General features: G+C 42.7%; 1 protein-coding gene and 1 long non-coding RNA gene across 8 annotated transcripts in view; one reads left to right on the forward strand and one right to left on the reverse strand.

The window, feature by feature from the left end:
* Nucleotides 1-725, reverse strand: part of LOC122684201 — a 19,597-nt gene extending 18,872 nt beyond the window's left edge. The window contains exon 1 of the long non-coding RNA XR_006337951.1: nt 228-725. This is a non-coding gene — a long non-coding RNA (uncharacterized LOC122684201). The remainder of the gene's footprint in view (nt 1-227) is intronic.
* A 24,381-nt stretch (nt 726-25,106) lies between these two features.
* Nucleotides 25,107-167,465, forward strand: QKI (QKI, KH domain containing RNA binding). Of its 7 annotated transcripts, none has more exons than XR_006337952.1 (8): nt 25,109-25,445; nt 65,264-65,406; nt 84,913-85,029; nt 127,909-128,052; nt 152,826-152,913; nt 154,243-154,542; nt 156,510-157,373; nt 161,344-167,465. XR_006337952.1 is itself a non-coding variant. In XM_043888195.1 (8 exons), the coding sequence occupies exons 1-8, from the start codon at nt 25,304-25,306 to the stop codon at nt 161,358-161,360; spliced, it is 1,026 nt and encodes a 341-aa protein (XP_043744130.1). In that variant the 5' UTR covers nt 25,110-25,303; the 3' UTR covers nt 161,361-167,465. The 7 variants fall into 7 exon arrangements, 6 of the variants coding, with proteins under 6 accessions (XP_043744131.1, XP_043744130.1, XP_043744126.1 ...); XM_043888195.1 differs by having other exon boundaries at nt 25,110-25,445; nt 157,299-157,373; XM_043888191.1 differs by having other exon boundaries at nt 25,152-25,445; nt 154,246-154,542; nt 157,299-157,373.
* The last annotated feature ends 120,893 nt before the right edge of the window (nt 167,466-288,358 follow it).

Here is a 288,358-nt window from a genome sequence, read left to right on the forward strand (position 1 = left end):
ACATTTTTCTAATTGAAAAAATTTCAGTCATAGCCCCAAGTAAATCATATGCATGATTTAACAGGAGATGAATAAAACTTTGTGAGGGAAAAAAACAAAGAAACTCTGAAATAGTGCTGTTTCCTAACAAAATACAAACTGCTTTTGATCCTTGGTCCTGTAGTACTTGTGTTAAGACTATAAACTGGAATAGTTTAGGTTATAGGCGCCAGAATAACTTAGTTTACCTTTTATTGCCGAGCACTTTCAACGCAGAGACGCCTTTCAACCTGTTCTGGACTGTGTTCCCCACGTCGGCCACACGTGGGTTTCACCACGAGCTTCCCCCTTAGCCTTGAGTCCTCCTTGCCGGGGAGTGACGCAAGAAGAACAATGACCCCCTTTGCTTCGGTGTGAGCACGTATCGCTCTGACTGCTTCCGAGCCCTCCTCATTTCTGGGGACCCCCCCCTCTTCCTGGGGGAGACTGTTTCTTACTGCAGCCTTCTGCTTCCAGCAGGGACTGGATGACAGAGGATGTGCCCCCACCTGGGGCCCCTCACCCCACCTGAGTCCACGTAGGCTTTCCCTGGGACTTTCCAACTGGTGTCAGGCTGGGGGCGAGGAGGTGGGCAATTTTAGTCAAGTGGTTTTTTTTTTTTTTCTTTCTTTTCTTCTTGTAGCAAAATTATGAGATGTGGGACGCAGGAGTTGCCGGTAGCGGTGTGTACAACCACATGCACGAAGTCTGTCTGAAGAGAGAAAGACAATCTTCAGTGAGAAGAGAGGAGAGGAAGTCTTGTTAGCATTCCGATTTCTGGCTCCAGGGGTCTGTGAGGCTCGGTTGCTTCTTTTCATCTGGGATTTCCCCAATAGCTCAGCAAGTAAAAAAAAAAAAAAAATTCACCTTCAATGCAGGAGACACAGGAGATGCAGGTTCAATCCCTGGGCGCGAAGATCCCCTGGAGGAGGAAATGGCAACCCACTTGCTTATTCTTGCCTAGATAATTACATGGACAGAGGGAGTCTGTGTTATTTGAGAGTGTCAGTAAACTTTTTTTCCCCTTTAAACTATTTCCGGTTGAGTTTATGTTTCTTAAAAAACCAAAGGAGTTGTAACTAATGTATCTGTCTGCAGTGCTACACCACATGCATTTGTTATAATCCACTCTCATATCTGAAGAAATAAGACTCAGTGAAGTTAAATGTTATCCCAAGTCTTACACTGAGGTGTTGGTATAATTATGTCACTCCCCAGTATGTGTTGTTAGGAGCCTATATATGTAATTAATAAAGTTGCACACACACCATCTCCTTTGATTTCTGTAACAAGCCCTTGAAATGGGTTGGACTTGGACAAGCATTAGTGTATTAGTCACTCAGTCATATCCGACTCTTTGCGACCCCCATGAACCGTAGCCCGCCAGGCTCCTCTGTCCATGGGATTTTCCAGGCAAGAATACTGGGGTGGGTAGTCATTCCCTTCTCCAGGGGATCTTCCCGACCCAGGAATTGAACCCGTGTCTCCTGTGGCTCCTGCATTGCAGGTGGATTTTTTACTATCTGAGCCACCAGGGAAGCCCAGCTTACACAAGCCTTGTTAGCCTTAATTTTAGGTGAGAAAACTGAGGTTCAGAGATAACAGGCAATTTCTCTCCTGTTGGACAATCTGCTTTCTGATCTAATATCCAAAGGTCTCTCCAACCACACCTCACTGCACATCTACACATTCATTTCATCGAGACACATATAGACATGCATGCACATCAAGGTTCAAGTCAATCAAAAATGAAAATCAAATTCAGCCAAATAGCTGTTCTTCTAAGGAATACGGTTTAAAATATTTAAAAATATCTTAATATTTTAAAATATTGCTGTTTATAATTATTTGTACCTTTATCTTCTGCCAAAACATTAGTTCAGGAACCATCTAACTTCTGCAGATCTAACTGTGATAAAATATTTTCCATTATCTTGAGACTTGATAGTATATAAATAGCTTCCACTGTGTCTCTTTTGGTTTTGATACCTAATGAAATGTGAAAAAGCAAGATGACACATAAAAGAAAAGCAAAAGATAACTAATTCAGGGATTAACTTTGGAAAAGTTCCAAAATTAGATCATGTAATTAGTTCACAGTTTAGAAGCCTTTGGTGGAATTAGATTTATGCAAACAAATTCAATTCAGATAGTTTAGGAAGACTGAATGATTTTGTAGGTGAATTCTGCTTAAAGTTGAGGATTACATAAGTCTTATTGCTCATTTTCTCTATATATCAACTGGTTTTAACAACCAAGAAAACCCAAGAACAGATATTAAATTATTCACTGGAAAAACTGATGGTGGACATGAAAATGGTAGAAGATAGGCCATAACAAGGCCAGATCACAGCCACTCTTCAAAGACATAAACAATCCTGGAAGGCAAAGGAGCCAAGGGAGGTAGACTCCCAACTTGACTGCTTTGGTTGTCACATCTTTGTGCAGCATCCTATAGGGGTGAAACAAGTAAAAGGCTAGAGGGGATCTCTGGTTTTTAAGTTGTATTTTTTTGTTGTCTCAGGAAATCTAACACACAGAACAGTCAGAGGTGGGATCGCTGTCCTGGTAGGGGTCAGGGAAGGGAACACAGAAGCCCAGGGTGCTGTCAGCCCCCGACTTGACACATGCGATGGGTCTTTCTCACTTGGAGCATTTACTGCTCAGTACGGTGCTAGTAGTAAAGAACTCGCCTGCCAATACAGGTGATGTAAGAGACATGGGTTTGATCCCTGGGTCAGGGAGATCCCCTGGAGGAGGGCATGGCAACCCACTCCAGTATTCTTGCCTGCAGTATCCCATGGACAGAGGGTCCTGGTGGGCTAGGGTCCATAGGGTCACAAAGAGTTAGACATGACTGAAGTGGCTTAGCACACAGCACATAAGCTGCATTTAACCATATGTTCAAATCTGGATTATGGTGATTTGATCATACCTTCAGACATTACTCCACCAAAATTCCTCCTTAGATTACGAACATTCAGATCTAAGATGCAGCAATGTAGACAACTAACCAGTATAAACAAACCACCCAATGGAGTAAGTCAACTCATCAAATGTTAAAAAGAAAATGTTTACTTTTTTTTTTTTTTAACCGAATTGACTGGTTGTCTGCCTATATGACAAAATAAAATGATTATTTCATTGTGCAAATATTTCTTGGACGGTTTCCCCCCTGTTTACGGAACCAGCTATTTTCAGACGAGTTGGTACATGCACACACTGTCAGTGTAGAGGAAGACAGGTCAGGGAAGTTTTGAGTTTGGCATTTAGCCAGGACACTTCGAATTCAGTCTGCATTCAGGCTCAGCTGTGAAGTGTGTGCCTCGGTGTAGGGCAGTAACAGTTTCAGGTTGAGAAAAATATCGTGATATGTAGCAGCTGCCACTCCCAGCGCTTCCATGAAAACAGTGGGCCGGCCTGCCAGTTCACATCATGTGTGAAAAGTATGTGTAAACAGTCTGAGACAGGCTGTGCTTTTAAACTTTGCATGAGTTGGGTGAAGGTTTCGAGGATCATATATTTGAGAAACAAAAACCATAAACCTGGTGAGATGTGAGACTGGATGCGAGACTGTCACTTTTCATATTTCATTCTGAGTTAAGACTTCATAGAGATGTTTTCATTTATTCCTTGCTGTTTTAATAGAGATTCAGATCAGTTCTGGTTTGAGAAAAGATGATGTTCTGCAATGCTTTTCTATTTGCATGAAACTCCGTGGTAATGAAGCTGAACTGGAGAGAAACAGACCTTGGATGAAGGAGGCGGGCTCCAAGGTTTTACAAGGACGAAATGCTAAGAGCCTGTAGTTAGTGTGTTATTTAGTTGTATTTAAAAAAAAAAATTAAAAATTATAAACTGTTTTCCAAACATATATGCATATATATTTGAATTAATTCAAAACTTCAAATTCTGCCTATATTTCTCCACAAATGACCAGTTCTATGACATTTTGTGTGCTTTACTCAGATGCCAGGAAAGGCTTTGTCTCAAGACAATTTGCACACAGGTTTTCCATCCATCCTCAGGCCCGAGCATTTCTGTGACCCTGGAGTAGTTTCTATGAAGTTCCTGGAAGGGATCCTCAATTGATAGACACCAAAGAAGCTACCTAACCAGGTACAAACTATTTTTCTTATCAGATTTTATTGCTGATTTCTTATTCCATAATTAATAAATATTTTCTAATTATCATAGAAAACATAGCTTAGCAAGAATAAAATAATAACAAAATAAAAATTCTTTCTTCTAAATCACTGGTCCCCAACATTTTTGTCATCAGGGACTGGTTTTGTGGAAGACAATTTTTCCACACACTGGGGTAGGAAGGATGGCTTTGAGATGATTCAAGTGCATCACACTTATTATGCATTTTATTTCTTTTATTATTACATCAGCTCCACCTCAGATCATCAGGCATTAGATACCAAAGGTTGGGGACCCCTGTTCTAAATCTTCCACATTAGAAATAATATTGCTGTATCTTCGCTCATGCACAATTATTTATACAAAATAAATTCCCAGAAATTATGGCCCAAAGGCAAACAAAATTCCATATCTCTTGATTATGTATTATTATTATTGAAAGACATAGCAGAAATCTTCTACAATTAATAGTATTATCATTAGCATATGAGAAAGTCTTTTTCCTTGCTTTGTTAACAGTGGCTTATATCATTAACACATATTTTTCAATTTTATGGGCAAAAAGTACTTTTCCTTTTCCTGGACACTCTTACACTTATATGCAGAGTACATCATGAGAAACACTGGGCTGGATGAAGCACAAGCGGGAATCAAGATTGCCAGGAGAAATATCAATAACCTCAGATATGCAGATGACACCACCTTTATGGCAGAAAGTGAAGAAGAACTAAAGAGCTTCTTAATGAAAGTGAAAGAGGAAAGTGAAAAAGCTAGCTTAAAACTCAACATACAGAAAACTAAGATCATGGCATCCGGTCCCATCACTTCATGGCAAATAGATGGGGAAACAGTGGAAACAGTGACAGAGTTCATTTCTTTGGGCTCCAAAATCACTGCAGATGGTGACTGCAGCCATGAAATTCAAAGAAGATTGCTCCTTAGAAGAAAAGCTATGACCAAACTAGACAGCATATTAAAAAGCAAAGACATTATTTTGCCAATAAAGGTCTGTCTCATCAAGGCTATGGTTTTTCCAGTAGTCATGTATGGATGTGAGAGTTGGACTATAAAGAAAGCTGAGCGCAGAAGAATTGATGCTTTTGAACTGTAGTGTTGGAGAAGAATCTGGAGAGTTGCTTGAACTGCAAGGAGATCAATCCAGTCCATCCTAAAGGAGATCAGTCCTGAATATTCATTGGAAGGACTGATGTTGAAGATGAAGCTCCAATACTTTGGCTCCCTGATTTGAAGAACTGACTCACTGGAAAAGACCCAGATGCTGGGAAAGGCTGAGGGCAGGAGGAGAAGGGGACGACAGAGGATGAGATGGTTGGATGGCATCACTGACTCAATGGACATGAGTTTGAGCCAGCTCCGGGAATTGGTGATGGACAGGGAAGCCTGGCGTGCTGCAGTCCATGGGGTCGCAAAGAGTCAGACCCGACTGAGCCATTGAACTGAACTGATAACAGATAGGAATTTTAAGAAATAAAGTAGACTTGTTAGGAGTGTATTTTTAGTCAAGGGAGCTCTGACTTGGAGACCCTGAACAGACTGCAGGCAGACCATGGCCTTCTATGGTGGTTACACAGACGGTCGGCTCTCCCGTTTCTGGTCAAGGTGTGACTTAGATGCTAATCTGAGTCTCGCGCGAGTGATGACTGTGGGCGGCTCATCACACGAGGCCTCCTTGAGGGGTCTCCTCAGAGCCTCCAGCAACTTGAAGGATGTGCGTTAGTGGGTTTGAGCCACATACCACCAAGAGGGGTAATAATTCTGTATCTATTTATGCATAAACTGATGAAATTTTTTGTGTGTGTGCTTAATTTTTTTGATCAAAGCTATACCACAAGCATTTTGAAACATTTCCTGAATATTCACACTGCTTTCCTGAGTTTTATACAAAATGCCCTTCTGAAACACTTTATAAGCAAAGCATTCCCCTCTCCCTCCATGGGCAATTTGAAACACTTTTGTGACCCTTTCACTAAATTTTTCTTTAAAACCTAGATACAATTCCTTTAAACTTAGATGTAGTTAGGTGCCTATGCCTTCAGACAAGAAAAAATGACTATGAAATAATGCTGAGCTGATACAATTCCCTGTCTTTGCACCAGATGAAAGACTATTAACAATTTCTCTGTGAACAGTTTTTGTCTTCGTTTTTAATGAAGAAACTGATTTTAAAGACACCCTGGTTGTAGGCTAAGCTAAGCATATGTAATGCTTAGATTATAACAAGTTATGTAAATAGACCACGGTCAATTATTATTCCGACTTCCAATAACTAAGACTCAAGTAATTAGATTTTTTTGGTATGGGAAATAGGAAACCATGTTCTGCATCTTACCCTAAATGTGAAGTAAACAGATAAACACCCACAATTAACAACTAATTTTCAGTCTGTCATGCCCGTGTGTAGGGGAGTCTCCTCTCTGTGGAAAGGGAAGGTGGAGACTCACACTGGGCTCTCTGCTCCGGCCCCTGGAGCTGCAGCGTGGCTGTGACAGGCCCGAGACGAGATTTCTCAGCCTTCTTTACACCCTCTGAAGATAACTGATGACAGGCAGGTCGGGTATGTCTCACATTCATCAAGAAGTTTCAAAAATAACAAACACAACCTTACTCTTTTTATATATTACGACTTACCAATAAATACCAGGTGAGGGGTAATGTTTTTTACAAAAGAAAAAAAAAGTACACTTTTAAACCGAACACCCAAGGCACAAACATTAAAGATGTTTACAGAGTCACCAGTTGGCTCTAGCAGGGCCTTGACCTTCTGCTCTGGCATCCTGTGTTCACAGGAGGACAGAACAGAAGATGATTAAGGGTTGGAAAGATGACTGTTTCTGGCAGCGTGATATTAAGGCCATTAATACGTCTGCGTTTCAGCTCCAGTGTGCCCATACATTATTCCATCTATTAAAATATCATAAAGATTCCCTATAATTAAAGCTGACTTAGAGTCTAAGCCATAACTAGATATAATTTCATGCAAACACATTTAGGGAGAATTCACTTTAAAGTAGAATTTACCTAGTCTAATGAAAACATTATCTATTGGGCACTGAAAAGAAAAAAAAAAAAGACATTCTATATGGTCAATGCACTATAAACCCTGACAACCTTCTTATGCATTCATACTCAGATCGTCTGTACTGAAGGAATATGTGCAGAGCACTGCCTAAAAGACAATGTTGGTCAGTTCTTTGTTTTCCTATAAAAGATTTATTTCCAATATGGAAACGTTGTCCTTAATTTTCTTCATCAGTGGGGAATAACCGGGCAGCCCGCCCTCGTTTTTCAATCATGTTTTATTTGACATTTGTACCGACTTGACACCACAGTTACATTTGCAACTCCTGAAAGCAAAGATGAAACTTTGTTCCTGCTTTTGTGTTGAGCTGTGCAATCTATTTCTCTCCTGGCAACAGATTTTAAATCTCTCTTCCTCCCCGCCTCTCTTTTCTTCCTTTTCATGGGAACTGTTTGGTGAGCGCCGACAAAGCGCTGTGTGTGTGTGTTTTTTTTTCCCCCTTTGCCTGGTTTCTGCGTCGCTGTGTGCAGGCACGCATTCATTAACGTAATTCCTCAACATCCAACAAGAAAGCATCATAAACCCGGGAGAAAAAAAAGCCTCATAAATATTTAGATGCTCCTTCTACCTTCCAAACGAGAGTGAAAAAGCGTCTTTAGCGAGGAGTGGGTCTGGGTTAATCTGCATGTGAATCAAGAAGAAGGACAAAAGGATGAAAAGGTGATGGAAACTCGAATACAAACCCTCTGGTCTCCAGGGGGTCATTCATCTTGTTGGTGTCGATACCCGGGCGAGGCTCGGCTTTTTCTGCGCATGAGCAAACCGCGCGGTTTCCAAAGACAGCTGGCGCGGGGTGTGTGTGCTTTTGTTCTGTCTTGTAGTTTCCTAAGCCAAGAAATTGCTGGACACTTTATATTTGATTTCTTCATTCTTCTTCATCGCTGCTGTACATAGGAAAGATGCCTCTCTATTTAGTGACGTATGCAAATGTACGAGGCAAGAAGTATGGACAAGATTTTTCTGCGTGGCGAAATATACGTGAAGCTTACCATTGTAACCTTATTTTTTTTAAATGTGTACAGTCCAGTGGCATTGACCACAATCACGGCGTTGTGTAACCGCCACCGCTGTCTATTTCTGGAACTTTTTCATCACCCCAAACAGAAGTTCTGTACACATTGAACAACTCCAGACTCTCCCCTCCCCCAACATGAACAGCATTTTTTTTTTTTTTTCTTAAACTCCGTCCCTAAAGTCCCCATATAGAGGTTGAACTCCTGGCACTCGATTTGGAAGGGACTGGGGTGTGCAAAGCACGGAAAAATGGAAGATAAAGAAGTGACATAAAGCTGGAAAAGTCTTTTCCCTTAAGTGTGATTTCCCTGAGCCAATGAACTCAAAACCTGGGAAGAATATGGGGAAAGAAAAGTTGGATGCCAAATGGCCTGTCTAGTTTTCACCAGAATGAAAGAAAATGATAGCGAAAAGTTAGCAGCTTCTGAAAACGCTCCATTTATTTTTCTAAGAAATTGGTTTAAGTAAAAATTTCAAAATAAAATTCAAAGACAAAACCTTGTACTACCCGATATCAGTTGAGACAAAAAACTGGATTTTATATTTTACAGAATTACTCCACCAAATATTGGGGGGTATACTACACTTGACTGATAACTGAAGTGAAGGCCGGGAAGATAACCAGCTGTAAAAAATTTAATTAATTTATGTTGTTGTTTCCCATTTTGCAAATCTCTGGGGTTGCAAATATGTTTCTTTCAATGAAAAACATATTCAGGTGATATTGGTCAAATTCCATTACAAGGTAACATATTATGCAGGAAATTTGCAATCCCAACCCCCAAATTCACCACTTATTTTAAGAAATTTTTAATATAAGTTCAGTGCAATTTAAAAAATACATCTTGTAATAACCTATAATGGAAAAGAATTGAAAAAGAACACATACACACATATTCTTTCTGTGTGTATATATGTATATATAAACTGAATCACTTTTTTGTACACCTGAAACTAACAGAAAATTGTCAATCAACTAAACTTAATTTTTTAAAAAAAGTGTGGGCAGTCTGATTGAGTTTGTTTTAATGGAATCTTGTTTCTGTAGAACATAGAAGACAGTTCCCGAAGAATGAGTATGATCAGTTGAGACCACATGAAAGTGACTAATATTCTTCTTTCCTTAGTGGAAGTCATGCTTGCTACTGTCACTAATTATTTAAGGAATTTTCATATTTTATATAATGTGAAGATAGGATTACCAAGAGGATTTTCGAGGCCAATGTGGGTGAGGGGGGGGGAGTTGGAGAGAATCTGCAGAGTCAGAGGACCCAGGGAACTAGGGGAAGGGGCAAACTCTGGTAAATTGGGAACTTGCAGTCATTATTATTATTTAATGGCGGGGGGTGGGGGGACGGTTTCTAATTAGCTTAACCAAAAAGGCTCACTGACCAAGGTGACTGGGAAACAGGAGTCAGACAATAACACTGGCGGGAGCGCAGTAAGGAAGGTTCTGCCATATTGGCGCACTCTCCGAGTGGGCATCTTTTTTTGATGAGCTCTTTCCATGTAGCAGTTACCACTGAGGCCACTCCGTCCCTAAAACATCCTCGCCCACAACCACCAAGAGGTCCTGTTTTCCTGACGTTTCGGTGGGCATGGTGGTGATGATTGATTAGCCTGCCTCGGGTCCGGTGCTCCTGTGGGAAGGATGGGGAGTCCTGCGTGCCCTGCTGAGGGTGGTGGAAGTATTAAACCACACCAAAATCACATACATTTCCCACTCTATGAGGGGGTCTTCACGGAAAGGTGGAGAGGGGGAGAGGAAATATGCTGAGTAGACAGCTATCGCTCCAACAGTTCACTACAAAATCGATTCTTCATTGAGCTCAGTATTTGGAGGAGCTGTATTGGAAAGGACGAGCTAGGATGCTAGCCAAATGCATATTAATTTAACTACAATAAAAGTGTCTCCTTTCTAGGTAACGGAATTGTGCAGGTGAAGAGGTCTGTTGAAATGGCCTTTCTCCAGGCAGTGGTTTTGGGACCCACGTCTTCAAGTTTCCATCCACAGGCCCCAGAGGGACAGACGATGGTGGAGTATACCTCTCAGCTCATATTCTAGAGACAATAACTCAGTCACGTGGCCACACATAACTTCAAGAGCGGCGGGAAGTGTAGATGAGCTGTGCGCCCAGGAAGAAGAGGAAATCATTTTGATGATCCGCTACTGATGTCTGCTTCATCAGTCACCACTGTCCTGCACATGGGCTGCAGACCAGAGACACGTGTAGTGGCCTAATCCAGGCAGTTACTTAGTTCTTACTCTGTGCCAGGGGTCATTTCAGGGGCTTTGCATGTATCAACTCACACCATCCCTCTCATTAGCCTGAGATGAAGAAGCAGAGGCACAGGGGAGGTTACCAACTTGCCCAAGTTTGCAAAACAAGAAACTGTTCGAACCAGGATTTGATACAAAACAGGCTAACAACACAGGTGATGTTTGTAAAAGTTGTGCCAGGAAACAGTGGCAGTCATGAGGCTCCAGAAGACTCTATCCTACTGAGTCCACAGGACCGCTGTGGGGGCCTGGATCCCTTCGTTAAATCAGAGCACTTGTTGAACCAGCCAAGTTCACACCAGGGCGGGGTGAACCGTCAAGGACGCCTGCACAGGTCACCTTCCCAAGGGACCACCTTTCCACCAGGATCTGCGCACCCTTCCCCTGTCCTGGGCCTCAGGCTGAGTTAGTCACTCCCTGCTCCACATCCTGAAGGACTTCAATCATAATCCTACCAAAAGCCTATTGCTTTGTAACTGTTTACTCTTCCCTTTTGCCACCATGTAAATTTCTTGAATGCAGAGACAATGACTCACTTTGTCTCAGAGAGGATGCCTCCTATCAAGGAATGAAACAGAGAAAGGTGCCCTAAGAGCAGTAACTGGATGCTGACAATAATTCTAATAGCCAAGGTGTATCGAGAGATTGCTTTCTTCCCAGCATGGCCAAGGGCTCCATTATCGTCTCCCCTTGACACTCTGAAAAGTGAAAGTGAAAGTGAAGTCACTCAATTGTGTGACTCTTTGCGACCCCATGGATTGCAGCCTACCACGTTCCTCAGTCCGTGGGGTTTTCCAGGCAAGAGTACTGGAGTGGGTTGCCATTTCTTTCGCCAGAGGATCGTCCTGACCCAGGGATCGAACCCGGGTCTCCTGCATTGTAAGCAGACGCTTTACTGTCTGGGCCACCAGGGAAGTCCTAACACTCTGAAGGGGGTATTGTCAGGGTCCTTCTTTAGCAGCCGAGGAGACTGAGCATCACTGAGCTCATGGGGTCTGCCCAGCATCACAGTAGAGCTGGAGGTTGTCATCACAGCATCACCCGGCTGGGCCAGCTTAAATTCAGTGATGGAGTCCCACGGCCTGCGCTCTGTCAGGGTCATGGAGCTGCCCCAAAGAAGCAGGGAAGCAAGTGCAAAGTCAGTGAAGAGGGTCCAGCAGGTAGTCTGGGGTGTGGGGGGGCAGTAAGGTTAGATCCCCACGGCCTCCACGGAGAGGGGCTCCGCTAGGGACCCTGGTGGCAGACTGAAAGTCAGAACCTGCAGCTTCAAGTCCAGGAGAGAAGCCTTGGAGGGGAAGGAAGACGGGAGATGGCGTGCCTTTGTCGGGGGGTCAGAGAGTGGGCCTGGACTCCCCAGGCGCTGGGGCAGCACCCCCATAATGAGAAGGTGTCCCGGGGAACGCCCCTCTGGGAGAGATTAATAAGCACGTTCCGGAAGTCTCGGAAATGGTTGACCCAGGTCTTCATTGAAATGTAAATGAGGTCAGGCTCTGAACTGCTGGACTTTCCTGAGAGTCTCTCCCAACCTTGTAATTTCCCCCGTTTGTAATTTTTATGATGACCTTTCTGTAATGAAAACTCCTTCGTGCTTTTCCTAATTGGTGTTTGTTTTGGAGGCCGCGGGCCCGAGGGGAGGTTGAGGGCTGTGTTGTGCTCCATGGGCCTCCGGGAGGACGGCGGGAGCTGGTGGAGGAGCAGGGAGGAGCCGGACAGGAGACGTGAGCAGCCTCGATTCCAGGGGCTGACCCGGAGGAGAAGGGGGACAGATGGGGCTGAGGGGCCAGCTGGGGACGCAGGGGACGAGGGGGGGCTGGTGCTCTTCGGCCACTTCTAGGACTTACCACTCAGACCCAGCACGCGTGTGTATCATGGCGGATTTCACGTCGGTATCAGGCAGGAGCCAGAGCACGCGATTACCTCTTTGTTACAAGTGCAGCTGATGGTAAATTAGGAGGGAAAGACACAAGCTTTGTAAATCTCCTTTGAAAGGATTTGGGGATCAGAGACACGGGACAGCTGAAATCACCTGAGGCGTAGCGTTGCAGAGCAGGGGATACTGTTCTGTTCGCAGAGGCGGGGACAGGCAGGCACTGTTCCATGGGAACTGCCGGGCCTTGGACGCTTCTGGCTGCTATGCAGATGAGGCCCAGGCAAAACCAACGATGAGGTTTAATTAGCATGAAGATCTTCCTTTGGACGCTTAGGAGGGAGAACATATAGTGAATGACAGCATTTTTTTTTAAGTCTTATGAGGTTGATCACCAATTTAATAACTAGATTCCAATAAGAAATGACAGGTCTGAGGACCCTTTTATTTTTATCTTTTCAGAAATGCTTTCTAATATGTTGCTATCGTTGACCAGGACCTTTTCCTCAACAGTGCAGATCTCACCAACAGTTTCAATAACAGCACAGAATCTTAAAGTCCTCTGAGCCACCTCCAACCAACCTGAACTTGAAGGTCTATGGGAAGGCCAGAGCCACTGGGGCACTCTGGGGTTGAGAGACGGATGGGCTGAAGACTGAGCTAGCAGGCAAGGATACTGGTAGTTTTGTGTTTAGAACCTGAAAAATAAAACTGCTGTTCAGCTCATTTCCTGGCAGATTTGCCTTTTGGAAGTGGTTTCCTTGGTTTCTTTTCTTTCTCATGGAAGTGTCCTTTCCTGCCTTTATAGAATGACGTCGTTAATGAATGCAAAGTTGAGACTCCTGAAGACGGTTCAAATGAAGGATCAATGACACGGACAAATCTTCCATTAAGGATCTTTTTTGAAAAGAGCAGTATTTGCTGAAAACCCAGCAGAGTTTTCCATCTAGAAAGTGCAATGATAGACACCGAGAGCAAAGTTATGGGATGTACACATCAGGGTGCTAACATGCATAACTTAAGTCACGAATAGAAGATTCTGTAACATTGTACCAGCAAGTTTCACAATTAAAGTAACGCATGGCACCTCTGAGACCGTGTGGAGAGGCAGGTGGGGTGACAGGAAGTGACCCCCTCTGACCAAGATGACAGAGAAAACAAGAGAAGGTGCAGGCAGAGAGGCAAGATCTTGAACTTGAGGCTGAATGGGGCCGGGGCCACGCCCGAGAGAGGGCCGAGCCCTGAGCCCAGGTCTGTGTCATCTGCAGGAGAGCTCAGTGATGTGGTTGTGATTTTGCCTTGGGAAAGTCTGGCCTAAAAATAGGAGACTTACATTTTTTGCTGTGGTCTATAGCTTGACCCTCCCTTAGTGTGTAATTGTTGTATACTAGTTACAATAAGCCAGTTTTATAAAACTAGATATTCAGAGGAAAATTCTTATCAAGCCCTTATAACGTCAGGGATCCAGTTATAGTTCAGACTGACTCACACCCCCTAGGAATCTATTGATAATAACTCTGGCCCTCCTGGTAATAAGAAAACATGATGATGCAAATGTAAATTGTGTTCAGCATTAGTCTAACCTGAAAACCTCTAAGAGAAAGTGTTGGCTCCACTGGTAAACTTCTTGGAGGCTACACACACACAGCCTGGGGCTGGGTGAAGTGACCAATCCATGGGATTCTCCAGGCAAGAATACTGAAGCGGGTTGCCATGCCCTTCTCCAGGGGATCTTCCAGACCCAGGGATTGATCCCAGGTCTCCTGCATTGCAGGCAGCTTCTTTACCCTCTGAGCCACCAGGGAAGCCCTGCAGATCCCAGAGCAGTGGACATCCTGGTCTCAGAGATCTAGTCTGGCTGATGCTGAGGCTCCTGGAGGTTCACTTGCAAGGTCAAGTTCTCCTCGGGAACCCAGCGCTGCGACGGTCTTCCAGTTGCTTCATGTGTGATCCAACAGACTGACTTGCAGAGGCCACCTGTGAACGTCTGCCTCTTCCCACCCTACTTGGCGATTTTGAGTTCCTCAAAACATGAACTATTTTTTTCCCCCCATGATGTCTGATTTAAATAACGCGGGTGGTATTCATTGCTTTGCTTAGCGATGTCTGCTGGGACCCAAGGAAGCATGGTTTTGCTCTGCGGGTGGGTGGGGCAGGCGCCCCTACTCCTTCGCTCAGCTGTGCCTGCCGGTTCGAGCCGCCCATGCTGGGCACCGGAGAAAGCCCCTGACCTGGCCCCATGCAGCCCAACAGTTGCCCAGACCTCACATTTTAAGCCCTGGGTCGGCCCTCAACTGTCAGTGGAATGGAGGTTGCTGCAGGTACCGTGGGAGCTCCTGCACTTTCCCGCCGGAAGGCAGGATCTTCCCAGGTCCCTCCTCTAACTCCAGCCTGGGGGACCCAGAGACAGGGTGGGAGGGGACAGCGCCTCCTCTCCCCCATCTGCCCCACTGCTGCAGAGCTCTGCCTACACCTGGCAGCCGAAAACCGGGTCTGGGAGAGCATGGAGGCCCCGGGCCAGCTGTGGATCTCCCGGGTTGCAGCTGACAACCCAGCCAGCCGGGGATCAAGGCTCCTTTTCATCAGGTTATTTGTCCTTTTGCTTCCTAGTGTCAGCAGTCCTGGGAACAGGAAATGGTTTTGTGCAATGGGAAGTGACAGGAAACTGATGACTAACTACTTTTGAGCTTTGCAGATACAGTTTCAATGTTCGTAGAGATATTGACACACATTCCAAGACACATGTGCGTGGATAAATAAGAGCTAAATCTAGACCTGACTCTGGTCAGTTTTTAAGGCAATGCTGTTTATTGACAGCTTCCTGTGCTCCTGGGATTCTGCTAGGCCCTTCGTATTCAGTCCTTCACAGGGTTCTGACAACCTCCTCGGGTTCCATGGTCCGCTTTTACAGGGAGAAGAGAGTCAGAGGCAGCTGACACAGTTGCTGGTAAGTGCCAGGACGTCCTCGGCTCCTGGTCTAGACGCCTGTCCTCAGCTGCCTCCTCTAAGGGCTGGCAAACTTCAGGCTGAATGTTCTGGGGCGTGTTGCACTGCATGGGGGTGAAAGAATTCCTCCAAATCATCCGGGAGAAAAGAGTTCCCACGGCTCGGCAGGTCACTCCATGGCTGGGCAAGGTATTATGATGTCATATGTTCACTGTGCAGAAGGACGTACTTCTCAGGCCCCCACTGTCATCATCCCGAGTCTAGTGATGAAAGGCCTCTGTCCCCCCACCAGGCCCCGAGCTCGCAGCCCGGATGGGGAGATGGCCAGCTCCTCCCATCCCGCTTGGTGTCCGCTCTAAAGCTCCAGCCGAGTGGCCAGGCCCGGCTGATTACGTGAAAGCATGTCTTTGTGAAATCAGGACCCGCACAGGCTGAAATGCAGAGACCTGGTCAGCTGCCGGGGGAAGAAGGTCAAGTCCAGCCATCGGTCCCTGGAGGTCAAGGAGCCTGGTGCAGGGAAGGGCCTGGGGCTTCCGCCCACCAGCACCCAGGCGGCTGGAGAGGAGTCTTGTGCCGGGGAGGGGGGTGGTGGATTACTTGCTGGTCTGTTCGCTGATGGGACAGCGTACGAGACCGCCTCTGAACTCCGTGAACGCCAGCCTTTCTTCCCTTTCCCCACTTCACAATTTAACCGTTGCGTGTTCTTGATTCCCTCCTTATATTCTCTCTGCTTTCCTGCTAGCCTTACCTGGATGGGGAGATGACGCCAGCCGCGCCCACTGTGAGCCACCGTTTCGGCAGGGCAGGCAACATCCCATTCTGACTTCATTCCAGACGCACACTATAAATTCAGGGCACTGATTTTAGAACTGCGGGGAACAAAACGTGTTACTCATTTCACTACGCTATGTTTTACTTCCACCTAGAAATGATGCCTACTGCCAATGGATATGGAGAGAATGTCAGTGTAATTAATACCAGTTAATCAAGTTGGTGGCCCTTGAAGATCTATGAAAGGGAACTGAGACACAGTTTTACACGTGGATTTGAATAGAGTATTTAGGAAACAGTAAATGCTGTCATCATCAGCCTGACATGGACAGTTCAGCGAGGGTATGTGAATGGCCCTATAGGACTGGGGAGAAAGCCAGGCAGACGTACTTCTTTGGTGGGCAATATAAAGAGTTCACCATAAAGAGGATGAGTCATCATTTTTCAGCTCTGGAAACCTGTTTCTGAAAGCATTATTGGGTGAAAAATAGAAAATAAGACCTAAGACTTTGGTATTTCATTGTAACCCAGTAAATATGATTTCTAGAAATCTTCTAATTTTGGATATCTGCTCAAAGAACTCATACATATTTTAGACAGAAAAACTATCCATTTTAGGTGCAGTTAGTAGAAACTAGTAAACTCAAGCTTAATGGACATGAAGATGTGAAGCAAACAACCTTCCAACACGTAAATAAGCTGACACAAACAGAGGTGATATTGAAAATGTTTTTAACAACTGGTATGGCGAGTGCACACAGGAGCTGAGAGCCTGCTGGCCAGGTCGGAGCAGGGTGCCAGGTGTCAGGGTCAGGGGATTCTTGGGGGTTCTGGGAGAAGGGCTCGGTCGTGTGGCTAAGAGCTTAGAGCAGTAACTGTGCTCTAAGGGGTGTTGAATATCAGTGTTGCCAATAATTGCTTTTTTTTTAGTGTATTTAAACTTTTTGTGAATAATTGCTTTTAATTTTATATCTAAATAAAGTTAAAGTGCCTCTGATAAAATATCATTGCTATACAAGTCCTTCAATATTAAACCAAGAGGCACCATGGATTCAGGGGGCCATGGATGCTCTGAGCCCCTTGTCACAAGTAGTGTGCTTCTTGCAGACTGAGACCATCTCACACTCTAGGAACCACTGCATCACGTTGCAAAAGCTCTTCCCTCTGTGGCAGACACTGTGGCCCCTCCCTGTACGTCTGTTTCCTTGGTCACCAAGGGCAAGGATTTTTCAGATGCTACTGTTTACTTAGGTAATTATTCTAGGGTGTGAGGAGCTTAAACAGCTGCTTGCCTTCTCTGGAGCTCAAATATTTCTGTGTTTCTTTTTGTTTGTTTGTTTGTTTCATTTATTCAAACAAATAATTATTGAAAGGAGATTACTTGTAAAGCATTTAAAAAGCAGAAAGAGCAACAGGCCTTGAAGTCTACCCTATAGGAATTTTTATATTCTCCTAGTATAAGTTTTCCACTAGGAACCCTAGATGCAACTTTTTAGTGTTCTGCTTTTATTAAGTTGTAATATGATTTTTAAAAAGAAGAAGATTTGGTTTTAACTGTTTGGAAATTATAAAAATAAGGCTTTCAATCAAATGCATTGTATTGTTTAAGGGAAACAAAAATCCATACATATAATTTTTTTATTTCAATGAGGAGTACAAAATTGGACAGCTAAGATTTTAAAATACATTTCTTATTGCTATTGTGAGTCTACCCATCTGTACACAGGGTTATCCTAGGTACAGAAATTAAATTACAACAAAGTACTTGCGGATGTGGATGAAAACGCCTTATACAGAATCACAGGATTTCAGAACTGGGAAAGACATCCAAGATCACTCACTTCAACTCTCAGGGACTGAGCTCCTCCTTCAGTGCCTCAGAGCTTCTTCAGCTACAACTGACAAAGGCTTTTTATACCCAGCCCAGCATCCCTTTCTCTACGTGACACCAGCAGTATTTCAATTAGACGGAAGAGCTTGACGTTTGAAAAGCTTCAGTATCACTATTGCTTAGAATACTGAAAAAAGACAGGCAGAGTTAGAAGATGACAGCATTTTAGCCATGAAAAGACACACTTCTCAGGGCACCCAAATTTAAGTCATAAGAGGGGGCAGCAGGGTGCTGGAGGAAGTCACTCGGGACTTGGAGGGTCTGGTTTGAACATTGTCCCCAGAATTGTCCCCTTGTTGTGTGATGAGTCAGGTCGTTTCGTTAACTCTCTGAGTGGCTGGTTCTTTGCTATGAAGTGGGGGTAAGACTCAGTTCCGAGCTGCTATGGACTCAGCGAGGGAGTAACTGAAGTGCTTGCACTTCCTAGAGACTCAGGAAACATCAACCCTCTGTCTCTCCGGTCCCACTGGGAGCTCAGCTTAGAAAGTACAATACGGAAGAGAGAAACTCTGGAAAAACAGAACATTTAGTCTACCATCAGCTGAATTTCAGTAAAGGAAAATGGCATTTGACTAAACGGCTGGGACTTGAGTAGGCACACTTCCCATGCTCCTAAAATGTTCACTCACATGAGCTATTTAAAACTAATGCATAGATTAGGAATTACACAGTATCCATTCGATATGTCAAAAAAATGTAACCACAGATTCATCCCGAAGGAACCAGATCCTAAACAACAACAAATGAACCCAATCCAGGGAAACACTATGGAAATTGTTCTGCAATCATAAAATCTTGAATGTCGGAAAGGTGATCAAAACAAATGAGTATTTAATTCACTCTCATAGCCCTATAATTAACAGACAATTGTCTTTTAGTTAGTTTCTGTCAAAATATGGAACGAAGATTGAATTTCATGGCACAAGGGCCTGCATCTTGGCTGGGAATGGTTTCACCTCTAAAGTTTCCTTTAGGGTCAAATGAGTAGAAACTTGAACCACTGGCTAACATTTAACCCCAGCAGAGGTTTAAAGTCGGTGTTCGTATTACATCTTTGAGGATCCTGTTAGTGGTTTAAAAGGTGGCACAGTTAACATTAGATGGGAGTAGTGCCTTTTATTTCACAAATGCTATATTTATGCTAAGAGATATAAATATGATTCACTGAAGGAATCCACAGTACCATTTTATTGATTTTTTTTTTTTTTTTGGTATTAAAAACAATTTCCAAGGCTCTTCTCTAGGAACACATTAGCTCCATACTCAAGACCAACCACAGTCGGGCACCTCCTGTTCTTTACGGAAACTCCTACTGTAAAGTCTGTAAGTCTATCCTTTCCCACTTTCAAAGTTTTTTTTCTATGCCCTCCCTCAGTTCTGTTGCTTTTCCCCATGCAAGACAGCAAACTCATCTCCCCAAGCAGACTCACTTTGGTGCTCACTTCCATTTGTGAGGCACTGTGTCTTAAGCATCCGCTCCGTTTTGGCTAACTTTTCATATGTATGTGATATTAGCTCCCAGCTTAGTCTGTAAGCGCCTTAGGGTTAATGACAGGTATTTAGATATAACGGGGACTCAAATATTTGTTGATTAAGATATTCACACTTACAATGTGTCATTTTCAATCTTTTAAACAGCAGCTGATAAACCATCTCACAATTTAAAAGGATACTCAAAAAATCTATTCAGGTGATAAACTTTACAAAGATATTGGGAAAGGTCCATTCCCTTTTTGGACAATCTAAGGATTAAGACTTTAAAAAAAAAGAACATTTAGGACAAAAAGCCGTCAAAGACTGATGCTTAAGTCCAAGAAACATTTTAGTTCCTGTGAGAACTCCATGGTGCTGATGAAAAAAATACAATGACTTTCTATTTTTAAATGTCAAGAATGGCAACAAATAACACTAGTCAAATTTAAAAGATCAGAAAGTGTATTTCCACTCATGGTTAATTACTGATAGATGTGGGAACATTTTTAGTGTCAACATATTGATGACATGGGCCTCCGGGGTAGCTCAAACAGTCAAGAATCTGTGTGGCTTCTCAGGTGGCCCGGTGGTAAAGAACCGGCCTGCCAACGCAGGAGACGCAAGAGACGTGGGTTTGATCCCTGGGTTGGGTAGGTCCCCTTGAGAAGGAAATGGCAACCCACTCCAGTATTCTTGCCTGGAAAATTCCATGGACAGAGGAGCCTGGTGGGCTATGGTCCATGGGGCCACAAAGAGTGGGACATGACTCTGATTGAGTGATAACAATATCAGATGACATAATTTCTCACAGTGAAAAAAAGTTTTATAAGGATCTTCAAATAGGAGCTCACCCATACATATATTGTAACTTTCTGTGTAACATGTGAACATGTTGTATCTTATTATGAATATCAAAAAGATGTTTTTGTAATAATATAAAGTCTTTTCCACGTTAAGTTTTAGCTTTTGAAGCTCCTGCAAGGCAAGCAATGTATCCCAAGAATTTCTGTGTTCCTCACTGTATTTGTCATTTGTTGTGTAATTAATGGTGTAATACATACACATCAAATATGTGCAAGGTAGGCGTTTGAGAGAAAAGGAAGGGCTACTGTGGATGCTGCTGGACAGGCAGGAGGCCTCACCCCGTCTGGACCAGTTCTGTGCTGTGTGGTCCAGCTACTTACTGCTCTAAAGCAGTCTCTATTTGAAATCTGGCTGTTCACACCCACCCCAGATGTTTGCTCTGTGGATTACAAGAAATAATGTAGGTAAGGGTTTTGCATAGTTCCTGGTGTATAACAAGTACTTAATGTTTTTTGGAACATATTTCTAACGTGCCGACATGTACCCTTCAGTCTTGAGGGGCTGGGAGTCCCAAACAGAACAAAGTAAAGTCTTTTCTCTCAAGGAGCTCACAGTGTAGGAGAAGGGGACAAACTTACCCATAGATAAGACACTGTCGTGTATGGATGTGAGAGTTGGACCATAAAGAAGGCTGAGTATGGAAGAATTGATGCATCTGAGCCATGGTGTTGGAGAACTCTTAAGAATCCCTTGGACTGCAAGGAGAGTCAACCAGTTCATCCTAAAGGAAATCAGTCCTGAATATTCATTGGAAGGACTGATGCTGAAGCTCCAGTCTTTGACCACCTGATGGGAAGAGTAAGCTCATTGGAAAAGACCCTGATGCTGGGAAAGATTGAAGGCAAAAAAGAGAAGGGGGCAACAGAGGATGAAATGGTTGAATGGCATCACCGACTCAACAAATGTGAGTTTGCACAAGCTCCAGGAGATGGTGAAGGACAGGGAAGCCGGGTGTGCTGCAGTCCACGGGGTCACAAGGAGTCGGACACGACTGAGAGCCTGAACAACAAAGACAGTGTCAGGTGGAAATAAACCATGAAAAGAATTATAAGAGGGGTGGATGGGTAAGCAGAGAGCAAATAGCAGGTGTGTGTGTCTTAAATAATGCATACACTATTTTACATAGGGTGGCAAGGAAAGCCTTCTCTTGTAAGTCTTGAGAAAAAGTGTGGGGGCTGCTTTGAGATGTGTGGGAAAAACTCAGCAAGGAGAGCAAACACTGAAGCAAAGTCCTGGAGTGGAAGGACTTCGAACCAGGGGATGGGGGCTGGAAGAGCCCAGCACAAGGTCACCAGGGCAGCGGGAGGCCGGAGCACCTGGACCCACAGGCCTCTCTGTAAGATCTTTGGGTTTTTTCCATCTGTGGTGGGGGGATCACTGAAGAACTGTGGGCAGAAAAGTTATTTTCAAATATTTGACAAGGCAGAACAGAGTAGCTATTGTCAAATGGTGTAACCATAAGGGATTTGATACATAGAAAATGAATAGTCTATCACTGTTCTTTAACTCTGATGTGGTTCATCTAGACTGTATGAACCAGTTAGTCATATGAAACTGCAGTTTCTATGGGTCAAAAATGGTGGAACACCATCAAAAGTTCTGACCTTATTGGATAGGGTTAGGAAAGGGGCACAGAACACAGGCTTTAGAATACAGTATAACTGGATTTGAATTCCACACCTAGGACCCATGAGCTATAACCTTGGGTAAGTTATTTAATCTCCTTCTTGGGTTTCCCCTTATGTAAAATGGGGCTATAGCATAACCTAAGTTACAAGGCTGAACTAAAAATTAAATGAGGTATACATTCAGCACAAGGCATAGGAGCTTAATAAAGAAGTGAACAGATTACAGAGACTGAACATTTTACACTAAAGTCAAATGAATAACTTAGTACCAAAACCCTTCACAACTATCATTCTGCCAGCTACTAAGGAAACACACCTTAGTTTTTGAAGAGACAACAGCTTTTGATTAAATGACTATTCCCTGCATTTAGAATATTCATCCTTTAATAGATAATTAGGTGAATATCCTTGGCAACCCACTCCAGTCTTCTTGCCTGAAGAATCCCCATGGACAGATAAGCCTGGCCAGGCTACAGTCCACGGGGTTGCAGAGAGTTGGACACGACTGATGGACTAAGCACAGAGCAGCTCAGGTGAATCTTCTATAGCTCTAACAATGATGGGTGCCGGTGAACTTACAATATTTGTGTTTAATGTTTCCAACCAGTCCATCCTAAAGGAGATCAGTCCTGGGTGTTCATTGGAAGGACTGATGCTGAAGCTGAAACTCCAATACTTTGGTCACCTGATACGAAGAGCTGACTCATTGGAAAAGACCCTGATGCTGGGAAGGATTGAGGGCAGGAGGAAAAGGGGACGACAGAGGATGAGATGGTTGGATGGCATCACCAACTAGAGGGACATGGGACTGGGTGAACTCCAGGAGTTGGTGATGGACAGGGAGGCCTGGCGTGCTGTGGGATCGAAGAGTTGGACACGACTGAGCGACCGAACTGAACTGAATGTTTTCAACTTTGTCTAGCAAAGCAATTCTATGTCCTGTATCCACTTAGCTTGATTTTAAAAGCAAACTCACTTTATGCTTTTTAAATGAATAGGCCAGAAGCTACTTGTCACTCGAGTTTTTGTTTAAAATTCATTTAATAGTTTCAATACAACTCAAAACGTGTTCCTCAGAATCTGAAACAAAACTTTATAAAAGAAACAAAAAACACCCAACAAATCCACTTATTTAGAACTCGGTAGACATGACTTCAGACATTAACTATTTCAGCATATGTCACTCATACAATGGTCGGTTTTTGTATACATTATTTTGTATACATTATCAACTGAACATGTCATAAAGGGCTTGCAATAAAATGCAGATGCAGATTTGGTTGCTGACCACATTCTGCAAACCAAATTTTTTGAACTGCAGTGTGGCTGTTCAGAAAATTCCTTCCCAAATAAAAATGTTTGAAATGCAGTCTAACTGCAGGAAAACCCCCTTGCCCAGTGTATGGTTATTTCTGCATGTGTGCAAATACCAGTGTTGACTTTGCGCTTTTCCAACTTAGGCACCCGCTCCTCGGTCCGCCTCGCCATCGCGGCTGCATGGGATCATTACTGGATACCGAAGCCGTCGCGAAGCGCTGCAGACGGCGCTCCCGATCCGCTCCGAATTCGGTCCCGCCGGTGCACGCGCCTCGCCGCAGCGGCTCTCGGGAGGGCTGGGGGCCACGGAAGCGCGGACCCCCCCACGCCCGGACCCCGCCGTACTGACCCAGCCACGCCGTCGGGCGGGCCAGAGGCGCCCACCGAGGCCGGAGGCAACCGCGAGGAGCCCGGGAGGTCGCCGTGCGCGCCCACCGTGGAACCCGTCCTGGCAGGACAGCCCGGGGGCCGGGAGCGGAGACTACACTACGTCGCCGCCCCCGCGGGCCCGACGGTCCGGCCACCGCGCGGTGGTGGCGATGGTGGAGGGGGAGGTCTCCACACCAGGACCCCCGCCCACCCCGGCACGCGGCCCTCCCCCGCCCCGCCCCACGCAGGCGCGCAGCACGCCCCGCCCCTTCCCCCTAGGCTCGCGGGTCCCCGGCGGGGGCGGGGCGACCCTCGGAAGGGGCGTGGCCGCCGGCCTCGACGCACGCACGCACGCGCTCTCGGGCTTCACGGCTACGTGTCGGGCCACGTGACGCCCACCCCGAAAGTCCCCCCGTGAAGCAACAGGACGTTAAAAAAAAAAAAAAAATTTGTTTTGGGGGGGTGGGGGCGGGGAGGGCGGCTGAGTGGCTTTAAAAAAACCTATAGTAAAGGGGGAAGGGGACGGGGCCGTGAGGCGGCGAGCGCGGCCCTGACACGCCGTAGCCCGTCCCGCTGGAAACCCCTCTCCCCCTAACGCCACAGCCCGATCGCTCCCGCCAAGAAGAGCCGGCCCGGCGGCGCGGCCGGCGCCCCCTCAGCCTCCACAGGCCCCAACCCGAATCACCGCCGCCGTCCTCCCCCGTCTGGCGGCCCCTCCCTCCGCTCTCCGTTCGCCCGAAGCGGCGATCCCCCGGCCCGGCGCCCAGGCCGGGCTGGCTGTGCGCCGCCTCCGTCACGCCGGCCGCCGCCGTTCCCCTCAGGCCGCCTGAGGGAGACGGCGCGGCGGCGGCGGCACCGCCTGGGCCGGGGGCCGCGGGGGGCGGTGGCGGCGGCGGCGGGAGGAGGAGCGCGCCGGCCGGGCCCCGCTAACGGCCGCCCTGCGCGGCCCCGCCCGCCGCCCGCCCCCGGCCCTCCCCGCGCCGCCGCCCCTCCCCCCGCGCCGCCGCCGCCGCCGCCGCCGCCGCTGGCAGCGCCGCCTGAACTGAGGCGAACTCCGCCGCCAAGTGAGTGAGGAGGAGGAGGCGGCGAGGAGGAGGAGGAAGAGGAGGAGCGGAGTCAGAGCGCGGCGGCAGCGGCAGCGGAGAGGCGGCCGCGGCGGGGACCAGCCCAGAGAGACCCCGAGCCCGCGGCAGAGGCGGCGGCGGCGGCCGAGCGGGCGCGACCAGCCGAGCGAGCTAGAGAGCGGGCGAGCGGGCGGGCGAGCGGCGGCCCGGCTCCTCCTCGTCCGGCGCCGAGCGGCCCCGCGCCCGCACTCGGCCCGCGGAGACCCGCCTCCCGCCCGCCGGCCTCGTGAGGGACGCGCCGAGCCGGCGGCCGAGGAGCGGCGGCGGCGGCGGGCCGGGAGCGCGTCGGGCCGCGGGCGGAAAGTGCCTGCGGGGGCGGGGAGAGCGCGGCGAGCGCGCGGTCCGGCCGCCCGGGCGCCCGGCGCGGGAGCGGAGCGGAGCGGGACGCCGAGTCCCGAGCGGCCGGCGGCCGGGGCTCCCCGCCCCTCCCTCCCTCTCCGGCGGCGGCGGCGGCGGCGGCGGCGGCGGGCGGAGTGAGCTGCGGAGCCTGGAATATGGTGGGGGAAATGGAAACGAAGGAGAAGCCGAAGCCCACCCCAGATTACCTGATGCAGCTGATGAACGACAAGAAGCTCATGAGCAGCCTGCCCAACTTCTGCGGGATCTTCAACCACCTCGAGCGGCTGCTGGACGAAGGTGAGTCCTGCCCGGCCCGGCCCATTGCGGCCCGCGCCCGGGCGGCGGCCCCTCTCCCCGGGACCCGACGCCCGCCGGAGTGTGGGGAGGGCGGGAAGGTCGCGCGGCCGCCGGCGGGGGACCGTGCGCCCGGGGTCGGCGAGGCCCGGGCGGGGCGCACGGAGGCGGCGCCGAGGCCGGGGGGCGCGGGACGGGCGGGCCGGGGCTCGGGCGGGACCCGCGGGTGGGACGCTTCCCCCCCCCCCCCCCCCCCACCCCGGGCTCCCTCACCCCGGCCCGGCCTAGCGTCGCTGGCGCCCCGGCGGGTGCGCCTGTGGAGGCTGCGGGGTTGCCGGCTCCCGGCCCGGCCTCGAGCTCCGCGACGGCCCCGAGCTCCGCGGGCCTCCCGGGGAGCAGCCCGGCCTCGCCCGCCTCGCGGGCGCCTGAAGGACACCGGCCTCGGGGCCGTTCCCGGAGGGGCCACCCCCCCACCCCCCAACAGAGGTCCTGGCGGTTCCCCGAGTGGGGCTTGTGCTTTTGTTTTTGGAAGTTTGCGCAGCTTGTAAATACTCGAGGGGACCGAGGAGCGTGGGGCTGGGTGAATTGAAAGGCATCCCAGAGCCGACCGAAAGTACAGCCGCCGTAGCCGAAGGCGAGGACAAAATGACAGCGGAAAGCACTTTTCTGTCCTTTTGTTTGGGGAAGCGAGCCCCGTCGGGGAGTTTTAAGTTCACTTTCGGGGGGGGTGAAGGCGAAATACCGCGAGGACGCGTGCGGGCGGCGTCCGACTTGGAGAGAACTTGGGCGGAGAGCTTTCCCCCAGGGCCGCGGCCGCCTCGGTGTGTAGGACAGGAAGCCGAGGCGCCCGAGAGGGCGAAGACGAAGCGAGCAAAAGTTTGCAGCAGAGCTTCGTCGGCGGAGAGCTGCGAGGAGCGAGGACCGCCGAGGACGTTCTTTCCGGCCGACTCGGAGAGGGCTCGACTGAGGTTCGCCGGCGCGGCCGGGCCGGAGCGTCCCTGTCCGGGGTCGTTTCCGTGGCCGCCAGGGGAAAGGCGACCACTACGAAGGGGGTCATTTTTGAAAATCGAGTAGCGTGGAGTTTCTTCTTTTTTTTCTTGCTTAGAAGCATCTCCGGGAGGACTGTTTGAAGAAAACGGAAAACTGCTGCATAGCGATGAACATTGGATTGTAGATTTTTCGTAAGGATTTTGAGAGATTTTTACAACAGATCTGGGAGAAAGGGATCTGAAGGTTGGGGAGTTGGAATGTCACGCAAGAACAAAAGACCGGAAATATCTGCGTGATAAAAGGAGGTTGAAGAAGCATCCCAGGAGCTTTGGTTACCATGAAAGTCTCAGAAACAACTCGAAAAGTAGAAACTGTTGGATATTACTGCGTACTGTTTTTTTTGTGTGTGTGCTTATATGTTAAACATACAGTAGTAGATAGATTTCATTGAGATGAGCTTTTTTTCCTCCCATAGTTGAAACAGCAAATCAGTTCATATCAAATTGTTCCGGGGAAAACTTGAGCTGTGCCTTTAAGGGGTTCTGCTTTTCCTATTTGTGTTGGCATTTGAAAGATTGTGGAGGCCGAAAACTTTCTGGAATGTCAAAAAAAAAAAAATTGCTGGAACTCTTAAATTGAGTATTTCCAATTGTGGGCGCTAAGGGGCGCCAGTTATATTTTTTTAAGCTTAAGAGATGTTTGGAGCAAAATGTGTAACATTCTCAGTTACCTGACCTATATTAAATTTAGTTGAAACTTAAATCATAGGTCCTTTTGTCATTTTGTGTCCGTATATATATTTGAAGACACTTCGGAACAATTTTATTACATTTCATGTGATTTCATGAATTCCACATGCGCTATGGAAGTAATAACGCTATTTTTTCTTGGCACGTTTTGATGCATTTAAAGTTTTAGTGGTATTCGTAAAAACTTTGAGCTTTTTCTTTAAGCGTAGTTGTATAGAAGAAATCTTTTATAGTCATTAGAATGAAAATAGGCTTTGATTATATTAGGGTTAAAGTTGCGTCTGAATTAAAATGTTGGATTCAGTGAGACAGCATAGGAGTTATAAAAAGTTTGGAAATGTTTTCTCCTCATTTGTACTATTTGAAGTAAATTGAGTTTCTCTGACTAGTTTTGAAAGATTTCTCATTTGTACTGTTATGTTGGCCTGAAATCTCTAAATGGTAATTGCAGTTGGTTCTAACCTTTGGCGTAGTAATTTTTGATCTTCTAAATCTAGAATTCCAATTATGTCCATTATTTCTAACAAAGGTTTGTTTGTTCGTTTCTCTCTTTGGAAATAGTAATCGTTTTGAGTTTTAAATGTTGTAAACCACTGGTTGAGGAGGAAACAGTCTAAGTAATATGTATTTTTTATTTTTATTATGGTGTACTTCATCTCTGTCTCAGTTTCTATTGAGTTTTAGCCTTTTCAACTCCCCAGCATAAAGATTGCTCCTGTATAGTAGCTAGGATGTTTAAAAAGGGACAGCATAATGACTAGGAAGTTTGATTGTTTTTTATCAGACCAGTACAAACAGGGAGGAAAAGGGGTTATTCCTTAGTGTGGAATAAGCTGCTTCCTGTAATTGTTAGCCTTATTATAAACTTAACTTGACTTAAGAAAAATATTGGTTTCTGAAGTTCATCACGTTTTTATCTGTGCTGGGTGATTTGATTCTCAAATTTGGCAAGTTGTCCTTTACTCCTTTGTGGCCTATCATTGTCCAAAACAAATTAATCTACTTGTTTGTGGTTAGGAATTATAATTTCCTTTGTCCATATGCTTGGCTGAAGAATTCTTTTTAAATTCAGTTAAAACTAAATTTTATTTCAGTGATTAGTGAAGATATTGTACTTACTGATAGTAGTTGTATCTTCTGATAATTGTAAGTTTTAAATGAGTAGCAATTTTATTTTGACATATTTTTCAAAAGTAAGCTTTAAAAAAATTTCCTGGTCAGTTTGAGAATATTTATTTGGCCAGTTACACATTGGGGATTTCTGTGTTCTAGATTTCATTTGGTTGATTAAAACTTAAATGCTTTAGAGTAAGCATTTTAATTTTATGCCAGGTTAACCTTTAGATTATATTTTGACTGTGGATTGTGAACAGTCTTTTTTTGTTTACTGTTTTTTTTGTGTGTGGGGGGGGCAGGAGAGGGGATGTCAGATTTTTCTCTGAAGTAACTTTATTTAGCATGGTTGCTTTTTTAGGTTGTTGAATGAATTCTGGGTTGGACCAGTCTCATAAAAGACATACCATCAGTTGATAATTCTGATACTTGGTCTTCCATTGAGATAGAGACGATCACAGATAGGTTTGACTGAGGTTTTAAAGTGTTAAACTGCTCTTCCTTTAAAGAGAAGTTTTCCACTGAACCAGCCTGGAACTATCCATGAGAAAGAATAGGTGTTTTTTTTTTTTGTTTGTTTGTTTTTTTGGGAAACCTTCGTTTGTCTTGAAAATGAAACTTAAGCAGGAACAGTATTTGAATGTAAGTTCTGTTTTAATAAAGTATTGCAGTTTAGAATTGAGACAGCATAAAAATAAAAATAAAATCACTCTGCTTAAAAATCCCAAATAGGGGGAAATGGAAATCTAGAGATATTAAAATTAGATTGAGTGTTCATTTTTAGGCAGATATGAAAATTGTGACTATATGGTATAGTTTTTGAGGAAGACTAGTCTAAATCTTTTTATTGTGAATAACTGAAAAAGTAGTGCATGGCTCAGAAAGAGCAAACATGTTAGAGTCCACGTTAGTGATCTGAAAAATTTGTGTTCACTTTTTCGTTATCTTTTTTTGGGGTTGGGGGTGAGGGAGAGATGTAAATTTTCTTTTTGACCTCAATTTATTTTTTCTCCCTGTTTCCTCTCCCTTGAAAATGAGGGCAAAAAAATAAATTAAAATTTGCTTTGCTAGTTAAACATTTTCCAATATTAAATGTTTGTTTCCATTCATTATGCATTCATTGTTGACTATATCATATTTTAGTTTTCCTACAGTTCATTTTTTTTTTTTTGAGAAATCTTGCTGAGTTTAGAAATTACATGGTTATTTTTTTTGTATTGAGAGGAATTTTGTTATATAAGTTTATATTATAGTTGGTCCCCCCCCACCCCCCGCTGCCACTGCCGAAGAAGCATTGTTGACAATAATCAATATCTGTAACAAACTGAGTTTAAGTTGAAGTAATCTGTTCTTTAGGAGCAAAGGTTGTGTTTTTGTATGCACAAACCTTTGCATTACTAGTAATGAGAAGGTAGCTAGTTTTCATAATCAGTTTTTTCCATTATCCTTTTTTCTCCTCACCCAGAAGGTGTCAGCAGCTATAATAAGGTAATAATGGAAATGATAATTTGTATCATGGGTCATTTATTCAATACTTTGAAGCTTAACTTCTCTGTAGACAAGAGTGTGTATGTAAAATGCTTGTACATACTATGATGCAGGTGACTTCTTTTTCTTAACTTTATCCAGTTTACATGGTTTTGTAGTAAATCTTTACTCTCAAGGCTGTAATGTACTTGAGTTAATAAAATAGGTCTCTGCTAATCACATTTGCCAGTGTGTTTGGTGTGAGCACCTTTTCTTAAATGGCTTTGAGCATATCAAATGAAAACAAGTTCATGCTTCGTACACATCTTATTCCTGTTGTTTTCCCCCTACTAGTCACAATCCTGAAGTTGAAATGCATCCATTTTTCGTAAGAACAAATGGTTTTTGGCTTCCTTCTTAAGGGAAATAAATGCCTGCAACAAAAGACATGAAGTGAACCCTCCTTCCCTTTCCTGAGCATGATTCAGGTGCTCCTTTTTTGAGACCTGTATAAGGTTTTGTTTTGTTTTTTGACTTTTTTTTTTTTTTTTGGTATTAAGAGAATTACATCAGTGTGATTATAAAGGTAACTTTTTATAATCTGACTGGAACCGCATTTTAATTTACTTGGGAATTCAATGCTGTTAATATACTTTGATTTATAATGGTGCAGTTATAAGTAAAACTTGGCCTTATTCTGTTGGAGATGTTGGAAGTGCTATGCTATTGTTAAGTTTTAGTTTTTGATTATTTAAAAGTTGGAGCCCACTGAGCAATTTTCTGTTACTTACATGTCAGCTATTGTGAGATATGTAAGGATGTATTTTAGGGTCAACGGGAAGGGGTCAGTGCATGGGCCCATGTGAAGAAGTCATACTTAAAATTATGTGCTTGCTGATTTTTTATTTGCATGATTGACAGGACTTCGTCATTTTCTCCGACCCCCCCTTTTTTTTTGACATTGACAGTTAAGTGTGAATTCTAAGTGCAAAAATGTATTTTTCTCTTAATGAGAACTTTTAGGAAATGCTTATCACTTTTTTGAATTGGCATGTCAGCACTGGGACTCAAAATAGCTAGGTTGCTTGATGCCCAAGTAAGATTTTTACAGGTTTATTTTCATTTAATAGAAACCAAAAATAGCATTAAACTTTTCATAGTGAGTATGGTTTGTTTTGTTAGTGTGACTCTGTTAACGAAATTTGACTATAAATATAACCCCCCGGCCTGTGTTAGGTACTACTCTCTATATAGTTATCATACTTAACATTGTAATATCATCTCTTTTTTTTGTCTGTCTCTGGTTTGTAATGTTATCTCTCTCTTTTGTCTGTTAGAAATAGTTTCTTGAAAGTGGCCACCTCATAGCCTGCATATGTGCGATCTCAGACATTTGTTGAATTAATAGAATTAATTCAAGAAAAAAATTAAATTCTTTTTTCATTTCTAGTTTCTCTAAAATGTGTTCATTTCTAGTTTCTCTAAAATACGGGATTAAGCAGATGGTTTTGGGTAATTAGGAAAAAAAGGTACACATATTTTTTTAAAAATGGTATTTTTTAGAAATCTTATAATATTTTTTGCAGTACTTGCCCTCAAGGAGCTTAATTTTATTTTACTACCATTGGTATGAATGAGAATTAGGAAGATAAAATTGCTTTATTTAAGCAGTAGTTTCTAGCCAGTCTTATACAAAGTGTATCAGTCCATAGGCAGAAAAGATCTGTCAGTGTTCATCTCAGCTTGTGCAAGTTTTGGAATTTATGGAATTACATAGGTGAACCTTCCCCTAGTCAGTTACCTATAAAGGCAACATTCAGCAGATATGTATGTCTTGTACTCTGTGCAAAGCACAGTGAATATGAAAGATTTCTTCTTCCTAAGCGCTGCTTTGATGTGCTAAGGGTAAATAAGGACTATTTGAATGGTTTTAGTTTAGAGGAAAGCTGAGTGTAAACATATGTGGCTGTTACAGTAATTTAACACAAATAGCAGTTTTTAAGACACAGGTGTTTATTGAAGCTAAGTTGAAAGTGTCATTACTTAGAAGACTGATAAATTGAAAATTTCAGTTAACTGAAATTTAATTCTCTTAAAAGGAGTCTACTTCTCTGCTTTATCCGTAACAGTGTTTAAAGTAAATGTGTCCAGAGTTTAACAAATACATAGCTTGTTGAAGTTAAGTGATTTATCCAAAATTCTTGTAATTAACAAGGTGATGACTGTACTTAATATTCTCAACATTTTCTCAGTTTCCTGAAGCAGAAACTCATTTGAAAACCTAGCAATCCTGTCAAGTCTAATAAAATAAACAGAATTGTGTTTATATTCATACTGTTGTTTCATGTATTGATTCTAACCTACACATTTTATTAAACGAAGTTTTGAGGTTGGTGAAATGATTCAATTTACATTTAGCATTTCTATCACATTACTTGTGTTAAAGCAGAATTTATCAATTTGGATGCTTTTCAGGGAGGTTGAAGTCTCAGAAAAACATGAAAGTACAGTTAAGTCCATGAAGCGGCCCTGTGCTCTGCGGCCGTGGTTCTAAGGAAGGGGTGTATGTGTTTGCATGTGTACAAGCCTGCGTGTGTATAAAGGGAGCCCTGCAGTGGATGTGAGCTGGCCTTGAAATCCTTGCGCATGGGTGCTGCAATGGTGAAGTTCAGAGTAAGGAAGTTTTTCAAAGTAAAAATCTGTCTGGCCTCAGGACTGAAATGATTATATATCAACAGTGGAAAAGGGAGTGGATATTAAATATCTTGCTTTTGACTTTAGTGCAGGACGAGTTGTAAAGATGGGGCATGATCACCTGGTCCTTTGCAGATTCTTGGAGGAAAAATACGTAACATACATGTAATTATTACATTAAAAAGAAAGCGCTGGTAAAAAGCAAACTTTTATGTAATTTTTACTTGAAACTTTTCCATTAACTCAGTGTCATAATATTTTACAAGGTCTGAAAATTCATTTACAAAGAGTATTTGAAGAGACTTATATGTGGAAAAAACTGGGAGAAATGTGAAACATTTCTTCTTAGATGTAGTTGAGTGTAAGGCGTGCTGAAGTGATGCCAGAAGATCATGGAATTTCAGAGCTACCAGGGACTGTGAGTTGGGGGATGAGGTCTTCGTTTCACAGGTGCAGAGACCGAGTTAGGGAGACTTGTGACTGGTGCAGATCACAGCACGGTGGGTGGTCTGCGGGTTGACCACACTACTGCCGACATGGAGCAGAGAAGAACTTCTCCTGTTGCCTCGGATTGTGGACATGACGGGGAAAAAAAACAGAAGAGGGTTTTCCTGATTCTGTGATATGTTGGGCTTCAGCAAAATGCTGGTCATCGTTTCGGAGCCAGAATTCACACACATATATTATTCAATGGTAGATCTTTATGATAATTAAAGGGCTAATAATAAAAAAGTAAACACATTTTTAGAGAATTTCAACTCATTCACTTAAACTGATTAGTAACCGAAGGATAGAGCTTTAGCTCTTAAAATAACATGGTGCAAATAAATCTAGTGAATATTGAGTATTGTTTTTACTCTCTTTATTACTGTAAATTCCTATTTTTGAAAACTACTCAAGAAGAAACTTGTGTCAAAGTTTACTATTGTTGGGCGATTCATATCAGGAATATACAGACTTGTATCAGTTTTAGGTTAGCATAGGGTGGTTACAAGCATAGGTAGGCAACTCTAATGACAGCTAAAAGATGGATGATAGTAAATCCCATGGAAATAGAGCTGCACTAGGTAGCCCCTGCATCCTAGTTCCGAGGCCCACATCTGGAGCTTGCACTGTTTGTTTTGAGTAGGTGCAAAAGAATTGAGTATAAACCACCGTCACTTGCTGTGTTAACAGTAATGTGTCAACTCTAACAGAATTGGTTAGAAGAAATAAAAATTTCAAACCAAGATCATATAAGTTACTCTGAAATTGACTGCCCATAATTCTTCATTAGTGTTGCTGCTGCTGCCACCATTGTTGCAGTGATGTGCCCATTGTTAGAACAGGTATTCAGGTGTTGACTGTGTGTGGGTCTGTGTACACACGTGTGCCAGCATAAACATGAAAATTTGTGTTTCTGTCCATATGCTAATGAGATGTTGCAAAGTAGTAACAGTTCTTTAGCTAATAGACCTGGGACCTGTTCATGACTTTACAGCTAACTGGTTAGTTTGGTGATGTTGGACAAGATCTGTAACCTTTCTGAACCTTAGTTTCTAAATGGAATTACCAGCTACACTGGTAACTTCAAATCAAAATACTCTGAGGATGGAGAATATATGCAGAAGAGTTTCTTAGGCTATAAGGCGGCATCATCTAACCTCCGTCAGCATTTCCAGGTGGTTTTTTCATAGGATGGGCAACCAGATGAATGAGAAAAGAAGACAAAAAGAAGGGTCAATTATCCAACTGAATATCAGCTAGTTTTTGTGTTGAGAATCATTTCTAGCATTCTGGAAGTTCAGAAGTCACTTTATGCTGAAGTGTCTAATAAGGATTTTTTAAGAAGTGGAACTTGATTTGGTATTAATAGGTGAATGGTATTATTAGTTGGTCTTTAATGAGGTGAATGGGAGGGTAAGGGATGTTCAGCAGAAGGGAAAAGTAAGGTAGTATCAAAACAGTAGTGATGGGAGATTGAAGGACTTTCATAAAAGTGTGTTTCGAGGAGGTTAGTTGAGATGACAGATGCATGTAGAGAAGCGGTGAGAAGGAAGAGCCGAGCAGAGCCAGAAAACCAGTTTGCAGCTGTATCGTGATGGGCTCTGAACGCTGGGTCAGTGTTAAGGTTTTACTCAGTCTTGTAAGGAACCATTGATGATGTGGGTTGTATCAGGATGCCATGATGAAATCTCTGAAGATAAACTAGCAAGAGTGTATAGAACAAATAGGTTAAGGAAGTAGACTTTGGAAACTGTGGAGAATTAAGACAGTAGGGAATTTGGAAGGATTCTTATATTGTCTCCAAATATTTAATAAAAAATATTTTTTGATTTTTCTGTGTTTTAGATTTTAACTTTTTAGAGTTTTTTAAAATGGTGTTTTAACTGTAAATAAACATACATGCAAATTATTTTTTTCTTTACCTGTAAGTTACTGTATTCATATTAAAGTATTGAGAACACATGGGGCTCATGTTTTTGCCTCTCAGTACAGTTTTTGGTTACTTAGAATTGAACTTTCATTTCTGTGTGAATTAAAGAGAATTGAAGAAACTCTTGGTTTGGGGAATCTTGGGAATTTTTGACATAGTTTGACTGAAAAATTTTGTTACAGCTGTACTTACCTAATACTGTTAAATATATGTGTTTCATCAAGTACAGTGAATACTTTCTGGGAACTCGACTGTTTATCATCCATTTTACTTTGGGTGTGTGTGTGTGTGTATATATATGTGTTAGTCGCTCACTTGTGTCCAACTCTTTGCCACCCTATAGACTGTAGCCTGCCAGGCTTCTCTGTCTGTGGCATTTCCCAGGCAAGAATGCTGGAGTGGGTTGCCCTTTTCTTCTCTGGGGATGTTCCCAACCCAGGGACTGAACCCCTGCATTGCAGGGCAGATTCTTTATTGTCTGAGCCACCAGGGAAGCCCACACTTTAATTTATTTAAGGTAAATTAGAGATTTTGGCATTCTATCTCTAAATATTTATATATCTCTTTAAAAACTAACAAGTTTTCTACATAGTAAATTCACACTGAACAAAATGGATTAATCCTACAATTCATGTAATAAGCAATCTGTATTCAGATCCCCTTGTGTGCCAAGTTGCTTTGATCCTGTCAGACTCTTTGCAACCCCATGGACTGTGTAGCCTGCCAAACGCCCTGTTCATGGGATCTCCCAGGCAAGAATACTGCAATGGGTTGCCATTTCCTTCTCCAGGGGAACTTCCCAATTCAGGGATCAAACCCCATCTCCTGCCTTGCCTGCGTCTTGGGCACTGCAGGCAGATTATTTACTGCTGAGCCACCAGAGAAGCCCCTCAGATCTCCTTTTATCTCCAGAATATTCTTTATAACTGAACTGGCTTGTGGAAATCAGAATCTGACTCAGAATCACTCAGTGAATCTGATTGTTAGAGCTTCAAACCTTAAATCTAGAACCGTCTCAGTCTTTTTTTTTTATGACACTGATGTAACTTTCTTGTTACTGAGCTTGTTCTTTATGCCTTCCGTATCTGTTACTTTGGAATTCCGATCTGAAGATGGACAGGTCCAAGTATAATACCATGGTGTCCCTTCCCCCGGGAACCCAGCTTTGGTTCTGCCGTCAGGGAGCCTGGAATATGTTCCCAGTGGAAGAGTTAGATAGATTCTTACTGAAGGATTAGTTCTTATTAAGTGTTGGTTGGTTGTCAGAGTAAAGTGTTGGTTTGCTAGCTAGCTCAAGAGATGACTAATGAATTTTTTCTGTGTTTCATGATAATTATTAAGGGCTCAAGAATCTTAATAAACCCACTGTAATTAATATTCTTTTTGATGTTCAAGTTGTCACAGTTTTGGCCTGTGATAATCTTAACTGGCTTTTGTGTCTTTTGAAAATCTTGCTTGCTTTCTGGAACAGTTTGATGCCCCACACTCCCTTGCCCCACAGCTAGAATTAACCCTTTCTGCAAGGTGTTTTTTTTTTTTTTTTTTTTTACTGGAAATGGTATTAGAGATGTGAATTTAGTCTGAGTGTATTGGTTGGTGTCAGGGTGAGGTTACTTCCAAGCCATTGGCCATTTTCTGTGAACAGAGCTCGACAGTTAATGAGTTCATGTTTCTACTTTCAATTTAATTTTAACATTTATTTAATTTTATAATTGTGTCTTTTTCTGCCAACACCAAAATAATGTGGTTTCTGACATTGACAGAATTTCCTATTTACTTTATGCTACAATATAAAAAACATACTTTGAAAATAATATTGCTAATAATTGTACAACTACTGAATATATTTAAACATTTTAAATATATTTTAGACATGTTACAAATTATAGATACAGCCAGTGATCTCTTATTCTTCCATTTGATATAATTTTCTTCTTTCTTTCTTTGGCTTTATTCAATTTGTAGTAAGTATTTTTTTCTACCAAATCTTGTTTTTTAACTTTTGATGTTGTCATTTATTAGCTAAGTTCTTTCACTGTTTTACTGACTGTTTCTGTTAGTTTTTACCCCATGTCCAGCAGAAATTATAGGAGAATATATTTTATAATCAGGGGTTAGTGAGTGTATTTATGTGTGTATTTATGGAGATATGTTCCAGAGAGATAGAGAACTTTAAGATAACCTAAAAGGAAAAAGATTGTGCTGTTCAGGCTACTGCTTTGTATCTTAATCCTAAGGATAGAGAGAGAAGAGAACGTAGCAGGCAAAGTGTTTTAATTTAGTGAACTTTTCTGAATCATGTTGGTAAAAGAATAAGGATAGGTCTAAGCTTTTAAGGTCCTATGAGTTAGAGGAAAAAAAAAATCCCGAGGTAGAAATTAAGTATTAAATTTTATTTTTAAGTAGTTGCAAAATCTCTACTGCAGAGTTTTTGTCCTTAAGAACTTTGGTAGTAAGGAAGTTCTGTTCCAGCAGATGGAGATATTAGTACACAAAAGACAGTGTTTAGTGATTAAAATGTGTTGAGAGATAACTCTCTTGCCAGAATAGGAAATTTTGCTTCCTTAAATTGTAAGAGAAGAGTTGTCGCTGAGAAATGTGACAAATATTAGTTGCTGAATTTAATTTGGGGGTAGTACTTAAATCAGTTGTGATATTTCTTTAAAGGGTTTTTTTAGGAGACCATATGTTACTATGTTGACTATATAAAATATGAATGGTCTAGGATATTGGATTGACTACAGCAATATTCTGAAATATTTTCTGCCTTTACAGTTTCGTTGTCTGAATGGTTTTGGTTTGTTTTGGAAAGGGACTGTGTCAAGTCTGTTTAAACGTATTGTTTGTATATTACCTTTGTAATTCTAAAATCTTTACCAGGCAGTTGATTTCTGTTTATTAATCTAGGTATGAAAAAAAATGTGTGCCGTAGTTTACTATTATATGTTGTATAAAGAGAAAGTTCTTTTGGAGATTGTAGTTTTATTATAGTAATAAAAATTATCAGCAGTAAAAGGTAATTTTGTCTCACTTTATTATCGTTTATAGCATTCCTTATCAGCTTTTTTTTGGTTGGGTGAGTATTATATATTTTGCTTTGAAAATGGCTTGCAATTTTAAGTTCCTTAGAAACTTTTTGATTTGTGGAAGTATGTGTTTTATTATTAGTTACTGCATTTGAATTATATGTTTCTAGTTGTTATACTGAGCTTTTTTTTTTTTTTTAATTGCCAAGTCAGTTGTAAAATACCATTTTTCCTTCCATTACTTGAAGTTGAACTCAGCCATGAGAGAAGGATGGATATGTATTCTTTGTTAATATTTGGAGGACCAGGAAGAAGAGGTCTACTGTGGTGCCTTTGTAGAGTGGATAATGGCTTGCATTTTACTCCCCCGCCACCCCAGACTTTTGCTCTTTTTTTTGTTATTCCTGAAATGTAGAGAATTGAAGATGCAAACTTTTTTTTTTGGCCTTGTGGCATGGCTTGCTGGGTTTTAGTTACCCTACCGGGAATTGAACCTGGCCTCTGGGAATGAGTGCGCTGAGTCCTAACCATTGGACCACTAGCGAATTCCTGAAAATGCAAACCTTAATTCACCTTTACAGTAAGGTGCTCTGTGGTCCCTGAATCCTTGGAAAGATGGTGCTGTGAAGGCAGAGAAGTATCCTAGCATGCTGTCTTTGAGCCTTAATGTGAATTATTATTTTTTGAAATAAATTATGTCATGAGCATTTTCCCCTGCCATTTTATATCATTTAACAATATAGTTTTTATGGTAACAGTTCATCTTATAGAGGTATATTATAATTTATTAACTTCACTATCGTACATATCATTGTGCTTTCAGGAAGCTTGCATGGTGATATATCAGTGGTTTCAGAAGTTTAATACTTAATGTTTAAGAAGCCTTAGGTTACTAAGTGTTGTAACTCTCTTATTTTTGTAAGGTGGTACTTGGAAAGCAGTGTTTTATGCTGCATTCCAGTAGGAAGTGATTGCTATTATGTGACATGCAATTTTTGAGTAATCTCAGTTGCATATTTCACATAGTAGCTTTTAATGACATGTTTATTTGAAGTTTTTATTCTATTTGCAAATATTTGAATGCATACTATGTGTGGCATCTTAGGAAAAATACAACAAAGCTTCAGATTCATTCCATACCTTCAAGTTGTTTGAGTAGTAGGGTAGGTCAGTCAGTTCAGTCGCTCAGTTGTGTCCTACTCTTTGCGACCCCATGGACTGCAGCACGCCAGGCCTCCCTGTCCATCACCAACTCCTGGAGTTTACTCAGACTCACATCCTTTGAGTCGGTGATGCCATCCAACCATCTCATCCTCTGTCGTCCCCTTCTTCTGCCTTCAATCTTTCCCAGCATCAGAGTCTTTTCTAAGGAGTCAGTTGTTCGCATCAAGTTGCCAAAGTATTGGAGTTTCAGCTTCAGCATCAGTCCTTCCAGTGACTATTCAGGACTGATTTCCTTCAGGATTGACTGGTTTGATCTCCTCGCAGTCCAAGGCACTCTCAAAAGTCTTCTCCGACACCACAGCAAAAGCATTAATTCTTTGGCGCTCAGCTTTCTTAATAGTCCCAACTCTCACATCCATACGTGACTACTGGAAAAACCATAGCTTTGACTAGATGGACCTTTGTTGGCAAAGTAATGTCTCTCATTTTTAATATGCTGTCTAGGTTGGTCATAACTGTTCTTCCAAGGAGCAGTCGCCATCTGCAGTGATTTTGGAGCCCCAAAAAATAAAGTCTGCCACTGTTTCCACTGTTTGCCCATCTGTTTACCATGAAGTGATGGGACTGGATGCCATGATCTTAGTTTTCTGAATGTTGAGTTTCAAGCCAGGTTTTTCACTCTCATCTTTCACTTTCATCAAGAGGCTCTTTAGTTCTTCTTCACTTTCTGTCCTAAGGGTGTTGTCATCTGCATATCTGAGTTTACTGATATTTTTCCCAGCAATCTTGATTCTAGCTTGTGCTTCATCCAGTCCGGCAGTTTGCATGATGCACTCTGCATAGAAGTTAAATAAGCAGGGTGACAATATATAGCCTTGAGGTACTCCTTTCCCAATTTGGAACCAGTCTGTTGTTTCATGTCCAGTTATAACTGTTGTTTCTTGACTTGGATACAGATTTCTCAGGAGTCAGGTCAGGTGGTCTGGTATTCCCATCTCTTTAAGAATCTTCCACAGTTTGTTGTGATCCACACAGTCAAAGGCTTTGGCATGGTCAATAAAGCAGAAATAGATGTTTTTCTGGAACTTGGTTGCTTCTTCAATGATCCATCGGATGTTGTCAATTTGATCTCAGGTTCGTCTGCCTTTTCTAAATCCAGCTTGAACATCTGGAAGTTCACAGTTCATGTACTATTGTAGTCTGGCTTGGAGAATTTTGAGCTTCACTTTGCTAGCGTGTGAGATGAGTGCAATTGTGTGGTAGTTTGAACATTCTTTGACATTGCCTTTCTTTTGGATTGGAATGAAAACTGACCTTTTCCAGTCCTGTGGCCACTGCTGAGTTTTCCAAATTTGCTGGCATATTGAGTGCAGCACTTTCACAGCATCATCTTTCAGGATTTGAAATAGCTCAGCTGGAATTCCATCACATCCACTAGCTTTGTTTGCAGTGATGCTTCCTGAGGCCCGCTTGACTTCGCTTTCCAGGATGTCTGGCTCTAGGTGAGTGATCACACTCTTGTCGTTATCTGGGTCATGAAGATTTTTTTTTTGTAGAGTTCTGTGTATTGTTGCCACCTCTTAATATCTCTTGCTTCTGTTAGGTCCATACAATTTCTGTCCTTTAGTGTGCCCATCTTTGCATGAAATGTTCCCTTGGTATTTCTGATTTTCTTGAAGAGATCTCTAGTCTTTCCCATTCTATTGTTTTCCTTTATTTTTTTGCATTGATCACTGAGGAAGGCTTTCTTAATCTCTCCTTGCTATTCTTTGGAACTCTGAATTCAAATAGGTATATTTTTCCTTTTCTCCTTTGCTTTTTGCTTCTCTTCTTTTCATAACTATTTTTTTGTAAGGCCTCCTCAGACAACCATTTTGCCTTTTTGCATTTCTTTTTCTTGGGGATGGTCTTGATCCCTGCCTCCTGTACAATGTCACGAACCTCCGTCCATAGTTCTTCAGGCACTCTATGTCTATCAGATCTAGTCCCTTGAATCTATTTCTCACTTCCACTATGTAATCGTAAGGGATTTGATTTAGGTCATATCTGAATGGTTTAGTGGTTTTCCCTACTTTCTTCAATTTCAGTGTGAATTTGGCAATAAGGAGTTCATGATCTGAGCCACAGTCAGCTCACGGTCTTGTTTTTGCTGACTGTATAGAGCTGCTCCATCTTTGGCTAGAAAGAATACAATCAGTCTGAATTCAGTATTGACCATCTGGTGATGCCCATGTGTAGAAGTCTTCTCTTGTGTGTTCTTCTGTGGTTTTTTGCCACTTCTTTTTTTAATCTGAATACCTGCTTTGGCTTTTTGTTCTGTATCATTTGGATTTACTTACCCCTTTATTACGATGCTTTTTCGTTTCTGTGTGTGTGTGTCTGTTGGTTCTTGTTTTGGGTTTAGCTGCAGCGAGGAGAAGGGCGTCTGGGTTAGTGAATGTGTGCTTCTAGAATGGTGAGTTTCCGCTGTGTAGTAAAGGTGAATTGCTAGCCTCTTTTGGTCTGCCTGTGTGGTACGGGTCTTCCCTTATGTCTGGTTTTCATTGTCTTCTCTGTCTGCTTTGGCTCTAATGGCTTGAGAGATTGCACTCTCATGTTGGAGGGGAGAGATGGAAGATATGCTAATTTAATTGTGGTTTGTAAGAGGCTTTAGGAAAGTATTTTTGAGGTCTGTTTCTGGTAATGCTGGCTTCAGATGGTCTGAGAATAGAAGGGTTCTGTAGTCAAAGAAGTACTACATATTCTTTTGTGAATTCAGTATGTGTTGATACATTATACAGGACTTGCAACCAAGAATTTTCTGAAATTGGGTAAAAGAATGCTTTTTTTTCCTTCTTGGAACAAATGGTCTGAGGATATATTATGGGAATTACTAGAAAGAGGATTATAAAGACCTGTGTATCTGGAGAGAGAAAAATTTATATAATAATTGTTTGGGAATCTTGATTTTGAATGAGAATGCTGGTTCAAGTCAGATCAAAGTACCCTTTGAAAAGACAGTTAAACTTCATTTAGTTTGGGACTATTTCAGATTCCATCTTGAAGCAAGAAAAATGTCCTTTCTGGCTTTATATAACAACTGAGACAGAGGGTTTCAATAGTGAATTTTATTTGAATCAATGTATGTTACTTAAGTAACAATGTAGATTTGCTATTTAAAAAAACTAAAGTCCTGAAAGTAAAAACAGAAAACAACAGAGTAAAACATGTTTTGAAATAGATATGCATATAGAAATATGTTGGTGTACTAATATATGACTGGCTCAAGTGTAAAATTTTTAAATTTGGGAACTACTGAATTTTAAGGTGAAGAAGTGTTACATTTTGAAAAGAAAAATATTTGGATTATTTAATGAATATTGACATGCAGTGATGTAATAGTTTTTTGAGGTCTGTAAATCAGTAACCTGTTGAGTGTTTTCTGGGACTTCAGTTTTAATCTGTGCATATAAGATGGTAGCTCTCTGTTGTTTCAGTAGTTGCTCAGTCTTATAAAATGACTTTTTGATGACATTTATAGTTTGCAGCAGCCTTTCAAAAGGGGGAAATACAAGGGTTGGATTTCACTTTGAAGGCCTGAAGGATTTTTATTAAAGTTTTGTCCTTGTTCAAAGAAAAACAGTATAATTCAGATTTTAAAGCTGAAATGAATATTAGAGATCACAGTTCCATCCTTTCATTGTATAGTATGTAAATGCATTTCATTTACAAAGGATATGAATATATTTGACAGATTAGAAACTCCTGGTTTCAGAAGTGATAGCTCATTTGGCTCTTGTGGCAGAAGTAATCTAAGTTATGTTATGTTATATTACTGGCCAGAAGGTACTTTTGGGCCTGATCCCCTCCTTGGAGAATTATATCAGGATTGATAATTTGCATTAGGTGACTCCCTTCTGATGTGAGTGGTCTTAATTATTTTAAATTTTATTTCATTACTTGAAATATCTGCCTACCGTGTTTTAGCTTTTCCTCTAAAGAGTAAAGCTAAGCATCTCACACACACAGTGATATTGTCATTAAACTGATGTTAAGTCAGAAGGTTCTCCTAGGTTTGTTGTAGTCTCCTTCAGCATTTTCTTGCAGGCTGAATCTAGGTCTAGGAACAGTTCAGTGTGTATTTGCATAAGAACTTTCACTGTCCGTATTTTGTACAGATCTTTTAAAGTCACTTGTTAAAGTTATTCCCACTTGCTGTGTCCCCCGCCTTTCATTATAGATCATGTGTCTTTTGAACAATGTGATAAAGTCCAAGATAGAGATAAGGGAAAGTGAGAAAGTCATGTGGTATGTTCTGAATATTCAGTTCAGATTCTCTGTCATTGCTATACTAATACTTAGGTGCGTTTGCACTGATGTTTTGTACAGGTTGACAGAGGTGTCTATAAGAAACTGTCTTAAGTTAAAGACCTAAAGGGTAAGAGAGTAGAGGGATGGATAAATGGATGAGTTAGAGAATGCTGGTAATGAAGGAAGGTGAAAGTAAGATCTGACTTAGAAAATCCCAGGCTTGTGTTTAGGTTATAGGAAAATGTACAATTTTCCCTTGAGCAATGCAGTTGTGAATTCCACGGGACATTCACGTGGACATTTTTCAACAGTAAATACTACAGTATGGCAAAGTCCATGGGTGATTGAATCCACAGTTGTGGAGAAGCTGGATGCAGAGGGCCAACATAAGTTAATACTGGATTATTCATCTCTCTGTTCAAGGGTCAGTTTTTTTTTATTTTACAGAGTGGTAGGGGGTGTGAGAAGTTAAAATCTTTCATTTTGTACATTGAGTCTCTTTTGATTGTTAACATTATTTGTTGAATAGCAAGTATATATATCCTGACAGTATAAAAGTGAACCAGAACAAATGGTATAAATATGAATCAGAAAAGGTATATACCTTAAATTTTTAAATGTTTCCTAAAAAGAGACATATTTTGTTACGTACGCATACATATATATTTATATAATAACTGAAATGAAAGCTTCATGAAGTAGTAATTTTTATTACCTATGGTATAATGTAGTATTTTTGTGTTCTATTCCATTTAAAAAGTACTGGTTTTGACTAATACTGTAAATTTAGTGGATTGTGATCTGTGTGGTTTTAGGAAAACTTAGGTTGACTCCTGCTATAATTTAGTTTTCAGTATGCTTTAAAAAAAATCTAGTACTTTGCTGGAGATACAAATATGAATAAGGCATAGTCCACTTTTTAAGGAGACATCTAATGGAATGGAGATAAGAAATGAACTGAGAAGTACAGCACAGCGCTTCAGCTGCTGAGGCAAAGGTGTGCACAGGTTAGGGTGGGAAGGGACCACATTTCCTAGCAGGAAAATGAAAATGTTTTCTCCGTTCACATTGTGCATGCGTGTGTGCTAATTCGCTCAGTCCTGTCCAACTCACTGTGACCCCATGGACTATAGCCCACCAGGCTCCTCTGTCCATGGGATTCTCCAGGCAAGAATACTGGAGTGGGTTGCCATGCCCTCCTCCAGGGGATCTTTCTGACCCAGGGATTGAACCGGGTCTCTTACATCTCCTACATTGGCAGATGCAGTTATGTCTCCACCACCGAGCCACCTGGAAAGTCTGATCTGAAAGTATGATCTGATAATTTCTCTTACTACAAGCTTCACTTAATATGAAATTGAGTTCTCTTTTTTCCCTGTAAATTCTAAAATGAATGCTGTCAAATTAACTTGAAAATAAGTGATTTCCGAACTTTTGGTGTACAGGCCAAGTTTGTAAATGCTAATTTTATAGATAATATTTAAAAATTGTTGTCCTAAATATGACATGGTGAGTAATTGTAATGCCATTATTTTGGAAACATTTTTATTTCTTTTTTTCCTTTGAAGTTTATGTTGTGACTTATTAAGAAGGTAAAGTTCGATAGAAGTGTTCTATAAACAGATATATCTTATAATTATCTTTGACCATTGGTTATTTGCCCAGATAGTGAAAGTTAAACTGCAATACAAACCATGAACTTTTAAATGATAGGGTAAAGATGGATATTTAATTATCCAACACTTAAAATACCATTTTGTCTTGTGTATTGGAATTTGAAAATATTCTGTTGTATTGACTTTCGTGGTTAATTGATTTGCAATAACATTGATTGTGAAAGTTAGGAAATTGGTTGCATTTTATCTTAAAAACTGAAGCCAAGGCACTTCTGTAGAATCTCGTCTTTGTGGGTTACACAGCTGTTTCGGGTCCTTCGTGAGTGACAGGCTTCTGCACCAGGTTGAGGGGGCTAGTGTCTACGGGGCTGTGGTGGTTGCCTTAGGATCAATTTGCTGTTAGCAGTGAAAAATGTTTTCCTTACAGTTCTTGTGCAGCAGGCCATGGAATAAAGCACATTTTTATAATAAAGGTGATGAATTTAATCGCAGACTGGCAGCCAAATGGAAATTGCAGACCTTGATACTGGGAGAAAATTGCCTATAAAGCAACTCTTGAGAGAACAGGCTTTAAATTTATCCACCCATTTCGACATTGAGGAGAACATAGGAATCACAGGATATTTTGCTTGGTCTGTTTAGTTCAGATGAATGACACTTGAGTGTTCTGTTTAAGAGTCAGAGATGGTTGGTTTGAAGTTGCTTATGCTTTATACATAAAGCCTTTAACACATTTTTGTATATATATCAGCACATTGGTAAGAAAGTGAAGTTGCTCAGTTGTGTCTGACTCTTTGAGACCCCATGGACTGTAGCCCACCAGTTTTCTGGTCCATGGGATTCGTCCATGGGATTTTCCAGGCGAGAATACTGGAGTGGGTTGCCATTTCTTTCTCCAGGGGATCTTACCAACCCCGGAATCGAACCCAGGTCTTCTGCATTGCAGGCAGATGCTTTACAGTCTGAGCCACCAAGAAAGCCTGCACATTGGTCACCGTAATGAATTGAAATCCACATACCGCACTTACTGTCATATGCCATGTAATTCATATTTCTGCCATTTATATGATGGAGTACAATCTTAAAGGATGAAGAATAATCTGAGTTTATAAGTAACATTGGGCTTCCCTGATGGCTCAGTCAGTAAAGAATTTGCCTGCAATGTGGGAGACCTGGGTTGGGAAGATCCCCTGGAGAAGGGCATAGGAACTCAGTCCAGTATTCTTGCCTGGAGAATCCCCATGGACAGAGGAGCCTGAAGGGCTGCAGTCCAAGGGGTCGCGAAGAGTCGGCCATGACTGAGCAACTAAGCACATAAGTAACATTGAATTGATAGAATGTCTGTCATATAAACTGTCAGTCTTTACTATTTTATATTTAAACAGCTTGTATTATAAAATTTAAGCACAGAATGGTAGAATTTCTGTTATGGGAAATCTGGACTTTGTCATTTTTTAAGTAATTAATGATTGTCATTTCTTAGGAATAGCTTAACCCTTGAGCCAACCTGCAGTATTTAGAGTATTTAACCTTGAACCTAGGCTTTATTGTTGCATGTATTTTGAGGTGTGCCTCCCTCGCATGGTACACATATTTGTTAACAGATATGTGTCCAAATTTAGAGAATTATTTGTACTATTGGAGAGTGAGGGCTGTCGGAGGATGGTAAATGTTTAGAATGTAAAAGGCCACTGGAAAATATAAAAATCTTTCTTAATATACTTACAGTAATCACTGGGTTCCAGAGGGAAATAAGAATTACCTCTGGGAGGTTATCAAATTTTGCTTGGTTAAACAACCCTGTTCTGATAGATTTTGTTTTCTGGATAGTATGGTACATTATATCATAAGAGTATAGCTGTAGTGAGTCTGTGTTCTCTGTGTGTGTGTGTAGCAGAGTTTTATTAAAGTATGCAGAGGGACAGAGAAGCTTCTGACACAGACATCAGAAGGGGGCGGAGAGTGCCCCCTCACGGTAGTCTTTTCAGTGTGTTCTCTTTAGGTATAGGATTACAGAAGTGTTTACTTTTTAAGTAAACACAGAAATTTAATATTTTTTGATAGAGCAAGAATAGAAGGAAGAAAAAAGTCTTAGAAATAATTGTTTTTAGGAAACAGCTTATTAAAGTTGTGCAGATGAGACTGAGGGTAAGAAAGCAAGAAATAGGAGTATTGTTTTTTCGTTTTAAAACAAGTACCAGCAAGTGTATCTTTGCCATTGGACGTAGTTTCATTTAAATTACTTTAGTGGTAGATTGATTGTAATAACATCCATATGAGAAGTAAGCTTCCATGAATGTTGAAGATGGTAGTGTTTAAGTGTTTAACCATCTCTGAAGTTTTGCAAAGTTTAAAATAAATCACCTTCTCTCTTCTCTTATCTGTGGTGTATGCTTGATCTTTTGGTTTATTTGGTGGAAGTAAATTGTGATAGACCCTAAAGATACTATTCTTTGTGCTGTATGTTTGTGAGAGAAGTAGAATTACTTTAACTCTGATCCTCCTGATCCAGTAAATTAGTATATGGAAAACTGTATTTTCAGTTTCAGAAAAAAACTCTAAAGTTTCACGCACTTAACATACAGGATAAAGTTAGAATAAGGTATGTGGACTATATATAACTTGTATACATATATAATATGTATGTTGATATATTTCAAAAGTATTTTTTGTACATAGAATATTTGTATATAGATATAGTGTATGTATATAACATATGTAGCTAATGATATATAAGCACTGTGTATGTATTTGCCCACATGTGTATTTATGTGCGTACACACCTGTATACATACAGTACTTTTTTGAAACTGTACTATTTGTAGTAGGTTGAGTATAATTATTTATAAGCTGATATTGAATTCAGTTTCCATAGACATTGATGGTGGTTTATTTTTTAAAAAGACTTTTGTTTGTTTTACTGCTGTGCTTCCATTCACATATAAATCTATTATTGTGATAAAGGTAGTCACAGTTTAGTTCAAGATTATTTATTACTGTGATAAAGGTAGCCGCGACTTAGTTCAAGATGGTCTATGTCAGAGTCTGAAACACCTGAAGCATCTGAGGTTATGAGTTCCAGATGGATTTCAGAATTATGTGTTTGAAAAATCTTTTCACTGAATTAGCTCAAAATTCAAAAATAAGGGGAGTGTTCACAGTAATTTTGCAATATCAAGATGACAGTGTAAGATGTGATCCTTTTGTGTTGTGTTGTTTGTTTTTGTGTAGATGACTATTTTAAGGTATTAAGTTGTAGTTACATAAAGATATATTACAAGCTAGAATGTCTCAAATTCCTTCCCTCAAATTATTCATTTGATGTTAAAATAATCTTAAAGCTCCTGAGAAGTGGTTAAACCTAAACAAGTCGGATCCTGGAGCAAACACCTTTTTTAAAGAGTGTTTTGAGAGTTGGACTGTGAAGAAAGCTGAGCGTCGAAAAATTGATGCTTTTGAACTATGGTGTTGGAGAAGACTCTTGAGAGTCCCTTGGAACTTTATATCTTTAAACCTTAGCATGGCTACTCTATAATAAATAACTCTAAAATAAACAACCTCTGTATTTGAGAAGTTTTTGAGTTAATGAAGTACCTAGAGTGAGAAAAATGGAACCACTTGCCTGAATAATCATAGATATTACTAAAAATAAGTCAGAAAACTAAGATTTGGGAAAAAATCCTTAAGTGGGATAGTAGAATTTATTTTAAGCTTTTTTCATGTATCAGATCCGTCAACATAATTATGTATCATAATAGTGATATATATCCATGCTTTTTCACTTTTATTCTCCTTTTCTTCACAGTAATTAAGGTGAGAGTTTATGTATCTAGAATCCAGTTTTCCCTTGCTTGGTCTTTTCCCACTTGTTCAGTTGCTCCGTCGTGTCAGACTCTCTGTGACCCCATGAACTGCAGCATGCCAGGCTTCTGTGTCCTCCACTGTCTCCCAGAGTTTGCTCAAGTTTATGTCCATTGAGTTGGTGATGCCATCCAACCAGCTCACCATCTCATCTTCTGTTGCCCTCTTCTCCTTTTGCCTTCAATCTTTCTGACTATAGAACCAAATGAAACCATGAAACTGTGGCTTACTCTCCAAAAAGTGCTTTGTCTGTTGTTCAGGCCCAGGTATTTATATCCCAGGACACTCAGCCGCGTCCGTCAGTCAGTTCTAGCGCTCTGTAATCTGTTTATGTAGAAACCAGTTCTTACTGCTGGATGGCCCGGACCATGTTGCTTACAGTGTGCCTCCAGCATGGTGCCTTTACCATAGAAGGATGAGTCGTAGTCAGTCAGGAATAGGTTCTTCAGCATCTTTCATGTGTCAGATACTCTACAAATACTTACTTAAGTGAAATAATTTTTCCTAATTCAGAAGCTTAGGTCTGGTTGTCTTTATCTTAGATGCCCTTAGAGATGAAAGTCATCATAGGCCATTGAAAGCTTGCACGATTTGTTGGAGGATATGCAGCCAGTCCCTGGCAGAGCTTAAATGAGAATGTCTCCTTTGACTTTCATTTGGATTGTACCATTCTTCCTGTCCTTAGTTATTATTGCATATATATTTTTCTGTGTTTCCCTGCATATGTCTGATTTGTACCCTCTTCACCATCTTTTTTTCTGACCCTTTTCTGTCTGGTTCTTACTGTCTGCCATCACTGCTTTTCCCATTATCTAGACCACTTGTTCTAGTAGCAGCCAAATTTAATTTTGGGACGTGGAGCAATAAGGTATGAGACAGACCTGGGTTTGAATCCTGACTTTAACTTTCAAGTTATGTGATGTTTGGTGAAAGTATTTAATCCTCAAATCCCAGTCTCTGAGCTATGAAGTGGAGATGAGAATAGTGCGTGTGTGTAAGGAAATCCACCTACCCAGACTGGAGTCATAATGTGCTGTCCTAGAGGGCAGATTTTGCAGGGAGATGCATCCTTTAGAAAGGATCTGATCTCATGACTTTCTTCTCGTCCCACCATGAGGGAACTCCATTCCGTCCCCAGTGCCTTCGTGCTGTGGCATTCCAGGCAGCCCTGGAGAAGGTCTGGATCACGGGAAATAAGAGACCGAGTAGCAGTTGGCCAGTTTGTTTACAGAGGAGAGTTCATTTTAAACTCTCTCCTGTAGGGAGGTAATGCTTCTTTGTGAGTTTCTGGTTAGGCTCCCTTTTCCTGGGGGTTTTGTCAGCATGTCTACCTTTGGGAGCCCAGTCTCGAGCAGAATGTGAAGCCAGAGGAAGCAGGAGCTCCCAATCATGTTTAGATTCTTGTGCATTTTGTCTCTCATTTGATCTAGAAGTACAGTAGAGGAATTTAACGTTGGTGTAATAAGCATGTTACTAACAAGTGCTGCTGCTGCTGGTGGAGTCATCGCTCAGTTGTGTCTGACTCTTTGCAATTCCGTTGACTGTGGCCCACCAGGCTTTTTTTTCCTTGGGAGTCTCCAGCAAGAAGGCTGGAGTGGGTAACCATTCCCTTCTCCAGTGAATTCTCCTGATCCAAGGATTGAACCTGCTTCTCCTGCTTGGCAGGCAGATCCTTTCACTGAGCCACCTGGGATGCCCAAGCTAATGCTAGACTCACACATCCAGAATAAAGAGAGCTCATTTGAGGAGGTGAATACGTTCCTGTTACTTTAGAAAGGAGAGGAATAAGTTGTTAGCATATAACCTATTGATGCTTTAGTGAAGTTTCAGGAATGTTTTGTAGCTTTGTATGCCAAGAGCCCTAATGAGGTTTGCTCAGTATCTGTTTTTTCCAAGGATTTAGATGTTGGGAATATAGCAAATGGCAAAAATAAAGCTATCTGCCCTGCCAGGGTTCACATTTCTTTTGCAGGAGACAGGCAGTAGGCAGTATATACTTTCATGGTATATTAGACAGTATGAGTTATAGGGATACATTGAACAGGATAAAGGGAATCAGAGTGTTCTGGGTGGATTGTCAAATTGCAGTTTTAAATAGAGAGATTGGGGTGAGCTTCATTGAGAAATTGACGTTGGAGCAGAGATTTGAAGGAGGTAATGGCGTGAGCTGCAGTGCTGTCTGGGGAGAATGGTGTTCTAAGGGGAGAGAAGAGTCCATGCAGAACCGAGGCCAGAACCAGCATCTCCTTGTGCGGGTGCAGCTGTGGTTGTGAGTGGGAGAGGAGGGCAGAAGGGTTGAGGGGGAGCGGCACAGTGATTGAGATGGGAAATTCCAGCAGGGTTCCTGTAAACCTGCTCTGGCCTAGAAAATCTCTGAGGTCTAATTGTTTATGATAATATTATCTGACTTTTTCACTTGTCCTCCTTGCTTGAGTGTGCATTGGAGTGTTCAGAGGCTGCATGATACTGCAGTAGGATGAATTGAGAAGAAGCTAGGAGAATCCCACTGTCTCCGTTAAGAAAGACATTTAAACCATTTGCAGAAGTATAAAACAGTGCCTCTCCTCACTGTTTTGTTGGAAAATAGAGTATTTTCTATGAAATGTTTTCTGTTAACATGTAATAGAGTTTGCTGTTTTTTAGAGTGAATCAAAAGTAACTTAAACACTTCACTTTTTATTTCTAGTATAGTAGGTATTAATAGATATAAATCTCATGGACATAAGCTCTCTAGGCTACTTGTGGTAATATTTTAAGCATGGGGTCCTGAGACCCAAAATTTTGAGAACAGCTCCACTAGAGAGTTTTGAGCAGAGGAGTGACATATCACTTGGATTATTCTAGGCTAGCTCTGGGAAATAGAGAATAGATTGACAGGAGCAGAGATGGAAGCTGGGAGACCAGTTAGGTTATTTTAGTAGTCAAAGTGGGAAATGCTTGAGGCTGGAACTAGGTGGTGAGAAGTGGGGTTCTGTATATATTTTAAAAGGTGAGCATGTAGTACTTGCTGGTGAATTGGATATGATGTGTGAGCGAATGGACTTGCTGTTTTCTGAGATCAGGAGGAAAACGTCTGAGGGGAGGCAGATAAGGAATCTGCTTTTGAATATGTCAAGGGTACATGTTTAGAAGGTGGTTGGATACAGATGTTTGGAGCTCAAAGAGAGGGTTCGTCTGGAATGTCCTCCACCTCCACTAGGTTTTGTTGGATTATATTGGTAATGTTTTTATAAGATAGCACTTTAGCTTCCATTGCATTTGCATGCTTAGTTGCTTCAGTTGTGTCCAACTCTGCAACCCTATGGACTGTAGCCCACCAAGCTCCTCTGTCCGTGGGATTCTCCAGGAAAGGATACTGGAGTGGGTTGCCATTTCCTCCTCCAGGGGGTCTTCCCAACCCAGGGGTCGAACTCATGTCTCTTTCCTCTTCTGCATTGGCAGGCAGGTTCTTTATTTACCACTAGCGCCACCTGAGAAGCTTCCATTATAATGAGTTAAAGTATGTGATCTCAGAAAGCATGCTGTATTCTGCATTTTAAAAGTTCACATTACAACTGCTTTCCAAGAATATTAAATGATAGTAGAATGTGCACTTTGAGTTAGTAGAAATTTAATACAAAATTATGGCAGTGGCATATCTAGCATTACTTAGATTTTCTGAGTCTATTTCTTTGCAAAGTAAAACAACTTTGGTTTAAATAAAGGGGGTCATATTGTTTACCATATTAATGTTTTTAACACCCAGTATGTTGACATCTGAATATGTTGCTCTTGTTTCTAATTCAGTTTTGATAGCTGATATAAAGGGACCTTTCTGAATATTGTGCATAGTAGATTTTTTATTACGGCTTAAAAAACTCTTGTTAGCTTTTTCATCGTATGAGGCATTTCTCTCGTCTATGGGCTGCTGTAGCACCTGTGAATGTCGTGTGATGTTAATTTGCTTTAGTTTGTGGGAGTAAGGTGATGCACAGGTACATGTAAACATGTTGCATGATTACACATCTGAGGCTTTTCCTACATTGAGCTTAGGTGGCTTTTAGAATACAATTTAAAAAGATAATTAAAAATCTAATTGTTCCCTAGGAAAAGCAATTGATTTCTCCCCCTTACATAACAGACATAATTCCTTCAAAATTTGGGGAGGTTGTATTTGATTTTCACTCTGATTTAACAGATTCCCTTTAAAACCCTCAGAGTTTGAAGAGGCTAAAACACAGAGACAGACACCTCCTCACCTTCTCAAATACAACTGTGGTAGAGCCTGCTTACCCGAGGGTTTGGTGCTTTATAAGAATGCCATTTAAACTGAGTCTTGGTGCCTAGCAGCTTAAGACATTTTGGAATGTGTAATTCTGACAAGAGTAGGATTGTTTGTGCTTCTTAGTTGGTCATTGAATTTATTATTAGTCATTTCTTGTGGTGTATTGATACAGGGGGAGCACAGAATGGGGTTCTCTATGAAGAAACAGGAGGATGCACCCCTAAAAAATTTTAGAGCTGGCAAAAACTATACTTGTGATCTGGTCTAACTTCATTTCACAGAGGAGGAAACTGAGACCCAGAGGTTAAGTTCAAAGCCACACAGCTACAAATTGCAGCAAATCAGAAATAAAATCCAGGTTGTAAAAATTCAAGGTCTGTGTTTTCTCCAACTGCATGTAGTTCTTGGAAAGACTCTCTACAGAAGTGAAATTCGCTCAGTCGTGTTTGCCTCTTTGCTACCCTATGGATTGTAGCCTGCCAGACTCCTCGGTCCATGGGATTCTCCAGGCAAGAATACTGAAGTGGGGTTCCTTTCTCCAGAGGATCTTCCAGATCTCCCGTATTGCGGGCGGATTCTTTACCATCTGAGCTACTGAGGAAGCCCATTTCTATAGAAAGGTCATTGTGTATGGATTGTAGTCTTTTCCCTTGTTCTTAAGGAGCATTTAAAGTACATGTGTTTTTTAAGCAATATCTGATAAAATTAAAGAGATTATTTTAAAATTTTTAGTTATTTTGAATTAAAGATGATATTGAATGGTTTTGAGATCCTCAGTGTTAACTGCCAAACAGATGTTTTCTTTTTTTTTTTTTTTTAAACATTAGAATAAAGTAAGATGCTTGCATGACTTTCATTCTCTCCCACAGCTATCCTCCTCCATTAGAATTGGTAACTTCAAAGGCTGAAGTAAACAGTTTTCTTAGAAAATGAGTTTAGACTGACTTATAGAGAAATGGAAAAAAATAGTGCGGAGGTTAATGTTAACTCATATGACTAGGAAATTAGCATTGATTCGAGATCATTTACTCATTTGTAGATACTTACTCAGATTTCACTAGTGTTTGTACAGGTGTGCTTTTCCTGGTCCAGGATCCAATCAGAAATCCCACATTGCATTTGGTGGTGATGTCTCTCTAGTTTCCTCCATTCTGTGACAGCGTCACATTCTTTCACAATACTTTTCTTGACACTTTGGAAGGCAGCTGAACATTGAAGAACATTCTTCGACTTGTCTGAGTTCAGGCAGTTTGGACAAGAAAACCACAGAAGTGCTTTTGGACCCTTCTAAGCACATCACGCCAGAGCACGTGTCTTTCTCTTGATGTTGACCATCATCTGGTTAAGGTGGTGTCTTGCCAGGCTTCTCCACTGTGCAGTTTCCTTTTTTCCTTTGTAATTAGTACATGTCTTGTGGGAAGATACTCTGAAACTGTGCAGATAGCCTGTTTTTCATACTCTTGTTCACCCATTTTAGCATCCATTGAATAGTTTTTTTGCTTGCAGTAATTATTACTCTGGTGGTTATCTATGATGATTTTTCTTATTCGTCTTTCCTACTATATTTATTATTGAAATTCTACAAGGAAAACTTGTCTTTTCTCCCACTTGTATTATTCAGTTATTTATATCAGTATAAATAGACTATGGGTTATAATCCATTATTATAAGTAAAAGCTTCTTAAAAATATAGTTTTGAAAAGTTAATACATGGAGATGATTGAAAATTCAAAGGCCTGTTAAGAGTATATGGTGAAAAATCTCTTCTCCACTCCTGTATCATGGTTACCCATTTTCATTGCTATGAGTTTATTTTTATTCTTCCAGAAATACTGAAAGGGTTGGGGAAGGAGTTCTTAATAAAAAATTGCTAGATTCTGAAGTACTACTATTTATCTGGATTCTGATGACACCTACCATTTTACCATTACATATTTTGCAAATATTCATGGAGAGATGTGTCTTAACTAGATATCTTAACTTTCGGATTTAAATTTTAATAACAACAGAAATTAATATAAAGACGGGTTTCTCCTGCATATTCTAAAAAATAAATGACCAGAAGGCAACATTTTTATTAAATAATGCTTGATATATAAAAGGTAAAACTCACCAGATTTAAAAGTAACTAACCTCCAAACAAAATTAAATTTAAATAAGGTTCAGTTTTTTTTTCAGTTGATTTTTATTCACTTAAAAAATGCTTTCCTTTTTTTCTTTTTTCCGATAGCCTGTTGCCATTTTTCATTTATGTATCTATTTATTCATTTAGAATTGTCACTTTTCTGGGAAATGAGGCCTAGATTTCATTCATAAAACTGCTTTCTGTTAACATGGAGTGAAAGAGGAGGGCTGGAAAGACTCTTCTGGTAGTTGCTAGTAAACAGTGAACGTATTGGACTATGCTTGTTACAGTATGGCTGTAGCAATAAACCAAAAATTGGTTTGTTCCACCCTCTTATTTTTTATTTCTAATTATTAATACCATCTCTTAAAGTGAGTTTTAAGGGCTTCTTGTTCCAAAAGTCCTTTTTGAAACCCTAAATAAAAGCTGCTTGCACTATCTGTGATCTTGGGCGAATTCTTTAATTTCTGAACATTTTCTTCCTTCCTGCTTTCCATTCCCTCCCCCCTTTTTTTGGAAAATGTGTATTATAGTAAAAACTATCTTAGATTCTGTGAGGATCACATGATAATTTGTGTACCAAATTTTAGCATGGTGAGCTGCTCATATTTTAAAAAATAGGTAAGTCTTTGTGGTTTATTTTTAGACTTGAGAGTCAATAACTTAATTATAATTTTATATGGGAAATCCTGTTCTGCATTTTGATTTAAATTAGTTTCTACCATCCTAATGAAAATAACTATTATTTTCTAAGTGTTACTGTAAGTTGTAAAAAAAAAAAAAAAAATTCATGAAGTAACATGAAAACTAAACTCACCTCCCAGAGACAGTTACTCTTAGTAGTTGTTATATCCTTTTGTTGACTACTGTGTGTCTGTCTGAAAATTCACATACTTCAGTTATGATCATATAATAGACTTTCTTTTCTGTAACCTTTGAAAGAGCCTTTCCAGGGAAATGCAGCCACTGTTAAACACCTTTCATGATACATAACTGCTGCTGAGAACAGTCAAGGAATTAGGACGGGCTGTTTCATATTTTTATGTGAAATTTACCAACAATTTTGAACAGTTGATTTTTGGCAGTTTAAAGGAGGGCTTCTGAATTTCATTTTGTCATTTTTCTTTTTGTACTTACAATTCTGAATTGATTAAAAAGTAAAAAGGGCCCCATCTATAGCATTGGCAGTAACTTTATTCCTGCCCCACCCCCTGCTAGTTTCAATGTAGTTGCCTCAAATTTAAATCAGATTTATTTGGTTGAGTAAGCAAAATATGTTCCATTAAATAGTGTGTATTCTCTAGTAGCCTGCTTTTTAATTCATTTCTTTTCTTTACCTTGTGGATATGGCTTTTTAAAAGTAGAACAGTGAAGTTATATTATTCTGTGGGTTTTGCTGTGCTTAAAATATTTTTAAAACTCCCTGTATTTAGTAAACCCTGAATTAGAGGTTTCTTTTTTTAGAAGACATGTTTGTTGCCCCTACGTGTACAGGGCACATAACAGCCACCTCGTTGTGTGTTGGCAGGTGTCCTTCAGTTATAAGTAGAATTTTAATATTATTGTTATAAGATTTAATAAATTTCGTGTGAATAGAGACTGGTGATTTGTTAATTAAGACCTGAAACAACTAAAATCTTACTTTGCCCTTTGTCTCACTGTACCGGTTTAGTGTCCAGTAAGAGGTGGATGCAGATAGTGAAGAAATCATTGATCCCATTTAAACTTCATTTGGAATGATCAAAGCTGTCATTTTAACTTTGTTTATAAAATTTATACTGTGTACCTCAAAGCGTATATATATTTATAAATAATTGACTCTTACTTTACTGAATAAATTAAGGGAAAATGTTAAATTAAAAAAAGACATTAATGGTCAAATGATACAGTAACCTTTTCATTTCTTTCTGTATTTTAGCTCCAGCTATTATAATTAAGTGTAAAGGTAAAAAAAAAGCAGGTAGATGCCCAAATGAAGTGTATATGTCTATCATATCATTATAGCCAGTTGTTGTTCAGTTGCAGTTGTGTCTACCTCTTTAAGACCCCATGGACTGCAGCACACCAGGCTTCCCTGTCCTTCACCATCTCCTGGAGTTTGCCCAAGTTCATGTCCATTGAGTTGATGATGCCATCCAACCATCTCATCCTCTGTCGTCCCCTTCTTTCTCTCTTTCCCAGCATCAGGGTCTTTTCCAATGAGTGGCCAAAGTATTGGAGCTTCAGCTTCAACATCAGTCCTTCCAGTGAATATTCAGGGTTGGTTTCCTTTAGGATTGACTGGTTTGATCTCCTTGCAGTCCAGGGGACTCTCAAGAGTCTTCTCCAGCACCACAGTTCAAAAGCATCAGTTCTTCAGTGCTCAGCCTTCTTTATGGTCCAGCTCTCACATCCATACATGACTACTGGAAGAGCCATAGCTTTGACTAGACTGACCTTTGTCGGCAAAGTAATGTCTCTGGTTTTTAATACACTGTCTAGGTTTGTCATACCCTTTCTTCCAAGGAGCAAGCATCTTTTAATTTCATGGCTGCAGTTACTGTCTGCAGTGATTTTGGAGCCCAAGAAAATAAAGTCTGTCACTGTTTCCATTGTTTCCCCATCCATATGCCATGAAGTGATGGGACTGGATGCCATGATCTTTGTTTTTTGAATGTTGAGTTTTAAGCCAGCTTTTTAACTCTTCTCTTTTCTCCTTCATCAGGAGATTCTTTAGTTCCTCTTTGCTTTCTGCCATAAGGGTAGTATCATCTGCATATCTGAGGTTATTGATATTTCTCCCAGTTCATAATTCCAGCTTGTGATTCAGTCAACTGAGCATTTCGCATGATGTACTCTGCATATTCCTGAGTGTGCTGGAGAAGATTCTTCGGAGTCCCTTGGACTGTAAGGAGATCCAGCCAGTCCATCCTAAAGGAAATCAGTCCTGTGTGCTCGTTGGAAGGACTGATGTTGAATCTGAAACTCCAATATTTTGGCCACATGACTCATTTGAAAAGACCCTGATGTTGGCCAAGATTGAAGGCAGGAGGAGAAGGGGACGACAGAGGATGAGATGGTTAGATGACATCACCAACTCAATGGAGATGAGTTTGGGTAAACTCCGGGAGTTGGTGATGGACAGGGAGGCCTGGTGTGCTGTGGTTCACGGGGTCGCAAAGAGTTGGACATGACTGAGCAACTGAACTGAACCCTGCATATAAGTTAAATAAACAAGGTGACAATATACAGCCTTGACACACTCCTTTCCCAGTTTTGAACCAGTCTTTTCCATGTTTGGTTCTAACTGTTGCTTCTTGACCTGCATACAGAACTCTCAGGAGGCAGGTCAGGTGGTGTGGTATTCCCGTCTCTTGAAGAATTTCCCACAGTTTCTTGTGATCCACATAGTCAAAGGCTTTGGCAGTGAAGCAGAAGTAGATGTTTTTCTGGAACTCTCTTGGTTTTTTCTGTGATCCAGTGATGTTGACAGTTTGATCTCTGATTCCTCTGCCTTTTCTGATTAAGGCAGAAGTAGATGTTTTTCTGGAACTCTCTTGGTTTTTTCTGTGATCCAGTGATGTTGACAGTTTGATCTCTGATTCCTCTGCCTTTTCTGAATCCGGCTTGTACATCTGGAAGTTTTCACTTATCATACTGTTGAAGCCTGGCTTTGGAGGATTTTGAGCATGACCTTGCTAGCATGTGAAATGAGTGCAATTGTACAGTAGTTTGAACATTCTTTGGTATTACTCTTTGTTATTCAATGAAAATTGATCTTTTCAGTCCTGTGGCCACTGCTGAGTTTTCCAAATTTGCTGGCATGTTGCATGCAGCACTTTCATGGCATCATCTTTTAGGATTTGAAGTCGCTCAGCAGGAATTCCTTAGTCAGTTGGCAATTAGAATTGGCTGACACAACATTAAGGTTAACATGTGGTTTGCATCAGATTGTTTTCAGTGTTTTGAAAAGTCATCCTTAGGAAAAAAAAAATTTACTTCTTTTTGGCTGTGCAGGTAGGTCTTAGTTGTGGCTTGGGGACTTGGCTGCCCCTTGGGATGTGGGATCTGGTTCCCTCACCAGGGATCAAGCTTGCATCCTCTGCATTGTAAGACATATGGTCCCACTGGACCACCAGGGAAGTCCCCCTGAAAAGTTACCTTTTAATCTGTATTGTTATAGATTCTGAAAATAATTTTTTAATCCTTTTCAAAATTTATATCATTAGAATTTGTTTTTCTTTACTACTGAGGTGGTAAATTTTTTATATTACCTAATCTTTGTTTTCTTGGTTTAAGTTTTTTGTTAAAATTCTAAATCAGAAAGTATATATTTTATTTTTTATTCTTTCAATTTTGCAGCAATGAATTTATACACAGCATTTTCTACTGATCTTTGGAAATGACTACTTAATCTTTGGAAATGACTACTTAATTTTGTAATTGAGATTTCTCAATTTTTTCTGTTCTCCGGTATTTTTTTCATATTTTTGATACTTACTCCACAGAGTGATTAGCTGTTAATTTGATAATTCAGATTTCAGAAGAATGTGCCACACTACTATGTATAAAATAGATGACTAATGAGGATCTACCTAACAGCACAGGATCTACCTACTCAGTGCGCTGTGGTCACCTAATGGGGTGGAAATCTTTAAGAAAAGTGGATTTATGTGTATGCTCAAGACTGCCTCCCTGCTGCACAGGGGACACCAGCACCACATTGTAAAGAGGCTAAACTTCAAAAAACCAAAACTGCAGAATCGTAAGGTGGCAGCGGATGGGATGTACGGACAGTAGCTCAGATACAGGAAAAGTGGCGGTCATGGCAAAGCTAAAAGCCAAGTTAGTTAAGGCTTAATGAAACATAAGAATGATTTTAAAACAAAGCTTTTAGTTAAATCCATAGGTGAGTTAGGGGAAAGGGAAATGACTCAAGGCCAATGAGATATTAGTAAGTTGCATAAAACAGAATGGTGTAATAACTGCTTTTCTCTTAGGAGCATAATTCACTGACCGATAATTGAGCTTTAGTTTGGAAAAGGAAAATATCAGGATAATTACAGCAGAGAAATATGAAGAGACCAAGCAGTACAGCCAAAGCAGATTTTTAGGACTGGATAAAAAAATAGTTCTCAAGGTATTGGAATTTGAAAAAAAATGTGATGACTGAGTATCAATTCAAGAAAACATGGAAAATGAGAGGAGCCTGACTGCTAGAAAGGTTAATACTCCCCAAAGCTGAAATTATATTCTCAACTTGTTAGCACAGCCTTTAGATTCCAGAAGTGATTATTTCCTGTTTAGCTCTGGTGGATCCAGAGGAAGATTCCAGTTCTACTGTAGCTTGACATGTCATCAAATAGTTGATAAAGTGTGCCTGAAGATTTAATATCCAGGTTAGAGAAATATGTGTGTTATGAAATTGCAGTTAGTTGGATCCTTGCCTCACAGAATAGTCATCCCTTAAGAATGTCAACTGATAGATTATCATCAGTCTGAAGGTATTAGTCTGGTAGAAAGCAACCATGAAAAAATGTTAATTTGTCTACTGCTGTCTAAGGAAACAGCCGTAGAAGTATGGAATGGTTGAAACTTAGCTTAGACCATGTCAGCAGTGCACTGTGCCCGCCAAAGCAGTTAAGGTGTTCTTGAAGGTGCAAAGGAAGCAGAGTGTTTGGGACTGGAGGCAGGCAGCCTCAGGCTGCATACTCATCGGCGGTCAGGGAAGGATGTGTGTGGTACAGGGTTTTCCATTTTAAAAGAGACAGACAAATGAATTATACCTAAATGAGTAAGAGTGTATGAAACTGTGTCATATAACTGAGAGAAGAGGGCACTTAGATTTCAGAACTTTTTTATGACCTTTGGAGTGTTGAGTGGGGATGAGTGGGAGAAAATTCAGTAAATTTATAACATTTGAGAACTTAATTTAGAGATGTCTAAAACAAGTTTTCTTGATATTAGTGTTATTTTGGAATAATTATAAGTAGTTGGAATTTGTATACTTGGTGAGTAAGCAAATGGTTCTGAACTTTTACTTCTCTAAACCACTGCGGTAGTTTGATGAAGGTAGTGTGGAGATGGGGACATGAAAATCATTATATCTTGTAGTGTTTGATGCAACAAAAGAACGTATAAAGCATACTCATTATGAGGCATTTGTATGTTTCATAAATGAACACCTGTGAGCCCACTGCTTACAAAGGAATTAGAGCGTTACCCGTGCCCATACCTGTGATGAGTTTCTGTAATACTTTGCCTTTGATCATATCAGCTTGATAGGATAGCATTAACAAAAGCTCTGCTTGCTAGCCTTAAAGAATGAAATGCTTTGGAGTCAGCTTTTAAAACCATTGGTATTATGGGGAAAATAATGAGTTTTTGCCTAGTGAGGTTGGAAACCAGTGGATTCAGTTACCATCATTTGATAAGCAACCTTTAATTATATGAAGTACTGGCTACCCACTCGAGTGTTTTGGGGCTTCCCTGACAAACTCTTGGTAAAGAATTCACTTGCAATGCAAGAGACCCCGGTTTGATTCCTGGTTTGGGAAGGTCCCCTGGAGAAGGGATAGGCTACCCACTCCAGTATTCTGGCCTGGAGAATTCCATGGAGTGTATAGTCCATGGGGTCGCAGAGTCAGACACAACTGAGCGACTTTCACTTACACTTTTCACCGGCACAGACAGGTTAAGTAAGAGGCATCTAAAATGACACAGTTATTGTTAGAACTGGCATCAGAACTTGTTCTGACTTGAGTGTCATAAGTAATGTGCCAAGAAGTGCTAATGATTTTCTGGCTCGAAAGGTGCTATTGATAAAGGTGTAGTACTCAGCTGGTTGGACTCCACAGTGAAAATTCTAAATATCTTGTGAACCCAAACTCTCTTAGTCATCTTTTCATTTCCATTAGTGCTGTCTTGTATGTAATTTCTTTTCTATTATTAAGTTGAGTGATGTATTTTAGAGACTGAAATAAACATGGTAGAAATATTTTTTAATTTTAATAAAAATAGAATATATAATTTCATTGTAATTTTGCTTCACATACTCCTGTCATTAGAAAACAAAGTCAGAGCTCCTGTCCTCTTGACTTCTTTCTTGATCCTAATACCCTGTCTGTAGCAGAGTTGATGATGCCTGCTTTTGTGTCTAATCCGTATCTCTTACTTACTGTTGTTCTACCTTAGAGTACCTCTGTGTTTGTATACCTCCCATATTAGACTAAATTTTTTGAGAGCTGGGACCATGACTTGCTTAACTTCAATGCCCTAGAACCTGGCTCTTTCCTCTCTCCATTCACCCATCCATCAATCTGATTTACTGAGTATTAATTGAGGACCCACTGTATTCCCAGCCACTGTTGGAAGAACCAAGAATATAATAGGTAACAAAATTTCATGGAACTTTTAAGTTATTAAATAATCAAAAAAATGTTTCTAGAAATACAGCTTAAATGGTAAATGTATCTTTTCTTTCATTATATCATCTGGTCAGATAGATATAGGTTACTGGGTTTTTTGGTATATTGTTTTTAAATCTAGTCATCTGAATTTTTTTATTTATAATTGATTATTTCGACTTTTCTAAGTTAGATAAATTATTTTACTGAAATCACTTTTGTTTACCTGAAAATCACTTTTTCCTCTTCAGTCAACTGTATTACTGTGTTAATAGATTTAAAAAAATATTGAATTATTCTTGCATTCATGGTGTAAATTCCACCTTGTCTAGTGCATTAGTGGATTATGCCAGTGATGTCTGTGCATTTTGGATATTTGCATCTCCATCTATAAGCAGATTTTGTCTATGGTTTTCCTTTTATGCTATTGTCAGGTTTTTGAGTGTTACTAGCTTCATAATAAGAATTGGGCAGCTTTTGAAGAGGAAGTTTTAATGGAACAAGCTAATGTTGAAAGTGCTTCTACATAGAGACCTGGACTGAAGGATATATGTGCAGTTTTAATTAGATTAAATTTTTCTCATGCCCTCCACTTAATTATGTGCTATAATTACATAATTATGTAAACAACCATTTATATTTAAATTATTGGTCACTAGAAATTTGATTTGGGAATTGCTGTCATATGCAACTTAAGATAAACACTGATTTGATACTGAATATCATTGGGGAAGATTTCATTATGAAAGCAAAAGTATAAAAAAGAACTTAAAGAATCAAGTCTTGCCCTTATAATGTAGCTAAATACAAGGTACCTTCTTTTGATTTTCTTTTACAAAAGTTCACTTGCTATAAGAGATAAACATTTGGTAAACTTTGACAAGCAAATTGTTAAGGGATAAGATTTATTATAAAACGAACATTGCCATCACTGAGGCAGAAAATGTACTGTAGTGCAGAATTTTCACCGGTTGGACTAATATAACTGGGTAAAAACATCTCTGATCATGCCTTTTTACTGCAGTGGATTTTATTTAACTGAAAACAATGTAAATAACTAGTTAAGAAAATTAAAGTCTGCCTTGCTTTTGCTAGTTCCTTAATAACAGTAAATTGAAATTCAATGTTTGGAAGGCATACAAATACAACACGGTGTGGTTGTGGTAAATGTATCTCTCTATCCAGGTGAAGTTGTATTTTTGTATATTTATGTATTCTTTAACCTATTCATCTTATCTAAATTTTCTTATTAATAATTAGTTCTTTTGGAATCTTATTTTTAAGTATCAATACTAATGGACCCAAGCCTCTTCCCAGAGGAGGACATAATCTGTCATTGAGAGTTGGTTAGAGAAACATTCAGCTAAGTTAATAATGACAACTTAGTCGGTAAAGAATCTGCCTGCAGTGCAGGAGACCTGGGTTCAGTCCCTGGGTTGGGACGATCCCCTTGAGAAGGAAATGGCAACCCACTACAGTATCCTTGCCTGGAAAATCTCATGGACAGAGGAGCCTGGTGGGCTGCAGTCCATGGGGTGGCAAAGAGTCGGGCACGACTAAGCAACTAACACTTACTTACTTACTTACTTATTAGTGTATTCTAGTAGGTAGGGGCCTATCCTTTAGCACAATGTAAAAGCTACATAAAGAACTCTTGAAAGAATTGATTTCTTTGTATAGGACTTGATACGTTAAAATAGATTTCTCATTTTTTTTTTAAGAAATCATATTTACACCTGAGAACTGTCATGATAGTTGTTTTAAAAAATCATTGAGTTTAGGTATCTCTGGTTTCTTGTATTTCATTCATTAACTCACTGTAGTTTGATCTCCATACCATCTTTTCCTCACAACTTCTGTATCAACGTTGACTTAGCAGTCAAGTCCAAGGTCCCCTCTTTTTGCCTTTACCTTACCATGTTTTTGTGGTATTTGATACTTTCGATCACCCTGGCCTTGAATCTGTCATTTCTTAGCTTCTTTGATGCCTCTCTTCCGTAGTTCTCCTATCTACCTCCACTACTTCTTGGTTTGGAGCTTCTTTTCCTACTCCTTAAATCTTTCTTTTCCTAGGGTCATTCAGTTCTTTCTTCTCCCAATCCCGCCTTAAGACATCTTTTTTGTTCTGTAGCTTTAACTAGTACGTTTGTGTATCACACTCAGACTTCTGAATCTCTGTATCTAATGAACATCTCTGTTTGGGTATTCCAGAGATACTTAAAACATCTAAGGAAGTGGTCCAGTTTGAATTTCATTCAGCTAGATTAGTTCTGAAGTATAAAGGAGCCTTTGGCATTAGTGTTGTCTGACAGGCATTCTTGGGGAGTTATTTGGCTGAAGCTATCATTTGTTTAGGCATGGAGAAATTAGGTAAAGTAACTGGTTTGTATTATAGTGAATAAGAGCTTGGGCTCTGAAGTTATTCTTAATAAAATATATTATTTGGTGTAAATTTGGTTTCTGGTAGAATTTATTTAAGACTGTAGTTCGGTTATACACAGACTTAATCCAGAAAATGACAGAATAGATCAACAACTCTTGACTTCTTTAAGTTTTAACACTTAATCAATGAAATCCTCCCTTACCCTCTTATTTATTTTTTTCCTGGACTAGTAAGAATATTTTTTTGTCTAACACATTTAAAATTTTTACTTTTAACAGAAATTAGCAGAGTACGGAAAGACATGTACAATGACACATTAAATGGCAGTACAGAGAAAAGGAGTGCAGAGTTGCCTGACGCTGTGGGACCTATTGTTCAGTTACAAGAGAAACTTTATGTGCCTGTAAAAGAATACCCAGATGTAAGTACATTCTGTTTATATTCAATGTTCTGTTTTGCTTTTTTTCCTGCTTCACATTCTTTGGAAAGAGATGTGTCTGGTGGTAAGCATTGGCAGCTGCTTTAAAAAAATTTCACATGAGGGACTAGAAGTGTGAATAATATAAAATTATTTTTTAAAATATATTTTCATTTGGATGTTGCTGTGTCACTTTGGAAATGCACATAGTAAAGACTTAGTTCTTGATTTCAAATTGAGGCAAGAATTATGGAAAGAGCTTTGGCTTGAATGTCAGAAAGCACCAGGTACAGCTGGTGCTTGTCTTTGATTTGACCTCCGAAGAAGCAGCGTCATCCTTTCAGTACGGCGAGGGGCGGCCAGACTGGGATAGCCAGGGTTCCTTGCGGTGCTAAAATTTTTATCATAACCGCTGTTTATAATTATTTTCATCTTAGTTCCTTGCTCAGCTATTCTCTGAGTATCCTGTCCTGGATAGCCTCCTTATACTATACAATTAAATTGTAAAAGGCTCAAAACTCTTTGCCTTTTGTTACACAGCCCTTACGTGATACGGTACTTTCTATCTATGACCTCATCTTAAATGATTTTCCTTCTTCCTCAACACCCGGTAGTCCCACTGGCTGTTATGAATAAGTCTGTTCCCAGCCCAAGTACCTTTATGTTTTCTCTGCATTGATCTTAACCGGCTGGCTGCTTCTTGTCATTAAGATTTTAGCTTAAATATCACTTTAGAGAGGCCTCCTCTGACCATTTAATATAAAAGCAATCTGGTTACTATTATGTCACATATGTCTCTATTTTCCCGCAATAGCACTTACTGTCTAGCTTTTTTAATGTCTCACCGCAGCAGAGTATAAGGCACCTAAGAACCTGGTTCCTGTCATTCACTCGTGTTCCCAGTGCGTGCAGTGTTGGCACGCAGTAGGCACCCAGCAGCTGCTGAGCACACCGAGGCAAGTTGGTGTCCTTCTGCGGAGCTTCGGAGGGCTTTGCTGAAAGGAAGTGCAAGAAGGAGTTGATATTGTGAAGTCAAAAATGTGGTGTGCAGTCTAAGATGCATTGATTACGTGGATACTAGCGTAGTTTGGAGATTGGAAATAAATGTCGAGTTGATAGGGGGAAAATGTTGATATTACATAAGGTGCATTTCTATTAATAATACAGTTTTCTTACAAGTTAATCCATTTACTCTTTTTTTAAAATAAGTATTTTTGTTGCAAATATATAAGCAATTTTGGATGATGTAGGCAAAAGAGAGTTTGTTGGAAGATAATTGGGTGTCACACTAAGGGCTAAAGGACTAGCTGGAGAACAAAGCTGTGTATAAGACAGGAGCCAGGGCAGGTTTGAGAACCTCAGTGGTGGAAGTTCAGACCTTCCCTGTTGAGAGCCTTGGTCTTTTTCTGTTTTTAACTTCCATTTAATAATATTGTGGTAGTTCATACATACACATGTATAAATTCTCTTCAGACTCTGCTTCCATCCCGGCTGCCATGTAACTTTGAGCAGCATTCCATGTGCTACATAATTTGGCATCATGCCTCTCAGATTTTATTTTCAAACTTCATATTCTTAGGAGAGAGAATGTATTTTTGGCCAGTTTGCTATGAGTAAGGCCTGGGATTAACTGACATAACCTAGACCACCCTGGGTATTGGATTATTTTTAGGGATGGTAAATTGTGATTTGGGCAGCTGTCCATCCCAGTTGACGTCTACTACTTTTGTGTTTCATTATCTCTTTAAAAGATAGCGACCTTCTCATCTGCTTGTTTAAAGGATAAAGATCCTGCACTAGTCTTTAATATAGACTATGTAAGAGCGTGAGACTGTGTTAGAGAATATAACCTTAACTTGCCTGATCCCCATTCTTACCAAAAAATGCCATGTAGGGAGTGGTGTTTATATTGCATTACTTAAAAGACACAAGTCCTGTATAACCCTCTAAGTCAGAAGAAATGTGTTTTATGTTGTGGATCCAAAGGGAGGCACCTTTTTACTATATTCCTGTCCTTTTCCACCAGTTGAGATTCATTGTCATGGTCAACTTCAGTTGCTGACAGATGTGTTGGAGTGAAACAATGTCTGGTTCAATGATTCTCAAAATGTGGTCCTGGGGCCATAGTATCCACACCTCCTGGGAACTTGTAAATGTTCAAACCTCAGCCCAGACTAGTCGAATCAGCAACTCGGGGGCCAAAGCTCAGCAGTCTGCCTTCCAAGCCATGTAGACGATCCCCATGCACACCGAGGCTTGGGAAGCACTGCTCTCCTTTGTGTAGGTTGTCATCCTAGGCCAGGCTCACAGGTTGTCACGTAGGGTCCTCTTACCAGGCGTTGTTTCAGGAGGCAGATGGGGGTAGTGAACTCTTGAGGAGCAGGCATCACAGTAGTAGGGACAGACAGGAAACAAGTGGATGTTTTCTTTAGGTCCTGTCCGTGCTGTGGGAAAAAGGAGATGCATAGTGGCTATGTGTTTACAGTCGAGGCATCTCTGTAAGATGAAGGGAGTGCGGAGACATGAGTAGAGCGATGGGGGAGGGCGTTCAGATCGTCTGGGGAAGGACGTTTTAGGCAGAGAGATCAGCAGTTCAGTGAGCGTGCTTGGGAAGTGTGGGGAGATTCGAGGTTAGAAAGTTAGCGGAGTGCCTATCCTGTAGAGGTTTTGGATGCTACTCAATGTGGAATGGAGAGCTGGGGAGTGCTGCGGGCTCAGTGAGGTTCTAATAGCTGATTTCTGCCTTCTGTGTGGAGAAAGGCAATGGGTGATACTGACAGCCGGGAGACCAGCTGCGGGCAGAGGAGGAATTTGACCAAGCAGACTTAAAAATAAATACTCAGATGCTACATAATTGATAACTTAAGAGCCAGTAGGACTTGCTGGCAGATTGGATATGAGGGGTGAGGGAAAACTCAGAGGAATAGCTTGGAGATTTTGATTGGTTGAAGTAACAGTCACCAATTCCTGAGCTGTGAAAGACTGAGGGAAGAGCAGGTCTGGGGTTGGGGCTTCACATTTCTGACTTAGAGCTGAGTTTGAAGTCAGACATCCATATGTAGGCGTGTTAGTGAGGCAGGTGGTGTATGAGTTGTGGGTAATTCCTGGCACCCAAAAACATCTATTTTATCAAAGCTTTTTAAATGAGAAATTCAGTGGTTTATAGGAGAGAAATAGATATAAGCCATTTTGTTCCTTCAGACCAGTTTTTTAATACCTTGATTTTAAATTTCCTTTAAAAGAATTTGGCAGAGTTGGAGTCTGCATGGAGTTTCTCTTTGAGGTTATCAATACATACCAAATGAATAGTAACTATGCTGTAGTCTGTATTAGGAACTGTATCTCATCATTAAATAATAAAATGAAACGAGTGTCAGATTTTGGCAGTATAGAAAATATTTTTATTTCAGAATTACGAATTAGGTATTGGTCACAATGAAACAAGTGTGTGTTTTTCTTATTCCTGTTTTTCTTAATGTATCTTAGAGATCATTATATATGCGTTTCTCTTACCTCCTCCTTTTGTATGAGGAATTGATTTTGTCAGTGAACTCATGCTCTTTGACTCGAAAATGCTTTTATTAAAGCTTCAAAGGGGCAGTGTAGTATCGGGGTCCAAATATATGAACTCAGACTCCTGGCTGGCCCTAATGCTTGTATTGTGACTTTGGGCAAATCCAGTCATTAGTTTTTTCATCTCTGTATAGAGGTAGTCTCTCTCAGGCTTGTGAGGACTTATAAGTGAATTAGTACATGTAAGATGTTTGGAAAACGCCATAATGCTGTGTAGGTGTTGCCAGAATTAAGCTCCAGGAGGGTGGGGATGTTTTCCTTTTTTATAGTCTCACTGCCTGGGACAGTGTCTGGTAAACGGTAGCTGTACAATAAGTATTTGTTGTGTGTATCTGTATGCAAGCTTCAGTCTTTTAAATACTGCTGAACTTTTTTAAGTTGTCTTTTAAGTTTACATATAGCAACTTATTTATAAAAGTGTAAATTTGGAGATATTGTTTTGGTTTTGGCTGTGTATAACTCTGGGACTGATAAGAGAAGGAAGCCTTAGATTCAGTGTTTGAGAAATGAGATTGTGCTGTATTATGTCCACAGTGTTTTTTGAATCAGTGGCTTAATGGTGTGGGAATGAGAAGGTAATATGAATAGCTTGTTGAAATGTATTGAAAATTTTTTACAAATTTAACTATCAGTATTTATACTTATTGATAAAGTGGATTGTATTGCATCTCTGCTAGTATTAAGCACATCCTGGAGGTGGGGATATTAATTCAGTAAAGAAAGCTGCCTGATACAGTTGAGATAATAGTGGGTTTGTGAGTCAGGTTTTGAATCCTGGCTTACTCCTTTAGTGGCTGTATTTGTCAACAGTTGCCACAGCAGTGCTCTATGTAAGCTGTCCTAAAACTCAGTGGCTTAAAACAGTAAGTATTGATTTCTGTGCTCTTTATTTAGTCTATACTGTGTGTGCTGGAGTTCTGAGGATTGAGTTTAGCCAGCTTGGCCTGGGCCAGCTGTGCGTGTTTCAGTTGCCTTTATTTCCTGCTAGGCTCTGCCCAAAGGGGCAGCAGCTGCTTGGGGCAAGCTCTTCTCCCGGTAGGTGACTGGAGTGGCAGAGCCGAGCCAAATTGCTTAAATACATGAAAGACCTCTACACGTTCTCCCTCAGCCAACATTCCCTTAGCTTGATGGTTGTCAGCTGTGGATGGATCTTGCCCTTCGGTGGCGTTTGGCAATTTCTGGAGCTGTTTTTGGTTGTCACAACTTGAAGGGAGTACTAGTGGCATTTAGAGGGTAGGTGCCACGGATGCTCTTAGGCATCCGACAGCGCACAAGACAGCCCCAACAACAAGGAATTCTCCTGCCCCAAATGTCAGCAGTGCTGAGGGTGATGAACTGTTTTATCAAGTCACTCCGTCCACATGAGAAGGGACTGGAACAATAATTGAGACTACCACACTGACTTTGAACTTTAGAATGTTAACTTTAGGATGTTTCCTTGTCTATAAGATCATCGAGTTTCTTTCATAGAATTATTTAGAGTAATGAAGATAACAAATATATGATATTTGATAGTGCACTCAGTATGGTTCTTGTGATCATGAGTAAGGAAAAAATCCCCATCCTTAAAGGAGCCCACAGTGTTGTATGAAAGAGAAAAGCTGTTGCATTAAATCCTTTAAGACTATTTATCATACTTTCATAAAAGGACAAACAGGAGTGAAGATTAAAGTTAAACATAGGCCACATCATAGCGTTGGTTTGGCCAGTTTTTAAGAAAGGACTTGTTTGAGTCCATGGCGATCATATAAACAGTATGTGAATGAAGTTAACTCTGATTGATAAAAGTAAAAGATGTTGTGTTTCAGTGAGTCAGTAATAATTGTGTCATTGAGGTTGCCTGGTCATCGTTTCTGTGTTCTGAGAAAAGGTTTTATAGGGTGTGCCAGAGTGGTAGAGTACGTTCCACACGTTGGCGCGTCTAGCTGTCTGGTGCCTTAGTTAGCCTAGTGTATATGTGAACAGATATATTGCAAAACTGTTTTAGCTTCAGGCGTGTTATGATTAAGTTGTAGTGAGACTTTTCCCAGAAATTTTTTATGAAGATAATTTGACTTTCTGATGTTTTAAAAATGGGTCTTAATTTTGAACAGTTACAGCTTTGAAAGGTTTGTCTTGGATCTAAGCTGTCATGAGGACATATATTGTCAGTGTGTTTACACAGATTGTAAGATGGGTAAATGCCCTTTCAAATATTTTTTCCAGCTTGTAGGACTTCAACATGACAACGCTAGTTAATAATGTGGGTTTATAATGTTTTTCACGGTACTCTCTATGGAAAGTGAAAGTGGCTCAGTCGTGTCCGACTCTTTGCGACCCCATGGACTGTATAGTCCATGGAATTCTCCAGGCCAGAATACTGGAGTGGGTAGCCTTTCCCTTCTCCAGGGGATCTTCCCAACCCAGGGATCAAACCCAGGTCTCCCGCATTGCGGGCAGATTCTTTACCAGCTGAGCCACAAGGGAAGCCCAAGAACACTGGAGTGGGTAGCCTATTCCTTCTCCAGGGGATCTTCCTGACTCAGGAATCGAACCCGGGTCTAGCTCCTAATAATAATCTATGTTAATGGTGGAACATAAGTTTTAAATTTCTTTTCAGTTTATTTCTTCTGGACTTGCAGATAAAATTTGGCTAGTCATAGCTTCTGAGTTGGTATGGAGTTACTGGTCAGATCAGTTTCTTAAGATCTGCAGAATGGCTGCTGAGCTGACTTTTGTTTTGGAGGAATTATGAGAGGGGAGAAGAGATCAATGCAGTTGTTTATCTTTACTTAAGCCTTTGTTCCTTTGACTCTTGTGGCTTTCTTACTGTGTTGAAAGACTCGATATAAGCTACTTTCGTCTTTCGTTGTTCTGAGAAACTAATGGACAGTAAGTAAAAATTTAATGATCGGCCAAGTCTCTCTCTCCAAAACCTAGGTTAAACCTTGATATTTGGCAAGATATGATCTTAATTATAAGTGAAAATAAAAACATCTGCACATCTCTCTTTGGTATTTTATACAGGAACCTCTTAGGGATAGACTGTTGATTTGAAGGTTAGATATATGTTTTTATTGAATAGTGTAAAATGTTTCAGATTACATACTAACCTATTGGAGTTTGTAATTTAGCAGTACAATTTGATAATATAGAGCATGTCTTTAAGTTTTAGGAAGAGAGACTATTATTGTTGACTTAGAGCTTTAAACAGATCAATTCAGTGAAGGTCAGTTTCATAAAACTTGGTTTTCAAGTTTCATTTTTATTTCACTCTGCAAGGGTATTTCAAAGGCCTGCTGTGTACCAGATATTTAATAGGCTCTTTGTGGTCTGAGATATACTAAATTTCTTAGGATGTTAATGGAAATTATTCCAAAAAGGATTTCAAGACAGTCTGAAAACTAGTTTTGTTTGGTTTAAATTTTTTCAAAGTTTAACGATTTTTAAAATAAGCAGTCTTGTCTTAAAATAGGAATGCTTTCTTTTGTGAGCAACATTTTGATATTAAAAAGGACTAGTGTGTAGAAGAACAAGCTAAAAGATGGAGTTTTTAGGGAAGAATAATTACTTGTAAGCAAATGTTTTCCAAACTCAGTTGAGATAGAAAAATTTTGCCTGTGATTTATCTTATTTGAAAAGAGATTGTTAGGATCTACTTGGTTAAAATTACTGTGACAGAGGTCTTAAGGAATTAGATGGTAACCTCATCACAGGCGTTAACCTCCATATCTCACTGAAGTAATCAAAGGAATAGAAAAATTAGAGAGAAACCTGCTCCTCGGGGCTATTGGGTGTTAGATGTTACAGGAAAGGTCAAGGTGCTTATCTCTTTTTGGCCCATTTTGGGAGAACAGTGTCTCCTGGGAGTAAGTGAAACAGTCAGTAACAGAATCTTCTTAATCCTAATCCTGTCCCCTCTAAAGTTGGTAAAAAATGAAATGGGGTGTGGAGTAGTCCACAGTTATATCCTTTGAGCTTGGCCACCCGTTTTTGTGCCTGCTTAACATAGATGATCTAAGTTTATTTTGTGAGTGAATGAACTCATTATTTATACCTTCTTTTGGTTTGAGTTTGAGCAGAAAACTACTGTAGCTTTTGATAGAATTTGTCTTAACTTTTGGGCTTACCAGGTGGCGCTGGTGATAAAGAACCCTCCTGCCAATGGCAGGAGACGTAAGTGATGCAGTTTTACCCTGTGAACATTAAAATAGAACTTTTTAATGATTAGCCATAGAACTAAATTTAATTATTTCTTTGGTTAAGTATGTTATATGTCTCAGTAAACCCATCCCTTTAGAACAAAATAGTTTATAATAAATTAGGAACTTCCTGAAATCTAAGTTTTGCTTATAATGCGTGCGTTGCTCAGTCACTTCACTGGTGTGTCACTCTCTGCGATCCTATGGACCATAGCCTGCAGGCTCCTCAGTCCATGGGATTTTCTAGACAAGAGTACTGGAGTGGGTTGCCCAGGCCTACCTCCGGGGGATCTTCCTGACCCAGGGATGGAACCCCAGGTCTCCTGCATTACAGGCGGATTCTTTACCTCTGAGCCACTGGGGAGGCCCTACCAGGCTGCTCTGTCCATGGGTTTTCCCAGGCAAGAATACTAGAGTGGGTAGCCATTCCCATCTCCAGGGGATCTTCCTGACTCGGGGATTGAACCCTGGTTTGCTGCATTGCAGGCAGAGTCTTTACCGTCTGAGCCACCAGGAAGCTTTCCCTAAGTTCACAAACAGTATCAGTAAGTAGCCTGCCTAGCATGAATTTGGCCATCTCTATGTTTCATATTGGCATGATAATTTCTTCTTCTTTACTTGGTAAGGAATTGATTGCGCTTAAAAAATTTATCACTGTTGAATAGCTTGGAGTTATAGAACAGTGATTGATTACTTTTTTGCCTTTTTATTTGTAAGATTATATAAGAGCAGTACAAATTTGCAGTTTTAAGGACAGATTAAACAAAAGAAAAAAGCAGAATTTGAGAAATGATTAGTAACAGGAAGGCTACAGAGGAGATATGAGTATAAAACTGTAAAATTTTGATATCATTCAGTAGCAAGGGCCTGAAGAATGGCAGTGACAGTTGGAACAAAGACAGGGGGACAGATTAAAATCTTAAGATTTTGTAGTCTGTTACATGTGGAGGATAATATTGTAGAGGAACAAAGAGTAAGAGGTGGTAAATGTACTGTATTAATAGAATTTAATAATTGAAAATCACTTAGAATAATTGAAAATCACTGTGAACTGAGTTTGTTCTTAACAATTTAGGAACATTGAAGCAAGGGTAGCGTAAGTTACCAGTAAGTCAAATGTAACTAAAATTTATGCCCCAGAAGAGCAGGTTTTCTTAAGAGCTGAATTAGTACTTTTGGAGCACTGTATGAGGGTGATATTTATGCACCAAAATTTAAGAAACCAGTTTCAAAGAGCCTTAGGCTGTATTCATAATCAATACATACTCAGGATTACTAAATATTTGATCTCCCAGACTTATCTGCAGGGTCTGAGGTAACACTTGTAAGCTCAGTGTTGACTCAAATAATTGTACTGTTCTCTCCGTGTGTGTCTTTTGTTGAAGTTTATGCATATTTGCCATTGAATTATGTGGATAAAGTGATGATCACGTAGAAGTTTTCATTCATGTGAAAGGTTTGGTTAAGGTACAAAGGATGTGACTGTTGATCCTAGTCAGTAACAGACATGAGAATATTGAAAAGGGGTGGTCATGTGAAAGGAGTATGGTAATGGTATGTTCTGTGATGTATGTGGAAAATAAATTATATTTGGGCTCATTGTGAAAGTAAACTTGAATCTGAAGAGGGTTTTTCTAGACTTTGTGCTAAACATTTTGAGCTACACATGAGCACCTGGTAGAATCAGAGTCTTCAGCAGAGAGGCTTTATGCTATACTGATGAAGAAGTGTCTTGACTCTAGGTGTTCTGGATTGGGACTACTTTTGTAACCTTGAATGTATTAAATGGAGATGATAATGATAACTACCTTCTAGTGTTGTTGTGAGGATTAAGTGACTTAATGCAGGTAAGTCTTCCCTCATAGCTCAGTTGGTAAAGAATTCGCCTGCAATGCAGGAGACCCCGGTTCCATTCCTGGGTTGGGAAGATCCACTGGAGAAGGGATAAGCTACCCACCCCAGTATTCTTGCGCTTCCTTTGTGGCTCAGCTGGTAAAGAATCCGCCTGCAATGCAGGAGAGTTTGAGCCCTGGTTGGCAAGATCCCCAATGGCTACCCACTCCAGTATTCTGGCCTGGAGAATTCCGTGGACTATACAGTCCATGGGTTCGCAAAGAGTTGGACACAACTGAGCCACTTTCACTTTCTTTCACTTTTCAGTGTGGCTAAAGTGCCAAGCATCGACGTTGACTTTTATGGAACACTCATAGTAGAACATACGTCGTAGGTGTACTCAACACCTAAGAAATGTTGAATGACATAGTCCTTGCGCTCATGATGCTTCCATATTGAAGCATCATTAGAGAGAAACCTGCTCCTCAGGGCTGTTGGGTATTAGATGTTACAGGAAAGGTCAAGGTGCTGATCTTTTTTTGGCCCATTTTGGGAGAGCAGTGTCTCCTGGGAGTGAGTGAAACAGTCAGTAACAGAATCTTCTTAATCCTAACCCTCTTCGCTCCAAAGTTGGTGAATGAAAATGGGGTGTGGAGTAGTCCATGGTTATACCACTTGATCCTGGCCACTCATTTTTGTGGGTGGGAAATAACAGTTTTTTCTGTGACATCATTAAATCTCATTTGGATTTTATTCTGAAAACAGGCTTCCGTTTAATAAATTTTTGGAATGTTCCTGTGCTGCCTGTGTTAATCTCTTCTCTGTACTGTATATGTGTGAGGCACTGTGGATTCACACACACACACACACACACACATGCGCGCATGGTGCGACTTTCTAATTTCAAAGAATGCCCTGTAAAGACATGCAGATTATTGCAGATGGTGAGACTGGAGGGCTTTAAGAGGCGGGTCCTCACTTGGGGGAAAACAGCCATCTCTAGGAGTCAACAACCAAGGAAGTCACAGAAGGACCACTTGAGCTTAATACTATGAAATGAGAATTTGACGTGTTTGGTGAGAAAGAAAGTATTACAGGGAACAAAAATTCAAAGTCCCCGCTGTTTTAGAGAACAACATGTTTCTGAACAGAAGGCTAAAAGCAAAGATAAAGGTTTGAAAAGTAGCTAGGGGTCTTTTAAAAGGCCTTGTGTGTTAAGTGTTTGGACCTTACACTTTCAAAGATCCTGTCCTCTATTTGTGTCATCAAACCCTTGTTGGCTTTCATTGCCGTCATATCTTTTATTTTAATTGATTAGATAATTTTTTGTTTTTATAAGTACTTGTTATAGCTTCCTAAAGAATAATCATCATCTTATTAACCTGAGTTTGTTTTGAATGGTTTCCTCCTCTTTGCAAATTATATTCATACTCAAAAGAGAAAGACTTGACATGATTTAGGATATCCAAATTCATATGCTATAATTTTAATATTTTGGTTATTATTGGTTACTTTTCTTCACTTTTACATTTGTTGGTGTAAATGCTTCTTCTTACATGTCCTGTGCCACCAACAGATGTGTATGAAGGCCTAATATACGAATGGTTTGCAGAATGGTTCCTGTAGTAATTATGTACCTTAAGAAGACATATTTGGCTGCTTATCTAGAATTAACTTGAAGATAGAGAAGGGATAAGACATCTGTCTCTCCAAAAGTACATGACATTTTGATATAGTCTTTTTTTTTTTTTTAAACAGAAGACTTCGTTGATTTTTTTTTTTTTCCTGAACTCTTGTATCTCTGGCCATACTGGTTTCAGTTGGGATAGTTCTGACATGAATATTGGTTGGTATTTTCATTTACGTTGGTGAGTAGATGAAAGTGAAAATCATGAGACGTGTGTTGAAACTTTATTGTTCATAAATGTGCAAGCAGTTTGTTTGCTGAGTTGGATAATGACTTCAAATACTGGAAGAAGGCTGTGCTATTCACAGTGGACTTTAGATGCAGCAAACTTTTAAATTTAATCTGCATTGTTAACCTTTTCTCCTTTACTGTCATCAGTCGAGTCAATGAAACTATAAATCAAATCAATGAAACTATAAATCAAATCAAACAAGATATTCTGGTATTTTTAATTAGAAACAGTTGTATTGCTAAGTAGTCACAACTCTTCTCTCATCTTACATATTTGCATAAGATGGGTTACTGGTGTTGACTACATTAGAAGTGGTCCATGTTTATCTGCCGAACAGAAGACTTTATCAAGAAATACACATTTGTGTGTATGTGTTTGATACTTACTATGTTGCTTACATGATATGATGTAAAGTTTATAAATATCTAACTTAAAATTGGAAAAGACCCTGATGCTTGGAAAGATTGAGGGCAGGAGGAGAAGGGGACGACAGAGGATGAGATGGTTGGATGACATCACCACCTCAATGGACATGAGTTTGAGCAAACTCGGGGAGCTGGTGATGGACAGAGAAGCCTGGTCTGCTGCAGTCCTTGGGGTCACAAAGAGTTGGACATGACTAAGCGACTGAACTGAACTTAAGATCACCTTAGCTATACTAGACAAAATATTTAAAAACAGAGCATCAGTTTATTGTGCAAAAAGCAATCCAAAGAAGTGCATCTTCTTTTTAAAATTGTTTTTCCAAAATTTTAAGCAGAAATTAAACATGTCTTAGAAGCGTTTCACTGAAATGAATGCTTTTGGAAATCATTTTTTATTACAATTTGATAGTATGCCACAAAAGATTTTATCTTTGTACATTTCTTAAAAGGTTAGTGGAAAGATTTGTTATAATACTTTGTTTTGTCATTGAGAGAACTAATTTCTATTTAAAATTAAGTCAGCAGCAACAAATAGCATTAGACATGATTGTTGTTAACTTCTTCTTTAGAAATTAACATGCCACTTGAGAGAGATATAATTGGTAAGCCACAGAGAGGTCTGTACTTAAACAGTAGGGTTAATGAATGTCTTTTTTTTTTTTCCCTCTCTTTTCTTCTTTCTTTTGGCCTTTAAATTTTGCAGTTAGCTTAGGCTGTTTGAAATGATTTTCTTTGAATGTGTTGTGACATTGTTTTAATTGAATGAAGCTGCAGAACTAGCATGATAAATCAACACAATGAATTTTAATGCAAGGCAAATAATATTAACTTGGAAATTGGTTGCAGTAGACAAAGCAGCTGCTGTGATTAATTTTTTTCATTCTCTACTTACACCATTTTGAGAAGGATGACCTTGATGGTTTCGATTATATTTGAGTCCCAGTGGTATGCACTTGAACACATTTGAGCTGTTTTTGTGCTGGTTGTGGTGCAGTAGAGTTTGGTTCATTTTTAAGGTTAGGAAAATTTTGTTATGGATTTAATATGTTTGACTGGCTTAAAACATTTTTTATTTAGTGAATAATAATTGGGAGTATTACTTAGCTATGGCAGAAAATCTTTTCTATGTAATGCTGTGGTTTCAGCACAAGAGATTTAATATATGAAAAGAATAGAGTGTGCCAAAGATGTCCTCCTTAGGGTTTGTGTATCAGGAGTGGAGCCGACCACGCTGACAGAGAGTGCAGATTAAAAGTTACATGTTAGTTACTGGACATGCTGAAGTGCCTTCATTCATGCCGCATTTTCCCACACATTCTTTGGCTGTTTCAGATACAAGGTATATTCTCTGTGTGAATTACTTCAGAGAAAGATCTGTATAGAGCACAACTGTAATAGAGAAAAAGCTGGCAAAGGTTACTTATTTTAACAGTCAAGGTACCAAACAGAATAAAGTCATTTTCACAGATTTCTTGAGAGCAAGGAGAATTTCTCCTCTTTCTCCTCCTCCCCTTTCTCCTTAAAAAAAAAAAAAAAAAAAATTCAGGCATCTATTTGACTCTTTGAGTAGCAGACCATGGATACATATTTCATTAAGTTGAATTTGAAAATGAAAGGTTGTTTCCTATTTTACTGAAAAATAGTCAGTGAGGCATAGAATGTGGAAATTCTTGTCTCTGTTCAGGTTGTTTGAGGAGAGAAGAAGGAGTGAAGTTTAGAGAATCTGTGACTCTGTGACTGTATATAAAGATAGGGGTTAGCAAGGCCTGTTGATAGATTTTCTGTGGTCGGTGTCTTTTTCTCTTTCTCAGACCCTCATTCTAATATATTTTTACCCTGTACTGCCTGAAATTAGTCACTTCTAGATCTACTTAGATTTAAAGGCAGCCTTTTTAAAAATTTTGTGGACTTCTCTGTTAGATACTAAGGGTAGTTCAGACCAGCTGAACAGTTTCAGTAAAATAGGACACAGAAGGGGGGAAAAAAAACAAAAAACAGACATCTGCCTGAATGCATCAGAGACCTAGCAAGATTGTGAAGAACTGCTAATTCAGGATTCTTGGAAGGACAGAGAATCAAGCTTGAATGTAAGCCTGGCTTTGTGAAACTCCTTTTCCTCTAGGTGTGTTTCTTGAATCTGGAGAGGACAGCTGAGAGGCTAAGCTTTGGGGGACATAGGTCTCATCTATGTAAGCTCCTTCCCATCTCCAGTCTTTGCTTTGGGTAGGAATCTGATGGGTGTGCATTCTAGAGGTAAGAGTGAACTACTTTCCTAGGCCTTTACAGACTTTGCATGTCAGCATCAAAATTGTGTCAGCCTCAGTAAGCAAAATTGTATTGAGGTGATCTTAGGTTGCTAGTTAACAATAGGTGCCTGGCAGAAGCTGACACATACTCCCTCTGGAGAGAGATAACATTACCTTAGGCCTTATATATTGGAGAGGGCAATGGCACCCCACTCCAGTACTCTTGTCTGGAGAATTCCATGGACAGAGGAGCCTGGTAGGCTACAGTCCATGGGGTCGTGAAGAGTTGGACACGACTGAGCGACTTCACTTTCATGCACTGGAGAAGGAAATGGCAGCCCACTCCAATATTCTTGCCTGGAGAATCCCAGGGATGGGAGCCTGATGGGCTGCCGTCTATGGGGTCACACAGAGTTGGACACGACTGACATGACTTAGCAGCAGCAGCAGCAGGCCTTATATTATTTCAGTAAGCTGTTTAGTAAATACATTGTCTGGCACACACTAGAAAACAAGCAAACACACAAAGAATGAAAGATGATGTTAACAAAAATCTGAAGAAACAAGACAAAAGAAACACATTCATCAAGACTCTAGATAGTAGGATTATTAGACCCAGACTTTATAAAAGTTATGCTTACTGTGTGTATGGAGACAAAAGGCAAGTTGGAGAAATACGGCAGAGTAATGGGAGCTGTGAAAGAAGAGTCAGACTGAGTGTGTTAGGGAAATAGGAAGTATAAAAGAAAAGTCTAACTGAAAAATTCCTTAACTGGGAGTAATAGGTTTAACAGAAGACTCAAAGCTTTTGAAGAGAGAATTAATGAAATTGAAAATTACCTCAGTTGGAAATTCAGTATGAAAATAAGTTTAAACTTAGAATTTAATATCTTAATAAATATCTTTATATCTTAATATATGTAGGCTCAAGGGCAAAAGGTACTACTGGAGAAAAAGAAGACCACTTCACAATGACAGAAGAATATAATTTTGTATATACCAACACAGTTTCTAATTGTGTAAAGCAAATAGAACTGAAAGAAGTAGACAAAAGTTAGTCACAGAAGAGTTCGCCTGCTTTTTTTTCCTAAGATTTTTTTGATATGGACTATTTTTGAAGTCTTTATTGAATTTGTTAACAATATTGCTTCTGCTTTATAGTCTGGCTTTTTGGCCCCAAGGCATGTGGGATCCTAGCTCCCTAGACAGGGAGCAAAATTGCACCCCTTGCATTGGAAGACAAAGTCCCAACCACTGGACTGCCAAGGATGTCTCATGAACACCCATGGAATATTTAGAAAAATTGGCTATGTGCTGTGGTTAAAAGTCTGAACAGAGAGTTGAAAAAGGGGATTACATCCCAGCACATTATGGGTCTAGAACAATCGTGATGCCTAAACCCCGAGAAACATGAAAAAGGAAAATTACAAGCCAGTTCCATTTGTGAATGTAAATTTAAAAAATAAAATTGTCACCAAGAAGTGCTAACAAACTAAACCTAGTGATTTATAATAAAAGATAATGCATCATGATCAAGTTTATTGTAGAACTATAAGGGTGGTTTAACATTTGATAATGAATTATAATCCATTGTGTTACCAGAATAAAGGAGAAATACGATTGTCTTAATAGATGGTGAAAAAGTGTGATACATTTAAACATCCTCTCGTGACTAAAAATAAAAATTCTTAGTGAACTAGGGAATAGAATGGAATTTTCTTCATCTGTTCAAGTGTAGACAGACAACTTCAGACTTCATAGTGAACTACTGAAAACTTCATTTTTGAAATCAGGAACGAGTCAAAGATAATATAGCTTATTTGACTTTGAACTCAAGATGTGCTGGCCAGTGCTGTAAGGATGGCCAGGAAAAGAAATTAAAAATATGATTTGACAGTTACATATTTTTTCTTTTTTCTTATTTGCAAGTGTTATGAATCTTCACCAGAAGAATCCAAAAGAATCTACAGAAAAATTAGAATGAAGAAACAGAGTTGCTGGGTATACTGTATGATATAAAAAGATGAATTATGATTTCACATGTAAAAAAACAAAAATGAAATAAAAATATGATTTACAGTAGCAAAAATGAAGCCCCAAATGTCTTGGAATAAATCTAACAAAAACAAAGGCACACTAAGAAAGCTTTGTATTCCTGAGAGAAATCAAAAACACCTAATCAAATGACAAAATTATGCCACATTCATGATCCTGAATATTGTTATAATATCCCAATGAAAGTTATTGCTAGAATCATTTTAGAAATTGACCACCTATTTCTGAAATCTGTATAGACACACAAAGACTGAGACACCTTTGAAAGAGGAGCAAGGTGAAATAACATGCTATCCTGCGTATTAAGGTTTTGAAAATAAAGTTACATTAAATGATAGTGAGATACTGAGCCAAGTAGATTAATAAGAGAACCCAGAAGTAGACCCATATATAAACATGTATAGATGTTACTTACGACAAGAAATAGCATTGCACTGTAGATCGGGGGAAAGGATAGTCTCTTCAGCAACACGTGGGACAGTTGGGTATCCACGAGAGAAAACAGGAGAAGAGGAGGTGGTTTTTTCATCCGGACATCACTTTCTGGCACACTGTGGACATAAATGAGAAAGTCATGACAGTAAAGCTGCTGAAAGTTAATACAGAAGGAAGGGTGTCTTGATGACCTTGGGATGGAGAAAGACTTCGTTTAAGACAGCTGCATTAAAATTATATGTAATTTAATTCAATTCAGTCTGGTTAAATTAAATCATCTTAAGACACCATTAAAGACCAAAATGGCAAGCCACAGGAAGGGAAAAGGTATTTGCCACACTTGTGACCGCAAAGTGGAAATCAGTAAGAAAGCAAAACAACACAATAGAATAGTCTGAAAACTTCGCATGTGCTTCAAAAAATATACATCTGAATGACCAAAAACATAAGAAGTATTGAAGTGTATCAGAGTGAAATCCTCTCCTCTTTTGGGAAGGTAACTGTGGATGACCGGTTTAGAAAGTAGTTTAGTGCTGTCTACTGAAGGAGTTGTGGGGCGTGTTCCGGGAGATGGTGAAGGACAGGGAAGCCTGGCATGCTGCGGTCCGTGGGGTGGCGGAGTGGGACACGGCTGAGCCACTGAACAGCGGCTCCGTTACCAGCAGTCTTTCCCCTAATGGGACAGTCCTTTGTCCTGCTTCTTTGGTTTGTACACTCTTGCATGCAAGAGGCTTCCTCAAGTTAGCGCATTCCTCAAGTCTTTGGTGAACTTTGTCTATACATACTTAAGTATGAAGCACAGAATTGAATTAGAAGCTCGTATTCTTGAACTGGGCTTGCTCATTGCAGGGTTCAGTAGGAGTTGATCACCTGAAGCGAAGTGTCAGCCTTTGAGAATGGAACCAAATGCTACAGTGTAAGAGTCTTTTCTTCAGGCAGCTTTTCTAGAGATGAAAACTCAAGCCTGATACCTGCAAGTTAGATGCCTGGCTATTGATAGTCTTTGGGCAGGGTTTGTCCTGTGTATATCATTGCCATCCTTCTGGTTTTCTGCAGAACTCAAGGCGGGAGTTCCTGGTCTCTCTGGAGTTCTGTAGGGCAAATTTGCTATTTGATCGTATCCCTTTCCATGGACATTCTGAGCTGACTTGTTGATTGAGGGCCTGAGGCTTCCTGAAGTGAGTTTGTAGTAGACTTCACAGACTGTGACCCACTGTGTGGTGGACTTTGTATTGGACGTTCCGTATCTACTGTGCTGTGCTCACATGCAGTCCTCATGGCAGCAGTTCCAGATAGCGTCGTCTTCATCACGTGACTGAGGCTTGTTTTATACACCTTCCCATTCTTACTGATGACTTACTATTGGAGCTTGAATACCAGTTGGGGTCTGTGTGCTTTCCAAGTATAAACGTGTAATCATTTACATGTGCAGTACTTTAAGTACAGTACAGTACTTCAGTTTATTTAGATTGGAGGTATGGGAGGAGGGCTCTCGACTGGGTGACAGCAAGGGTTTAGTTGGGTGAAGAGGTAGATCAAGTCCTATATGCCAAAAACTAGGCAAGGTAAAGGGTTCTATTTGAATGCAAAGAGATGGTTCAGGCAAGTTTCAGAATTTCGAGTCTTGTATACCTGGGTCTAGGACCTGAGAGTCTTTGCTTGGGGTGGAAGAACTGATATCATAATCCCCTAGGGAAGAAGACTTTCTTCCATCCTCAAACGTGTACACACACATCTTTCATTTGGGAATCGCTTCTGTAAGATGTGGCAGTGCTGGTGAGCAGCTGAGGCAGAGCAAGCAGCCTCTGGAGCACAGAAGACTGAGGAGGGGCCTGACTTCTCAAGCCCTGAGAGCAGTGACCTCTGACACATTAGCGTTATGTGACGATACTCTAACAGTAGGGGTAAAATGCAGGGAACAAGTAGGAAGCATAGGTATCAGTAACGTTTGAATAAATAGATAAAAACCACCCATGGATCTTTGTGGAACTGATGATATAAACATTCTTTTTTTTGTCTTTTATGTAGATGACACATGAATGAGGAAAATGCCTTTCAGTATTCATAGTCAATCTGTTCCTCTCATTGGCCTTTTAAAAAATTAACTTCTATGTATGAATATTAGAAGTTTCTGTGGAGGGATGATAATTATAGTTATTTCTTATTACTGTCCTTTTTGTGACAAGAGTTAAAGTTCTTTGTTAAAGAGGTGGTACAAACTAAAGGTAGAGATGGGAAATAGGAAAATAAGAATGCACATACAAAATTGTGCAAGGATTGTGGGAAAAAAATGTAGACTCTTATGTCTTAAATAGTTAGTATAGTGTGGAATCCAACTTTGGCCATCAGTGTTCTGGCAGCCAGCCCCAAAATACAATGCTCTCTGAACAGTTGCTGAAGTATAGCTTAGATCAATAAGATAGGAATTTCCCCCAGGGATTTCTGTATAAAAGGCAGCCACTATTTAACATAATAAATAGCTCCTGGAACCCTGTCATAGAAGGGATTTGTTGAACTTTCCATGTACACTTGTTTAGAGTGTGCATGTTGATGGGAAGTTAAATACAGCACCTGTTTTAGGTAGGTTCTGCTGTCCCTAACCCATGGCTTGTGTTAATGCACATGGAAATGTCGAGCTAAACCATGAGCTGCTGTCATTACCCCCAGACTGGGCAAGAAACGGATAAGGTTTTATTTCAACCTAATATTTTAAAAAATTTAATTAGAGAAAGTTAAGTATATATTTAATTAATTTATTTATTTATTTTAAGTATGTATTTTAAAATAACTTTAAGTGAATAATGCACGGTGTTTTTTTTCTCCCCCCCCCTTCCCCCACCAGTTTAATTTTGTTGGGAGAATCCTTGGACCTAGAGGACTTACTGCTAAACAGCTTGAAGCAGAAACAGGATGTAAGATCATGGTCCGAGGCAAAGGCTCAATGAGGGATAAGAAGAAGGTAAGTCCTTGAAAATGGGGCCATATAAAGTATAATAATGTACTTATACGTCATAAATGTACTAATACATTTTGAATTTTAATAACAAAATATCTAGATCTTAAAGCACTATATGTTATTTCATGTCAGAAAATTTTTAACTTTTTAAAGGTGGTGTCATGATTTTCTCTTTTTGATTATCATTACTTTTCATTTACCTAGCTAATATCAGTTAATTCATCATATTCACGTTGATTTTTACACTTGAGAAGCTTCCAGTTTGGAAGTTAGAGTATTCAATGTTGTATGTGTTAAAGATGTAACTGAACTTTGAAAAATCTAAAATGTTTCTCTTGATGAGATTTAAATGAGAAGAATCAAATGAATTCCTTTGGATTTATGTCATCTCATCAGGAGAGTGAGTAAACATGGGGGAAGGCTTGTAACTAGCCATATGTGAGTTATCTTTGTTTTTACCAGCATTTCACGTTGAGTTTGTTTTCCAGACATTTTACTTTAAAGTATATTGTTGTTGTTTTCTGCTTCTTTTCCTTTTGCCACTTCTTATTTTTCTAGTTCAGTTGATGAACACCTACTTACCTGCCTTAAATACTGTTTTTTCAGAAGGTTTTATTTGCCTGTTTCCTTTTATCCAGTGATACTATGAGGCAGAATTCTTTGAATTCTATCTGTGTGAAAAATGTTTGACCGATTTTTTAAGAATAACGTAGGTTTTGATTGCCAAAGATTAAATGTATTGTTAGGAAGGGTTTGTTGTGTGTTTGATTTTTAAATACATTGCCTTGAAAGAGACATCAAATGGAGCTGTGGGCAGCTTTGCGGGAGCGTGTTGTGCATTGAATCCCTCTGTGGCGCTTACGGAGTGAAAGCCAGATCTGTAAAGTACTGTGACTTCATTCGGATAGGTTGCTTTTTGAGCTCTCACCTCATTTCATTTAAACTCTCCCATTAGCTGACTGGGTCTAAAGCATTTTTCTCTCCTTACAGATAAATAAGGACCTAGTAGTTAAGCTAAGGGGAGAGGCCCTCAATAATACTAATTATCTGTAAATTTTATTTTAAGCTGTTCTTGTCAGATGAGTATAAAGATATTTTGAGGAAAGCATGTGAGTTCTCCCTGAGCATATTTAGCAGTTGTATTTAAAACAATCGTTTTTGTTAGGATCTTAAAATAATTGAATCACTTTGTGACTCAGCTGAGTGGCAGTCTTGTATTGCCATGCAGATTTGGTTCCCATGTTGGCGCTTATGGTTGCTTTGCATTAAGTACTGCTGATTTAATAGCCTAGGTACAATAAGACAAACTCTCAACAACTGAAGGGCAAATCTTCACCAACAGATGAGCGTATTCATCAGTTAAACAAGTTGTTGCATCAGTTAGCAAAGCATGTTTTGCCCTCTCCTCAGCCTCTACCAGTTCTGTAGTACCAGCCCTCCACTCACACACACACATTGAGAAGTAGAGCTTGGAACCCTGTAATGAGACATCGCGAGTGTTGTTTTCGGTCGGGTTGAACTTGGGGCCTGCCATCATGTTCACATACAGTAGAGTGGTTAAGAGTGTAACCTCTGTAACCGTCTTGCTTTCATTTGAACCTTGCTTCTATCACTTAGCAGCTTTGTGATTTTAGCAAATGACTTCATCTCTTGGTGCCAGTGAAGGGGGAGTAGTGACGTCACTGATGGCTGTGAGGATCACAAGTTGTAGAGCACTTAGCAGAGTGTTTGACACGTAGTAATCAGTTAATGTTAATGATTGCTCTTTAATAAATTTCTTTACACTGTTAGTACATTTTCTGTTTAAACTCTTACATTGTATCGTGCAGGAGTATTACAATTTTTTAAGCTTTGGAAATGACAATACTTTGTTGTTGCTTTGTGACCTTTGAATATCCCGTATTCTCACAGCTTTTTTGTTTTGGTTCCCTGATGGTTGGTGTGTCCATGTTCTGTCTTGTCCACTTTGTTCTTAAGCACAAACAGAAGTGGTTAACACATTATATTTTTTTAATTTGTACTGTTGCCTAATGAAATAAAAAAAACTTTCCAGATTACACATAATGCATGAAAACAAGGATTAAGACACCAACAAAATTTTGACTGCAGATTGCATTTTTAGTTTTATTAAGTGCTATAGATGAATATACTTTGGGAATATCCAGTTAATTTGAATGGCTACCGTATGTTTGATATTATGGTGAAGAATTTTTGTGTAGACTTATAATGCCAAGAGTGTCTTCTGTAATATTAATTTAAATCTATGCATACTAAATTGTCAACCATGTCATTTTGGTTTACTCTGCTCTGCTCATTGAGTTCATAAAAATGTTAATAGAAGTTACGTCAAAATGGAAGGTACTATCACTTGTTCCTTGGCTGTTATTTTGAAAAAGAACATGAAAAATAGATGGAGACCAAAAAATATTGAAGTCAATAATAAGGCTGATTGAAGCATATTCCATGTGTTTAAAGGAAGACTAAACTTTTTCGTGTAGAGATGTCAGTTTATGTAAAAGCTGAGAAAGCTAGAAAATCTTAATTTGTTGACTGTCCATGGTATTAATGATGGAATGCTGTTTGCTGATCTCTCAATAATGGCATGCCATTTCTGTTTTACGGAGTATTTCTTTGCTGTTTGATGAGTACTTGGCATAGAATAGGAACTGGGGGAAAAAAAAATCTGAGAAGGGATGAATGTGTAGGTAGTAAATGAAAGACATAGATGTTCCTCTCTCCTTTACCCTCCCCAAAGTTTTTATGAATAGAGAAAATGATAAATTCTATGTGTTTTCAGTTCTTTGGGAAAGATAGGCAGTACTGTATCATTCTAAGCTGTTGGTTTTAAGCAAGGGAATGAATATGCTACTTTATATTTTTCATTTTCCTGGATTGCTGTTAGTTCAGAATTACATTGTCATTGTATATAAATACCCAGAGGAATGGTACTGGGTAATTGTGGGAGCCTAAGGACAAGAACTTCACTCACACTTCATAACTGACTAGGGAGCTGTGCTTGTCTTTGTACTTCCCACTCCCAGCTGAAAATGTTAGTGCATGAGATGTCTGCTCCTGCCGTGGTTCAGTCGCTCAGTCGTGTCCAACTCTTTGTGACGCCATGGACTGCAGCACACCAGGCTCTTTGTCCTCCACCCTCTCTTGGCGTTTGCTGAGATCCGTGTCCATGGAGTCAGTGATGCCATCCAACCATCTCGTCCTCTGCTGCCGCTTCGTACTGCCCTCAGTCTTTCCCGGCATCAGGGTCTTTTCCAGTGAGTTGACTCTTCCCTATCGGGTGGCCAAAGTATTGGAGCTTCAGCGTTATTCCTTCTAATGAATATTCAGGGTTGGTTTCCTTTAGAATTGACTGGTTTGATCTCCTTGCAGTCCAAGGGACTCTCAAGAGTCTTCTCCACCACCACAGTTCGAAAGCATCAATTCTTTGGTGCTCAGCCTTCTTTATGGCCCACCTGTCACATCCGTACAGCCCTACTGGACACGACCAGGCTATGATCCATGAAAAGGGTGAGCTGTCTACAGTTGAGCAAAGTCGGGTGTTGGGTCTTCTGAGAATGTCCAGTGGGACTCAGCAATTCTGATTAGAGCTCTTTGCTTGAAATGAAGGGATGTGCACTCAGTATCAGATGGCCATTCGAGGGCTGCTAGTAGCAGTGGCCAGATGGTTTTAACCACATTTACGATCTGTTCAGTATCGTATTCAGACTGTGCAAAAATCTCAAAAGATAATTTTTACTCTTCTAACAGGAATGAAGGCTTAAAAGAGGTCAAGTAACTTATCCAGTCCCTTATTTCTAACTATTAACTACACTCAGTATAAACATGTATCTTGCTGGACATTGACATTCAGCTTTATAATTCATTCTCTTCAGAATATGAACTTTGAATTTAAAATTAGAGAAATCTGTTAGAAAGTTTTAATTTAGATTTTAATATATTTCCCAAATCCATTCTGACTGATGTCTTAACTTCTTGAGGAACTACAGTGTTGTATGGACCATGATCTCTGAAGTATTATTAGAGGGACATACTGTCCAATTGCAAACATAGATAGAATTGCATAACTTTTTTATTTGCCACTTTTCATATGCTTACACATTTTTCTCCTATTCTTATACTTCATAGATGTTTTACCTAGTTAATATGTGATGTTTTTAGAAAAGTTTAAAAGTGTATATGATCAGAGAAAAAGTATAGCGAGGCACCTGATCCTGTCGCTTTAGAGACTACTCTTGTTGACAATTGTGATGTGTCTAGGAGATCATTCTTCCTGCATTGGTATATACACTTTCACATGTGTTGTAGAAAGTGAGTCTTACTATTCTTGATGCTTTGTAATTAGCATTTCCTGCAGCTCTGTACTCTGTCCTGTCAGTTTAATTGACAAATAACTGAGCTTTATAATGTCTGAGAGTTTGTGCTGCACGATAAGAAAACTTAAAAGATAGCTTAAGGCAATATTAGCAATATATGCAAAAGTTAATTTGCTTGTATGGGGGAAACTTAGACTTTTATTTTTAATGAAGGATGTTATTGCTTTCTCAACACTTTGAAAATGATCAAATTGATACAGTTTTTTTGGTTTGACATACTAAAGTGGTTGTGATAGCCAGTGACATAACATCAAGCACAAACCTGGTCTAGACAGCCCGCTTTATTAGTCTTGTTGAATGCTAGACTTCTGACAACCTGGAGCGTAAGTGTAGTTTATTAAAACAACAACAACCAGAAAAACGGCTTTGCTCACGGCAGATGCTAAGCACTGTTCATTCATCTCCCAGCATCGCACTGCCTGTCTCCTTTCCCGTGTGCCTGGTTACCCCCGTCCTCCTTGCCCCTCTGTCTGCCGGATGGTCTGGGCCGCAAGTTCTAGACATCATCTCAAGCTGGAGATACTGTATTAGGTGTTTCTAAAATAGAAGGGCTCTTCAGCTCTGTCATATTTGTGTGTTTTTTTTTTTCATCACCGGAACAATTTCTTGTGTTGTTAAAGGTCTGGTCAGTGTTCCTAGTTCCCCTCTTGTCTCATAAATGTGCTTTTAACAGAAGTTTAAATGGTGTCCATGTGAGGGGCTTACACATTGCATTTGATTGATAGATCTGTTAAGCCATTCTCGCCCTGGCCCCCATTTCTCTTTGTAGTTTATTTGTAAAGTGTTTGAGTTGCTTGTACTGAAGAATTCCCGTGGCCTTTGCTGATTGTATTTTCATGGTCATGGCCATGTTTATTAACACTTATCTCTGTCCCCATATTTGGGCAGTTTGGTAGTGAGAAAGGTTTAATAAGGTTTAGTTCTCCTGCCCTCCCTTCCTCATTTCCTTTCTTCCTTTTGAAAGAAAATTTTGTAAGTAAATGTTGTTGTGGTACCGAAAATCTAGTGTTCTTTTTATTTTAGCAATCATTGTTGATTGTTTTTCAGACCTTTTACTTCAGTAGGAACTGCAAAATAGTTATTACCTTGTTTCTTTGCTATTATTAGTTAGATTTAATTTTTATAGGAAAGGCTGGATAAATGCTCAGTTTGTTTTTGTTTTTTGTTTTTCTTTTGACCCAGTCCCTTATTTACTAGGTTTAAAATAGTGAATTGGCTCCTAGGAATCCTCCAGAGGTGTAGAATTAGTTTTTTTGTTTTGTTTTTATTTGAGTATCATTATGAATGCATTTAAACAGTTTTGATGTATTTCAGTTCATTGCACCACGATTTGAAGGCATCATTTCTTCAGCGCTCAACCTTTTTTATTGTCTAGCTCTCATATCCATACATGACGACTGGAAAAACCACAGCTTTGACTATACAGACCTTTTGTAGGCAAAATAATGTTTCTGCTTTTTAACACGCGGTCTAGGTTTGTCATTGCTTTTCTTCCAGGGAGCAAGCATCTTTTAATCTCATGGCTGCAGTCACTGTCCACAGTGATTTTGGAGCCCAGGAAAATAAAGTCTGTCACCGTTTCCATTGTTTCCCCATCTACCTGCCATGAAGTGATGGGACCAGATGCCATAATCTTCATTTTTTGAATGTTGAGTTTTACATTATATTGTTTATATTGTAGTAAACTTGTGGTTGGGCACAAGAAACGAATTATTGTTTTAAATGTTTTCAAGAAGAAAAGTGCTATAATTTTTCTATTAGTTTACACAGCCTTTCTCAGCTAGGGTTCCTCATCTTAGAAGTTCTTCAGTTTCACTAAGAGTGGTTCATAATGAGTACCATTCTAGATAGGAGAGAAGTGAACCATATATGATTTATGCCTTGGGCTAGGCACTGGGTACTTGATTCCCTTGTGGACTCCCTAGTTGAGAAAGACTGTATCCCGTGAGGAATGTTTTTTTTTTTTTTTCTTCTCTATTTTATATTCTTGCCTTACCACCTGCTCTGACCCCTGCCCTTGGTACCTTCAACTCAATGTGTTGAAAGTAGGAATTTTTATGGATTCTCTCTGAAAAATGTTACTTTTATAAACTGCATGCTTAGAAACTTTTCGTGAATCTGATTTGAATAGTGTGTGTGTGCTAAGTCGCTTCAGTCAGGTCTGACTCTTTGTGACCCTGTGGACCATAGCCTGCCTGGCTGCTCTGTCTGAGGGATTCTCCAGGCAAGAACACTGGAGTGGGCTGCCATTCCCTCTTCCAGCTGAATAGTAGTATTTAGCTATAAAAACAGGTCAGTTGATTTAGAGGAGTAATTATGAAAAGTATAGTATTATATATCTATTTGGAAGGAACCTTATTAAAGCTATGAAGTCTAACACTTATTCATATTTAATTCTGTGATATTTTAGTTCCTATAGTACACATGGTTGTCACTCGGTTTTCCCAACCCCCCACCATAGTCAGTACCTTTTCAGGCAGTAAGTAGTTTTGAATGCCTGTGAATTTTGTCTTCAGATCTTTTACCCTGAGAGACTGACATGTTGACGGCAGACTGATGCACAGTGCGGTGTAAACAACAGATGCTAGACGTTGTGCAGTGGGAAACCAAGGGAGTGATGAGTTCTTTCACAGGTTGAGGACTTGAGGGAAAGCTGGGGAAGATTGGACCGGAGTAGGAATTTACAGGGCAGATGAGTGGAATGGTATTCTAGAAGGAAGTAGGATCACCCAGTATGTGTCCTCAGCCAGTGCTTGGCATGTTGCAGTGGAAGTTACAAGGTTTAGCGGGAAAAGTGGTGTTGGAGACAGGCTTGGATCTGAGGATATAGGGCCTTGAATGCTATATTAAAAAGTTTTTCTTTTTCTTTGGAAAGCAGTGTATTGGCACTCATATTTTTAAAGTAAGAAGTTATATGATACATTGTTTTAAAAAGAAAACCTGGCTGTAGAAAGGATGGGTGTAGGGAGAAGAGATCAAAGGCCACAAATAATCAAGTCTTAGACAGCTTGACTTAGAGAGTTCTGTGTGTGTGCGGAAAATCTTTTGAGACTCAGATCCTCTGATCCTAACTCTACTTTGAATACAAAACAAAATAATCTCTTAACCTTAGGACCTTTGACATACTTAATGTCCTGTGTCTCAAAGATGTCCTACGGTAGCTATAAACTAATACCCTAGGAGCTTCAGTCCTCCTCCACTTTTTTTTTTTCTTTTTAATGTCAAGGAACATGGCACTGAATTCAGCCTCAAAAGGGATTGATTGGTTTCTTTTTAAAGAGAAGGGAAAGCCTGCATTTCTGAAAGAATTTAAATCAGTACTTTTCAAATTGTCTGCCACAAAAGACCATTACCACAAAGTTCTAATTCATCATAGACCATTTCTTTTGTAAAATTACTATACAGTGAAATAAACTTATCAGAGAAACAGTTTTTAAAAAGACAATTTTCATCTTGTTTAAAACTTGTATCTCAGCAGAGAAAAGTATCCAGTCAGAATGCTGTGAAAGTTTCTAAACACCCCAGGAACTATAGCACACAAGGCTCCTCTGTCCTTGGGATTTTCCAGGCAAGACTACTGGAGTTGATTGCCATTTCCTTCAGGGGATCTTCCCGACCCAAGGTTCGAACATGAGTCTTCTACATGTGTCTCCTGCATTGCAGGCAGATTCTTTACCACTGAGCCACCAGGGAAGCCCTGATGGGCAGAGGTATCCAATCAGAGTGCCATAGAAGTTTCTAAACACTTAATTCTATGCTGGGAGCTGCGCTTGGAGCAGCAGTGGCTTACACACCGCTTACTGGCTGATGGAGTCAGCGGCCCTTCAGGATGGTGAGGGAGCCCTCGGGTGTGCTCTCCCCCTCTGCTTTTCTTCTTTCTTCTCGTGCCCTCATTTCATCTGTGAGTGGTTTTTGAAACAAATTTCGTTTTGGAATATGAAATTTCACATGGAATTTTTAGTTCTGTTTCTGGTTACATGTTCACTTTGGACTTAAATAACTTGACTTTAAGGTAGTATAAAGCAGTACAATACAAATTAAAGATTTATTTCAGATTGGATAGTATTTCAATACATTTTTATAAAATAGAGTCATTCCTTTGCCTTTATTAATTGCTGAGAAAGATCAGGAAGATTTGAAATAAAAATTCTGCTACTGTTTTTTCAAGTACAGTTTTTTTTTTTTTAATTTGTAAGACTCTTTAAGGGATAAAAAGATGGATACAATGAAAATAAACCTGTTTTCATTACTAAACTAACTTTTTAAGTAACCTGTAAAACTTAAGCTAATTAACTCTGCTATAGATCTAATACCACGATGAGTTAATTGTCCATGTCTAATGAAATGAGACATGAATTTCAGTGAAAGGGAGAGTCTATTTTATCACTGGATGCTGTAAATGAGCCTTTTAAAATTAAGTCTTGATTGCATTGTAGTCAATTTAGTTAAGGAATCTTTTAGTATCTTATAGTACATTGTGTATAAAGAAGTTTTTTTTTCCCTCAGAAAGTTCAGTTCTCTTGTGAACAGAATTAGTAGTGGAATGTTGCTTATGTGTTTTATCATTATGCTACATCAGTTGATTTTCTTTTTCAAAACCCTTTAACAAAGAAATTCAATGGAAAGTTTTTGTCAGTTATATTAGTGACAAATGATTAGACCATTTCATAAGCAGAGTGAGCTATCTTACTCTATCCTACTACTTTTATTTTTCTTCAGTTATGAAAGAAAATAATGTAAAGAAATTATAATGTTGCTCTTTGAATTTTAAAGTGTTTTTCTTTTTAAATCATGTGTAATTGTTAACTTTTTGACTTTTTAAAGACATGTATAGTTGTTAATTCAGAAGTTGTCATAGGACCAGGATGTTATCATAGTCTTTGCATCCAGAAAATGTTAAACTTGTGATTCTTCATTTTCCAAATTATTTATTACTTAGAAAAGAGGAAATAGAAACTACAGCAGGTAGTTAAGACTGCTTTTAAAAGGTGTTAATAAGTTTTTATCTTAAGTTTTTGCTTAATTCAAATACATATAAAGTATTCTAAATATAAATTACTAATCACTTCACATAGGAAATACTAATATTTTTCAGATTCTGATGTGAAGGGAGTTTTGTAACATTTCACCTTTGTAACTAAAAGATTAATTTCTGACTAGTAACCTTATTTTCATTCTTGCATATTTGGCAAGGATATTTAAAAAAAAATGATGTTGTGTCCCTCAGTTCAGTTCAGTTGCTCAGTCGTGTCTGACTCTTTGTGACCCCATGGACTGCAGCATGCCAGACTTCCCTGTCCATCACCAACTCCCAGAGCTTGCTCAGACTCATGTCCATCGAGTCAGTGATGCCATTGTATCCCTAGCACATTATATTAGTTTACCCCATATTGATGATATTAACTTTCATAATTTGGTTAAAGTGGTGTCAATCATTTTTTCATTGTAGAGGTACTCTTCCCCCTTTTAAATGAACTGGTTTTAGGGGAGTACTTTGATACTTTGTGAATATCCTCCTCCCAGGAAAATTTTGCTCGGTGATTTTAGCGTTGGTTAATGTCCTATCCAAATTCCTTATTACTGTAATGTAGTGTTTGCGGAACTGTTATTTTTCAGTCATTCCCTTTACATTTATTAGTTGACATTGAGTTATAAGAAAGATACTGCCTTCCTGTCATTTCTGATAGGTTCAGATCTCTTTCTGTGTGTGCACTCTTCCCCCAGTCCCCCGCGTGGACTTAGATGTCCACTGAATTCCAGACAGCTTACCCAACATGTGAACTTGGTGAGTGGGTGGGGTGGCTGGTGAAAGCAGTGTCGAGCTGGTGGGGGGTTGGTGGTGAGGGTGCAGCTCTCATTGTTTCTGCAAATTTGTTCCTTAATTTTCACACAGCCCTGTGAGGTAGCTGCTGTTGTCCTAGTTGTAAGACCAGGGAGAAAATGGAGGCATGGGGAGGTTCTCTTCACCTGGCTAGTGAGCTGCCGAGTCACAATTTGAACCCAGGCTGTGTGCAGGAGTTTAATCCTTACATTGCTATCTTTTGATCGCCTTATTTCCATTCTTCCTCTCTGTCTCCCTCTGGCAACCAGTGTGGTTTTTAAAAAGTCACCCTGCAGTACGTTTTTATGTGTTCAGTGGGAGTCAGCTCTTCGCTGTGGCTCACGAGGCCCTGCTCGGTCATGAGTCCTGCTGCTTCCAGGCCGCTTTCCTCTTTGCTGCCTCTGTGCCAACTGTGTGGCTCACAGTGAACTGGAACCTTCTTCCAAGAGATGGGAATATCAGACCACCTGACCTACCTCCTGAGAAATCTGTATGCAGGTCAGGAAGCAACAGTTAGAACCAGACATGGAACAAGGACTGGTTCCAAATCGGGAAAGGAGTACCTCAAGGCTGTATATTGTCACCCTGCTTATTTAACTTCTATGCAGAGTGCATCATGTGAAATGCCGGGCTGGATGAAGGACAAGCTGGAATCAAGATTGCTGAAAGAAATATCTCAGATATGCATAATATCTCAGGTATGCAGATGACACCACCCTTATGACAGAAAGCAAAGGGGAACTAAAGAGCCTCTTGATGATAGTGAAAGAGGAGAGTGAAAAAGTTGGCTTAAAAGTCAACATTCAGAAAACGAAGATCATGGCATCCAGTCCCATCACTTCATGGCAGATAGATGGAAAACAATGGAAACAGTCACAGACTTTATTTTCTTGGGCTCCAAAATCATTGCTGATGGTGATTGCAGCCATGAAATTAAAAGACCCTTGCTCCTTGGAAGAAAAGCTGTGACAAACCTAGACAGCATAATAAAAAGCAGGGAGATTACTTTACTGGCACAGGTCCGTCTAATCAGATTTATGGTTTTTCCAGTAGTCATGTATGGATGTGAGAGTTGGATGATAAAGCTGAGTGCCGAAGAATTGATGCTTTTGAACTGTGGTGTCAGAGAAGACTCTTGAGAGTCCCTTGGACTGCAAGGAGATCAAACTAGTCCATCCTAAAGGAGATCAGTCCTGAACATTCATCGGAAGGACTGATGTTGAAGCTGAAGCGCCAATGCTTTGGCCACCTGTTGCAAAGAACTGACTGACTGGAAAAAAACCCTGATGCTGGGAAGGATTGAAGATGGGAGGAGAGGGGGGCGCCAGAGGAGGAGATGGTTGGATGGCACCACTGCCTAATTGTCCTTTTTCCCCTCAAGTAATATGCACAGAGTCTACTAATCTATCAGGGAAGTCACTTTTTCTGTTATTGCTAATATCTTGTATACTTATATATGTATATGTCTTTCTGTCTAGGTACATGCAAGGTTGTAGTACTCCATGTCAGGAAATAAAGTAAAAGTTCTCCTCACCCACTCCCAAGCAATTCAGTGTCCTGTTTCTGTTACCTGATTTACCTTTAGTTACTATAAACTTTTTAATTTGATTATTTAAGTTGTATAGATAATTTGTACAATAAAAATAATTTTACCTGTCAACTTTTAGGATTCCCATTATGTATAGGGCACCTTCTTTTTACTTGTTGATATAAAACAGAGTAAGATTTTTGTGTTAAGGCTGTCTTAAGTATTTGTTCAGGTTTTTCACATATCTTAAAAACTTCAGTAGGTACTCATAGTTGTTGAGAAGCATCTCATGTCACAAGTGTAATGACTTAGGGCTTAAGGTTTTCTTTTATGTATTTTTTATAGCAGGTTATAGTTATCAGCCTGGTGTGCTGCACTCCATGGGGTCACAAAGAGTTGGACACGACTGAGAGACTGAACTGGTTGATAATTATCGGAAGAAAATAATGAACTCACCATGGAAAACAGTACATGAAATTTGTTTAGAGCATTATACATTTGTAGAACTAACTGATGAAAGAATTCTAAATTTTAAAAAAATTGTGATGTATTTGGTATGAGGGCAGAAATCAGTTGGTAGGAAATAAACAGTATCCTAATACAGTGTCTCTGATAGAGGCTTTTTCCACATGGAGTGTTTTCCTGTAGACAAGGTCGAGAGGCACATAAGTACCCTAAAATGATCTTTCGTGTCCTCTGTCACCACCAGTTAGAGGATGCCTTCTGGGAACTTCTGCAGTTGAGTTCAAGGTGCTCGCCATTCCTAACTGCCCTCACTTGCCTCAAGGCTTGTTTAATTAGAACTTGGTTTAAAGTATACCCCAGAGCATATCATCATTTTCCATTAGAGTTTTCCCAGGTTTTGGCTCAGAGGGTAAAGAATCTGCCTGCAATGCAGGAAACTCGGGTTTGATCCCTGGGTCAGAAAGATCCCCTGGAGAAAAAAATGGCAACCCACTCCAGGATTTTTGCCTGGAAAATCCCATGGATGGAGGAGCCTGGTGGGCTACAGTTCATGGGGTCACAAAGACATGAATGAGTGGCTAACACTTTCACTTTCTTTTCTCATTAAACTAGTCTTAGTTTGGAGCTTTCATTATAGCTCATTTGGTAAAGAATCTGCCAGCAATGTGGGAGACCCTGGTTTGATTCCTGGGTTGGGAAGATCCCCTGGAGAAGGGATAGGCTACCCAGTCCAGTATTCTGGCCTGGAGAATTTTAGTCTCTGGATTTCTTTTTAAGTAAGTGCCTAGACATGTGCTCTCCTCAAGAGGGTTAGCCATTGGCCATCTCTGGTTATTAAAATGAAAGCTGAGTGAGAGAGTAGCTGAGCTGCACCGTCACACAGTCACGTTGAAGTGCTCAGTATGGACCTGTGACAGGGGGCTGCCCTTTTGGACAGCACATACAAAACATTCTCACTGTTATAGGAATTCTTTTGGTTAATGCTGCTTTAGGCAGAAATGTGTATAGAAAATACGGAAAAACAAAAAGTTGGGAACAAATTATTCCTGTTTTTAGCTTTGTATTTTGAAATAATATTAAATTTTACAACAAGAATACAAAGATCCCACTCCGTATACTTTTCACCTATTCACCAATTTTTGATGTTTACCAGTTCAGTTCTCTCAGGCCTCGATGTTCATGTACCCCACTTCCCTTCCCTCTTTTTCTCTCTCCCTTCCCCTTTAAGTTGGAGTAATTCTACTTTTCTTTGTTTTTTTCTGACCTGGATTATTTTGGGGAAATAAGTTTTTATTATTAAAAATACTAAAGAGATGATTGTGAATGTTTGGCAAGTTTGTATATTTTTCTCTTGGAAAATAAACCAGATTCTAAGGGTGTTCATTTTGTTTTTCAGGTTTTTCTTTCCATTGCTATTGATATATTGTGTTTAATTAGATTCATTCAGGAGTCACTGATTTCCATGCTTTCTCCCTTTCTGAAAATCTCTTTAAACTCATTATAAGAAGTATTAAAAATAATTCAGAAATGTGCTAATATTTGAGCTCTTAACTTGTATCCATAATCACCTAGATATATGATTTCTTTTGGACCAATGTGCAGTATATCAATCGGTCAGTGAAAAGCAAAACCTAGTCTGGACATACCAATGATGAGTTTTATGGCAATAAAGATAATAAATAGTGTCCCTGACATCACTTTTGAGCAATTCTCCTTAGATTGAATGATTGGATGAAAAAAACATTTAATTAAGCTGTCAAGGAAGACCAGGACCCACTGTGACGAAAGTGCCAGGCTTGATGAAAAGTCAGAGAAGCAGTGATAGTGGTATCAGCATGCTCGAATACGAAGTCTTGTCTCATTGCCATCACCAACAAGGTACATTTAATTTAACCTTAAATGGCAAAGGAATACAACCAAGTCCATTATCTCCTTCATATGATAGTGTTTTGTTTTCAGTTCCATTCTCTGATCTTCTCAAAAAATAAGACCATTCCTAAGTGTTCCACACACATTTATTCACTTTTTTTTTTAAATCTAGAAAGTTATTTCTTCTTCTTTTCAAAATTTGTTAACATTTAATCTGTATTTTTTTATTTTCTACTTTGGGCCACACCCAAAACTGGGTGGGGGAAGGGGTTGTTCCCATGTAACAAAACTAGAGAGGAAGACAGAAAATAAATGGTAAAGAAATGAACAAGCTAATATAGATAGTGATAAGCACCATGAAGAGACTAGCATGAGATGGTGTGATAAGTGTGATCGGTGTGGAATGCTTGTGACTTGAGTGGCCAAGAGAGGGCTGTGTGAAGAGACATGTAACACGTGACGGGAGTGAAATGAGAGCGCGTGTGAAGGCATCAGAGAAGGATACCGGTAGACAGTCTGGGCAGCAGCGAGGTCGGCATGCCGGGGAGGGGGACGTGGGTGGCAGAGCACCTGCCGTGAAGGAGTTGGACTTTATTGCAGGAGCAGAGGGCAGACAGTGGGGGCTTTAGCAGAGCGGCGTGGCCTGGAGCCTTGAGAGTGGGCTTGTAAAGGGATGTATGTAGGGAAGATGGAAAGAGTTGAAGCAGGGAATTGGGAGTGAACTTCTGCAGTTTTCTGTCTGAGTTCCTCAGTGAAGTGTGAGCATAATTAGTGCCCATTAGAAAATGATTGTTCTTACCACAGAATTTTAGTCAGCCAGTTTCTTGAAATTGCTATAGCATAGGAGCATCACATAGAAAATGCAGAAGAAACACTTTAAAAATTTACTTAAATACAAACAACTGTCTTAATTAACTGTCTTAACAAGACTTAAATTTACAAAAATGAGGGAAAAAAGAGAAATCCAACAAGCACTTTATAAGTTAGTTGAATAGGACTTAAGATTAAGAAGCAAAGTTGTTTTAAAAGTAAAATTAATTGCCCAGGTAGAGACAGTAAGTGTAGTCTGCAAGAACGTAAGTGGCTGTTTTACTTTTACCCAGTCATACCCAGCTGTTGATCTATAAGTGTGAATGTTTCCCTTCTCCCTAGTATACATGATTCTGTACCATACTAGCACTTACATATAACTTATAATGTAAACCTATTAAGTGAGATGAAACTGGTTTCTCAATCAAGTGTTTGGAATATTGAGGAGTAATAGGTATCATTTAACAGAAAGTTTCAAATGGTGCATTTAAAACAATTTGTTGACCAGTATTGAATAACCCTCAGCGGACAGGGTGAAGTAGGGTGTTCTTTTGGTCACTTAGCATGCCTTCCCACTCAGCTCATGAACTAGATTGTAGAGAGATTTATTCCTAGGATGTTAATGTTTTTAAAATTAAAAAGAAACTCAAGGCATTTGAGGCAGAGGTTTTTTTAGACAATAGTTGTTTAATGAATTGCTTGTATATACAAGAGAAGAGAATAGGCCTGATTGCTCACAATCTGATGTTTGGAAAAGTATTTTCCTGGATCTTATGTATTTGCATATCTAATTGCTGTGTAATCAAAACTAAGTGAACTGTAGCTACTTGAAACTCTAAAATGAAAGGCAATCATCTGTGTGGAGGGGGTGCTTACATGCAGGCTAGCCTGAATATTAGCATTAAAGGCTTCTTGTGTTTAATTATAGGTGTCTGACTGAGCAGTAAATGTATGCTTGTGTAATAAAGAAGTGAACGTGACCCTGAAACGTCAGCTCTGCTTTTTGGTAACAGAGCCTTGGCTTTGAGAGAACTTAGCACTCTTTGTGTATTTTGGTGATAAGGGATTGTGCCAGAATGGTTGTTAATTACTTGCTTTGTTTGATACAGAAAGTAGTGATTTCACACTTTTCTTCCCACCAGTGACAGCACTCAATTAAAATGGGTATTAAAGCAGCTGTAATGCCCTAGGTTATCTATTGGGAAGACATGAGGTAAAGAAAATTAACTTGACTTTTTCCAGCTGCTTCTTGGCAGCTTTGTTTCTCGTAAATGGAAAATAAATAGAAAAGAAAACTATTTACTCCAGGATGTACCCTATATCCTTTTATAGACTAACATTATTTCTTGCTGCCTCATAAGTGGATTATTAAATTAAGAGGTATATTCTTAATATTCTTAAATGTAATTTGAGGGTAGCCACTGATTATCAGTTAAAGCTCTCTGTATATTTTAACTTGTTTGAACTTCTAAATCTAGCACAAGTTTAAGGCTTTTTTTTTTTTTTTTAAAGTTTCCTTATTGTCACATCAGTAAATTACCTGTTAGTTTGTGTGGCATCAATTGACATTTCTAACTTGGGTCTCTAATCAGTGTAATTTGGATAATGAATGACTACTAAGGATGGCTGTGCGCAGATTACAGGTGAGACATGTAAAGGATGCGCAGCATGTGTACACCCTCCGTACATTGCTTGAGGCTGCTCTGTTCACTCATTTCTTTTAACGTTTTTTGTCTCTTTAGAAAACCACACCCGTATTACAGTGAACGTCCAGTGGGCTGCGGTCTCTGTGCTTGGCCTGATGTCGTGTACTCTCAGCCAATGCGTGCTAGTACAGTGGGCACATGCTTACTTACAGCACACGTTTCTCAGTGAGCATAACACTATAGCAGAGTAGTCTCAGCCAGTTGAATGTTCTACATTATGTGTGGTTTACTCTGCTCTGAAAAGGGACCCCAGATTCTGGCTGACCCCTGAATCACATATGTGCAAAACAGACCTAAAGGATCTCAGCTGAAGATCTGAACTGAGACCAGACTTAGCACCTTAGAAGGTTTGCAGTTATGAATTGTCAGCCACCTTGGCCCCACTGGCTTCCCTGCTGGCTCAGACGGTAAAGTGTCTGCCTGCAATACAGAAGACTTGGGTTTGATCCCTGGGTTGAGAAGATCACCTGGAGAAGGAAATGGCAATCTACTCCAGTACTCTTACCTGGAAAATCCCATGGACGGAGGAGCCTGGTAGGCTGTATTCCGTGGGGTTGCAAAGAATCAGACACGACTGAGCAGCTTCACTTTAGCCTCACTTTTTCACTTTCACTTGGCCCCATTGGTGTTTATGAAACTTTACACATGACAACTGGGGAATTCACACTTTTTTCATGTGCACCTGGATAAAAACATGGTAGGCCATAAGGTGATAAAGATTGTAATTATATAGAGGATGAGCTCTGCCCCAAATGAAATTAACCCCCAAATATTTTTATATTGAACACACGTCTGTATAATCCATTGGTCAAGAGAGATGTCCCAGGAGAAAATAGAAAATATTTTTAACTAAATGATAATGAAAATACAACATAAAATTTAAAGTATGAAGCTGAAGCAGTGTTTACAGGAAATTTATATCTCTAAAAGTTTATATTTTAAAAAATTCAGTTATCTGGTTTTCTGCCTCATTAAAATTTTAAAAATATACCAAACTAAAATTGGTAGGTAGAAAGAAGAAAATAAATTACTGAAATAGAAAACGGACAATAGAAAAAACTTTTTAGAAAAGATTAATAATAAACAGAGCTCTAGCTAGGCTGATCCGAAACAAAAGAGTGAAGACACTAATTACCAGTATCTGTAATAAAATAGGGGGCTTCCCATGTGGCGCTAGTGGTAAAGAACGCATCTGCCAACACAGGAGACCTAACGGATATGGGTTTGATCCCTGGGTCAGAAAGATCCCCTGGAGAAGGGCATGGCAACTCACTCCAGTATTCTTACCTGGAGCATCCCATGGACATAGGAGCGTGGCAGGCTATAGTCAATAGGGTCACAAAGAGTCGGACACAACTGAAGCAGCTTAGCATGCCATGCATGCACATAATAAAATAGGGAACATCACTATAGATCCTACATATATTAAGAGACTTTTAAGGAGCATTATGGGCAACTTTCAGCCATTAAACTTGACAACCTAGATGAAAAGTCTTTGAGAAACATAAATTACCAAGAAGTAACAGAAAATTGAATAGCCCTATACTGATTAAAGAGACTGAATTTATAATTGGAAATATCCCTAAAAGAAAATATAAAGCCTAGGTACTCACACTAAAGGATTTTCATCAAACTTTAAGAAATAGCATGAATCCTGTATGAATTTTTTCATAAAAGATACAAGAATACCTAATTTTAACTTTAATTACCATAAATTGGTAATTACTAGCTTTAGCATGATACCACCACAAAAAGAAAATAAGGATATAGGTTTATAACTTTAACATCTGTGAACTGATCAGTGTCATTCATTGTGTTAATATAGTAAAAAGTTATATGATTATTGCAGTCAGTTCAGTTCAGTCACTCAGTCGTGTCCAACTCTTTGTGACCCCATGAACTGCAGCATGCCAGGCCTCCCTGTCCATCACCATCTGCTAGATTCTACCCAAACCCATGTCCATTGAGTCAGCAATGCCATCCAGCCATCTCATCCTCTGTCGTCCCCGTCTCCTCCTGCCCTCAATCTTTCCCAGCATCAGGGTCTTCTCAAATGAGTCAGCTCTTCACATCAGGTGGCCAAAGTATTGGAGTTTCAGCTTCAACACCAGTCCTTCCGATGAACACCCAGGACTGATCTCCTTTAGGATGGACTGGTTGGATCTCCTTGCAGTCCAAGGGACTCTAAAGAGTCTTCTCCAACACCACAGTTCAAAAGCATCAATTCCTCAGCCCTCCGCTTTCTTCACAGTTCAACTCTCACATCCATACATGACTATTGGAAAAACCATAGCCTTGACTAGATGGACCTTTGTTGGCAAAGTTATGTCTCTGCTTTTTAATATGCTATCTAGGTTGGTCATAACTTTCCTTCCAAGGAGTAAGCGTCTTTTAATTTCATGGCTGCATTGAACAAGATTCAGTATACTTTGATGATAAAACCAACTAGCAAACTAAAAATAGAAGGGAACTTCCTCAATTTGATAAAGACCAAATATGAAAATACTTAGAGAAGCATCATATTTAATATGAAAAAACAATGCATTTCCCCTAAGATTATGAACAAGTCAGAGATGTTTGCTTTCATTACTTCCATTCCAGTTTGTACCAAACAGTAGTCTTAGCAAGTTTAGTAAGTCAAGAAAAAGGAATTAAAAGGCATACAGACTGGAAAGATGTAAAACTTTTTCCAGACTGCCTGATTGCTTATGTAGAAAATTCTAAGTTTTTTAAAGGATGAGCCCAGCAAGATGAGATCTTGATCTTAAATTTGCATATACCAAATAGCATAGCTTGAAAATATATGAAGTAAAAATGACCAGAACTAAAAGAAAAACACAAACCCACATGTAGAATTTTAGCATCACTCTAAATAACTGATGGAATAAGCACGCAAACTCAGGAATATAGAGGATCTGAACAACACAACTAGCAGACTTGACCTAATCAACAACAAATAAAGAACTTTGCACCCAACAATGTCATAATTCATTCTTTTAAAGTACTTGTGGAACATTTTGCCAATAAAGAAAGCCTTAGCAAAGTTTGGAGGTCTGACATTATTCACAGTATGTTTAATCACAATGGAATTGATCTGGAAATCAGCTGGAAATTTAAAACTAAGCGTTGATCATAAATAGTTACATTAGATGTAAGGATTTAAAAATAACAGTGAAATAGATCAACATGAAAGTGAAAGTTGCTCAGTTGTGTCGGGCTGTCTGCCACCGCATGGACTATCCAGTCCATGGAATTCTCCAGGCCAGAGTACTGGAATGGGTAGCCTTTCCCTTCTCCAGGGGATATTCCCAACCCAGCGATCAAACCCAGGTCTCCTGCATTGAAGGTGGATTCTTTACCAGCTGAGCCACCAGGGAGACCCCAGAATACTGGAGTGGGTAGTGTTTCCCTTTTCCAGGGGATCTTCCCAACCCAGGAATCAAACTGGGATCTCCTGCCTTGCAGACGGATTCTTTACCAGCTGAGCTACCAGGGAGTCCCCTTATCAAAGCAAAATTTAATAAACAGAAAACATACTGAATAGAAAACTTTAACTAAAATATGTTTCTTTGAAAATTCATGGAGTGGGTAAACTTGTATAAAACTGATTAAGAAAAAAGAAACAGGACTAAATTTGATGTCATTAATTGCAGCACTATTATTTTCTATATCAGCAAGGGAGAAAGAGCAACTGAAAAAACTGAAAACTTATTGTTCATATAAAGGTTGTTTTGTGTAGACTTAGTTCTGTCTTTTTTACTCTGTTCTGTGGTATATGTTAAAAGGGAAATATAAGTGAACTTATTAAATACATTTTTAAGACCTTCTCCGAGAGTTCTATCTCACTTTTTTACTCAGTCATGCTGTATAATACTCTAGTCCAGGAATGTCGATGATGTAGCATTTTTCAGGAGTGCTTCATTATTCTTCCCTATGGTTTTCCCCAAGCTACTGAGAGTTTTAGTACACATTCTCGTCAAGGAAAGCAAAGTCTGAGATTTTTTTCCTACTTGTAATCTAACAAGTTAACTTGCCAGCATATTTTTGAGGATTCTGGCGGAAGACTCAAGACTCCTGAATCAGAGGCCAGACTTGATTATTCACAGCAAAAGCAGTAGCAGACTATCAGCATATTTGCACTGACTGCCTGAGCCTCTGTTCCCAGCCTGACATCTGTACTCTTAGAGTGCTGCTTTGCTGAAGAGGGGCCAAGGGCCCAGCACTTGTGAACAAGCAGCAGACAGTAGTCTTCTATGCCAGGATTCAAGATGGGGTCCTTGTCCCGCATATTACCTGTGTTACTACAGAAACTGGTCAGTTTGAGGAGACAGATCAGAATTTGCACCCTTGCAGATCCAATGGGAATACGCGGGGATATTCCAGGCTTGTGGGAACCTCTCTCCCCCAAGAGAGGTCAGGCAGGGACAGCTGTGTCCTGCTCCTGACGAGCTTACAGTATTAGTAAGAAAATGCAGGTTTCAAAGATGTTAAAATATTTTTTAAAAAGATTGTTAGAATGAGTGACGTACTATAGATTAATGTTAAGAGTGGAAGTGAGGGTCAAATAAGAAATATTGGAGATATTTTTTAAATCAAGGAAAATTCAGTGAAAAACTTCAGAGTTAAAATTTGAAAACTTCCTAACTGAAATTCTATATTTTATAAACTTTTTTCTGAGACAATTTTAACAGTAAAATCTAATAAATTCTTTTTTCTTATTAGAAAGTAATGAAAGTTTTCTGTGTATGGAACTGAATTGACTGGTGTTAAAGTTGTGAGGCTAGCAAAACTAACCTTTGGTACCTGGGACAGTTCGAAAAGGAAAGTAAAACAAAATGGAGGAGTGCCTTGAGTACCTTTAATTTCTGTCATTTTACTAATTGTGTGTGTTACTGACGGACAGCTGGTAGACTAGTGTAATAGAGTAAGAGCTATTTTAGTATAAAATACTTGTGTGTGTTGTGGAAAGAGGGCTTCCCAGCTGGCACTAGTGGCAAAGGATACGCCTGCCAGTGCAGGGGACATAGCGACTTAGCATTGCTCACTGTGGAAAGGAGGGGCGGGCACAGGGGACAGCCTTGAGAAGTGGGGATACAGCTACTCAGCAGTGATGCTGGGAAAGGTGGGTTTGCCTATGCAGAAAAGAGATTCAGATGAATTAAACACACAAAAATTAGGAGCGACACAGTTAACTATTGGAAGAAACTGTAGGAGAATATATTTGTGACTTCAGAGTAAGAAAGGAATACTGAGAAGAAAACTCCAATAGATGTGAATCTGTTGGGGAAAAAAATCTTGTTATGCCAGAGACACAGTGAACTATTAAAGGACAAGCCACTAAAGTATTTGTATTCAGGCTATATAAAGAATTCATTCAAAAACAAAAATAAGACCACAAATCCAGTAGGTAACTGGGTAAAACGTGTGACATGACAGCTGAGAACAGGAAACTACCAACAGTGAACCCACAGTAAACTGCTTGACTGCAGTAATGCTTAGAGGACTGCATGTTTTAGTGAGAGTGATCTCCATACCATTTGATACCCACTGACTTATCAAAGTTATCAAAATTCCTACATGACTCTCGAGGAGAAGGAGATGGCAGCCCACTTCAGTATTGTCTGAAGAAGCCCATGGACAGAGGAGCCTGACAGGCTACAGTTGGTAGGGTCGCAAGAGCCGGACACGGCTTGGCAGCCACACCAGCACCTCCACCACCTGCCTCTGGAATGTGGAGGAGCAGAGACTGACTCTGTGCGGTGGGCGTGTGCGCTGAGACGGCTGTGCTGGAGAGCAGCCTGCCAGTGTCTGTTCGGCAGTAGGTGTTTATTTTAAGGTCTTGTGTTTGAAATTCTGTTATTTGTCAGTTCCTTAAGAAACTCTGAAAGGAGTACATGTATTCTGGAAGATGGATGTGTGTTTATGCAGCATTGTTTATAATGATAAAAGTACTGGAAAACATTAATGGGGAGATGGAAGTTCTGGTTTCTCTATGTAATAGACTATTATGTGGTCATGAAAAGGATCAAACATGCTTGATTTCACATATACTCAATCTTGAAATTGTGATGTTTAAAAGAGAGCAGGCTTTTTAATCTTTAGGTACTTTTCTGTTCTAGTGTTGAGAAGTATATTGATGTGTTCTTTATGCATTACATAATTTGAAAATGGAGCGGTATCACATGATGATATGATGGCGTTATTCCTTATGTGAGATGGGATTACATGAGATTTTTATGTCTCATTTAACTATTAAGAGACACTCTAACTATTGGATACTTAGTATTTTGAGGAGTGGGGGAGATCGGTACTTAGGTACTGTTTTCTGTTTGAGATACAGAATTAGCCTAGCAATTGATGGTTAATGAGTAACCAAAGTTTTTCTCTTTTCTTTTTAATCTTTCTCAAATCTGTCACCTCATTGCAACCTAATCTTTTCATTTATGTAGGAAATTGTTTTCTGAGACTATCCTCTTAAGATTAAATACCAATAAACTAAATTCATCACATCCCTGGAAGTTAAGGTAAAAATGAGGATAATCTTTCAGTAGGTTATTAACGTTACAGGCTCTTTGTAGAAAGTTAAAAATATGTATGCACCCACACAACACTCATACATTCTACTCTGTCCTGTTGCTTGAAGGTCTTTTGTGGGTGAAGTGGAGGATTTCTAAAATTTCATCTTAAATTGTTAGTTAAGGGGAAGGAGGGGGGCTTGTGGCCCTTTTGATATACTTTAATGCCTTGATGACTTATTTAAGAAGTGTTTTCATTTTCCCTGTCCTAACTCCTTTCCATCATGTTTATTGAGTAAAGATTAATCAGACAGGTTTAGTAAAGATACTGTTTTTTCACACCAAAAATAATTCCCTCTTAGCAGTGTGGGTTTGTTACCAGCACAAAAGTTCATGTACCCATCACAGTGAGGCCAGATGAACCGAAATGTCAGTGCTTGGAGCAGAGAAAGGTTTATTGCAGAGCCAAGCAAGAAGAGTAAGTGGCTTAAAAACCCTGAACTCCCTGATGGTTCTGGAAGAGGTTTTTCTAGACACAGTGTGGGGGTGTGTGACTTTCTTCTGATTGGCTGGTGGTGAGGTGACAAGGTGGCCTTCCAGCTATCTAATGGTCAGCTTAGATTTGCATCCCACACGTGGAGGGGGTGCCTTTGTTCCCAAAGAGAAACTCAGATACTGCTCTGTGTATTGCATCCCTTAAGGAAGAGCCAGGATCCTGCCCCAAGGCTGTACTGCAGTTGTTCCTTGAGTGCTCCCCCTGTAGTTTCTGCATCACCTCCATAGTTTCTGCATCACCTCTGCTCCCTCATTACCAACTCTTTGAACCTGCCCTTTGGAACTCTGGGAAGGCCGAGGTGGCTGAATAAAATAGGTTGCTATATCCTACAAACAAGAAACCTAGGGCCACGAAAAGACTTCTGTGCCTAGGAGTACCTTTTAGAGTCCTGCTAGATTTTAGGTTTGGTCCAAATTCTGGAATAGGCTTTAATATTTTTCGGCTTAAAAATACTCCTTAGACCTATTTTGACTACTTTGAAACACATGTTTACCAGTGGTTAGCTTCTTTACATTCATAGCAAAATCATGGCTTTGGTGGCTTAATGAAAGTGAAAAGTGAAAGTGAAAGTCACTCAGTCGTTTCCGACTCTCTGTGACCGTGGGATCTCTGGGATCGTCCCAACCCAGGGATTGAACCCAGGTCTCCCACACTGCAGGTGGGTTCCTTACCAGCTGAGCCACAAGGGGAGCCTGGTGGCTTAATGGGGCTACTTTAAATTTTATTGTATAGTTTTGTGAAGGTGAAACTTTAATTAAGTATGAGTCAAGGGTTAACCAGAGAAGTGGCAGGACACACACACATACACAGATCGATGATGAGAAGCTGGCGTTTACACCTGAGCAGTCCTCTTCCAGAGTCCGGAGCCCATAGTCAGGAAGGACAGTCTGTAGGGAAGAGAGAGCAGTTGTCGACCCATTTGGTTTTTGGAGCAACTTGAGTTTAGAAAAGGCCTCATCCCCAAAAGTTCCAAGTGAATAACTCAGGCCCACCTAGGATAATCTCTCTTTTGAATAAAGTCCACTGGGTAATGGCTTTAATTACATACACTGGATTCATTGCAGAACAGATTGCTGCTATGTTGGATAGCGGAAACAAGGTGTATATATGCTACCAAATGGCCATTGCTTGCCTTTTGTTCTCTAAGCTCTTGGGAAGGAATGCACTTTATTGCTCACTCTAACTGGAAACACACTAGAACCCAGACAACTAACTGTTCTTAAATAGTAGCTTGCTTTTTTGATTATTGATGTTAAAGATTAGTTTCATGGATGAGCAAGGAATATGAATTTATGTTAGAAGATATGTAGAAGATACACAGCTATTTCTAGGCAGCTAGGATCAGTCAGGAGTCACCTGGTCCATTTTTGCTCTGTATCTAGTTTATACTTTATAATAGATGGGTTTATCTGCCTCTGGTAACTTTTTCTTTTTTTTCCCTCCCTGGCATTGATTTTATATGTTCAGTGTACAAACCCCTTTTAACGCTTAATGTGAAGGAAAGTGGTAATTTAGAAGATTTTTATCTAAGCAAAATTACAGTTTATTAGAATTCAGGTAATCTAGAGAGATGTCCAATTCTTACTTCAAATTGAAAAAGAACTAGAAATTGACTTGGGAATCCCATTTCCAGGAAAACATGTCACATCAACTGAAAATGAATTCATTTATTGATTCCTTTATTCAGCAGACCCAACAGTTGTGTGTGTATGTGTATGTAGTAGACAGCGTGCTAAGTGCTGAAGACACAGTCAGATACAAAGATACAGTGCCGACCCTTCTATAGGCAGGATGGACAGGTACAGGTTTTACTTAGAAGGGGCTCAGAGAACCAAGGTTGGAAAATACTATGTTTTATGTAGAAACAATTTTTTGCTGGTTGGCTTAACTAGAGTAGCTGCAGACCTATAAAGTTTTGAGGTTTCCTGGGTATATTTTTCAAAATGATTGCTAGCTACTTGAATATCTTATTTAGTGGCAGGAAAGGTCTTTATTACTGTTGTTGTTGGCCTTAAAGGATATGAGCAAGGGATATAAATCCAGGTTGTTAACTGTTAACATTGAGGTTAGGTGTGTACACGAGTGTCAGTTGTTCACAGTTCACGAGCGGCTGGCTTTGGGGTTGAGGGTTCCCTTTGTTGTATCATCGCTTCTATTAACCGCAGAAAAGAAAACCAGTCGTTCTTGTAGCATGGAACAGTTAGGAAAAGCACTGGGTTTCTCAGGGAAGGTAAAGGTAAGTCAGTCTATAAGTGCGTTTTTCCCACAGGATGTCGATTCTGTGTTTCGTCAAGACCCAGGGAGGTGAGCCTGGGAAGGCAGCAGCAGTGCTGCTGTCTGCAGCTCTCCCAGGGCGGTAGGTGTTCATAGAATGACTGTGTGCATTTCTTTATTTAGTATTTATTCTCCCTCTCAGCGTGAAAGTAGTTGTTGAAAACTTTCTGTTTACGATGACGTTCTATTGGTTTGTGTTCTGCTCTACAGATAAACAGCTGAACTGAACTCCCGTTGTTGGATAGAATTGGTGTTACTGAACACGGTATTTTCTCTCTCATTTTCCACCAGACTTTTCACTAGCTAAACATCTGAGTATGAAGAATACTGTTAAGATTTGTCAGGCAAGAATCCTAATCCTGAGTAGAAACCTAACCCATAGTAGAAATGAAAGATGAAATACATAGACATGCAGAGTTGCCTTATCAAACCCTGTTGGTAGTAAGTCAGATGAACAGGACGGCGAGAGAGGTTCACCATGAAAGAGCTTTTGACACAGCTTCACACAAATGGGGCCTTGGGCTCTCCTCGTGGCTCAGCTGGGAAAGAATCCGCCTGCAGTGTGGGAGACCTGGGTTCGATCCCTGGGTTGCGAAGATGCCCTGGAGGAGGGATGGCAACCCACTCCAGTATTCCAGCCTGGGAGAATTCCATGGACTGTATAGTCCATGGGGTTGCAGAGTCAGACACAACTGAGCGACTTTCAGTTTTCAGTAAGAAGAGAAAGCATTCATTGATGCTTCCAGTACAGTCTAGTGGACAGAGGACACAAGAGAAAGAGTCAGATTTGCATACAATTTTGGATCTTTTACTTAAATTTGTGACCATTTTCAAAAAGATGTTTTCTCGATTATAATGATGACTACTATTAACATTATTTAAATTGAACTTTGTTCTCAAACTTAGCCACAGTAATTGTTAATTCATAAGCATTGCAGTGATTTCATATGGTTGTTACAAAGTTTGTTCTAGGCCTGGGCAAATGTTTTCCATCACATTCGTATTTCATTTAGAGGGTACATAACATCCATTAATCCATTCCTTAATTAAGAGGAAGTGGAGCCAAGGATATTGTGAAAGAGGGTAGACTTGGGTGTCTTGTCCAAGCACATTTTATTGTGTTTAATTACTGGTGGACAAGTATGTACTCTTCCTTGGTCAGTGAAAATATTTTCCTTGGTCACCAATGAAACATATATATATGTATACATATATGTGTGTGTGTGTATATATATATACACACACACACATATATACACACACATATATACACACACATATACACACATACACATATACACACACATATACACACACATATACACACACACACACACACACACACACACCAGTGGGTGTGTGCGTGCGTCTCAGCTGGAGTGCTGCTCACTCACACACTGTGCGGCTCTCAGGCGTGCAGCGCAATGACTCGGCTGTAACAGGCTCTTTCTCAGACGCTTTTCCGTTATAGCTTTTACTGCAAGATACTGAATGTAGTTCCCTGTGCTACATAGTCAGTCCTTGTTTGTTTTATATATAGTACTTTGTATGTTTTCCTTACCCCCCGTTTTTCTTTGATAACTATAAGTGTGTTTTCTATGTCTGTGAGTCTGCTTTGTTTTGTAAATAAGTTCACTTGTAGCTTTTTTTTTTTTTAATTCCACATATAAGTGATATCATACAGTATTTATATTTCTCTGTCTGACTTGATTTAGTATGGTGATTTCTGGGTCCATCCATGTTGCTGCAGATGGCAATATTTCATTCTTTTCTATGGTTGAGTAATATTTGTGTGTGTGTGTATCCCACATCTTTATCCATTCATCTGTTGATGGGCATTTAGGTTGCTTCTATGTCTTGGGTGTTATAAATAGTGCTGGTATGAACATTGGGGTGCATGTATCTTTTCAAATTAGAGTTTTCATCTTTTCAAGATACAAGCTCATAAGTGGGGTTGCTTGATATATAGTAACTATTTTAGTTTTTTGAGGAACTTCCATATTCTCATGGTGACTGCTCCACTTTACATTCATACCAACACTCTAGGAATCATTCCTTTTCTGCGCATCCTCTCCAGTATTTGTTATTTGTAATCTTTTTGGTGATGGCTGTTTTGACCAGTGTGAGGTGATAGCTCCTTGAAGTTTTGATTTGTGTTTCTCTCATAATTAGTGATGTTGAGCATCTTTTCATGCGCCTGTTGGCCATTTTGATGTCTTTGGAGAAATGTCTATTTAGGGCTCCTGCCCATTTTGTGATTCAGTTGTTTGGTTTGGATTTTTTCTTTTTATATTAAGCTGTATGAGCTGTCTGTCTGTATATTTTGGAAATTAAGCCCTTGTTGGTCACATTATTTTTAAATATTTTCTCCCATTCCTAGGTTGTCTTTCCATTTTGTTTATGGTTTCCTTTGCTTAACAAAAGCTTGTAGGTTTAATTGGGTCCCATTTGTTTATTTTTGCTTTTATTCTGATGGAACATATTTTAAAGCTGTTATTAAGATTTTTGAAGCAAATAGTATCTGATTATACACTTATATAGATGTCAGTTGATAACAGGGAGAGGAATATAAGAATTTCACTTTAGCTCCATATCTCTGAAACTTGAGCATGTTTGAAATGATTTCAAATAAGAAAACTAAACATCTAAAATTTTTATTTTTTTGTTCCACTGAGAGATTATTCCTTGTTTAGGTGATAAAATTGAATTGTCAGGTAATTAGCACAAATTATAATAATAACAATAAAATAGTTGAGTACTGATCATAACACTGGATAATGTGTGAAATATATAAAAAGTGATGATTTGTAGTGCTAAAAAATCTTTGTGTAACAGGCCCAGTTTTACTTGGCAAAAGTTCAAGAGTTTTAAAAAAGTTTTTAGGGAAATTATAAATGTTGGCTGCATAATTGTAATTATTGAAGGAAAGCATTCATGTTATTGTTTTTGTCTAGTAAAATCCCTATTGAATGAAAAAAGAAGTTAAGAGACAGTTTTAAAATGACCCTCTTTTAGCTTGATCAGCACCTTGGGCTTCCCTAGTAGCTCAGATAGTAAAGAGTCTGCCTGCAGTGCGGGAAACCCAGGTTCAATCGCTGGGTTGGGAAGATCCCCTGGAAAAGGAAATGGCTACTCACTGCAGTATTCTTGCCTGGAAGAATCCCAAGGGCAGAGGAACCTGTTGGGCTGCAGCCCGTGGGGTCACGAAAGGGTCAGGCACTACTGAGCCACTGACACTTTCACTTTCACCACCTATTAGATGCAAGTGTTTGAAGTGTTCTCTTGTGTTCATACATATATTCAAACTATTGAAACCTGTTGAGATCAGGCTAACAACATCATTGAAGAATAGTTTTGATGGTTTTAATTAATTAAACATCTTTGACATGTCACAGTCTTACTCTGGGTTGGTTATATTTCAGAAGTACCCACAGAAAGTTAGTTATTCAGTATCTTTAAAAGGAAAATTTTGTTCTGCACTAATGAGCTATATGGCTTTTATGGTTAGGTCTTGTTAATCAGATTATACTAAAGGGTTATAAGAAAGATGCCACTTATATTTTGTTAACCAAATTTTAATAAAGGTTATAAGAAGAGTCTTGAATTTTTATAGGTTTGGAGTGATAGGCAGTATAATGTGGGAGAAACATGAAACCCTGGATTCACCTGGTTCTTTCAGTTAAGTGACTACCCCGAACTTCTCTGGTGACTCAGACAGTAAAGAATCTGCCTGCAATGAGGGAGACCTGGGTTTGATCCCTGGGTTGGGAAGATCCCCTGGAGAAGGGAGCGATTACCCACTCCAGTATCCTGCACTGGAGACCTCCAAGGACAGAGGAGCCTGGCGGATTATAGTCCATGGGATCACAGAGTCAGACAGGACTGAGCAACTTTCACTTTCAATTAAGTGAAGTTAACTTTGCTTTTTAGCCACTGAGAAGTATAGGTGTGTGAAATACGTATTAACACTTTGAAAATACTAGGAAAAGAAAAAAAAGAACTCTGCTCATAATACTTTAGCTATTTGGACAATTCAGTATTGTGTTTTTGATCATCGTCAGACGTTATATCATCCAAATTATTAGCCAAGAAGTGCAGAAGTATGCATTTCACAATAATTATACCTACTGGCTGTGTATTAGAAGTGTTTATAGAGCTTTTTAAAAACGTAGATGTTTCCAGCACATTCCTACAATAATTCCTGAGATGTCTGGTGGGTTCCTGTCTACATTTATTTTAGTTGAAATAAGAAAGATAACCTTAAGATACTTAAATATACCAAATAATGTTAAATTTACAAACATTTTGGATAAACACACAGACTATTAACCATGGGCTAATAGTTAATTAACTATTAACCATTTATTTACTAATTCTGATCTTAATTCCAAAACTTTTCAAGGGTGACGGTAACTGCCCAGAAAAGAATTATGACATTCCAGGTATTTGAGGGTGGGTACCTATATGTTTTTAATCAGGAGGAATTGTTAGTTGATTTCTAATTTATTTTATTACTATTTTTTCTTTCTTTATGTTATTTATTTATTTATTTTTTTACTGTGAGTTTAATTTAGAGTCTTTGTAATTGAGGAACTGGTTCTTTCCTGAAGGTTTATGTTAACATAATATCAGGAAGGAAGTCCTGCCGTGGAGTTAAGGGAAATCCCTGTTATCTGAAAAGCCATCTTTAAGAAGACTTAGGGACGGAATAGGAGTAGTAGGCGTTACACAGCAGAAGTATGAGGTACTGTGAGCTAGTCACTGCTTTCAACATCCTGTCTTTCATTCAGTCCTAGCAACCCTGTAACCTTTATAAATGAGGAAATAAAATTTCATGAGATATTTATCGTATAACCTAGATCAGTCATGCTTCATTCCACTTTTATAGCATAGTGAACTTTGATGTCTGTCACTCAGCTCAGCTGTAAGTAGTTACTCTGTTATTACTTATTTCATGTCTGTCTTCCTTCCTAGCCTCTAAGCTTTTCAAGGGCTAGCAACCTTGTGCACTAGCTAAGTATCTTCTGTTTAGTAGAAAAACTTAATAACTATTTATTGAAAAATCAATGAAGGTATGAATGAGTTAGTCCAGGTTATTATTGAGATAACTGAAATATAGTACTGAAGTAAGGCTTGCATTCGAATTTGTGTTCTCTTCTCACTGTATTATGTACCTTGTTCACTTCTGTGGAGTAGAGAATGTTTTATTCCAGATATTTCTGCAGTGCTGCTTCTTGTTGTTCAGTTGCCGAGTTATGTCCAACTAGTTGGACACAACTCCATGGACTGTAGCCCTGCAGGCTTCTCTCCCCATGTCATTTTCCAGGCAAGAATACTGGAGTGGATTGCCACTTCCTTCTGCAGGGAATCCCGACCCGGGATTGAACCCATGTCTCCTGCATTGGCAGGTAGACGTTTTACCACTGAGCCACCAGGGAAGGCGTCTTCAATGCTTATTACTGTATACAAAACTTTTTGCCAGATATGTTAGGGAAGTGATTTCTAATAGAGATGAACAGTAGTTTAGCATGTCTTGAGTAAAGACAAGACATAATCATTGTAAACAAGCCTAGTATGAATTTAATAATGTACTTTAAATGACTTTGTATTGTGTTTATTATGGTAGCATGCATATATGTTGAGAAACTAGTAGTATGTTTGTATGTGGTACAGCATTTAGTTTATAGAATATATATACATATAAAATAAGACAAATGCAGATAAATAGTTGAGGAGTTGCTCTTCAGCGGCTAAGTCACAACTCTTTGTGACCTCATAGACTATATAGCACGTCAGGCTCCTCTGTCCTCCACTATCGCCTGGAGTTTGCCCAAATTCATGTTGATTGAATATTTGAGAGACCTGATTAAAAATATCATAAAAGAGGTGCAAGTTCATATCTGTGCAGGGGTGTAAGAACAGAAAAATATTAAGCCACTGCTTAAATACCAAACTCAAACTCTTATTTAGGCATTTAAAAATGCACTAGGCAGGAGGAGAAGGGGACGACAGAGGATGAAATGGTTGGATGGCACCACTGACTCAATGGATATGAATTTGAGCAAGCTCTGGAGATGGTGAAGGACAGGGAGGCCTGGCCATGGGGTTGAAAAGAGTTGCACGTGACTTAGCAACTGAAAAATAGCACAGATGCATTGTGGGTAAAGTTTAAAAGAAGACACCTGTCTTGCTCTCTTGAGCCTTATTATTTTATATTAGATGCAAAGGACTATATTGCAGTATTAAGTATTATTATATAAAGTCATAAAATTCTAGGGAAGGAAGCAAAGTGGAGGAGATGAATTCTAATAGAGGGGATAACTTACGAAAATATTACTAAAGAAGTAGTATTTGAACTTATTCTTCAGTCATTTGATTTTTTATAAATTCCTCTTACTGCTATTAGTCTCTTTGTGTAGAGCTGGTGGGCAAATCATGGTATATTCCTCTTCCTGGGAAACTGTGGTCGTCCTCCTTTATATATTGTTTCAAATTCTGAAGCTTACACCCAAGGCAGTTCAGTACTGTGATCAGCTGAGCTCTTCTCCAGTCTGCAACCCCAGAGATTACAGGTGGATCTTTATTAAGTTTCTTTATCCTAAAAACTGTATTTTGAAACAATCTCATGTTTTATTTAATATCTTCAATATATTTTTATTGACGAAATTAATTAAATAAGTTTCTTAAGCTAGTACTCTTTATCCCCAAAGTATTTTTTCAGTTTTTTTTTTTAAATTATAACTTTAGTCATGCTAGTTTATTTGCTATTGCTCAATCATCCCTACTCCATATTTCTAGGTCATTTCCTGTGATTTTCTATTACTCTCTGATTTTGTTATTTTTTCACTTTTTATTTTACTCTTTGATTTTAAATAGCAGCCTGTTCCAACCATGGCAGCGGCACTTAGGAGATGCGACAGCTCTTCTGCTGCGCAAACGTGGCGTGTTTAGAGCTTACTCTGCCTTGAGGGTGAGGAGACCAAGGCTCAGGTATTTTGCCCTGGATTAAGGGTAGTATCCTGAATTCCTAGGAATATCATCAAATGAATATAAAAATCATATTTTAAAATAATATTCTAAACAAATAAGAGGCTTCTTGGTGGCTAGGATGGTAAAGACTCTGCCTGCAGTGCAAGAAACCTGGATTTGATCCCTAGGTTGGAAAGATGCCCTGGAAAAGGGATGGCAACCCACTCCAGTATTCTTACCTTGACAATTCCATGGACAGAGGAACCTGGTGGGCTACACAGTTCATGGGGTTGGAAAGAGTCAGACGTGACTGAGCAACTAATACTATCACTACTAAACAAATAATTGTTTTGTTTTTAATATCTACAGAATTTACTTTCTGAATAACTTCCCCCAGGAAACAGAAGCTTTGTGATGGTGAACCAGGTGTTGCCACTCACTCACTGTGTCCTTAAAGCAATCATACAGCACAGACCTGGTAGTGATGTTTGCTTAGGGCAGCAAGTTAACCTATAGGTAGTTTTATCAAAATGTTCATCTTGTTTCTTGTTACAGTTTTGTGTGAAATAATTTTCATCTTTTTTCATTGTTCTTTAAATATTACAGTTATTAACCTTTCTTGTCTTCTTAATATACTGTTAGCTGTAAAATCTTTAGGGCAGAAGTGTATAATCAGAAGTTTAGCCGAGTGACGTTGAGTAAGTCAGATTTGTGCCCTTTAGTTAATGTTATTTTCAAGTGAGAAACAGGTATTATAATAATATCTACTACCTCTACTAAGGTTTAAAAAGTTTTTTAACTTTATGGATATAAAATGCTAAATACAAAGCACTATCTATGTTATTTTTCTTCATAGTAATATTAGCTATGACTGTATTTTTGTATCATGCTTGCTCTGTGAGCATGGTTTGATATTGAGTGGTTATGTGGCACTTATTATGGTCAGTGCTAAGAGATAGGAGTAGAGTGATTCCAGATTTCTTAGAGCTTTTTAGATAGTAATATACAGAAGACTTGAAAGATTGAAGGCGGAAAGAGAAGGGGACGACAGAGGATGAGGTGGTTGGGTGGAATCACCGACTCAATGGACATAAGTTTGGGTAGACTCCAGGAGTTGGTGATAGACAGGGAGGCCTGGCGTGCTGCAGTTCATGGGGTTGCAGAGAGTCGGACACGACTGAGCGACTGAACTAATAGTAAGACTTGGTGACTGAACTAATAGTAAGACTTCAGTCAAAAGAACAAATGATAGGATGTTTCCTATACTTCCATTCTGTCTGAGAGGACCTGGAAAATTTTTCATTCAGAGGTGATTTCTGAAATTGACTTTTTGCCAATTTTGGAAATAAAATGGGTATGAGTAGAAATGGTAATCTTTAACTTTTAATCTTTCCTTGATTTGCTGTCAATAAGTAAATACTTCACTTTAACACTTTAAAACATCACATTTTAAGACAAATGGTTGTTTTTCTATGCCTTTAATATTCTTTATGTCTGCTGAATGGGGGAAAGAATAAATCCAGTACAAGGTTTCACATATGAATAGTGAAAGGGTTCTGTTAATGCTTTGTGGAAGCACTTCATGCCTCTGTGGACAGTAACTACTTGTATGTGAGTGATAGCAGCAGAAACGTAGCCCAAAGTTTCCAAAAGGATTTCCTGCCAGTTCCTCATACTCTTTTTTTTTTTTTTTTAAAGCATTAGGCAGCCACTGATATTTAAACTTGGGGAAAATGAAATTAAAAATCACCTGGTCATTTTTGTCCTTCTGTAGGAAACTGTTTGTATATGTTTAGTTCAGTCTTTTCAGCCTGACCTATGGCATCATCAAGATCGCATTTAGCTTCCCAAATGGGCATGGATAGTATAAACAGCTCAGCTCTAGTGCAGGTTTACTGATTTTGGTCATGATAAGGACAGACTAGTACTAATTGGCCGTAGTTTGACCATAACTGGTGATACTTAAGTTTGGTCTTGACAGACGGTACTTACAGTTAAATTAGAGGAATTAATATATGAGAACTGAAATGAGGACTTAACCTGATACTTTTTTGAATTTAGCAAGTTGTTTCACTATGCTAAATTTAATAAGCCTCTGTAGAATACCTACTGCCTGTAAAGACATTCCTAGATAACAATTTCAACAAACTGAATAAAAGTATTCTAATCTCTATATATTATTAGAAAATAACTTGCTTTGAGAACATGGTTCCTGTTTGACTCAAGTTTCAGTTAAATATTTTTTGAAGTCAACTTTGTAAGTGGAGTCAGTGAGCAATTATATATAATATACTTAAATGTTCCTCAGTGTTCATTTCTTAAACTGATTTAAGATTGTATGTATAACTGGAGATAGTTATGTGTTAGGCTTTATCACTTGGCTTAAAATGTATTATTCATAAATGTGTTATTGAAACCTTGGTTTGCTTAAATACGTAGCACTTTCCAGAATTCCTTTCTAGGAGATTTTGGGTATGAACTTCCACATTAAGAGCGCAGTAGGGGGAGAAGTCTTGTGCTCATTTGCCTGACTACGAATGTATAATTAAAACAGTCTGTCAGCAGGGGTTGGGGCAATCATTGTGTTCTGATTCTTCATGTTATACAACTACTTTGTTGTTCAAACAGATACTTAAATTAATTTCAGAGGTCAGTGACTCATAGAGGCTTTTTTTGGGGGGAGGGGGTTTGTTTTTAATCAAGAACAAAAGTAGTTTCTCAGGTTTTGAGGAATTTTTTTACTGAATATTTTTATATCACTGTATACAGCAAGTGAAATGGGTGATGTTTTATTGAAAAGTAACGCTTAAAGCTTATTTCATGATGGTGATTTAATCAGCCGTAACTTAGGAATGATGTTGGGTGTATATGTGTGCATTGTATATTAAGACCAAATTTTCATCTTCCCTTATTGAAAACTCTAATGACTGGAAGAATTCTGTGTAAGTGGCCACAGGTTTATCATTTTTGTGTATTTGTGTCATTGAAATTTGGTAGGCATTTTTCTCTTCTAGGAGAAAAGCATATTTGTAGGTGTAAGAAATCTGTTTTACCAGGTATTCTCTGCTAGTTATTGATACTCTGTGTGACTCAATCAGGAATTCATTGATGGAGAAAGAGCTTATGACTTGGAATTAGGGGGAATAAATTTATCAAGTCATCTCTGTTAATCTGTTTCTTTATCTGCATCCAAATTCCCTACCAGCTCTAAAATTCTATGAGAACAAGCTGTGCTTAAAATACATGCCCCCCCCCCCCCCCGATAATATTTAAAGGTAAAATGGTAAGAGTAGAAAAAATTCTTCAGTGTCAAGACTTCATTGTTCTGTGTCTTTCACTAATTTATGACTCTTTCACTAATTTGTGGTGCTATTTTAAGGCAGTTTACTTAGTTTTAGGGCTCTCCTGTAGGTGATATGATGTTCTAGGAAGCATGGCAGGCTCCGAAGCTCTCCCTGTAGAACCTTTCTGTCTGTGGGGCTTGGGTGGGCCTTACAGCCTTAGCCTCCTCCCCGACCTGTGAGGGAGGGAGAGGACTGGGACCGCAGTCTCACGACTGCTGGGCTGACTGAGTGAGGGTACATGTTTGTATTGCTCAGTGTGGTACTTGGCAAGCAGGAGGGTAGGTAGGTATCATCATCATTTTCATTCCTGAATTTCTTTGTCATCACATGAGAGGCTCAGAGCTACTTGAACTGTATTTTTTGATAGTAGACTTGCCAAGAATACAAAGTATTATTGATAAATGTGTCTATCTGCTTCATAGGTGTGAGTGGTATTATAGAATTGTTTTATATGTTACTGAACTTTAATTTACTGTGTAAATTGAGATGCATTTCATTTCCTTGAATGCTGTCTTGTCATTTCAGACTAGCTTAAATTAAAAAACCAAGATCAGTGGTTTGAGCTTTGTTCTTATTTGTACACATTGTAATTGTTTATAAATAACTTGCCTTTGCTGTTATTTTGCTTTATTATATTAAGATATATAAATTTAGTCTTGCAGTTTAAAAAAGACTGACTTTTTTTTTAAACTGCATTCTTCTGATATGTTGTAACAAGGTATTTTGAACTGATAGAATAAAGGAAAAGTGCTGTCTTTTGTGGGATATGAAAATCAGACCTCATGAACATTATCCTAGAAAATCTGAGTGAGTTGACTAGAAGAAAAGTAAGAGAACAAGAATAAAAGCTAGGGGTGTGAGGATTTTCAAATGTAGCTCAGTACTTAAATAGGAGGTCAAATAGAAGCAGGCCCAGAAACAGCCAAATGATCAAGGGACACTGGAGACTTATTTCTATTCATAGAAGCAAAGCACTGTGAGGAAACAATTTGATTTTAGTGATGCTCACCAATAATAAAAGCTCTTTGTTCATTTCAGTAAATGTAATAGCTAAAGACAGTGCACAGGTAACTATCAGTTATAGTACTACACAAGTAGAGTAGTACTATAAAAAATAAACAATAAAAGTAAGTATTAAAGAAAACATTCTGGACATGGGTGATCAATTGCATAAAGTTTGTGGGTATCAGAACCCATATTTGTGAATAGGCCAATTTGTTGACAACCTGGAGAAAATGTAATCAGGAAATGGTGCCTGCAGTTAGTGTGGATTGAAATGCATGGGTGAATACACAGCAGCTCTCTGTCAGGCCCTAAAAAGCTTCTAACTGTGTTTCAGACTTCCCAAAGAACCAGTTAGTTGTTCCTTGTTCTGAAGCATTAAAAGTTCACACTGAACTCAGAAAGGTCATTCAGGATCAGTAATAGCTGAGACGTAACTGTGGACTAGTTCGGAGAAGAGAAAGAGCTGGACATGTTGAGTTGAGTGCTTTACAGACACTGATGTACACTTGTCAGCGGGCAGTTGACTTTGGAGGTCTAGAAGTAAGGAATGTACTGGAGGTATAAACTTGGGAATAGGTGGATACAAAAAATGCCATATTATTGTATACTGTGGAAGATTTGGTGGCAAGTTATATGAAGTTCTTTGGGTGGTATAAAACAGAAATTATAATAATTTGCAATGAGCTATTTTTTCCACATTGGTCTCTCAGCTGTTTTTCCCTGAAATACTATTTAAACTATGACTGTAAAAAGAAATTAATGCTTCAGCCACCGTCCCCACGAGGCGCGCTACCCGGTCCATCTCCATTTGCCATCAGTCCTCTCTGCTTTGTTGCATCCCCCCCCCCCCCCCCGCCCTTCTTTTTGGTTCCAGATTACTAAAGTGAGAGATTTTGGGAGTGAATTCTTAACTGCAGGCACACTAGGGTATAGGAGTAGACACCCTGTAATTTTACTCTCTCTCTGTTTGTCCGTAGTAAAAGAGAACCTTTATGGATATGTTTTATTGACTTGCCAATCCCAGATTGCCTTTCTTATCTGTTTGAGAAACAAAGAATACAGGGAGAAATTATATTTGTATTGAATAAGGACTTGGCTCAAATTCACTGTTGACAGAATTTACTTCACTCTTGCTGAGTTAGAGTGGATTACAATTGTACAAAGGTGGCTTCTGCATAGAATGATCTTAAAGCCTCTTTAAAAATGAGTTTAATACACTCATGGATTAAAAGTATGCAATTCTGTAAAGCCTGGTATAGAAAATACCATCTATGCTTTCTAACAGCCACCACTGTTCACAGTCACTTCCTACTGTTTAAAGAGATTCTTTTGGTATTCATTCTCTATTGCTGCATTTTGTGCTCACCTTACCCCTAGTTGATTTTTGTTTTGTTTTGATCTCACTTTTTCATTGTGATGAGAAGTTTTTGGGCCTTTTACATTTGGAAACTGTTATCAGTTTTGTTTTAAAATATGTATTATGTGGATGATTTTTCTCCCTTCTGCTTCCTTTTTCTTTTTTCATGGTGAGACATCAGCCATTCGTTGTTCTGACCTCTTGTATTAGTTCCCTAATCTTTATGTTATTTTCAGCCATTTTCCACCTCTGTCTTTACTTGGAAAGAAAATTCAATTTTTATCTTCAAGCACCTCTGTCATGTATTTTGTTGTTTGTTTCTACTGTCATATTTAAGTTTCAGGAATTCCTTTTTATGTTTTGAATTCCTTTAATAGCATTTTTTACTTGTTTCCAGGATGCAGTGTCTTTTTTTAACTTTGAGGACTTTTGAGTTTTTCTTCTCCTTGTCCAGTGACTGCTTTCTTCAGGTAGTTTCTGTGGTTGGGTTGGCCATACTTTACAGAGACGTCTTCTGGTCTCTGGCCCCCCAGTGTGCGGGCTGGAGATAGAGTGAGAGCCAAGACTAGGTACCTCAGCCTGCAGTGTTTTGAAGGGTCCTGTCACCTGCCCTTCAAAACCCAGTTCCAGAATATGGAACTCTTTAGGGAAACATTTCTAGCCTGCAGCTAGAAATTAGGAAGTGCTGATTGCCAGCTATTCAAGGAATGGGGATGTGGAGATTGAGCTGTTCCTTGGTGAGAAGTTAGCCAGTTTTCCAGTCTTAGCTCCACCCTTACACCACTCCCCTGCTGCCGATTTCCTGAGCCTTTATGGAGGTTTGAGAGTGTAAGTGGATTTCTCCTTGCCTGGGTCAGCTAAGACCCTGACTACTTAGCCATCTGCTTTCTAGTATAGCTTCCCAATTGTTTCCTTTCCCATTTTCTTCTTTCTTATAAGTTAGTTCGTGCATTTAAAACTCTACAGTGTTTCAGAAGACTTTTAGGAAGGAGTGAAAGTACACAACTACATTAATTTCACGTTTTTTCTCTTAGTGTTTTAGAAACTGTAAGCAAACATTAGGATAAGTATAACTTTCTTTTATTTTTGTAGTTTTAACTGGTGCTTAAATTGTTGAATTTATTAAGAGTATCATTTACCAAGTGTATGGAGAAGGAAATGGCAACCCACTCCAGTACTCTTGCCTGGAAAATCCCATGGACGGAGGAGCCTGGGAGGCTGCAGTCCATGGGATCCCAAAGAGTTGGACACGACTGAGCAACTTCACCAGATTAAAAAAGTACAGAACTCAACTCCTGATATTTCCCCTCAAATACATTTCATCTGGTAGCCTTCTTCCTCTCAGTTAAAAGCAAAGGAAAAAAAAAAAAAGTATCATTTACCAAGTGTAGTTTTCATTCTTAGGCCTTTCTAAAATATTTTGGATTATAAATTTTCCTGAGTTGTCCTTGTATTAGTATCTGTATACATTAATAATATACACATACATATGCTTTTTTAGTGTCTCTGTCTACTACTTATAGCATTATGTCAGTCCTAGGTTTTGATTGATTTTTCTTCTTATATGTTTCCTTTTTCTCTTCCTTTGCCTGTTAATTTCTGATAAGATGCCAGATAGTATGAATTTTAGGGTTTCCCATGTGGCTCATTGGTAAAGAATTTGCCTGCCAATGCAGGAGCCACAGGAGATGCAGTTTCAATCTCTGGGTCAGGAAGATCCCCTGGAGAAGGAAATAGCAATCCACCCAATGTCCTTGCCTGGAGAATCCCACGGACAGAGGAGCCCGGTGGGCTACAGTCGATGAAGTCACAAGAGAATTGGACACAACTAAGTGACTAAGCACACACAGTGTGAATTTTACTTTGTTGGGTGGATATTCTATATTCCTATAAGTTATTCTTGTGCTTTGTTCTGGGACTCAGTAAAATTGGAAACAGTTTGATCCTTTTAGGTCTTGCTTTGAAGATTCACTTAGGCACTCCTGGCATGGTACTGCCCAGGCTGCTGACTGTTCTCCACTCCTGAGGCAAGCCCTCTGTGTACCTGTCCCAGTGTCTTGTGTATCATAAAGTTTTCTACCTTGAATCGTTTGATTGGTTCTTTCTCTGGCCACTGGTATCTCCTCCCAAATGTGCTGAGCAGTGTTCAGTTGAATACTTGTGCAGATCTCCACTCTCGAAGTGAAGTGAAGTGAAAGTCGCTCAGTCATGTCTGACTCTTTGCAACCCCAGGACTTTAGCCTGCCAGGCTCCTCTGTCTGTGGGATTCTCCAGGCCCAGTATACTGGAGTGGGTAGCCATTCCCTTCTTCAGGGCATCTACCCAACCCGAGAATGGAAGCCAGGTCTCCCGCATTGCAGGCCGACCCTTTACCGTCTGTGTCACTAGGGAGACTCTCCACTCACACTGTGCAGGTCTTTTTTCCAGTACTGGGTTAGGTGAGCTCTGGCTGCTGTGCCCTCCCGAGTCTCGAAGGTTAGTCTTCTCCACTCAGAGGGGCGGCCTGGCACCCTTCCCAGGGCTGCAGCCTTGAGCTTCCCAGGCCAGGAAGCCTGGGCGATCGTGGGTCTTCCTGCATTGGCTTCCCATCCTCAGCCTCACTGTTCTCTTCCTCTTTGGTTGTTTTTAGGCATGAGAGTGAATCTTGTTGATGTTATACTTCATCTTGGCCCAAAGCAGACATTCCTTATTTGTATGGATGTGGAGATACTTTTAGGTTCATTAAAACATAAACACACAGAACTTTATCACTTCTATAAAAAGTGATCACTTCTATAAAAACTTCTATAAAAAGTTTTATTTAAGTTTTTATAGAAAAAATTGATCAGATATAAATTTCAGTGAGACAATGTCAGTGTTTCTCAACATAAAAATAAAAATCTGGATTTTAAAATTGCTTGTTGTTGTTACAGTAGAGATATGTCTACATGCTTTATACTTGGCGTACAGATAACCGTGAGGTTCCCAGTTCCTTGACTCATCATCAAAAGGAATGTAGCATGATCTAATATTGATAAAGACAAATATTTTAAGCTCGAAGGTTGCATGGTGTCTGACAGACATCAACTCCTGCTGCTTCCCTTGAAGCTTCAGTGCCTGCTGAGCGTGCTGTGCTGTCTCTGTGTTCACTCCCTGGGGGCACATGGGGGGCCGGCCACAGGCTGCTGTGCCTTGTCTGGTTTCCCAGTTCCCCTCCCAACACTTGGGTGCGTTTTCACACTTAATGATATTTGTAGAAAATACAGAGAAGCGTAAACTTTAAGAACGCGTTTCTATCCGTATCGTCTGAGTTCCATGTGTTTCCTTGCCCTGGCATGGCCTCTGCGAACATGTGAGCTGTGGCAGAAAACTGGGGGGTTTTTTGTTTGTTTGTTTTTAATGCAAGTTTGTTTTTCTTTGATTGGAAGAATTCAGTAAATAGTATTCACAATTCAGTAAACAGAATACCTAAAGATGAAAGTTCAAAACAAAGGTATTGTTCATCGTTTATATGTGGTACCTTGCACTGAACCGTATGCATTTATTTATAGCATTTTGATATTTGTGCTTATGTTGTTTTTAATTATTAAAATTATATTTATGAAATACTTATAAATATATTTGTATATTATCTCCAAAGCTTAAAGCAAGAAGCAATTCTAAAATGATTATATTTTAGGTGAAAGGGAAGTATGGTCAGTCTTTCCTGTAGCTTGACAGTGTTTTCCACCCGGGGATCACTGGGTCATTTGAAGACACCAGGGAAATGAAATGTAGATGTTCTCTGCTAAAACTGGTGTTTATGATGGTATGGTTAGAAAGGGACTGTACAGTTCACCATTGTTAAAGGAAGGTCTCATAGAACTACAGTTAAAATGATTGTTACATTTATTCCTTGTTGTGATTATTTTTATAATGAAATGGTTCCATCATCACTACTTGAAATGCTTAAAACAAATGGCATTTTGTCTACACAATAATATCTATTGGCAAAATGCTTTTCCTATTCTTGAATTTAGCCAATGTTACTAAAAGCAGTTGCAACAAAATGGGAAAACTGCTGAATTTGAGAATGAAAATGTTGATTCAGTTCCTAAATTTGGCAGGTTACTAGCCACATGGCCTTGACAGGTGACTTCTTAAATTTACCTCAGTGACCTTTTATTTACTCATAGCAAAACAATGCAAGCATAACTTAATGATTGCAACAGGTCATTATTATGGATAGGAAGATGTGCTGTCTCTTTGAAAAAAAAAAAAAACCTGTAATAATGTGCTTTGTAAATTTTTTAGGAGGAGCAAAATCGAGGCAAGCCTAATTGGGAGCATCTCAATGAAGATTTACATGTACTGATTACTGTGGAAGATGCTCAAAACAGAGCAGAGATCAAACTGAAGAGAGCCGTTGAGGAAGTGAAGAAGTTACTGGTACCTGCAGTAAGTAACAATTTCCAGATCTGAGGTTTAGGCCCAAGATCTTTTTCGGTTAATTTTTTAATTAGTATAATGTTTTATGTTAGTGAAGAATAGGTTATTATTTGTTGAAGATTTTATTTAAGCACAAAATATTAAGATAATTTGTAAATCGTTTGCTATAGAATAAGAGATAGACAGACACTGCTCCCTTCCTTAAATGGGAAGGTCTGCTCCCGGTTTATCTTTTTGTGAAGGAAATGCGGGGGGAGCAGACCGCGTCAGTGGCCTCGTTTTCAAAAGTGTGGCTGCCTTTGCATCACTGTTACAGGGTGAGAATGTAGGTCCATCATCAAGGAGGGCTGGTGAAAGCTTTGTCTCTCTTTTAGATCAGTTTCTCACTGCAAACAAGTGATGAGTGTACACAAAGTCTGTACGAGTTAATACTTCTGTTGGGTGATCTGTGTTAGTAGGAGTGCATTATTTGTGTTGCCTGTGGATTCCATGGGCTTTCCAGGTGGCATAGTGGTAAAGAACTGACTTATTAATGCAGGAGACACAAGAGACCCAGATTCCATCCCTGGATCAGGTCAGCAAGATCCCTTAGAGTAGGAAATGGCAACCCATTCCAGTGTTCTTGCCTGAAAAATTCCAGTATACCTTGTACCTATATTCCTTGTGACTTGATTCTAATTTTTCTAATTTTGATGATTTGAATGTGTTTCTATCAGTTTACATAACACCACACATAACTTACTGTTCAGAGTTCAAACCTTTTAAATACAAATTGGGGTTTCAGAACAACCTTACAGTAAGTTCCTTCCCACCACCCAATCCACCCCCTACCCCCTTCTCCCAGCAAGCACAGGAACTCAGACAAGCCTTAGCATTTTCTAATTTCACTGCAAAAGTATTGTAATAGGGGTTTTGAGATGATCACACTTCATCTGTAGAGTTGTAGTACTTTACCTGGCAAACTTGTTTACCTTGGATAATACTGTTGTTTTTATTTCAAATGTTTCTTTGATTTCAATAATTATTTTAGTCTCTTTTGTTTCTTCAATCACAAAATAAACCTTGTGTAACTAGAGAAAAGTCATTTCTTTAGTTACATGTAGTGTAACTAGCCTGGCAAGTCTTCGTGTGTTACTATGAAGTATCTACTGAAGATGTTCTTTTTATCATAGGTACAGTTAATTAGTTTCAGTCTCATTTCCATAAATCTGAACTATACCTCCTTTAGATTCTTGAGATCTTCAGTATACTTTTATAAATACAGTGTAGCATTTTGTGGAAATCAAATCATCTTCATTGACAGATAAGGACTATTGAGCAGTGCCCTGATTTTGCTCATCTTTGGGGACTTAGGTCATCCTTGGCAGAAAAGGACTGCTGATGTAAATCTGCCTCCAGTGTATTTCTTGAAGATGTATTCTTGCCAACCCAGTTAAAATAATCTCTCTTTTCACTTTTAGCCTTAACCCACTCAATTCATTCTCAGAAATTAGTAAGAATGATTTTATTTGTTTGAGTAAATTGTATAAAGATAATCAATGACTGGACATATCACTCCTCTGGAAGCAGGGTAACCAGTGAGTTACCTTCTCTGAAACTCCTTGTTGTACACTGAAGAAGTGGCTCTTAATTGTAAACAGAGTATAGGTAGTTGTGAAAGCTTTAAAAGTCAGAGAAGGAAAATGTTTGTGAAATAATTAATTTTAGGGTTTTACTAAGTATATAGGTAGAACATTAAGCAGAGGTTTTATAGGAGGATATAATGATAGCCTTCTTATTTTAAGTACGTCCTGTAAGAAAATTAGTCACTTGAAATTGTTAGGAACTTGTGCTTCTTATTTGTGATTTGTGTTTTTATGTAGCTGCTTAGTTCTAAAAATTAGTTGGGTAAAGAAAAACTATAGTTCTTATGATTCTTACAGAGTTTTACAATGTAGACGATTAATTTTAGCTAAATAGTTAAGATAGGATATTGTTATCATTTTTGTTATTAGGCCATGTTGCAGTGTGCTACTGTATGCTTTATAAATTTTTGTTTCTTTAAGCTTCTGTGATAAAGTTACTAATTTAACCCTTTGATAAAATACTATTTTGTAATTAGACAAATGGTATTTTAATAGATTGATTGCTAATTTTATATATGTAAAACTTAGTCTTTTAGATATGCGTGTTGAACTGGCTTAAACAGTTTAAACTGAGAAAACTCCTCAGATGACATTTTAGTGCTTGTTTTTTTATTCACATAATAATTCTCACACTTTTCCTGTGAGCCTTTCAAAATGAGGCTATTAAATTTCTTGGCTGAACTTACAGTTTTGCCTAGCATTTACCTAATGTGCTTACAAATACACAGTATTTTGGGAAATTATGATCTCTTGTCTTTATATGTTCAAATCACTTTAACGTAGATTTGATCCTTACAGAGAGCTTGTGTATTAAATTAATTTACTCATTTTCTGTCATCAGATGTTTTCATTTCCTTTATTCTCACTGCACTGATACTGTAATGTGCTATAAATTTCCATTTCTCCCATTCAAGTACTAACCAGGCCCAACCCTGCTTAGCCTCTGAGATCAAACAAAATTGGGCGCGTTCAGGGTAGTAAGGCCCTAGGCTAAATTTCCATTTCTTTTTGCCTTTTTTAACAGTATATCTAAACCTACTTTTAATTAAATTTGGTCTTAATATCCTCAAGCATTTATTATGACAGCTGATTAATTATTGTTCAGAGCCTGTCAACCATTTTAAGAACTTTGGCTTTTAAGTCTAGAGTGGGTGGGCTTCCCTGGTGGCTTAAATGGTAAAGAATCTGCCTGCAGTGCTGGAAACCTGGGTTGGGAAGATGCCCTGGAGGAGGGCATGGCAACCCACTCGAGTCTCCTTGGCTGGAGAATCCCATGGACAGAGGAGCCTGGTGGGCTACAGTCCATAGAGTTGCAAAGAGTCAGACACGACTGAGCGTCTAAGCACTAGAATGGGTGAAACCATCGAGTGCTTACAGAGAAGGGAGTGACGTGATCTGATTAATATTCAGAAAGGGTTACTGGTCTGCTCTGTTTAAAACAAAATAAACCACACAAGGTAAAAGAAAGGAAGCTTTCGTAGGAGTTCACAAATTAAGGCCCGTAGGCCAAAACCAGTGTTTGAATAGCACATGAGCTTAGCATGGTTTTTACATGTTTTGATGAACAGCAGGAAAAAATCAGAAGAATAATATTTGAAGAAGAATAATACTTCATGAAATGTGAAAACTATATGAAATTCAAATTGCATTGTCTAACAAGTTTTATTGAAGCACAGCCATGCTTATGCTTCTTCATTTACATATTGTCTGGCTGCATCTGAGCTCCAGTGGTGAGTTGAGTAACTGCCACCGAGACCATATGCCCAGAAAAGCCATTTACTGTCTGGTTTATTACAGAAAAGTTTGCCAATTCGTGGACTCTTGCATTAATTCAGATGAGAGGTGATGATGGGTTGGGTCAGTGTAGCCACAGAAGTGAGTCATGGCCTCATTTCTAAACATATTTTTATAGTGAAACTGGCAGGATTTGCTAATGGATCATCTATGGGAGAAGGCAATGGCACCCCACTCCAGTCCTCTTGCCTGGAAAATCCCATGGACGGAGGAGCCTGGTAGGCTACAGTCCATGGGGTCGCTAAGAGTCAGACACGACTGAGCGACTTCACTTTCACTTTCCACTTTGATGCATTGGAGAAGGAAATGGCAACCCACTCCAGTGTTCTTGCCTGGAGAATCCCAGGGACGGGGGAGCCTGGTGGGCTGCCGTCTGTGGGGTCGCACAGAGTCGGACACGACTGAAGCGACTTAGCAGCAGCAGCAGCATCTATGGGATGTTAGAAACCAAGGTGTCAGGGATGATACCAAGATTTTTAGCCTGAACAACCGGAAGGATATAATTGCTGATACTCTGATGAAGGGTGTGTTAGGAATAAACTTTGAAGAGATTACTTGGAACTCAGTTTTGAATCTGGTAAATTTAAGATGCCAGTAGCTATTCAAGTGTAGCTCTTCTAGTATTCTATTCAGATTAACAAATATTTATTCCAGGTTGACTGTATTTTAGAGCATTAGGGGTATAGAAAGTTACTTGAAGATGTTTAATGTTTAGGACAGTGGCAATTCCCTAACTATATTTCATAAGATACTTTTCATAGGTATTCTGGATAAAAGAAAGCCTTAAATATAAGTATTGTGAATCTCTGGTAGAAACCATTTTCCAGACTTAATTGACCATCAAAATTTTTTTCTGAGAGTATATTTACCATCTAGTGTTATAGAGATATCTGTTCGAGGAATAATATGTAAACTCATGAGTCTGATTTAAATACATAAGAGCAGTCTTGTTAACTCTGAAGCATAGTCATTTTGAAGACATAAAAAAAGGCTCTTCTTCAGGAACTTTTTCTTTTTTTACACAAAAACTCATGAATTTTAAATGTACAGTTTGACCCTTGACAACTGTATATATTTACAACCACTACTACAGTCAAGGTTTCCATTACCCCGAAAAGTTTTCTCTTAGCCTTTTGCCATCAATTCAGATTAACAAATTACCATCACAATCAAGTTAGCTTCCATCATCTCATATACTCATTGTTTTTTTGTGTATGATCCACTCTTAGCAAATTTCAGGTGTTCAGTGTATTAATTAAATGTAACCACTGTCAGTTCAGTTCAGTTCAGTCACTCAGTCGTGTCCGACTGTTTGCGACCCCATGAATCGCAGCACGCCAGACCTCCCTGTCCATCACCAACTCTCGGAGTTTACCCAAACCCGTGTCCATCGAGTTGGTGATGCCATCCAACCATCTCATCCTCTATTGTACCCTTCTCCTCCTGCCCCCAGTCCCTCCCAGCATCAGTGTCTGTTCCCAGTGAGTCAGCCCTTCCTATCAGGTGGCCAAAGTATTGGAGTTTCAGCTTCAGCATCAGTCCTTCCAGTGAACACCCAGGACTGATCTCCTTTAGGATGGACTGGTTAGATCTCCTTGCAGTCCAAGGGACTCTCAGGAGTCTTCTCCAACACCACAGTTCAAAAGCATCAATTCTTTGGTGCTCAGCTTTCTTCACAGTCCAACTCTCACATCCATACATGACCACTAGAAAAACCATAGCCTTGACTAGATGGACCTTTGTTGGCAAAGGTAATGTCTCTGCTTTTTAATATGCTATCTAGGTTGGTCATAACTTTCCTTCCGAGGAGTAAGTGTCTTTTAATTTCATGGCTGCAGTCACCATCTGCAGTGATTTTGGAGCCCAATAAAATAAAGTCTGACACTGTTGTCCACTGTTTCCCCATCTATTTCCCATGAAGTGATGTGCCTTAAATCCCCAGAATTTACTCATCTCATAACTGAGAGTTTGTGCCGTTTGATGGACGTCACCTCTTCCCTAGCCCCTGACAACCACCATTCTACTCTGTGGCTGTATGAATTTGCCTCTTTTAAATCAGTTTGCTTTTTCTAGATTTCCTTTCTTTGTACTTTCATGCAGCTTGGCTTTTTTTGAGTTTCATCCATACTGTTGCATGTATCAGTGGGTTGTTCCTTTTTATTGATAATTAGCATGCCATTGAATACATAAACCACAGGTTATTTCTCCTTTCACTTGTAGTTTTAATTTTTGTTTCTGTGAATACAAATGATATGGAGCATCTTTTAATGTGCTTCTTGATAATTCATATATCTTCTTTAATGAAGTATCTTTAAATCTTTCTATCATTCTTGGCTTTTTTTTTTTTTTAGTGTTAAAGCAATTCTTTGTGTGTTGAAAATGAATCCTTTATTGGACAAATATTCCAATCTGTGACTTGTGTTTTTCTTTTGGTTTTGTGGAAAGGCTTTTCATTACAAATCCCATTTCATTCATATTAATAAGTATTGAACTTAGTTTATTTCCCTGTTCTTGTATTTTTCAAGGAACTTGTCATCTGAGTTGGTAAATTTTTTATCATGAAGTTGGTCATAATACTCTTATCTTTTAAAGGTCTACTCTGTTCATACAGGTTGTGTGAGCTATACATGCACACATGTGCACATGTCAAAACTGCCATTTCAGTGCCTTCAAGGAGAACATGCTAGTATACACACATATTATTACAGTGAATGGAGATCTTTACACACCTTTCAGTAATTCAGGGGAAAAATGGGAAAGAAGACCTGAACATTATCTACCACCTTCATATAAATGGGGCTTCCCTGATAGCTCAGTTGGTAAAGAATCCGCCTGCAGTGCAGGAGACCCCAGTTCGATTCCCGGGTCGGGAAGATCCCCTGAAGAAGGGATAGGCTACCCACTCCAGTATTCTTGGGCTTCCCTTGTGGCTCAGCTGGTAAAGAATTTGCCTGCAATGTGGAAGACCTGGATTCGATCCCTGGGTTGGGAAGATCCCCTGAAGAAGGGAGAGGCTACCCACTCCAGTATTCTGGCCTGGAGAATTCCATGGACTATACAGTCCATGGAGTCACAAAGAGTCTGACATGACTGAGCAACTTTCACTCGCTTCATCTAAATGATATTTATAAAACACATAAACTACCACAGAACACATGTGCTTTTTAAGTGTAAAAGGGATATTCACCGATACAAGATGATGGAATTTTAAAAAATGTTGTCTAACTAATTCAGAGAGAATCAAAATGCTTATATAAAATAAAATAAATAATAAATAATATAAATAAAAAAATAATTATAATAAAGTAATTATATATAAATATATATTATATAAATATATATTTTATATTTATATATAAATATAAAATAATTATAATGATATAATAGCTATATATAATAAATATATATAATATAATAAATAATAATTATTTTATAATAATAAAATTATTATAATAAAATAATATAAATAAATAAGTTAATAAAATAATAAAAAAATGCTTAACAGAAAGCATTTTTTGGAAACAGAATTCAGTTACCAATCAGTCCCAATAAGATAAATTTAAAAGTTCCAAATATTGGGACGCATCAGAAATAACTCATAGGTCAAAGAAGAAATCATGAGAAAAAATAGGAGATACTGTGAAGTGAATGATAATAAAAATACCACATAATATTATATTTGGGATGCAGTTAAAGCATTATTCAGAGAAAATATTTTTAGCATAAATAAAAGGTCTCAAAAAGTATAAAAGAAAGGTCATAAGTCACTAATAGTCCACCTTTAAGAAGCTGTGAAAATCAAGTTGAAAACAAATCAAGTAGAAAGAATATGAAAAAGCAGAGATCAGTGAAACAGAAAAGGAACAAATAGAGAAAATCAAGAAAACCAAAAGCTCACATGTAGCACTAAAAGATGAATAAAACTAAATAAAATTCTAGAGAGGTGATGACTTTGGAGATAGCACAGTCCGTTCTTGGAGTGCAAGTTTTAAACTGAATTGTTAATGAACTGATGGCCCTGAATTTAGTTCGTGACCAAAGGATCAATAATTGAAGTCTGTGGTATCGTTGGCCTCCTTCTCATGTTATTGGGAAAGAAGGATTAAAAGATCCAGCTGTCATGCACTGGCCCCTTGACAGAGCTGTAACGGGAGAGAGCGTCTCATGCATGGAGGGTGTTGCTGCTGCTCGCTGCCTTGCACAGCCGTGTTAATCGGAATGGGAGATCTGTCTCGGGACCCAGAGTCCAGCAATTAGCAGTCTCTTCAGAGTGTCAGAGCAGAGTTACCATTGTCATGGTTTAGCTGCAGGATAAAAGGATTGATTTTGGGTCTTCCTGTCTGCCAAACTAAATGAGTTGCCATGGGAATTTTTAAATGTGAGAGGCGTTTACGTAAAACAATTTGGCGGGTTTGAATAAACTCATAAATTACAGGCTTGAAAGGAACCAGCCCTTGCTTCCTCTTATATAGGCAGGACTGTGTAGAAGGCTGATAGCTTTTTATATTCTTCATGAGAATAAGCTGATCCATGCTGCCATGTGCATGATCCGATTATTAAGGCTTGTATTTTCACTGAATACAGTACAGTAAACAAATTGAAGGAAAGATATTTTGTTCCAGATCTCTGGGGAAAAATGTGATAATTGTAAACAGAAGTTTGTCTTCCTAAGTTAAATATATCTTCAAGTAATGCTATTAAGTGTTTTGTTTTAATAAACATTAATATAAGATTAATTTTTTGCTCTTTACACTTGTCATATTTGTCTCACAAAGATGAAGATTTTAAAGCTTTTCGGAAAACAGATGAGGTACTCATACTCGTAAATAGAATTATTTAGGTTGCATGTAAATAACTTGCAGAGAGAGCTTTGTCTTTCCCTGTCTCTCACAGATCTGGGTTTTAGTGTAATGACTTTTTAGTGAGGAAATGCTGCCTTAAACGCCTCAGGTGATGAATATTACTCTAAGCTTGTATAACCTCATTCATCCTCAAGGTATCAGTAATAGTGATAGTTTTTGCATTTGGTGCTTTATATCTGCTCTCCAGAAGAAACATTCAGTGAAATTTAGGTATTTAAAATGTGAGACTTATTCATAAGCTCTTCTGGGTGGTCAGGGGACGTCTGTTAACATTTTCAAGCCACAAGATGATAGTTTTGTAAGGAAAGGGAAAAATTGGTTGCTGCTAAATAACCTTCATGGCCTGAAATTGTAGATGCAAGTTACACATAATGATTGTTCAATTCAGATGAGAAAGTATAAAATAAATATTTTTAAAGTATAATAAATGAATTTTATAGTTTAACCTTTACTAAAGGTATAAATTGTATTAATATATCAAAGTAGTCATCTGAATCTGACTTTGTGTTTCTGAGATTGTTGTTAAACCTTAATTAAACTAGACCCAATGATAACTAAGACTTCCTGAAAAATCTCATTTAAAGTTCGAATACAAAGACCATCATAGAAGTCCTAGAAATCCTGGAATCAGAGTGCCATGACATGATACAGGCTAAGTGTAAGGTTCTCTGATGGGAGTTGGTGTATACTTCTTGATAAACATGGTGAGAGAAAAGTTCTTTCAGGAATTGAAATGTGCTGATTTTTTTTTTTTTTTTTTTTTTTTTTGCAGAGTGGAACTACTGAGTACATTTTAATAGAATTTTACATCAGTTTCCCTGTATGCCCCACCCACAATGTTAGCTGTGCTGTTTGTTTATTCTGCATTAGACCAGCTACAGGAACATTGTTCCAGCTAGTCTTCACAAATAATTAAAGCGCTGTATCTTTGGATAGATAGCAGTCTATCAGTTCAGTTCCTCAGTTGTGTCCAGCTCTTTACGACCCCATGAACTGCAACATGCCAGGCCTCCCTGTCCATCACCAGCTCGCGGAGCTTGCTCAAACTCATGTCCATTGAGTCCGTGATGCCATCCAACCATCTCATCCTCTGTTGTCCCCTTCTCCTCCTGCCCTCAGTCTTTCCCAGCTTCAGGATATTTTCCAGTGAGTCAGTTCTTCTCATCAGGTGGCCAAAGTATTGGAGTTTGAGCTTTAGCATCAGTCCTTCCAATGAATATTCATGGCTGATTTCCTTTAGGACTGACTGGTTGTATCTCCTTGCAGTCCAAGGGACTCTGAAGAGTCCTTTCCAACACCACAGTTTTAAAAGCATCAGTTCTTCAGCACTCAGCTTTCTTTATAGTCCAACTGTCACATCCATACCTGACTACTGGAGAAACCATAGCTTTGACTAGACAGACCTTTGTTGACAAAGTAATGTCTCTGCTATTTAATATGCTGTCTAGGTTGGTCATAACTTTTCTTCCAAGGAGTAAGCCTCTTTTAATCTCATGGCTGCAGTAACCATCTGCAGTGATTTTGGAGCCCAAAAAAATGAAGTCTGTCATTGTTTTCCACTGTTTCCCCCATCTATTTGCCATGAATGAAGTGATGGGACCAGATGCCATGATCTTAGTTTTCTGCATGTTGGGTTTTAAACCAACTTTTTACTTTCCTCTTTCACTTTCATCAAGAGGCTCTTTAATAGTTCTTTGCTTTCTGCTCTAAGTGTGGTGTTGATCTGCATATCTGAAGTTATTGATATTTCTCCTGGCAATCTTGATTCCAGCTTGTGCTTTATCCAGCTCTCCAGCGTGTCTCATGATGTACTCTGCATATAAGTTAAATAAGCAAGGTGACAATATACAGCCTTGACGTACTCCTTTCCCAATTTGGAACCAATCTGTTGTTCCATATCCAGTTCTAACTGTTGCTTCTTGACATGCATACAGATTTCTCAGGAGGCAGGTCATACAGTCCATACAAACAGATTAAATTAAGAAAGTATGACAAAGTGTAGATTTTAAGACTTCAGTCACTATCATTGAGCTCTCTCTACTCCCCATCCAGCCTTAATGTTGTCTGGCAGTGGGGTCAGGCTCTTTAAACAGAGGGACTTTTCCTCAGACTTGAAGCTTTACTTTTAATGAAGCTTCTAGGTGATGATAATAAAATGTGTCTTATGTACAAGGTCTCATAAATAAACACTGAAGAACCAGCCTCCTTTTTGTTCTTAGAAGGATTTGTTGAGGGATAGCTTTTCTAAGTACAGATTCTGTGGGAGTTGACTGTTTAGATAGCTTGTAACTTTTAAAACAAGGGATTCTAGGCTTAAAGTAATAGGGCAATGTATGTTTACTGTCTAAGAAATATTTTTGCAGTTTATATAGAAAGTCCTTCCATTTTAATCTCTTATTCCATGCATCCCTCAGAATTTGCCTGTTGAATCTCCTATGTAACATTTTACACTTGTTTGAACCCATTTATTTTTAAATATTAATGTTTTTATTCCACAATTAAATATGCCACTCACTGACTGGGATAATGCACTTTAGTTTTTTATCTGTTAAATATCCCTATTAAATGTATGATATTCTACACAGATCTCTAAAACTAATATAAAGTATATTTTATTAAAGAATTTAAATTATTTAATAGAAAAATAGGTGAGTAACGTCTCAGTGTGTCTTCTTTAGTTCAATTATTTTCATACATCCCTTTAATTTGTTTGCATGCCCTTCTGATGGTTGGTAAGTAGCATCATGTTCCTTTTATATAGGTGAAGCATTTATAATCCATTCACTCTGTACTAATGTACACTGAAATTGAATTGGCAAAAATGTTAAGAAAGCCAAGCACCCTGTATTTTATTTACTTGCTCTTATTTTTTTGATCCTTATACTCAATTTTTCTTGACAACATTTCAAATGTTTTAGTGTTACAATATTTGTAAGTAAAATTGAGGTAGCTACCATTGTGAGATTTAAGAAGTATATTGGTGATGCAGATGAGCATTTTAGTATTAAGATTGTTTCAGATAAATTTACTTCGTAGCTCATTTTATGGCTTGAATTGCCTGCTGTATTTTTGGTAACTAAATTTTGAAAATTTAATTTCAAAAGTGATACTTTTTAACAAGATTTCTCCTTTATGGGAATTTCTCTGAAGCCTATATTTATATTGCAGGATTATTTAAGTGGGTGTGTTTTGTTTCTTATTCTCTTAATTTTTAATGCCTTTGTAGAAAAAATCTTTAATATGCATTAAAATCATTTAAGTATATTAAAATCAAATATAAATTGAATTGTTTTCTATAAGTTACACCATTAAACTGACATGGCATCAGTTTTTTTATTAAACATCTTTATCTAATATAGTATCTCCAAGTAAGTTAGCAGATTCGTGAATTCACTTACTTTGTGATACTGTTTTATAAATTCTGTAAGGATGACAGTATGCTCTGTTTAAATAAAATTCCTTGATTATTGAATTTAGCATCCGTGGGATTACAACATACTTGTTATAATTTTTTTATATTAAAAACTCAATGGCTGTCAAAGCAATTCATTTCACAAACTTATGTTGAGAAACTGCTATTTACCAGGCTCAAAACCAGAAAGGTCTAGATTTAGTAATGTACATGAGAATAGGACAGAACTAATTAGTTTCCTGGTTATCTTTTTGATCACTCGATATAGTTGTTTTTAGAAATGTCATGCTCTCACTAAAAGTGAATACTTTCTAGAGTGATCTCTCCAATGTGTTCTTCTTGGGCAGTCTCATCAGCAACCGTGTCTCCGAGGACCACTGTCATGGTGATCATTTTTTATTATGCTTTTGATCTTCAACTCCGGATCACCAGTGTTTTCAGCACCTCCCTGTGGATGACATATAAGCATCTCAAACATAACATGTCCAAACCTAAAATCACATCATTCCCTGTCCTCCTCACACAGTGATTGCTCCATTGTGTTCTCTGTGTGGATGGCATTAGTTGCCTGGAAGTCAGATGTCTTTCAGCTTCACCTCTGTTTACCTCCAGACCGCCTCCTTCCCATCTACTTTATCACCAGCTTCTGTTTTCTGCCTCTTAGTAGCACATGACTCTTATCTTTCCTGCTTTCTCTCCTGGGCTAGATCTCTGGTACTCCCTCAAGTTGCAGCAGAGTTCCCTCTCCCATACTTTTGTGTGACCATGTACACTGGAAAAGCCTGTTTAGGACACTGTTTAGGAAGATGTGTGCATCTTCTGGGATGAAGTGGGGAGTAAATAAATGCAGTTCATCTTCATAGTATTTATCCAAAAGAAATAATCCGCAATCAGGAGAGCAGTTTATAACAGTGTTCCTCATGAAACAGAAGGCTCATGCTGAGCCGCGGGGAACCGTTCAGTGCCGCCTGACACACACATGGCTGGTTTATCCTCTCACCATCTCTCACCTCTATTCTTAGCTCTGCATCCCCACTGGAGTTCTCTCAATTCAGACATCATTATGTGTTGCCTGGGTTAGGAACCTGTAATTGCCTCTTAATCTTTATGCTGTATTTTTCCAAATATTCTCCTTACTGAAGCTAAAGTGATGCTTCTAAAATAGAAACCTAATCATGACTATCCTTAGGTTAAAACACTTGAATGACTTCTAATTATTCCAACGAGTACGTCCAATTGCTTGAGCATGACTTGCAAACTGTTATTACCTTACCAGCTTCATTATTTATTTCATACTCTTGATTCTAAATTTTTGAACATGTTCTTTTTTTCAGAACCAACTTCATTCTTTCTCTTTAACTCTTACTCATCCTTTGAGTCTCAAATTGTGTATTAATACCCCACAGCCTTCCCTCCCCTGTTCATCACCAACCCAGACTTAGTTCAGCACTCTTGCACTGTGTTTCTGGAAAGTCCTTAGTGTCAGTTTGTTTTAATTGCTTAATTTTATGTTTCCGGCTCCTTTCCCGGCTCCTCCAACCCCACCCCCACCACCAGTTTTCTCGAGGGCAAACTATTTGTTAGGTAAAAACTATCCAGGAGATAGTGTTTCAGTAAACATTTATGTAATGAATAAAATTTTATTTTAGAATTTCAAGAACTATAAAAAATTTTGGTGGGATATTTCATAAAAATAGTAGGATATAAAATTGAATAGCAAATATAAAAGGAAAAATTCCATTCATAGTGAAACCTACATAGGGATAATAATGGTGGTGTCCTGTAGTAGTAGATTATGGGTAATTTTAAAGTGATATAGAAGCACCTAGATTTTGTCTGACTCTTTGTGACCCCATGGACTGTAGCCCACTAGGCTCCTCTGTCCATGGAATTCTCCAGTCAGGAATACTGGAGTGGATTCTTGTTCCCTTCTCCAGGGGATCTTCCTGACCCAGGGATCTAACCCAGGTCTGCTGCATTGCTGGCAGATTCTTTACTGCTGAGCCACCAGGGAAACCCAAATTTGAAAAGACAATGCCTGAGTCAACTTGTTCCTAAGTCTCAATCATTTCAGTGTTTTCTGTGTGCAGTTCTTGGGTATATCCTACTAAATAGAGTCATGATCTTGCTTCAGATATTACTGTTTTTGCCTTCCTTGGTGGAATATCATTGGTACTTTCTTCAAAATACATCAGTTCAATGTGTATGGAAAGCAATCTATGAAGCAGATGCCTTTCTTCCCTTTTTGTTTTTTTTTTTGTTTGTTTGTTTTGTTTTTGTGTGCTCCATGTGGCATGCAGGATCTTAGTTCCCACACCAGGAATGGAACCTGTTCCCTCTGCAGTGGAAGCATAGAGTCCTAACCACTGGACTGGGAGGGAAGTTGGTGCCTCCCTTCCTTGACAAACTCATCAGGTGTCATAGGGAATTCCTTGGCAACCTGAGCAGATCTGTTCCCTTCCAGGTGCTCCTGTTGATACTACAGTTCATTCAGTCACTCAGTTGTGTCTGACTCTTTGCAAACCCATGGGCTGCATCACACCAGGTTTCCCTGTCCATCACTAATTCCCCAAGCTTGCTTAAACTCATGTCCATTGAGTCCGTGATGCCATCCAATCATCTCATCTTCTGTCTTCCCCTTCATCTCCTGCCTTCAGTCTTTCCCAGCATCAGGGTCTTTTCCAGTGAGTCAGTTCTTTGCGTCAGGTGGCCAGAGTATCAGAGTTTCAGCTTCAGCATCTGTCCTTCCAGTGAATATTCAAGACTCATTTCCTTTAGGATTGACTGGTTTGATCTCCTTGAAGTCAAAGGGACTCTCAAGAGTCTTCTCCATATGTACAGTTTAAACATTCATCCAGGCCCTTGGGGTTCCCAGGTGCTGCTAGTGGTAGAGAATCTACCTGCCCGTGCAGCAGATACAAGAGGTGCAGGTTCGATCACTGCGGTGGGAAGATTCCCTGGAGTAGGAAATGTTAGCCCACTCCGTATTCTTGTCGGGAAAATTCCAGGGACAGAGGAGCCTGGCAGGCTCCAGTTCCTGGGGTCACAAAGAGTCGGACACAACTGAGCAACTGACAGCATTAGGTCACAGCACACAGCTGTCATCTGTGACTTATAGTAAGATCTGTCTGCTCTTTGAAGAAAATAACTCCTGGGTTCTTATAATGCTTTCCAGCATTTATCATTTTTTTCCACTACTTTTCAGTTTTGTTTCTATTAGTAATTTTATGTTACTAATTTATGGGTTCATTATTGGATACGGTGTGATTCTTACTATCCATAAAACACCTCAGAATAGCAGCCAAATCCAAAATGGAAGAGCCCAAACCCAAAATGACTGTGCATAATCAGCTTGCTTAAGCAGAGTGAATTTATTGTTGTTCAGTCACTAAGTCGTGTCCAACTCTTTGTGACCCCGTGGACCACAGCATGCTAGACTTCCCTGTCCTTCACCATCTCCTAGAGTTTGCTCAACTAGTGTCCATTGTGTCAGTGATGCCATCCAACCATTTCATCCTGTCGCCCTCTTCTTTACCTTCAATCTTTTGCAGCATCAGAGTCTTTTCCAGTGAGTCAGCTCTTGCATCAGGTGGCCACACTGTTGGAGCTTCAGCTTCAGCATCAGTCTTTCCAATGAATATTCAGGGTTCATTTCCTTTAGGGTTGACCGATTTGACCTCGCTGTCCAAGGGACTCTCAAGAGTCTTCTCCAACACTGCAGTTCTTCAGCAGTAGCCCTTATTTATGGTCCAGCTCTGCACATGACAGTGACTATAGCCATGAAATCAAAAGACATTTGCTCCTTCGAAGAAAAGCTATGACAAACCTAGACAGCATATTAAAAAGCAGAGACATTACTTTGCCAACAAAGGTCCATCTAGTCAAAGCTATGGTTTTTCCAGTATGTACGGATGTGAGAGTTGAACCCTTAAGAAAGCTGAGCATGGAAACATTGATGCTTTTGAACTGTGGTGTTGGAGAAGACTCTTGAGAGTTCCTTGGACTGCAAGGTGATCAAACCAGTCCACCCTAAAGGAAATCACTCCTGAATATTTGTTGGAAGGACAGATGCTGAAGCTGAACCTCCACTGATGCGAAGAACCGACTCATTGGAAAAGACCCTGATGCTAGTAAAGATTGAGGGCAGGAGGAGAAGGGGATGACAGAGGATGAGATGGTTGGATGGCATCATTGACTCAATGGACATGAGTTTGAGGAAGCTCCAGGAGTTGGTGATGGACAGGGAAGCCTCATGTGCTGCAGTCCATGGGGTCGCAGAGAGTTGGACACAACTAAACTGAACCATACATGACTACTGGAAAAACCATAGCCTTGATTATATGGAACTTTGTCGTCAAAGTGATGTCTCTGCTTTTTAATATGCAATCTAGGTTTGTCATCGCTTTTCTTCCAAGGAACAAGGAAGGACCTTTTAATTTCATGGCTTCAGTCACTGTTCCCAGAGATTTTGGAGCCCAAGTAAATAAAATCTGTCACAGCTTCCACTTTTTCCCCATCTCTTTGCCCTTAAACGATGGGACCAGATGCCATGATCTTAATTTTATGAGTGTTAAGTTTTAAGCCAGCTTTTTCACTCTCCTGTTTCACCTTCATTAGGAGGCTATTTAGTTCCTCTTCGCTTTCTACCACTAGAATGGTATCAGTTGCATATCTGAAGTGTGGTTGATATCTCCTGGCAATCTTTATTCTAGCTTTTGCTTCATCCAGCCCGGCATTTCACATGATGCAGTCTGCATATAAGTTGAATAAGCAGGGTGACAGTATACAGCCTTGATAAACTCCTTTCTCAGTTTTGAACCAATTTGTTGTTCCATGTCCCATCCTACTGTTACTTTTTTGACCTGCATACAGGTTTCTCAGGAGACAGGTAAGGTGGTCTAGTATTACCATCTCTTTAAGAATTTTCCACAGTTTGTTGTGATCCACACAAAGGCTTTCACGTAATCAGTGAAGCTGAAGTAGATGTTTTTCGAGAATCCCCTTGCTTTTCCCCGATTTGTCTCATGCCTACTTTAAAATGAGGTTTTTAAATTGCTTTATAAGTTTCCACTTAGGAAGTAGAGTATTTGCAAATTACTTCAGAAGTGAAATATTTTTCATTCTAAGAGGAATGTGTTGTTTCCAAGTTTTTATTTATTATTATTTGAATCTTCAGGTGTGACTACAGCCAACCCTGTTTCCTCACTTTCTTTGGATGGCTGAGTGTAAGAAGTATTCCAGTGCTTTATTTACATAGTTCCTATCTTTTGTTTAATTTTGCCCTAAAGTGCAGCCAGTGAAAGAGATAACAGCTGTCTTATATACCTTATGGAGTAATTAAGAGGCTTAAGCAAGATAACAAAGGTTAAATTCTCTATAAACACTTAAAATAGAAAAGGTTACTCAAATTTCAGGGGAAATAAATCTTCAAAAAATGAACCAGTTAACTTAATTATTTTTTCTGACCAAGGAAAACTGTTCAGTGTCTCCATAAGCTGAAACACAATCATAGTGCAAAAGGCGACCTGACCGCCTTCGCTGCCTTTGCGGCTGCCGTGCCTCCGAGAGGTCAGGTGCTGCTGCATGGCATTTGCGGAAGCTCACCTGTCTCTCCTGTCCTTGCTCTGTTTTCCTCTGGCCTTAATTAGGTTCAGAGTTCTAGTCAACTGTGTATGATGAAGGTATACCTTATGAAGCAGCAAAGGAGAAACGTTAAGGTGGGAATCAACCAGAATTAAGGACCTCACCATAATGACTATATCCAAAAATATTTAGTATTTTGAATATAAGGAAAACTGGTAGTGGTGACTTCAGGTTGCTGAAGGACCATGTGGCTTTCTGCATCTGCTCTCATTGAGGTCATTAGACTGTGGTTGATGACTCAGAAATAGGATGAATATCTCCTAGTAAAAAATGGGTTACTTGAAAGAATTCCTGTAGATGATTAAAACTGAGTGGCAGATTTTGTCACTGTACCGTTGTGTGTATTCTGGGCAGCCTGTAGCCACCATCGGATCGTTACGGTGAGTTGTGATCCTTGCCCACACTTGTTCACCTGGTCTCCATTACACGCTCGTGTCAGCCTCTGTCACACTGTAGCGCTTCCTACTTCTTCTGCAAGTAGCGCTTCCTACTTCTTCTCACAGCAAGCAGATTTTCAGACCACCGTTTTCAGGTTCCCGCTCTTTGCCTTCTGCTATAGAATAAGGCTCTCTTTAAGTTCACAGTTTGTAGCCATCTTTTCTTCTACAGCACCAAACATATAGTTTGATAAAGTCCACCTAACATACAGTTAACCTTCGGGTTTTGGGTTTGTTTTTTTTCTTCCTGTAAGGTGTGGCTCTACTGATACTAGTATGTTGCCTGAGTTGTGGATCACAGAAATCTTTCAAAAGGTTGTCATTTATGTTAAGCTTACTATAAAAAGTAATATTTCAAATTATACAGTATTTCATATAGAAAGGAATAAATGCTTTCTAATGAGACATGGCTTTTCTGAAGTTGTCAGGACTTTTAGATGAATCTATAGCTTGTCAAAAAAAAACAACGTATTATCCCAAGACAAAAGTATTTGTTAGTCTTATGTAATAGTTTACGAAGCTTTGTGTATATGTCTTTGTCAGTGAGTGTTTGAGTGCTTTAAGCTTTTCTGATGAAATAAAATACGCCTCATGCTCTCTCAGTGTCTTACTTTGCTTTATCAGTGTTCCCAAGTGGTTGCTGCTAAACCAGGGATTGTGCTTAAATGAGAGAATGTAATAAAGGGGAAATAGAAAAATATATGCTAGGATTTTTCCTCCCTTACTGTGTCTTAACATTTTGACCCACAAATTTTTCACAGGAACAGTCTTTTTTGCCCTTACTTGGACTAAGGGCTTGCTTTGTAAAAGACAATCAGGCTGTACCCAGGTGAACTCTCTTTGATATTGAGTTTCTGTTATGATTTTAGAAATTTCTCTAATGTGCTTCTGTTTGTGAACGTCATTCTTTTGCTGTGTTGGACTGGCTAGCAGAGTGTCTGCATCCTAGCAGGTGCTCAGTTGCCTCTGTTAACTGAACACTGGGAAAAGGAAGGACATGGAATTAGGGAGCCTTAAAATAATCTTTAAGAAATAGTTAGCAGATCATCTGCTTAAATTTTTGATACAAAATAAAGTTGGTGACATAAAAAAGGAAAGGACGCTGATGTGACCATAAGTGTCAGACAGGGTAATTCAGATTCTGTGAAGTAGTGCTGGGGAGCCTCCTCTTCATCTGGAAAACAAACCACACTAGCTTTTTCAACTGAGAGAATAAAGTAATTTGTTAAATGGGTGTTGAAAACTAAAAAAGGAGAAAGGAGATAGAGTGTAATACAGTTTTAGAAGCTCTAGGAATTGACTATTATCCCAGGACTGGGAGATAAGAGAGAATGGTACTGTTATTACCATACTACCATCACAGAACTGGAGAAAGTTCTGTGCAGAGGCAGAATCTCTGACAGAGCGGTGCCCCTTGGCTGGTGCAGGAGCTCAGTAGCTCACAAGAGTGCCTGCCCTGGTTGTGGCTGCGGGCTGGGGCTGCTCAGTGGGGCTGTTCTAGAAGTGCAGGGGAGGGGCCCTGGAGCCTGGGTGGAGCTGCCCCCAGCGAGGTGCGGGCTGAGAACAGCTGGCACGGGAGGGGCGCCCCTTCTGCCCGCAGCCAGCACTTCAGTCTCCCTGTGACGCCCCTCGGGGTGTCTCAGTTGTGAGCATCTAACTTACCAGCTGGCCTGGGAGACACAGGACTGTGTAGAGTCCTAGACCCAGCCTTTGGAAGCATATAGCAGCTCAGCTTGAAATTTAATAGTTCTGTATCATCTTGGAGAAAAATACTCTGAAGATGGAGTGAGAGGTAATTTTTCTACTAGCTCTTTATATGCTAAGTTAAAAAGTAGATCTCAGATTTGTATTCGCCGTCTTCTTGATATCTCCCCTGGGGTGTTTAAGCGTTTCAAGCTTCCTATCTCCAAACAGAACTTTTGATTCCATATCCCTTCGCTTTTAAACCTAAGTGTCATTCTTTAATGTCTCCTTTTCCCTCACCCACTCTCTCCAGTCAGTCATCAAGCCCTGTCGATCTAACTTACTTTTCTGTCAGTGTTGTTACCTCCCCCCACCCCCACCCACCCAGTTCCTCTGTCACCTGGGCTGGGTTAAAGCTGATGGCTGGGTCTCTCTAATCATACTTGAGCCCCAAACAGTCCATTCACAAAATACCAAAGCAAGCCTTTCAAGACAGGCACTGTTATGTCACAGCCCTGAGTAAAGCCCTCTATTTAAATTTAAGTTGGTCAGGTTCTTTGTCAGACTTTTTAGCTGACAGGAGCAGATGCAGGTAATGATTGGTATTAATTCTTCATAACTTTGTCACTCGTTCTCTTTATTACTTGTTCAGTCTTATTCTACAAGTGAATTAAGTTATGTACTTTTTATTTAATGCTTGGAAAACCTACTCATTATTTCAAGTTTATAGAAAAGTAAGAATCAATTTTCTAAAATGTATTGAGAAGATTCATTTTTGTGAGGCATTGCAGGCTAAAAGAAGACTGGCTTATTGGCTGTTCGTTGATTCATAGCTACAAGTCATGAAATTTCCTAAAAAAAAAAAAAAGAAAAAATACAAGAGATACCTTCTTCCTTGTGGCTGTATGTGATTGATCACCCCAAAAGGAGTAGCATGAATTTAGAAGTGTTTGGAAAAGGCTAAACTCTAGAGAGGCCAGTGATCTGCCTGGGCTGTAAGAAGAGGCATACACAGCATGCTTCTAGACCAGGTCTCACCTCACTTAGAGGCAGAAACGCACGGAGTATACTCTCGTAGAGAGTGGGCAGATGATTTCGACCAGTGCGAAACATTTGCACATAGGGCTGCTTTTAGAAGTGACTCAGCGCCTTGAGTGCTAAGCTAGAAAGTTTGGGCTTCTATTACAGGCAGTAGTTCAAATTATTGTGCTAGTTGACATTTTAATTAGTTGGAAATATTCACATATTTGTTTTAGCTCTCTGTTATAATTAATTACATTACATTCATTTTTCTATGTGAATTCTTTGATGAATTCAAAAGATACGTCCACTTGAAGTCACCATAAATTACATTGCAGAAGGTATAATGAGGACTTTGGATCAGGTACTTCGGTTGAAAGCCGGTTTTGCATTGTGACATTTGGTAAGCTACCTAACTTTTCTGAGCTTTGGGGATAATGAAACACCAGTGCCATAGATCTGTTATGAAACATAAATGCTTAGATGATGAGAATTTAATATCTAATTCTAATAAGATAGAACAGTGTATAAATTGTTCTACTTTAAAATGTTACTCTGATCTAATATTAACCATGAACTATTTCTAGCACTTTAACATAGCTGTTATATATAGCTGATAACATAGCTGTATGTTAAGTAATATATACGTAAGTTATATAAATTTGTATAGACCCATAATTTGTCATCCTTAATTGCAGAACCCACAAAGTTCAGAGAGCGTGTTTATAGTCTGTTTTTATCCTACTGAGTTCAAGTAATCTTTATATAATGTTTTCCATGCAAAATACATTTATCCCATGACCCAGCAATTCCACTTCTAGGTAATTATCCAAGAGAATTGAAAACTTTGGTTTACCCAAAAAAGGCCTTGTACAAGAATTTTCATTGCAGCTTTATTCACAGTACCCCAAAACTAGAGCACCCAAGTATCCAGTCATGTCTTGAGACCCAGAGCATCATGTTCTGTGAGTGCAGAGTGTATGGGAGTGCTGAGGATGCAGGAGAGGCTGCTTTCTGGACTGTTCTGCCAGGAGATGTGGGGGGAGCCTGCCCCACGTGAGGCGATGCAGTATGTACCGTAATTTGTCACTTGTGTCAGCGGCCTCCAGCGGCTGTGTCACCGTGGTCCACGTGGCCGACACCACCGGGTGAAGGCGGCGCTGCACTGGTTTTCATTCTCTGCTGATTGTTTTGTTTCCTACACCCTGCAGACGTGCATGCACACACCTGTATGTGCATGCCCTCCACATGCACACATGTGTGCATCTTCCATCATCTTTTCCTTTGTCTTTCTCCCAAGTTTGACATTGCATCACCAGCTAATGAGTATGGTTATATTGTTACCCAAAAGAAACTGTTCAGTGAAAACATGTGTTCAAGCACCTCTTCTTTGTACAGTGCTGTGTATGAGGCATTGTGATTCATCATTTCTTTCATTTCTTTCATCTTTGTTTCTGCTTAATTTTTGGACATTTTCAAATACATACCACTTTTTCACTATGGAAGATGACTGAAGGTATACTTACTATCTTTCTTTCTATTTAAATAAGGTATAGTTTATATACTTCTTTTAGTATTCTTTTCCTGTTGTTCAGTCACTCAGTCATGTCCCACTCTGTGCGACCCCATGGACTGCAGCACACCAGGCCTCCCTGTCCATCACCAACTCCTGGAGCTTGCTCATACTCATGTCCATTGAGTCATGTCCCTCCAACCATCTCGTCCTGTGTCACCCCCTTCTCCTCCTGCCCTCAATCTTTCCCAGCATCAGGGTCTTTTCCAATGAGTTGGCTGTTCGCATCAGGTTCTAAAGTATTGGAACTTCAGCTTCAGCATCACTCCTTCCATTGAATATTCAGGGTTTATTCCGTTTAGAATAGACTGGTTTGGTCTCCTTGATGTCCAGGGGACTCTCAGCAGTCTCCTCCAGCACCACAGTTTGAAAGCATCAGTTCTTTGACACTCACCCTTCTTTATGGTCCAGCTCTCATATCTGTACATGCCTACTGGAAAAATCATAGCTTTGGCTGTATAGACCTTTGTCAGCAAAGTGGTCTCTGCTTTTGAATACACTGTCTAGATTTGTCATAGCTTTTCTTCTAAGGAGCATGTGTCTTTTAATTAGGTTTAAATTGGAAACAAGTTTTAATTTTCAGTATTATTAGCTTTCAGTGGACAAGTTAAAGGAGTTTTATCATAGTATATTTCTAATTCTTCTCTTCCAGTGATAATGCTTACTTATTTTTCTTTGCAAGTAATTGTTGTATCTTTCAAGTGAATCATACTATTACTTTTTTTTTTTTCATCTGTGCACATTCATAGGAATCAGGAATAGTAGTTCCACAGAGTGCAAGTATCTTCTTCACTTTCTGTGACTGCAAGTAGGTTTCTGAAAAGTCAGCAGTGGCACGCTAAGTGTGGTCTTCATGACGTTTTCACTTGTCTTAAGAAACTTTTTTTGTAGTTTGTTAAAAACCCACTTAGCAGTTCTTTTTATTACAAATTATGGTACCCTATTTGCTGTCACAGTGCCAGGGACAGAGTTTTGTATAACAGGAAAGGGCTGAGAAGTTTGTTAACTGCTCCTTTCTTGTCAAGAAGGACCAACGTTACATCAGAAAAACGTATCATTGGGTTTCTTTCCTTTTAAAATGTTAAGTCCTGGCAGTATAATGTGTAAAATATGTGAGCAGCACATAGTTCCATTTCTACCACTTCTTCATGGGTGAACCTCATTTTTCTGTGGCTTAAGTTTATTCTGTAGGATTTAAACATTTGAGATTTCTAAATAAAGATATCTCATAGTGATCATTTAAAAATAACTCCTAGCAAATGACTTGGGGAGATGAGGTGGATAAGGAAGATAGGCAGTGATAAATGAGAACTATTTTGTACTCAGGGAACTTGCTTGTTTCTTGGTAGTTGTGGTATACAACAAACTTTAACACAAAGCAGAAACATATGCTCTAGGGATGACCCTCTGAGAAGGTAGCATTTAGGTTGAAGTCTGCAAGGATAAAGTAGGATTTGGGAAGAGGGATGGGTGGTAACGTGGAGTGCAGAGAAGCATTCAAGATGGAGGCAACAGGAGGAGGCACAGAGATGAATAACAGGAAGTGATGTGGTTTGGTTTATGCCATAAGGTAACAAATAGTAGGAGATTCATTGATTTAACTTGAGAAGATTTTTGGGATCAGACCATAAATAGCTTAAATGTATTATTTTTTTTTTTTTTTAGCTAGTAAGAGACTACAAGGTTCTTAAGACATGAGCCTGTCAAGAAACATTAGAATGGAAGTTGTGATTTGGGCGGTTAACTGGCCATTGTGCATAGATTGATTGGAGAACAGATACTCTTAACACATTATAGTAGTTTTGGTAATAAACCAATAATGCTGAGAGCAAAAGTGATAGCAGTAAGTGAGGAGGGTGGGGCAAGTCCAAGGTCAAGGAAATGGCCTAACAGTGTGATGTCAGAGACATCCCTGGTTTTTGCCTGGTGTATACTTATTAATATTAATATTTTAGTAGTGCTCCTTTTCGCTGTGAAGTTTTTCATGACTTGGACAAGGTATCAGATGATCTTAAAGACTCATTTGCTTTAGAATTGATAGCATTTGCTAATTGAGGGGAGAAAGGGATTTTGGGATAAGAAACCAGAATGTAAACCAGATTTTTAGAAATTCTTATGTTTATGATTTTGTTAAATTTTCCTCTTTTGGAGAATTAAGCAAAATTTCCTGACCTGAATACCACAGTTGAATCTTACATGTTTAAAATATCAGTTTGTTTTCGTTTTTTGTCTTTTAATGAAGACTTAAACGTAGAGACTATACTATATTTAATTTACCTAACATTTTCATTGATTCCATTTAAAAGTAAAGGTTTTTAAGAGATTGTTAATTCATCAGTGTAGCTTACATAAGAAGTGTCCAAATAGAAACATAGCTGGTGGCAGTTGCGAGCGTCTTGTGTGTTAATATCCCATCACTGAATGGGCTTTAGCATGTAGCACCTTTTGTCCCCCCTGGAGAAGGAAATGGCAACCCACTCCAGCTTTCTTGCCTGGAGAATCCCATGGACAGAGGAGCCTGGCGGGCTGCAGTCCTTGGGGTCGCAAAGAGTCAGACACGACTGAGTGACTGAGCGCTTACTCACTCACTGTTTGTTTCCCGGATCTTTGTTTCCTGATTGAAACCAGTGGCTGTAATCACATGATACTTATTTTATGGTTTTTGCATAGATAGGGCTGTAATGGATATGGACTGTTTCAGGCCCTTAGTGCTCTTGTCTTTTCCATGTATAGGCAGAGGGAGAAGACAGTCTGAAGAAGATGCAGCTGATGGAGCTTGCGATTCTCAACGGCACCTACAGAGATGCCAACATTAAATCACGTAAGATCAGAGCTTACAGCTGTCTCAGCTGTTTTGTCCACAAACCCCCTCTCCTTTTGGCAGCACAGTACATGAACAGTTAAAGTGAAGAGTTGAAATAATTGTCCCTTGATATGGGCCTCACTGTTCCATTTCTACTGTTTTCAAGAATGAGGGCACTCCCTTGATTTTATTTTATGCCAGCATGTCTAAGTTTTGAGTTTATAAGCTTTTGTTTTATTCTGTTGATGAAATTTTAGCTTCTGAATTCAAGAGTTTCAAAAAATTTTTTGTTAACTACAGATTTAAGACTTCTGGTTTATTTTGTTATCTTTATGCAAAGAAGTTTTTTCTAAAAACTAAAAGCTAATTTGGAATATACATGAATGCAGTGATTCTTCTGTTGAATTCTGTTCTTTCACCTCGCTTGCACGTTTTTCCTCCGGTATTTTTCCTGTATTGATTTCATACGTGAGTTCACAGAGAGCAGTAGATGGCACTGCTTTTAATGCCGTTTTCCTCTTGATGTGTATTGCGCATGCTTTCATAAACTGTAAGAGGATTGCTTTTTCATATTTAAAATGAAGTAATGTGAAATTTATATTTTGAGACAATCTAAGTTTTATTCATCATTCATATGAACATAATATCATTTAAATTACAGGTATAGAATTTTAAAGACATAGCCAGCTTTCCAAAATATAGGCACCGTAGTGTGTTTAGAGTGGTTACTTTTTGTAAATGGTTGGCTTTAATTTACTCATGAAAATGAGTATATCATTAATAGTCATGTGTTTAGGATTGTGACATTTTTTTGTGTTTTCTATGAAAAAGTTAATCACTACAAATGTAGGAAATTAATAACTTGGTTATTTGGCTAAGTTAATACAATGAAAATTATTCTTTCCTTCATTTGAAACTGAAGCTACTCTTTAGAAATATACTAAAACTGTATTTCTGTGGACTCTAATTACAGAGTATTTTTAACATCTTTTAATGCAAGTGTTTTCTTGTGCTTCTGCATGCACCTTTAGTCTCATGAGATCTTAAAAATATAGACATACCAAATATATGAAGTAAATATAACCTATTTTAATGGTCTCATTCTTTTTTTCCCCCCAGTGGCTTTTTAAATTTTGCACATTTATTCTTAATCACATTGGGAAAGGGGAAGCTGTTTTGCATTTGATTGGTGTGCTTTGGCATTTTTGTGTGATCAGCGCATGTACTAATGATTTCCCTTTTATTTTTCTTCTTTTCTGCTTTTCCCTTTTTCCTCCTCCCCTCTCATTTTCCGTGTTTTACACTGCTGTCTCTGCACTTCCTTCTGAATTTCTTTGCTTACTGTAGCAGCCCTTGCCTTTTCTCTTGCAGCGACAGCCCAGGCTGCTCCAAGGATTATCACTGGGCCCGCGCCCGTGCTCCCACCAGCCGCCCTGCGCACTCCGACGCCGGCTGGCCCTACCATAATGCCTTTGATCAGACAGATACAGACCGCTGTCATGCCAAACGGAACTCCTCACCCTACTGCTGCAATAGTTCCTCCAGGGCCCGAGGCTGGGTTAATCTACACACCCTACGAATACCCCTACACGTTGGCACCAGCTACATCAATCCTTGAGTATCCTATTGAACCTAGTGGTGTATTAGGTAAGTTGTATGGTTAACAGCATTTTTCTTCATCACTTTTGCTACCCCAGACTTTGAAATGATATATCCATTTTAGAGAGGCAAGACAAGCTTCCACTGGAAAGACTGAAAACTAAATTTTATTTCAGCCTCTTATAAGGGTTCCCCCTTTAAATAATTGTACCTGAAATTTATTCAGATGCACTTTGGTGACTGACGGTCACTTTGGTTGGGTAAATTTGCAATGAACATTTTAAACAGAAAATACTTTTCACTTTTGACATCACCGAGGTCATTCTTGAGTGTTAGATCCCACTCATAGGCCTACCCCTTCATCAGCTCCACCAGCCAGTTTTTAGATTGCTTTTGTGTCGGAAATTTATTTGTTGGCTACATTTTCAATTTTTGTGTGAAAGTCTTTTGAGACATTTTAAACCTGATGTGTGTTTTCTGATATTTGTGGTCACTTAAAATATAAAAGGGACCAGATAAATAGTTGCATTCTTCAGGTTTCTTCAATTTTTCTCTTTTGAAGTCCTAGTTAATATTAAAGATAAGAGACGTTCTTAGTTTCAGTAGTACATTATGGAATTGATAAGTAATACCAAGTCTCACTGAATTAGAATCACAATTGAGGCAAAAATTAAGATCATGCTGTAAACTCTCAGTTTTACATAAACAAAAAGTGGTGTGCTTGAAAAAGACATTACTGACGCCTTTTTTTTATAGAGTGGATTGAAATGCCAGTCATGCCTGATATTTCAGCCCATTGACTGCTGGATGAAGGACTAGAGCAGCAGCTGTTCTAACACGACCAGTCAATGTGGACACACTGTTTCCGCGCTGCCCCTTTGTTTTACCAGACAGAATTTGAGTTCTTTTTTCTTGAATTGTACATGACTTTGGTGCTGCGTGCATGCTGTTGACTTTTAGGACTTTGATCTTTTAAAGTTATTTTTTTCCCCAGCATTAATATTGATTTATAAAAATTTGAAAGTTTTTAATGAACCTGGACACTAAGATTGAAACTTGAAAATTCATTGTTCAATTAAAAAAAGCCACAGTGCTCTGTATGTTATCTGTGTGTGTGCATGCACTCAGGTGCATTTTGTTTCATGAGCAAATACATTTTATTGTACATGTTTTCCGTTTATCTCTAAATCATTGTAAAAAGTATTATAGGTCAGAATCATACAATAGAACTGTTTCTGAGAGGCTTGTTTCTGTTGCACATTTCTTGAAGCATTTTTAAAATAACATGTAACCTGTAACCTGTTTACGTTTTCCTTTCTGTTAACGCTCTGTCCTGTGGCCCCACGCCTGCTCCTTTCCCCAGAGCTCCTCTCTGCTGCACGCACAGCGTCTGCGCGAGGAGTCTGACTGGTGCTTCCCGCAGGGCTGGCGCTCTGAGCCACCAGCTGCTGTTCCACACTCTCAATGCAAGATCTCACTGATTTTGCCTCATCGAGTTACACTTATATAAGACTAGTTTTTCCAAAATGAGAAGGGGTGATGGACCAGTTTACTACTTAGAAACACCAAGAGGCACTGCACTTAAATTTCCCATTTTAAAGCAACGTGCTTTTGTTGTGTTGGAAAATTTTTATTTATAATACTTAATTATTAGACTGACAAAATTGAAAGTAAAATACACAGATACCTAATTGACATTCATAAGGTGAATGATAATGAGCACTAAATGTCAAGATTCCATTATCAGTTTTATTTCTCACTTTGCCACCTCAACAGTAAAACATGATATTGACCACTTGGAGAATTGAGAAAATGAATTTCAAGTTGCTGTGTTATAATCAACTTGCACACAGATAACATGCATGCTATATATCAAATCTCACATGAGTATTTTAAAATAAGCAGTGCCCTTCAAAACAGATGCAGACATATGTGTTGGTGGTAGTGAGGAGATTGGTATTAGCCTCAAATCTTCATTGATGACTAATTTTTAATTCCCTTCCTTTTATCTTTAGGTATGGCTTTCCCAACGAAAGGCTAAGAATTCAAGAACGGTCTTAACTGAACCCTCATCAGATCTGAATTTAACAAATGCTTAGTCTCAGCAGCCTCCAGGGGGGTGGGAGGGAAGCTTAGCCTAGCAGTCAGTGACTTACTTGCACTTTTTGCACACTGATAGAAAGTAAAAGTTTGTTATTAATTGGTTTAGTCTGTAACCTTACAAAGTAACGGTGATTTATACAGGAGTGTATAGTAGTATACTGACTGCTAAGTGTACTATACTGTTTGCTTTACTAATCACCTAATTCATTGCAGTTCATACTTATTGACTCGAAGTTTAGAACCACAATCTGTAGGCTTTAAGAATTGCATTTAAACCTTCTTAAGTGATAGACTCTGGAAGTGTGGTCTTAAGGTTAGCAAATAATTGTCAGTATTAAACATGGCATTATTTAAGTAGTCCTGCTGCAAGAAAGGCACTTCAGTGAATATGTGACTAGTAAAGCCTAACTATGTTTGGATCTAATAGAGTTCATGAAATCTGTAACTTGGGATTATAAATGAATGGATAAAATAGGTTAAGGCCAAGATGATTGAAATGAATGCAATATTAATAGATGCATATATACGCAACATATAATGGTTAATTTTAAGACTACTGTGCCTTAACGTGTTTCCTAAAACAAAACTTTTGTAGTAAATGAACATTTGAAATCCATTGTGATAAACCTGCTGTTAATGTTTGTTTTCTTTTCCCTTGTGAATGTTTTCTAACTTTGTCTTGGTAATTGCAATTTAACTAGGTGCGGTGGCTACTAAAGTTCGAAGGCACGATATGCGTGTCCATCCTTACCAAAGGATTGTGACCGCAGACCGAGGTTAGTTTAGTTCTGCAGTTCTTGTTTATGAGAAGTGCGTTGGGTGTTCATAAAGTTTGCAACACCACACCTGATGGAAAAAAATCACTGCTTGCCTGCACATCATTTCTTTTCCTTTTCTAAATTAATTTGTAATAATTGAAAGATTTAAGGGTTGGGTTTTTTGGATGTTTTCTTTTCCTCCCTTCATATTTTAATTTATTAAATTCTATTTTAGTATGTACAATGATTTATTTCTACTAAAATGTAAATTAGTCCATCTGGGGAGCTATTAAATTCTGATGTTGCCTTATTTATCAGGAATAATTTTTGCTAAAATTTACCTTTTAGTTGTTCTGAAATTTTGGGTTGGTTTTGCAAAAAGAACTAAGCAGATGGTGCTTTAATGAGAGAAGTAAAGGAATATATTCCTCCTGTGTCCTTTTGGAGAAAACTGAAGATTTAGTTTCCATTTTCCTTTTTAGTAAGATACTTGAACTCCACTATATACACACAAGGATATACATACATGTCAGGTCCTTAGCTGAAATCAAAAAGGGGCTGTGAAGATGACTTTGATGAAATGTTGGATTTTTTAATGAATGAGAAAATCATTTCCCTTTTATTCTTACATTCTTGTCCCAAAATGGATCCTTTGATTTTTGTCATTTGCTGCTAAAATATATTATGTGAAGGTAAACTGTCTCTTGAAATTTTGTGGTGACGTGAATCCAGCTGTTAGAAAGTCCTTTTTGACTAACCCATGACTGGAAAATAAGTCTTCATTTTTCTCCTTTTCCACATGTATAATTTGTGTCCTATATATGCCCTTGGACCCTTCTATAAAATTATTTATGTTTATTGAGGAGTGACAGTTTTGGTTTATTGACATTGTTTTCTGAGTTTGTCATTACAATGTAGCAATCCAAAACAAGATTTTAAAAAAGGATTTTGGGGGTTTTTTTGGCAAACTTCTATTATGGCACATCTTTACCTACTAATTAATTTGATCAAAGTCTCTAATATTAGTGGTGGAAAGTAATATATTTACACCCCAATCCTACATTTTCTATGAACTTGAGAAAGATCTCATCTGTCAGTTTCACATAGTTATCTTAAATACTGATGGACACAAATGCTGTCCACATCAGAATAAAATACCTTTCCAAAGACATTGATGATATTTATTTAGCATCATACATAGTTAAAGAGTTTGAAGACTTTTAACTAATGCATATATTACTCACAGAGAGTATTGAATAAACAGACCCCCCCCAAGGTCAGTGGTTATCTATGAAGATAATATAAATGTAAGTACATCATGCACCACAAGCAAGTAAATGACCCTTTTTGTATCAGAAAGGCTCCTAGTGAAGGAGGAAATTTAAAAAAAAAAATCTTTTAAGTAACTTTTCAATTTAAGGAAATTGAATACTCCACACAGGATTGGAAGTTTTTACATTGTTAATGTCTGAAACAGTTTTAAAGACTGTTTTAAAGTAGTTTTTCTTCTGTTAACCTTTCCCTGCATGCCCTTTTAAAGAGATTTCTCATTTTATTTTAACACAATTATTGGTCTAGTCAACACTCCAGTGCCTTGAGACAGTTGAAAATATTAGAAAGATTATACTGTATTTGAAATTGACAGCACATTCCATGAGAAGCTCTTTTGTAGTTTTATGTGTTTTCGTTAGTCCTATCACTGTTTTTATTCAAAATGCAATGTCAGCAAACCGAAATGCTCTTTTTTTTCTTTTTTTTAAAATAACAGATACTTGTATACTGCTATTACTATCACTGTATGCACTCATTGGGTCTAAGGGAGAGTCTGAAGTTCTTCACTTAAATTATTTTATGATACTACTGTTTTCTCTATTTTTGAGGTTTTTTTTAATGATTATTTTTTAATCTTTTGAAGGGAAGATTATAAGTATTCATTTATGCAAGGAAACTCAGCCCTTAGACATATAACCATGTAATTCTATATGAGCATTTAGAGTACTGCATGGTTGACAACCATCTGGTTCTTTACTAAAAATAACCCCCCCGTTCACATATTTCAAAACTGAATATGAAGCCTATAAAAGACCAACTGACTTTTTAGTTGTAAAGAACCGTAAGTGATTTTGCACGGTTGACACACCTGTGTGTACTGTAGCAGGCCAGGACTCGGCAGAGGACATATTTCTAGGTTTACTGGTATATATAGAAACAGTAGTTTGCTTGATTATATATTCCACACTCAAAAAGGCGTAATCAGAATTTTTCTAAATAATGATTTTACAAAAACCATCATTTACATAATTTGTATAAAAAGCTTAATACAATTTTAATCAAAATTTTAAGTAATTTCAAAAATGCTTTAAGATTCTATATTTCTGGAGTACCTATGAGGTGGTATGACTACATTATGTGAAATATTTATTTTCTTCTTTAACTTTGGAGTAGCAGTTTTTATTTTAATTAAATAAAATTCCAATTTTTTTTAACAAATTCAGGGAAGATTTGGTCACATTGAAGATACAGTATTTTTGTAGTATTTATAAGCTGTCCTATGTGATAGACTTTTAGAAAGCATTTTTTTTTTTATATGAAGGTAAACCAGTCCATTATATAGATCATTTAAACTCTGTGAACATTACACCTACTGGGTTTTGATTTATCAAGTGGCACAGAATCTGCCTTTGCACTGAATATCTTTTCATTGACATCTCCTCTGCCTTAGTCACAGTGGCAACAGTACAGAAAATTCTCTCAAACCTCAGAATATAGTAGAAATAATTAAAGCTGTTGAATGAGTCTTAAAAATCATACTACTGTTAAGTGGACCAAGTTTGGTGAAGCAGAATGTGACAGAGGCTGATTAAGGAAGGAGCAACTCAAGGACACTGGGAACGATAACTTTTCCACTTGAGAACTACTTTATGTTTTACTGTAATTTTTTTTTTTTAATTTTTTTGTTCTGTTTGTTATTTTGCAAAAGAAAATAGTATTTACAGGTGGCTTCTTTTAAAATATAAAATATAAAGCAGGAATGTATATGAAATGTCAGATTTTATTGTATTTGCAGAGTATTAGCTTTGAAATTGAATAAAGAAAGCTGTTTGTAGTTTTAAAATGCCTTATTGGTATCAATTAGAAATTTCTTCTATTTTTTGATGTACTTAGAGCTTTTTGAGTATAGAATTTTAAATGGCAGGATTTTACAGTGTTTACATGCAAGTGCATTTTATAAGTGTTCTATATGTGTAAAATAGTATTTCCAACTGGAAAGTGTTGGCCTGCGCGGAAGGCCTGGCCCTTTTCTGGTTCCCATGATGTTGCCCACACTGCTAGACTACAGTTTAGTGTTGCTTTGTATCATGAGGCCAAGAAATTCCATGTTGTTTGTAAATAGAATAATTGAAAAAGCAATAAACATTTATTGAACAAAAGAAACTTTGTTTGGCCCAGAGTTTATGTTGAACCAGATTATTCATAGAAATTTAAATTTCTTTAGATTCATTTCTGTTAATCATTGATTATTAATAATCACATCCATCATTAATAGTTGCTTTAATGCTTGCATCTGAGAGAATACTAATGCTTAATAGCAGTCAGACACTGGTAGCTGCACTGACTGTGAGAATTCTGTACACCGAGCCTATTCATTGATGTTGTTTTCCAGTCTCCTTCATTGACTGCTACTAACTATTAGTTGTTAGTTGTATTTTATTTCTATTTTTCCTGTTAACAGTTTTTTGTTTTTTGTTTTTTTTGTGGGAGTGGGCTCTCCTTCATTTGTTCAAATCATGATATGGAATTGTCATGATTTTTATTGTATTCTGTAGATGGTGTTAATCAGTTTGTCAGAATTAAACATGCTTTTTTTTTTTATTAGTTGTGATTAGTTTTTCATGTTGTCATTAAGCCGTCACTAGCTGAAACTAATCTCTTCTCTATCTTTTCTTTTCTTTTTTTTTTTTTTTGTTTTTTGTTTCTAACCACCCAGCCGCCACCGGCAACTAACCTATGACCTTCTGACCTCTGAACTCTTCACCCAATGATGACCTGACCATGCCTGCCTGCTGATCAGTTAACTGGTAATCGCCTTTGCTTGCCTGTCGTCAGTGCAGCGAGCTGAGGCACTTGTCCGTTCGTCTTACCATCTAACCAAACAAAAGACAAAGAAATCGTTGTCCTCCAACTCAGCTTTCGTTTGTTTTGTTTTGTTATTTCTTTTTCTGTTTGGGTGAAAGTGGTTCTAGACCCTGCACTGAAGTGTGTAAAGCAATAAGGCCCAATCCATCCCCCAGCACTGACCACCTTTCAGTGTCCGCCCTAAGCGAACGGTGAGAAGGCCTCACTGCAGAAGGGCCAGCGACAGAGGCAGTTACTGTGAGAGACTTCTAGGAACCTCTCTGCGTAGCGAGTCAGAGCTCTGAATGTACTGTGCTGATGCATCATGCATGAACCTTTGGTCAGGGGTGTCATTGGTGAAGCGATTTCAAAAAGTATTCAAAATTTGACCTGCTCTTTAGTCACTACAGTGCCCTCAAAGGGCAGAAGTCGCAGCCTTTTTTATATTGCCTGCCAAAATTTGAAGTATTAGAAGTGTGCCATGAGAGAAAAACTTAACAAGGAATTTTGGAAAGTAATGCAAAGAACAAAACTGCAACACTATTTTTTAAAAGATAAATATCTGAGTTAAAATTACTGAACCTTTATTTTACACCTCCTTTAAAAAATATATGAGAACAAGGTACATGCATTATGTGTCACATTACTGGGCAAACTGTTCAAATATTTTTTTTAAACCTCCCTGTATAGAAAAAAATCATTAAGGATGTAAAAGCCATGCTTGCCTATTTGCTGTATACATGTAATGAAATTGTAGATAAAGTGTAGTGCATTGAAACAAATGAACAAAAAAAGTAGATACTTTTACTATACAAGGGTGCTGGTGCAGAAAAAATATATATATTTTTGGAAATGTAGCATTTTATACTTTCAAGTGTTATAAAAAAAAGAAAAAGAACAAAGAAACCCTTTATTTCATTAAATGATTTTTTCTGGTGGTTGTCAAGAAACAAAAGACCAAAAGAGCCTTTTTGTCTTTCTTTTTTATTTTTTAAGTATTGGAATAAGTCTAAAGAAAAGAAAGTGCCTTATTTTCCTTCATGGTCATTTAGTCAAGTGTCTTGTAAGATCAGCTCCTCCCTCAGAATACAAGTCAATGCCTGTCACTCAGTCGCCCAGTATGTGAAAGAAGATGTGAGGGGAGACACGTGAGTTGATGGTTTGAATTAAATGATTTTTGCCACATTACCTTGATATCAATTTGCCAAATCTGATACTGTGAAAAAATTTGATAACTTTTCTAATTCCTAACAAGTAAGTTTGAAAACATCCTCTTAAAATCACAATTGAGTGCTTTTGGTAATTGGTATACGTAATGTTAGCCCAAAGGGTTCTGAAATAAACATTACGTGTGATTAGAACACCATTTCATAGACAAAATTAGAACTCTTATTTGGTGGGCGTGTTGTTGGATTTTTTTCTTATTAATCGGTGGTAATAGTATAAACAGCAGTCTTTTTCACAAGAGTGAATCTTTGTGATTTTCATTCTGGATAACAGTGTTTGTAAATGACCCAAATTTAAATCAGACTCATTTCTACAGAACCAGATCACTTGTGTAGTCCATCTCTGCTGGTTTTAGTGGCCTAAGCCGCGAACACACACACGAACACACACACACACACACACACACATGAACACACACACACACACACACACACATGAACACACACACACACACACACACACACACATGAACACACACACACACACACGAACACACACACACACACACAGACACACACACACACACACACACACACACACACACACACACACCACGCCCCCAGCCCCCACTTAACTTTAAAGGGATGAGAGAAACTAGCATCATTGTGCATAGACTACTCAACTACATGTGAGCATGAACGTGCAGTGTCTCCGGACGTTCAGTCCGCTCTGCAGCTGCAGCGACCTGTGCACAAAGCTCTGCAGCAGAACTCGAGCTTGCAGGTCTCACTGACCTGTGAGCCAGCACTGAATGCCCAGTACCAGATGTGGCAAATGGCGAGTGGCTGTAGGTCCCCAGGTCATCAACTCCTGCCCTCTGCACACCGTCACGGCTTCACAGTCAAAGGTCAGCAGTAAGCTCAGTAAGCACCTTCGTGGTGACCTCCGTCATCTTGTCCCCTTGGAAACCGTTTTTAGTTATTCACTATGCAACAGACATTAGTTGTTTGTGCTCAGCTAGCTTTGGTGAGCGTGACACTGCGTGTCTCTCTGTCACACGCAGAGCTGTTTTGCTTGATTTACTGTATGTGCTGTGCCGTTTTGATTTTTATTTTGTTTGGTTGGTTGAATAAATTTGCGACACTCAAACACTTGAGGTGATAGTTTAAAAACGATACCAGTATTTGATCCAGTTTCATCTCAACTGTGTTATACCTGGACATTTTAGATGTTTATCAAAGGTCTTTTATGGGGAAGAAAGTAAATGTATGAAATAAATGCGTGACATTGATGAGTAATGTTGGCTCTGAACAAACGTTTGAAAACTTAGTTGATAAAATTTTGGATCAACTGAAAAAAAGCATGACTTTTGAAATCTCTGAATGCCTTGGTTCTCAGTATTATCATTCTTTATTGAATTTCTTTCTTATTAAAATATGTAGTTTTTAAGACTTTTTTTCTGACAGTATTATGTAATTTTTTAGCGCGGGTAGATGGGAGTGTCGCTTGTATGTTACCGTACGGCTGACATGTATTTTTGTCTATTCTTTATTATCTCAGTAGTTTCATGCTATGTATGTACCATAACCAACCTATTGCCTATGAGAAACATGTAAGATAATGTATTTACAGCCATTGTTACAAGTTTATAATGTATTTTTCTATCTTGTTTTATATGTATGTTATATAACATTCAAAAAGAATTTTTTTCTTGATTGAGAAAAGGATACAAAATGCAGAATCCACAATTTTGATAACTGAAAATTGCCAATTGTTTTCCAGTACTTTATTACATTGGGTGTCTTGTCTTTCTTGGGCTTTTAGTTAGCTAATGAATGAATACATTAGACACTTTTGGGTTTTAGTTGGGATTTTACATAGCTTGCATTTTAATTCTTTGGTTCTTTGCTGTTTCTATTAACCCATAGCATTATTTTAATAAATGTTATAATATCAACCTACTAACTCTGGACTATGTCTGTTTATTAACCTTTACATGTTTAATTAAAATAAACAAATAAAGACAAAAGAATGTAAAGTCTTGAATTACTGGACTAACCCTGAAGAAAGTGACCACAGATAACATAGCGTGACTTGTTTTTATGTTGTCTGTCAGCTGACAGTTCCACGCACTACTGTTAAAATGGCTTTGGTTATTCTGGCCTTTTACCTTGGGGGGTAGGTGCCAGTAGAGACGGGAACAAAGTAGTGTTGGTTTGAAGCGTTCTAGTCTTGCCACCTGCCTTTCAACTTCTGCATTACTAATTCCACACTTTCTTATTTTTCCTTCTCCAAAATAATCACTGTCTGCTCACAGCATAAAGAGTAAAGAGATTTATCGTAATGATATACCCAAGAAACCAGTTTGATTCTTTGTTGAACCATTTTTTAAATTTCTATAAGTAGATAATCTAATGGTCACATTATAAAGCAAAGCATCTGATGACGTTTTACCTTTCTTCGCATTGGTGTTTTAATTGGACATTTTTCCAGTGTAAAGTTATGAACTGTTTTGGCTAGCTGCTCCTGTTACGGAAAGCCAAAGGTAGAGTGGCTCCGTGTCTCAGGCCAGCCCAGCGTCGGCCGTTGATGACGACCACGGACGCAGGTCCCTCAGCACGAGGTCAGGCGGCATCGCTGAGCTTGCTCCCTCACCCTCTTCCACAGTACAGTCAGAGTGCATCGATGCAAGAAGTCAGGGGGAGGGACCGTGCATTCGGAAAGGAATACATGTATCATTGTTTGCATGGGAGTTAATTTAAGGAGATTTATTAACTTGCCTTCCTGCTTTTCTTAGCTGTGGCCTAGGTAAACTGACTGCTACTTACCGATTCTTTTAACTCTTGAGGTGCATTTATGTTTCACAGATGGTGGTATTTCCTTTTCTGTGAAATGGTCCTCCAGGATGATGAAAGTTCTCAGGACGAATTTTTGCATTTGCAAATAATGCCTTATTTTTGTAAATTGCTTTTTATTTATTTTAAAGTTCTAAAATTTGGGGCTGAAGTGAGTCACACGTTACAGAAGACATAAACACACCAATATGGTATTAACCAGACTGTCAAAACGCAGTCCCATAGTGTGTATACATACATGGGGTACATAGAGGAGCGAGGGCGTCAGGTTTAATCATAACTGAGGTGGTTCTCTCCATCAAACAAATACACTGCTTCTCTGATGGGATGGGGGTAATCTATTATTGTTAGGTAGACAGCTTTAATATGCTACTATCCATAAAATTTCACATTGCCATACAGTTAATATATGTTATTTTGTAAAAATTTGAAGATAACTTTCAAGCTGCTAGTATACAAGTCATCATGGTACCATGTCACTGAAGTTGATTAAGAATTTCTATGTATTTTATTCTACATTTTCTGAAGCCTGTGAATGCAGTCTCATCTCATTGTCAGTTAAGAGAACTTTTATGTATAATTACGTTGTATTGCCACCTTTTATGTTGGAAAAGTCCCGTTTTAAAAGGCAAAAATGACAAAACCCATTTTTATACAGGATACAATAGTATTAAATTTGAAATCACCAAATTGTTAGAATGATAAAAGGCCAGGGTCAGTTTATTGTTCTATATTACTAGTATTTGACAAAGCAATTGGAAGTTAAGCTTTCAGTCGAGAAGTTGGTAAAGTTATATACTTGCAGTCAAGCATTTTCCTCTGGGAAAATAGAGCATGAAAGTCGATACTCACCAACACACTAGTGCAGTCTGTGCGGGAGAGCCCACCTCGGGGGCGGTCAGAGCGCCCTGTCCATAAAGCCAAGATGTGCGAATGTTCACACGAGATAGGAGGTGGTTAAGGTTTCTCAATAAATACTGAATAAATACGAAGGGCTGTAAGTTTTTTAAGTACACCAAAAGCAGATGGTAGGTGTAATTTAAATTACATTGAATTGGTCATTACCAAATCAAGACTCTTCTTTACCAGCTACCTTTTATAAATGACAGTCTATAAAGTTTCTCCAGTTTGAGGGGGAGGGGTTTGTGTGTTTGAAATAAGATGTCTGTCATGTCTTGGTAACAATTAGCAATTGTAGGGTTACCAGCAAGTGATTTTTAGTAGAATGAAATGTATTGCTAGATTATAATCCATTATTTAATAGCAAAAGTTATCCAGAGAACTTTTTATAGACTCATAAACTTTCTAAGTAAACGTAATTTTTAAACATCCTCAAAAGTTTCTTACTATTTAAAATGGAAAAATAATTCATCTTATAGATAATTTTACTTTTAGAGAGATTCATATGGTACACGCATGTAATTTTATCTGTGGTTTCTTTTAACATATTACCTAAGCTGAAATGCCTTTGCTATGAAGACACATAACAAAATTATATACCTTCCTGGTACTCAATGCTGAATCAAACTGGTTCCCCTGAGTGTAGTGCTCTCCTTTCTGTGTTTCTGCTGCACTAATTGCAGGGGGTTGGGAGAGAAGGAGAAGAATTAATTCATAGGAGAAGTGGTCGGTAGGTGCAGCAAATAGCACAACCTGGACTTCTCACTGCTTACAATTTTGCTGTCCCTTCATGGCAAAAGACACCGCATTGCAGATAAAGCACAGCTCCCAGAAAAAAAAAAAATATATATATATATATATATTATATCTTTTTGAAAATGCTATTATTGAGAAATTTTGATTACCAAATACATCATTTATGGCTTATATTGTAGTGGTGTGTATGAAACAGTTAGAACTCGTGGAAATTGTCTATACAGAGAGAAGTTGAAATAGGCCTTTCCAAATCGTATGTGAATGGAGAACCACATATGACTGTACATGACGTGCAATAAACCAACTGGAAAAAGTGCATGTGCTTCATCCTCTCAAGCCCACTGCAGCTGAGACGCTGCTCATGCCGCTCCCCAGACCCCACAGATGTGTAAATATGCTCATGTCCCATGCCCCTTCCTAAACCGCACACGTGTATAAATATGCTCATGCCCCTTCCCAGAACCCACACGTGTGTAAATATGAAAATGAAGAGTGCACATTACAGTTTCAGCTTCTATTGGTGCCTTTACCCCTCTTGAGAAGAAAATAGAAGAATCTGACATTCTGGAGCTCCAATTCACTTACCTAGAAGCCGATCATAACATTACCCCTGATGTCAGTGATTAGAAAAGGAAGTCACTGAGCTGATTTAGCTACAGTGTTGCTCAGTTCCGTGTGCATCCAAAATGCTTGTTTCCAACTAAGAAATGCAGGTACAGTTGCACGCAGTTTTGCTTTTGTTCTGGTGGCCTGTGGGATCTTATTTCCCCGACTGGGGGTGGGACCCTCTGCCCCTGCACTGGACGTGCGGAAGCTTAGCCACTAGAATGCCCAGGGAAGTCCTCATATATCGTTTTTAGAGGTACGAAGGAAGGCGTGCTGACCAAATTTGATCCTGTGGGCCATTTGTCAAGGATTAATGTTGTCAACTTCTTGAGCAAGGAAGAACTGGTTAAAAAGGAATAAAAAGTCAGTGATCTGAAACCTTTTCTCAGAGATCTTACCTTGACATCTAAGTTTTAGGACTCCCTGCACCGTAAATTTCCCAGTCCTCAGTTATTCATGACTGTATTGACCAGGTTTCTTTTCCCCCTTTCTGATGACTCACTAGGACCTCTGTCTCTGGCAGGGTTCCCTTCACACGCTTCTGAGAGCAGCTGTCAGAGGTAGGACCCGAGCCAGGGTCCACGCCAGCTGCCCACAGGTGGCGTTTGGCCTGGCCGACGCAGAGTTGCCGTTGCTTTAGTTACCTGCCAGCTTCAGAGCCTGGATAGACGTTTTTTAAACCCTCTTCATAAAGTCGTCAGCCCTTCAGAGACCAGATTACCTAGAAAACGGGCCTGCGTGTGCCTCAGATAGCCGTCAGGTGAAACCCAAGCGTCCACTACCCCTTTTGAATCCCCGCTGGTTAGTCACGCCGCCGCCTCCGTACGGCCCGGGGTATGTGTGTATATAAGGGTCACGCCTGGGCTGTGGGCGGCCACACTGTCTTGGTTGAGTCTTCTCACCTCCCTGGTGCCTGTAGACACTGGTGCTTCCCTTCAGATTCAGAGTGGTAATTCCAACTCTACACACACCAAACTAGCTTCGCAAAGGGTGTGATTTAAAACATGTTTTCAAGTCTTCCTCCTAAAAGATCAGATGAATATGCTTTCTATTTAAAGATGGCTTTCGTAATTCATCTATTTCTTAATATTTAGGGAGCAATTCCTGTCGCGTGAAGGGACGGGATGAATTAGGATTCATCCAGATGTCACTTTTTAAAAATATAATTATCTGCTACCTCTTTGTAGGCGCTCCTTTTGGTCTTGTTAGAAAGCAGTTAAGCTAATGGAACATTTAAAAAATACACCACACCTAAAAGAAAATATTAGTGTTAGTAAGCTCATGTTTTTCCGGAAAAAGTACATTAAAATCAGAGTCTGCAGTTACATACTGTTTTGTGAGGTAGGGAGAGAGTCGAGCCCACGACACAGGGGCCTGTTTTTATCTTCTCTGCAGCAATTCCAGCTCGGGGGAGCGTCTCAGAGTGAGGACGCACAGTTTTAACTCCTGTGGCTCTGATTTCTTCATGTATGCCCTGGCTACCTAGCTGAATACCAAGGAAAACTAGGGGGAAGAGATTACAAGTAAAATGTTAGAAGAAAATACTCGCAAATTAATCCAGAAGTATTTTCTGACAGAACTATTCGAGTTGATACTAAAAATTCCATAATCGTTTAACTTCAAATGTCTATCAAGGTTAGGGGAGGAATAAAGTGCCTTTGCCTGTACTCAAAACCTGAATTTTAAAAACCTCTTGTCACAGTGTTCTAAGTGATTTATCCTAAAAATTAAAACAGATTTATCAGGGCAGGTGAGAAGCTGCCTTGAACACTTTTCAAGTAAATTACATAAATGATGCTTCTGCCCAGTGACTTTTCACTTAGGTGAAAGGACATTGGAAAAACTGTTCAAAAGTTAAACTTACTCTAAATTTCTCGATGGTGAGAAAATGGAAAACTTGATATTAGTGGGTGGAGCGCTGTACATGAGAAAACACCAGTGCTATGAATTCTGAGATGCTAAGGTCTAAACTGGTATGCCAGGGAAGAAAACTGCATCAACAAGTCAAACGCCCCACCCTAAGCTCTACTATTTTTTAAGCACCAGTTTGTGGGGCTATTAGCAGGAACATCGGTTTTTAAGTCAGAGGGAAAAAAATAAGGAACTGGGAACATATGATATCACATCTGAAAGTAGTCTGTCATCCCTCAGTGTTGGTTTCAAAATGAATTAAATCTCTCATAGCTCTTGGAGCTTATGAAAGCAACCTGATATAGCGAGACACAGAAGAAAAAAAAAATGCCGTTTAAGTTGTACTTCTGTGTCTTCCAGAGAACATTGCATTTTCATTGAATTCTCCATGAGTCTGTGTGACAAAGATTCTGTCCTGTGCAAAGGGAAGACCACTGATGTGAACTGTCAGTTACCTGTACTAATAAACACCAAGAAAGCCTTGTAAATACCTTGACTCCTTCGGAGGTGTTAACCCAAATTCTTCTAAATTGCTTGTTATCCTCTTCTGCTGAAGATTCTCCACCTCCACCATGCTAGAGGATTTATAGCAAAGAAAAGCTGTTGAATCGAAGTATAGATTGTATCTGAACTAAAACTAATGAGAAGTCATTGGCGGGAAGTGCAGCTTGTTTTAATTACTGAAATACACGTGTAATATTTTTATCTACAGAACTCCACATCTGAGAAAACATGCAGCAAGCTGTGGCTGGAGAGAATGTCCCTAAGGGAAATGTGGGGAAACTCATTCTTTTCCTTACCGCCGTCTCCCCTAAATTCAAAGAGAGGTGCTCCTTTCTTCAAGACCCCGTTGGACAGAGCTGGTGGAAAAACAGAAAAGGAAAACGTAAATTTAATCTAAATAATCCAGACTTGAAAAATGGAGCTGGTTACCACACCAACTCCCGTTTCTTAAGTGTTTCTGTTTTATCTGCGATCCCACTAGACCCAAAGGTGATGATGAGACAAGGCAGGCTGTGAGGTCTGTCTCCTCGCAGGTTCCTAGCCAAGGATTTGGGTAAGAAGGTCGAAATGAGCCACCTCTAGGAGGATCCTCTCCTGGGGGCAAGAGATGCCTCGGGTTTGGGTGCCCAGGAGGCTCTCTGCCCACTCCTTTTCAGTCTTGAGTTACCACCTGTCCTCCCTATGAATGTTTCTGAAGAGTAGGAACTCTCTGTAGAACTACTGTAATGAAATTAAAATTCAGAAATAGCGGAGAGAGAAGTTGTCGGGCTATATGTTAGAAAGGGATTGTTGCAGTACCAAGTTGTATGCCAGTGGCTTTAACTATTGGCTAAAAGACACTGGGAAGTGTCCCAGCAGGAATCGTGTCTGTCTGGCTCCCTGTGTTACTCATATTGATGAATCATCACACCACAGTCAACTTCTGAGCCCTTAACTGGATCGGACACATGGTGTTTATCAGATTCAACAATCAATCAGCACATGATTCAATAAACTCAGGAACATGCAATGAACAAAATAACCATTTCTCTGTATATCAGAATGCGTTAAAACCAAAGAGCTATGCATCAAACATGTGTTGCCCACAATATGGTAAAGCCATGTAATAAGATAGAGTAATGGTTTAAAATCAAACACATTTCAACTGTTGATGTCCTTTCAAAAATGCTACCTTGGTGACCAGTTTGGGGGATTTTGCTCTCATTAATCTTGTTACTCGTAAGCCTCAAGGATGTGGTCTGGGTAGACAGCAAAGATAGGAAATTTCAATGGAAGACATCAGTTTGTTGCACAGGTAATTTTTAGCCTCTTTCTGCAATAAAATTTATCAAATTTTTCTACCATGCATTAGTTATGCTCTTCAAACAAAGCAGCTCTAAGAAATTGTTAACAAATTTGTGAAGCCGTAAATTAAAAACCATGGGGACAAGTGCGTATTGTGTATGTTGTACATTTAATTTTGTTGGTCAGGGCAGTATAAGCTTGCTCTCCACAAGTGCACTATAGAACTTAGCCAAAAGCATCCAACTATCTAAAAACTTGGTGTACTGCAAAGCAGATTCAAAACATATAACCTGCTCCTTGGGAGTGTGTGTACTTTGTCAAAAGAAGTTTTAAAATCATATGTCCATTATCCAAATAAAGATTTCAATTCTGCATGTACATTATAATATACCAAGTTATTTTAGAATGTGTGTGTTTTCAGAGATACTTAGCTTTATTGAGGCTGCTTCATCAGTTATTTTTTCATGGTTTCTTCCATCACAGAAAATGTCACAAATAAATAGACATCATTTTATCTTCTCAATTTAATGCCCTGGTGATTCTGGAAAAATATTTTTCTTTGTCTTATTTTGTTTTCAGTAGACTTTACTTTTTAAAGCAGTTTTAGGTTCACAGCAAAATTGAGCAGATGGTACAGAGGTTTCCCATACATTCCCCTGCCCGTCTCATGAACAGCCTCCCCCGTTATCAACATCTTGCACCAGAGGGGGCGTTTGTTAAAACTGGTGAACTTGCAATGACATGTCATGATCACCCAAGTCCATGGATGATGCTGCAGTTTACTCGACGCTGTACTTTCAATGAGTTTGGACAAATGTATACATCATTAAGGTATCATAGGGCTTCCCAGGTGGCTCAGTGGTAAAGAATGCGCCTGCCAATGGAGGAGACTCGGGTTCAATCCCTGGGTCAGGAAGATCCCCTGGAGAAGGAAATGGCAAGCTGCTCCAGTATTCTTGCCTGGAGAAGCCCATGGACAGGGGAGCCTGGAAGACTAAAGTCCATGGGGTCACAAAGGGTCGCACACGACTCAGCAACTAAACAACAGAGTGTTTTCGCTGCCTTAGTAAGACTTCTGTGCTCCATCTACTCATCTCTGCTCTGACCACTGATTTTTTTACTGTCTCCACAGTTTTGCCTTTTCCAGAATGCCTTGTAGTTGGAATCATACAGTACGTAGCCTTGTCAGACTGGCTGCTTTCACTTAGCGATGTGCATTTAGTCCCTCCATGTCTTCATGAGTTGATGGCTCATTTCTTTTTAGTGCCAAATAGCATTCCACTGTTTGAATGGGCCATAGTTTATACATTAGGTTACTGAAGGACATGTTGGTTACTTCCATGTTTTGGCAGTTATGATACTGCTATCAATACGCGTGTGCAGGTTTTTGTGTGGCCCCCGGTTCTTTTCGGTAAATACCAAGGCGCACCATTACTGGGTGATATGGTAAGAGGATGTTGAGTTTTGTAATAAATCTCCAAACTGTCTTCCAAAGTAGCTGTATCCTTTTGCATTCAGAATTTGACTGGAGGTTGCTGATTAAGGAGGTTAATATACAGATACATGAAAGTGAAAGTTGCTCAGTCGTATTCGACTCTTTGCGACTACATGGACTATACAGTCCATGGACTTCTCCAGGCCAGAATACTGAAGTGGGTAGCCTTTCCCTTCTCCAGGGGATCTTCCCAACCCAGGAATCGAACCAGGGTCTCCTGCATAGCAGGTAGATTCTTTACCAACTGAACAATCAGGGAAGAAGCTCATATAGATAGATGTAGATATGTAGGAATTTTGAGACTGAAAACTGGTCAGTTACTTTGTTTCAAAAGACAAGTCCAATTTGGAATCCATGCAGATTTATTAAAATCACAAATCTAAGTGAAAGAAGAGCTCCAAAACTCCTAAGCCATTTTATTCACTCAAAAAGTACTTATAAGCTGTAACGACCGTGCTGAATACTCTGCCTATCCTCCTTGAGACAAGAAGACACAGCCCTTGCTTTAAAGAAGCCCACAGCCCAGGACTGCGGAAGACAAAATCACATAATATAAGAATAGTGTGTTAATTATCCAGCCTACAGATCCACAGGCATTCCAAGCCCTAGTTCTATGCAGAACATCTAGTGAAGATATGAGTCTTTCTCGTGAAGAGGGAAGCAAAGCAAACGTTTATGGTTAAAGATGGTTGGATTTTAGTAGCAAGTCTTGCTTCCTGGTGTAGCCAGATCTGAAGTAACCTCATTTCCTCAAAGCCCATCTTATTGAATTATTATTCAATAAAAAACATCTTCAAAAGCCACTTCATTTTGGCTGTTCAGCCTTCTGGGAAATAAGCTATTTGTTGTCCTTCTCTGGCTCCTTGTTGGGAAAGGCGTTTCTTAGACCCAGGCCCCCAGCAGCTCATGCCCTAACCCTGGGAACAGGGGTCTCCTCTGGATCCAAAGGCAAGCCCTCGGGGGATGTAGCCCCAGCCCAGTTAGGATGCTTACGGCCCTGTACTCCTAACTCCATCACCAAGCGCAGAAATCCCTCCTGTTCCCATGGGATATGTGAACAACAACATCACCATTAAACAGCTCTCCTCGAATCCCGAGGGTCCTTGTCTAAGAAGAGGCATTTTGTGTAACCATGGCAGCCTGGCTTTTAATCTCAAGACAATCTATGGACTTTTAGAATAAGAGTCTTTTTTTTTTAAGATCTTTTTTTTTTTTTTAAGTCCTTTTGCTGGATCTGTTTTATGAGAGCAGCCTCAGATAGGAGTGGAAATACACCTAGAGTGATCTTGAAGATAGAAGTGCCGCGTAGGGTATATCGTCAGTTTCATATCTCCTTGTGTTTAACTGTGATCGGAACCTAAGTGCTTAATAGATATTTGCAGAGCATAAATTCCGCCATATGCCCTGTTTCCAAAGCTGACGCCTAGAGAACTGTCAGTTCAAAGGTAAGCTGAGGCCTTGAAACTGGCGTGGGAGCCAGTGGACTGGCTGGTAGACCCCCTGTGATGGCCCTGAGCCAGGGCATGGAGGCGGGCCATCGCTGGGCGCTAAAGTAAGCTGGGCCCACCCGTGGATGGTGGTACCAATGGGCCAGGACCATCCTGCCCCATCTCCTCCATCTGCAGCACTTCAACGGCCTCCCCACTCACGTTCTGGTCTTCAGGGCAGTCCTTGCTCAGCGTTTTAAGCAAACACTTAAGTCACAAACGGGATCCAGAGAGCAGTTTATTGAAGTCTCCCTATGGGGACTTCCCTGGTGGCTCAGACGGTAAAGCGTCTGCCTACAATGTGGAAGACCTGGTTCAATCCCTGAGTTGGGAAGATCCTCTGGAGAGGGGAAAGGAAACCCACTCCAGTACTTTTGCCTGGAAAATCCCATGGACGGAGGAGCCTGGTAGGCTACAGTCCATGGGGTCACAAAGAGTTGGACACAACTGAGCAACTAAACTTTCTAAACTTTAACTCAGAAATGGCCTGCTGCTAAGTCACTTCAGTCGTGTCCGACTCTGTGTGATCCCGTAGACCTCAGCCCACCAGGCTCCCCCGTCCCTGGGATTCTCCAGGCAAGAACACTGGAGTGGGTTGCCATTTCCTTCTCCAATGCATGAAAGTGCAAAGTGAAAGTGAAGTCGCTCAGTCGTGTCCGACTCTTGGACTGCGTGGACTGCAGCCCACCAGGCTCCTCTGTCCATGGGATTTTCCAGGCAAGAGTACTAGAGTGGGGTGCCATTGCCTTCTCTGCAGAAGCGGCCTAGCATCCTTTTATAAGCATCATACATAAAAGGAATTAGAGAAAAACAATGGACCAAAGCCCCTCAGAAGCAAAAGCCACTTTGTGATCATGCAGACTCACACCCTACTGCTTACAGATGAGGAAACACACCCAGAGAAAGACCCAGAAATGATATTCCTAAACTCATGCACTTAAGTGACGGAACTGGGAATGGAACTTTCGGTTGGTTTGAACCTCCGCGGTATTCCAAAAAGAAGTGGCCCCTTTCAGAGCTAGAACATCCAAATCTAAAGGCATAGTTTTCTCACGGGGCTTTGCAGAATAGGAACACCTATACTGTGAGTGAGCCCCCAGCTTCAATCTTTTCACCGTTTTCGGTGGCATTTGCTGAAAACCAAACTGAGAACCTAGAGGCACATTTTCCTTGCGTGCGTCTGATGGAATTCCACCGCGACAGGCAGCCCCCAGCACCGTCCCAGGGCTGAGGGGGGGAGGGGAAGGAGGTACCTATATGGACGACTCTGGGCACCAGCTCTCCTGGGTCCCCGACGTGCTTGGCAGGTGAGGGGCTTGAAGTGGTGTCCGGACGAGCAGTCCTGAAGCTCGGAACCCCCAGCCCCTCGGGTCTGGAGTCCTGAGCTGGCCTCTTGCCCGTCATCCCCACCTCCAGCTTATCCCAGAATCCACCCAGCCGCACACGTGTGCACGTGCTAAGTGGCTTCAGTTGTGTCTGACTGTGTTCGGCCCTCCGTACGGTAGGACCCTTTCTGCCAAGCGTCCACACCTGATGAAACCCCCTCCGTCCTCCCTGGCCTGTTTGAGACACCGCACCCTGCTTCCTCTGTGGAGAGGAGGGAGGAGGAGAAAGCGATGTGTCCAGAGGCCTGGCTTTTCCCTGGAGGTCAGGTTCGTTCCCCAGAACGGGGCTTCCCACAGTTTTTCCAGTTAGGTCGTGTTTAGAAAGTCATGGAATAGGTGACTGGAGCGACGGATGAAGCTGCTAACCGCCTGAACCAGACCCTGGTTCCGGAGTTCCCAGATGAGTGGACGGTATCTTGGAGGCATTTCGAATCCTACTTTGCTGCAGAGCAGAAAGTGACCCAGCAGAGGAAAAGACCTGTTCCCCAATAAAAAACAATTAAAAATAAAATAAAATCCACTGCCTTTATGCCAGGGTATGGGACAGGCTGAGCAGCTTTCACTTTGGGGGAGGTCGCAGCATGATGGCAAATGTGACTGCCCACTCGAATGAATGAGCTTCAGGGTGACAAAATGTAACAACTGGGAAATGAGGGCTGTCAGCTCACCTATTGTCTTCCACACAGCCGTGTCACCTTGCACTATTTGAAATTTACCTTGAGTTTCTATTACCAAATATCATTATAATCGGTGCATTTTTCCTACCAAAAACATAAGTAAGGTATTATGTATAAGACACGAGTTTTGGTCTTCCTGGATTCTTTTCCTCCATCACTGGTCTCCTATTTCTGAGCCAGAGCAGAACATTTTACCAAGCTTTAACCTCTGGGAAATTATTTTGCACCACTGTCCATGTTGATGAAAAAGCTATAGAGGGCTAGAGACTTAGAACATTCTGAGTGGGATAAAAACTAGCTTTATCCTCACCTTGACCGGCAGCAATCATGTTCACATTATCAGGAACTTGGAGTTCTCTTTGGATCTGCTAATGGTTTTAGCCTCAGCTGCTTTGAATCTTTTGAACAGATGTGAATCACTAATGGAAGATTTCCACTTGGTTTCAGTGATTCTGAAATCAAGTTGTTTTTTTTCTTTCCCCTCTTTTTCCTCCCCCAGAGTAACCTGAGTCAGATTTACCATTTAATTTTGTGGGATTCCCGTTTCCTTGAAGTGAGCACAATTTGATTTGTTTCCCACAGAATTTAGTTCCCTGTGGATCTTGTGAGCCTACAGCATGGCCAGCAGGGTGGTTCTTAACTATAGAAAATGTTCTGTAGACGCTGGCGCTTTCCTTCTCAAGGAGCTGTTCACGTTAATGTCTTCTCAGAAAGCTGTCAGCTGGTGGGGCGTGTGTATTTGCAAAGTTCTTAACACCTGACGTGGGCTTCTCCAAACTGTGGAGCTCACCACTGAAATATCTACTATTAGAACACTACACCACATCTAGATTGAACCCTAGTCTACAAACTCTTAGATGTTTCTGGAGGCTCAGGGTAAAGAATCTGCCTGCCCTGCAGGAGACACAGGAGACCTGGGTTTGATCCCTGGGCCGGGAAGACCCCTGTAGGAGGAAATGGTAACCCACTCCTGTATTCTCGCCTGGAGAATCCCATGGACAGAGGAGCCTGGTGGGCTACAGTCCATGGGGTTGCAAGGAGTTGGACACATCTGAGCATTCACGCACCTATAAACTCTTGCTTATTTAACCTAAAAATCATTTATAGCAGCAGTCCCCAATCTTTTTGGAACCAGGGGCCAGTTTTGTGGAAGATACTTTTTCCACAGACCAGGTTTGAGGGAGGTAGAGATGGTTTTGTGATGTTTCCAACATATTACATTTATTTGCACTTCATTTCTATTATTATTACATTAGCTCCACCTCAGATCATCAGGCATTAGATCCCAGAGGTTGGGAACCCCTGATTTATAGCCATAATTACTAGTGAGTACAAAGGCCTCATCTTCTATCATAAAACCTAAAAAAAAAAAAAATTACCTACTGCTAATATTTGAAACGATACACCGAAAACTAAAAACTCTCACCCAAACACATGTCGCGACTTAGCAGCAGCAGCAAACACATGTCAGACAATTGTTGCCTTAAAATGTGAGTGCTTGGGCTTCTAAAGGGAGTTAGAACTAAAGGGAGTTAGTTCTGCGGTTGTTTTCACAACAGAAATCAATTGGTCTTGACTTACTTTCATTGATAAATCCTTGGAAAGCATAGACTTGGATCAGGACTCTGGGAGAAGGGGAATAACCCAGTGTTAACCACTTTTCAGCCATCGTGGGGAGCACAGCATGGACTGAGGGGCTCCAGTCCGCACGGGGCGCCCAGTGAGGGGGTGAGATGAGCCGAGAGGACGCTGAGGGCGGCTGGCCACACTCAGGACACCTGGGGACCGCAGCTAGGATTTTGGAGGAAGGCTCCTTCTTAGGCATTCCTTTGGGAGGCGTGTGACGTAACTTGCAAACCTCTTTCTCCACATGATGCTTGATTTCTCCTTGGGACAGAGGGGAAGAAACACACCCGAGTCTGTCGTTTCTGATCCCCATGTTTCTTCACCTGGGGTCTGTCCTACAGGGGGTGTTTGTTGTTGTTCAGTTGCTAAGTAGTGTCTGACTCTTTGTGACCCCATGGACGGTAGCCCACCGGTCTCCTCTGTCCATGGGATTTCCCAGGCAAGGATACTGGGGTGGGTTGCCATTTCCTCCTCCAGGGGATCTTCCTGACTCAGGGGTTGAACCTGAGTCTCCTGCATTGCAGGCGGATTCTTTACCTCTGTGACTGGGGAAGTCCCCCCTCTTTCCCCCCCTGGCCAGGGTGTGCTTTTGAGCCATTTTATTTTCTCAAATATTAGCAGTAATGTGATCTTCCCCATCCCTCTGTCAAGGCATGAGGCCCTTGTTGCCCTTGTCATGATCGCTGTAAAGGGGATTTTAGGTGAAGAGGGTCTGAGTGTGTTCAGACCTGCCCCTGGGGGCTGGGGACAGACCTGGGGAAACCCTGCCTTGCTGACCTGCAGGGTCACCCGAGCGTCCTCCCCAATTTGTACAGACTCAGAGTCACGCCCAAGAGTGATGTGAAGCACAGCCCAGGTGGAGAAAGAAGGAAGGTTTTCTGTGGCCGAAGAGTAGCCCATTCTAGCATCCCATAGAACAGGGTTGAGCTCTTACTTTTTATTTTTTTTTTATTTTATTTATTTATTTTTTTTTTTTGAGCTCTTACTTTTTAAAAAGATGATTTCATTTCTTTTCTTTCTTTTTTTTTTTTTTTTTGAGGTGGAACGTACTTGTCAGCCACTCAGAATCTCCAGTCAGAATCTGAAGCCTGTAAGGTTTTATATAAATATCTTTCTGAAAGCAGTTCCATTCATTGGCATGACATGGGTCATCTGGGTTTGTGGTAACTTCCCACATCTGGTGATTTGGGACAGGTTACTGAAACCTCGCATCTCAGATTTCTTATCTATAAAATGGAAGCGTGATGCCCATCTCCCGGGGCCCTGCAGAGGATTCAATGAGCGAATGAATTGAAGCTTCTGAGCACGTGGCCTGGGGCTGCTATATTTTCAGCAAGTACATGTCATTTTTGTTCTGTGTGTTTCCTAGCGCCATGTTGCAGACATGTATTTAAGCTATTTGGAGTCACTGGAAGGGGCATTTCCTACCACGTGAAAGTCTGGGAAGTTGGGCACCCAGGCCCTCTGGGAGTGCTGGGCACCATGTTTTCGCACATATTCTACATGATTTCAAATAACTGTCACCGTTTATAACCAAACCTGGGGGTTCCACATAGAATCCAGTTAAAGTCCTTCCACAACTGTAATAGTTTAATAGGGAGCTCAGCTTGGTGCCCTGTGATGACCCAGAGCGGTGGGGTGAGGGCATGGGAGAGAGGGGGTATATGTAAATATATAGCTAATCTATGTTGTTCTACAGTGGAAACACACACAACATTTTAAAGCAAGTATACTCCAACTAAAATATAAAATAAAAATAAAGACATGCTATACTTTGAAAAAAAAACAAAAAAAGGCCATTAGACCAAGGTGGTTCTAATAGCTTGGCCGCCTACATAAGCAAACCCAAAGCCCATAATGCCTCGAAGTTAAGGAACTAAAACCCAAGGCCTGCCAATTGCACGCCACCAGCAAGGCTTTCCCAAATAAGGTGGCTTCTTAAATGGTCACCAGATAATTTCCTTGCCTTCAAGTCTCCTTGTAGAGGTCTTGGCCCCACCTCCCGTCAATGGAACACTGCTATCCACTTCTAATCTGTGTTGCTTGACTCAAATCAACTTCTGCTCAAGTAAACTTTCAACATTTAAAAAATGATAAAAGCGGGGAAAAAAATGATAAAAGTGAATAAAATTCAACTCACACAAAAATGAACTACTAAAGTAAAAACCTCTACATGCATAGAAAGATACGGTAAGAAAAAAAAAAGAAAACAAAAGCTTCTCAGTGATAAAAGTGAATAAAATTCAACTCACACAAAAATGAACTACTAAAGTAAAAACCTCTACATGCATAGAAAGATACAGTAAGAAAAAAAAAAGAAAACAAAAGCTTCTCAGCAGAAGGAAAAAATTAACAACAAAAGCAAAGAACCCACAAAGCGGAGGATAATTAACACTGTCTTTCAAAACAGATTTTGAGAGAAAGACATCCCCGTAAAGCAACTGCAGCTCTGAAAGAACATCACAGATCACAATTGTTTAAAAATTCAGAGACAGATGGGACTCAGGGGAAATTTTGGAAAAAAATGCCAAATCATTTCATATTGCAAGGGACACAAGGGAGAATGAATATCATGGAAATAAAAATAAGAAAAAGGAAGAAAGTTGATGAACTAGAAAAAAAAAAAATCGACTAAACACAAGCAAAAGTTGTTACCGAACCAGGTTCCTTTGCCGGGAGAACAAGCCAAATGCCGACAGGCCGGCAGAGAAGGGACTTTCTCATGAGGCCGCCAGGCCTCTCCTTAGAGGCGAGCACGAATCTCAGATCCACCTCCTAGAGGCAGCAGCTCGGGCTATCGGTCAGAGACAGCTGAGTGGGAAGCATGGCAAACGGGGACTGGGAACCAAAGAAAGGTGAGGTGATTGTTCTATGCCGGTTCAACCCAGCTGCAGCGGTCTTCAGGGGACTCACGTGTTAGTATTTTCTGAGGGTGGTGTTTTTGACCCCCTGACGTCAGAAGGTCCCTGAGCGGACACACACGGGCCCAGTTACAGGCGTGGTCGTCCCAACCATTCTGAACAGACAACGTCAGTTCAGAGCTGGACAAAGCTGATTTCAAGTTTCTGAAACACAACCCTGGTGAATATCTTACTGTTTAGGCTACTAGATGCTTGGAGGACTCGCAAGTGTTTTATATCAAAAATTGAAGCCACATTGAGCGTGAGACAGGTTACAGGTCTGATGGATCTGACGATTACCCTCAGTTTCAAAGAGACACAGTATTTGTATAATTGATATGCACAGGGTATAAAGCAATAAAATAGGAAAGATATTCTTAAACTATCATTCAAGAAAACTCCTCTGGTTTTTTTAACGGTGTGAAGTGCCCCTAGTATTTATATGGGCGAGATCTATACCTGAGAATAGCAAGAGAAAGGAGATAGGGAGGCAGGACACGAGCTACCTTCTAGAAGGTTTAGGAGTCAGGGTATTCAGACCTGTCTTAGAGCTGCTTGGAACAGACGCATGTGTCAGTGGACGGGACAGCAGGCCCTGAAACATGAATAAACTTTCAATTATATGAGAAATGAATACATGACAATGTGGTGTTTCAATTCAGTGGGCAAAGAATGGATTACTTAACACACATTGTTCGGGCATAGACACCCACCAATTTGTAAGAAAATAAAAGTCTATGAGACTCTTATCTTGTCATTCAGTCACCAAGTCATGTCTGACTCTTCCCAACCCCATGGACTACAGCACGCCAGGCCACCCTGTCCCTCACCATCTCCTAGAGTTTGCCCAAGTTCATGTCCATCGAGTCGGTGATGCCATCCAACCATCTCATCCTCTGTCACTCTCTTCTCCTCCTGCCCTCAATCTTTCCCAGCATCAGGGTCTTGCCCAGTGAGTAGGCTCATCACAGCAGGTGGCCACAGAATTGGAACTTTAGCTTCAGCACCAGTTCTTTCAGTGAATATTCAGCATTGATTTCCTGTAGGTTTCAAGAAACTAAGATCATGGCATCTGGTCCCATCACTTCATGGCAAATGAATGGGGAAACAATGGAAACAGTGACAGACTTTAATATTTTGGGCTCCAAAATCACTACAGATGGTGACTACAGCCATTCAATTAAAAGATGCTTACTCCTTGGAAGAAAAGCTATGACCAACCTAGACAGCATATTAAAAGGCAGAGACATTACTTTGCTGACAAATGTTGGTCTAGTCAAAGCTATGGTTCTTCCAGTGATCATGTATGGATGTGAGAGTTGGACTATAAAGAAAGCTGAGTGCAGGAGACTTGATGCTTTTGAACTGTGGTGTTGGAGAAGACTCTTGAGAGTCCCTTGGACTTCAAGGAGAGCCAACCAATCCATCCTAAAAGAGATCAGTCCTGAATGTTCATCGGAAGGACTGATGCTGAAGCTGAAACTCCAATACTCTGACCACCTGATTCGAAGAACTGACTCATTTGAAAAGACCCTGATGCTGGGAAAGAGTGAAGGCAGGAGGAGAAAGGACGACGGAGGATGAGATGGTTGGATGGCATCACCGACTCATGGACATGAGTTTGAGTAAACTTTGGGAGTTGGTGATGGACAGGGAGGCCTGGAGCGCTGCAGTCCATGGGGTCGCAACGAGTCGGACAGGACTGAACTGAACTGTATAGTCCATGGGGTCACAGAGAGTTGGACACGACTGACCGACTCTCACTTGCTTTCCTCCCCTCTGCAGCACCCGGAAGGCAGACCGCATGCCTGCCCAGCCAGCAGCTCCAGGGAAAGGACTGTGTCCTGACTTTCCCCGCGGGTGCAGGTGGCCCGCGTGTCCTGGCTCACGGCTGGCCCCTCCATCCACAAGTCATTAGCACAGCTTTCACCTTCCTCCTGGACAACTCCTTTCTTAGTTGCATTTCTCCCTGACTCTGACCCTCTCACCCCTCTCTTATAAAGACCCTAAGATTACACTAGGCCCACTTGGCTAACCCACGAGCATCTCCCCATCCATCCCAAAGCCCTTCATTAATTACATCTGTAAAGTCCCTCTTATCATGGCAGGTAAAATATTCGTGAGTTTCAGGGGGTAATGTTATTAACATCTTTGGCGCGGGGGTGGGGTGGGGGGAATATTATTCTGTCACCAAGGAGGGGAAAAGAGAGAAAGGAAAGGAAAAACAAAAAAAAGAAAAGCCCAAGCACTGGTATATTGTGCAAAATTATGTTTTTTGTTTAGCATTAACAAGCAACTTTTATTTTTTTAAAATATTTAAAAATAATTTTTATTAGCATACACTTGATTTAACAAGAAAGCTTTAAAGAGAAAACAATGTTTGAAATAAAATCTTGGAGGAAGACGCAGAGAGTGAGGAGGCAGAGAGGAGGAGTAGGACGTGGAGACAGCAGTTTTTGAGGCGCAGTTTAAGCTGGCGTGTCCATTCGTGCCTCCAGGCAGGCAGAGGTATCTCATAAGAAATCATTTCAGAATTTGATTTTACTTCCCTTGTCGGCACCAGAAAAGCGAGTGAGGGCGTGAATGGAGGTTTTCATTTATAAAATGTCCCCAAGGTGCTACCTTTTAAGGACAGAAACCTGTTACTCTCTCTTCATTATAGAATCACAATCCCTTTTTCTTTTTCTCTTGGACTGGTGTTCACTGGACTGTCCATCCATCTGAGAGCTGAGCCGGGCTTCCTACAGTGCTTGTCTGTTGGTAGGTGCTGGGGAGATCCTTGGGAAAGCCAGCTAACTGTTAAAGACGGTATTGAGAAAAAAAAAAAGCACCTAAAGTAAAATTGTGAGAGAGAGCATCATTTGGAGAGAAATGAGCTGAAATTAGATATGATACCTATTTTTATCCTCTTGAAATTCAAACTTTTTGGAACCAAGAGTGAGGGTTACGATGTGAGCTTGCTTTCTTTCGTTTCTAAGGAGTTTTAGGAATAACCATGTCCTTTTCTTCCTTATCTTGCTCTCACACTGAGGACTGGATGTATCCTCATGGAGGTCACCAGGGAGCGGACAGCAGCGCGTGGGCATCCCAGAGCAGGAGGGGCGGGGCCCGGGCAGTGCCCGGGGAGTGGGCACAGCGAGGGGCGTGCGGGGAGTCAGACGCGGACCAAACGTCAACACAGCTCCAGTCCGCGGTGCCCGAGAGGCCCAGACCCCAGCCCGACACGCAGAGCCTCCGAGAGCAAGTTAGCAACGCGACTCAGAACCTGCCTCTCCTTCTCAGCCAGGCCCGCTCCGCCTGCCTGCCTGTGGTCCGTCCCGAGGACCACGTGGGTTTGCAGGTGAAGCCAGGCTGGGGCTGGCAGGGCCGTCTCTGTGATGATTGGCTTCTTCCACTGCGCTTGCAGCCCTCACTCTGCAGAAAGGAAAGAGACAGATGAATCCAACACGGACACAGTCCCCGACGTTGGCGACTACTGACCACGGGCCTTTAAAACCGTGGCCACAGTTTACTGTGATCCACACAGTCAAAGGCTTTGGCATAGTCAATAAAGCAGAAGTAGGTGTTTTTCTGGAACTCTCTTGCTTTTTTATGGGCTTCCTAGAAACTGATTTTACCTCAGTAAATTTCATCTCTATGAAATATACATGCAATATGCAAACTTGAAGTCAGAGGCAATAAGCAAAATAAATTCTTTGCTTCTGTTATAAGCAAAGACCCTTGGACAACAAGGAGATCAAACCAGTCAAACCTAAGGGAAATCAACTCTGAAGACTTATTGGAAGGACTGATGCTGAAGCTGAAGCTTCAATTGTTTGTCCATCTGATACAAAGAGCCAACTTACTGGAAAAGACCCTCATGCTGGGAAAAATTGAGGGCAGGAGGAGAAGGGGATGACAGAGGATGAGGGTTGGATGGCATCACTAATTCAATGGACATGAACTTGGACACACTCCAGGAGATGGCTGCAAAGAATTGGACATGACTTAATGACTGAACAACAGCTACAATATAAGTAGAAACAACAAGAAACTGTTTATAAAGGTGCAGACCAGCTGCACGCTCTCCGGGCGACTGTTGAAAGTGCAGAGCGGTCCCAGGAAGGCTGAGTTCCACGTGGGGTCCCAGGCGCATCCTCTCTAGTCATTGACCCTGAAATTCAGCGCCAGGCTGGCTGCTCCAGCAGGACAAAGGGGTCAGCGTCCCACAGGAGCTGGGGAACATTCCATGACACAGCCCCAACACAAGCCCCCCCAGGACACACTGCCCAGACTGGGCTAGCCCACCAGGCTTCCCCCAGCCCTCGGGGCACTGCGCTGGGCCTCCAGCTATGCCTGCAGATGTCCTGGGCCTGAGAGAGAAAGGGAGGGAGGGAGATGGGGGGGCAGGGACGGGGACCCTCCTTCTCCTCCCTCTGCCTGCATCTCAGGGGCACACCGGTGATGGTGAGAGGGAGGGGTCACGCTGGGGGCCAGGCTCCTGTCCACCCAGTTCTAGCGCTGGTTGCCGTCAAGGGCAGCCCTGCCCGGAGGGAGGACCAGCTACACCCCGGAAGAGGAGCAGAGACCCTCGCAGAATCACGGTTCAGACAGAGGTGACCAGGGTTCCACTGTTGTGTTGGTGTGAAAACAGGCCTGGGGAAATCGGCATTGTCTCTGGGTGTTGAACACAGGCACCGTGGCCCCGGGCGTCACCGTCTCCCCGGGGCAGGGAGCCTCCGGCCTCAGAAGCTTGCAGCTTCCCGTGGCCTTTACTCTAGAGCCAAAGGGCCAGGAGGAAATGAATGCTTAGCTGAGAACAAACGAGTCTGGAAGTTAGGACCGAGGAACTTCCCATTTTTCTTTGATTAAACGGGCCTTTAAAAATATAAGTATAGCCCACACACAATATGGATGATTAAAAGATCTCCCAAAGGTCTTATCTAATGTCAATATCAAGTGGGAAATACAGAAATCTCCCTCCCGCCTCCTGTTAACTAAATTACGGAAGCCTTTATATGAGCCAAGCAATAAAACAGGGAAAGGAGATGGAATCGGAGACAAACCTATAAAAATGATTAAGCTTGTTAAAATGAGAGCCATTAACGGAATCCATGGAGCTAGCTCCAAGTGCAAATTGACAGCGCTGCTTTCAGATTCCCATATTTGCTAGAATGATAATCCCACTATTGATTGCGTTTAATTATTAAAATCTTCTCCGCAAATGAAATGCAAACTAGTTTTCTGGATGGCAGACTGTTATTAACTTATGCAGCTAAATAATCTTAGTGACTATCATGCATGAAGACGGAAAAATTAGTTGGCTTTTGTAAGAAAACAACACAAATGAGACAAAAATGACAAAAAGGTGATTCAAATCAAAATGTTAAAATAGAAGATGCAGTTTCAAAGGGATGCTATCCTATGACTGACGCTTCAAAGTGGAAAGTTCAACAAAGTCTGGGCGTGTAGACAAAGGCATGTGAGAGGCAGTCGGATGGGCGTGGCCATGGGCAGTTTTGAGCCAGGCTGGATCGCTGCCTTGCCTTTCCACAGCATTTCCCCGCCTCAGCGGCTGCCTGCCTCCTCTGCTAAAGTCTGTTCATAGGAACGATCCAAAGATATATGGTGAAGATAAGCCTCAAGACAATGGAAACAGTGACAGACTTTATTTTCTTGGGCTCCAAAATCACTGCGGATGGTGACTGCAGCCATGAAATTAAAAGACGCTTGCTCCTTGGAAGAAAAGCTATGACCAACCTAGACAGCATATTAAAGAGCAGAGACATTACTTTGCCAACAAAGGTCCGTCTAGTCAAAGCTATGGTTCTTCTAGTAGTCATATATGGATGTGAGAGTTGGACTATAAAGAAAGTTGAGCGCCGAAGAATTGATGCTTTTGAAGTGTGGTGTTGGAGAAGACTCTTGAGAGTCCCCTGGACTGCAAGGAGATCCAACCAGTCCATCCTAAAGGAGATCAGTCCTGGGTGTTCATTGGTAGGACTGATGCTGAAAGTGAAGCTCCAATACTTTAGATCCTGATGTGAAGAGCCAACTCATTGGGAAAGACCCTGATGCTGGGAAAGATTGAAGGCAGGAGGATAAGGGGATGACAGAGGATGAGACGGTTGAATGGCATCACTGACTCAATGGACATGAGTTTGAGCATGTTCTGAGAGATGGTGAAGGACAGGGAAACCTGGTGTGCTGCAGTCCATGGGGTCGCAAAGAGTCAGATACAACTGAGTGACTCAACAACAACAACAAATGCTCAAAATGTGTCCTCTCTTGGGGAATTTGCATCTTAATGAAAAACTCAACTTTACTCCCAAGTGGCTCAATCATAAAGGACCTACCTGATGAGGCAGGGGAGGAGGTTTCCATCCCTGGGTTGGGAAGGTCCCCTGGAGGAGGAAATGGTAACCCGCTCCGGTATTCTTGCCTGGGAAATCCCATGGACAGAAGAGCCTTGTGGGCTACAGTCCATGAGGCCTCAAAGAGTCAGACACGACTCAGCAACTAAACAATAACAGCAAACTTCACTCCACAGCAGTGGATGCTACAGGAAGAGGATTTTAGGAGCCAGAAAACTAAGACGTTAGCAGAGTGGATAAAGGGTTTGAGAGGGGGGGACCAGGAAGAGCCTTGACCGGTATGAACAATCCAGGACCCCTGGTTCCCTGAAGACCATCCCAGCATCCACTGCCTTCCCTGGACTGGGGAAGGGAAAAGAGAAGGAGAGAGGGAGATTAATTTTTACTTGAACAACATGTTCATCTACTGGTTCAACTCACACACGAAATATTGTGCCTGCACTGATGTTAATAAGTGTAAATTAATAGTAAAGTTGTTATGACATAAACAAATAGGAGGGCAGAGACCTGGATTTAAAGCAAACAAACAAACAAAACCCTGAGGTTTTATTATTCTGTGATATACCAAAGAAAATGCATTTTTAAAGCGTATCAGGATATATTTCGGTCTAGAACAGCCACAGAATGACCAGACAGGCCCCTAGAACTTTTCATTTATGTTTTTAAATATTGACAGAAATCCTTATAAATCATTTCCTTCAAAACAATGTCTTAGTGATTCCCGCAGGACCCACTCGTCGCTGCAACCTTAGGGTAAGATGCCAGTTTCTCAGGGTTTTACTCAATTAACTTCATAAGCTTTCATTTGGCTTCACAGCGGCAGACTTAATGAAATGGGAGCTTGTGCCCAGATAGCAATTGGCTGCTTCCTGCCCAGACACTGTGGTTTCGCATCAGCCCTTCACTTTGCTAACACGAAATTCCCATTAATGTGATTGCTTTAAGTAATGCTGCAGGGAGCCTGGAGCCTGGGGTGCCCCCATCCCCCACCCCCAGCTCACCACGTCCTTGCAGGGCTAAGTAGACTGCTGGCCAGTGGATGGTGAAAAGAGCGACAGACAGTTGTCTTGGAACAAAGCTGTCAGTGTGGTTAGCGCGGGGCTCTGCTCACCCTCCACAAAGCATGTCGAAGCTCCCTGCCCCCTGGATGTTAGCAGATCTGCAGTAGGTCACACCTGTCTGCCCACTTCCCCAGCTCTCAGCTCCCGATTTGGAAAATAAAGTCTGTATTCACCTCTATACAATGCAACCTGCTGATACATGGCCCTCACGTCAGGTGGGGCCAGCCTGCAGCTGTGGTCTTCCCAGCAGCTGGGATTATAAGACGTGGGATGTGTGGGATAATAAGACGCCCACTGTGAGGAGTGATGTCCTTTCGGGTAATTCAGGAGGCACCTGAAGAAGAGTCCCGTCTCTCACCTGTACGCGTCTTCTCACACCTGTGCTGACCAGTGCACGTCTCTACAGGTGGGAGGACTCAGATGGTGAACCAGCCGTGAACGGAGATGCCCGGAGCCTGGCGGCTCACCTGTGCTTCCCAGACGGGAGCACCCCGGGACACGGCCGAGCAAGGCCCCTGCTCTTAATGGTGCTGCTGCTGACGCCCTGTGGGAAGAGACCTGGGGAGCGAGCAAGTCAGGAATAAGATAGAGGGGAGCGCCCTGATGCCTCGCTGGGGAAGGTGGGGCTCAAGTCAAAGGCTGCCTTAGACACAGGAAGGAGGGCACGGGAGCTCTGAGGCTGAACGGGGAGGAGGGAGCCCTGGGAGAAGGTTCTGGTCAAGGCCTTGGTGGAAGGCCTAGGGGGGAGGGGGTGTGGCCCTGCAGAGGCACAGGGGAAGCCAAGGAGTGTAGAGCCCGCTGATGGAGAGGGAAGCGGATCCAGGTGGGCCCAGGGGAGGGTCCATACGGGTCACAGCAAAAGCCTGCCCTTGCCCTTACTCTTGTTACTCCAAGTGTTATAAGAAACCACCGAAGAGTTAACAGAAACCTAACAGAAGCAGAAGATATTAAGAAGAGGTGGCAAGAATACACAGAAGAACTGTACAAAAAGATCATCATGACCCAGATAATCATGATGGTGTGATCACTCACCTAGAGCCAGACATCCCAGAATGGGAAGTCAAGTGGGCCTTAGGAAGCATCACTATGAACAAAGCTAATGGAGGTGATGGAATTCCAGTTGAGATATTTCAAATCCTGAAAGACAATGCTGTGAAAGTGCTGCACTCAATATGCCAGCAAATTTGGAAAACTCAGCAGTGGCCAGAGGACTGGAAAAGGTCAGTTTTCATTCCAATCCCAAAGAAAGGCAATGCCCAAGAATGCACAAACTACTGCACGATTGCACTCATCTCACACCCTAGTAAAGTAATGCTCAAAATTACTCCCTAGGGGGAGGCAGCCAGGCAGGACCGTGGCCTCTCTCACTGCATCTCATGCACCACGATATGCAAATCTTTAGTAATCAGGATGTCACGCATGAATGAAAACACAGAAACGAGTGTCTCTGAGAACCTGGCTTCAGCGTCCTGACGCCGCGGCTTGCTGTCGGCTCTGCGCGGCACTGGGGAACCTCGGGGCTCACTCGGGGGAGCCTGTGTCCGTGGGCTTCGTGAGGTGCCTGCCTACAGGGGCTCATCTGCTTGGGGAGGGGGTCATGAGGGCCCCAGCGGCCTTTCCAGGGCAGCTGGGCTGGAGGTGATGGACGGGCAGAGGAGGGGTCACTCCTACAAAAATAAAATTAAAAAGAGAACAGCGCGGAAGCTGTTATTCCTCACTTTATAGACACACAGTGGGGGTGGGGGGGTTGCAGACTCATTTTTGTGGACTGTGACCCCCGCCTGGGGACCCGGGGAGGGCATCACCTGCAGCATCAGGCTCCCTTCCAGGATGAAGACTTCAGTGAATTTCTGTCCAATGTCTTCTGCCTTGGGGAAGGGTGTGTGGGGCGGGGGGAGAGAACCAGAGTGTCACACACGTAGCCAAGCGAGGTGACAGCAAGCTGTTCTTTTCGTCTTGGTTGGGAAACCGTGACTGAGCCGGAACGAGACTAGTGTCCACTCTGGAGCTGGCAGATGAATCCACGTCACGCTTTCCAGCGGCCGAGCTGCCTAGCCTCTGCGTCCGTCAGCGGTTCACCTCCGGGGCCAGGGCCCCGCGCTTCCCTAGAAGGGTCGTGAGAATGAGTAGGATGAAAACATACGCTCTAAGATGGAGTCACAAAAGCGCCACCAACGCTCAAGACAGATGAAAAAGTTCCTCCCTGTCCCCATAAACGGGGGCTCCCCACGGCTCAGGCACCATCCCTGGGGTCACACGAGTGGGACACAGCTGAAGCGACTATGCCTCCGCAGCAGAGCATGAGAAAGATGTGCAACACGTGGGATGTCCATTGGAAGGACGGCCACAAGGAACGAGCCGGGCATGTCCCTCTGGGGGCGGATGCTGGTGTGAGTTTTCCAGGAAGGACAACAAAATCACAGATCTCAGCTCTGTTCATTTAAACGCTCCTTGAAGCCAGTCTCCCACCAGGTTGGATTTATTTCCCGGGGTTTCTGTGACAAATCACCAAGCACGGTGGCTTAGAAAGCAGAAATTTATCCTCTCGTAGTTCTGGAGGCTGAAAGTCTGAAATTGAGATGCAAGCAGGGCACACTCCCTCCAAAGTCTAGAAGCAGATCATCTCTGCCTCTTCTAGCTTCCAGTGACTCCACGTGTTCCTCAGCTGGCAGCCACCTCACTCGAACCTCTGTCTCCATCATCATTGGCTTTAGGCCCCACCTAAAATCAGTCCTGAATATTCACTGGAAGGACTGATGCTGAAGCTGAAGCTCCAATAATTTGGCCGCCTGATGCGAAGAACTGCCTCATTGGAAAAGACCCTGATGCTGGGAAAGATTGAAGGCAAGAGGAGAAGGGGACGACAGAGGATGAGATGGTTGGATGGCATCACTGACTAAATGGACATGAGTTTGAGGAAGCTCCGGGAGTTGGTGATGGACGGGGAGGCCTGGCGTGCTGTAGTCCATGGGGTCGCAAAGAGTCGGACACGACTGAGCGATGGAACAGAACTGAGGTCCCATCTGGACAATCCAGGATCTGCTCATCTTCTACAGCCTTTTTGAGATGTGATGGACACATGACCTTGGGACATAGAGCAGTGTGTCGATAGCACACGCTCATGTATTTAAAAACGGCCACCATGGAGTAGCTAATACTGCCATCTTGTTGTGTATTCTACTGTTTCTCTTTCTGTGGTGAGAATATTTAAGATCTGCTCTCTTAGAAACTTCCAAGTATTTAATACTACTGTCTTAAATTGTTGTATTGTGTGGTATTAGGATATTGGATTGTTAATGATAACCACCATGCTGTAGGTTAGATCCCCAGAACTTATTCATGTTTTTGCTGAAAGTTTGTTCTCTTTGACCAACATCTCCTCTTTGCCTCCACCCCTCGGCCCTTGGTATCCACCACTCCATTCTCTGATTCGATGATTTCAGGATTTTTAGATTCCCCATCTAAGTGATATACACTATTTGTCCTTCTCTGTCTGACTTACTTCACGGCCTAATGCCCTCAAAGCCCATCCATGTTACCAAAAATGGTAGAATTTTGTCCTTTCTCATGACTGAATGATGTCTCACTATTGCATGTATATCTCTCACATCTCCATCTATTCATCTGTTAAGAGACATGTAGGTTATTTCCATATCTTGGCTATTGTGAATAATATTACGGTGAACATGAGGGTACAGATATCTCAAGGAGATCCTGTTTTCATTTCCTTCAGCTTATGTGCCCAGAAGCAGCATTGCTGAATCCCACAGTTCCAATTTTAGTTTTCTGAGAAAATTCCAGACTGTTTTCCAACGAGGCTGGGCCAATTTACATGTCCACTGATAGTGCAGAAGCACTCACTTTTCTCCATATCCTGGCCAACACTTGTTATTGTTTGTCTTTTGGATGATAGCCCTTGTAATAGGTGTGAGGTGATACCTCCCTATGGTTTTGATCTGCATTTTCCTAACAACTGGTGATGTTGAGTACCTTTTCACGTACCTGTTGGCCATCAGTATGTCTTCTTTGGGAAAATGTCTGTTCAGTTTCTCTGCCCATTTTTAATTGGATTTATTATTATTATTACTATTGAGTTGTGTAGGATAATCTCAAGAACTTTAACTTAATTACATCTGCAAAAATCTTTTTTCCAAATAAAATGACACTTAAACGTTCTGGGGGTTCGAAAACAGACATATCTTTTGGAGAACCACCCTCCAACCTCCTGTACAGGTATAACGGAATGGTATTTATTTCAGAATGGATATTTTAGGCTGCAAGTAACAGAAATCACAGCTCAAAACTAGCTTAGACAACAAGGAAGCTCATGAGCTCAATAATTGGAGATACAGAGAACCCAGGTATGGTATAAGTCAGTGGAGAAGACTTCTCAGAGCCACCCTAAACCCAGAGAGACCCCAGTCCCCACACCCTTCCTCCTGGTGTCTGGTTGAGGTCTTCCGGTCCGAAGGGGTGGCGCCTAGGATGAGCGGTCATTCCTTCTGGGGCCCCAGCCTGCACCCGTGACGCAGACAAATCATGGTCTATGTCAGTTCACGTGACCACACCCTGAACCCAAACCCTAAAAGGAGCTAAAAATGGAAAAAAAGAAATCCAACACAAATAATTTCATTTAACTCCTTTCCAGCCAATGCTGAGATTTTTCTCTTTAAAACCATAGATGTTTTGGTAGGAAATAATTCCCAGCTTTAGTATCCAATAGCCAGAACCTGTGTATCCTAATTACGGTAAAACTGAAATCGATGAAGAGCAGTCTCCTTCAGCAAATTTGCTCACTACTCGCTGTGAACCGAGTGGAAATACATCAAATCAGCCTACATTCAGCAACCTCATCAACCTCGAGTGAGATTTCTGCAGCACGAAAACGACTATTAAGAAAGTTAAAACTATGCAATGACCAATTTGATTTATTTCCCCTTAAACTGATTGATTTTTTTAATGGAACTACAAGACAGAGAGAGTTTGATGGTATAGGTTATTGTTCAAGGAATGTTCTCTGCCAGCCTCTTTCTGCTGCAGGAGAGAATTCTGACCATTTAGCTGACCTCAGCCCTGAAACCTTTCCTCTTGACATTAGTGGATACGATGCAACCAGTCTTACCCCCACTGGTTTGCCTGCCTTGTGTTGAGCTGATCCTCCAGGAGCATGCGCTTCCACTGTCTGGCCCAGCCCCGCCCCCGTGCAGACCTGAGCATGAATGTGAAAGTCAATCAGTCGTGTCTGACTGTGACCCCGTGGACTATACACTCCATGGAATTCCCTAGGCCAGAATACTGGAGTGGGTGGTTTCCCTCCTCCAGGGGATCTTCCCAACCTGGGGATCAAACCCAGGTCTCCTGCATTGCAGGCAGGTTCTTTACTAACTGAGCTAGCAGGGAGGCATGATAGAGCATGAAATAAATGTGAAATAAACATGAGCCCCGGAAACAGTGGTGTCCAGGGAGCCTTCTCACAGGTCTGTATGATAGCTGCAACTGATGAAGAAATTCTTATCTGTGCCTCTTCTGCAAAATCAGAAAAGTCGCCCCAGGTAAAAGAACATCTCTGCTCGCCAGGTGAGCCATATAGAAAATCTGGACTCAGACACATGGGAAATTTCAGAGTTATTTCCCCTCAAAGAAAACGAGAGGTTGTCATCTGTCTGAAGACCAGATTCAGAGTCAGGAGAAACAAAAACCCTTTGTGAACACCCAGTGAAAGTGAAAAGTGAAATTGTTAGTCATCCAGTTGTGTCTGACTCTTTGGGACTGTAGCCCACCAGGCTCCTCTGTCCATGGGATTCTCCAGGCAAGAACACTGGAGTGGGTTGCTCTGCCTTCCTCCAGGGGGTCCTCCCGACCCAGGGATGGAAGCTGGGTCTCCTGCACTGCAGGGGCTTCTTCAGCGCTGAGCCACCAGGAAGCCCTTCTCATAGTCTGCCTTTCTCTAACCAACCCTGTGGAATTTTGAGGTTTTGCTTGCCAAATTGCTTCAGTCGTATTCAACTCTTTGTGACCCCATGGACTGCAGCACGCCAGGCTCCTCTGTCCATGGGATTTCCCAAGGCAAGAATACTTGAGTGGGTTGCCATTTCCTCCTCCAGGGGATCTTCTTGACCCAGGGATCAAACCCACCTCTCTTATGTCTCCTGCATTTGTAGGTGGGTTCTTTTCCACTAGCGCCACCTGGGAAGCCCCTTTGAGGCTTCTTTTAGGCACATGCTCTAAAACTGGTTGGGATGAGGGTTTTGGTGGCATCTCTGGCAACTCATTCATAAGAAGAAGGTATGAGCTGGTCCAAAAGGAAAAAAAAAAAATCTACAAAATCTATGGCATTATTATTCAGAGGAGATTTTTTCTGGTAGAGTTATGTCTACATTTTTTCGATAAATTAATTTTACAGACTTTTAAGGGGTAGCTTTGAGATGAATGGATATATTACTTGAATTTAAATTCAGCCCATTAAGTCATCAATTATGTTGTTGTTGCAACATCATGTCTTTAATGTTAATGACACACACAAATAAAAAAGAAACGACACAAGAAAGCTATTTGCTTTACTGTTTTGGGTGAGCTGAGCCAAATGCTTAATAAGATTTACCCTTTGCAGTCAGAGCCGGGGCTGCCAGAAAGGAGAACACACATAAGAGACAAACTGTCCTAACAGGAGTCATTTCACAGAGTGACAGACGAAGACGCAGCCGTGGCCCCCAAGTCCGGAAGGGCACAGCCTCCTTGGCTCTATCCTCCACTCTGCTCTTCTTCCAGTTCCTGATCTATGAATCCGTCCTTCTGGTTCCTATTCTTACTCCTTTGCTCCTAACTTTATTTTCTTGCTTCCTTCTTCAAATACAACCCAATTCCACTGAGTTTGTTTGCTCTAATTCCCCCAAAACTTGAAACCTGGCTTTCTCTGATCACAACTCCATATTTCCTTTCTCAGATAATCCTAGCTCTTTATTGCGATCTTTAACTCAAACTGTGGTGTGCTAACAGGGGAAACAGTGTCAGACTTTATTTTCTTGGGCTCCAAAACCACTGCATATGGTGAGTGCAGCCGTGAAATTCAAAGACGCTTGCTCCTTGGAAGAAAAGCTATGACCAACCTAGACAGTGCATTAGAAAGCAGAGACATTACTTTGCCAACAAAGGTCCATCTACAAGGCTATGGTTTTTCCAGTAGTCATGTATGGATGTGAGAGTTGGATCATAAAGAAAGCTGAGTGCCGAAGACTCGATGCTTTTCAACTGTGCTGTTGGAGAAGACTCTTGAGAGTCCCTTGGACTGCAAGGAGATCCAACCAGTCAATCCTCAAGGAAATCAGTCCTGAATATTCATCGGAAGGACTGATGCTGAAGCTGAAACTCCAATACTTTGGCCCCCTGGTGCAAAGAACTGACTCATTTGAAAAGACCTGATGCTGGGAAAGATTGAAGACAGGAGGAGAAGGGGACAACCGAGGGTGAGATGGTTGGATAGCATCACTGACTCAATGGACATAAGTTTGAGTAAACTCGGGGAGCTGATGATGGACAGGGAGGCCTGGCATGCTGCAGTCCATGGGGTCACAAAGAGTCAGGCACGACTGAACTGAACTGAACTGATGGAGTGCTTTTGTGCAAATTAGAAGAAAGGTATCCTCCTTTGGAGAGGCACTTTGGAAAATGGTTCTCTTCTGCTTGGCCACAGACCACAGGCTCAGTACGTCACCAAGATGCCAGCATGGATTTCCACCCCACACCACCCTCTGGGTGAACTTCTGTGCGGTGTGGAAGGGGCACAGTCATGTGGGTACCCAGTGCTGGCCGCCTCACTGCCCCCCTGCTCAGCCACCCAGGTTGTGCTGGTCCTCACTAGTCTGTCTACCCCCAGACCCCATGGTAAATCTCCCAGATAAGCCCTCCGTGCTGTCTCTGATTCCTCTTCCTCCTGGTCCTTTCCTGGACCACACCCAGAGAAGGTATGTTTGATATGCCACTGGGTCCTCGGACTGGCATATGGAACTGATAGGATGGTGCTACCATTCACAGGAGTCCTTGGCCGAGAGCTTGGAACGTGTGGAACTGATGAATGCACTGTTTCCTTTCAATCCGTCCGTTAATCAGTCTCATATCACTTTCTATCTGCTGCTGCGTTTTACAGAGGAAGTTGTTCATTTCGGACGACTGACGTCAACTCAGATTCATGCAATAGAACTCGGTGCTGCCGGGAACTACTTCTGGCCATCTTGAACGGCTTCTTCCCACAGGTCCCACAGAAGGTGCTACAAAACCACCACCCTTCTCAAAGTCCCACTTGAGTGTCCATTTTGGGGACACAATGTCTTACCTTCCACCTTACTAAATCACCTTAGGAAAACTCGTGGCTGTCTGAGCTTTCCCAGCTTCTGTATCCTCTACTTTCTTTCTGTCTTCCCTCAAACTCACCTCGTCCTTCACACCTCAGTGAAAGAGGTGTCTTTTCTTCTCTCCCAGGCTCCACTCTGACCATTAATCAAAGTGCTGGCCATCTCGTCTGCAAATTCACTTGGCCAACTTGTCCTTTGCCACGTCCTATAGCTATAATCTCTCTTGCTTGCTCTTTGCTTCATTTTCCTGGAACTGACACCCCAATTCTAACCCTTACCACCTCTTACCTGGGGTTATTTCATCAACTTCACAACAGTGTCCCTTGTCTAGACGCCACATTTCAACCTTTACACAGGCTGCTAGACTAGTCCTTCAAAACTTTAGTGTCTGGTTGTAGCACTTCCCCTCCACATAAAGCCATCAGAGGTCTATTGGTAGTCCACACAGAATCAAATCCAAACCCCTTAGCCTGGTCTTCAAGGGTCCACATACTCTGGGTTCAATGGAAAACAATTTCTATAATTCAGGCTACTCATTTTTACTACAGTAAATGGAAATATTTTCTTTTCTGTAATCATCAATGGTTTGAGTCTCTGGATTTACGCATGTGCATGTGTTATATTAAATGGTTTTCAAATTCATTGCCAGCTTTCTACAGACTGTTTTGTCAACAATTTAAAAAAATATAAGTGCTAAATATATAATAATTTTACTTCTAAGAAGTTATTCTAAGGAAATAATTGTGGACGAGTATAAGATTTAGGTTACACTTTAAATTTAAGTGTATCTCTTTTTACACTGTAACCTTGTTCTTAACATTGTTAACAATTCTTAAATTTATTCTTAGTATGTGTGTGTATTACAGAATAAGAATAATATTATAACTAAAAAAAGATAGAGACAGCAATTCAGGATGACTTTCAGATGTTTTTGACCTTAGGATATACCCCATTAAAGATATAATCAAAATGTTGTATTTTAAGGTTATTACAGTAATTCTTCTGTGTGGATAAGATACCATTTTTTATATTCTTCTGGTTTATTTTCAGTGTTTTGAGAGCTATTTTTATTTCTAAGTAACTTTGCTTTTTAAAAATTGTAAAACATTATGTTGACTTAAAAGCCAAAACCATTGGATCAGGTGTGTTCAGTAAGATCTACCTTCTCACCTGGGCCCCTCTCTGCCTTTTTAGTTACACGAAGCAGCATCCTAGTGATGCCATTCTGCAGCGTGGTCTTTTTCACTTAAATGTTTGTCCTACGTGAGGATCACCTCATAACCACAAAGAGAGAGTCCCTATTCCTTCCACAGCTACAGAGATTTCTGTTGCCTTCAAGTTTCATCAGTTTTGTTCCCTATTGACGGACCTTTATGCTGTTAGCCGTCTATTACGAATAAGGTAATAGCCACATGAATATGTCATTTTGAGTTTTTGCCAGTGTATCTTTGGTACAGGCACCTACATATGGAATTAATGGCTCAAAAGGATGATGCATATGTAATTTCGTCAACTCCTGCCAACTCTCTCTCTACCGGGACTGGATTATATTCGTTCCCACAGCAACGTATAAGAGTGCCCCTGTGTGTGGTCAAACTTCTGAATTTTTGCTAATTTAACTGATGAAAAACGGCATCTCAGTGTAGTTTTAGTGAGCAATTCTCTTACTGTGGGCAAGGTTGAGCATCTTTTCCTAAATGCATGATTTGTGTTTCTTGCCAACGAACTGACTTTTCATGTCGCTTGCCATTTTTCTATTAGGGCACACTGTTATTTTTTTAGATGACTATAAATTCTTGCTTATTTAATTAACTTCTATTTATTTGGCTGAATTCGGGTCTTAGCTGCAATGCATGGGGTTGCACGTGGGGTCTTTGTTGGGTCACGTGGGGGCTTTTGTTATAGCACACAGGTTCCGGAGCTGTGGCACATGGCCTCAGTTGCTCTATGGCTCATGGGATCTTATTTCCCCAAGATCAAACCCACATCCCTTCATTGCAAAGCAGATTCCTCACCCCTGGACCACCAGGGAAGTCTCCACACTGTTATTATTAAGGATGAAAGCTGTTTCCATGCCCTTTTATCCTTTCAACATCTTTGACTGTGAGGAATGGCAGAATTGGAGGTTAGCATAGCCATTAAAGGGGCTTCCCTGGTGGCTCAGTGGTAAAGAATCTGCCTGCAATGCAGGAGCCTCAGGAGATGTGGGTTTGATCCCTGGGTCAGGAAGATCCTCTGGGGGAGGGCATGGCAACCCACTCCAGTATTCTTGCCTGGAGAATCCCAAGGATGGAGGAGCCTGGTGGGCTACAGTCCACAGGGTCATAAAGAGTCGGACACGTCTGAGCAACTTGGCACCAATGCACGCATAGCCTTCAAAACAGAATCATCATCTTTACATAGTTATCATTTTTCTTTTAAAAAATTCCACCATGCTAGGAGTCCACAACTGTCAATTAGACCTACTGACTAGTATTTCATGGTGTCAATGCCCACCCCACACCCCCAGCCAAAGACCATCAGGGACACACACCTGTGCTTGAACAAGTTGGGCTGATGACTTGCTGTCCTGAGGGCAATGTCCATCACTGAGGGGGTTGCAGTAAGATGGTGTTAAAGAGCACGTAATGGGTTTGGGCTTTAGTTGGGTGATTTGGAGGAGGAGTTAAGCTTTGCTCTGGCTTGGACACAGTCAGGAAGTGATGGTAACTCTACGACTGGGTCTTGAAATAAATTTATCTAGAGGGAAGACTAGGTCAAGGCCGGGCTATCTCTGGTAAAGAACAGTCATTCATTCAGCCAGCATGGGGGTGTCTGGGATTGTGTGGCCTGGACGCTGTGCATGCTTTGTCTCTGTTTATGCGTGACTACTAGTGGTCTTACTCCTCTCTTCGTCCATCATGGTCACAAAGTAGCCTTGTCTGATGTGACATTTTGTGAGGTGGTCTGTGTTCACTGGGGGAATGCCGAAGGCTGCCAGGCCGGCTTGCAGCAGCACTGGCATCCAGATAAGAGAGCCAGGCCAGGCCCTGGACACCTGGGCTGTTCTGTGTCCTGCTGGGCACCAGAGCAGAGCCTCAGGCCCTGAGGTGGCAGGTGACCTACCTCGTGATGGTCAGTGATGGAAATTCTGAGGAGTTGCGAGTACTTGTGTTTAGGTGTTTATTTTACATGGCATTGTGTAATACCTTGTCACATAGGTCTGTGATTCTGCTCTATCTGAGAAAGGGCCAGGGTCCAGAACTATGATCTTCTTTCTGGCTTAGCCTCTCAATGTCCAGAAGGTCTTGTTAAAAATGATGTAGCCTCAGGTAGGCGAAAAGACCTTGATGCTGGGAAAGATTGAAGGCAAAAGGAGGAGGGGGCGACAGAGGATGAGATGGTTGGATAGCATTGCTGACTCTACGGACATAAATTTGAGCAAACTCGGGGAGTCAGTGGAGGACAGGGAAGCCCGGCGTGCTGCCGTCCTTGGGGTCACAAAGTCAGACATGACTTAGCGGCTGAACAACAGAAGCAAGAGTGTAGGGGGTCTGGCTCTGAGAGGAGGAATTCTGACTCAGGGAAGAAGGAAAAGGCGGATGAATCGGGGAGGGTGAGCAGCCCAGGGATGGGGTGATCAGCTCCAGGACTGGCAACTGGAAAGGCTCAGAGTGGTCCCACTTTTCTCCGATTTTTCTTAAAATTCCCATTTCTCAGTCCTCTCACCTCAAACAGGACTTCTAAAAGTGGATAATAAACAACAGGAAAGAGGGTTGGCCACATTTGGTGTATTAAAGCTAAAAATCATCAAGCTGTGTTAGCAGAGCCTAACAGGGAGGGCGTGGCTGTAACACTTCAGAAAGTGCACACCTGGGTTGGATCAGAAATTCTAAGGCAACATCTAAGTCTCTTGAAAATCTCAAAATGCAAATGACTCACACTTTGCGTTTTAAAAATAACATATTAAGCCAACAAGAAAATAGGTATTTAAGTAATTAGAAATAGCACTACATATCTGAATATTGAAAGCAGGTTTGCAACCACCTGGAAAGCTTTATCACTTTTCTGAATCTCACCATTTTCATTTGCAAGAGATCCTTCTCTGAAGTTGTGATGATGATTGGATGTGATAATGTGCTTTCACAGCATCTGGCACACTTCCTGACACAGAGTAAAGACCCAATAAATCATCATCAACTGTAATAATAATGAATCTGTATGTTCTGCCTTAAAATATTTTGTGCACCTCTAACAAGTTGATATTACCATACTTTCTCTCCATAAAGTATGTTTAAGTTCTAATTTGAAGGTCATAAGTGGGCTTGTCTACACTGCCAGGATGCAAAAAGTTAAAAATAATTAGGATGTAGGGGTCTTTGCAAGGAGATCCAACCAGCCCATCCTAAAGGAGATCAGTCCTGAGTGTTCATTGGAAGGACTGATGTTGAAGCTGAAACTCCAATACTTTGGCCACCTGATGCGAAGAACTGATTCATTGGAAAAGACCCTGATGCTGGGAAAGATTGAAGGTGGGAGGAGAAGGGGACGACAGAGGATGAGATGGTTGGATGGCATCACTGACTGAATGGATATGAGTTTGAGTAAGCTCCGGGAGTCGATGATGGACAGGGAGGCCTGGCGTGCTGCAGTCCATGGGGTCGCAAAGAGTCGGACACGACTGAGCGACTGAACTGAACTGAGAGGTCTTTGAAACCATGGGGAGGCTGTAAGCTCTCTCCTTCTTGCAGAAGAAGTTGAAACCTGCCCAGCTGCCCACAGACCCCTGCACATGGTGTGGAAAGTCATTCTCAGATCCTCTAGGAAGTTGCAGAACCAAATCTTAATGACATAGGAGACTAATCTGAGTGTGGTCCCACCTTGGCTTAGAGCATGTCTGAAGGAAAAGTCTTATGCTGTGTGACTAACCTCACTCCTCAGAGGTGCTTTTTCTGCACTAAAGATGCCTGAGAGGCAATGTAGTCTCAGAGCCCCCAGGGAGAAGGCAGAAGGGGGCTCGGTCCCCTCACAGTGCTGAAATGGACAGCGCCACTCCAAGCACCCAGGTCCCCAGGCTCCAGGGAGGCGGACTGCCATCCGCCCTGTCAGTTCCCATGAGCAAGAGCAGCCTGGGGGGTAGAAATACCACTTTGCAAGGGAAAGGTGGGAAGTTGTGTATACTTGGAACTTAGCTGATTAGATCCTGCCTTTTCCACTGGAAAAACAACTTGAAAAGTAACAACAGCACTTCTCTCTAGGGCCACTGGCAGCTATAAGCCTGTTAGTGTTGTTGTTCAGTTGCTAAGCCATGTCTGACTCTTTGCGATCCCATGGACTGCAGCACGTCAGGTTTCCCTGTCCTTCACTGTCTCTCAGAGTTTGCCCACTCTCTCCTCTGTTGAGTTGGTGATGCCATCCAACCATCTCAAGCTCTGTCACCCCCTTCTCCTCCTGCCCTCCACCCTTCCCAGCATCAGGGTCTTTTTCAGTGAGTTCGCTCTTCACATCAGGTGACCAAAGAATTGGAGCTTTAGCTTCTGCATCAGTCCTTCCAGTGAATATTCAGGGTTGATTTCCTTAAGGATGGAGTGGTTTGATTTCCTTGTTGTCCCAGGGACTCCTGAATCTTGTGTAAGCTTTCCAGTCCCATTTAAACCTTCTTCCCAGCACTTGGTGTTTTCATGTTAATTGGAGGGACTGTCCAGAGTTTATTGAGCAGACTCACAAAACCAGAGTTAAAAAAGAAAAAAAGAAAATGACTTTTATGGCTTCCATTAAGTGGCATCAAGAACAACCTAACCAATAACATTTCCTGCCACTTTCCTCTGGACTAGACTGGCTGTGCCCTTAGTCTAAAGCACTGATCACTTGATGATATAGTTGATCACCAATCATAGTCTTAATATGGCTGTGAGTTGCCAGTTATTATCTTTGGAAGTGGTGTAGAAGTGGACAATACTTTGGATAGCTTTTTTCCTTTTAAAATATGAAATGCTTTGAGGTTGGCCATGTGACTGTCCTCAATAACCAGAGTTATTCATTGACTCAACACTAAACACTTTTCTGTTAAGCACTATGGTATGCAAAACAGCAGTCGTCCAAAGAGGCCCACCGCCGTATGCACAGAAAGTGTAACTATGTTAGGCTACATGACAACGGGGATTGAAGACCGCAGATGGAATTAAGGTTGGTGGACAGCCAACCTTGAAACAAGGAGATTATCCTGGATTATGTGGAGGAGCCCCAAGGTAATCACAAGCTCCCTTCAATGCAGAAGAGGGAGGTGGGAAAGTCAAGCTCTGGGTGATGAGATGTGAGAAAGACTTCCTTGCTGGCTTTGGAGATGGGGGGAAAGCAGCTGTGAGCCAAGGAATGGGGACAGGAAAACCAAGGAGACCGTTTCTCCACTAGAGCTTCTGGAAGCAACCAGCCCTGCCAGGGTCTTGATTTCAGCCCCGTGAGATGCGTGTCGGACTCAAAAGTCTCCAGAACTGTACCAAATGTGTGCTTTTTAAAGCCAGTATGTTTGTGATGATTTGTTTTAGCAGCAGTAAGAAGCTAATACGCCACCTTCCATGATCCGGGCTCTGTGCTGGACCCTGCGCGTGAAGAGTGGCAGAGATGTGGTCCTGCCTTGCTGGACTCAGGCGCACTCCGGAGAGAGGGGGCAGGCGGTGGCCCCGTGGGGTGGTCACTGTTCCGGTCCACGCCTTCTTGCTCACCCAGGTCCTGTCTACATGCTGACAGCCCCTCAACCCGCGGGGAGGGAGAGGCTGGAAAACCGCTGAGCTCTATGAGAGCAGTGGTTGTTCGGAATTACCCAACTCCCTTTTTCCACTCCAGTAAATTACACTACCGCCTCCAGGAGGGCAGGCGTGCCCTTGGCCCTGGGGAGCTTGTCACCTGTCGGAGGATGGACAGCCCCTCCTTGTCGGTTACGGATGCTCTGGCTCTAAATCGCTTGGCCTTGGTGTTGTCGTCATGGCATTGATGGGAGAAGGGGCAGAAAGGCGCAGCTTAGCATCTGGACGAGAGCTGAGTGGGAAATGCTGACTTTGGGGAAAGGAGACAAGCAGAAGGTCGGCGGCAAAGCCCTGCTTAAACACCCAAAGCAGAAACCGCAGAAACCACCGGCTCTGCTGGGGCCCCAGTGGAGCTCACGCTCGCGCTGGGTGGAGGTGACGGCAGCGGGGACACAGCGCGCCCGTTCCGCAGGCGAGGGCTTCGTCCCGAAGGCCGAGGAGGCCGAGGGTTCCCTCCACTCCGCTGCAGCCGCTTTCCAGGCCACGCCCGGGGTCAAGCCACCCGCCCGTCCGCTCCGTCTCTGTGGATCAGGTGGCTTCTTCACGGACAGGAAACAGCGAAATCAGTACATCACTGTTCTGGCTGCCGTGTGCGCCTTGCAGCCTGAGCTGAGCTCCCGGAAGGAGCCGTGGTTCCCGGTCAATTCACCACAATTGCCATTTGGGCTCAATTACAGCCTCGGCTCTCCTTACCCCTCAGCTACCAGGCTGTCACCAGCTTGTGGGACGAGGAACACGCAGCGAAGGGTGCCTTTTTCTTGGCTCCTCGTGGCTGCGCCTTTCAGAGTTGAGACGGGAAGGGCGGACACAGAGCTGGCTGGCGGGCGTGCGTCCCAGCGGAGGGCTTCATCCTTCCCTCATACGTGGGGGGCTGCCCGCCCCCGTGGCTGAGCCACAGACCCCACTTGCCCCCGTCACTGCTCCTGAAAATCATCCGCGGATGTTTCCTCTAATGTCTTGCTTTGAAAGATGACCGAGCATTTTCCTTCCCATGTTTCCAAGTTTTCAGAAGCTTCCTTCTTTGATGGCCTCAGCATTGAGTTACTTGGACTGCTGGTGCAGCATATATGTGTTCCTTTTTTTTCCAGACATTTATCTTATTTTTTTCCCTCAGCAATCTGATGACATTCGCCCATTCATGTATTTAATCATTATTGTGACTTGATGACGGTGTGCCCGACAGTTCCACATTCCACGGGGGCAGAAATCACGTGCAAAGGAGTCAGCAAACATGTAATTTTAGGAAGGAAGAGGTGCCTGGAGTGAATACATATCAGGACAAAGGGGATGGAGAAACTAGGCAACAGGCGGGGGAGCCACTCTACATAAGGCGTCGGGAGGCCTCTTCGTGCGAAGGGAGAGCTTCGTGGGCAGAGGTGCGCTCGGACCCCACAGGGACTCAGCAGTGAGGAAAGTGACGCCCGCTGAGCACACCCAATAGGGCCCCGCCCCCCAGTCCCACAGAGAAGAGTCCGCCTGCCCGGCAAGGGGACCTAGGCCCACACGACGCTTAACTAATGAAAAATCCACCCCGTCACCCCTGCAGTTTTGTATAAATTATCAATATATTTTCAGCAAAGGTAGATTTTGATGGAGAAGGTGCTTGAACTATCCAGAGAGTTGCTACTGTTGCCAGGTTGTTTTGTAGATGGAGGCCAAGTCTGATTCAGATCTTCTCTTATGAACACTGCTGATGACTTACCTTCTGTTAGCTGAAGCACCCACCTCAGATGGCGAATATTAAAGATGCTGCTTTAGAGCAAAGTCTTGACTCGGCCGGATTGAGTTGAGATGTCTGGCGGAGTTTGATGCAGCCACACCTGGGGGCAGGATGAGCGGAATGCCATGATCCCATAATACGCCCACAGTAACCAAAGCATTCATTTACCGAATAACGGGTTCTTCATATTTTGCACACAGATTGCACTGTCAGAGCAGTGACAGCATAAGATACAAAAAAGATACATTCCAGGTAATGTAGGGAAAAATGTAATTTTGCAACAGTTGATAAAGCAGGAGGCTAGAAATTGAGATTGAGGGAGAATACTGTTTTCTGTTTAAAGAGTATGAATACTATTTGCAGAGAAAATATCTGGCTGTTCTTTTTTTTTTCTTTCATTTTTAAGAGTTAAAAATATAAAAGTTTAAAATGTAAGGGGTGTGTCTTCAGGTCCTGTTATAAGCAGGGTAGAGAATGAAAAAGGTGATTTAAATCCTAGAGGCTAAATGTCGCTTTGGTTTTTTTATGAGCGACTCATAAAATATCTTACTGAGAAAAACTGAATGAACAAAGAGAAGGTAATTCTTCCTCATCTTAGGGGACTTTTGAAATTATTTTTAAAGAAAAGAGCACATAGGCAAGGCCTTGGTTATCTATCGCTGCGTAACAAATTACCCCAAAGGTGAGTGAGTGATTGAAGTTGCTCAGTCGTGTCTGACTCTTTGTGACCCCATGGACTGTAGCCCACCAGGCTCCTCTGTCCATGGGATTTTCCAGGAAAGAATACTGGAGTGGGTTGCCATTTCCTTCTCCAACCCCAGAAGTAATGGACTTCAATAAACCTTTATTACCTCAGAGCTTCTGAAGGTTAGAAATTGAATGCGGCTTGGTGGCTTGTCCCTGAGGTGGCCACAGGGTGTCAGCCGGGGCTGCTGTCTCATCCGGCGGCTCAGGCGGCACGGGAGGGTCCACTTCCAGGCCCAGGACATGCGTGCCAGAAGGATTCAGGCCCTCGCGGGCTGTTGGCTGGAGCTTGTCCTCAGCCTGTGTGCCTCTCCCAAGGGCAGCATGTGACAAGGCAGCTGGCATCCCTCAGAGAGAGCGTGGAGGGCAAGATATAGCCTGGAAGACAGAGTCGCAGTCTCCTCCAAGCCTTAGCTCAGAGGTGCCATCCCACACCTGCTGTTTTCTGTTCACAAGAACTTTCCCCAAACCCCAACCCACTCACGTTGCTGAAGCAGAAATATGTGAAGTGAGGCCATGTCATCCCACCGGAGGCCACGAGCTCGCCTTGGGCAGAAGGATGTTTTGGTTAGTTAAGGAAGTGCAAAGAAGGGAGGAGGGGGCCTTTGTGGGATTCTGGGGTTCGGGGCTGAGCATTAGGTTGACCACACCCTGAATACCTTCTTCATAACAGGGAGTCTCAAAGAGCGAGCCTTCTCCTCTTCCCTGGCTTTTCCCAGGCCCTGGGAGAGGCCACGCAGCCCCTGCGGCCCCCGGCTTTGCCTGCCTGCAGAGCCCAGTACAGTCACTATGTTACCGCCCAGGTTATGCTCCTGCGGCTTTCATGAGGGCCAGTGATCAAGGAGCCTTGCAGGAGTTCTGAATTCTAGGTTATAGACTCGGGTGATTGAGAAAAGTACGCCATTTACTTTTTCTAAAACTTAATTCCTGTTTTTCTAAACCTCAGTCTGTTCCTAGACCTCTTGCTGCGTGGCCTTTCCATCCTGCTTTAAACGGGGCAGCTTTTCGTCTATTGTCGTCATTTGGTTCGTCTGTGGATGTGACCAAGTCGGGCGCTGGGGTACAGTGTCTGAGCGCATCCTCAGAGCAGTCAGCGTATCGCCCGCAGTCAGCGCATCGCCTGCAGTCAGCGCATCCTCAGTGTATCCCCCACAGTCAGGGCATCCGCCGCAGTCAGCGCATCCTCCGCAGTCAGCGCATTCTCCGCAGTCAGCGTATCCCCCTCAGTCAGCGTATCCTCAGCACTCAGCGCATCCCCCGTACTCAACGTATCCTCAGTGTAGTCAGCGCATCCCCTGCAGTCAGCGCATCCTCCGCAGTCAGCGCATCCTCCGCAGTCATCGCATCCTCCGCAGTCATCGCATCCTCCGCAGTCAGCGTATCCCCCGCAGTCAGCCCCACGTGGCCGGTGTTCTGATGAGTGCTGTGCAGAGGAGGAAACCAAAGCTGAGGCAAATGAAGCAACCTGCCCGGGTCCTCCCTGCAGGGAAGTTGGGGAGCTGGGATTTGAAACCTTGGCTTTTTCTTTCCAGAGCTTCCACTCCTTTTGCCTTGCTGACCCTCCTCTGTTTTAAATAACAACCATTTGCACACGCATCATATTCCCTTTCCAGGATATAAACTTCTGAGGGGAGGGACCTGAACACAGCAGACGATCAATACATTTTTTTTTTTTTGAATTGAACAATTAAACATATAGGAATTGAGTAATGTGAGTGATGAAGTCTAAAAACAAGTGGTTTTATGTCGGGGCAGAAAGATTTTTTTTTTTTTAAGCGTAGGTTCTAGAAAAACCTCATATTTGTTTAAAAAAAAAAAAGGCTTAGTCCTTAGGAATGTAAATTCATGACCTACCGCAGACGCACTGCACTTCTGATAAGCAGTGTTTGTTCCAACAAGAGTGGTTTAGTGTTATGAATTATTTAATTTCTCCTTTAACATGGAAAATAATTCAGATCTGATCGCCTCTTTTGAAAATGTCAAGTGTGATATTGAACTGTTTTCTCAGCGTCTCTGCTGGTGGGAAACTGGCACCGCTTCCTGGGCGGTCCATTCTAGATGGGCCCAGGGCTGATGACCCTTCAAAGCCAACTCAGGAATGTTTCTGCGGAGAAACTAAGAGATGAAATGGAGGTGGGATGAGTTTACTGTGCTCAGTATCTGGACATCGGAAACACCAGCCAGTGGTTTATTGAGTAAGAACAGGGGCCCCAGCGACTCAGGAGCCGAGAGAGAGCTCGGGAGATGCGGGTGCCCAGCCTCACGGAGGCCGGAGACGTGAGACAGAGGCGGCAACTTGTGTAGGGGGCCTGCCATGGGCCCAGGTGATTTCACCCTCCTCCCGACCCCAGGAGGTGCTCCTCAGCCCATTTTACAGATTGGTGAACTAAGTCCCAGAGAGGTTAGGTCACTTCCTCGAGGCTCAGGAGGAAGCCAGAATTTGCATCCAGACCCAGTGGACACATACTTTAGCACACTCGGGGAAATAGTGGAGGACAGGGAAGCCTGGTGTGTCCATGAGGTCCAAAGAGTCGGACGCCACTTAGCAAGCAAACAACAACAGTTCTGATGTCAGGAAGTACATGTGCTTGTTTTCAGTAGGACGAGTGTGTCGTTTGACTAACTTCAAAATCTTGACATGATTCAGTGCTCCAGAGAGAAGCTCCCTGTTAATTCTGCGGAACACACACTCACTGTCACTCAGCCTCCTTCATGGGGCATCTCGGGGCTGGAAAGCTGGGCCTGTGGGATGATCTAGGCGTCCAGGTCATGTCCTGGGGGTGTGAACACAGAGGGATGCACCCGATTAACTTGCTTCTGCCATGAAATGACTCCCCTCCTAGGACACTGCCTAGGTCCAACGTGTCATTTATGTCAGGACGTGTCCGATGAACCCTCAGGAATACGGGGTCAGTAGGAGCCTGACATTTCCACTGGGCCCACGCGGAGGCTCGGGGCCACCCCCGTGCTTCATTCATCCCCCGTTTGGAATTGACTCACACACAACCTCTGTGTAGGTGGGAAAACCACCTGATTCCATGCGTATTTTCCTACTTTCCTTGAATAGCTTCAGATCATTTCATTTCCAAATGGGGATTTGCTGTAAGCCTTTCCAAATCTCCCCTTGGAAGTATGTGGGTGTTGAAATATAACTGTGAGCACATAAATATTTCACTCTCTACACAGACCTCCTCCCACTCTCCCTGTGTAATGAGGCCAGCCCAGGTGGCAGCGTCAACATCCTGTGTCCACAGGCGTCCAACAGAGCAGGCGCTGGCAGCCGCCGCACGTGGGCCCAACTTGGCCCACCTCATAGTTTAATAAATACAGTTTAACTTGAAAGACAGCCACACACATTTTGTTTCTGTACTGTCTATGGCTGCTTTTGTGTTAAAATGACAGATTTGAATAGTTGTGACAAAGACCTTATAGATAGCCTCCAAATCCCCAAAACATTGACGACGTGACCCTTTATTAAAAAAATGTTTGCTGACCCCTGAAATAAGATGCAAAATAACATAAAATCATAGAAATTCATGTTTAATTCATGTTTAAAGATAGCTTCAGCTGACCCTCATAGCTCAGCTGGTAAAGAATCTGCCTGCAATGCAGGAGACCCCAGTTCGATTCCTGGGTCTGGAAGATCCGCTGGAGAAGGGATAGGCTACCCACTCCAGTATTCTTGGGCTTTCCTGGTGGCTCAGCTGGTAAAGAATCCGCCTGCAATGCGGGAGACCTGGATTTGATCCCTGGGTTGGGAAGATCCCCTAGAGAAGGGAAAGGCTACCCATTCCAGTATTCTGGCCTGGAGAATTCCATGGAATATATAGTCCATGAGGTCGCAAAGAGTCTGACACGACTGAGCGACTTTCACTTCAGTTAACCCACGTAGGGCTTCCCTGGTAGCTCAGATCTTCCTACAATGCAGGAGACCTGGGCTCAATCCCTGAGTTGGGAAGATCCCCTGGAGATGGAAATGGCAACCCATTCCATTATTCTTGCCTGGAGAATCCATGCACCGGGGAGCCTGGTGGGTTACAGTCCATGGAATTGCAAGAGTTGGACACAACTGAGAGACTAAACCACCACCATGTAGATAACAGGGGAGCACTTTTCTGGGGGATGCTGCAACCACATGCAGGGGTCCCCAACCTCCAGGATCTAATGCCTGATGATTTGATGTGGGGAAGATGTAATAATAATAGAAATTAAATGTATAATAAATGTCATGTGTTTGAATCATCCTGAAACCACCCCTCCCTTGCCCGGTCTGTGGAAAAATTATCTTCCATAAAACTGGTCCTTGGTGCTGAAAAGGTTGGGGACAGCTGACATGGGGGTTAGTGAAGACTTCTACTAAAACCCACTTCATCTCGTACGTAGTGTAGTGAAGAGTCCTGGGTTCCAGAGACAGGGTGGGTCCCAGGAGGAGCCTTCTCACTAGACGTGTGCTTTTAGGAAGCTGCTTTTCCTCTCCAAAATACCCAAGCTGTTGAGAGGGACAGAAGAAATAACAGAAGTGAATTTCCCTGGGCTATTTTGCGGGAGGTTTGGTTTCAGAGTTCTGTTTAGCCCTTGAACTACGATAGTTTTCATTCAAAAACAGTGTGTCTAGGCATCCTTTTAATCCAACCCCTGGCTACACCCTTCCTCGCCCCATCCTCATGTAGATTTTGGGAGTCGTTTGTTAAATTACATATTCATTATAACTTTCAACCCACATTAAAACTGTGGGAGAAAATTGTACTCCACTCATTCTGAAACTTGAAGGAGGAAAATTTACGATATAGATTCTGAAGCCGTTGAAGGAAAAATACTGAAGAGTTGAAGCAGGACTGTATGTAATCAGAATAAATTTAGTTTTTAAAACACTTGAGTTGGCCAAATAATCTTCTTTTTTCCTACTTTGCCTATGTGGACCTATCCTTAGTTAACTAAGCTCATAGAAAGTCACCAAGATGAGAAAACTCTGTATTAAAATAAAATTTAAATGAATTTTCAGTATGGATTGAATACAAGAACCTGTAAAGATTTATGGCTATTATTTCAAACATCATTGAAATTAGACTTAATTATCTGTGCAATTTGCTGGAAATAGCATTTTAGCATTTTTGATCAAGTATATGTCGTTACTTTAAAAATAGAAATGTACCAAGCTGCTTGTAAAAAAGTTTCCCCAAAAGCATAATTGCTAAATTGTCCATTTGAAAGAGCCTGTCTTTTTCCTTTCCTCATCCCTAAGAATTTTGTCACCCTGCCTCTTAAATTGGCAAATAAGTCCTTTATGTTTGTTTGCTTCCTTTCTTGACCATGATGATTCTGAAGGTCAGCTGGGCTCTCGTGAATACTCACACTATTCCCATGGAAGGAAAAGGAAAGATATTCCCTCTTTAGGAAGTTTTAGACTGAAAAGACCTAAGGAAAGTGAAAGTGGTAGTCGCTCAGTCATGTCTGACTCTTTGCAACACCATGGACTGTAGCCCACCAGGCTCTTCTGTCCATGGAATTCTCCAGGCAAGAATAAGGGAGTGGATTGCCATTCCCTTCTCCAGGGGATCTTCCTGACCCAGGGACTGAACCCCCGTCCCCCGCTTTCCAGGCGGATTCTTTACCATCTGAGCCGCCGGGGAAGAGTTGAAAGGATCTAGGTGAAAGGCTTTTTACTGCTCGACTTCTTCTTGGGGAAAAGTAACCTTGTATTTTCTCAGAGTGTGCCTCTGTCTACACTGCAAGGAGGAAAATTTGAAATTTATCAAGTTAATGAACTTAGATATTTCAGCTGAGTAATCGGGCTCGCAGTCTACGCTTTTAATGGCGCCTTTCCATCAGGGTGACGGTGCTAAGTGTGTGGAGCTTCCCCGGAGGCTGTGATTTGCTCCTCATACTTGGCCCCTTCACGGGAGCCTGCATCACACTGCCGCGGCTCCCCGGGGCTGCGTAGACAGAACCACCTCTCTTTGTGAACGACACCGTCTGGGTTGGGCCCTGGCCTGGTGGTGCCCTCAGACGCGATTTCTCCCGATTTGCTCCGGGATCCACCCCGAGGCCCCCCGACCCCTCCTGAATCCAGCTGAAAGCTCCGCGTGCCGTCTGCCCCCAGGCCTGCACGTGCACCCTCTTATTCCAGGGGGGGTTTCTGCTTGGTTCTGTTCACCGCCCACCCGGCCAAGTCCAGGTACTGTGATCTCACGGCCCACTGATTTGTGCCCAGCTCTCGCTGGCCCCTGGCGTCCGAATGTCCCTGTGTAGGAAGAAGAGGCCGTTACGTCCAGCACCTGGAGGCCCTCGCTTTGGCCCGGAGAGGGTCACGGAGCCTCGGTGTGCCCTGACGTTTCGGCAGGACCTCTTCAGAAGCAGCTCCATGTGGAAGGAGGGCTGGCCCAACTTTGCGACGGAAGAGGCCCACTTCCTGGATCAGACGGGCCAGGAAAGCAGAGCTGCTTTGGGAGCCGAGCGCCCTTGGAATCGATGTGTTTAAGACGAGCGCGGGCCGAGAACCAAGGGCAGAGCCTCGAGGAGCCTGCTGCTCCGGACACGGGTCTGTCTCCAGTCCAGCGCCCTGAGGTCAGGCCTGAGTCTTTCAGAGTGTGTATGTGTGTGTGTGTGTGTGTGTCTTCATGTATGTGTCTGCATGTCTGTGTGTGTGTCTGTGTCTGCGTGTCTGTGTCTCCATGTGAGAGAGAGACACGGGGTCAGGGAGAAGGAGAGAGATCAAGACAGAAGCGCCCCGCGCACTCGCCTGGCGCCAGCGGAAACTGAGACTGGGTCCGCGGAAGGGAGTGGGTGCGCCACACCTGGGGATAGCGCGCCCACCAAGCCCCTGGCTGCCTGGACCGCTCTGACGGGGAAGGCACAGAGAGCAGGCGCAGCTTTTCCTTCCGCGCTTTTGTGGAACACCCGAGGGCTGGAACCTCGCGCAGCGCGGGGCGCGCTCCATATAGAACAGCCGGGAGCCTGAGCAGCGCAGACGGAGAAAGCAGCGTCAGCCCCTTCCGGCAGCGCCAGCCTGCCCCCGCAGGGCCAGCCCCGCCCCCGCAGGGCCAGCCCCTCCCCGCAGCGTCAGCCCCGCCCCGCAGCGCCAGCCCCGCCCCGCAGCGTCAGCCCCTCCCAGCAGCGCAACGGAACTAGCTACCTGAATAAGAGTCCGCCTCCGGCCGCCTGTGTCAGGGCGGAAATGAGCCTCTGAAGAGACGGGCAAACAGAAGCCAAATAAACAAAGGGAACCGCTTCAGAAGGGACTGGTGCAACAGATTAAAATCCCTGAAGAAAACACCGACTTCACCGGAAGGGCCCTGTAGATATCGAGAAGTGCAAGCTGGAACGAGGAGCTATCTGAAACTGAGCCGAACCCACACTGACCGCAACAGCTCCAGAGAAATTCCTAGACATATTTTTACTTTTTTTTTTATTTTTCTATTTTTTCTAAGTAAGGAAAAAAAAAAAATTTTTTTTTCTTTTTATATTTTTCTTTTTTATTTTTTCTTTTATTTTCCTTTAAAATTCCCTATTACTCCCCCATTACTCCTTAACTTTCATTTTCATAGATTTTTACGATTTTTTTAATTAGGGGAAAAAAAAAAATTTTTTTTTCTTTCTTTTTTTTTTTCTTTTTCTTTTTCTTTTTTTTTTCTTTCTTTTTTTTTTCTCCTTTTTCTTCTTTTTTTTTTCTTTCCTTTTTCTCTTCTATTTTCTATTTTTCTTTTTCTCTTATTTCTTTTAAAGTCCTCTAGTACTCCTCTACTACTCTTCATTTTCATCTTCACTACACTATAACCTTACAAAAAAAAAAAAAAAGAGAAGCCCTATCTTTAAACCGAAGATTATTCCCTCCCAATCTTGACTCTCTGTTTTCTACCTCAGAACACCTCTATTTCCTCTTTTCCCCTTCTCTTCCCCATCCAATTCTGTGAATCCTTGTAGGTGTCTGAGATACGAGAACACTCTGGGAACAGACAGCTGCGTAGATCTGTCTCTCTCCTCTTGAGTCCCCCCTTTTCTCCTCCTACTCATCTCTATCTCCCTCCTCCCTTTTCTCCTGTTCATGTAACTCTGTGAACCTCTCTGGGTGTCCCTAACGGGGGAGAATCTTTTCGCCATTAACCTAGAAGTTTAATTATCAGAGCTGTATAGTTGGAGAAGTCCTGAGACTACAGGAAGAATAAAACTGAAATCCAGAGGCAGGAAACTTAAGCCCAAAACCTGAGAACACCAGAAAACTCCTGACTACATGGAACTTTAAGTGATAAGTGACCGTCCAAAAGCCTCCATACCTACACTGAAACCAACCACCACCCAAGAGCCAATAAGTTTTAGAGCAAGACATACCACGCAAATTCTCCAGCAACACAGGAACATAGCCCTGAATGTCAACATACAGGCTACCCAAGGTCACACCTAACACATAGACCCAACTCAAAACTCATTACTGGGCACTCCATTGCTCTCCAAAGAGAAGAAATCAAGTTCCACGCACCAGTACACTGACGCAAGCTTCCCTAACCAGGAAACCTTGACAAGCCAAACGTCCAACCCCACCCACTGGGTAAATCCTCCACAATAAAAAGGAACCACAGACCTCCAGAATAAAGACAGAAGCGCCCGCGGGGAGGGAGGGAGAAGGTGCAGGACGCGGTCGGCCCATCCAGGCGGAACTGCCTCTTCAGGAAGTGAGCTCCTATTCCTCCCTTCCAGGACCCGTGGCTCCCTGTCCCTGGGTGCTCCCCTGACCCGGGTGCTCCCCTGACCCATGGTTCCCTGTCCCCCGGGTGCTCCCCTGACCTGGCAGCCTCGTGGTGACTCGCTCTGACACAGTGGACACAGTGGGAACGGCGGGTGACTTCTGGCTGGGCCTTCAGGGGCTCAGGGCCTCCGCTCCCTCTCAGGAGGCAGCACCCCGCCCTAGCAGCCCTGGGGAGACAGGGCCGGAGGAGGGCTGGGCATCTGCTCGGCTGCACGATCCCAGGTGTGGCGAGGCCGTCCCGCCTGGGCTAACTGTCCCCTCCACGTGGAAGCACAAATGAGCACAGGGAAGCAGCCCCGTCAGATTTCTCAGAAACGTGACAAATAATAATTCAGTGTTGTTTCAAGTCCGTGAGTTCTGGGATCGTTTCTTAGGCAGCAGATGCTCAGTCAAGCTGCTTTTCACAAATGCTGTAAGATATTTTGGGGTCTACCTCCACTTCTTTGGGGGAACACAACGTGCCTCTGACGTGCTCAGAGGATTTATTATCCTAGCAGCTGGCAAGGGAATTCCCCTTAAGAAGAGAATATTCTTTTTAGGGTGGTGCTGGGGATGGGTGAGGCTTTGAGAGTTGCTCTGGGGAAGAGAGAACCAAGATGTCAAAGTAACAGAATTTTTGTCCATGAGACACACACATGGGCCTGGGCGTTGGTGGGAAGGTGGGGAAGGCTGGAGCTGAGCATTACTTTGTTGTTGTTCAGCTGCGCGGTCATGTCCAACTCTGTGACCCCCTGGGCTGCCGCACGCCAGGCCTCCCTGTCCTTCACTATCTCCCGGAATTTACCCAAACTCATGTCCAATGAGTCGGTGATGCCATCCAACCATCTCGTCCTCTGTCGCCCCCTTCTCCTCCTGCCTTCAGTCTTTCCCAGCATCAGGGTCTTTTCCAATGAGTCAGCTCTTCACATGAGGTGTCCAAAGGATTGGAGCATCACTTTGGCGGGGGGCATTTGTACAAATGTCTGAGGGGCTTTGATTGGAGTCGTCAGTTGATTTGCTGTAGACTATGCACTTCCATGCTTGACATACAAGAGCCTATGGGGGCTTCTACTTGGATGCCCAGGGGTGTCTGGGTTTTCCACAGTTTCAGTACATTGAGGACCTGAGAGGTTCTCACATGCCATAGGTGTTGGTGGAGCTGATGGTGGGGAAGTGGATTCTCTGGGCACCCACGGGAGGTTAAGCAGACAGTAGAAGTCTCATTAAGAGGGCAGAGCAGACAGCCAGGAAGACGGTGGACTCCGAGCACGGGCCCCTGGGTGTCTCGGTTCAAACCTCTGTGAGAAAACCAGCACTACCCTGAGGTGGGGGCCACTGGGGTCCTGGGGTCTGCTGTCGAGAAAAGGTTAGGGAACCTGACCAAGGAGGTGAAAGGCTTACACTATAAAACACGGACAAAGGAAATTAAAGATGATTCAAAAGAAAAAAAATGAAAGCTATCCCATGCTCTTGGATCAGAAGAATTAATATTGTTAAAATGGCCATACTATCCGAAGTAATCCACAGGATTAATGTGATCCCTGTCAGGTTACCTATGATACTTCTCGCAGAACCGGAACAAATCATCCTAAAATTTATATGCAACCATAAAAGACCTAGAATTGCCAAAGTAGTCCTGAGGGAAAAGAACAAACCAGAAAGCAAAACCCTCCCAGACTGCAGACAGTATGACAAGGCTACGGTAGTCGAAAGAGCATGGTATTAACACAAAAACAGACGTGGCTCAATGGAACGGAATAGACAGCCCAGAAATAAACCCAGACACCCTGTGACCAATCAGTCTGTGACGAGGGAGGCAAGAACATACAGTGGAGGAAAGACAGTCTCTGTAGCAAGTGGTCTTGGGAAAGCTGGACAGCTGCAGGTAAATCGATAAAGCTAAAACACATCCTCACACCACACACAAAAAATAAACTCAAAGTGGCTTGAAGACAACTATAAGACATGACACCATAAAACTCCTAGACACGGCACCATAAAAGTCCTAGAAGAGAATGTAGCCACAGCATTCTCTGGAATTGTACCAATGCTTTTTCAGGTCTGTCTCCCAATGCAATAGAAATAAAAGTAAGAATAAACAAACGGAGCCTTATCAAATTTGTAAGTTTTTGAACAGGAAAGGAAACCATAAGATGAAAAGACAACCTATGGACTGGGAGAAAATATTTGCAAATAATACACCAACAAGAACTTAATTTCCAGAATATATGAACAGCTCATGTAGATCACTACCAAAAAACAGACAATGCAATCAGAAAATGGGCAGAGAACCTAAATAAATATTTCTCCAAAGAGGACACACAGATGATCGACAGGAACAGGAAAAGATGCTCCACGTTGCTGCTTATTAGAGAAATGCAAATCAAAACTACAGTGAGGTATCACCCCACACCAGTCAGAATGGCCATCATTAAAAAGTCTACAAATAATAAATGCTGGAGAGGGTGTGGAGAAAAGGGAACCCTTCTACACTGTTGGTGGGAATGAAAATTGGTATAGCCACTGTGGAGATCAGTATGGAGGTTCCTTAAAAACCTAAAAATAGAGCTACTGTATGATCCAGCCATCTCACTTTGGGCATATTACCAGAAAAGACAAAAACTCTATATCAAAAAGATATATGCACCCCAATGTTCATAGCAGCGCTGTTTATAATAGCCAAGACAAAGCAACATAAATGTCCATTGACAGATGAGTGGATAAAGATGATGTGGTATACATACATACTGGAATATTACTCATCCATAAAAAGAATGAAATAATGCCGTTTGCAGAGACATGGATGGACCTAGAGATTATCATACTAAGTAAATTGGACAGAGAAAGGCAAATACTGTATGATATCATTTGCACATGGAATCTACAAAAAGGACACAAATGCACTTATTTACAAAACAGAGACACAGACATAGAAGGGAAACTCGTGGTTGCCAAAGAGGATAGCAGAGTGGGGTGGGATAAGCTGGGCATTTGGGATGAACAGATACACACTGCTGTATACAAAACAGATAAACAGCAAGAACTTACTATGCAGCACAAGGAGCTATATTCACTACCTTGTAATAACCTATGATGGAAAAGAATCTGAGAAAGTAAATATATATATATATATAACTGGATCACTTTGCTATACACCGGATACTAACACAACACTGTAAATTGTCTGTGCTTCAATTTTTTAGAAAAGAAGAGCCAGGGAAAAAATCGCCATCCTTCTAGTGTGACTGTGATTCTAAGCTCTGCTTTAGTGAGAACGGGGGACTCAGGTGCAGGAGAACCAGAGATGCGACGGCCCTCAGCGGGTGTCACTGCGTTTAGATGAATGGCGAGTGGAGGATGGGAGACAGGACTCTGTAGGGCTGTTAATTTCCAGGGAGAGAATTTACAGTGTGGTTTTCTGGCTGACTCAGCAGATCAAAGTAGTTTCAAGTTAACTTTTTTCTTTTTTTTAAAAAAATGCTCCAATTAAGTAAATAACCACTTTTTAACATTCTTTTAAATAACTTTATGCACTTGTATTAGTTTTGGTTATAAGTAAAAAAAGTGACCCCAGCTCGAGCAGCTAACAACACAAGAAATCATCACCAGGTAGTTTCTGGGCCCGGGGGGTCAGGGTGGGGGCGTCTGCATCCTTAGCTCAGGGTCTCCAAGGCTCTTCTAGGCTCTCGTGTCCTTGGCAGAATTTACTCCTCACGGCTGCTGCTGGGGGGCTGTCCTCAGCTCCCCGAAGCCCCCGTGGGTGGTTGATAGCGAGGACGTTTGCTTCTCTGCAGGCCCGACAGCAGGAGTGAATCCCTACGGTGTCTTCTTCTTTCAAAAGCCCCCTCTGATTAAGGCAGGCCCACGAGGGATAATCTTTTGATCACCAGACACCAAGGACTGGTGACCTCACTGAGGAGTGATGCCCCATATGTGCACAGGTCCCCCGCACACCAAAGGGGTGTGCGCACCAGCGGTGGAATCGTGGGAGCGTCTCAGGGCCCTGCCCACAGGATCTCTGTATTTCAGCAACACCCTCCCAGCTCTGGAGGGCCTATCACGGGCTCTGCTCCTCTCCTGGCTGTCCCGCCTGGATGGTGACCTCCCTACATGACTTGGGTTTGCACGTGCAGCAAAGCCAACTTCTCTGTTCCTCTGATCACAGGGCTGAGGGGTCTGCATCTACCTCCCCCCACAGAAACGAAGATAAAGAGGAAAGATTTCCTCTCTTCTTTGGTTTTCCAGTGAAAGTGAAAGTCGCTCAGTCATGTCCAACTCTCTGCCACGCCACGGACTATCCAGTCCATGGGATTCTCCAGGCCAGAATACTGGAGCGGGTAGCCTTTCCCTTCTCCAGAGGATCTTCCCGACCCAGCAATTGAGAAAGGGTCTCCTGCATTGCAGGCAGATTCTTTACCAACTGAGCTATCAGGGGTTTCCAGAATATATTTTAATTCAGTTACGTTGAAAGGGAAGAGCTGGAGTAAATCAGGAGAACCAGGAAAAATAATGTGTGTCATATTCAGAAATCAGATTTTAAGTGACAGGAAAGGTCTGGCCTCCATGGAATGTTTTCACAGAGATGGTATTCACCAGACACGTGCCCATCATCCTTGCCAGCCCAGCTTCACGGAGAAACTAGCTTGATGATCAATGGGAAACCAAGGGTCAGCGGGTTTGCATTTTGCTAGATTCTCCCGGGGCGTCCAGATGACATTTGTACCCTCCTTTCCTTTGTTCTTAGACGTGACCTGCTCATTCAGAACTGGCTAACTCAAAATCAACCTCTGCTGTTTCTCCAGCCAGCGCTGTGTGCACCGAGGTGACTCAACAAGGTGATCAGTGCCAACACGGAACCATCAGCGTGTGTGGGTGATCAAGTCTAAATAGTTCAGAGAGCAGCACCCGACGTGTCTGTGGTTTACACGCAGACTCTCACCTGGGTTGCCTTTAGAGCAGCTCCCAGATTCCAGGTCGGTGGCAGATGATGAATAATGAGAACGTTACTCACACCCCAGAAGCATGGCATTTGCAAATCACATCATCGTTTTGCTCTTAAGAAAATACCACACGATTCTATTTTGACATATTTTATTTTCAGGAAGATGAGCAGTTTGTGTATACAGGCTCCCCCCAGAGCGCCTACAAAGGATGGAGCCTTATCACATAAATAATTGAGGCATGAGTGTCATCACAGGTATAAATCAGAAGGGCACATTATGCTTCCAGATTTTCCGGGGCTTGCAAATGTATGTTGAGCTAAGTAAGGTGGTGTGTTACCTGCAGAACGATTCCAATGACTTCAACCTCACTGGCTGTTGGAGCTCGGCAACCAGCCTAGAAGCTGTGACTTCGTTGGCTGGTGTGGCGCAGGCCGAGGTTTACCACGCACATGGAGAGGAAATCCGCTGAAAAGCTGGCTGTGCTCGGGAGCAATGGTTCCCTGACCTGAAGGTGCAGGAGACTCAGCTGGGGAATTAAAACACGGATGGTGTGGCCACTTCCCAGTTCCTGATGTGGTGCTGACCACACTTTAGATTAGAACCAGGGCACTAGAAAAACAGAGGGTTTCTTGTGGAAGGAAAGCTGGACTTTGCTTTAAGAAAACACTTTGATGGAGCTTTTTGGTTGACAAGTTCAGCTAGCTCGGACTCAAAAGGACTCAGCACAGAGGAATAAAGAAAAGGGAATATAAGTTGCCGTGTGTGTAAAGCAGGGGATTTGTGGCTGAAGGACAGACAGAGAACAGACTCAGGGCTCTGATGATGAGAAAGGATGAAAGAATGGGGATTTGGTCTAGAGTAACATAGGGTCTTCCCTGGTAGCTCAGCTGGTAAAGAATCTGCCTGCAATGCAGGAGACACCAATTTGCTTCCTGGGTTGGTAAGATTCCCTGGAGAAGAGACAGGCTACTCGCTCCAGTATTCTCTCCTGGAGAATTCCATGGACAGAGGAGCCTGGTAGGCTGCGGTCCATGGGTTGCGAAGAGTCTGGCACAACTGAGTGACTTTCACTTTTTTCAACCTGGTGTCAGGCTGAGCAGAGACAAGGCTCAGAAAGAATATCCTGATAAGGAAGGGTCAATGAATCCTCAGAAACACAGGAGTCTGTTCTGAAGTCTGGTGTTCAGTTGGAAGTGGCCTGTGGACCTGTGGCATGCTAGCGTCCCTGAGAGCTGCTTAGAAATGCCCAGGTGGGGGGCTTCCCTGGTGGTCCCGTGGCTTAAAGGCCACACTCCCAATCCAGGGCCTAGGTTCCATCCTTGGTCAGGGAACTAGATCCCACATGCTTCAACCAAGAGTTTGCCTGCCACAAGGAACCTGCAAAGAAGACAGAAGATACTGCATGCCGCAAGTAAGACCTTGCATAATCAAAAAAATAAAGCAAAGAAAAAAGAAACGCAGACTTGCAGGCTCCACCCCAGATCAACAGAATCAAAATCTGGAATTCAACAGGATCCTCAGGCAACGCAGGGCTTCCCAGATGGCACTAGTGGTAAAGAACCCACCGATACAGGAGACAGAAGAGATGCCGGTTTGATCCCTGGGTCAGGAAGATCCCCTTGAGAAGGGAATGGCAACCCACTTCAGCATTCTTGCCTGGAGAATCCCAGGGACAGAGGAGGCTGGCAGGCTATGGTCCATAGCATTGCAAAGAGTCAGATGTGACCGAAGAGACTCAGCACACACACCAAGTCATGTGATTGCACATGGAGGCTTGAGGAGCCCCAAGGCAGAGCTGTCCCAAGTTTATGATGTCAGCACCTCCTGGGACACATTTAACATACAGATTCCAGGGCCCCACACACCCCTGAGTCAGGGTGTCCAGAGAGAGGCCTGAGAAACTGCGTTTAACGAGAAGGTGAGCAGATTCTTATTATTAAGAAAGTCAGGGGAAGACAACTTAAGGGAATGAGGGGGAGATATGTCCATGCTTGGGGCAAACAGGTGGAGAAGGACAGGAGCCCTGGGGGCACAGGGCAGGCAGGGGTAAAAAGTGAGCAGGCAAGGAGGGTTCATAACAAACCTGATGGGGAAAGGCAACCTCTCTGCCAGGAACCCTCAGACCGACTTGCCAATATCCAGAAGGGCTCTGGTTTCTCCTAGACCAACTGCCCTCAAATGGGTGGGGTGGCGGAGAGGATTATTGGCCCACTGGGGACATTCAGCAGTGTCTGGAGATGGTTTTGGTTGTCACAGGTCAGGGTGTTACCCAAATAAGTTCATTTTGCCCCGACCTATAATAGCCCAAAGGGCTGAGACACTTTGCAACAAGGAGAGTTTATTTGTAAGACACTCAAGTGAGGAGACTGGGTAACTGGTCTCAGATTTGTCTCCCCAAAGGCCAGGGGCTTGGGGTATCGGCGGGATGAAGAATAAAGAGGCAGGTGGTCTGAGGCATGGGGAAAGGTGATTGGAAAAAGGCGGGTCCCTGCTGTTCTGTACAGGCATAACTAGGCTCCAGACCTCTGCAGGTGTGAAGATGGAGGTGCTCAGTAAGATCTGACGGTGAACTTTCCTGCCCTGCAATCTCAAAAAGTCACAGAGCAGACACTTGCGGATACCCAGTTACAGGGTCAATGGTCCTATCCACTCTTAACCAGCTCAGCTCCGACTAAACACAGCTGATTTCAAGATCCTGGAAAACAACTCGGGCAAACAGCTTATTGTTTAGGCCGCATGCTGCTTGGAGGACATGCCTTAAAACAACCCTGTGAAGGCAGGTGAAGTGGATTTAACCCACTGTGTCAAGGAGCGCTGCTGGCATCTAGCTGGTAGAAGCCAGGACGTTATCAACCATCCAGCAATGCACAGGCCCCGTAGTATCCACCTCTGGGTCTCCGAGGCGCTGAGGCTGGAATCCTGGTCTAGGGCAGCGGTTCCCAGTGGGACCCCAAGCCAGCAGCCGCAGCATCACCTGGGAACATGGGGTCTGCTCAGACGTGCCCACTTGGGGATCTACACATCAGACACTCCGGTCAGGGCCTGGCGATCTGTTTTAGCAAACGTTCCAGGTGATTCTGACTCAAGCTACGGTCTGAGAACAGCTCACAACCCAGCACAGACACACACCGCACATCATCACACGAGAGGGTAGCCCCAGAAGGCCTCAGTACCGGAGTACACCTGAGTCTGTGTTTCTGAAAGAGCGGTCCGCGCTCGGATTTCCTGGGGTGTGCCGTCAAAATGCAGGGGCCTGGCCCCACCTTGGACCTGGACACGCACAGCCCCTTCCCCACCGGCCCCCCACCCCAGACCCCGAGTGGCTCTTCCATTCTTTCAAAGTTCAAGAAGCACTGCCTTGGACTCCTCGCTCAGATGAAGGTCACAGTTTCCTCCATTTCCTTCTCTGGCTGCAAATGATTTTCTTTTTTTTTTTTTTTCCTATGTGAAAGCTGTACTTGATATTCAATTTAGCCTGATTTCATGGGTAGGTCATGGTGGATATACACACCCCCAGGTCTCCCAGCCCGCGGCCTGGTGGGGAGACCCCAGGGGCCTGGGTGGCCGTGCCTTGCATGCTGACGTCTGCATGGGGTCCGTGCCTGCTCGTCCTTCAACCAGGAAAGCCCCGGCTTCTGAGGAAACAAAGGTTTCATTCTGCCGAAAAAGAAGAGAACCCCCCCAACTTTCCTCACACCCTGGCACATGGATAACAAACTGTGGATCTGTGGAAGGATCAACTGAGGGGCCTCGGACCCCTAACCAGCTGCTCGGAGGCCCGAAGGCACCCGGCGGGGGCTGCTCGGCCACTGCTGAGGCCGGGTGGTCAGGTGTCTGGGGGAAATCAGGTGCCCCACTCGGAGAGGGGGTCCCCTTCCCAGTCCGATGTCAGCCCCGGGCTCTCTGATTCCGCTGACAAACTCCTCGTCTGGGAAGCTGTGTGTCTTTTGCTTGCGAGGACCTAGCACTCACCCAGACGTGTTTGGGGATTTCCCTGATAACGGGGCCAGGTTTGGATTGCTCTGGGTTGCTCCTGATGCTCTAGGTGCTTCTCTAGCATCTTGTTTGATTTCAGTTCAGTTCAGTTCAGTTGCTTTTGAACGGTGGTGTTGGAGAAGACTCTTTTTTTTTTAGTTCTACCACTTTATTGCCACCAACCCGTCTCCCTCCACCCTTGTGCACACACGCTCAGTCATGTAACCCCATGGACTGCAGCCCGCCAGGCTCCTCTGTCCATGGATTTTTCCAGGCAAGAATACTGGAGTGGGTTGCCATTTCCTTCTCCAGAGAAGACTCTTGAGAGTCCCTTGGACTGCAAGGAGATCCAACCAGTCCATCCTAAAGGAAATCAGTCCTGGGTGTTCATTGGAAGGACTGATGTTGAAGCTGAAACTCCAATACTTTGGCCACCTGATGCAAAGAGCTGACTCATTTGAAAAGACCCTGATGCTGGGAAAGATTGAGGGCATGAAGAGAAGGGGACGACAGAGAATGAGATGGTTGAATGGCATCACCGACTCAATGGAATGGGTTTGGGTGGACTCCGGGAGTTGGTGATGGACAGGGAGGCCTGGCGTGCTGCAGTTCATGGGATCGCAAAGAGTCAGACACGACTGAGCAACTGAACTGAATAAGTTTTATTTAGCATCAGTTTATTGGACATCACACTCTGGCAGATCAGAGTCATGTGACTCTGTAGCAATGCTGAAAAACATCACCGGAACGTACCTCCATTCTCCTAATGAGAAACGGAGGCCTCAGAGAAGGGAAGTGACTTACCCAAGGTCGCCTTCTCACAGCACAGTGGGGATGGGGTGGGGGTTACCCCTTCTCCTCCCGCCCCCTTCCCATCACCCCCAGATGGGAGGCACAGTCAGGCTGGGAGGCCAGCTGCCTGGAGAGTGGATGGAGCCACTGGTCCCAACTCCTTCAGCCCAATAATCAACTCCAGGGCCACTTAAATGCTTTTTAGGAAACGTGACTGCAGGCTCACTGCATGCAGAGCTCTGTATGAGAAATAACGAATGTCAGGGAGAAGCCGGGTGTTTTATCAGGTCAGTCCATGTTCTGGTTTTAATCTTAATATTTCAAAAATTTGAAACCTCAGTGCACAGGAGATATATTTTCAACCACAACAAGGACAATATCGGAGAACATGAATCATTTCTGTGTAATTTTTCAGGAGCAGGAGGTCACGAGAGCTGTCCGCCCCTCTCTCTACATAGCACACCACCGGACTGCAGCTACCAGCTTCCCTGGCCACTGGGCTCTGTTGCAGCCAAGTTCTTGCCACTTCCAGGCCTGCCCATGAAACATCCCTGCAAGAGAGGCTTGCCCATCCCCCCGCCTCTGCGGGCTGGACGGGGTAACTTCAGAGCCATGAGATGAAGATGGCAGAGCCAACGCCAATCAACAGGGATCAGCCAGGAAAACCACAAGGTTTTCACAACAAAACTAAAGCATCACTTGCCACGGTGGGGTGGGGGGAAGCCTGCCCTCCCCCCTGCTGTGGGCTTCCTCCAGGGAGCCAGCAGCCAGGCATGGCCCCCGCAGTGCCCCAGACGAGAGCGGACCCTCCCCAGCCTGGGGCCTGGCTCTGCTCCATTAGCTGGGAGGCCCTGGTGAGTCGTTAGCCATTGTGAACTCTGTGTATGCTTCTGTGAAGGGAGACACGCTCTCAGCCTTCATTTAGGGCCATTTCATTTAGGTTACTTGATGGCCACTTGATGAGAAGAGCCGACTCACTGGGAAAGACTCTGATGTTGGGAAAGATTGAGCGCAGGAGGACAAGGGGATGACAAAAGAGGAGCTAGTTGGATGGCATCACCGACTCAATGGACATGAGTTTGAGTAAGCTCCAGGAGGTAGTGAGGGACAGGGAAGCCCGGCGTGCTGCAGTCCATGGGGTTGCAAAGAGTTGGACACGACTGAGCGACTGAGCAACAACTTGCTGAACCTTCGAGCATCTGAATTGTCAACTCTTGTTTTTACCCATATGGATCCTTTTATTATGAACGCAGTAGCTTAGAATTTATAAAATGGAACAGTGACTGTTCAAAGAGTCAATAAGAAGAGAAGCTACGAACCCAGGGGCCGGATGCATTGTTGCGTCTGCTCATTGCTATTCAGCTGCTCAAAGCCTTAAACGTTTTGGGATTAGTTGCTAACACTTAAAAGCCAGGAAATTTTACACAAAATTTTTATTTTCCCACTTTTCTAGAAAAGTCAGAGGAATAGTGAGCCAATATCCCCACATGGCCATGACTGGCTGGAGCTGGGTCACAGCTTCCCTTAGACCCCACCCCAGGGCCTCTGTCTGACAGCCGGACCACTTCATTTAGGTTACTTGTTGGCCCTAAGAGCATCTGAATTTTCAACTCTCATATGACCCCCGTGGATATTTTTATTGTGAACACAGTAGCTTAGAATTTATACAGTAAAACCTACATAGAAAAAAAAAAAAGCACAACCTTTGTTGTGCTCTTTGTCTCAGTGAATTGAGCTCAATTAGAATGCATTACGAACCGATAGTTGAACATCTCCAAGAAACAGCCAAGAACGATAGGCAAAGAAGCTGCTTTGCAGGGGAGACTGAAGGGGAGACATCCAATTGTTCGGCATCCTCTGGCTCTAGGTCTTTGAGTTCAGGGTCCTTGGTTGACCTAAGCTCGTCCTATGGGCCTTAAGCTCCTTGGAGAGAATACTGTCTCTCCCAATCCCAGGGAAGCTGAGAAACCCACTTGAAAGTCCCGTTACCAGCTGTTTCTCTGGTCCATGGTTTTCTCCAGTTTCTGCCAGACCAAAGACAAGGAGTCATCACTGACATTCCAAATGCCTGCTATGTTTAGGGAAGGACACTCAAAACCTACATTCTCAGCTTTTGTAATGAGGTCAGTGCACAGGTATGGTGCCAGGCTAAATCGCTTCAGTGGTGTCCGACTCTGTGCGACCCCATGGAGCAGCCCGCCAGGCTCCTCTGTCCACGGGATTCTCCAGGCAAGAATACTGGAGTGGGTCGCCATGCCCTCCTCCATGGGACCTTCCCGACCCAGGGATCAAACCCACATCTCTTAAGTCTCGCACATCGGCAGGCGGGTTCTCCACCACTGGTGCCGCCTGGGAAGCAGGGGTCCCGTCATCCTCTGAGAATCACGAGAACCACTGCCGTACAAGCAGCACAACACCCTCCAGCCTGAAGCTGTTAGAAGTCGGGCTTTCCCCGGAAAGAGTTAAGAGCCCTCGCAAAGCACAGAGCTCACCATCTGGGACTGACTCTGGCGGCCCCACAGGGGAAAACAGCTTGCAAAGCAGTTACGAGCCTGAAAGGCAGAAGAACAAAATTTGAGAAATGGATTCCCGAGAACAGTTAGTTTAATGCAGAGTGGAGCCGGAACGGCCCTGGTACCGGGAGAACCGTCCTTGCCACTCCAAATACAGTTTGAGGCTTGGCTTTGTGAAAAAGAAGACTCGCCCTAGGAAGGAACAGAAAATAAGATGAAAACATTGGTATGTGGGGAGTCAACTAATGGATTCCAAGCCATTTATTTCAATTCAATTTCATTCAAGAGATCAGTAGTCATTTATTTTTCTCCCTGGTTTGGAAATAGTCTGTGTTTCATATTTTTCCCCCTGGTTATGAATAAAAAGTCATTAAGCAGGAAAATTTGAAAACAAATTCTTCTCGTGACAGAAAAATGTTCCGGAGTCGTTCGTGCATGTCCTTCTCGGGCGTCGAGTGCGGGGTGGGGAAGGAGGTCGTGTGGCATGACCGGGGGTCGTGGTAGATGAAGGCTGAGCAGGTACCAGCGACAAAGCCACGTGGGCGCTGCCCTGAGGGGGCTGCAAAGCGGGCTGACCCAGCAAAACTGCAAAGTAATCCTTCTTTTATGCTCCGTGCCGGGCAGTCTGTGGAAAACACGCTTTGCAAATAGGGCTTTTCATTGAAGAGTCCATGGGAGAGGTCAGAAGAAGGTCACCAAGGTGGTCTAAATTTGGAAAATAAGAACCACAAGGAAAGGGAAAGATGGTGCAAAGAGCAGTGGCAACAGTAGTGTCTCCCGGGGGCCTCAGAGATGCAAATGCACCCCCAGGCTCCAGAATTAGACACGCCAGCCTGGGGCCCTGCTCCTCAGTTTGTAATGAGCTCTCAAGGTCGTCCTGAGGCAGACTAAGCTTTGAGCGCATGAAGGGAAGGGGCCCAGACCTCACAGGCAGGAGAAGGTGCAGGGGACCAGGGCGTCCATACGCTTCTGCCTCAGACTTCTTTCCCTCATCTTCCCATCTTTTCCCTTTCAGGTCCCTGGCTGACCAGTCAGGCCATCCACAATTGGCTGCAACTTCATTTCCCAGGTGGCGCTACTGGTGAAGAACCTGCCTGCCAGTGCAGGAGAGGTAGGAGACTCAGGTTCCATCCCTGGGTCGGGAAGATCCCCTGGAGAAGGGGGTGACAACCCTCTCCAGTATTCTTGCCTGGAGAATCCCATGGACAGAGGAGCCTGGCGGGCTACCGTCCAGGGGGTCACAGAGCTGGACATGACTGATCAACAACATTTTCATTCATTTATCGTCTCCTCTCAGGGAACCTCTCTTGAGACCCCAAAAGAATGATCATGTGCGTTGCCCAAGGCTCTGACCATGAGGAGAGCTTTCCCTCAACAATAGCTTTTAAAGACACCCCGATTGTTGTCCCGCACCCACACACCAAGCTGACTCAACCTGCAAACCAAGCTCTTCCTCTGGCCTCAGGCCTGACCAGAGGAACAGGTCCTGGTGTGACCGTGGTGGGTGACCCTGGGTGACCTCATGTGGCTGTCTTGTCCTTCTGGGTCTCCTTGTGTTGGAACACACATGTACTACTTTCGTCTTACAATAGATCATACCGAAAAGCACTTTTTATTTCCCCTAGTAGCATTGGTGCGTCTCTGCAGTGGTGACTGACCGCCAGGGCATCCAATCACTGGCTCCCCTTCCCGTGTTCCTGGTGGTCCTCACGCCCACCCCTGCTGGTGTAACACACCCCCACTGGCCTGCCGTGTGTTACAACCCTTTGTGAAAAGTTGAAGACAAATTATTCACTCTTAAAAGAAAACATATAATTTCAAGAGTTACTGGCTGTCATCTGTACAAATCCATAATGATGAAAAGAATTTATGCTGAAATCTTATTTATTTCAGGTTTATCTCTTCAAAGCGTACTTTCTTATGTCAGAGTTTGGTTCTGCCATAGCAGAATAGAATAAAATCTTAGCTTTCATACTTAAAAAATATATAACGTTTCTTAAATAAAAATGAATGGTTACAAAACAGATGCTACTTTGAAGAATAGAATTTATGGTAATTTTACCTTTTAATATGACTTCCCAGCTGGCACTGTGGTAGAGACTCTGCCCACCAGTGTAGAAGATACAGGTTCAGTCCCTGGGTCGGGAAGATCCCCTGGAGATGGAAATGGAAATCCACTCCAGTAATCTTACCTGGAGAATTCCATGGACAGAGGAGCCTGGTGGGCTATAGTCCATGAAGTCACAAAGAGTCAGACACGACTGAGTGACTGAATGCACACACCTTCTAATATAAATAAGGAATCTGCTCCTCAATCCTATTTTTTTTTAACATTTAATGGTATTAATTAAAATCATAGTACCTTAACCAGTAACATACTTTTCTTTCATTTTCAGAAAAAAAAAAATCTTTCTTATTCCCCTAAAGGAACCCTGAAATAAATAGAAATGGGGCCAAGACATAATTTCCCTGATTCGCTCACTCAGCATTTGAAATTCCACTAACTCCCAATAGTATGTGTTGAGTATGTTTCTGTGTTCATTCCGTTTTCAAAAAGGTGAACTGATTGCCTCTGAGCCTAGAGCAACACTCTATGAAAATGAACACTTCTTAGGCAGGTGGTTTACCTGGAACCCAAGATAAATGCTGAAGTTATTCTTTGCTGCTTGACTACCCCCCGCAAGTTCTGATTTAATGATATCCTTGTTGACAACCTGAGTTGGCCTCTTTGACTGACCCTGTTCGACTCTGCAAAGGTGCAAACGACCTGGCTCTTAGCAAGACAAGACTGCAAGCTGCAGAGCGAGCTGCTTCCCTCCCACCCCTGGTTCCTGTGCTCCTTCTTGGAAAGCTGTGCTGAAAAGCATGATGAGCAACACCACGTCTCAGCGGATCATGGGGTCCTGAGGCCAGGTTTCTGCTCTGCTTTGGTGGGGCGGGGATGTGTGTGCTGGGGCTGCAGCCAGCAGTGTCTGGAGGGGAGAAGCATCGTCCTGTGGCAGCTACAGAAATTTCCATTTGGCAGGTGGGGGGTGGGGGGGGACAGGAAGAAGCAAGGACACTTATTTTGAAACTGCCTCATACAGTAATGTGTCAGCTGCTCAGCTGGGTCCCACTCTGTGTGACCCCATGGTCTGCAGCCCGCCAGGCTCCTCTTCCATGGGATTCTCCAGGCAAGAATACTGGAGTGGGTTGCCATTCCTTCTCCAGGGGATCTTCCTGACTCGGGGATTGACCTGGGTCTCCCGCATTGCAGGCAGATTCTTTACCAACGGAGCCGACAGGGAAGCCCCGTCTCATGGGGGGAGGAGTACAGTGTTTTTGCTTCGGTGCTGTGCTGGCTGGAGGGGATTTGCAAGTGTTGCTGGAGACTCAGGGGGTTCAGCTCTCCTAACAGCATCACATTGAGGCCCCCCTCCCTGGGATCCAATGAAGAAACGTCCCAGAGAGGCAGCTGAATCTGAAGCCTCTGACTCTCGCCCAGAGTCAGATTGCCTCTCTCAGGCTCAGGCCAAGAGAGGTGAGGCGCAGAACTGCTTTTGTCCTTGAGGGTGAGGGAAGCTTAGCAGAAAATCAGCTTCTTTCCGTATCTCCGAAATCTCCTCCCGTTGCTGCGCCTGTTGTAACTGGAGCGAGGCAGCGTGGGTCTGGCCGATTCAGGATTTTATGGCGAATGAACTAGAACAGCTGTGGCCCTGCTGGCAGGGATCCCAAGCTCATACACTTTCCTCAGACCTCTGACTTGAGTAATGAAAATTCAACCACGCAATCCAACTGGGAGCCATGTACACAAGAGGGGGGGGGGGGGGCGAATAGGAAAAGGTAAATTAAATCATGAAGCAAACGTCAGCTGGAGGGCAAGGGAGAGGCCAGGCCTGAGCTGGGGACCATCTTTGATCTGCAACCAGGATCTCTCGCTAACTCTCTGACGGGATCAAATTAAACGCGGTCAACGGAGGTGGCTGCATGGCAGGGATCTGCAGAATCGACTCCTGTAACCATCCTGCTAAAGAGGGGGCCGGGTCTCCTGCCCGAGGACTCGTGGCCTCTCGCGCCCGTGACCTGTGAGTCCCTGGCCCTCGGGCTGGGACCTCGGGCGCTCATTTCTGCCAGGGGTCAGGTCTCGGCACAGATGACCAGCAGCTGCGGCCTCTGGAGATGTGAGAAGACAGAGATTTTGTTTGCTTACTTCTGGCTGCAACCCTGACCGAAGGGCTTCAGGTTGAAACTGGCCAGGTTTTCATGCTTGTACAGATTGACTTTTTTCTCAAAACTATTCGTCATTGTTTAGTCGCTAAGTCGTGTCCGACTCTTGTGACCCCATGGACTGTAGCCCACCAGGCTGTTCCGTCCATGGGATTCTCCAAGCATGAATACTGGAGTGGGTTGCCATTTAAGATCTCCCAACCCCAGAGGCTGTCTCCTCTGCTCATGTGGAAAGCCTGTCTGCTAAGGAGGCACACGTGTTTGTGTGCAAAGCATTGGAATCCATTGCTAGCAGCAGCCCCGCTGCAGACGGACAGATTCCGTGACCTTGAGCTGGATTCTCATGCCATTTCACTGCTTACTCCTGGACTCAGGGATGACAGATTTTAGTGACACCCTAAACAGAAATATTGTCTATGTTGTGGATTCAAAACCAAAAAACAGAGAGCCAGCTGAGCCAGGGTCCTCTGGATGCTCTGAGGCAGGAGAACGGGGACCCTCATGTCTGCCAGCTTCATTCTAAGAAGTCTGCACTGTGGCCCCCTGCTTGGCAGTCTGGTTGGAGTGATAACACGGCACAGAAACTCACCAAGTCAAAAGCTGATGCAAGGCTTTGCCGGGCCGTGCGTGCAGCAGAAAAGATCAGCAGGATCACGACCTCGGGAGATGTTTGGGGTGAGGGTACGGCAAGCTCTCGGGCTTGCCTCTTGGTGAGTTACCAGTGTCGACCTGAGCAGGTTAACTGTCCTCCTTGCACCTGGGCTTCCTCTAATGTGGATGGATTAGCAGAATGGACAATGAGGATTAAATTAGTTCTATGCCCAAAGCACTAGGAGAAGCATCTCGCTCCCAGGAAGTGTGTGCCCTGGTTTTATGCGGCCAGCGGATCATGACTTTTTCCTGATCAACGGGGCTTGCAGGGATTCATGGGAATGAACTGCCCTGTCTGGTGGGGTTCAACAGGCAAGGCTTTCCAGAGGGGGAACGATGTGTGTGGAGCCTCGGGAGACAGTAAGATTTTGGCAGAGGAAACAAGGGAAACTGCAAGAATGCAGGCCAGGAGGCTTGCTTTGGGGTCGGGGTGTGGGACCCGGTCCTATCTCATGACTCACCCCTGACGGTCAGTTCTCCTTGGGTGAGAAGCTGGTCTGCGTGGATCCTGAGAATGAATCACGATAGGCTGCAGCGGTATATCATCACACCCCTCTGACTCCCAGGCCTGTGAGCTGGGGTCATCTGTCAGGGAGCAGTGGCCAGCTCTGGCTGAAGCGGATGGTTTATTTAGGAGAAATGCGAGAACCTCTGAGAGCAAGACTTAGGCAAGAAATGGCTGGTGGAGGGGAAGGAGGACTTTATCAAAGTGTCATCACTGGGTCGGAATGAGAGCTCAATACCAACTGGACTCAGATCAGCATGGACCTGTTTTGAGGATATCAAAGATGGATCTGTGATGGGAAGCAGCTGGAAGATGGAGGCACTTTGACTACAGTGTTCAAAAGGAGGCCACTCTTGATCATGTGTTGAGACTTTGTGTTGGCGCTGAGAAAAGCAAGACAAAGTCTTACATTTTTATTATTTTTTTTAGGTGTTTTTGTTTTTATTTTAGAAAGTTCACGCAGCTTTCCCAGCTCTGTCCTGGCCCTGGCTTCGGTGACCCCATCCATCCCTAATGCCCTATAATGATGGTGACAGGCCAGAAGGGAGGCCAGGCCCCAGGGCCGCAGGAGGCCGTGGCCTGAGGCCACATCTGACTCCACCTCAGTCCCAGGGCCGCGGCAACAGCAGTGAAGCGGCTGGACGGAACGTGGGTGGGGGGTCAGGAAGCATCTTGACCCTCCTGGCCCTGAGAAGGAGCAAGAAGCAAGGGATGGACACAGCAGACCTCTCGGAAAGACTTGCAGGCTCGAGGGTCTCTCTCTTCTCAAAACATTTCCTTCCATCATCCCTTACTCCTCCTTTCAGCTCGCTCTCTGTGCTGGGCCATCATAGGAGTCCATCTTAACCTCACGGTATCCTGAGTCTCTGCACCAGAGGGAGACCCTTCCTCTTTCTCGTGCTGTAGACGTCGTCGCTCTGCAAAGTGATGAGTTCCCACCCGTGTGCATGGCCTCCGCATAAAACCTACAGCCCTCAGCATTTCTGGGCCTCCCACAGACCAAGCCCCACACCCACCCAGGAGCAGGATGCCTCCTTTTCAAGCCAGAACCCCCAGAATTCAGTCCATGTAGAGTTTGCCCAGCTTCCTGAGGGATCGTGGCCAGGAGAGCCGGGCTAGCAGTGGCCCTGGCTTGAGCCCCTGAGAATTGGGGATCTTGAAAATTCGATCCCGGAATCTGATTTTCAGTGGAAATTACTGAGCACTAAATGCAACACGGAATTAGTACTAAATGCAACATGGTGGTGGCTTGAGGGGGTCATTGGTCACAGAGATCTGGGAGCCCCGGAAGATTGCTGTGAGTTCTAGAGAGAAGACAAATGCTTCACTGAGCATCCTTGGAGATACCTGAATCTTTGGAAGGTGAGGATGAGGCCAGATGAAAAAGCTTTCCCTGGGACAGCAACACAGACATTCTGGAGCAGTCTGTACAGCATCCCGGTCTGCACGTGTGGGTCATTCACATGCGCTGCTGGCCTCCACGGGTGACTGTTATCTGTTGAAAGACTGCCTCTCAGGCTGTAGTTCAGTCACTCAGTCACGTCTGCTTCTTTGTGACCTGTGCCCCCCACCCCCCACGTCCCATGGACCGCAGCACACCAGGCTTCCCTGTCCGTCATCATCTCCCAGAGTTTGCTCAGACTCACATCCATCGAGTCGGTGATGCCATCCAACCATCTCATCCTCTGTCATCTGCTTCTCCTCCTGCCCTCAATCTTTCCCAGCATCAGGGTCTTTTTCCAATGAGTCAGATCTTCGAATCAGGTGGCCAAAGGATTGGAACTTCTGCTTCAGCATTAGTCCTTCCAGTGAATATTCAGAACTGATTTCCTTTAGGATGGACTGGTTTGATCTTCTCTCAGGAAGTTGAAGGTATTCTGGATGAAACGTGGTTCTTCACAAACTAAATGCACAAAGTTAGACATTGACTGAGTTGGGACTTCCCTCGGGGTCCAGTGGTTAAGAATCCACTGAGCAATGCAGGGAACATGGGTTTGATCCCTGGTAGGAGAACCAAGATCCCACATGCCGCAGAGCAACTAATCCCAAGAGCCACAGCTAGACAGTCTGTGCACCACAATGAAAAATCCCACATGTGGCAACTAAGACCCAATGCAGCCAAACAAATAAATAAAATAAATATTTAAAAAGTGAATTAGATGTAAGTTTTGTTAAAAAAAAAAAAGATTGACTGGGTCAGTTCAAACCAGGTTTTAGTTGGCTTAAATAAGCATATCGGACTCCAGATGGCTCGGAACCCCAAGAGCATCAGTACACACAATGAAGTGATGAGGCATTTCTGTCCCCTGAACCCTGGGAGTCAATTGTTTAAACCATATCCAAGCTTTCATCATCCTAGGTTTTTCTTGGGATTAAAGATAAATTAGGTAGTGGAATTTGAGTATTTGGTCTCCAACTCCCTGATTAATTTATCTTGAAGGGAGAGAAACTATCCAATGGGAATGGAAATTGACAAAAAGCCCACAATGAATCCATTGGTTAATCAACAGGGATATACTGGCAAAATGATTAACTCTACTGGAAGATCATGGCTCCGGCTGATTCTTTCTGCAATCTGAGTGAGGGTGGTAGCAGAATCTGTGTTCCTGTTCGGCCTAAAATTTACACGCATTTTTCAGGCTGGTGCAAAGGGAAGGTGTCTGGGGAGGGGGGGATTTGCATCACTTATTTATGCCTTGGAAAATTGTCTGTTATATCTAAGACGCAGGTTTTAACTTTTGAAACATCCACGCTCCATACAGACACACAGAAACACAAACTTCAGACACACATACAGAGAAACACACATACACAGACGCATACACACACAGGCCCACACTTACACTCTGCCCTTAAGAAATTTTACATAACACCTTCTTGACCTTTTGAAGGAACATGTAACGTCAATTTAAAACAATTTAGTTTTGGGCAAGAAAATGATCTGACTTTGGCAAAGGCAAGAAGAAAAGTACCAAGACCGTCTATTAACATCTATCCGGGCTTGCGTTCAGTATTCATTCAAGTGAATAGCCATCACTCCTCCCCAGACCCCGTCCCATGATCCTATTGGATTATATAATAGACCTCAATAACTCTAAATGAGCTATTATATTCTGCCGTATAATTATATATTTAGGACACATGTATGGTTAAAAAAAGAAATCCACAGAAAAACACTGAAACAAATTGCAGAGCAATTTCAGTGACTGATTATATTTAAGCTGTAGCGTGTCAGCTGTTCTCATTTTTATTTTTTTCAGAGTTCCCAAATTTGCTAGACAATATTCCAGAGCTTTCAAGTGCTGGTCTTTATTTTGGAATCAAAATCATTTTGGAAATGTAAAAAGCCTGCTTTCCTGATCTTTTCTTTTTGGGACTCATAAAATAGAAAAAAAAAAAATATGGCAACTTATTTATTTTTCTTGGCCAAGTCTTTCATCTGCCCGTCCTAGTCAAACAATAACAAAAGAATAAAAATAAAAGCAGTTTTCATTAACTTACTTCTTGCCAAGTACTGTGGTGGGTATTTCATCTCATCTCATCTTAACATTCACAACAAACTTAGGAGCCATAAGTTGTGTGAAGACCCCAAAGTGTTAAGTTTCTTGGTGAGTCATAAACAGTGGAGTCACGATTAAAGCAGACTGGGCTGGTCCATTTGATTATTTGGAGTGATAACGACAGCTAATGTATTTTCACTTCACAAAGTATTTTCACACATGCTATCTAACTGATGCTCACAACAGTCCTGAGAGTACAGATTTTGGTGTTGTTCCCGTTTTACAGATGTGGAACTTGAAGACCAGAGGGACTGTGATCCTCCCAAACTCAGCTCACTTCCCAGGAGGGCTGCTGGGGGCCAGGCGGAGTGTGAAGCAAAGCCAGCATGAAAACTGGGTCGTCTGAATTCAAATCTGGCGCCACTCACGGTTTCGCGCCGAGGAAAAAAAATCTCTGAGCTAACCAAGACAGACACACACACACCACACCATCTAGGTACTAGGAGGGTCTTCTCCCCTCAAGCATCAGTCAGGCTAGCAAGGACATCTCTGTGAACATGGACACCGTGGAGCCCACCCCTCTGTGCGCCCGAGGAGCTTGGTGAGGCTGGTGGGGCCCTGATGAAGGAGTCCGGCCTCAGCATCTCTGGACCTCAGGCTGACTCTTCTCGCAGGCCAGTGTGTGATGCAGGGTAAGAACCAGGCAAGCCCAGAAATGTGGAAGAGTGCAGGGGTTTGGCCTGGAGGCTGGAGGTCGAGGGGTCTGCGAGGGAGAAGGCCTGGGGGTCATGGTGAAGAGCAGAACTCGTGAGCATGGTGTGTGTTGGGCGCATACCAAAGAGGTCCTTTTCATCTTGAGGATGCGTGCAGGGGGGTCTACGGGCGTGCACGCAGCCGCTCCTCATTCATTTAATGCACGATTAGATGTCAGGGCTGCTGGAGACACATTTTAGGAAATGACTATTCATAATGGAAGTCCTGGCAGGGTTTCCTTATAATCAGCAGAATGGGGCGGAGGGCTCAGCTGTGGCACCCACGCCAAAAGGCTCTTAATTTACGAGCGATGTGAACTTCCCACCGGCTGCCAGAGTCAGATACGGGAAGCGATACAGTAAGTCGTCGGGGGATGTGCTGGTTCTTCTCTTCATTTGACAACCGCAGGAAGTGGCCATTAGCCAAGCCAAGTCCGAGGGGGAGGCATCTGCTGCTTGCTCGGTTTCTTGAATAACTCAAAGGTCTCACAGGAAAGGCTGCTGGGTGGGGATGGGAATGAGCGTCCCAAGGCTGGGTCCCCGACATCAGCCCTGTGGGCTGGGGTTCCGCACACACTGGACCCCGAAGGGCTCCTGGGACGTTTCCAGGTTGGGCCGGGCTCACTCAACTTTGTCATAAGCCTTGTACATCTAGTTTGGGGTGTGTGGGGAGGGGTGGGAAATGGCGCATGAGGATCTTATACGTATCCAATTCCTTTCTTTGCTCACTTCTAGAAAGAGCAACTCAGCATGATGAGAGGTCCCATCTGTCTGTCTGCGTGAAGGCAGATGGAGGCAGGACTTTGTCTCCTGGCCTGACTGCTGGGTGCGCAGTGGCGCCTGCTCTCCTTTCAGAAGCCCAGACTGAGGCCTGAAAGTGGGGAACTCTCAGCTGATGAGCCAAGGCCAAAGGACCTGTGGAGAACCCGTCTCTGACAAAAGCGATTCCAAAGACGCTGTCATATTTTGCTGAAAAGGATCCCGGGGGTGATATAGGTAACTAAAGCCACAGACAGTGCGTTTGTGCTCGGTCATGTCTGATGCTTTGCGACCCCCTGGACTGTAGCCTACCAGGCCCCTTTGTCCATGGGCTTCTCCAGGCAAGAATACTGGAGTGGGTTGCCATTTCCTTCTCCAGGGGATCTTCCCGGCCCAGGGATAGAACCTTCGTCTCTCCTGTCTCCTGCATTGGCAGGCAGATTCTTTACCACTGAGCCGCCGGGGAAGCCAGAAGCCACAGACCGTGGGTCCCTTACGTAAGCACTGAGCGGGCGTCACAGGAGTGTCTGGGGGGAGGGTCTCCTTCCCTTTCTACCCCTGGGATGTGGTTTGCTCTCTCAGATCTCTGGTTTCATACCTTCCTTTTCCAGCATGGCCACCATTGCTCTTTGACTTCCCTGATATAAATATTTTGAAGTTCATCAGAAAAGTTTTCTTTTTTAAATTAAGATAAAAGATTTTGATGGAATGGTTCCCAAACTTTCTTGCTCTTGAGAATTACTTGGGGATCTTTATAACATTCCGATGCTGGGCTCTCACCCCCAGACACCTGATTTAATTTGTGTGGGTGCTGACCTGGGAGTCAGGATTATTCAAAGCTCCCCAAGTGACTGTGATGAACACCACAGTCTGGGAAGCACGGCTCTGGTCTTTTTACTCATGATATTCCCCAGCATATCTGCTTAAAAACCCCTTAGCAAATTTCCCATCTTTTCCTAAATCCTTTTCTCCAACTTGAGATTCCTGAATTTTCTAGAGTTTGCTTATTATCATGATGTAGCAGTCCCATGGGACAAGTTCTGTTGCTGTAACGAACAGTATCATCTGACATCAACAGTGCAGGTTTTATCCTCACTCAGGCTGCACGACCAGCGTGGGTCTGCAGGGGGACTACTTGTGGTAGACTTTTGGGGACCCAAGTTGACCAGACGCTTCATTTTGACCCGTGCGTCCCTATCACCTTAATTAGAGAAAGAGAATTTGGCAAAATGCACACTGGTTCTTAAATCTTCAGCTGGGGAATGACCCTTTACTTGGATTCTCATTGCAATGGCCAAAGAAAATCATACAGTTTTGCCTCCTGTCAAAGGTGCGAGGAAGCACGATTGTATCATGTTCCTGAGAGAAGGAAAGCCAGAAATATTTGGAGAATAGCAACAGCTATGACCCGTGGATTTCTGATTTTCCGTTCAAAATTCTTTCAGTTTGGCTAACTCCATCAAGACTTTTCCCCTCCTCTTATGATTTTGAGAAATTAAGAGATTAAATTTGCTTCAAAATGGAAATACTTCCTTGGCTGGGACCCAGGAGGGAGGGTACTCTGCTTTTCTCAGATCCTCTTGTGATTTTATTTTTGATTTGATCACTCTATTATTAGGAATGCATCTTTACCCCAAATAATGGCAAATCCTACTGATGGGCTGAAACAGCCTGTGATTTTTATGTCTCATGTATGAGAAGTCTGGGTGTCAGCAATCTAGGGTGGGTCCTGAGCCCTTCGGGACTTAGGTTCTTTCTGGGTTTTTGCTCAACCACCCTTAGTATTTATGCCTTTGTTTTCATGTTTACTGACCCACTGTTATCAGATGGCAGCTGCCACTTCAGACGCCTGCTCCAAGATATGTGCAGAGAAAAGACCGGGGAAAAGGAACCAGAAGGGCTCGATGGTTTCTCGTTGCAAGGCTTTGCCTGTTTATTTGGGAAGGGACCCTCTCTGAGGCTTGCATGTCTGTCTTAATTGGCCAGAGCTGGAGCTGCCCGAGAACCTATGTCATAGAGGAAGGCAAGGAGACAGACCCAGCCTGCTGTTTAAACTGCCAGCAGTGAGCCAAATTTGTGCTGGAATCTCCAAGTCTAGCCCTTGGGCTGTCACCCCTGAGAAGTCCATAAAACTCCCAAGTTAATTTCTGATAACTTTGTGACCTCAGAAATGGAGTCCAGGCTCTAAGCTGTAAAAATAGTTAAAATACCGTCTATCACAATGTGAGACTTTATTGGGTAACCTGGGTGGCTCTTTACAATTGACTTCCACTTAGATTTTGGGTCAGGTCACCATGAGCTGCTCAGAGCAATTGCTGTTGTTTGGTTGCTAAGTCATGTCGGCCTCTTTTGTGACCCCGTGGACTATATATAGTTCGCCAGGCTCCTCTGTCCATGGGATTTCCCAGGCAAGAATACTGGAGTGGGTTGTCATTTCCTTTTCCAGGGGATCTTCCCCACTCAGGGATCGAACTTGAGTCTCCTGCTTTGGCAGGCGGGTTCTTTACCACTGAGACACCTGGGAAGCCCACTTAGAGTAATCAGTTCAGTTCAGTCGCTCAGTCATTTTCCGACTCTTTTTTGACCCCATGGACTGCAGCACCCCAGGCTTCCCTGTCCATCACCAACTCCAGGAGCTTACTCAAACTCATGTCCATTGAGTCGGTGATGCCATCCAACCATCTCATCCTCTGTAGTCCCCTTCTCCTCCCGCCTTAATTTTTCCCAGCATCAGGGTCTTTTCAAATGAGTCAGTTCTTTGCATCAGGTGGCCAAAGGATTGGAGCTTCAGCATCAGTCCTTCCAAAGAATATTCAGGACTGGTTTCCTTTAGGATGGACGGGTTGTATCTCCTTGTAGTTCAAGGGACCCTCAAGAGTCTTCTCCAACACCACAGTTCAAAAGCAGCAATTCTTCGGTGCTCAGCTTTTTTTATAGTCCAACTCTCACATCCATACATGACTACTGGAAAAACCATAGCTTTGACTGTATGGACCTTTGTTGGCAAAGTAACATCTCAGCTTTTTAATATGCTGTCTAGGTTGGTCATAGCTTTTCTTCCAAGGAGCAAGTGTCTTGTTACTGTAAGTAATATATTACTTAGAGTAATACTGAATATGAAAAGTGGAAAACATCTCTACTAAAACAATATATCTGATGCAATTATAGTTCAGAGACTCTGAATGCCAGAGCTTTAGAATACTGAAGCTGAGTGGGAACTAGAAAACAGAGCAGTTGAAGTCAAGCATCCTCCGTTGAAATGGAGAATTAAGACAATTACCCAGCACTTCAGGCAAGAAGAGGAAGTACTTGTCTTTCTGAGAGTGACCTTCTAGAATCCTGTTCCATAGCATTCCCCAGGCCACTGAAGAGCCGCAGGGTTATTGGCATCTTTTCCCTGGACTATTGGGTTTTTTCATTTTGGAGAAAAGTGGTTCTTAGGAGTTAATGGCATTAAGATGTGGCCTGGGCTTTTGGCTGGTAGATCTTCAGCGAAAGCAGATGGCCACAATGGTATTAAAAACTAAAGACTGCAGTAAAGCTTTTAATTGAAAACAATTGGACCCTGCTGGATGGTAATTACCTTGGCTGCTTGCAAATAATATCCTGCCCCTGATGCTGTGAAAAAAAAAGCTGAAACCCAGTGAGCAGGATCTGCTTGATCTGCCTCTAATAAGGATGGAGCTCCCCCAAACTACTTTCTCCAGGGGTCCGCCAGTAAAATGAGTTAGAAATGAAGGGGAGAATTTGCCATGACAAGAACTGTAAAACAAAGCATTCATTTCTAAAACAACCTAATGGATCCACATTTGCTTGGAGAAGATTGAAATTCCAGCTACCTTCAGGAGACAAAACATAAAGATGCTTTACATGCTTCTTTCTTCTCTCAGTTAATGATAGACCCTGATGAAGAAGCTGTTTCATTTGGGTGATTACCTTTAAGATGTTTGCACATGAGCTGCTACTCACCCGACAAGTTGCAGGCCTTGAAAAGCCTAGCCTGAATGGAAATGCCAACTTTCCTCTTACAGCTCTACCCTCTCAAAGCTCCCATCGACTCAGATAATGTTTGAATGTAGAATATAAAACTTAGGAGGCATTGATGTAATAATGCTCTTACGGACTCAGCCCTGGGGGTTAATGCACCAGCAAACTTTGGCCACAGACTCCCTTCTAAATCTAGATAACAGACTCTCTTAGTTAGAAAGGATGATTTGGGGGAATTAAGGTGGGAGAGGGTCTTAGGATGCCATGGATTCAGTGGGTCTCCCCCAAAACAACCACCTAAGATTCCACCAAGGGGGCCTTGTTGGTGGTCCTCCAATTACTATTCTTTAAGGGGCTTCAGAAGCATGGCGTGGAAGTGCAGCGGCTGCAACGGACCACGCAGAAGTGCAGTGGGAGAAGCGCGGCCAAGAGGAGCTACCCCACGTCCAAGGAGTGGCAGCTGCCCAGGTGCAGAAGGGCCGAGAGGAGCTCCTCCACGTTCAAGGTCAGGAGGGGCAGCTGTGAGAAGATACCCCTCCTCCAAGGTAAGGAGCAGCCATGAAGAGATACCCCACGTCCAAGGTAAGAGAAACCCAAGTAAGACAGGAGGTGTTGTGAGAGGGCATCAGAGGGCAGACACACTAAAACCACAATCACAGAAAACTAACCAATCTGATCACAGGACCACAGCCTTGTCTAACTCAATGAAACTAAGCCATGCCACGTGGGGCCACCCAAGACGGTCGGGTCATGGTGGAGAGGTCTGACAGAATGTGGTCCACTGGAGAAGGGAACGGCAAACCACTTCAGTATTCTTGCCTTGAGAACCCCATGAACAGTATGAAAAGGCAAAATGATAGGATACTGACTGAGAGAACTCTCTAGGTCAGTAGGTGCCCAATATGCTACTGGAGATCAGTGGAGAAATAACTCCAGAAAGAATGAAGGGATAGAGTCAAAGCAAAAAAAATACCCAGTTGTGGATGTGACTTGTGATAGAAGCAAGGTCCAATGTTGTAAAGAGCAATACGCATAGGAACCTGGAATGTTAGGTCCATGAATCAAGGCAAATTGGAAGTGGTCAAACAGGAGATGGCAAGAGTGAACATCAACATTCTAGGAACCAGTCCAACTAAAATGGACTGGAATGGGTGAATTTAACTCCGATGACCAATATATCTACTGCTGAGGTCAGGAATCCCTTAGAAGAAATGGAGTAGCCATCATGGTCAACAGAAGAGTCCAAAATGCAACTTGGATGCAATCTCAAAAACAACAGAAAGATCTCTGTTCATTTCCAAGGCAAACCATTCAATATCACAGTAATCCAAGCCTATACCCCAACCAGTAATGCTGAAGAAGCTGAAGTTGAATGGTTCTATGAAGACCACAAGACCTTTTAGAGCTAACACTCCAAAAAAGATGCCCTTTTCATTATAGGGGACTGGAGTGCAAAAGTAGGAAGTCAAGAAACACTTGGAGTAACAGGCAAATTTGGCCTTGGAATACAGAATGAAGCAGGGCAAAGGCTAATAGAGTTCTGCCAAGAGAATGCACTGGTCATAGCAAACACCCTCTTCCAACAACACAAGAGAAGACTCTACACATGGACATCACCAGATGGTCAACACCAAAATCAGACTGATTACATTCTTTGCAGCCAAAGAGGGAGAAGCTCTATACAGTCAGCAAAAACAAGACCAGGAGCTGACTGTGGCTCAGATCATGAACTCCTTATTGCCAAATTCAGACCTAAATTGAAGAAAGTAGGGAAAACCACTAGACCATTCAGATATGACCTAAATCAAATCCCTTAGGATTATACAGTGGGAGTGAGAAATAGATTTAAGGGACTAGATCTGAAAGACAGAATGCCTGATGAACTATGGACGGAGGTTTGTGACATTGTACAGGAGACAGGGATCAAGACCATCCCCATGGAAAAGAAATGCAGAAAAGTAAAATGGCTGTCTGAGGAGGCCTTAGAAATAACTGTGAAAAGAAGAGAAGTGAAAAGCAAAGGAGAAAAGGAAAGATATTCCCATTTGAATGCAGAGTTCCAAAGAACAGCAAGGAGAGATAAGAAAGCCTTCCTCAGTGATCAATGAAAAGGAATAGAGGAAAACAACAGAAGGGGAAAGACTAGAGATCTCTCCAAGAAAATTAGAGATATCAAGGGAACATTTCATGCAAAGATGGGTTTGATAAAGGACAGAAATGGCGTGGACCTAACAGAAGCAGAAGATATTAAGAAGAGGTGGCAAGAATACACAGAGGAACTGTACAAAAAGATCTTCATGACCCAGATAACATGATGGTGTGATCACTCACCTAGAGCCAGACATCCTGGTATATGAAGTCAAGTGGGCCTTAGAAAGCATCACTATGAACAAAGCTAGTGGAGGTGATGGAATTCCAGTTGAGCTATTTCAAATCCTGAAAGATGATGCTGTGAAAGTGCTTCACTCAATATGCCAGCAAATTTGGAAAACTCAGCAGTGGCCACAGGACTGGAAAAGGTCAGTTTTCATTCCAATCCCAAAGAAAGGCAATGCCAAAGAATGTTCAAACTACCACACAATTGCACTCATCTCAGACGCTAGTAAAGTAATGCTCAAAATTCTCCAAGCCAGGCTTTAGCAATACATGAACCATGAACTTCCAGATATTCAAGCTGGTTTTAGAAAAGGCAGAGGAACCAGAGATCAAATTGCCAACACCTGCTGGATCATCAAAAAAGCAAGAGAGTTCCAGAAAAACATTTATTTCTCCTTTATTGACTATGCCAAAGCCTTTGACTGTGTGGATCACAATCAACTGTGGAAAATTCTGAAAAAGATGGGAATACCAGACCACCTGACCTGCCTCTTGAGAAACCTATATGCAGGTCAGGAAGCAACAGTTAGAACTGGACATGGAACAACAGACTGGTTCCAAATAGGAAAAGGAGTATGTCAAGACTGTATATTGTCACCTTGCTTATTTAACTCATATGCAGAGTACATCATGAGAAACGCCGGGCTGGAAGAAGCACAAGCTGGAATCAAGATTGCCAGGAGAAATATCAATAACCTCAGATATGCAGATGACACCACCCTTATGGCAGAAAGTGAAGAGGAACTAAAAAGCCTCTTGATGAAAGTGAAAGAGGAGAGTGAGAAAGTTGGCTTAAAGCTCAACATTCAGAAAACTAAGATCATGGCATCTGGTCCCATCACTTCATGGGAAATAGATGGGGAAACAGTGGAAAAAGTGACAGACTTCATTTCTTTGGGCTCCAAAATCACTGCAGATGGTGACTGAAATTAAAAGACGCTTGCTCCTTGGAAGGAAAGTTATGACCAAACTAGATAGCATATAAAAAAAGCAGAGACATTACTTTGCCAACAAAGGTCTGTCTAGTCAAGACTATGGTTTTTCCAGTGGTCATGTATGGATTTGAGAGTTGGACTGTGAAGAAAGCTGAGCACCAAAAAATTGATGCTTTTGAACTGTGGTGTTGGAGAAGACTCTTGAGAGTCCCTTGGACTGCAATGAGGTCCAACCAGTCCATCCTAAAGGAAATCAGTTCTGGGTGTCCATTGGATGGACTGATGCTGAAGCTGAAACTCCAGTACTTTGGCCACCTCATGCAAAGAGTTGACTCATTGGGAAAGACCCTGATGCTGGGAGGGATTGGGGGCAGGAGGAGAAGGGGACGACAGAGGATGAGATGGCTGGGTGGCATCACTGACTTGATGGGCATGAGTTTGAGTAAACTCTGGGAGTTGGTGATGGACAGGGAGGCCTGGCGTGCTGCGATTCATGGGGTCACAGAGAGTCGGACACTACTGAGCGACTGAACTGAACTGAAGGTGCTTCAAGTGGTTCTGTTGGAAAGCTCTGATCTAGCCTGGTCTGCGATGTAGTCAGCATCAGGATCTACATTCCTGGTGGTCGTTCGTGCACATCTGTGTTTCCCCTTAGTGAAGCACTTAGCTTCATACAGACCCCAAGCCATTTAGGTTAGAATCACTCCCTCTTGGTGGCGATCCTTAGGGCTGCTGACAAAGACTGTTTCCCCTGCCTTAGAGCCCCAGTAAGCACAGGATCTTGGCTCCCTTTGAAGTCAGCCATGGCCACGTGACTTGCTTTGACCAATGACCTGCAAAGGATGTGATCACATGATTTGCTCTGACCAATGACATGCAAAGGATGTGGTCACATGATTTGCTCTGACCAATGACATACAGGAGGAAGTGAGGTTTGCCTCTTCAGTGACTCACCTATTCTTCCCGTTTGCCTCTGCAGCTGGAGGCGGCTTGGTATTGCAACGCCATCAGCCTGGCTTCCTGAGTGGCCAGGCTGCTGCTGTCCTCTGTGGGCTGAGCATAACCTCGACGTCCTATCCTTCCTAAATCAATGCTTAGCAGAGCTGGGTGGGCTCCTGAGGGGGACCTCGACTTCACGGTGCAGCTGGAGGAAAGTGAAATAGGTGAGTGCAGAGTACTGAACCACTGAAGGCGTTGGGGGGAGGTCTCTGCGGCTGCTACCACCCCCATGAAGCTCCCATCAGGGGGAGCGTGGGGCCTTAATCTGGAGAGACTTCTCATTTCCACCTGCAGACTTCCCTCACTCCGAGTCACAGGAGTCAATTTTGGGGGCAGTGCAACAGTGTGAATGCTTTAGGCAGCCTGTGAAATCAAAGCCCACACAAAGCCGGTGAGATGCTACGTCTGTATTAACATGAAATAGTTATTTAATCTTGGAAAAACGTAAAACACCTCCTTTAGCTTCAAATACATTGTGATAGTTTATAGAGCAAAAATGAAATACAAAAAGCCAAGACAAAAAAGAAAATGCATATTAAAGATGTCTTAAAAAAAAAAATCTTTCCTGTTTGCTGTGGTGACTCTGGCTTGGCTATTTCGTTCTTGGAATATTCTCATCTGTTTTCAGTAGTGTGTGCCACTCTACCGGGTGGACAGTTATTTTGTTACTCATTTTATTTAGTAAGGGCACAATTCCTTGGGTTATCCTGTGGGATTCTTTCTTGGTTTTCAAGGCAGTTAGCTCTGTTCTATTCTGGAATGTTCTCTTTCTAGAGCCTCCAGGATATTTTCCCTCTCCGATGAGGTATGGCCTGCAGCGGTCCTGTCACATGATCCTGTTCTCTCCCGGGAGGGTGTGGAGGAGCCATGGGTATCATCAAGCTCCTTCTGTAAAGGGAAGGCTTCTCTTCTGTCCTGCTGGTAGATGTCTGGTCTTGGCTGTCTTCAATGATAGGAGTTCTCTGAGGCCTGAGATGATCTATTTCTGTATGGGGGCAGGGGGTGGTGGCGCGTTTTTTCAGGAAATCCTTCTTTACATTGAAAACAGTTTCTCCCAGTCGCTCCCACTGTTCTGACCGTGGGTCCTTGGAGCATGAATCTCACCCTTTTCTATGTGACACCCGTTCAAGTACTTGAAGGCACTATTTTAAAATAGTGAAGACACTATTGAAGACACTATTCCTTTTCGTCTATGAGTTATTTTCTTCAGGCTACATTTAATCACTTTTTCATTCATTCTTCATACAATAGAATCCCTAGTCTTGTAAATCATTCCATCATTCCATCAAAGGGCGACTTGGCTATCACCCTTTTAAAGATACAGCTCTCAGAACTTGAGCCCACGCCATTTAGAATTTCATCAGTGTCAAAGTAGTGTCTTCAAAAATGGGTGTTCAGAGCTCCTAATACAGATTAAAATGATTTTCAAACTCTTGGGTCATATTTCTCTTCATTTAAAAAAATTTTATTTCTCCTGGTGCCTCTATTTTTTGCCCATTTCCTTTCTTTTCATTTCTTCTCTTCCCCCTTTTCTCCTCTCTTTTTCTGTTTTTATTTGTTGACCACACAAGCTGATTTTGGGACCTGGGGGATGTGTCTGGGGCTGGGGGGTCAGGCTCCATTGGGAATCTCCAACAGCAGAAGTTCTAGAGACAAAGAAAGCATAGGATCACCTGAGGATATGTGTCCAGATACTTCCTCACATGTGCCCAGGGACAAGGAAGAGTAATGTGGTCCCAGGAAAGGATGCAGCTAGGGTTAGGGTTAGACACGGGAGCACGGGTCACTTCACCGAGACTGAGGAATGGTCTTCTGCAGCCTCAAGCAGTGTCCTCTTGGGGACCAAAAGGAGCTCACTCTTTGAATACAGGTTTTGAATCATTGCCTTAGTCTTATTCAGCACTAAAAATTTCAATTTTGGTGACAGTGCCAGAAAATGTGTATAAAGGCCTATAAAAGGTACTTCTTGATATTGGATTTTGTTTGAGAAAGATGTAATGGGAAAGCAAGTCAGCTTCAAACACCCCATAATTTTTCATGGGCAGTTAAGATAACTACTTGCTGTTGGTATTATGTGCTATAATTGTACGGTGTAATTGCTTCTTGTAGTCCCATAGTATCTGTTCTGTAGCATTCTATTTTATAGGTATTTTTAAGGTGTATTTTTTTATTGATTTGGCCTATACACAGCAGTAAGCTGCTCTTGGATTGATTAGATACTAGAGTGAAGCTGAAACATTTAGTGCATTGATTCTTCATCTATAAAGCTGTTTATTGGCAGTTCTGCATATATTTATTACCATGGTGTAAGTAATGTTAACATTAAAAAGAACATTGGTGGGGGGGTGTATTCCTAGTGATCAATTAAAAATTCTATGGTTACCTCTTTCAAGATGCTGCCCAGGGTCTTCCCTGGTGGTCCTGTGGTTGAGAACCTGCCTCGCAATGCAGGGGGCGTGGGTTCAATCCCTGGGCAGGGAACTGAGATCCCACATATGTTGGGCAGCTGAGCCTGCTGGCACAACTAGAGAGCCTGCACCGCATTGATGCAGTCAAATAAATACAGTTTATTCAAAAAAGATGCTACTCAGATAAGTCTAGGTCAGTGGTACTAAACATAAAGCTTTGCCCGGTGGCTTACCTCCTGGGCAGACACTGTGTGTTTATACCCTATCAGGCCTAGAACAGTGCTTGATTAATGTTTGTTGGTTGAGTGATTCCAAGGCGGGGTGGGGCTTATTGTTGAATCTTCCAGAAATGGACACAGCCAAATCCTCCCCTTTTATTTTCCTTGAGCAAAATTGGGATGATTCTTGTTGCCTCTCAGAGAAAAAGCATGGAGTCCTGTAAGAATTCATTCTGGGCTGTTTCACTCGTTCCTTGACAGAGACCTCTTAAAGTTCCTTTGTGGTCTTCTTTAGTGTCCTATTGATGATGCTCTTGTGGTGACTACAATTCATATATGCAAATAGTGTCTGTCTTTAGACGTTAGTTTATTTTAACCAATTGCTATTCCTTTCTTCCCATTTTGCTCCCATTTTGGTGACCAATGTAGTATGTAGGTGAGCCATTTGAAGTTCATTTGGGGATGAATGGCAGGGGGAGGCTTTTGGATGGAATGGAGCTTTATTCTTGGAAATGGCGTTAACATTTCAGAGCAACTGGGGGCCGTTTAGTGCACAGATTCTTAAAGGTTTGAGATATTCTCATTTTCTTTCTCCACATTTTGATGTGCTGAGTAAAAATCAGAGTGAAGAGGAGAAGCTGGTTTTTGATTGAAGACGGGAAAGATGGATGGAGGCAGGGTGTGGGAGGCAGATCCAGCCTCTCTGGTCTCATCCAGATGGATGTGGGCCCGTGACTGGCTGGAGGAGCCTGATTTAGTTTATCACTGTTAGAGGTGGTTGACCGAGGAAGCCAGGAAGCATTATTCACAGCTCTCTATAAAGTGAATAATTTACTCCCTTCCCTCGGATAGAGTGAAATCTGTAAAGCCTTTGGGACTTTTTGAATAAAGTGCTCCACAAACATGTCAGATGAGTTTTGGTTTTATTACAGAGGAGTCTGGTTAGGGTGGAAAGTGGGAGTTGAGTTAAACATAAGGATTTATTGCCTGAGGGAGCCTCTTGGAACGTAATTGCTTTAAGAAACAAATGTGTGATAAAGAAGTGAAAATTACCTGCATATTATAAATTTTATTTGATATAGTTATATTTGAATGCAGGGGCAAGTCATTTTTTTTTTTTTGGTAAATAATTAATATTGTATCTGTAGCTTTGCAAAAATCCCCTGTTATCACTTGAGTATAGTGGTTTTCACTCCTGATCTCCAGCTAAGCCTCTAGCTACTGGGCCTGACAGGTGTGTGAAGAGCAAATGCCCAGCAGCAGTCACTAAGCTCTCCTGGAAACGGGGGAGGCAGGTGGCGTGCATGCGCGTGCCTGGGTGCATGCATGAGTGTTGCATGTGCCTGGGTGCATGCATGAGTGTGTGTGTGTGTGTGTGTGTGTGTGTGTTGGTGCAAGACTGGCTGCTACAAAGGGAAGGAAAAGGAGCGGAAGTGGGGGCAAGGAGTTAGGGGAGTGGGCTGGGGTCCTACAGAGGGGGCTGCTCCCCAAGGTCTGCAGTTCCTCCTTCAAGAAGAGCAAGCCTGTTGCTGTGGGCACCGTGAAGGGGACGGGGAGCGGACGCTGAACCAACAGAACATTCTGTGCTCCGCGGGGGGAGGGCTCACTCCGTTGATGTCATCCAAAATGGAATTGGGCTTCAACTGCAGGAAATGAGAAGAGTAATAACAGGAGACGTCTTTGAATGAGTTTAGCACCACGGCCTGGCAGCGCATAATTCTGAGTAGTTAAGACAGTTCTTTCTTTCTTTCTCTCCCGCCCTCCCTCCCTCCCTCCCTCTTTCTATGTATCTTTCTCTCTTCCTTTTCCTTCCTTCTTTCTTCTACTCCCTCCCCCATCTTTCTTTCTTTTTTTTTTTTAAAACTGTGATTATCCAGACATGGGTGTTTGTCAAGCATTTTCTCTTCTGCTTTGTAATTTCACTAATGTGTTTATTCTGGGCGGTGCTGGGTCTTCGGGGCTGCATGGCCTTTTGTCTAGTTGCCGTGAGCGGGGGCCAGTCTCCCGTCGGGGTCCTGGGCTTCTCACCGCCGCGGCTCCTCTCGTTGAGGAGCACAGACTCCAGAGCCTAGGCTTCAGTGCTTGCGGCCCCTGGGCCCTGGGGCACAGGCTCGCTAATTGTGCTGCCCAGGCTTAGCGGCTACGCGGCATGTGGGATCTTCCCAGCCCAGGGATTGAACCCGTGTCTCCTGCATCAGCAGGTGGGGTCTTTACCACTGAGCCTCCAGGGAAGCCCATTTTCTTTCTTAAGATGTTTCCCTGTGGCTGCTTCAGTCAATCAGTTACTGTACTCAATAATCAAATTCTATTCTTAGAGGACACCAGCTGTCAGTCGGAGCAAGTGAAAGGAGCGTTGTGATCCACAGACCAAGGCATTTTGGTACTTAAATAGGCTAGAGGAATTTATTTTCTAGCTCTCTTCTTCTCTCAGTTTATTTGTTCTTAAAGCAGCTTTGGATCTACCACTATACATTATATATTACATAATACATATAATTATATATTTATATTATTTCTTTATATATAATTATGTATGCTTTTTATATAGAACTTTGTGTATGACATATAATGTATTACTTAGCTATTATTTATTGCAGTCATAAGACTAGGTATAAAAGGCGATGGCGGCGTTGAACCATTCGTCCGTCTGGCAGCTGCTGACAGCTCTGCTCCTTCACCACCTCCCCGGGGTAACAGAATACTTAGACAAAATATACACATGCCTCTTTCTTTTAGGGCAATAATTATTATCAAGCGACTTATTTTATTTGCTCATAATTCATGCAAAGTTGAGCAGCAACAAAGCAATTAGTTATTTTTGGAAAATACCTTGAACACTTCTTCCCCTTATTATAACCTCTCCATGTTGGTGGCTCAGATGGTAAGGCATCTGCCTGCAGTGCAGGAGACCCGGGTTCAATCCCTGGGTCGGGAAGATCCCCTGGAGAAGGGAATGGCAACCCACCGCAGTATTCTTGCCTGGAGAATCCCGTGGACAGAGGCGCCTGGCTGGCTGCAGTCCACGGGGTCGCTCAGAGTCGGACACTGCGGTTGTCTCATGGGAGAGCCGGTCGCAGGGCCGTTGATCTGGTTTTGATTGCAAGGGTCACTTTCATGCTGCTCTGCCGGATAATATGTGTGGTGACTTAAGATTCGGGTTCACTTAAACTGGGAATTCCTAGGCAGATGGTTACCCGCCTGAGCTCCTGAATCCGACGGCTAACTTGAGAAATGCTTCACGTGCTCCAGTGATGCCCATGGGTGGGGGCTGACCCAGGGTGCAGGTTTATCAGCCTTGCACTGTAGCTCTGCTTGCACACTGGTAGGAAAGCTTGTGTTTGCCCTGACATGCTCACAAACAGTTTGCTGTTGACGCAGGTTTCTCCTTATCCTGGATGAGTTTTAGAACAGAAAAGCTACGCGTCTGTGCTTGGATAGCTGGTTCAGAACAGATCATTATTCTTCTCACTAAACACAGAGCAGGTCATAGTGGCTTCCTGACACATCTGGTTTGGGCGTTGGCCTCAGGTTCCAACATTCATGCTCATAATAAAATGAGGCTTAATAGTCACCTCTGTGGTCCTGCTAGAGGCAGGTTTTAGCAGGAAAACATCAAGTAATGTAGCAAGATGGTTGACTAAGAGGTTGACTAACAAAAGAGCCACTTGACTCTGCTCTTGTGAAGCTGACAGACAAGGGGTCACGGTTGTGATGTCCTCATGGACAAGGACTATTCATTTTCGCATACCAGCCCTCAATGCAGCAGGATGCTGTGGGCAGGAGGAAAATGTTTTCTGAATGAATAACTGAAAAGGGCAGAAGATGAAACAATAAGCAATATTCTCAGAGAGACAGACTGCTTATTTCCACATTGCAATGCAACATTTGCCATAGGCCCAGGTGGGAAATGCATAACTGGCTTCCTTGCTATTCTGCCACATGAAGGGTGGGGTGGGCAGAATTCAAAGCCCAATGACCCACCTCCTTGTATAATTCCCTCCTCTTGAGGAAATCTAGCTTATTTTTAACCACAAAATTTGGCAAAGGTGAAGGGATTTTGCAGCTGTAGTTTAGATACCTAATCAGTCTACTTTAAGTTGATCAGAAGGGAGATTATTTTGTGTGGGCCTGACCCAATCAGGTGAGCCTTTTAAAAGAAATTCTGGAGGCCAGAGACCAGTCCTTATGGAAACTACCTTCCTTATTTTATCATGGTCTTTATTCCATGAGACATTGTTTTGCATACAAAGCATTTGCAAAATGAAATTTGAGGGTCTTGCAATAGAAGCAGGATTATAGAAAGTCAATGACAGTGATGTTGGTGGCTGTTGCGATCTTTTGATGGCCCTTGAAAAGTGAACCTCTGATAGAGGTATTTCAGCCACTGAGTGAACAGTAGACAGTTGACAAAGATAGTGACGCATACACATTTAAAAATATTCCGACAGACACTTGGAAGCAGTGATGAAGTGCTCTGACGTTTTGTACAATGGAGCCTTTCCATTGCACCAAGGAGTTGAACATATTAATAGAATGTAAGATAGGTTGTGACCTCGCCCCCTGTCGATACTTGGTGTGTTGTTTGCTTAATAATATCCTAAAATGATGTTAAATATAAACAAAACAAGTTCATTTTTATGGTTTTCAGTTCAAGATAAACCCTAGTCTACTGGTTTTTATCACTATGAAATACCGATTTCTGTTTTATGTGAATTCACTGTGCCAGATTTTCTTCCTAACAACTTAATGATAACAGGACTTCCTGTAATAAATCATACATAATGCAGGTCTGGTGTAAACTCCAAAATCCTTTATTCCAAGGAACTGGTGAAAGCCCATAGCTAGACTGGGCAACGGTATGTGTCACTCGTCTGGATTCCTCTTCCTTTCCTTGTCTGGTCCAGATTAAAATGGTCCCTTTCTCTGTGTTCCTTGCAGATCTGCACTTGGCTACTTTTTATCCCAGAATCTTCATGACCTTTCAGGGAAAAACCAGGGTATGCGTTGGTAAATATTCAGCATTCATTCAGAGTATTAAACATCCCTTGGCATTCTTGAGGTTGTTCCTCTAAAGATGGGATGTAAATCTTTCCACTGGTTGTTGCTGTTTAGTCACTAAGTCATGTCTGACTTGTTTGTGACCCCCTGGTCTGAAGTCCGCCAGGTTCCTCTCTGCTCATGGCATTTCTCAGGCAGGAATGCTGGAGTGGGTTGCCATTTCCTTCTCCTGGGGATCTTCCAGACCCAGGGATCAAACCTGTGTCTCCTGCCTTAGCAGGCGGATTCCTTACCATCTGAGCCACCGGGGAGCCAAAATTGTCCCACTGCTTCCTTTTAGCCTCGGGAATGCTGTTTTCTCTGCACTGGGCTGTGGAGCTAATCCAGGACATTGTCACTGTCTGCTTGTTGTGTTCTGTATCTTGCTGTTGCCTTGCTGGGGTGATGGAGAACACTTTCTGATTCACAGGTTGATGGGAGGAATAACTGCTGTTGGGATTCAAGCTGAGAAGAGACTTGCCAAACTGGGCCGAGATTCACCCAGTGTCTTGACCCTTCCCGATCATGTAGCTGAAAAACTCGGGGACCCCAGGATGCTTCTGTTAACTCTTCTCATGACCAATATGACAGGGGCTGTGATGGATAAGGATATAGACTTGGGGGCCAGACAGCCAGCATCCAAACCCCAGTTCTTCCTCTCCTGGGGCCATGACTTGGAGAAGTGACTCCGCCTCCCAGGGCTTTTGTTACCTCATTTGCAGCAAGAGCATCATTATTGTTCCTGCCTGAGGTTTGTTGCTGTTTAGTCGCTAAATCGTGTCCGATGCTTTGCGATCTCATCGACTGTAGCCCACCAGGCTCCTGAGTCAATGGGATTTTCCAGGCAAGAGTGCTGGAGTGGGTTTTGCCATTTCCTTGATGAGTTATTATCTGGGGTGTGCTAAGTAAATGTCAAATAAGTGTTTGTTACAATACATCGGACAGATGCCACTGCACTGAAAAATGAATTAACTCTGAGATTTTAGGCATAAAGTGACACAGAACAACCCGGAGGAGCATGGTCACAGGTGTGTGGGTGAAGATGATCCCGAATTAAGGTGTGCTCAGCACCACTAAACCTTCTTCAAATGTCAGCGCCTGATATCGGCACGTGGGAAGTTTGCTAGGATTGAAGGTTCTAAATTATTCATGAAGGCTTTGCAATCTTGAATCCTTTAATTCCATCACAGCTCTAGTACAAAAGACAAAACCAATGTTTTCTGATTATAGATTTTGTAAAATAAGATCCCTTCAGCTGTGCCAGACTGGTGAAGCTATCTTTTTTTTTTTTTTTAATACAAGGCATGGGCTGCTGTATCTGTTGCTTCAGTGAAAGCCTGGAACTGGAGAAATACCAGGAGAAACCCAGCTCCCTGGAAGGAAAAATCATGAGCAGAGGTGTTTTAATCTCTGGATGTGGCATCAAGCTCGTGAGTCTATGCTTTGGGGTTTCTATACAAATGCAAAGGCTGAAGATGATAACTTAACTCTTTCCTAAGTGAAGCAATAGCTATCTAGCGTGCGTGTGAGCCAAGTCGCTTCAGTCATGTCCGACTCTTTGCGACCCCATGGACTATAGCCTGCCACGCTCTTCTATCCTTGGGATTCTCCAGGCAAGAATATTGGAGTAGGTTTCCACTCCAGTATTTCCTTCTCCAGGGGACCGTCCCAACCCAGGAATCAAACACACGTCGCTGACGTCTCCTGCATTGGCAAGTGGGTTCTCTACCACCAGTGGCACCTGGCACTTAGAGTCAAAGGCTTGAATTTTGGGGCCTTTCTTGTTGACCAAGTGCCGTTGTCAAGTCCCTGGCCTTTGTGTGTGTTTTGCCCACTTGGCCCCCTGCTACCATTTCCTCCCCTTGTTCTCCTCTCTACCTCCCTGGTCCGGCCCATTCTTTAAGCCCCAGAACAGAAACACCCCTGTACGGGGTCAAACACCCCCTCCCAGGGCCTCTCTCCAGACTGCCCCAAGGGGAAGCGATCTCTCTCCACCTGGACTTCCCGAGTTCCATCTTCCGTCCCCTTCTTTCTCCATGCAGATGCATTGTTGGCCACTGTCTGTCTGCCTCAGATTTTCAGCTAGAATGTCATTTCAACAAGGAATGAATTCTATTCACATTTCTTTAAATCTGTGCACTGCCAAGCACAACAGATGCTAAATAAATAGCTACCAAAGGACTGGATCCTTGGACCTTCAAATTCTAATCCTGGTTCTGCAGCTGACTTGCCAAAGTAGCTTTCGGCATGTTAGCCACGTGCACTCACACACAGATACGCCTTAAATAATAGTAATAACATCATAACAATAGATTGCACTTAGTGAACACTTGCTAGTTTCGAAATTGTTGGAAGCACTTGACACGTGTTGACTAATTTGATCCTTATAACACATCTATAAAGCACGCCATCATTGTGCTATAGTGGGGAAACTGAGGCACTGAGCCACGGGCTGACCTGTCTGAGGACATGGCAGGAGCTGTGAGGGACAGAGTCCTAGGTTCAGACCCAGGCGCTCTCTGCCTCCGTCTCTGGATGACACAGCAGTGGTAATCCCACGTGGTGCTGTGTTAACTTGGTGAGGCTGTAGTCACTCAAACACCCGTCTGGGCGTGGCTGTGACGCGATTGGGAAGGAATTACTGAAGGGGTGGTGGAGCATGAGATGGTTCAGTCATATCACCAACTCAGTGGACGTGAATCGGAGTGAAATCCGGGAGACAGTGAAGGACAGGGCAGCCTGGCCAGCTACAGTCCTTGGGATTGCAAAGAGTTGGACGTGACTCTGCGACTGAACAACCACCCCAAGGCCTTTCCTCAGCTGGCTTGAAGTGGGGAGACGATCTCGGGTCATCTGGGAGCCTGACTTCATCAGCTGGTTTACAAATAGGGCTGCTGCTGCTGCTGCTAAGCCGCTTCAGTCGTGTCCGACTCTGTGCGACCCCATGGACAGCAGCCCACCAGGCTCCTCTGTCCACGGGATTCTCCGGGCAAGAACACTGGAGTGAGCGCCATTTCTTTCTCCCACAGACAGGGCTGAGGCTTCCCCAGAGAGTGCGGAGGTTCTGCCCGTCTGTGCCGAGGAACCCCGTCCTGCCGGGGTCTTCTCTTTCTTGTCCTCAGCCTCTGCTTGCTTGTGTTTCATGCTGGTTGTGCTTGCCTGGCCGGACCCTGAGCGAGACACGCCAGGACTCCCCCCTGGTGCTCCTGCAGCCGTCTCAGGCTCCCTGCCCTGAACCCCCTGCTCCCTTAGATCCTCTCTGCCTCCCTCGGGGCTGTGGTGAGACTCCTCCCCCTCCCCTGTCTGAGGTGTGGTCCTGGTGCCACGCAGGGTGGAACAAATGCTCCCTCTTCGGGGCTGCAGCCCGTGGCGTCCAGCACTTGGAACATGCTTCTTTGCATTGTAGGTAATTCCATCCTCTCCTGGCAGTGGGCACGGAGCAGTGGCAGGGTGGCGGCCAGCCTCACATCTCTCATCAGTAGAGAGAGATACCAGCCCAGGCGTACCCATTAGTGGATACAAAGGATTAACGTTTTCTTGGGCTGAGTTGAAAGGGATTACCTTCGCGCTTTGGTGGTCAGAACATTTGCTTTCCTTCCTGGAGTGTTGATAAGTGCTTTTAAACCCGGCAGACAACACGGCTCTCGAATCATTAGGATTACAGTAACGAACTGGCTATAGTCACACAAATGATTAAAGAGTTCTCCCCTTTGAGTGCCATGGTTAAATCGTTTCCTCCTGAGTTAAAATATGCTGCAAATCTACAAGTTTCAGAGAGAATGGGTGAGTGGGTGTGTTAACTGGGCACAATCATTTATTAGTAATTCACACTTGCATGCATATGCGTCCACAGTAAACCAGGGATTGTTGTGTGTTTACAGGAATAACTGTCTTGGAGGAAGTTTCCTTCACATTACCCAGGCCCCCAGTTAAGTGAAATATCATCAGGGCAGTGTTCTAATACCCTCTCTCCATTCTGCCTGTTTTCCCTCTTGTCAAATAAAGACACAAGCAAAAGCGACCTCCGGGAAATGACTTGGGTAAAACTCAGAGTCTGTTTACGTGCACCAAGCTCGGGTGTTCTGTTCTGGGAACTAGCAGGTGGCATCATGACGGTGTTCAGAAGGGGGCGGGCAGGGGAGGAGGAGTGTTGAGAGCACTCTGCTTTGATCACGTTCCAGAGCGGGGCTGTGTCCCGGGCTCAGGGGTGTGGGGGGAGGTGTCTGTACATTTGGCTACTTTGTCGGGGCCTTTGCTGTGAACGTGAGTGTTAAGCCTCCACCTCGGAGCAGAGGAGGTCAGGTCTGGACACGGCATGACGCCTGACGTTTACCGCAACCTGCATGTTCAAGGTGCAGCTGCCCTGTGTGGTCCTTCCAGAAATCATGGTCTTTGCAGGAAGTGCTCCCATGGGAGGACTTCCAAGCAAGCTAGTTGGAGTTTGATGGAGAAGATGGTGTTGGGGAATTTCGATTTTAAATTGAATTCAGAAAAATAAAAAAAATTGAATTCAGGGCTTTTCTCACAAAGGACAAGAAATCAAATCTCGTCTATTCTCTGTTTACCCTGCATGTAGGTAGGTTCACGTAGGGTTGTGTGTGCAGTTGTGTAAGTTGGACAGTAGGATTGTCCAGGTCAGTCCTTGTGATTTCTAAGGCGTAATTCATTTCCACCTTTCCTAAGGATAACCTGTGCCTTAAAAGTCATTAGAGAAAGTGTATGCTTAGTCCTCCACGGTGTCTGACTCTTTGCGACCCCATGCACTGTAGCCTGCCGGGTTCCTCTGTCCATGGGATTTTTCAGGCAAGAATTCTGGAGTGGGTGGCCATTTCCTTCTCCAGGGGATCTTCCTGACCTAGAGATTGATCCCGTGTCTCCTGTATCTCCAGCATTGCAGGCAGATTCTTTACCTGCTGAGCCACTGAGGAAGCCCGAAATGATCTTCCAAAATGACTTTCTCAAAAGTTTGAAAAGCAGAGGCTATCTCAGAGGAAGGAATCGATAAATACGCTCTCTCTACACTTGGGCTCACTCTTAAAATTTTCTGTTCAAACCATTGTGTACAAAAATGTTTCCATTTGTTTTGAGGGCTGCTAGTATTTCAGAGATAGATCAAACTTGTGTTCTTTTTTTTTAAATTTATTTATTTAGTTGAAGGATAGTTAACAATATTGTGATGGCTTTGGTCATACATCACTATGAGTCGACCACAGAGGTAGAAGGAGAGGGTGAGATGATTTGAGAGAATAGCACTGAAGCTTGTGTTCTTAAGGGCGACTGTTTGAGAAAGAAAGTTCCTTATTTTCCTTTTCGAAACTGGTGGCAGAGTGGGGAACTGAAGAAAGCTGGAGGAACCCCAAGGGCTTCTCGCTTGATGGCAAAACATGCCCCAGGTCGTGGTGGGGAAACTGAGACCTCAGGAGACCCATTCAAGTGCACAGCGCCCCCTCCCCCCCCCCACACCCCCTACCCAGGGAAGGCAGAGCAGCCCTGATGAGTGAGTCAAAGGCCTGCTTTTCTTCTTGCGGTAGCAGGTTGCTTGTGGAGTTCTCACATCCAGCCTTCACAAGGTCTGTGTGGTTTCTGGATGGGAACCCAGCACAGGGCCTGGGAAATGCGTTCTTGGCAGCAGGAGCCAAGAGGAAACAGACCATGCACCCTTTTTTATCCCATTGTTACAGGGTGGGACTCGGCTGCCCCCAGACAGGCTTGTTATGAAAGAAAGCTCACATCAATTCACGAGGCACTGGGACCACTCCAGATGAAAGGCCACGGGAAGTGCTGCGCTTCAGAGGGTGATGGAAGCCCAGGAGGGAACAAACTGAAATAATCGCGAGGTTCTCAGCTCGTAAACAGGGTTAGTCTGGTATCCATCCAAACAGCAGAATTTCAAACAGGAAGGCCTTACGTGTATCCAGAGAGGCCTCCTGAAGGATGTCTACAGTCTTGCTTGAGGGGAGTGGAAGGAGTGTTTCCTGGGTGAGTCGTGGAAGGGTTTGGAGGGTCACTCACGCTCTGTGCTGCCTGGAGGGGAGGGGGCCTGGGGGCAGGCCAGCCTCTCAGTACCTCCTTTCCTCACTGAGTCTTGTAGGTGTTTGGTTGTCTTTGTAGCCTGACACGCAGTGGGCATTTAATAATAATTATTACCATTTATTAATATTACCATTTCTCATGAGAACTAGAGATCTGTCTCCATGAGAGTCTCACACCTGATCGCTGGGGTGCATGCTCTCTTCTAGACAGCAGCTATTTTCACATCTGGGTGAGTCTGCTGGGAAAACGTTAAATTGCTCAGAAAGCCCGAAGGGTTTCCCTGGAAATAAAATACACCAGTCAAACCTGGTGTAATCTGTCCTTTAAAGTGAAAAGCTGTATTCAGTTCCATAAAATGTCAATCAAATAATTTATTCTACCTATTAAATGTATCATAAAATGCTCAGAGTTTACCTGGGGAAACAGACTCACCAACAAATAATTGCAATGTTGCATTGTTAGTTGAACCAAGTGGCCTCAGAATTTGGTGGCGGAGGAGGGAGCTGGGAGGGGCTTCCATGGTGGATGGAATCCCGCGTGGGCAGTGGGATCGTGGCTCCCCTTAGTGGGTGCAGATGGTGGTTATGTTAGCTGGTGGGGCTGACGTCTGCCCTCTCTCTCCTGGGCAAGTCACATGCCTGGGCCCCGGGCTGCGTCCACCTGGAGGAAAGGATGTCTTCTTCTGATTTTCACAAAGGTGCCCAGTGGGCGGTGGTGGTTCTGCAGGGAATGTGCAGGGAGCATCGCGGAGGGTGGGCGCCACGTCCGGGCGGGTCTCGGTGAGAAGAGCTCATCCTGATCATCTCTCAGCAGTTCTCCAGTAGAGAGTCTACTTGTGGTGACCCCAGACTCCAGACGGGCCTGGAATCAGAGCCATCCCCCCTCACATGTAGGCAGCGGTGGAGAGCCTGCCAGGCTGCTGTGTTCGGAGGTTTACAGAGTGACTCATGCCAAACAGAAAACTGGAGACAGTTTTTCATCTTACCACTAAGAGGCAAGCATCTAGTTTTCCTTTCATGGTCCGCTTTAGTTTTCAAATCATAGATTATATTTTCTTTCTTTTTTTTTTTACCTCCTATCTTTGTTGAGAAATCTTTAGAAAATGAAATCTACTGAAAAACCAAACATATAATGTTAACAAAGACTCTTAAAGCAACGTTTGGTGTGACCTCAGCTTCAACCTTCAAGAGGTAATGGTAATATTTCTAAGCAGAATAAAGACAAATTTAACTTGTTTGACTTGATACTTACGAAAATTTTTTTTTTCTTTTAATTTGATCCTTTCAGTGAAAAGCTTAAGTGTTGGTATTTGTGTTGCATTCAAAATATACCCATGTGTTCTCAAATAACATTTTGTACCATTGTAAACATCTTGTACACAGGCTCTTCTAAGTAAATATGTCCTCTAACAGTGAACTGTGATACCTATTTCTTAATGAAAAACTAGGACTACAAATCCCCATTATCATGTTGGTTTGCTGACCCCTAATAAACTGCACTGGAGAAGGAAATGGCAACCTGCTTCAGTATTCTTGCCTGGGAAAGCCCATGGACAGAGGAACGTGGCAGGGTATGGTCCATGGGGTTGCAAAGAGTCAGACATGACTTAGCGTCTAAACCACCACCAACAATAAACCGGATTGGTTATGATATCTGCTGTAATCATACATGTTGGAGTTTCAGGAATGGATCTGTGGTCAACTCTTGGGCCCCCCTGGTCTTTAAATGCATGTGTATTTCTTAGACCACGGGTCCTTTGTGGCATTGGCAAGATCACTGCTGAGAGTGGCATCTAGGAGTCACTCAGTGCATGCCAACCAATCTATGCTTAGGCTGAGTGTTTTTTTTTTTTTTTGGCTTAATCATGTCAAATACATAAAGTATATATCAAAACTTAAATAGAAAATACATTGAAATAGATATGTCCCTCAAAATTATTGTCCGCGATTGTCAAGAAGCTTTCCCCTATGTTTTCTTCTAATAGTTTTATAGTTTCCAGTCTTACATTTAAGTCTTTAATCCATTTTGAGTTGATTCATGTATATGGTGTGAGATAAGGGCCCAATTTCATTCTTCTGCATGTAACTCTTCACACCGTAAGTGTTCAATAAAAGATCCTTTACTGAAGCACCTCTCTTTTTCTTTGTGTTTTCTTGTCATTGTTCCCAAAGATTGGTTGACTGTAAATGTGTGGATTTATTTCTGGATGATCCTAAAGTAAAAATAGACAAGAGGGGCTGTGTAAAACTGTAAAGCTCTGCCAGCAGAGCAAAAATTCAGCAGCGTGAGGAGACAACCCGTGGGATGAGAGAAAGAACCATACATCTGAGTTGTCTGAGTTCCTAATATCCAGAGTGTATTAATATCAGGAACTCAAACAACTCATCAGCAAAAAAAACCTACCCGATTGAAAAATGGGCAAAGGACCCCAAACAGACATTTCCAAAAAGAAGAGATACACATGACCAGGCATGTGAAAAGATGTTCAGCATCAGTAATCATCAGGGAAATGTAAACCAAAGCCACAGTGAGATGTCACTTCACACCTGTGAGGATGGCTGCCATCAAAAAGACAGAGAGAAGAAGTCTCAGCGAGGATGTGGAGGAAAGGAAGGTCTTGTGTACCATTTGAGTGTAAGGACATAAAATGGCACAGCCATTATGGTAACCAGTATAAAGTTGCCTCAAAAAATTAATATGATCCAGCAATCCCACCTCTGGGTGTATGGCTGAAGGGGATGAAATCAGCATCTTGAAGAGATCTCTGTACTGCCCCGTTCACTGGGGCATTACTCACCACAGCCATGATATGGATGTGAACCAAGTGAATGGTGAAGAGTGACTGTGTAAAGAAAAGTGTGTGTGTGAGTGAGTGTGTGAGTGTGTGTGAGTGTGAGTGTGTGTGTGAGTGTGTGTGAGAATGTGTGTGTGAGTGTGTGTGTGTGAGTGTGAGTGTGTGTGTGTACGCGTGTGTGTGTATGAGTGTGAGTGTGAGTGAGTGAGTGTGTGTGTGTGAGTGAGTGTGTGTGTGTGTGTGAGTGTGTGTGTAGACAAGCAAATGTTATCCAGTCATAAAAAAGACATTCTGCCATTTGTGACGACATGGATGGACCTGAACCACATATGCTAAGTGAAATAGACCCAGGCAGACGGTTACTGCAAGTATCACTTACGTGAGGAATCTTTAGATGGTAACCAGGATGGTGGCTACCAGAGGCAGGGGGAGGGGAAAATGGAGTGATATTGTCCAAGGGTACAAAGTAGTTTCATAGGATGAAGAAGTTCTGGAGGTCTAATGTACTGGTGTCTACAGTTAGTAATGTTGTATTGTATACCTGAAATTGGCAATGATCATAGCTCTTAAGTTCACACCACACACACACACACACACAGAGACGTAACTATGTGAGGGATGGACATGTGAATTAGCTTGATTTTGGTGATGATTTCACAATGTATATCTAGACATCATGTTGTACAACTTAAATACATACCATTTTTACTTGTCAACTTTATTTGAGTAAAACTTCGCTGGTGGCTCAGATGGTAAAGAATCTGCCTGCAATGCAGGAAACCCAGGTTTGATCCCTGGGTCAGGTAGATCTCCTGGAAAGGAAATGGCTACCCACTCCAGTATTCTTGCCTGGAGAATTCCACGGATAGAGGAGGTTGGCTGGGCCACAGCCCATGGGGTTGCAAAGAGTCGGATGCGACTGAGCAACTAACACTTTCACATTCAAAACTAGAAAAAGGGGAAGACTTTGCTTAACTCATAAAAACACATGCAGTGCTAAAATAATAGCTTCAAATTTTGCCAAAAATTGTTAATCTTACGCTTGAGTTTTAAAATTGAAGCTTAGTCTAAACCTCCGTAAAGGTAGACATGAGATGCCAAAGCGAGGCACATATTAGATGCAGAATTCAATGTGACATGTGTTTACATATTTGTAGCCACTGACACACTTTACCAACTCAAGAAAATATAGTCATGTTTCTTTCATTTTTCAGGTGGTTGCTGAAGGTGTTCTCTGTCCAGAAAACAAGAGTTCCACCACCTCACTTTTGAGGCCTTTCATTCCCTCCCGTCCACAAAAATCCCTAAGAACCTGGGGTCACCTTTTGTTCAGAAGCTGACCGGCTTCATGGCTTTGGGGCCTGCATTCACGGAGCAGCTAAAGCCACTCCTGTGTCCATTCGTGGGCTCCCTGAGTGCCTTGCTGTTGGATGTCATACATTTCAGCTCACACACACTTGCAGCCACTGTCCCCCAACCACCATCCCAGGGTGGCTGGGCCTCAAGGGGCTTCCAGATTTAGCCCCAAGCCCTGAATTCTTAGCTTCCTGCTTTGAGTTAGGGTGCCAGGCCGGTCTTCCCTGCTTATTTAACTTACACGCAGCAAGGTGGTGGTTTAGTCATTCAGTCGTGTCTGACTCTTTATGACCCCATGGACTTCAGCATGCCAGCTTATATGCAGAGTACATCATGCAGAATTCCAGGCTGGATGAAGCTCAAGCTGGAATCAAGACTGCCAGGAGAAATATCAATAACCTCAGATATGCAGATGACACCACCCTAATGGCAGAAAGTGAAGAGGAACTAAAGAGCCTCTTGATGAGGTGAAAGAGGAGAGTAAAAAAGCTGGCTTAAAATTCAACATTTGAAAACTAAAATCATGGCCTCTGATCCCATCCCTTCATGGCAAGTACACAGGAAAAAATGGAAACAGTGACAGATTTTATTTTCTTGGGCTCCAAAATCACCGTGGATGGTGATGGCAGCCATGAAATTAAAAGATGCTTGCTCCTTGGAAGAAAAGCTATGACCAACCTAGAGAGCATATTAAAAAGCAGACATCACTTGGCCAACAAAGGTCCATGTAGTCAGAGCTATGGTTTTCCAGTGGTCACGTGTGGATGTGAGAGTTGGGCTATAAGGAAGTGTTGGTGTTAATCACTCAGTTGTTCCTGATTCTTTGCGACCCCATGGACTGTAGCCCACCAGGCTCCTCTGCCCATGAGATTTTCCAGGCAAGGACACTGGAGTGGGTTGCCATTTCCTTCTCCAATAAAGAAGTCTGAGCACCAAAGAATTGATGCTTTCAAGCTGTGGTGCTGGAGAAGACTCTTGAGAGTCCTTTGGACTGCAAGGAGACCAAACCAGTCAATCTTCAAGGAAATCAACCCTGAATATTCATTCTATTTTGTCTCAGAAAAAAATTTACTATCTGCAAATAGTGAGTTTCATTCCAGGTGGGTAGTATATGAGGTGTATGTGGTAGAAATGCCTGGCAATGTTTGGAAATACAGGTCTGGAACTCAGGAGAGAGGAAAGCTATAAATACCGGTCACTGTGCACAGAAGGCAAACGCGCATGCCTGGAAAGAAGAGAATGAGAAGGAAAGAGGGGTCAGGACAGAACCCTGGGGAAAGCCACCACTGGGAACGTCCAGGGATGGTCAGAGAGTTTGGAGGAGAACCAGAGAGCAGTCTTGCAAAGTCACTGATGAAGAGAATTTCAGGAAGGATGACGTTGTGAAAAGGGCGTTTTCAAAAAACATGAACAGGATAAGGACTGGAAAGAGGTCATCTATTACCTTCCCAGAGCTGCTGTAACAAAGCCCCACAAAGTAGGTGGCTGAAGACAGCAGAAACTGTTCTCTCACAGTTCAGAGGCTAGAAGTCCAAGATCAGGGTGTCAGCAGGGCCAGGCTTCTCCTGAAGGCCCAGGGAAGAAACCCCTTTGCTTCTTCCAGCTTCTGGTGGTGCCTTCAATCTTCGGTGGTGTTCCCGGGCTTGTAGACAGACCCGTCCACTCTCTGCCACCATTGCCACGTGGCCTTCTCCCTGTCTCTCCATCTCTTATGAGGACCAGCGGTTACACTGGATTAGAACCTTCTATAATGTCCTCCTCTCAACTTCATGACATCTGCAAAGACCCTACTTAAAAATTCAGCCACATTCACACCTTTCAGGTGGACCTAGATTTGTAAGCCACTGCTCAACCCAGGGCTTCCCATGTGACTCAGAGGTAAGAGAAACTGCCTGCCAATGCAGGAGTCACAGGAGATGCCAGTTCCATGCCTGGATTGGGAAGATCCCCTGGAGGAGGAAATGGCAACCCACTCCAGTCTTCTTGCCTGGGAAAGTCTATGGACAGAGGAGCCTGGCAGGCTACAGTCCATGGGGTCGTAAGAGTTGGACAGGACTGAGGACACACTGTTCAAGTCACTAGTACAGGTCACCTTTCAAAGATGGTTGGAGACAGAATCAATTCAGTGAGGGGGTGGGCGGGTGCAGATTGCATGGCATGGACAGGAAGCAGGAATCGGGGTGTATGGGTAGCGCCCTGACCCCATTGGTGGGGGACAGCAGGGCAGAGGCAGCTTGACAGGGAGGCAGGTAGAAGGAGGCAGGCAGTTCCTTGTCCTTTTTCCTGGGCAGGAGAAACCTGGGCAGGTTTCTAGGCTGCAGAGAGGACCCAGTCAGCAGGGCAGAGATGGGGAGGGATGCTGCATGGAGCCAGGCCTGGAGGAGGGCAGGGATCCTGGGGTCCGGCTCAGGGCTGAGGGGAGCACCTGGAGGAGGGGCCCAGTGGCCTCGGATGGAGCCGTCTGTCCGAGGCTGGCCCCGCCTTCAGGCTGAGGGCAGATGGAGCTTGGTGCGCTGCGGCCACTCAGGGCTGCTCTTTCCTTCTCCGTGGGCCTGGCTCTGTTTCTTTGTTCTCTTGTTTTTACAGGTAGCCGTGGAAACATATGGCCGCCATGTGCCTCCTCAAAGCTCTGCGGCTCGTTTCCAAAGCCCCGATGAAGCGGTCAGCGTCTTCCCGGGGCTGCTGTCAGCTCTGAGAGCCGTAGGTGCACCCCTGGGGGTCCCAGGGAGGCCACTCGCCCCGTGCACAGAGAACAACGAAGAAAGAGGGGGAGGCTGAGGCTCCAGAACCTGGAGAAATCCAGTGAACTCAAGCCCAGAGCACTGCGTACTTTGGGTGGGGGTCCCCGCTCCCAGTCCTGGTCTTAGGAAGTTAAGCGGTCTCACGTGAGTGATTGTTGGCTCGCCCTGCAGGTTCTGTCCTCAGAGACCAGTGGGCTGATGTTCTGCACGAAATGCATTTTTGTTGATCTTTCTTTCAGGATGACAGTGTTGGGGAATTTTCAGACATTCTGAAATCCCCTCTAAATTTTGAACTAATAAAGAAAGACACACAGGATTCAGATAGGGTTGAATTTGTTCTTTGCTGGAAAAACCGGATGCACTGGGGTTTGTGCTGTGTTGAGCTTAGTCTCTGAGTCATATCCGACTCCTTGCAACCCTGTGGAGTGTAGCCCACCAGGCTCCTCTGTCCCTGGGGATTCTCCAGCCAAGAATACTGGAGTGGGTTGCCATGCCCTCCTCCACGGGATCTTCCCGACCCAGGGATCGAACTCAGGTCTTCTGCACTGTGGGTGGATTCTTTACTGTCTGAGCTGCCAGAGAAGCCCAAGAATACTGGAGTGGGTAGCCTATCCCTTCTCCAGGGGATCTCCCTGACCCAGGAATCGAACCGGAGTCTCCTGCATTGCAGGCGGATTCTTTACCAGCTGAGCTACCAGGGAAGCCCACTGGGGCTTATATGTGAGGTCAAAATGAGTTTCCTACTCTTTTCTTCCTAAATTGAACTTACGGGCTGGGTTTATGGGCCCCAGCAGGTGGAGGGCCTGCTCTGGTGACCCTGCAGTCTGCGGGTCTCAAAGCAAGCCCAGGAGAACAGAGGAGGGCTCTCCCTGATCAGCTTTCTTCAGCTCTGAGCCCCAACTCTCAGAGAAAGGACAAGCAACAGTGGTCAGAGTCTCATGGTCCCACTTATTACACGCACTATCTTTACGTTCCTCAGCAGGAGCCAGCAAGGTAAGAGAGAGGACAGCTCAAGCCAGGGTGGTAGAAGTGAAAATAGAAAGAGACAAAAGATTGTTTTTCACAGAAGCGGAGTTGAGAGAATTATAAATTCCAGTGTGGTGGAAGTGGAGAGAGGAGCTTCACAAAGGAGGATGAAGTCAGCGGTGTCTGTCACTACAGAAAGGGTAAGAAACTTTCGGATCTGGTTATTAGGTGGTTAGTAGCAGGTCAGACCTTAGTGGAACCAGCTATAGTTATGAGCACATAGAAGGTGATGATGAAAATGATGGTTGGGCTTTTGGAGGGCTTATCATTTTCTGTGAAAGTTCATGTCATCATTATTATCACTTGATGCATGACAAGTGACCTTCAGAATTAGTGGCTTAAAACAGCAACCGTTTTCTTATATCTCATAATTCTGTGAATCAGAAATTTGGGTAGATGTCGACTTAGCAATTCTTCTGCTTCACACACACTCCTTTAGTGGCCATAAGTGGCAACTGGGCTGCTCTGGATGGTGTGAGATGGCTGGACTCCTGTGCATGACACCTGCAAGGGTCAGCTGGAAGGGTGGAGTCTCCTGGGCCCCCCTCCTCAACATTCACAGATGTCCTGAAGTCACAAAGGCCTTTCTTTATCTCTAGCTCTGGAAACATGCCCCTAAGATTCTTGGAAGTCATCTTTTTTTTTTTTAAATAGAGAAGATCTTTGAGGACATCTTCCTTGGACATCCTTAGCAGGACATTTGTCTGTCTGAAACCATCTATGAAATGCCACCCTAGGTCTCCTAAGTCCTTAACAAAAAATCTTGTGCTAACATCTTTGATCTTTGCCCCGAAGTCATCTTTTTCCCCCTCTGAGAATCTTTTGCTGGGAGAGGCTAAGGATAAGAGTTTATTTTCAAACCTAACAATCCATGGTTCCTTTACATTTCCTCTACATTCTGCTGAAAAAATGAATAGGTCCCTCCTTGGTTCATCTTTGTTTTCTTGAATGTCATCATTGCCAGCCAGAAGAAGAGTTCTGTATGCTGCCAGTCAAGCCCCTCAGCCAAATCCAGGAATTTACAGATGATACCTTTCATTTTCAATGTTACTGCAAGGGATGGTTTTGTTAAACAACTTGCTCCTACATAACACACATCATCTTCTCCCCAGTCTCCAGTAAAAATTTCCAACTATTCTTTCTTTTCACTGAGAAGCCCTTTAAAGCATTTCAGACCTTTCTCCACCACCAGGTCCCAAACCCTGCACTGCATGTTGTAATTTTTGTCATAGCAGCAAACCGCTTCTAGGTTAAAAGTTTTTCCTCCCCCACCCCACCTAATAGCCTGTGGCTGCCTAACAAACTAACCCAAAAGTTAGTGACTTAAAACATTGAATATTTTTATTACACTTCATATTTAGAAAGTGAAGGATTTAAGCAGGGCTCAGCTGTATGGTTCTTCTGTTCCATGATGCATCAAGTGAGATTACCTGTTATTATTCAGCTGGCAGTTAGGCTGGTTTGGGAGGATTTAAGAGAAGATCCTGGGGCTTGGAGCTCCTAGCAAAGAACTTAGGGGCCTTAGCTCTCCTTGGGCTCTGGCACCCTAGCAAGGATAGAGGAAAGGCTGGACTCAACCAGGTCCCTCCTCCTCCCCTCGCATCTCAGAGCTTCCCCATAAACCCTCTAAGGCAGGATGATCAGACTCCTTACATGGTGGTTCAGGACTCTAGGAAACCAAAGTGATAGTTGCCAGTCCTTCTGAAGCAAAGCTATGCCCAGACCTGACCTCATGTCATTTTCTCTGTACTGTATTAGTCGAAGCAGTCAGAGACTTCCCTCAAGCCTATGGGAGGAGAAATGGTTCCCTTCTCTTAGTGGGAGGAGTATCAAAAAATACGTGGCCATCTTCACTCAGCCACAGTAGCTCATCAATCACATTGATCAATCACAAAAATCACCTGCAGATATGTTCTATCAGCATGTAGTGCATAGTGGGCATTTAGTAAATATTCTTAACTTACTGAGTGAAGCAAATCAATCTGTTTACAGAGGGGGCCTTTGCATTAATAGTAGAGTTAGATTCTTGGTTTCTGTTCACGTGCTCTGTGCACTTGTGCAAACCCCTCCACTTCACCGAGCCACAGTTCTTTTATTTGCAGAGGTTAATAATATTCCGTCATGTACCATATAAAGGTGTTCTGCTATACTTTGTATAAAAATCGGAAACAAACTGTGTTAAAAATTTTATAAGATCCAAAGCGTTCAGGGTTCAACAGAGCTTTAGTGATTAAGCAGAAGAGCTCTGGAGTCAGGCTATCAAGTTTACCTTCGCTTCCTGTGTGGTCTTGATCGACTTCCCAAACCATCTGAATCCTCATTCCATTAATTGGAAAAAGGCTGTTACGATCTCGACCTCACGTAGCTCCCGAAGCACAGGAGACTCAACAGACTCAGTGCTGCTCTAATTGTTACGCCTCGGTGCTTTGAGGCTAGAGGTCAAGGTTAGGCTTGACCACGCCTCATTTTAAGATCTGTGCGTATAAGTCTGTGCAAGGAAGGGCGAGAGCCATCCCACTGCAGTGTGAACAACGTAATCAACGGGGCAGGAATAGGACAGTAGCTTGGAAAATGGATCCCAGATCAAGTCTGTTTGTTGCTATGCATCAACAAGTCAAACAGTGAAAAATACCCATAAAAACGGTTTCTTCCATAGCCATTTGATCTCTGTCTAACGAGACCGCTGGTTATTACCCGCCAAGTCCTAGATTTAGCAGTTATGTCAGAAGTCTGTGTCTTGTGCCACAGTTAATCCTCAGTGGGTATGCCTTGCATAATCAGCTGGTATTTAATTAACATGTGAAACTTCCCTGTTAAACCTAAATCAAATACGTGGTGGGTCTATTTGAGATCATTTAGAATGTTGTCAGAGCAACGTTTTCCTTGGCTGAAATGTCATTTTGTTAAATCCTAGAGTTTCGAACACTCACAAGAAGAGGAAACCAAGTGAGGGCTTCCCAAGGAGAGGCTGTGGAGGGAGTTTAGTGTGATGACAAGCGGGGAATCTCAGCTCCCCGGCGCCCCGCTCCTTGTGAGTGAAGCAGCAGTTTCTCAAAGTGTGGTCGCTGGCAGCTGCATGTGTAGCCCTGTGAGAAATGCAGGTTCTTGGGCCCCACCCCAAACCTACCGAAATGGAAATTCTGGGAGAGGTCCAAGGGATCTGGGCTCTCACAGGCCTCCAGGTCCTTCTGAAGCCCATCCGTGAAGGACCACCAAACTAAGGTCTGGTGGTTGGACAGGGGATACAGCAAATATAAACCATCCCTGGAAAACTTCACCTCATTACATCATCACCTAGAAAATAACCGGCACCCAGAGGAGATCTGTATCTTGGCAATTCTTTTTCTTTTTTGTTTTTATCATGTTAAACATGTCAGTCAAGAATGCTGGTTCCCCTGGTGATGAGTAACTGGGATATAAATGTGTGGTTACAGATATAAATTCTGAAATGATTGCAGGAGGGCCACGTTTACTTGACTTTCAATGGGAAGAGACGCTGTCTTCTTCTGCCTGGGCTGCACGCCCCCCCTCTCCCCATCAGCTGGTTTCAGCCCACCCTTCACTTCCGGTGCTCCTCTCTGCCGTCCCTCCAGAGTTCAAGGACATCAGACGCCATCTGTAAACCCCATCGCCAGAGACTGAGTTATACACCCGAGCCTGCAGGGAGGCCGCATGATAGATTTAAGTTGGAGCCCTTCAGAGGTGCAGCGGGTGAGCAGAGAGAGAGAAGTGAAAGCAGCCTTTTGTGACGCGGGAGGCAAATTCTAGAAGGTGCCTGCAGAGTCCCGGAAGGACGGAAGGAGTGAAGAGACGGCAGGCGTCTCTGGGCAAGGGCCACGTGGTGGCTCAGCCAGGGACGAATGTGGTCTCCAGGCAAAGTGGGTGTTTGTGTTTGAGCTGAAGTCGACACACGTGTCGTCACGGTGTCACACACCAAGGCACAGACAACGTCTCACGAAGGACAGAATGCAGGAGCCAACTCCACGAAACAACTTCTGATCGCTAGCAGAGGACATCAGGCACCCAGAAAAGCAGCCCATTGTCTTCAAAAGGCAGTAGGACAAAATATAAAAGGGCAGAATGCAGACGGCGGCGGCTCATCTGGGAGGGACTGAAGGACTGTTTCTCTGTCAACAGGACAGGTAGAACAGCACGTGGCACCTCATTCCAAGCCTTTCTGGACACACGAGACGACGAGGAGGGAGAAACCAAATCCCCATATCGGGGGAGACACGGAGAGAGCTCGGGACCAGGCCGGGCGTCCGAGCTGGTTATGCTGAGGTTAGCACAGCTTACGAGCAGGTTACGGTTAGATCTGCACGTATTTGTCAAACACCGGGCTGTGAAGTCAACTAGGGATCAAGCGATTCTATTTCGAAATGAAGCAAACTCTTCCGCTCTGTGGTTTTCATTTGTGAGCATTTCCCTGGCGCAGTGCTTATCCTTAGTTTTTCCTCTCTCATTTCTAGGAGGTTCTCACTTTTCCAAACAAGAGGGCCTCTGGTAGGGAAACTGCCACAGTGGTGTTGGTGACTCCAGACTCGTGTGAACAAGGCGCCAAACTGTGGTGGGAAACACTAACTTCCCCGGCGGCATCACCGCCGCCGATGGCCACCGATGAGCTGGAGAGGTTCCGGGCTCAGAACGTTTGTGAGCGAACACTGCGTGAGCAACTGCAGGCTGGCATAGCGTGCAGAAATAATGAAAACCTATGGTCTAGATCACTCGGGCCACAGGAAACCTACCCCGGGGCACATCGTCACGGGAGTGGAGGGAGGGGAGGTCTCATGTTACAGACGCGTTCACACGCCAACGCGGTCGACCTGCAGCGCCTCCCTGCCTGGAGGAGAGGGAGTCTGGGCTGCAGCCTCCAGCGGGCGCTGGCTCCCTCTCCTTAGGGAAGGTCAGGCTGGTCTGGCTCTGACAGTGACCAGGCAGGTCGAAACTCAGGAGGGAATAATACATAATCAACTTGGCCAAAGGAGCTCCCAACTCCCCTCCCCCTGCCAACCGTGGGCTCTTCCTTGGCTCGGTTGAAGCAGCTGAGGGTGGAACCCAGAGTCCAGAGTCCAGGGTCCTCAGGGCCCAGTCCTGGTGAAACAGCACAGCTGTGTAGGAATTCTTTTCATTGTGCACGAAGTGTAGGCACAGTCGGCTGCCCGTGACCTCTCATTCTGAATGCCCTCCTGACTCCAGAGGGGTGTTTTATGGCTCATTCAACACCCCACACAAACAAACACATGTGGGGGTTAGGGAAAGATAGATTCTTTCAACAGGTGGTTGAAATTTAGCAGCACTTTGGAGGCTGGTCTAAATCAATGGCTGCTAAGCATCGTTCTCCACTAATAAATAGAACTGAATTTGAGACAAATTAGCTATAGGGCCCCTCTCCTTTCGAGACTGGATTGTGACTATAAAATGCTTTATGCACATAAAAACCTTATAGTGTGTGTTAATCACTCAGTCGTGTCCAACTCTTTGTGACTCCATGGACTGTAGCCCACCCGGCTCCTCTGTCCATAGAGCTCTCCAGGCAGGAATACTGGAGTGGGTTGCCATTTCCTTCTCCAGAAAAACCTTATAGACTGTTCACAAACTGGTATGGCACATAAAATGAACGTCAAAGTCATACTCAAAGTAAACATTGTATTTAAATAGCTCAGACATTTCCCCCTTGAATTCCATAATTGTTTTCCAGCCTTTAAGAAAATAATAACATTGGCATTTCATAGATAGGGAAGGAAAATCAACAAGATGGGTCTAAACTGGGCTGTGCAACCAGAGTACCTGGAAATGAACAAACAGGCACACGCAAGAGAGAGGACAGAACCTGCGTCTGACAACACCGCAGAGAATTCACAGGCCCTGGATGCGGCCAATCGGGTGCTCCTGGCGTTCACTTCCTTCCTCCTCTCTCAACCCCGCTTCCTCTGGTTACTTCTGGGACTTCTGGGACTTCCTGGGTTTCCTGCTTCCATAAAAACTGAAATTTAACATTTCCTAAAATTAAAACTTCAATCAGCTCAAGAAAAGCAAGCGCTCTCTCTTCTTCCTTGAGAGAAATGGTTGGAGTGTGAATCTGACCAAAGGGGCGTCTAGTTAGGAGGACCTGGCTTGTCCTAATAGACGCCCCAGCTCTTGGCTAATTGCCGACCTTGGCTAACTTCACACTGAACTTTCTGCCTGTGTCCAGCAGCCTAGAGATCAGAGCCCCAGCCCCAGCCCCCTTGGGATGTGTGCTATCGCGGGCTGCCATTGGAGCATCTGGGAACACATCCAAAATAAGTGATGATCGGATGAACGGAAAGGAGAGGAGCTGTCATCTGAAAAGGGGGCAACATGGGGCGGAGGAAACAGAGGAGTCCTTCCAGCTTCAAAGTCTTCATTGATGACCACGAGGCCCGTAAGGCCTAAGACCCCCCTGACTCTTTTCTTCTTGGCGTTACTTGAGCCTGATCAAGTGCCCGTGTGTGTGCTTTGAGACACGGTCAACCTGCTGGGCACAAAACAGGTGCATTTGGGCAGCAATTTGCTACCAGCAAAATGACACGGAGGGTAAAAGCAATCGCGGTCACAACAGCCTGCGGGGGAGAGGTCAGGAGCAAGGTCTGGGCCTCGTGGCCAGTTGTCAGGGCCCTCCACACCCCTCGCCCCCGGACGAACGAGCTGTCCACACCGCCTGCCCACGCCGGGGTTTCCAGCCAGTTAGAACGCCCTGTCCTCCTCCCCGGAGGGTTTCAGAGAAAGCTGAAACGTGAACACCAGATGCGCAGATGTTCTCCACACCTCCACCCACGGCGTTGAGGGCGCTGGCCAGGCCGGCGAGATGGGGACGCAGGTCACTGCCGCTGCGCAGGGGGCGCTCGGAGCCGCACCTGCCAGGCCCGCCCGGGCGTGGGGTACCACGGTCTCCTTAGCTTTGGCTTCCGGCAGCCGGCAGGCTCAGAAAGGGTGGGCGGAGAAATATTGCAACGTGGGCTGGGTGAACAATATTTGCTAAATTTAGAGCCATTTGCACCGGCCAGTTCTCAGTTTTGTAGTATTTTTTGAAACAAACATCCTTTATCTGGCAAGGGAAGTGATGCTTAGAAGTAACTAAAAAGTACTTGGTAGAACTGGCGTAAGCGCGCCTTGAGCGGTGGGTTTCTCACGAGCTAGCCTTCAATGTCCATCGCAGGTTTGGCAACGGAAGGGGCTCTGCAGCACGGCCGCTGGGAACCTGTGCGTTGTTGCGAAGCTGCTGAAACTCAGCTGCTGGGTGCTTGTCCACGTCCTCCTTGGCGGCTCCGGCCGACCTCCAGCCGAGGGGCAGGGCCCCTGCCTCCTTTGCGCGTTTCAGCTGTTCGGAGGGTGTTATCAAACCCGAGAGCTCAGACCCCTGAGCGACCCGCCTGGGTGGACAGGGAGACCCCCGGTTCAGTGTCAAGGCCTCGGGCATGGTGGGAGCACCTGTTGGCTGCTCGTGGGGGTGGGTTTTGGGGAAGGATGGAGGGAGTCTTTCCCTGAGGGAAACGGAGGCTGGCAGGGGCCGAACAACTCATCCTTCCTGACGCGGGAAGGCTGGACCACTGGGCTGGACATACAGTTCAGCTTGTTGGGTGCAATTCAGTAGCTCTTTGAGCGCCCAATGTGTGCAAGGGTTCAAACATTGTGGAGCAGACAGAAACGGACCAGACTGTGTGCAGAGACTTGTCCTTTGGTGGAGGACACCCAGCAATCCCTGCGGGTGAGGCTGGTTGTGAGAAATTGACCAAACCCGGCGGAGGGGCCTGGGCTGGAGAGAGAAGGTCCTTCTGGCCTTCTGTTAGGAAGACAGAGGCAGAAGCTTGCATGGGTGGTTTTCCACCACTGACCTCCTACGTGATCTTTCTTTGATGGCCTACAGCTGTTTGGTCTTAAACATCCGAGTTTTGGAAAGAGAAAAATGCAGCATTTTCTGGTCTGTGAGCTGCTGTGTCCTGACCGCAGGCAGCTACTCTGGGTTTGGGGAGGGGACCAGAGCCAAAAATGCTGTGATATTTACGTGGGGGCATCTAGCTGTGTTTTATCAACTTTATTTTTTACTCGGAAATCACCGTTTTTGCTGACCCTTTTCCACACCCTCTGCGTGGTCGCCTAACTGGGTCCCTTCTGTGCAGGTTGGAGCCTCTCAGGAAATTAAAGTCCCTCTGGGACAGGTGAACCCAACAGCAGTTGGGTCTTTGGTGCTTCAGGAGAGCATGATGTCCAAAGCCTTTTTGGGGCGGCATCTCTTCATTTTTGATCTCTTTTAGTCACAGTTTAATGAACTCGCTAATTATACTTTGTCCACTGTAGGTTTGCATTCATCAAAACTGATGAGTGAGAAACCGCGGCCCAGGGCCCGTTGAACTAATTCACTGAAGCTTTTCTCCGTCCTCCCTGCCTGTCCCCACCACCGCCTCCATCAAGCCCAGAACTGGGCCCCTGCTCAGCAGCTCCGGCAGCTTCCAAGTCTCTCCTAATTGACCGCTGGTTTTTCAAAATGTCTGATCCACGTTCCTGTGCCTGCCCTCAGAGGTGTGTGGAGCAGAGCTCAGACGTTGATAACGAGCCCCTTGAGGTCAGCTCTGGCTGTGACAGGGGCCTGGATGGCTAATCTCCAATAATAAGAGCCACGGTGACCATCGGCCCTCTGCCGGGGGTGCGGGCCCCACCCTTCATGGCTACAGCTGACTGTTTCTTTCGTCCGGACCTCAGCTCCAGTCACCACCACCCCCCACCCGGCCCAGTGACTTTCCTGACCCTACGAATAAAATAAGCACCAGGCAGGCCAAATCACATCACATCACTTCATTTTGTTTTTAGTTTTTAAAATCGAAGTATAGTTGATTTACGATGTTGCGATAGTTTCAGGTAGTGATTCAGTTATATACATATATATTTTTCAGATTCTTATAGGTTGTCACAAAGGAAGGGATGAGATGGTTGGATGGCATCACCAACCCTTTGGACTGTAGCCTACTAGGCTGACTCTGTGGGATTTTTTCAGGCAAGACTGCTGGAGTCGGTTGCCATTTCCTTCTCCAGGGAATCTTCCCGACCCAGGGATCAAATCCACGTCTCCTGCATCTCCTGCATTGCAGGCTGATTCTTTATATACACTGAGCCATCAGGGAAGCCAAGGTTATCACCAGGTCTTGAAGATATTGACAATTCCTTGTGCTCTAAGTAGGCTCTTGTCGTGGATTTCATTTCATTTCATTTGTGCCTGACACTTATCACTCCCTGACATTTTTCTCATTTGCATCTCTATCACTGTCTGTCTAGCTAGCTATTTGTCCATCTCATCTTGCTGCCTCTTGCCTTTCTCCGTCTGTCTAATCTCTTGATTCAAGCTCCCTGGGAGAAGCTTGGTCCGTAGTTCACTGCAGTGTCTGCATGTTCTAGCCACACCTGCCACATGGCAGGTGCATAGGAATTATCCGCTGAGTGAGTGACCTGTGTGTGGGTGAGCATAAACAGGGAGCAGAATTAGGCCATGGTCAGCTGTCGCTGTCACCTGCTTCTGTCTGTTCCCAGGCGGGCAGGGAGCCAGGCTGCAGGAGGAGGAGCAGGGGTCTGCAGAGCGTGCAGCTAGTGACGAAAAGGAACGTGGTCTTCGTGTTGCTGCTTTTAAAATGGACCACCACCAAGGACCTACTCTATCGTGCAGGGAACTCTGCTTGGTGTTACGTGGCAGCCTGGGTGGGAGGGGGTTTGGGGGGAGAATGGATACGTGTGGGCTCCCCAGGTGGTGCTGGAGGTAAAGGACCTGCCTGCCAGTGCAGGAGACGGAAGAGACTCGAGTGCTCGGCCTGGGTCGGGCAGGGCCCCTGGACAAGGAAATGACAACCCCCTCTAGTATTCTCCTTTCTGGAGAAGCCCGTGGACAGAGGAGCCTGGTTGGGCTACAGTCCGTAGGGTCGCCGAGAGTCAGACACGGCTGAAGGGGCCTAGCACGCTTAGCACAGAGGCATGTGTGTGTGCGCCTGAGTCTCTCCGCGGCTCACCTGAAACCGTCACAACATTTTGTTGATCAGTTGTGCTCCAGTACGAAATGAAAGTTTTAAAAAAAGAAGGAAGGAATGTGGGCATCTGAGGGAAAAGAGAACGTCTGGGCGGCTGTTCTCTATTACTTCATGTTTGCAGGATACTGCCAAATGCCAGAAATTTTTGGCGGTGCCCTTGAAGAGTTCAAAAGTTTACAATCGCTACACAAGGGAGCCCTGTGCTGGTGAAGAATACTGTTTACCGCCTCTGTTGGCTTGCCAGGGCTGACGTGTGAAAGGAACACAGCGGTGTGGCCGACACGTACTGCCTCAGAGTTCTGGAGCCAAAGCCAAGGTCAAGGTGTGGGCAGGGCCGTGGCTCCCTCTGAAATCTGCAGGGAAGGTTCTTCCTGCCTCTTCCAGCTTCTGTGGTTGTCAGCGATCCTCGGTGTTGCCGGGCTCGTGGGCACATCAGCCGGTCCCTCCCCTGTTCTCACACGTGTCTCTCCGCGTTGTCTCCCCTCGGTGTGTCTGTCTGGGGCCTGTTCTCTCATGCAGACACCAGTCACGCGGGACCGGGACCCACCTTGATGCCCTCATCTTCTCTTGATTGCATCTGCAGAGAACGTTGTTTCTGAATAAGGTCACACTCACAGTGTGCGCGTGCTGCGTCTCTCAGTCGTGTCTGACTCTGTGGGACCCCATGGACTGTGGGCTGCCCTGCTCTTCAGTCCATGGAATTTTCCAGGCAAGAATACTGGAGTGGGTTGCTGTTTCCTTCTCCAGGAGATCTTTCCAACCCAGGGATCGAACCCGGGTCTCCCACATTGCAAGCAGACACTTTACCATCTGAGCCACCAGGGAAGCCCTAAATATTAATATAATGCTGAGCAATTTTTAGAAAGCATTTACCAAAGTCCTTTCTTGCATATTTACTGTTATACTCGCTACTAATGACCTTCTAATCCATGGGGTCACAAAGAGTCAGACACAACTGAACAACTTTGACTCAATGAGCCATTGGTCTGTACAAAGATCAAATCCAAATATTGCAAATATTGGATTGCAAAATCCAAATATAAATGCAATCATTGCACTAAACTCAGCACGTGTCACTGGTGTTTCCTACGATGACTGTATCCTCCCCCACTGTTCTCTACTCAAACTATTGCAAAACCTTTTCTGTACCTTGAATTGGGAACGCGGTGCTTACATATTAAGACTCAGCCTCTGATCTTTCCTCGCTAGTCTCTAAAACCATCATCATTGTCGTCACACCACATTATCTCATTGGATCTAAAATGCACCCGTGTCTTGTGGACCATTTAGAAAGAAATACTACTGCCAATTAAAGCAGGAGATGCCATCACTTAAAAATGGTGAAGAACTATACAAGTCAACATAAGTACAACTGAGTAATTTTGGCAAATGTTTGTATAACTTTTATGTGCTAGGCATTTTTTAAATGTTTCTGTACATTTCATTTATCTCACAATACCCTATGGGGAAATGTATTAGTCAAAACAGGCTGGCTTGTGCTATGATAACAAGCAACACCAAGATCTCATGCCTTAACTCAGTAGATATCTCACAAGTCATTTATGAAGGCTCAGTTTCCATCTTAGGTCACCTCCAAATCAGTTTGAACATGCATGATCATTTCTCTAGGGGGAGAAAAACTTGGAACATCAGCTGTTAAATATTTCTCCCCCAAAGTCACTCACATCACTTTCACTAGTATTTTATTGACCAAAACTTCATAGACTGTGTCAACTTCAACAGGACATGTACCACGGGCAGAGAAGAATTATAAATCTTGTTGAAAGTCATGTTTGGGACATGTAGATTATACCCATTTAACAGTCAAGAAAACGTAGGCCCAGACAGGTTAGGTGCCTTACCCAGGAACCCTACAGTTAAAATGTGGCAATGCTAGTGTTTGAAGCCAGCCAGCATCACTTTTAACCACTATCCCTTTGTCTCTTGCTGAGATGTTACACATCACTCCATCCTGCTGGTGGATTTTATGGTGTCAAATTAAATCTGTTAAATAATTTGAGAAATCAAACCTTTAGGAGTTGAAAAAAATGCTTCTTGATTGTAAATTGTTATTTCTGAATAGAAATTTTGTTTTTAAAACTGGTTAAAAGACCCTCAACATAAGTTTACCTGGAAGATTATAGGGCTTTGACCCGAGGGCAGGGCAACCTGAAGGCAGCGTATCCAAGGTACAACAGGTAATGTACCTTTAAGTGGTCACTGCGTTTATAAGCCCAGATGCTAACTTGAGGTTTGAAACAGCACAGAAGGAACATGAAGTGACATCCCTTTACACCATCCAACCCAGACAATATGTTATTTTTGAAGGTTTTTAAAATGAAGACCCCAAATAGGAAAATATTCTCAGATTAACAGCCTCACCTCCAAGACTGATGCATACACTTCATTTTGAAACACCTGACTCAGAAGGTTTTAAACCAACAATGGTTCAGAGGATCTGAAAGCTCTTCTGAGCTGTGAGATGTGGTCAGTGTGGTTTTCCGTTTTCACAGGTTCATTGGGATTATAATTATGATATATGCAAAGATCAATGACAGGCACGTGCCTATCAACATGCTGAACACGGAAGATATCCTTTGCTTGCTCCAAATTTGTCATTCACTTAATGATACTCTTTTCACAGAATTGTCAGGTTGGGTTCTAAGTCACTTTAGAAAACTTGAGACCCTTAAACTAATGACCTAACAAAATGACATGAGTAAGTAGGCATTCTCAGTTGTGAGGCATTTGATTCAGGCTCCTCTCTCCATGGGAGTGGGTTGCCATTTCCTGCTCCAGGGGATCTTCCCAACCCAGGGATCAAACTCACGTCTCCTGCACTGGCAGGCGGATTCTTTACCCCTTTGGCTGCGATGGGTCTTCATGGCGAACATGGGCTCTTTCTTGCGGTGACTGGGCTTCTCTAGTTGTGACACATGCGCTGAGTCACCCCACGGTGTGTGGGATCTTATAATAGTTCCCAGACCAGGGACTGAACCCTGCATCAGAAGGCAGATTCTCAACCACTGGGCCACCAAGGAGGTCCCAAGGCATCAGATATTGAAGGTCACCTCTACTTTATTATTTTCCCTCTAAACTCATTAGCTAAGAGTTTTAAAAACAACTGCATATAGAAAGGAGGGACCTAGGGGAGAGGAGGCCAGCTTTGGGTTGGGAGGCCAGGTAGACGGTGCCTGCAGTAGGTTAGGAGGAGGGTGAGGGGCTGTGACACATGCCGATGGAGACTGTAGTTCAGGGTGCTTCCCGCATGCTGCACGTCTGTAGGAGGCGGACTGAAGGTGCGATCGGCCCGTTCTATGTAGTTCAAGGTGAACGAGTTATTGCTCTGGTCCTTCTACCAAGATTCTCTTGTTCTACCTTTAAAAATACATTCGATCAAGTCACCCATGTGGAACTTTTCAGGTTGCAGAAACGAAGCATGCTGCCCTATGGACAGTTCTGACTAGAGCGTATGTGAAGACCGGATAAAGCCCCACGCTTACACGATCAAGTATGTTTGTTAATTTAGAGGAGATTCTAATGTTGGAAATTTCAAGCAAATGGACAGGACTTGAGGTTCTTGGCGGGCTGGGGGAGGAGGGCGTGGAGGAGAAGCACTTCTCCGAGACTGAGTGCTGATCAAATGCAGACAAGGAGCCACCGGCACGAGCGGTTCTTACTCAGACAAATCTGGAATGGATACGGCTGGAAGCAGGCGGGTATTCATGTGAAGATGGGCCTTTCACAGCCAAGAAGATGCAGCGTGCCTCTCCAGGCAAAAGCCACGTGGAGGAGAGCTGATGTGTCTGGGTGTCTGAGAGCTGCCCCTTCCAGAAGCCTGGCTTCCCAGCAGGCCTTACTCCCCGAGATAAATATGACTCTACCGCTGTAGGTAAGAGGGGGCAGATAGGGAGTGTTTATTCCCTGCAAGCCAGGCCAGAACACTTTGCTTATTTATTTAAATTATTTTTTTGGCCACTTAGCATGCAGGATCTTAGTTCCCTGACCAGGGATCAAATCCACCAACCGTGCAGTAGAAGTGAGAAGTCTTGACCCCTGGTCTGACAGGAAAATCCCAAATTAACTTACTATTATTATTATTTTTACAAGTGCCTCCATGTGCCCATTTAAGCTCACCTAACCCCTGTGATGCCAATACTTTGGCTACCTGATGCAAAGAACTGACTCTTTGGAAAAGACCCTGATGCTGGGAAAAACTGAAGGCAGGAGGAGAAGAGGAGAAGAGGATGAGATGGTTGGATGGCGTCACCGACTCGATGGACATGAGTTTGAGCACCACTGAGTGACTGAACTGCCTGAACCCCCGTGAGCTCTGGATGAACCTTAGGGGCCGTGCTGTGATCCACCTTGCTTTCCTACTGCGGGAACCTCGACACCAGAAGGGTGAACACCTTGCCGGAGAACCTTCACACGGGCACCTCCAGATGCCCAATGCCACTCCTCAAAAGAACACATTTTTTCATAAATGATTTTCAAAATTTGCAATTTTTACTAGTTCTTTTGTATCGAAAGCATGTTTATCTTCTTTACACTCATCCCCTACCCCACCCCAGAATCCTAGGTATTCCGGGAACTTGAGTTTGGAAAACTGGCCATCTCGGGAGGTCCAGTGAAATCTGCATCTGTGTAGTTGTGATCAAAGTCGCCAGGAGGTGGTAGAAGTAAGCGTCACATGACTCGGCAGAGGAGGGACCCTCGTCCCGCTGAGGTCATGGGAGTGAGTCTGCCCAGGTGCAGGGGTCAGAGGTGAGGTGGAGGGGGCTGCGGGCGGTGAGGCTGTGGGGAGGGGGTGGGCATTTCACCCACCACACTGTAGTCTAGAGGGAGCGGATGAACACTCTAGCATAGATTTCTGGAGCATTCTGCAGTGATGCTTGTGGACAGACCATCATCCAAGTGGCACTATACAGATCATAAGTGTAGATGGGTGGAGAGTCAGAGGACAGGGGAGTGGTCCTTGTGGACCGTCGGGCAGTCTGGGAGAGGAAGGTGCTGGCGGAGGGGCCTGAGCCATCAGAGCAGAGTGCCCATCCACTGCCCTGCAAACCCAGGCTACCGAGGACCCACAGGCTAGTTGGTATAAATGTCAAGCACTAATCCAGCAGTGATCTCACCTGCTTTTCAGAATGTAGGGGGGCTCTTGTGGGATTATTTTGAGGACCTGGTTCACTTAATAAAAAAGGAGGTGTTTTTTTTCGACTTTACTTCCTCCCCTCAAGCCAGCAGGTGGACCTTAAAATCGTGGATAACCTCAGCTGTTGCCGAAGTTGACGTCATTCTTTACAGATGCAGGCAGGGCGATGGCCTAGTCCCTGAAAGACGTGCAGAGGTGGGTTTACTGTGAAGGCACCACCAAGTGGCCGTGTAAGCCAGGTTGAGGTCACAGGTGTGGAGGAAAGCCTCAGTCAGGGGGCATTTCCGTGAGCCTTGGGGACCCCTTGGTTCAGGATGTCCCAGTAGAAAGGGACTCCATGCTCCAGTGACTGTTGTTGTTTCTCTTCCAACCACACATTAATCTTCGTGAGGTTGTTCTGTCGCTCAGTCGTGTCTGACTCTTAGAGACCCCATGGGCTGCAGCACACCAGGCTTTGCTCTCCTCCAATGTCTCCCAGAGCTTGCTCAAACCCATGTCCATTGAGTCAGTGTTGCCATCCAACCATCTCATCCTCTGTCGTCCCCTTCTCCTCCTGCCCACAATCTTTCTCAGCATCAGGGTCTTTTCCAATGAGTTAGCTCTAACACTCAGGGCTGGTGTCCTTTAGGATGGACTGGTTGGATCTCCTTGCAGTCCAAGGGATGCTCAAGAGTCTTTTCCAACACCACAGTTTAAAGAAAGAAAAGAAAGCAAAGTCGCTCAGTCGTATCCGACTCTTTGCGACCCCATGGGCTGTGGCCTGCCAGGCTCCTCTGTCCATGGGATTTTCCAGGCAAGGGTACTGGAGTGGGGTGCCATTTCCTTCTCCAGGGGATCTTCCCCACCCAGGGATCAAACCCAGGTCTCCCACATTGCAGGCAGACGCTTTACCCTCTGAGCCACCAGGGAAGCCCAACCACACCCCAGTTTGAAAGCATCCGTTCTTTGGTGCTCAGCCTTCCTTATGGTCCAACCCTCACATTTGTACAGGACGACTGGAGAAACCACAGCTTTGACTGTATGGACCTTTGTTGATAAAATGATATCTCTGCTTTTTGTACACTGTCTACATTTATCATAGATTTTCTGAAGCTTCTTGTCCTGCATACAGGTTTCTCAAGAGGCAGGTAAGGTTGTCTGGTATTCCCATCTCTTCACGAATTTTCCAGTTTGTTGTCATCCACACAGTCAAAGGTTTTAGTATAGTCAATGAAGCAGAAGTAGATGTTTTTCTGGAATTCTCTTGCTTTTTGTATGATCTGATGGACGTTGGCAATTGATCTCTGGTTCCTCTGCCTTTTCTAAATTCATATTCAAAATCTAAATATTTCTAAATCTTCATGAAAGTCACTCAGTTGTGTCCAACTCTGTGACCCCGTGTTCTGTGGCCCAACAGGCTCCTCTGTCCATGAAATTCTCCAGGCAAGATTATTGGACTGTGTAGCCTTTCGTTCTCCAGGGAATCTTCCCAACCCAGGGATCAAACCCAGGTCTCCCACATTGCAGGCGGATTCTTTACCAGTTAAGCCACAAGGGAAGCCCAAGAATACTGGGGTGGGTAGCCTATCCCTTTTCCGGCAGATCTTCATATTGACTCCTAATTTTATATTTATTATTTATGCCCGTTTTCTTAAAGAGCATCCCCCAAAGGGTATAAGGTTCAGACCCCACCAGAGCTGGACTTATCCCCCCTTAGAAGTTCTGCTGTGGTTGGCGGCTGGTGTCTCTGAACTGAGTTCCTTGTGCTCACCAGCTTTTCCCCCCTTGTTCATCTCACCTGCTCTCGTGATTATATCTTTGGAGAAGAGATGAGGTCCCTAAGGGCAGGTCTGGGCAGTAAGTATAGGAGAGGCAGTGACCCGGGGGCTGGACAAGCCTGTGCCGGGAGAGGCGCCGGCACCTTGACCTTCAGGGTTTATGGTCGAAGGGGAGCTGGGCCCCTGTTGCCCGCTTGCTGCACATGTTTTTTTCTTTTTTTGCTGCACATGTTTTTGAATCAGTACAAGCACTGGTGCTTCTCAGGTGAAGGCGCCCTGACCCCAGCACCTGATGCAGAGCTGTCGACGAGAACTTCTCCATCGTGAGGCGTCGGCAGGCCGCTGGAAGATCAGCGGCACGCGTGGGTGAGCAGTGCCAGCCCCGTTCCTGTTGCCCACAGGTGTCCCCAGGAAGTGGGTTTCACTCTCCTATTTATGGGGAGGAAATAGAAGTACAGAGAAGTTAAATGACTTGCCAGAGTTTGTGCAACTAGATCAGTTCATTTATTCAACACATTCTAAACCCCGTGGGAAGAGAAATCAAGTAACTTCAATGCTTGGAAAATAGCCCAGTCGTGTCTGGACAATAAAAACTGGACTTTTCTGTCCCTGTGGGAAGAGTGGCTTACCTGGACAATGTTGGCCAGCTCGGGGGCCTTTGGGCAGAGTTGGTTTCCTATTGGAACACTGTGTAGGCTTGCCACGCCTGACTTAGAATGGAGGGCAGCAAACACGTGTGTGTGGGCCTGTGTGTGTGTTGTGTGTTGTGTGCACACATATGTACATGTGTGTATGAGTGTGTATTTGCATCTGCCGCACAGGTGCGTGTGTGCAAGTGGTGCTGGTGGTGTGTGTGTTGTTTGCATGTGTGTGCTGTGTGGCTGTATCCTTATGCATGTGTGCGGATGTACACACATGGTGTGTATTGCATTCAAGCACACACATATGTGCATGTGTGTACGCATGCACACACGTGTGCACATGTGCCCAGCAGAGAGGAGAGGAAGGACTCAGGCCACACCCTGGTGATGGTGGCCTCTCCAGCTCACGGCCTCCTCAGCATTTCCGCATCTCCGTAGCTCGGTTCAAGGATGGAGGGCACTCAGGCCCAAGAGGGATCGTGGCTGAGATGTTTGGCTTCTTGCTGTGACAGCCTGAATGGGATGGATGTGATGGGTGGAAGTCTGGCCGGGTGAGAGCTGAGTGAACCACGGAAAACAATTATTCAGGGTGGGCAGCAAGCCCCAGCGACCCCTGCAAAGCAGGGTCAGGCAGCAAGTAGGGAGGAGGTTTCTCAAAATCGAGTCACAAGTTGGGGAAATGGGCTTCCCAGGGGGCGCAGTGGTAAAGAACCCGCCTGCCAGTGTAGGAGACATAATTATGAGATGTGGGTTCCATCCAGGGGCCCAGATCCCCTGGAGGAGGGCACGGTAACCCACTCCAGTATTCTTGCCTGGAGAATCCCATGGACAGAGAAGCCGGGTGGGCTACAGGCCATGAGGATGCAAGGAGTCGGACACGACTGAGTGACTCAGCATGCACACACATGGGTCTGCAGGGAAGTGGGCCACACCTTGGCCCCCGAGCCTGCGGGCAGCACCTTGGAGTGGCCGGTTGGTACTTTGTGAGCAGACGGGGCTGGGCTTCCTGGCTGGATTCCAGACATGCCTGAGTTCATGGATGGGCCCTGCCCGGGGGGTGCTGGGTAGCAGGAAGCAAGGGATGAGGCCGGCTTTAGGTCCCTTTCCTTCTAAAAGTTTCTTCCAGACCAGACCAAGAGAACCCATGATCAACATATTTCTTCTGCCTTTCCCTCTGGGAGGACTTAAAACCAACTTGTGATCTGTTTTGCGGTTCCAGCTCATTGGGCTCATCAGTTTACTTCACGGACTCTTTAGATGGCCTCATTTTCCCCCAACACAGGAAAGGAGGTGACAGGGTCATCGTCTGACAAGGCCCGAGCACCCCGCAGGTCTGCCTGGAGAAGCGGGGCCTCGGGTGTGGCGCTGGGCCACCCTGCCCACGACGCTGGCTGCAATAGTGGGAGAAACCCAGGACAGAGTCTCTGCAGAGGCAGTGGCTTCTCACCCCTGGGACATGAGGGGTGGCGGCCCTCATGCCCCCTTCCCAAACTCTAAAGGGACCACGGAGTGTCAGGCCAGCAGTCAGACCAGTGACCTTGGCCTTCTTCCTCTTTCTGGCAAAACAGATGCTGCCAGGGGTGGCCCGCGAGGTGGGCGGAGACACGCCGGCAAATTGACGGTCAGACATGGTGCCTCCAGGGTCCTCAGCCCCGGGGCTGTCGGGACAGGACGGGACACCCCGTTTCTCCAAAGGGGCCTCACGCCCAGGCAGGGTGCTGGCCTGATGCATAGCATTAGAGGGTGCTTGGAGGGCTTCATCCCAGAACCCTGCTGCTTCTTTTGAAATGGGATCCTGCTCTGGAGTTTTCGGCTTCTTTAGGGTCTCATGCCCATGGCCGCCAGAGAATATGAGATGATGGTGTCCGCTCTGGATACCGAGTCAGCTGGACTCTGCAAGGGCACACGTGGACCCCCTGTCCCAGCAGGAGGCCTTCCTCGGCCACTTGACTCGGTGTGGTCTCCACTGAGTCATCTGGAACCTCGGTTTCCTCATCTGAAAAACCAGGAATGATCTGCCCTGACCTGTAGGGGAATGAACAGACCAGGGCTGTGGTGACTGCAATGCTAGCTTGAGGAGTGGAGCTTGTGCTTTCCTGGGTCTGAGCCGAAAGGCTGACGTAGAAGAATCATCTTAGAACTGTATCCTGGCAAATAGGTCATGCAATTAAGTGTCCACGCACATCAGTAGAAATGGACACTTTTTAAAAAAAATCAGCTGCTATGTTGCACCACCAAGATTTTGGGCTTCCTTAGAGAAACTGAGTATCAAGAGCAGATACCGTCATCTCATATTATCTGGTGGTGGTGGAGCATGAGCCCTAAATTGGCAGAAAACTCCAGAGCACTCAAAATAAACAGCAATGTTCTGGGATGAAGGCCTCCAAGCACACTTTAAAATACACAGCTGAGTGGTCAAAGAGTCAATTGTTTTGTGAAAATTTGGTGACATTTTAAGTTACCCAAACCTTTGAGAGAGTAGACAGTATTATGGTCACAGAACTGTACTTGAGTGTGTACCTTTCAACCCTTTGTTGTGAATAAGTCTTTACCTGCTTAGCTTCTGACCCGTCGATTTGGCATCAGCCTGAAGGATGGTGTTTGCCCAGGTGATTCTAGTGGTAAAGAATCACCTGCCAATGAAGGAGACATGCAAGATCCCTGGGTCTGATCCCTGGGTCAGGAAGATCCCCTGGAGGAGGAAATGGCAACCCACTCCAGTACTCTTGCCTGGAGAATCCCATGGACAGAGGAGCCTGGTGGGCTACAGGCCATAGGGTCTCAGGGTCAGACACGACTAAAGCAATTTAGCAGCACCTGAAGGATGGTGTTTAGGCTTAGAAAATATGACAGTTGATATACTGAGAGATTGCCATTTTAGTACTTAGGAAGAAATTGAGATTGAATCAGACAACTAGTTACATTACACTACACAGTTGCATTACTCCCTGAACTAAAAACCAATAAATAGACAGTTGTAATCTTTGGACTTATCAATTTTGCATCATGCTCATCTGATCCTGCTTCTTCTTTGTCAGACCCACCTCCGGCAAAGAGCATTCACGGCATTGGTAGAAATCCCCCCTCTAGTCAAAGGATGTTAGCAGATTTCTGTTTATTTTGTCATTGTGTATTAATCCTGAATAAGCATTCATGATAATATAATAGTCACATAAAAACTCACCAACTGTTTCAACTTTGTTTATCAAGAATTAGCATGCACCAAGGACTTAAAAAGTACATTAAATTTAAAGGCAAGAGACCTCAGGGCTCTGCCAGCTGAGCTCAGATGCCAACTACTTTCAGCTAAATTGCCTTTTCCTGGGTCACCTTGAAGCACTTTCTTTTTAAAGATCTGAATCACTTTCCTGTCTTGTGGGTGAACTTCTTTGTTCAGAAGGATTCAAATTGGTATAAGAATGAAGAAAAATTGTAAGGGGGTCCTTAGCATTTTATTCTTCAACAAAGATTACATTTATTTTTAGATGTGTAATGTCCAGTGTGGTTTGCGTATCTGTAT

Source organism: Cervus elaphus, chromosome 26 (assembly GCF_910594005.1).
Source record: "Cervus elaphus chromosome 26, mCerEla1.1, whole genome shotgun sequence".
NCBI lineage: Eukaryota > Metazoa > Chordata > Mammalia > Artiodactyla > Cervidae > Cervus > Cervus elaphus.

Coding starts and splice junctions, on each gene's coding strand:
- QKI (XM_043888195.1), top strand. CDS start 25,304: ATGGTGGGGGAAATGGAAACGAAGGAGAAGCCGAAGCCCACCCCAGAT. Junction 25,446..65,263: donor CGAGCGGCTGCTGGACGAAG/GTGAGTCCTGCC, acceptor TACTTTTAACAG/AAATTAGCAGAGTACGGAAA. Junction 152,914..154,242: donor AGATGCCAACATTAAATCAC/GTAAGATCAGAG, acceptor TGCTTACTGTAG/CAGCCCTTGCCTTTTCTCTT.